At 45.4% G+C, this 257,868-nt stretch overlaps 4 protein-coding genes across 15 annotated transcripts; 1 reads left to right on the forward strand and 3 right to left on the reverse strand.

The window, feature by feature from the left end:
* Positions 1–56,611: 56,611 nt before the first annotated feature.
* On the forward strand, positions 56,612–71,919 carry RD3 (RD3 regulator of GUCY2D). Its single transcript, XM_006274100.3, has 2 exons — positions 56,612–56,921; positions 71,501–71,919. The coding sequence occupies exons 1-2, from the start codon at positions 56,626–56,628 to the stop codon at positions 71,796–71,798; spliced, it is 594 nt and encodes a 197-aa protein (XP_006274162.1). The 5' UTR covers positions 56,612–56,625; the 3' UTR covers positions 71,799–71,919.
* A 16,563-nt stretch (positions 71,920–88,482) lies between these two features.
* On the reverse strand, positions 88,483–101,375 carry LOC102564768 (RNA-binding protein with serine-rich domain 1). Of its 3 annotated transcripts, none has more exons than XM_059718122.1 (7): positions 101,333–101,375; positions 96,994–97,065; positions 96,568–96,717; positions 94,346–94,413; positions 92,784–92,867; positions 92,174–92,266; positions 88,483–89,198 (listed from the first exon to the last, which is right to left on the reverse strand). In XM_059718122.1, the coding sequence occupies exons 1-7, from the start codon at positions 101,358–101,360 to the stop codon at positions 89,148–89,150; spliced, it is 546 nt and encodes a 181-aa protein (XP_059574105.1). In that variant the 5' UTR covers positions 101,361–101,375; the 3' UTR covers positions 88,483–89,147. The 3 variants fall into 3 exon arrangements, with proteins under 3 accessions (XP_059574105.1, XP_059574109.1, XP_059574113.1); XM_059718126.1 differs by lacking the exon at positions 101,333–101,375 and adding an exon at positions 101,100–101,209; XM_059718130.1 differs by lacking the exon at positions 101,333–101,375 and adding an exon at positions 99,712–99,736.
* Positions 101,376–101,620: 245 nt separating this feature from the next.
* Positions 101,621–156,110, reverse strand: TRAF5 (TNF receptor associated factor 5). 5 transcript variants are annotated; one of them, XM_059718117.1, is made up of 12 exons: positions 155,956–156,110; positions 130,109–130,246; positions 129,301–129,525; positions 120,602–120,659; positions 118,059–118,160; positions 116,794–116,958; positions 115,102–115,179; positions 114,687–114,761; positions 114,298–114,390; positions 110,503–110,631; positions 109,748–109,916; positions 101,621–105,187 (listed from the first exon to the last, which is right to left on the reverse strand). In XM_059718117.1, exons 3-12 carry the CDS (start codon positions 129,513–129,515, stop codon positions 104,610–104,612), a joined length of 1,662 nt encoding a protein of 553 aa, XP_059574100.1. In that variant the 5' UTR covers positions 129,516–129,525; positions 130,109–130,246; positions 155,956–156,110; the 3' UTR covers positions 101,621–104,609. The 5 variants fall into 5 exon arrangements, with proteins under 5 accessions (XP_059574100.1, XP_059574086.1, XP_014453603.1 ...); XM_059718103.1 differs by having other exon boundaries at positions 110,491–110,631; XM_014598117.3 differs by lacking the exon at positions 155,956–156,110 and adding an exon at positions 144,622–144,716 and having other exon boundaries at positions 110,491–110,631.
* Positions 156,111–160,800: 4,690 nt separating this feature from the next.
* Positions 160,801–197,529, reverse strand: RCOR3 (REST corepressor 3). 6 transcript variants are annotated; one of them, XM_014598138.3, is made up of 13 exons: positions 197,292–197,526; positions 196,548–196,604; positions 189,444–189,521; positions 186,335–186,387; positions 186,058–186,219; positions 184,296–184,457; positions 183,717–183,841; positions 182,482–182,584; positions 175,125–175,343; positions 173,746–173,823; positions 171,928–171,985; positions 164,462–164,703; positions 160,801–164,039 (listed from the first exon to the last, which is right to left on the reverse strand). In XM_014598138.3, exons 1-13 carry the CDS (start codon positions 197,455–197,457, stop codon positions 163,704–163,706), a joined length of 1,839 nt encoding a protein of 612 aa, XP_014453624.1. In that variant the 5' UTR covers positions 197,458–197,526; the 3' UTR covers positions 160,801–163,703. The 6 variants fall into 6 exon arrangements, with proteins under 6 accessions (XP_014453624.1, XP_014453625.1, XP_014453627.1 ...); XM_014598139.3 differs by having other exon boundaries at positions 182,506–182,584; positions 197,292–197,525; XM_014598141.3 differs by lacking the exon at positions 197,292–197,526 and adding an exon at positions 196,967–197,102.
* Positions 197,530–257,868: the final 60,339 nt, after the last annotated feature.

The raw sequence follows: 257,868 nt of genomic DNA on the forward strand, positions 1-257,868 counted from the left end.
TTCATGATTTGGGGGGGATGTGATATATAATTGTAATACTCAGGTGTTGATGAAAGTAATGAATAAGAGTGGCAGAATCTGGCCTTTATTAGTAATATAAAAACAGTAAAGTCAGTAACTGATATTTAGAGAGGGAGAGAGAAAGAAAGATAAATGTTTTTTTCAGGATCTTCCTCTGTTGATGCTTTTATAGTCTCTAAAATTGACTTGTTGAGACTCTTCCTCAGTAATTCAGGGCCAGTCTTCTGTCTTGTACCAGCTAGTGAGCAGGTAACACAATGCAGGGGGTTCTGATAATTGTAAATTGCCAAGAGATCCAGGTCTCTTGTTTGTTGGTAACAATGTATATTCCTTATGATCCTAAAGGTACATAAAAGTAGAGCCAACAAGTATTTCTATGTAGAAAAGAGATGGGGAACAGCTGAAGCATCTGCTTCTGCCTAGATTCACACTTTCTTCAAGTTTGCATTCAGGGCTATGGTTGATATGTTATGGAGTCAGAGGTTGGCCATAAAGTCTGGTTCTGGACCTGATCTTGATTCAAGTGTTGATAAATTTGTACCTGGGGTTTTAGGTGTAGGACTGTATCAGCATGAATGTGGAACGTGAAACTAAATAACATCTAAGTAAGGCTTGGATTGACATTGTAAAGGGCCAGTTCTTTCTCCTGTTAACTCTGATAGCAAAATCCCATTTTCCAGAGGAACAAGTCAGGTATGTAGTAAATATTCAGGAGACTTCTCGTGTGGATGTCTTGAGGGCTTACGGGCACAGGGAGGCAACCTGAGAGTACTCAGGTAATGCCAGTATGACTGTAACCTGCCCCACACAAAGCTGCCCACCTGTATTGGTGCATGTATTTGCTCAGGATTTTGCTGTTGCTTCTTCCTCAAGATAGCTGGCTTCAGTTACTCCCACAGATTTCCCATGTGTGATCTTGGGCAAGTTCATAGAATCATAGAAAAGTAGGCCTGCAAAGGACATCCTAAGGACATCTAGTCCAACCCACTGCCAGAGGCAGGAAAATACCTAGGCCCAGATTTTAATGGCATGTAGGCCCAGTTCCACTCAGCATTTCAATATCTAACTGACTTAGGACCTTAAAGACAACATCAAAACAGATAAAGTTGCACTTTTGGTGGCATTTAAGCATCTGAATAAATGATCCATAGGTTCCCCCTCTTCCCCCACCCCCCATGTATCTGCTAATGTGTTTGAGAGTCTGGTGCCTATGTTTTGTGGCAAAAACTGAGTTAGGCACCTAAAGGTTAGGCTCAGAGCTGCTGCCATTTTGGTTGAGTTGGCTACTTAGCTACCCAAAGGCCACCTGTGGCCATTTGGAATTTACAAACCAGACAAACTGTGCCTAAGTCCCTGGTGGGGTGTGGGAACCTGGGACCTGGTTCCCCAAGGAACCTGGGAAAGGGAACCCACAGGGAATCATCCCCGAGCACTGGGGAAGAGCAGCATGGCCCAGAAAGGGCTGGACGTGTTCCCTGCATACCCATAAGGATACTGGTGGCAACAGTGGAGCAGCAGATGCGGCAGCAGCCATGTTTTAGAAGCGTCTGCTTGCTGTGCATAGGTGGGCATGGTAAAGCATCCGGTATAACTGGATGTCTATAACCACCAGGAGAGGAGACGGCACAGTACAGAGGCAGTGCAGTGCAGGAGCAGAGCAGGGGCTGCTCCAGGAGCAGAGTGCTCAGCTGTCCCCTCCACCCCTGGTGAGGGAAGCAGCCTGAAGCCCAAGTGCTCAGAGGAGCACCCGACACTTGGTGCCCAGGACTGCAGAGGGCCAGCTGCAAGTCCTCCATGGCCACTGAGATGATGAGGAACCAGCTCCAGATGAGTAAAGAGGCACTGTAAGTCCTTTAGTGGGGTCCAAGCAGGGACGCACGAAGAAGCAGGACAGCCAGACCTGCATGTGAGTTAATGAATCAGAAGCGCTACAATTAATTTATTACTCTTTAATTGATTTATTATTCTTTGATTGATCTGGCAGAAGGGAGTGTTAACTGCCAGGCTTGACTGAGCTAGCTATTTGTTGGCAGGCTGCCTGAAGGTCTATTGAGCCTGATCCAAAGGCCAAAGAAATTCTCTTGTTATTAAGAGGACTGTTGTTTAGTCAAGCAAGCACTGGTGTGAGTCAGAAAGGCAGTTTTGAGTTGAAGACCCCGAAACTGTAAACTAGAACCAAGAGACAATGCCAGGGTTTCTGACCCAGAGACAAGTACTTGAGTCAAAGGCCCTTAATTCCCATATGCTCCTGACACTGGGAGCACTGATCAGCTGACTGCTGCTCCCAGCCTTGTGGGGCACAATAGATTCAAGGACTTCAATGTGTCTCTGAGACAGGGAGCCATGATCAGTTGCTGCTCCCAGCTTCCGGGGCACATCAGAGCCCTAGGTACCAATGCAGTCCTGAGGCTGGGAGTGTGGATCACCTGACTGGCTTGCTACCTGCTGCTGTTGACTAGTTTGCTACCTGCCAGCTGCTTGCTGGGCTTCCCTAACACCAGCCATATGGTATGGTTGGGATCTGATTCCTGATCCCACAATCATGATTGTTGGGATTGCACATCAGATCCCATTCAGCCTTTAACTGAACATCTGCCAGGGGTCTAAATTCCGTTCCTTGTTCCCAGGGCTGTTTGTGCAACTTGTGCAAATGAGACAATCATTGACCATGAAGCAAGACTGTTCATTCTTGTTTGCTCTCCTTCAGGCCCCATGACTAGCTAACAGTTGTCTCCTTGGTCCCTGCTGCAAGGATTGTCTATGGCTAAGCTGCAAAGAGAAGCAGGCCTTCAAGCACATTCCTATGTCTAGTGTTTCTTATTGACTTGTGGCCAATGTCTCCAAACCATGTGACTTAGTGAGACGGATCTCCTGATCTCAGGAAGGCCAAAGCGCAATTAGAGTTGCAACTATATTGGAGTTGCAGCTGGCAAGGGATGTGAAGGGTAACAAGGATTTCTACAAGTATGTCGGCAACAAAAGGAAGATCAGGGAAAGTGTGGGTCCCTTACTGAATGGAGGAGGCAACCTTGTAACAGAGGATGCAGAAAAGGCTAAAACGCTCAATGCCTTTTTCACCTCAGTCCTCACAGGCAAGGTCAGCTCCCAGGCTACTGCACCTGGCTGCACATTTTGGGGAGGAGGTGAGCAGCCATGAGAGGCAAAAGAACAAGTTAGGGGCTATTTAGAAAAGCTGGACGTATATAAATCCATGGGGCCAGATGGGATGCACCCAAGGGTGCTGAGGGAGAAGGCTGATGTGATTGCAGAGCCCCTGCCCTCTGCCTGCCTACAGGAAGGATGTGGACAAATTGGAGAGTCTAGTGGAGGGCAACAAAAATGGTGATGGGGCTGGGGGACATAATTTCTGAGGAGAAGCAGAGGGAACTGGGCTTATTTAATCTAGAGAAGAAAAGACTGAGAGGGGATTTAATAGCAGTCTTCAACTACAGGCAACCCCCACTTAGCGCTCTTAATTGGTTCCAGAAAAACCAAGCGCTAAGCGAAACCACGCTAAGTGAAACCCATTTCCCCATAGAAATGAATGTAAATATAGATAATTGGTTACTGCTACTTCTCCCCTCCACTTCTCACCACCACCACCTCTCCACATTATCCCGCTGGCCACTACAGTCCCATGTGCCAGCCCAGGCCTGCATTCCTGCTGCCTCACCCTGGGCCCCTGCTGGCCCTAGCCCCAGGTACCAATGCAGGCCCTGTGATGATGCCCTTCCCCCACACTTGCCACTTCTCACCGCCACGGCCTCTCCCCACCCACCCACCTACCCACCCACTTGCCGGCCCCACATGCCAGCCTGGGCACCAGCACTCCTGCTGCCCCACTCTGGGCATGGGCCCCTGCTGGCCCTGGCTCCAGGCCCCACACTCCTGCTGCCCCACCCTGGGTGCAGGCTCCCGCTGGCCCTGGCCCTGGGCACTGGTGCAGGCCCTGTACTCCTCCCCATCTCCACTGCTTTGGCTGGTGAACTCAGGTGGTGGAGCATCCCACAGGAGCGGGGTGGATGTTTGCAGCCGGCCAGGAGCAGGGGGGTTTCCAGCATCCCCGCTATGTGCCCGGCCGCCTGTAAACCCCACCCTGCTCCTGACTGGCAGCCAAACCGCCCCCTCTCCCATGGGATGCTCCACCACCCCACCAGTCTATTCAGCAGCCGTGCCTGGCTTCTCCCTACCCCCCATGCTCACACCCACTCCTCACTCACTGCCACTCACTGCACTTGCTGCTGCCACTGCCACCACTGCTTCTCCCCATCTTCCTGCCAAAACTCACTGATTCCACTGAGTGCTATAGCAAAACTCGCTGAGTGCTCAGTGAAACCAGGTATCAATTTTAAATGAGCGCTATAGCGAAGTAGTGCTAATAGAAACTGCATTAAGTGGGGACTGCCTGTACCTGAAGGGGAGTTTGAAAGAGGATGGAGCTAGACTGTTCTCAGTGGTGGCAGATGACAGAACAAAGAGCAATGGGCTCAAGTTGCAGCAAGGGAAGTTTAGGTTAGATATTAAGAAGAACTTTCTCACTAGGAGGGTAGTAAAGCACTGGAACAGATTACCTAGAGAGGTTGTAGACTCTCCTTGTAGGTTTTTAAGACCCGGCTAGACAAAGCCTTGGCTGGGATGATCTAGTTGGGGATGGTCCTGCTTTGAGTAGGGGGTTGGACTAGTTGACCTCCTGAGGTCCCTTCCGACCCTAATTTCCTATGATTCTATGATTCTGTTTTTAAAATGCTGTAAAGCAAAGCACTTCTGTTAAGTCACGGCAATAAATCACTTTAAATGTTGAATAAAGAAACTTCTGTACACACCCTCAGTTCCTCCTGTGCCTCTTGCTGCTGCTGCCTGCCCCTTCCCCCCTCACTTCCCCAGGGCACCATGCTATTCCCACCACGGAGAGTTCCTGGAATAGCAGGAGGAACTGAGGTGGCTTCAGCAGACCCAGAACCAGAGCCAGCGTCTGTGCAGCCACAGAGTTGCCTCATATGCAGGGCCTTGGTCACTTCATGGATGTAACAGCTGGGCAGTTTTCCTCTTTCCCACTGAGGAATGACAGTCATCCAATATTGCACAATATTCAAGTCCAGAGAAGTCTAGGTGCTAAGAACAAGGGGGCTGGCATAAGGACGGATTTGAGAATTGTGAGCATGTTCTTAATATTTTTATGTATGTAAGGGAATTTGAAGAAGATTATTTATAATGGGCCAGGGTGACACATACTGGTTCCTGGAAATACCAGGCTGTACCACCCAGCTTTGGCTCATGCTGTGTACAAATACTCACAGGCATTGGCCCACTCACTCTGTCTCTTTGAACAGCGAGTGTCTCTGCAGGGGAGTGACAACTCTTATGGAAGAGAATTATTCTTAAGAAGTAAGTGATTCATACAGTGCTGCTCCAAGTCTAAATTAAGAGTGAGTAAGGGTTAAGTAGATGCAAGGCCCTGAGGGATGTTCTTTGTGGTAGGATGTCAGGGAGGTGAATGAGAGGGAACAGCTATAGGCATTATGCTCCATTCTGTAGAACAGCAGTAGGAAGGGGGATTATCCAGCAATCACAGAAATGAAGCTTGTAGAAGAAAATCTCAAAAGTGCAGCATTTAGCAATCAAAATAGGCGCCTGTCTTCTGTTGTCACTGCTGAAAACATCACCAGGTTTCCCCCAGCTGGTGAGAAACTTCCAGCTGCATCATTTCCTGAGACAACACATGACTCCGAACAGACAGACAGACACAACGTCAGCTAGAGCACCAGGGCCAGCTTTTTTGTCAGGCATGCCACAAATTAGCCTGAACCCTCCCTGTGTGTCATTCTGTTCTCCTTCCACTGCCCTGATCTGTGGCTCTGTTTTCTGCTATCTTGCCTGTGCTCCCTGCCTGCTCTGCTGCTCTGCTTTTTGTGTCCTGCCCTATTTGCTACCATGCTGACTGTTCCCTCCCCAGTCTGTCCCTGGAAGTGTATCCTACTTTGGCCTGCAGAACAGGAGGCACATATGCTTCAGGTTGGACACTAGGAGCTAGAGAATACCAAGATTGCCTTTTTTAATCACAGAAAGCATTGTTTAATTAGAACCAAAATAGAATAAAAAAAGAGAGAGAAGCATCTGATGGGCACCCGCTCTCCCTGCATCAAGGGAGACTTTGCTCTTCCTTCTCCACATCTGTCTATTAGCATTGTTTGTGTTACAGTAGCACTTTGAAGCTCAGCCCCTGGAAGAGTATCCTACTTTGGCCTGTGGAACCACACAGCCCTTCCATCCATTTCAGTAGGTGGCACTTAGACACCTGAGAGGGAGCTTTGATTACCCTAGAGACCTGTGGCTTTCCATTCATTCCAGTGGAGAATTCTAACCTGTGCTTTCTTCTCTGGCCCTACGTCTTAGCACAGCTCATGACGAGCAGAAGAGCATAGACACAGGTAGCAGCAATTGTAGCTCCACAAATCGTCTAGTGGCTAAAGCACTGACTTAGGAGAGGAAAGACTTGAGTTCTAGGTCTCTATAGTTTCATGGGTTTAGATCCATGATCATGTATCCTAGCAGAGTGTCCTAGTCTCCAAGAAATAGAGGAAGGATGCCTGTGACCACTTCCACTTTTCTGAAGCCAGGCCAGATTAACGCATAGGCAAACTTAGGCACATGCCTAAGGCCCTAAGTGAAGAAGGGGCCCAGTTGTGCTTATTTTACATAAGATAATTGTTGAGAGGAAAAAAAGTAGGGGCCCACAAGTTTGTTTCCCTAGGGCCCACTAAAGGGTTAATCTATCCCAGCCAATGGGGGAAGATCAAGAGGCTGGAAGGATAGCTTGGCTTTGACCTGAAGGGAGGGAGCCTGGGTCCTGGCTGCTGCTCTAAAGGCTCTCCATGCATTTTGTTCAATGATTCTTGAATGCCAAATTTACACCAGGGTTTTGTTACTGAATGTCCTGGCACTTCTTTGGATTACATCTTAGTCACGGGCATCCACAGGATTTGACCTATTGGAGTTGCATCAATGCAGGTGAGAGGGAACTCTGGTCTGCTGTGCACAGGGTAATCTGCAATTTTGCTACAGCAATGACCCAGTCAGCTGCTGATTTAAGACATGCTGGTGGGAATCAGAATGGCAGGCATGATTCCAGAAGGCAAACGATTGTCAGGGCAAGGCTCACAGAGATGTTCTTGAATAAAAGCAGGGGCTAACTAACCTGTTAAAAGTCAACAGCATTTGCACAAAGTTAAATCACTGCTGTGTGTGGGGCAGCTGCCATGAAGAACTCTGCATGCTCAAAATAGGAACAGGATGCTCAAACCAGGGAGAAAATTCACAGCTTCATTTGACATGAGACATGAAGCTAAGCTGCAAGCCCTGCTAAAAGGGAATTACAGTAATCAAGTCTTGCGGTCCTGAGAGCATGTATTTTCTCTGTGAGATCTTGATGAGATAAATAAGGGCAGAGCTGAAAATAAACTTACCTTTGAGCCATGTAACATGTGTCGGGCTTTCCTGGAAAAGGATATAGCTGGAAAAAAACACCAGGATAACAGTCTGCCTCTGGCCCTGTCCCCTACAGCCAGGGAAGGAGGGGAAGGCAGGAGGGATTTTTATTATGATGACCTCTACCAAACTTTCAGTCTTCTGCATATCTGGGGCTGACAGAATTCTCATCTGTTCTTGTTCTAATCATAAACCAAGGAACAAAGGAGATGCAGTGGTGCATCAGCAGAGCCCTGGTACCCATATGCCCATGTGCCTCCCTGTGTTCATGGGATAACATGGAAGACAGAATCAGGTGGCATGACAGGTGGCATATGCCATACGGTAGTCTACTATACACAACTTATTATAGCATTTTAAGTATGCTGGGAATCAATGCAGGCAAGTTTCAGACAAATTAGCAACAACCCTCAGGGCACATCTACATAGTCCTCATGCTAGGGCTGGAAGCATAGCCATAAAATATGCACCAATCACTCCCATCACCAACCCCCGCCCCAAATCCTATGGCAGAGTCAATGTAACCTCTTACCTATCATGGATGTTCAACTCATTAGTTGAATCATCTATTTGCCATTGGTGTTCAAATGATATCTCCTCAGCAAAGATAATATGTCTGGTAAAGGGCCAGTACAGAGCAACACAAAGAGAAGTGATAGAGTTCAGGAGGACCCACCCTACTGTGCTCATTTGTGCAGGGTAGGATCGGACTCATCCAGGTTGCCTCACCCTGTATAGTGGGATGCCTTCAGCCAGCCTCAGGGATGAGTTTTGCGATTCTTTGCCACAAGGATAGAATGAGTCCAAGCCCTTGGAAGATAGCATGATTAAGCCCAGTCTATGTTCAGCTTGGTTTCTGAAAAAGATGCCTGTTCTGGAGTTCCTTGAGACCCACACACCAATGTTCCTTGAGACCCACACACCAACCCTTGTCCATCATTAAGAGACATTGTTAAGGTGAGAGTGTTAATCACGTGACTAAACACCCCAGTGTCTGCTTACACTTCAAGAGCCCTAAAGCTTAAAAAAAATAAAGCACACAGAATCACCAGTAACTGTTGAAAGTCCTGGCTTGAATTTAACATGAAATAATGAAAGACTTCATTTGCACTGAAGATATCCAAGACCTTCACTTCATTATAAGAAGAGATTCAGTACACCAGAGTCCATTGTAAGCAGGTCCTACTGAATATAGCCTGCACTATACGATCCAACTTTTGTCCACAGAAAATAAAGGGCCAATATAAAGAAAAGAACCACAGCAAAACAGCACTGAAGCGTGCTATTAATACAACAAGTGTCATCTTTCTGTTTCCATTTGGTAATTTTAATTTTTCATAGATCAATGCATTTTAAGGCCAGAAGGCACCATTAGGTCATTAGTCTGTCATCCTGTGAAGCACAGGCCATAGCATTTCACCCAATTACTGCTGTAATAAGCCTAATAAAGTGTCCTGGACTGAATCACATCTTCCAGAAAGGCCAGTCCCGAAGATTTTAGAAGACAGACAATCTTCCATATCCCTTTGTGGTTTGTTCCAATGGTCAGTCATGCTCTCTGTTAAAAATATGCTCTTTGTTTCCTGTTTGAATTCATCTGCCTTTAGCTAAATTTAATTTAATTTGAAGCTATTTCTCGTACCACATATTATTCTACTTGTACCCACCTTTATTAAAGTTCATCAACAATTAAAAAAAATCCTTTATATACTAGAATATCAGTACAATAATGGATGTTACTTTTTGACTACAATTAAAATGGACACACAATCTTAATTCTCACTTTGTTCTGCCTTTGTTGAATGTATCTCTCTAGCTGAACTGAGAACATAGCTAAATCAGTTAACTATTGTCTTACAATTCAGACTAATGCTGCTAAAAAGGAAGCATAAAATTAGGCTGCCATTTCTCTGTTGCTCACTTGGGATCCTAACTGTCCTGTAGTGCTCTTAATTTCAATTAGAATGCCTTGCTGAAAAATCCATGTAATTTCAGAAATAGCAATCTGAACCCAAAGCACAGCAGATTTCTGGTTATATTCTCATCCATGCACCCCATGGACGTGGGCAAAAATGCTGCTTCCGCCACAGGGACTGAAGACTATCTTGTAGCAGAACCAGTGTAGTTCCCCTGCTCAGAGGACACAGGATTTCAGGAGTCAGTATGTGTGTTGCCTATGCCCTACATAAGTAGAGACTGACTAAACAGAAGTTCCTTGCATGGCCACTGGCAGCAAATCTCTGATAAATTCATATTCTGGGGATCCTCTGCTTCTTCTTTCCAATGGAAAAAAGTGCTGGGAAAGAAGCAGAGGTTACTTCATCTATTCCATTACGCTGGCATTGTGTCTACTGTGAGACGGGCAGTGAAAGTGCTCTGCTCTTTAATGGCCACAGAAGTCCATTTGAGTCCTGGATAGATTTCTCCTTGATGAAAAGGCTACAGCAATTTGCACAGTATGATGCCCCCCTGAGCCATGAATGTTTGCTAGTTTGCAAAGTTTCAGAGACCCTGAAACTTTAAAAAGTTGGAGCCAGATTCCAAGATCTTACTCAGCAGATGAGGTGGAGATGGTACTGGAGGGCAGATTATGGCTCTGTAAATCTCAGGTCAAGGAAAAGCAGCAGTGATTCAGTGCTGCTGCCCTCTCATTCCTGACAAGCCCTTTTTGCTAGGTAAAGATGAGGTTGGCACAGGCCATCATTTTCCATCAGTTGACAACTTTCATACATTGAGGGAATTTTTTCTGCGGCCACAAGCACACAGATTTGGACCCTGGGTAATGGCAGGACAGCACCTGAGGGGTAGAATGAGAAAAATAAACTGGATCATGGTCTCATTTTGGGTAAACCTCAGCTACATGATTCGGTACAAGCACCAAACCATCAGTGCAAACTGTTGGGTAGACAGAAGTCAGGCATTTTTGTCACTGTGTTATTAGTGTAGATTCCTATACCCTATTGGCACCGCACCTGGCACTGTTGCTTCTGTTGGAAGAGTGGTAGAATGATGACTTATGTATCTGGGTTTGCTCAATGTAGATGAAGCCTGTTCTGATGTGCATACACGTGATAGCATTTGTCTGTGAAATGCCTCCTGTGCTCAGGCAAATTGAATACACATGGGGTTTGCATATGGAAATTCCATCTCCTCTGTACACCAGCATCAGTATGAAAACAACCTGTGCAAATGATTTTGCACGCAGGTCCATGCCGGCTGATGCCGCTTTAGATGTTGGAACATAGGTGTTCACGCATGTCAAGTGATCTGTCAAATGCAATTCATATACTGACCACCAAGGAGGAATACTCTGCTCTGGTCTGGACCTGCAAAGACCAAACCAGGAAAGCCAAGGCTGCGATGGAACTCCAGATAGCTACAAATATCAAGAACAATAAAAAGTCCTTTTTTAGATATGTGGGGAGCCGGAGGAAAAGCAAGGGCAGCACTGGACCCCTGCTAAACCAGATGGGGCAACTGACAACCAATGCCAAAGAAAAAGCGAACTTGCTAAATGGGTACTTTGCATCAGTTTTTCACCAGTTCCATGGGATGCCCCTGCCCACAGTAGGTCAGGGAGGCCCGGGTGAGGGAATTTCCTTGCCCTCCATCGAAGCTGACCTCATGAAGGAACACCTTGACAGGCTGGATACCTTCAAGTCAGCCGGCCCTGACGGGTTACACCCAAGGGTACTCAAGGAGCTGGCAAGCATCATAGCTCAGCCCCTGGCACGGATCTTTGAGAACTCCTGGTGCTCTGGTGAAGTTCCTGAAGATTGGAAGAGGGCCATTGTCATGTCTATCTTCAAGAAAGGGAGGAAAGTAGATTCGGTAAACTAAAGGCCCCTCAGCCTGACCTCTATCCTGGGGAAAGTCTTGGAAAAGATTATCAAAGAGGCCATCCTTAACAGACTAGCTAAAGGCAACATCCTGAGGGATAGCCAGCACGGGTTTGTTGTGGGTAGGTCTTGCTTGACGAATCTCATTTCCTTTTATGACCAGGTGACCTATCACCTGGACAAGGGGGAAGAGATTGACGTTGTATCTTAACTTTAAAAAAACCTTCAATCTGGTAACCCACGATCACCTCTTGGCTAAATTGGCTAACTGCAGCCTCGACCTCATCACAATCCACTGGCTGGGGAACTGGCTCCGCGGTAGGACCCAGAGGGTGGTGGTCGAAGGGAGCCAATCGTCTTGGTGCATGGTCACCAGTGGGGTCCCTCAAGTCTCTGTCCTAGGGCCTATACTATTTAACATCTTCATCAATGATGTGGACATTGTTGTCAGAAGCGGGCTGGCCAAGTTTGCTGATGACACCAAACTCTGGGGTAAAGCATCCACACCTGAGGACAGGAGGGTGATCCAGGCAGATCTTGACAGGCTCAGCAAATGGGCAAATGAGAACCTGATGGCTTTCAACACTGAAAAATGCAAGGTTCTCCACCTTGGGAGGAAAAACCTGCAGCATCCTTATAGGCTCAGCAGTGCTACGCTGGTTAGCACTACAGATGAAAGGGACTTGGGGGTCATGATTGACCACAAGATGAACATGAGCCTTCAGTGTGATGCTGCGGCTAGTAAAGTGAGCAAAACACTAGCTTGCATCCATAGATACTTCTTAAGCAAATCCTGGGATGTCCTTCTCCCGTTGTACTCAGCCTTGGTGAGGCCGTAGCTGGAGCATCCAGTTTTGGGCTCCACAATTGAAAAAGGATGTGGAGAAGCTTGAGAGGGTGCAGAGGAGAGCCACACGCATGATCAGAGGTCAGGAAAACAGACCTTATGATGAGAAGCTGAGAGCCATAGGACTCTTCAGCCTGGAAAAGCGCAGGCTCAGGGGTGATCTGGTGGCCACCTATAAGTTTATCAGGGGTGCTCATCAGGGTCTGGGGGAATGTCTGTTCACTAGAGCCCCCAAGGGATGACAAGATTGAACGGTCACAAACTCCACTATGACTGATTCAGGCTGGACATAAGAAAGAACTTCTTTACTGTCCGAGCCCCCAAGGTTTGGAATAGACTGCTGCCGGAGGCGGTTCAAGCACCCACTTTGAATGCCTTCAAGACACATTTGGATGCTTATCTTGCTGGGATGCTATGATCCCTGCTGACTTCCTGCCCCTGGGGCAGGGGGCTGGACTCGATGATCCTCCGGGGTCCCTTCCAGACCAAATGTCTATGAAATCCTCTGAGAGACATGAGAAAGAATGTTTCACATTCAGAAGCTTGCCTACCTTTATCCCAATTACATAAGTGGTCCAATAAAAGCTATGAAATCCTTGCCTCTTGCATAATTTCTGGACCATCACAGCTATACCATCACTTACGCTACCATAAATATCCTCAGCACAGTTAAGGTGGTTGATATTTTTCCCATGTGGGTAACATTTGAAGTTGGCTGCTCCAGTGACTGAGGCAAGTGTATTTATCATGATTCATTAAAAGCTCCATGCAGCACGACTCATAATACCTCAAGTCTGGAACTGAACTGCAGCAGCAGCAACATCTTGAGTGACTGGAAGTGTTTTTACCTTATTATCTGGTTTAGTCTGTTCAGAAACCAACTGCATTTGATTAATCATAGAAAACTGCTTGCTTGCTTTTACTTCAGTGACATGTTTGAGTTGCCTTTCCATTTTTTCCCTAATGTTTACCCTTGAACCATGATGATTAATTGAGAGAAAAACTGAGAAGAAATATCTATATTTTTGTTTGTATTTCCTTTTAGCTGGAGAAGTAGCCATGGTTATGTGTGTGTCATCCAAATGCACAGCCCATTGCAAAGCCCTCCTGTATAACACAAGCCACAGATGCTCACTCAGTAATTCCTACATCAGACCTGTATCTTGTGGTTGAGCTAGAGCCTGTTTTTAGAAAGCAGTCATCACACTGAAGTCCTGGGGCATGTCTATACTATCTTTGCTCCCCACCAGGGAGCAGCCCCAAGAAACAAACTGTGCACACATGCTCATGCTCAGAGCAAATGAGGCAATATAACTGCCTGAGGACAGTGTTGAGCCAGTACCTCAGCCCTGCTGTTAGGCTTGGGCATGCTTACTGACATGTTTTCAAAGATAATCGAAGGGTGCCATTGCCTCATTTCAGGGATTTGGTGCCCACAAAGCAGGAGAGTGTGTGGGAGTGTTTCATGGCAGTGCCTCTGAGCCTGGCAGGGAGGCAGTATAGATGTGGCCCTAGATTCAGAAGTAACTGATTCTGTTTGGGCTGCTTGCCATGTGGGGACCATGAGTGCCAGAAACTTGGGCTTTTGCTACTTGGGCTGAAAGGCTAAGGTCTATAGCTAATAGGTACAGCATACCATGTTGTCTTGCATACAACATGCCCACAAATTGGGTATGTACTTTGGTTTTTGAAAGGCAGAATGAAGAAAAAAACATGTTTCCTCAAAAGGGAACTACTGGCAAGTAGTGGCAAATAACTGAGTAGCAGCAGCTAGGAAGCCCTGACTATTTGTTGTGCTGCTCCCTGTGGAGAAGATGCAGTATTACTCTCCCCTTCCTATCCCCTTGCAGAAGCTTATGTTGCAGAAACTGATATTATCATATTTCCTCACACACAATGCACACCCCGATTTCCATCAGCTGATTTTTGAAAGGTGTGTGTTGTATATGAGGAAATATGGTGCTCAGCCCTGGCTGTGGTCCTACACTATCAGGAGAGAAAGGCCTCGTATGGGCTGCTACCCCAAGAACACTGAACTTTGCACCGTAGGTCATCTTGAGACCTGAAAATACCAAATTCATTCAGTAACTTTAAACACACATGAATAATAGCATTTGGGTGAAAAGACTCTCCAAAGTAGAACAAACCTTACTAACCATTTAGTGTACAAGCAGTTTCTCTGTGCATGCTATATTTAAGCATTCACAAACAAGTGGCAATAATGGTAAAAAATCCCACGGACCAGATATCTCCTATGTCCATCAAACTGATTAGCATTTTGCCATTGATTTCAATGAGACCATCACCAGAGCAGCATTCAGGCACATTTCCCTACACATACAGACAGGTTCTAGCAGAGTGGCTTCCTAGTAATGAATCTCTGAGCCCTGCATTACTACTAAAGCTTATATTAAGAGAATACAACTCTGTCCAATTATGGTTAGAGGTGTGCATGTAGCACTGAACAATGGTTGTTAACACACTAAGAAAGCAGGCTAAATCAGGAGGGAATTTCTTGATAATTAGGTGGGTGCTTGTAAAAAGCCTGACAAATGGAGAATGGCTACAAATCTATCTATTGTGCTCAAGCTCTCAACCCTGAGGCTGAATCAGCTTCTACCAGAATCACCCATGGATCTAACAATACTAGCTCTGTTTTTGTTTGTTTAAAAAAAATGTAGTGTAAATTTAGTTCTTATGACTAAAAGCTTTAACTAAAGTCCATTTCTCCTCTGGTTTTAGTAGTTCTGTCCTGTAATATGCTTGCTGCTCTTCTCCTGAGCTTTTTTGTTAGCAGAAACTATCATGTCAAATTATGTGAAGATTTTATGCTCTGGACAGGTTGATAGAGAAAGAATCATTAAGAACTGACCCATAAGATGCTTGACAAGTAGATCCAAGGAGGTGATACTTCCCCTCAATGCGGCATTGGTCAGACCACAGTTGAAGTACTGCATCCAGTTTTGGGCGCCACACTTCAAGAAGGATGTTGACAGACTCAAGAGGGTCCAGAGGAGGGCCACTCATATGGTTAGAGGCTTACAGGACAAGCCTTATGAGAAGAGACTGAGGGACCTGGACCTCTTCAGCCTCCACAAGAGAAGGCTGCGAGGTGATCTTGTGGCCACCTACAAATTCATTAAGGGGACGCAGCAAGGGATCGGAGATGCTCTGTCCAGCAGTGCACCTCTTGGGGTAACAAGGAACAGTGGTCACAAACTGACAGAGAGCAGAATTAGGCCAGATATCAGGAAAAACTTCTTTACAGTAAGGGTGGCCAAAATCTGGAATGGGCTTCCAAGGGAGGTGGTGCTCCCCCCTACTTTGGGGGTCTTTAAGAGAAGGCTGGATAGGCATCTGGCTGGTGTCATCTGACCCCAGAGCTCTTTCCTGCCTAGGCAGGGGGTCGGATTTGATGATCTGTTGAGGTCCCTTCTGACCCTAGCATCTATGAATCGATTAATCTATGTAAGCTTACTGTCACTTCTAAACTGAGTTCTCGTGAGGCAGGAGGAGTCTGTTCAGAGTCTGAGAGGCTCACATCTGGTGCTATGCCTGGATGCTCTCTTTAGAGGTGGGTAAAAGCTGAGAAGTCTGAATCCAAACTTCTCTACAGTTTGGAGACTTCAGACCCTGTATGGACTAGGTGCCTGTCTCATTTCCAAGACTGTGGTTATTATATTCCAAAGGCTGAGGCCAGTAAATGACCCCTCTCTCAGAAATGACTGGATAGTGGCTTGTAAAAGTAATTGGAAATGATCATTTCCTTCATATCGTCATATAAAGATTTGAAAAAAAAATCATGAGGTGACTCTGAAGTTTCAGGTAGATTCTCACAGCATCTCCAGTTGGATGTTATGACTGAGTGCAATGGGCCTGATCCACTTAATAAGGGAGTTCATGATTAGGGTCCTTCTCTTGAAGCTCTTCAACCATCTTATCTCAAGCCTCCAGCAATGAATCACTCCCCCTCATCCCACTTCCAACACCTCTCTACAGCTGTCTGTGGTTTTAGATTTGTGCAGTGATCACGGGAAGAGTTTGTTTATTAAATGCGGCAAGGTTATGGGTGCACTGGGGATTCTGGGCATTTCTGCTGCTGGTTGATGATAACAAATCATGAGATGATTTGAAATGGTTTAGACCTTGTCAGTAGTAATTTAAGGGGGAAACTATTCAATTGGGCCCAACTTTTAGAGCTGGACTGCATAGTCATTTAGTCCAAGATACAAAAGAACAAAGGGAAAATAAGAATGTGTATTACAGCCCTTTGCAAGCTACCCAGACCCAGACCCTAAGTATCCCCAGGTATGCTCATTCTGGGCAGATGAAGATGGGCAGTGTGGAGAGCATAGATTAATTGTTCTGTAACCCCCAAGGGAATCAGCCAAGGTAACTGAGCTGAGACATTGGTTACCATAATTTCCTGTTGGTATATGCCAGTAGTAAATTATTGCCCCGTCAAAACATGGAAAATATAGGGGAGGACTGTGATTTCAAGAGATGTGAAAAAAACACCTAGTCTCAGTAAAACCAAGTCTGTGGTGGTGGGCACTTAGATTTAATTATAGACGTGATAGAAGTGTTTCCTCTGTGCTATTCCCTATTCCCTCTGCATTGTGATTTATGTAAGCATGACCTCCAGCTGAGAAAAAAACCCAAAGACTTAGCCTACGTGTCTCTGCATGTGATGAAGGATCTAACTCAAATTGAGTGATGCATCAGCAAGCCCTTCCAAAGGGAAGGGGACTAGCCATCAGTGTGCAATTAGCAGGCTAAATTCTGACTTCAGTTACACCATGTGACCAGACACAACTGAAGTCCATGAGTTGCACAGAGGCAGAATAAGAATTGGTGTTCCTAGACAGTGGGCACAACACATTTTCACTCAACCATAATCAGTCCCTTGTGACAGCCAGAACCAGAGGGATTAATAAGCAATAATGTGTGCTTCTTGGAGGCATTTGGTATTTTGCCTAAATAGGTAATATTAGTTAATATAAGCTTGTAAGTTTGCAAATGTAACTTGTCTGTCATAAGTTTAACCAAACTGATAAATTAACTGTTCATGGAACTGACTGGGCCCGGAGTGATGTCAATTTCAAACCTAAATGTGCTGCATCATAATTTGCTTATTGGATAAACCCGAGTCTGGGTAGTAACCTTTTGTGTTGATTTTGACACCTTTCAATCCCATAGGGTAACAGCTATAGGGCAAGATTGTGAGTGGCCCTGCGGCCGACAGATTAGCATAAAACTAGGTATAAAAAACACATGCATCAGGTAACCAGCAGGAAGGAGGGAACAGAACGGTCATTTCTGTCCCACGCCTAGACCCCGGACTCCCGGTGTGAGTGAGGATTGGATCCTGAGCAAGGGCCCTTCCCCGGTAAGCCCTCTGACAGCACTGATCTTCAGGGATGCCTGACTTCGCTGGAACCACTTGGCGCGCACCTGGCATTGAGGGACTATCGATAAGTTGCCAACCCATGTCTGTCTATTTGTTGTTTTGAACACCCCAGTGTGGCTAATACCCTCACAGTGCCCAGTTGGCCTGTGACAGATTGATCTATCTATCTATCTGTTATTATTATCTGTTGTTATTATTTTACTGTTAGCTCTTTTGTATTGCCTTATCTGCTTATCGCATTTATCTTTCTGTTAACTGTTGTGTGTGTGTAAGCTATAATAAATTTGCCTTTATTCCACTCCCAACTTTGCCTCCTCAATCCAAAATTGATACACTCACAGTGCCCAGCTGGCCTGTGACAGTCCCTCAGAGAATAACAACCAGGGCTTGGTCATTCATCATGACTTCTCCAAACTGACTCAGTACTCCTGGGTATGAATAAGGACCTGATCCAAAGAGAAGTGAAGCCAATGAGAGTCTTTCTATTGACCAGCAATATAGGGATGTGGTCAAAAAGGGCAAAAAGGAACCAATGACTTCCAGTTGCTGCCATGATTGCAAACCCAAACACTGGGTTGCTATCAGCAGCCATAGATAGTGCCATATTGGGTCAACCGATGGGTCCACCTAGCCCTGTATCTTGTCTCCAACTGTGGAAGAAATACATGCTACAGAAGGAGAGCACTGAGCCAGGTATCTCTAGAATGATCTATCCCCTATTCAATACCCTTCCTGGAATCCATCATTATTGGTTTAGAGATGCCAGAGGACCCCCCCACCGCAAAGCTGATGCCAGGGCAGTTGCCCTATTGCCCCCCCCCCCACCCCCCCTGGTTACAGCACCGCTATTGACTACAGCAGGCATTTGACCAGGCCCTAACCCAGCTTCTTCACTGCCAAATAATTTGCTTGCTAGTTTCAGGCTTTCTAATTAGATATTTCCTAATTTCAGATTTTTCTGGGCCTTAAATGTCTCAGTAGTGGTGGGGATGAGAACTCTAGTGTGCAGTAGAAACCTATAGTTTCCTGATATTTCTATTATTTTCAGGATACACAAGTGCATATGTACAGTTTATGTTGCATTATAACTATGCAATCTGTAATATTTCAAGCAGACTCAATCTATCATTTCTATTTCTTACTTTATTTGACCAAAAGACACAACCTATGCATAGTGATTTCTTTACCTCCAGTTCATACATAATCCATGCAGTACAGTTCCTTGATACCTGAAATGCAATTTATGTTTGAGATAACTCATTACAATCAAGTCTTATTTCTCAGAACAAAGCCTCAGATTAATGAGAGCTAGATTTCTAAGGCCAGCTCTCAAAATGCATCAGATAGAAAATGACTATGTGCCACCCTCTTTTACTAGCCACAAGCACCATAGCATCATTCCAAACTATTTGAAGGCGCAGTAACTATTTTCATTTTCTAGAGGGAAATCATTCCTCCTACATTCTAATACTAAATTTTTGCTGACTCTCTAGGTAAGGAAAACTCTGGCACAGACTTTGTGCACAATAGCATTTCTAATATTGCACAGCTCTTGATCCCTAATGTTTGACCTATACCAAAAATTATCTCAGCAGTTGCACAAAGTTTGGTTGTATAAAGGGATGCAACACTTTCAACCAAGGTGTAAAGTGCAGTCAGATACAAGGCCAGGTTCTCCACTGGCATAATTTGTTATAGTTCTGTTGACCTCCATTGATTCACCGATTCACTCCAGATAATCAGCAGTTACAGATCTGTGCCATTAATTTGACAGATGCTTTCAGTCTTGTTCTTACTGGATAGATACTCACATCACAGCTAGTACTTATTGGCAGCTGTCAAGCAGAGACATCAAGGACAAAGTGTCAATGGAAAGCAGACAATGATTCTGTTTCATTTTATAGCTGGTTTATTCAAGTCAGGCTTGAGGCACGTAGCGAAGCTGGTGAAACTTGCCCAGACGGTATCTGTTCTGAGAACAGGTTTTGATGTTCAAGATGATTAAAACTTTCATTAAAACCACAAAATACACGAGACACCTAATGACTCTCACAGCTAGAAAACTTCTTAAAAATTAAATGTACAGGTAGGTCCTGTCACAGGATATATCTGAATTATGGAATCCCTGTGAGATTTAACAAACTCTGTTTCTGATGAAATTGGCATTCCTAATTCTTCTTATGATTCCATTTCACTTGCTTGTTATCACTCAAAAATTCACTTATCCCACCTTTTTGGCTGTCAGACATTAGCACACCATGACAGGAAAATGAAAGACAAAGTATTGTTCTGTGAACTCAGTGGAATCTCCCGGCTCAGGGGGCTTCATCTTTCCTTCATATTGCTGCTGCTGCCTGCAAAGCACTGATTCTGGTGTTTTAAAAGGTACAATAGCACTGCTGTTACCTTGTTTCCCTGTCTGTACTCTTAGTAATTTACAGTAAAGGCTGACAGGTCTAGGAGGACCAGTAACTGTGCCATACTAATGGACTTAAAGTGCCCTTAGTAGCTGGGCCCCAATATATACGGTTGGGCTGCAGGGGGCTGGGCTCCAGGACTTTCTGTGCTAAGAGCATAAGTTATTATTGCTTGAGTTAAAGGCTTGTGAGGCAGCAGCTATGCTCATGGAGCTCAATGGAAAAAAAACTCTGAAAGTGAATCCATATTTTATTTCTAATGTTACCAGCCCAGGTGTTTCATTTGTTCAAGAGGCACCATGGATAAAGGGGTGGTACATGCAACCCAACATTTTCAGCATCGCAAGGTCAGGCAGTACTATTTGTTCTTTATACATTTTTCACGCAAAGCCAGGAGCCAGAATTTCTCTGTCACATTCTGTGCCCCCCTTTCTGAATCCGCAGCAAAGCATTTCCATAGAGTTAATGAAATGTTGTTCTGCAAAGGATCATGCAGTTTCTGGAACACTGCATGCAGACATTACAGAATTAATCCTCTGTTCTGGCGCTAAGAATGCATTAGCAGTTGTCTCAGCTTCTTAGCATTTGAGGTACTGTGCGGGACTTTCATTGTCTGACTCGTGTTTCATGAGTCATAAAAACCCTCTCTTTACAGAGACGATGATCATTCTAATCTTCTGTCATTAACTTCTGAAGCATCAGAGATGTGCTGGATAAATGTTTAGAGCAGAGATGAGCCTGAGCCAAGAAATTTATATCCTGATCTAAACCCCAATACCCCTAAAGTTCAAGGATGTTCAGATCTGGCATTCTACTTTGGCCTCATCTCTAGTCTATAGCTTGAGCCTGTGAGAGACGTGTATGATTTGGCTAATGAGTGAGCAAGGGCAAAATGGAAGTGAAGAGAAGAGGGCACCCCAGAGCAGAACTTTTACAATGGTGTGTAAAATGTAGCCCTGAGTTTCACTGGTCTGAATCAGCATAATACCACTAAAGTCAATGAAGCTACACCGACTTACACTAGCTGAACATCAGGCCGTTGGTGTAGAAAACTCAGATAAAATCCATAAGAAATGTAGTGCATCAGTAGAACGAGGCATTTCAGACACATGCATTAGTTCACCTCTAGTGGAGCTGCCTTGACTTCCCAGGACAAGTCTTTTTCTCTCTCTCGCGTGCACGCTCTCTCTCTCTCTCTCTCTCTCTCTCTCATGCCAGATCGCTGATTCCAGCATAGTCTAGTGTAGGCTCTCAGCTCCCTTGTAATCATAGCTTAGCAAGGAAGTGTTAATAAGGGCACCAAGAAAAGCTTACAGCCTGCCCTTTGATATGTTTGTGGGCACTACCAAGATTTCATTTTTTAATTTTAATTCCCATTAGAACTTTGAATGAAGATATAGAAAATAACAGAGCCATCCATATCCAGGCACAGCTCAGAATTGAAGAGCTTTGACTCATGGACATCCAAGTGGTAAAATGGGCACTTAAATGGCAGTTTCATAAACCTGGGTGTTTTTGACCCTGCTTCCACGTGTGTGGGTGTGTTAGCATGTGTGCATAGACTGCGCATGAGTGCCATACACTAGTTGGATACATGCATGGCTTTGTGTTCATGTACCTGAGCAAAAAAATGTCAGAATAGGGGAGTTGCCTCATGTTTTTACCATAAGAGCTGAGTGGGTTAGGATACTCACAGAGTAGCGGGAGACAGGTTATAAGCCTGTGGAGAGCGAGTTTGCAGTTACATTTCTCTGATTTAAAACAACAGTGCTCAAACCAACATGCCCCATCCCCCAGTGCTGACTCCAGCCCTCCTTTCAAGCTGAGCCCTTGTATTTACTAGACACTGGATAATGTGGATGGAAAGCAGTGTAGAAGTTTCTACCCTATGTGGGGCAATATTCCTGGCTGGAACGTAGGAATAGCTCCCTTTCCGAGCAGCAGCTATCTCACTGAACCACACAGACTCTGACTTACCGTCTTCTTACTGGTCCTTCTATAGCTCTGAATTTTGACTGTCCCTGGGGCCAGCTTCAAAAGTGCTAGCAAAAGGCCTCAGTAGTGCCTAACTTGTGGTGTGGTGATTAGCATATTCTGCAGACAAGTCAGAGAGCTGTAGGTTCAAGCACCTGGTAGGTGGCTGGGGTCTCTGACTTCCTTCATAAATGCTCTAACCACCCAGCTACTGAGGTTAAAACATGGAAGGGCCCTCCTCCTCTGGCATCTATTAGGTGTGGGTTTTGGATGGCTCCTTTTTTGTAACTTAGATACAGGTATGTGTTCACAATGGGTGCTTTTATGTAGCAACATACCTGACCTACCAGCATGTAGCTGACTGCATGCTCAGCCTATGCACACACACTTAAAAGCCCACACTGTAGGGGAAGCAGAAGGTAGGCACTTAGTACAAATCCATCCCAAGTGTTTTAAGGGCAATGTTGTCTTATGCAGACTATAAGGACACCATCCAAAGTTATAAGTAAAAGGAAAATGACTGCCTTGTCTACATAAGCAAATGCCAGAAAACCATGGCAAGAGTGCAGGGGCTAATTTTCATCCTCCTCTTCTCTTCAGCTTCTGGGTTCCCTTGAGACAAACATGGAAGCCATTTGGAAGATCCTCTCTGGCAGGTCTCACACAAAGATATGTCAGGATAGATGTGTCACAAAGATGAAGCAGGTAGTACAGCCTGCATGTTATTACATGTGAGCTCCCTAGCTTGGCAATAACAATCATACGCCCATTTGTAAGGGTACAGACTACCAGTTTTGAGGGTACCATTAAACCTACGAGGCACTAACTATTAGCTACTGTGCATACTGCTATCTCCAGGGAGAATGATCTGGTGATCCTGTTGTCTCTCTCCACAAAAAGTTATGGAGAGGGTTTTCTTTCTGACAGAACCCATAAAGGCAGCAGGAGGTAGCATTCACATGAGTTCAGGGACCCATACTCTGAATACTATGCCTCTTTTTGTCCTCAAAATCTCATTGTTAATGTTGCATTTCACCTGAGCACATCAAATCTACCTGCATGTTTTTCCATAGTGCACTCGGACTTTAAAAGAATCGAATCAAATGTTGGCAGAAAACTATACTGGATATATGATACTAAGGGACTCTTGAGACTGGATATAAGCTGTAAGACATGAACAACATGACAGTGTGTACCTGTGCTCTTTGTTGATGGGTAAATTTATCCTTCTCTCTCTAGACAGCTGTAAATGGAGCAGGCTATTTTTTGCTATTCCAGATGTTATCAGAACTGCTGAAAACTTTGAACCAAGCGAACAATAGCCATTATGTTTCATATTTTCAAAAGTCTTGGTCATTCATGATTTGGTCATGTCTCTCTTAATAGCTTTAAGGGCTTATCTACATGGGGAAATTCACTTGAATAGCTATTGGAAAATAAAGTATTCCACCAAATCTAGAAAAGGCAGCCTTATTCCAGAATCAGAGTGTCCTCACACAAAGCTATTCTGGAATTAGTTATTCCAGTCCATTTCCCCATGTATACAAAATCAAAGATGCTCTGCAAGCTGGAGGTGGTTGTTTTCAAGTGCATCTGTGTTTGGGAGGCATGAAAACCACTTGGTTTTTAAAATCAGTCCTCACCTCAGGCATTTACTCAGTGAAGTCTTGCTCAGAAATTGTGAGGTCCTGCTATTTTCTGCTCTTTTTTTCACTTTCTCTGTGATTAAAAAATGGTATAAATTTAGCACTTGCAGAAGGTGCTCAACTGTTTGCCTTAGAAAGCACAGCCATGGCCTTATCCTCAAAACAAGCCAAGTATGAGGAGCAGCTGTTTAAACTTCTGCATGTTGCTCTCACAAAGCACCTCAAGATTGACTTGGAGGGACCATGTCCATGGCTGGAAATATAGTTAAGTCTCTGTGGCTAAGTTATCCCTTGGTCTTTCTGTTAGGCATACATGACTGGTAGCGGGGGCAAGGAGGGCATGTGCCCTGACCCTGACAGGGCCATCCCCACCACCAATGCCACCACTGGCTTCTGCAGGTGCCCCCCCCAGACTCAAGAGGCACCAGTCGCCCATGCCGTCTAGGCTACCAACACAGTTGCTTTCCAACAAGATGGAATTTCCATCCTTGGAAAATTTCAAGAGCAGGTTAGACAGATACTTGACTGGGATTATTTAGCCAGAGATCCTGTTTTGAGCAGGAGGTTGGATTATATGATATCCTTATGTCTCTTCAAGCCCTGCTTTCCTATGCTCCTATGCTCCTAAGATTGTCTTTCTCAACCAACAGGTTAAACTGAATGGAAAATGTATGTAAGGCGGGGGGGGGGGGGGGGGCAGTTTTTCATGCATGAAAAAACTTCCTGCTTTGGAAATCTATCTAGACTGCAACTTGCTTCAGCTTTCAATTATTTCCTGATATCCTGACTCTTCTGTTGTTCAGCAATTCAAGGATCTTAATTTCAGCAGGTACATTTCAGCTGACCTACTGAGCTGATGACATCCACACTAGAGCCAATATTCTGAGGTGCTGGCACTCCTCCCAATATCGAAGGTCTTCTGATAAATAAGGTACAAAGTGAGCTGCATACCTTGAAAGATCAGGTCCCAAATGCTCTGGGCTGCTGTTAGCAGACATATATCCTGGAAAATTGGTAACATGCAGCAGCAAAACAACTACTATGTTCCCTTAAAACTCGTAACAAAATAGGAACATGCAGAACATCAGTTTGCAATGACCAGCTGTAATCTGGTGAACTCTGTAATCCCTGGTTTGGGGGAAATTACCAAATTAGGAGAGCAGGAATGCTCAAATTAAGGAACTGGCAAATAACCAAATTAAGATGTGTGCACATGATACATTTAAAGAAACAAGGGATTATGCTGACAAGGCAGAATATGAACGGCATGACAACCACAGGAAAACCAATCAACAGTACCTGGAAATGAAGAGCCATCAGGAGAAAAAGAATATAAAAGGAGGGCTCTTTGGGTCAGCAATTATTGGCCCCCAACCTCCAAAACTGCTGACGTCCTGCAAGCAAGAGCCATGAGGTGGCATTCAGATACAGGCCAGACATACTGTCTCCTTGTGCAACCCTAGGACTGATAAATAAATAGGACTGGATAGTCATTTTGCTTACTTTGCTTGCATTAAACTTATTTGTTATAACAGGCTGTGTCTACATAAGATGCTGACTGCACAGTAGCTTGTTACCACTGCACAGTTGTGTCACATGGCGTGCAGTGTGATGTGATGCTACCGCGCAGTAGTAATGAGCTACTGCGCAGTCAGTGTCACCAAAAAGCCATTCAGGGATGCTACTGTGCAGTAACTCCAGTTACTGCACCATCATTTAGTACTTGTATATGCAAGTACTAAATGACTGCACAGTAACAACTGTGCAGTCAGTGTCTTGTGTAGATGTGACCACTGTGTATCAATAAAATTCTATCATCAAATGGAGGGGTTGTAGTTGGTCTATTAGAAAGGTTGGGCCTGCCCACAACAAGGTATCAGGACTGGTTTGTAAATCCAGTGCCAACAGCATCAACCTGGGAGGTAAAAGCACTTTGGAAGACAGGATTAGAAATCAAAGTGAGCTAGCTCAGTGGGTTTCAACTTGTGGTCCGCAGACACCTGGGGTCCGCAGACTATGTCAAAGGGGTTCGTGAAAGATGACTATGAAAATAATGTTTCATGTCCCAGAAAGGAATTCTGTTTCCAAAGGGGTCCATACCTCTATTCAAAATCTTTTTAGGGGTCTGCACCTCCATTTGAAATTTTTTAGGGGTCTGCAAATAAAAAAAGGTTAAAAACCATGGACCTAGATAAAATGAAAAAAATGGTCTGAAATCTACAAAATGAAGTTCTATAAAGGTAAGAGGAGTCCTACACATCTATGAATCTATGAATCTATACACTTAGGGAAGAGAAAGAAGTGCACAAATACAAAATGGGAAATAACAGGCTAGACAGTAATATCTAGAAAATCACAAACTAAATGTGAGTCAACAGGGTGATGCTGTTTCAATAAAAAATGTTATGCTGGGATGTATGAGCAGGAGCACCTTATGTAATTATTTTGTTCCACTTGATTCTGGTGAAGCTTAAGGTGGAGGAGTATGTCCAGTCAGAGGTAGATCTGATGGTGGGGCATGCAGAGGTGTGGTCATACACCCCATCCACTGTACAGCATGGTGAATCTCTGGAAGCTCCAGTTTCCCATAGCTCTGGACGCCTGCGTCCCCTGTGGAGTCTGGACTGAATGAGGTCAGCTCAGAAGATAGGAAGCAGGGGGGAAAGGCATGACTGGAGCCCCTGGGCCAGGGAGGGACACCTTGTGGGGCCAGGGAGGGAGTAGGCGCAGGAAGTAGAGACCCACCCACTGCCGCTCCTGTCCCCAGCGGACCTGGGGGCGGGAGGAGCCCCAAGGCCAATTCTGCCCTGCTGCTGTGAGAAGTGGCTGTGTGGAGAGTCAAACTTGGCCAGGGACAGCAATGGCAGTGGCTGGGTTTCTCCTTCTAGTACCGGTTTCCCAGCTGATAGGGCACACTGGGTGTGCGGGAGAAGAAAGGGGGCAGGAAAGGAGCAAGTGCAGAAAGGGAGGGATCTGCCTACTGCCGCCACTGTCCCTGGCCAATCTCAGCACTCCATGCAGACACTCCCTGGACTGGAGCAGGAATTGCCATGGGGCTTCCCTAGCCCCCAGGTCAGTCTTCTGACATCAGCCTGACCACCATGCAGTGCCTGCTGGGGCAGCTCAAGCTGCAGGCAGTCATGGCATGGATCAAGGAGAATGGCTGTATGAACCAAGGGGTTTTCAGCCATCCCTGTGACTTTGGTTGCATCTGCCCTACCCTCCACCCCCCCTTTCAGACTCCTAGATCTGCCTATGCATCCACTTTTCAGTACTGGGCTTTAAGAAAGATGTATGAATTGGAAAGAAGCCAGTGGAGAGAAACACAATTGATAAAAGCCTTAGAAAAAATGATCTATGAGGCTAGGTTGAAGGAATTGGGTTTATTCAATACAAACAAGAGAAAACTAAGAGAATAATGAAGAGAGTCCTGCTAAGTCATATAAAAGGTTTACTATAAAGAGGGCAATAATCAATTGCTCTCCATGTCAACGAACTGTAGGACAAAAGTAATGGCATCAACTTTCAACAAGGAGATTTAAGTTAGATATTAAGAAAAGCTTTCTAATGACAAGGCTGGTTACACATTGGAACAGCTTACCTAAGAAAATCACAAAATCACTATTTCTGGGTGGTTTTAAGAGCAGGTTAGACAGACATCTGTCAGGGATGGCCTGGGTATGGTTAATTCTGCCTAGGAGCAGGGGACAGACTAAATGATCAGTAGAGGTCCCTTCAAGTCCTTCATTTCTGTAAGTCTATGAGGCCTGAATATGGAGAATAATTAGACCCGCTCCGTCAAGCTTTATTTGAGGTTATATGCCTTCATCATGCTTGTCATCCCACTGTCCCTAGTAGGGAGCAGAAATAAAGGTTGCAGAGGCAGATTCTTAGCTCAGCACTGCTTGTTTCACAGTTGTATTCTTCCATTGAATCTTTCACAAAGGGAGGGAGGCATAAGAAGCACTTCAGCTACACTGCGTTCTGTAATAATAATGCTTGAAACAAAACAAGCAGGAAAGTGACAGTCTTTTGACATATGCCAATAAGAGACAAAAGTGCACAGACCAGGATTGGAGAAAATACCAGTAGTTTTAAGAGGACTGGATTTTGAGGCACTAATGTACATTTTGAGTGGTTCCATCTCTGCTTGAAACAAGAGCATTTCAGAAAGTTGCCAAGCAACACAAAAGCCATATATATCATAAAAAAGATAAAACCTAGACTTTTACTTCTAAAGGTAAATAAGATTCTACAGGTCAAATGTGGAAAATATCTCTATTGTGAGTCCTCCTTGTAATTTTCCTACACTGAACTTCATTTCCTGTGGTAGGTACAAAAGAAAACATCATGAGGAACAATGGCAGAATGAACCAGAAAGACAAAGCGCAATATTACCATATTGAAAGAATAACTGATTGAATAACATATTGAAGGAATAACTTGATTGCAGCTCACCACTACAGAAATCACAACTGAGGTAGACATTGCTAATACAGCATGGTTCTTAGCATTTCCAAATAGATCTTGAAACACGCACAAAAGGTGAAATTCTCTCCTGTTCAGCAATTGTAGTCCTTCTAAGGACAGGAGAAATAAAGACAGTTGCTAATAAAATGAGAACATTTCTAAAGGTAGAAGGAGCAACATATCGTCAGTGAACATGAGGGATGTTGTATGCATGAGTGTATGCATATCAGGTAGGTGGTCGTGGGCAAGTACGTTGCAACCTTCTCCAGAAATCTGCAGTGGCTTTGCTAGCTGAGGAAATGCAAGTCAGGAACATTTGAGGGGTAATGTGGAAAAATGAGAAGGTTGGAGAGAAATTTATGAGGAGACAGATATCTAAGGGGAACACTGCTCAAGAGAGGGTTAATGTTTTCTTTGCCTCTCCCTACTGCTTCTGGTCCTACTTAGTTCACTGACTGGGGTATATCTTTAACAATCTTTAAAGCAATGACTTGGCACTTCTGTGGCCTTGTTTATATTGTATGTGAATGATGGGAGCATGTTTATATTGTATGTGAATGATGGGAAGCTGGCCTAGGTACAAAATACAGCTTGCTGCTGCCCCTAGTCTGAACCCCATAATAAAACACTTCCCCCTAAGTTCAGAACTGTGGTTTAATGTGCCTTTGGATCACACTCCTTGTAACTATCAGTAATAACTGAGACATCTACATTTTCCTCCTATCAGTACAAATGTTTGCATATCACCCATTTTTAAACCCTTGCTTGCTGCGTAGCTGAAGTACCATATGACACCTGAAAAGCTGTTATACTGTTAACTGTCATTAATCTTCTGACAAACACACTTTAAACAGCTCACTGGTTGTCTAGTGACTATAATAAAAGCAGCCCTTCAGTTGTCTCCCATATGTAATCACTGATTTTTCCAGGGTTAAAGCTTAAGTAGCACTCCAATTTGGCTGCATGCATTACTCCAAACTATATTACAGTACAGTGGATTACTCCTACCGCTACGTAGCTTGTTTAACTATTTAGAATCACAAAACAGATCAGAAAGCTGCAATGAAAGTGAGAGAGAAAAAAATTGATAGTTAATAACCATTTTCCTTGAGTTAGAATAAAGAATATTTTTATTACCAGACCCAGAAGGATTTGTACCATAGAGTTGAGTGTAATGTGGTAGATAAACAGCAAATTATAATTCATCGGAAAAGTGGATACTAAGCTTTTTGGCAGGTGTGCCACAGGTTAAGCCCCATGGCCTCCCTGAGTGTTGTTCTGATCCATCTCTTGTCCCATCTGCTGCCCTGCTTTCTGTTTCCTGCCCAATGTGCTGCTCTGCTTTCTGCTCCTTGTCCAGTCTGCTGCTATGCTACTTGCCTCCTCCCTGATCTACTGTACAACACACGGAGGCTGTCCATCCCGTTTGTAGCACATGTACCACAGATTGGCCACCCCTGCATTAGGGTATCTCACCTAGGCAGAGACTGAATTACCCCCAACATATCTTGACAGGTGCTGATCACCATCTTGTTGTACGCCCCACTTTCATTTACCACCCCCAAGACATATGTGTAGCTTTACCATTCAGCAGCACAGCAAACCATGATGCAAAATGATGCCACCAGTCATGCTCAGCCATAAGGCTTTCGGACAAATTAAGTTTGCATTCAGCCTAGATGTCTGGTGTAACAAATACCATTTCCATAGATTATTGTCTGCTTATGAAACTGGAAGGGAATGTCATTGCTGAATCATTGTGTTTAACATTTTCATAAATGCACCCTTCCATAGCAGGCAACATTCTTCATTAAGTGATGGATCATTTCACTGGAATGGTCAATACTGGGCATGTCTACACAGCACTGTTGCTACACTGTTGCTACACTTCTGGAAGTACTAAAGCATGGCACAGTGTAGACAATTACCGACTCATGAGGGCAGTGCACTTAGATTTCCCCACTATGTCACTATAATGGGGGAGTGCGTTGCTATGGCGATGTAGTTGGTGATCATGTGTAGACCTGCATGATCACTATGTTTCTGTAGTCTGCTGTATGATGACATAGTGCATTGCTACGTCACCATAGGGTGACATATAGACACGCCTGCTGGGTACGTAAAGCTGACCAGGAAACCCAGCCCTGGAAATGGGCTAGACCAGTGGTTCTCGACCTTTTTAGACTCAGTGCACCTGTAAGCAGAAGCATTATAACTTTACATCCCCAAACTGCATCTTGGACACCTGTCCTAGACATGTTCTGTTCTCGACAGTGGGGTAACTAGGGTGTAGTTACAAGCAGTGGAAACATAAAACCCAAATTTATGACAAAGAGCTAAAAAAACCCAAAGAAAGCATGATCTATTTTAAAACACTACAAACTACAAAACAAAGTCTATAGGTGGCACCCTCTTGGGGAGGCTTTACCCACACCCAGGCAGTCTGGCACTTGCGGTGGCTCCACAACAGGTAGTCCCAGGGGCCTACACCCCTATACCTGCCCTTCAGCAATGGGCTGGAGTGGAGGGCCCACACTGGAGAGTCCTGAGCTGCTCCTTGTGTTCAGTGTGCTGCAGGGAGCTGCTTGAGAGCGTGGGTCCTTCTGCATTGCAAAGGGGCTGTGTTGCTCCTGCAGACATGGTAAAGTGCTGACCTCCACTTCTGCAGGACGGCTTTGAGGGATTAACTGTGGCTTTCATCAGCATACCACACCCCTAAATTCCTAGTCCCAATCCCAGCTCTGCTGGACAGAAAACTGCAAAAGAACTCGAAGGAAGGGTCAGGCCTATCTTGGCTTGGGCCTGAACTACAACTAGTGCCCAACCACACCGCTTGGTTGGGACATAAACAACAAAAAGGCACAAAAAGAGGTCCAGGCCTATTTTACTGGGCCTGAACCAGGCGGCAAAAAGCTGACCAGGCCTATACGGCACCAAGGCCTGGATAGACTACAAGTAGTATCAGGTCTCACCCTAGCTCAAACTATGCCAGGCTTTACCCTGGCCCAAATCTGCAAGCCAAACATATGGCTGGGGTTCAGCAATGCAGTAGGCTGAAATGCAATAGCTGTGAAACAGCAAAAAGGGCCCAGGCCTATGGCTGCAGCCTGGACATCCAATCTCAGCTATACCACAATGCTGAGACACTACAATCCCCAAACACAGGGAGCCAGTGACTGCCAGGCCCTCGTTCCTAGCTAGTCTGCTCTAGGGATTAATTAACCCATGGTAAACAAACAATGGTCTGGACACACTGGGTGGGGGGTGGCCCTCTTCCAGTCCCCAAAACCCTCACAATATACAACAACCAAAAACACACACTTTACCATACACAACCCCAAGGGTGTCGGGGTGTTATATCTGCATTTACACATCACAGCAATTTTTTTTACACCTCCTCACCCTGCAACCTAGTGTCTTCAGTTAATTTATCAAGCCCATCTGTGTGGTTGTTCTGGCTGCTCACTTGGTGTTTCTTGCTGAAGTATTTCATGACACTGGTCTATTTTCACTGATGGTGATAAACCATGTAACTAATATTTGCTCAGTTAACCTGCTCAGCTAAAATAAGTATCAAGTGCAGAGCTGCAACTAACCAGAACTACATTTGTAGTCAACAATCCCATGGCAAAACTCTTTAGACCAGTGAACAAAAATGTGGAAAAGAAAACCCCGATGGCATTATTTAAAAAATAGCATAGTCAATGTCTTTGTTGACATGCATCACATAAGTGATGCAAAGGCTTTGGAAAGCCAACAAGTGTCCCCAGGGATAATTTTAGTCAGTTCCTAGACCACCCAGCAAACTTCAGAAAAAAATGATATATGGGGGACAGAAGGGGAAAGGCTAAAATGTTACTGAGCTCTGGTTTTTCTCCTCAGGTATAAGGACTTCTTTGCACTGTAGCTCAGAGTGTGGCTAGAGATGAGCTGAGATTGCTTCAAAGTATGCAGGATCAAGGCATGCTCAACTCCCCACCTCCTTTGCTCAGGTTGCTCTGGTATACTGGGCTCAACATAGCTGTAGCTGAACTCTGTGGACAAAGGAAGTGCAAAGAAGGGAATCTTGCATGTTTTGACTTTGGAGCAACACCTAATGTAAAGTTCAAATTAAGGCATCCAGCCAGTCCCCCTCCTATGACGTTCTATTCCCTACTGAACTATTTTATGGCAGGAGCTAGATTTTTTGTGGGTGATATTTTTCATTGAACCCAACTGCATGGCTGGGATAGACTTAGATGAGCTTTTGGGTTTCACTGTAGCATTCCTTGGGTCGCTTATACCTGAAAGTAGATAATCTATTTAATCTAGATCAAGGCTGTCCAGGTTCTCAGTGGCTGCATGACCCACGGGCTACACCAGCAGGAGATGCACTAGCAGGGGCCATGGACTCCCCAGGCTTCATGCCACGCACACAGACAGGTGGGCATTCCTTGACCCCTCTGCACTGCACATGGGTGGGGAGGCACTTGCCCACTCTAGTGCACCCTGTGTGTGCACAGGCATTTTTTCATTAGCCGTCCCCATGTGGCACAGTGCCCCACCTCACTTGCAGCACCTGGTGGGCTCCCCTGTGGCACTAAGCTTCATGAGTGCTATGGGCTTCTGCCTCACCTGCCACCATGGACTATGCTGTGCTGCCCTGTCCCCTGGAGCTGGGTCAGGCAGCAGAAGCCAAGGAAGGAAGGAAGAGTCCCAAGACTCAAAGCAAAGGGCAGCAGTGGCCTAGTAGGAGTGGGGGCACATATTAACCCATGACAGGGTACATGTGGCCTGCAGGTAACCTTGATGAATCGAGTCTGCTCCATGTTCTAATTAGAATGCTCTAGTGTGACCTCACTGTCACATGTATAAGCCCCCGGACATTTAAAAATGTCTGCTGGGGGGCTTTATCTAAACTTCATCGAATGAGGTTTAGATAAAGCATCCCACAGCCATTTTTAAACCCACAGGGGCTTAATACATGTGATAGTGAGGTGTTTTAATTAGAGCGGCTCTTCAGGAATCACTCAAATTAAAACACACCCCCACACACCCCTGAGCATGTGTATAGGCAACCTCAGATTCCATTGACTGAAAGCTTGTCTAAATGTACCTCAACCTGGAGTTAGTCCAATAGAAGCTATTACCCACAAAAATCCTTGCTTCTTATATATTTCATAACATAAGAATTGCCATTTATGGGGTCAGACTATAGATCCATCTTGCCCAGTATCCTGTGTCACACAGTGGTAGAGAGTGGATGCTGAAAGGGAGAGTGAACAGGGTATGACCAGGGTTTTTTCCATGGGTCTGTTCTCACTGGCAGCCTCCTGGACCATTATGACCACAACATCATGTCAATACTTTTTTTTAGTGTTTTACCAGGTCCCCTTTGTCTTGATATTTACCTACATTTTTTCTTTCCTTGCTTTCCTCCCACTATTCTAAGTTTTACCCTTTGTGCTATACTTCAGCATTCCTCTCTGTTCCTGGTATTCCAGCAGCTCACACTCTTCTTTTCTGTGGGGTCATTGTAACAAACTCATCTTTCTCTAACTCAGGGCTGGAAGTGGAGATGGGAGAAAAAGCCTAGGGGTGGCAAGGCAGGACTGATCTAGCTATGAGAGGGTGGGGAAGGCGGCATGGTCCAGCCTCAATATGGCCCTGCTGGGCTTGGGAATTTGACAGCAGGGGAGGGGTGGCAGTATTACTTGCCACTGCTCCCTGCCACCAAATTCCTGACCCATGGGGAGCCCTGCTGGCCAGATGCCATGTCTTGGTGGACCACATTTGGCCCACAGGCTGGGGTTGAGCACCCAAGCCATAGGCAGTAGCTGGTTTATAGATCCTCTATGATTTTGTTAGCTAAATTCACTATAATTTTCTTTTAAAATAGGAAAAGAAAAGGAAGAGTAGATGTGTGCTTTCCAGGACATGACAGCAGGTCTCTTATCCTGACCCAGTAAACTGAAAGTGTAATTGGAAAAAAGGAGCTCATCCACTTCAGAGTTCCTCTTTCAAGAACACTAGAATGTGATTATTTAAAGACAAAAATCCATGCAGGGCATCTCTGTCTGTAAGAGGTTACCATATCTCTTCTCAGCAGGTTTCCTTAAGAAGGCTTGTATCTCAGTCTCTCATCAACCTCTGGTCCATGGAATTCCTGGTCAAATTTCACTAAAAGCCTCTACTGTGATACTGGTTAGTGACACAGGATGATGACTTCTTTCTGGGTTGACATTTCTCTGCATCATCTAGGCTGAATAGTCCAGTGGTTCTCAACCTTTTTAGACTCCAGAGACCCCTCATTTGGCTTGAGACACCTCTCTAGTGAATTGAGCAACACCTCATTTAAAAAACCAATATATTTATTATAGTGCTTACCACCTTGCAGAGGGGCCAGGCAGTGGGACCAGGGCAGTGGCCAGGCAGAAATGAGCCTAAGCCTGTGCTTTTCTCCTCCCACCTCATGGCACCCTTCAAAAGATCTCATAGTTGAGAACTGCTGGAATAGACATTTTCTTTTTCCTCACTTTTGTGTTAGCAACCATGAGGCTTCAGCTAATTCTCAGGAAGAAAAGCTTCCTGGTGGCTGAAAAACACAAGTGCTACTGAAAGTAAACAATCATTACAAAAGCAACTTGTGGCTGAAAATGGAGCCTGTTATAAATATAGGCTTTCAGCCACTGACTGCAGCAATGTTGTCCCTGTCCTACATAATCCCTCAGCAGGCTACATTAGTTTTCCTTTGTGGACTACACATTGCTAATTTAGCCAGAATTACCAGGCCAGTTTCTGGCCTGATTTATATACCCAATGCAATGTAACATGATGTAATGTACTGACATTGCATTAGTGGTTGACTAAGGTGGTCTTGTGGCTGAGCTTTTAGCAACAGAGAAAACAAAGTATCTACTACTGATTAAGGAAGTGCCCTTTAATTCCAAGTGACAGAGGCTTGTGTTTTGAAAGTTTAGGAACCAGGCCTCTATTCCTACCAATGGGGAGTGTGGCTATCATTTATATAATAATTATATTTGGATTTGTTCCAGTGAGCCAGTGCTCCTAAATCACTGGGGTACAGTAAGAAACAACTGCCTTTTATGTGCTTGACTACTAATAAACATGCAATGAAGCCCACACAAAAGGCTGATTGTCTTAAACTACTTTAACATACCCTCAAAAACATACTGAGCACAATCGCACTCCATCTATATTAGCAGAACATCCCTGTTATTAACCACCTATCAATGGTTTTTCATTTAATTGGTCACTTGAGATACTTTCAGTATCATCTCAAAATAGTAATCCTTAGGTGTCACCTGTTGGAGTGGAAATAGAGAAGAGTGATTCTTCTCTTTCAACGATGTATTCTCAAAACACCATGCATTCTCAAAGGAAAGAGTCATACATTGTTCCCCAGTCATCAGTCTTCGTGATTCATTGCAGGGCATTCCTGGGAAATCAGTGTATTAAAAAATGTAGCAATTAATTTCCCTGGTTCTGAGCACTTCATAGGCTGGTTTTGTTCTTCATTAGTCACAGACTATGACTTTTGAAAGAGTTTTCTGTGGATGAAAACCTAAAGAACTTCAGGCATTTAATCACTAAGGTTACCTTTTAATTAAAAACCCCACAATCTTTCACTGAATGGAGCATATGATGACTGTGGTTATAAATTGCTGCATACTCAGGAGTCTGCTGGGCTAGAGTTGAGGCTCAGGAGAGGCGCATAATCCTCTCTGATTAATTAGAGCAGAAGGCTCTGCTAATCTCTGGGTTAGTTTGGTTGTGCTAGTTGATCTAATAATAACCTGGGCTTACTCAAAAAAACCCCCCCTCATTATGTTTAATTTTTCATTTCACCTGCAATATAGTGTATACTGGTCTCAAAATGGTGATTGAGCCCTTCCATCTCTCTGGTTTCATTTAGTTGTATCCTGAGAAACTTTTCCCTGCTTGATGCTAACACTGGGATAAACCTCAAGAAGGCCTTGTTGCCTGAGTTAGTACAGTAAAAATACTGAATCAGGGATCAAATCCTGAGCCCTCATTCAGGACATCACTTAAGCCTGTGTTTGACTTTAAACATATTTTTAAACCCCACAAGCGCTTAGGTATGCCCCAAATATGTCATGCTTTTCCTGAATCAAGGCCTTTGTACAGTGGCTGTTAGGCCCTGAAGTCTATGGGAGTTTGGTTATTGACTTCAAAGGGAATATGACTTTCCCCTTGATAATTTTTTGTCTGTTTTATGAAGTCAGGAATGAGCTGTTAGAACAGGATAGAGTTAGGCTGCATGAGAAGAGTAAGTCAACTTTCTCTCTCTTTATTCACAGATGCCATATTTAATCCCAGTCTAGCAGTGTGAAACCATGATGTTTCTTCCTTTCAAGGCATTCAATGATAGCTAATAGACCCTCTTTCTGCATGACTGTGGACAGTTCTGGTCTCCTTCCTGTCCTGCTGTCTAAATGAAATGGCTCTATGCACTAGGTCAGTGCATGGGGTTGTCAGATCTAGTGTGCAGAGGTCCAGACAGGTTAAGTACCACTATCTTAGTCCATGCATGCTGCTGCTTAGCCCCTGTCACTTCTATGCCAGCCCCTCCTCCATTTCTGATCCCATTAACCAAAACTATTTAGAGATTCATAGTCCTCACAGTGACCCCAAATTGCTGCATTCTCAGTTTATTTTTAAAAGCACTGGATAAAAAACCCGATCACATTAATCATTTAATCCTGGGCAGGGGTCCTGTGCTGGGAATGCTGACCTGGAGATGCAGAGGTAATAGGAGCCATGGAAATCGCTTGGCTACACCAGTGGTAGGTGAAGAATATCTGGATGGTTTCAGCTCAGGCCTGCCTGGCCCCACACAGTAGGTATGTTTCAGTTCTGAATGGGGGTGTGTGAGGGGGGAGGACTGGGGTAGGCAGGTTGAAGCTGGGCAGCTGGTCCTGACTAAACCAGCCCTACCGATAGGACTTCCAGCCATGTCAGATTCAAGCTTCTTGTGTTCAGCTACAAGGCCCAAGTCATTTCCTTTCAACTCAGGGTGACTTTCATTCCTTCAGTTCCCTCCTGGTTCTCTCCTCTCTCCCTAGTCCTCAGCCTTGATCCCCCCTCCCCCCCCCCCAAATTTTCAGCTCCTTTTTTCTCTTCATGTGGCAGTGAGGGAAGTTTAGAATAATAGAAAATTAGGGTTGGAAGGGACCTCGGTTCATCCCCCTGCTCAGAGGAGGATCATCCCTAACTAGATCATCCCAGCCAAGGCTTTGTCTAGCTGGGTTTTAAGGAGGGTCTATTAGCCAAGAGGGTCTATCTTTAAGTTAAATATTGGGAAGAACATTCTCACGAAGAGGCTGGTAAAAAATTGGAACAGGTTACCCAGAGAAGTTGTGGAGTCTTCCTCTTTGGAGGTTTTTAAGACCTGGCTAGGCAAAACGCTGAGGCTGGGATGATCTAATTGGGGCTGGCCCTGCTCGGGGCAGGGGGCTGGACTAGATGTCCCTTCCAAGCCCTCCTGTGCCATGATTCTAGACCTGGAGCGATCCCGCTGCCTACTGCTCTTCATTCCTCTATATTCCACTTTCAGGAAAACTCCTTCTCCCCATCAAGCCCCAAGTCCTTCATCTCTTAACCTGCTGTCCTGCCTCCTGCCCGCTGGTGACTGTTCTCTGGGGGCTGGTTTCTCTCTCTGGGCCCAGGGGGTATATTGCCCGAGCCTCTGCAATGACAGGAGAGACCCAGGGCGCCTCCTCCCCTCCCCCAGCCCCTGGAGAGGAGCCCGGGCCGGGTCAAGCGGGGCGGGGAGCTCTGGGGCAGCGGCCTGGGGGCTGGCCCGACTCGGGCCCCGCGCCTGCAGCCCCGCAGAGAGGCGCTGCTCGCCGGAGGCGGGGGCGGGCAGCAGGAGAGGAGGAGCCCCCGGAGGCCGTTGGAGGCGGCTCAGCCGCCCGCCTATGGCAAGCACGGGCCCGGCGCTGCGCACGTGGCGGCGGGGCAGCTCCCCCCGCGCCTTCCAGCCTAGAGGCGGCCTGAGCCGGGTCCCTGGAGGCTCCCCCGGAGCCCAGCCGAGCCCAGGGGCTGCCCCCGGAGCCAGGTAAGGAGGTGGAGGGGGCGGAGGCGGCGCTGCCCCGCGCCCAAGTTTCCCGGGCGCGGCGCGGCGCGGGGCCAGGCGGGGCAGGACGGCGCGGAGCTGGTGCCGGGCGCTGTCCGCGGTCGTGGTGCTGAAGTGCCCCCGGCCCGGGCCGTCCCAGCCAGGCGCGGGGCGCCCCCGGGCGCTGTCCTCCGGCCGCGGTGCTGAAGTGCCCGGCCCGGGCCGGCACACCCCGGGCTGCGCTCAGGCTGCCCCGGCTCCCACCGGTGCTCGGTTCAAGAGTCTCAGCCCGTGTCCCCGGGCTCCAGCGGGGTCCCTGCTTTCCCCCAGCTTGCTGCCGGCGGGAGGGTCGGTGAGGGTGAGGGCTGGCACGTTGAGGCACGGTGTTATTTGATCCCCGCAGTCTTTCCTGCCCAGAGCAGGGGGGCTGGACCCGATGATCTCACGAGGTCCCTTCCAGCCCTAAACTTTTGTGAATCTCCACGCGGGCCACGAGCACAGTCCTCTGAGGCTGGCTGCTGCGGCTTGGCAACCGTTTGCGACTCAGAGCAGCTCTCACGAGCCTCAAGGGGAGCTCGGAACATGCCAGCTCGGAGTTTCTCTTGGTTTTTAGCCTGCAGACAGATGCTGTGAGCCATTCTTCTGTTGCCAAGGCAGAATGGTTCAAACATTGTGGATTCCTATTTGAAATCTCTGGCTTGTATCTTGCTTATCTGATTGGGATACCAAATGGTGCCAACATGGCATGGCACCCTGTGGTACCCTTGGAAAGATCCCAAAGCACCCTGCAGTGCTGTGGCACCCTGCTTGAGAATCGCTAGTTTTCTATTGGGAAGATGAGCAGGCAGCCTCAGCTGAAGACTGCTCATTGCAGGCTTTGACAGAGGTCCTTTGCATGCAGTAAACTACTAACTCCTGATGTAGTTACATTACAACTCTGCCCAACAGAGGTGGTGTTGATTGGCACTGTCTTTAGTAATGGGGTAGCTTCAAAGTGAAGGTGGTAAATCACTTTTGAGTTACAGCATAGAACAGAAGGTGCTTTTTTAGTGGCTGTGGGAATAGATGTGTATAACTGCAGCTCCATGAAAAATGAAGCTGCACAGGTTTTGTACCCCCATGGAGTTAGATAAAGTCACATTTTTGTTTATGCTTTTTAACACTCAGCTCTCTTTAAAATAAGAAATCCCATTGATTTGGGTTCTTATATGGATTTCTTCATCCTAGTACCTGAACATCTGCTTATATCATTTAAAAAACAACAGTGTCCTCAGCCCAGAAAAATGATGGGCCTCATCCAAAGCCAGTAAAACCAAGCGGCATTATTCCATTGATCTGAATAGACATTGCATGAGGTGCTATAGTCTTTCCCTAGGTCAGAAGAAAATCAATTATATTCTAATTGACATGAGTCACTAAGTGGCTTAAGCGATAGTTAAGAGATAAAAGAAAAGGAAGCAGAACAGTAAATCAATGTTTATTATTACAGAATTCAGGAGCTAAAATCCAAACTCACTGAGCAGCAATGGGGTGCCTAAAGTCCAGAGGCACCTGTATTTTTCCTGTAAAATTCTCTACTTGCCCAGAAGAACTTAAGTCTTGACAGAGCTAAGCAGTAACAGCATACTTACACTCAGTCAGGTTCCAGCAACAAGATGTTTCTTTACTACTGCACAGTGTACACAAGAGGAGGGGGCAGCACCTCCTTTATACACTTGCCCAGGATGTGGGATATCCAGTTGAACCCACAACTTCTGCCTCCTAGGAGAGTGTTGCAGCCAGTGGCTCAGAGAGAAGGGAAGAGGCTAAACCTGAATTAGAGGACACTTGGGTTCTAGTCTCTGCTCCACTTACCATTTGAAGAGGGAAAGGAATGCTTTTCCTGGTGAGTGGCTTCACTACTTGGCTGAAAACTTATGCTTGTGCTTTCTGTTTCTGGTCCACTGAATACATTTGCATTCAAAGAGGAACAGCCCATAAGGAGATTCTCTCTCCCCCACTCCAGCCCCTTTATACCTGGGTGATTAGGACAGTCTGTTGGGAAGTGAGAGATGTAGATTCTAATTCCAGAAAACAAAGGAAAGAATTGGACCTGGGGCTCCATATCCTGGGTTTGAACACTGAAATACTTTGTACTGTAGATTTACATCAGATCCCTAAGCTTACCTGGGCATGGTGTTTTGTGGCTAATCTAATCTTAATGGTAAAAGGGAAGTAACATTGCCCATGCTATGATGTTTCTAGTACTGTTTTTTCCAACCTTGTATTTACATGTTGAAGAAGAATAATCGCTCCTTTAAAAGCAAGACTGGGTGCAGTTCTGTGTTTATCCAGGAGGTCAGAACACATGAACTTTCCTCAGCTTAAAATGTCTGAATCCATGACTCCGAGGATTACTTGGTATACCACAGACTTACAGTCACTTCTGGGTGGCTTATAATTCATCACTTGCATAAACATTATTCAAGAAGTGGCCCACGAAGCTGAATTAATTTAAGAGTTTGCCATAACTCTCCACTTCCTGGTTTTAGGCTAGGGTGGGCAATTATTTTGGCTAGATGACCACTTTAGGAATTTTGGTGAGCTGTTGTGGGCCAGGGAGGGTGTGTTGCCCTGGCCCAGTGCATTGGAGGGGTGGGGAAGGTGGGGCAGAGTCAATTGATCCTTTCCAGCCCAGGCCTCTCTGCTCTGCACCTACTGCTGGGGGCACTGGATGGAGTTGGCAAGTGGGGTCTCCATGGAGACTGGCCAGGACCCCTGAGAGCAGGGTGCGCCTGGCCAGATGGGGCCACAGGTGGATGGGGAGCAGCATCTGGGAGTGGGATGGGCAGGCAGGGGCTGTGGCTAAGGCTGGGGCAGCTGCTGGGATCATGGGGCAGTGACAGCATGGGGCCAGGGTCTAGGGAAGAGACATGATCTCCCTGCGTCTGTATTTTGCCCATCCCTGCTTTAGCCTATTTAAGTCACTCTCTAATAAAATGTGTGTATATTAGGGGTTTTTTTGTGTTTTGTATTAGAAAATATTTAGTGCTTAAAGCCTGTGTGGGAAGTTGGAATGAAAATAGTTTTTTTCCTCAGCAGATGGATCTGATTTGCTTTGGCCAGTAAAAAGACTGTAAAATGCTCCTATGCTTTCTAGGTATATAAAACTCCCTAAATGCCCCATCCTTTTGCTACTGCTGATGTCCCAAAGATGATCTGTTGTGGAACTTCCTAGCAGTGTTTATATTCCATCTTTGGGCCAGATACTCAGCTAGTGAAAACCATAGCTTTTTTATTTCAGCGAAGCTATCCTCATTTGCATCAACATAGCCCCACTGAAGTCAATGGAGATGCACCAGGTTACATGACCTGAGGATCTGGGCTAAAGATATATTTACCCAGAGACATATTTTCTGCTCAGTTGTACATGTACCTTGTTATACTCACCAATGGTCATCTGAAACACGTTTTCTGATTGACTTCTGAATGTCACAACTCTGTCAAGCTCTTCTTAGTCCTTAGCTGTTTTGCAATCAAAGTGCAAGGTGTAAAACACACTGAATTAATCTTTCTTCTGTTAAAAACAAATATCTAAGAATCTAGATATTTCAGAAATTAGACAAAGATAGAGATCAAAGAGCCATTCTGTGAAGAACGGTTCTTATAAACTCTTTTAAGAGCCATTTCATATCGAAAATTGAGCAAACGTTGCAATGTGGTTCACTCTGCTAGCACCATAAGCTGCTCCAACATTGCCTAAGTAAAATAAGATGTCTTCATATCTTTTGGTTTAAATTTAACCTTCTGTTTTATTTTGTATAATATTTTCTTGCTCTCCTCAAATCACTTTTTAAGGGGTACAAGATACAGAACCTTAACTACTGTAAATTTACATACAACTATGTAATAGTTATATCAGCTAAAGATATTACCAACTATGCTTAATGTGGGTGTGTGTGTATGTGAGGGAGTGTGTAAAATCTACTGAGAAATGAGAGATGAGAAATCTGTTATATAATTTACCAACATTATAGTCTTTACTTTAAACTAGAGATGTACTCATTGTACACTTCTACCTGTTGCAGTTAATTGTGTTGTTATTTATACCAAAAGGGAACAGACAAAATTCCGGGGCCGGATATCACCGTTTACTTGTCAATAACTTCAATGCTACTGTGTTAGTAAGCATTCCTCATGTAAGTGAGGGAGATTACATAAGTCTTCATAATATTATTTGCAGGGCTATAGGACCTTCCCTGTGAGAAGCTTAGCATACTTTATAGTATTAATGAATTAAGCCTTGTAACATCACTGTGGGATGGATATTGAGATTGCATCTGTTCTTCTTGTGCGGAAACTGACAGAGGGAGAGAGAGAGAGAGAGAGAGAGAGAGAGAGAGAGAAAGTGACTAATCCAAAGCCACCAGGAAGTCAACAGTATGGTCAAGAATATAACCCAGATTTCCTGATTGCCAATCTTGCATCTTAAGCAAGCACCTTAGTCCTCCTATAGTTTATTAGGTAGACCTGTGTTGTCAATGCAGGGTCATGACCTCCAGGGAAGGTGCAAACACATAACAAATGGTTAGTATCACTACCCCTTTTCCACATAGCGAAATCTAGGGGTGGTCCTAGTTAGAGGAAAAGGAGGGTTTTAAAGATTGTGATATGGAAAAGGAGGTCACTGTACAAAATAGGTGGAGAACCAATATTCAGCAGTTCACTCCACTGAAAAATTGTCAGAAAAAAGCAGATATTTCATGATGAGTTACATAATCAATATTATGGAGGCGTCATTAGCAATTTTATAATTACAGCTGTGTTGAGCTTTTCATTTAGGATAAAAACCTCCCTGCTTCTCATGACAGTGACTGAATTTAGGGTATGCCTACACTGCAGTCAGCACCATGACTAGCTCATGTAGCTGCACATGAACTAGCTTAAAGCTAGATACCTTGCATACTGCCAGTTGAGTAGCTGCAGCAGTGTGGGCTACAAAACCCTTCTGAGAAGCCAAGTTAATGTCTGGTGGTTAGTGTGTTCTGAGCTGTGACAACTGGACAGCTGGCTACTGTACCTAAGCCAGTTGGCATAAAACTAGCTACAGTGCACTATAACCACAGGGGAGGCCTGCCCTTAGAGCCCAGATCTCATGCAGTTGCCATTCCCACCACAGCTGGGTGTATGATGACTTTGGATAAAGAAACTGGGAATTTTCCCAGAGAAACCATTTAAAAAGCATTCATTTTAAAATATGACACACCATTTCTCTTCCTTTGTTTCTCTGTGACCCACTGTCATTTCAAACACCCTCTCTACCTACAAATTGCATCATGCCTTGGATGTGGGACACATTTTTAAAAGTTTATTGCCTTTATGTGCTCTGAAATCATTTTTCACATGCTCTGAAAGAACCCTAAAATGTGTGAGGATCTTCCATGCACTAACTCTGCCCAACTATCCATTGCCTAGGTAGTTTCTCACTAGCCCCAACATTCCCAGTCATGGTGAAGAGGAGAGGAGAGTTGATCAGCCTTATTAGTGACCAAGAGTCTGCTAGCAGGTTGAACAGAGATGGTCTAATCCATAATGAACTGGAGTAGGCACACAAGCCACAGGTCTGGATTAGACTTGTAGTCATCCAGCCCCTCTGCAATAGATACCCTCCTTCTCAAGACTTGTGCAGATCAAAGAGGTGTTTTTCCTGGCACTGTAAGGCTCATGTTGTAGATGATGATGATGAAGCGAGTATCACCACACTCATGTTGGAAGCATGAGGCCAGAAAGCCAGCAACAGGTAGAATGGTCTATGTCAATAAAACCTTGGGCACCCAAAAGAGGGCTGTAAGGGCATCCGTAGATGATGTGGTAATCTGTCTGAGCTTGAGCACCACAGCTGCTAGCAGGCATCATTGGAGAGCCCCTAAGAATGCATGCTTGCCTTAAACCATCCAAGGCCCATTCTGAGATGGTTAAGAGCAGTCCAGGCCCTGCAGGGCAGTTGCCACCCTGAGGGGTGGAAGCTGGTGCTGGGGATGAAGTTCTTTAGCCTCAGTTCTTGTGTGGCGTATTTCCTTCTCTACTGATAGGAAGTCCATGCTTTAGGTAACATGCCATTTGTAGATTTGAGAGCTTATTGGCCTGAGCGGAGAACAGGTTCTGCGACTTCAGGTGGTAGTTCATTTTCTGGCTTGCAGCTATCAGGCTGGAGTGCAAAGAATGGTCTGGATCTTGGACTTTGAGGCGTAGGGCCAAAATAGCAGTTTGTCTCTGGATGGTGGGGGGAAGGGAAGGGGATGCCTGAGAGGACTAATAAGCAGTCACCTGGGGTTGGCATAAGGCATCTGGTAATGGTCCTCATGAAGCTGTTATGGCTGGAATCCACTAACTTAGTGTGTGCGCTCCAGCCCCATACTGGTGCACAGTACTCAGCAGGAGCATAAACAAGTGCCAAAGTGGAGGTGCAAAGTGTTTGGAAACTTGCATCCAAGGTGGTGCCAGCAAGGCAATGGATAAGAGCTCCTCTGCTGTTAACTTTATCCTGGACCCCTTTCAGATGCTGGCAGTAAGTAAGGTTCTGGTCCAGCTTTACTCCTAAATAAGTAATGGTGTAACAATGTTCAAGTGTCCAGTCACCAATCTTGACTTGTACTTCTTTCTTCACTTTGGTTGTTATTTAGGTGGAAGGCTGTTGCCACTGTTTTAGTGAGGTAGAATGTGACAGCCTTCTCATGGTTTACTCTGTCAGTACCTCTTTCAGGGGAAGCTAATGCCACACATTTGTTACAGCCCTCGCATTCAGATTGCTACCAGCTGAGTAGCTTGTGGGACTGCTAGCAGTGTTCCCACACCAAGCATAGTGCCCCTTTTAGGGCGAATGGTTATAGCCTCTGGGCCCACACCACTAGTAGGCAATGAATCTCCATCTATCATACTAAAACTTAACATCAAAGGAAGCAGCACAGCTAAGTTCTCTGTTGTTAGTCAAATTGCTGCTGAACATGATGTAGCTGTCATCCACCTGCAGGAAATGCACTGCAAATCTTTAATTTGTCTGCCTTAACCCTCAGCAAGATCTATGCCCTTGCAACCTTCATTAGAAGAGACACTGAGTGGTGCCAAGTTGCTTCCTCACCAGATGACAACAACATTGAATGGTTCACTATCAAGACTGGTGACACTTCCATTGTCAAGCTCTATAAGCCTCCAGGAATTCATCTATCTTCTGCCCAGCTACCACCAATTCAATGCCCGTGCATTGTAGCTGGTGATTTCAACTCACAGCACACAGATTGGGGCTATAAGAATATAAATCTTGATGGGGAGTTCTTGCTAACTGGGCATCAACAAACAACTTCAACCTACTAATTGACTCCAAAGAACCTGACAGCTTTGAATCAAGAAGATGGCAGGCAACTACCAGCCCTGACCTGGCTTTGTCAAGTGTAAATGTCAGCTGTCAGCCTATCAGATGAGTGCTGGAGAAGTCCCCATGATCACAACAACATTGGCCATTGCTAATCATACACCTAAATTCTGTAGCACCAACTATTGGGCTCACAAGCTTGCTAAGGGGAAAGAATAAGATGCAAGGAGGTTTTTCATATTCAAGCAGTGACTATGCCTCCATAAGAAATCCACTGCCTTCCACTGCAGATCTCACTTTCTATCTGCTCTCTCCATGTCCCCTGATAGAGTAAGGGCTTGGACATGCTGTGAAGGATCAATAAGACAGACAGGGTTTGCAGAGGTTCTGTCTCAGCAACGGGGCATATTCTTTACCTAATGAACTGCAGAGCAGCCTGGCTTCCAACAAACTTTAATAAGCCTGTCAGCCAGGGCCTCCCAAAGGTGAATCTTACTGGTTTGCAGGTTTCTGAAGGGAATCAGAGTTTGTTTATAATATAGACTCATACAGACTCTATACGATTGCCCTGCAGTTAGAAAAAACAGTCAGCAAGCCCATGAAATACATACTTCAGTGTGGTAAAACATGTTCTTTGCTAGTGAGCCTGAATGACTGAGAAAAAGGTGGTGCTTCCCAATAGAGACATAGGGCTGAAGAGGCAAAATTCCTGAAACTCCACAAGTGGCAATTTTTAGCTTGATTTTTAGCTTGATTTTTTTTTTTTTTTGCTTGATTAATATTTAGCCAGTTCAGAAACTGACCAGGACTTAGTCACCTTGCTAAAAGATGGATGGATTATTCTGAATATGAGGGAAACTAACTTACTATATAACCGAAGGATTTGTATCCAGATGCAGCAATGGTTTTTATTTAATGTAACCCCTCATGAGGGAGGGCAGTTAAGCCCCTTGGCTGCTTGTATCCTGCCATATGTTTGCACACCCCACTTCTTTGAGTTTTTCCTAATACTACTACTAATAAAAAATTGTGTTATTTAATAGATTAATAGATTCATAGATTCATAGATGTTAGGGTTGGAAGGGACCTCAATAGATCATCGAGTCCGACCCCCTGCATAAGCAGGAAAGAGTGCTGGGTCTAGATGACCCCAGCTAGATGTCTATCTAACCTCCTCTTGAAGACCCCCAGGGTAGGGGAGAGCACCACCTCCCTTGGGAGCCCGTTCCAGACCTTGGCCACTCGAACTGTGAAGAAGTTCTTCCTAATGTCCAATCTAAATCTGCTCTCTGCTAGCTTGTGGCCATTGTTTCTTGTAACCCCCGGGGGCGCCTTGATGAATAAATACTCACCAATTCCCTTCTGTGCCCCTGTGATGAACTTATAGGCAGCCACAAGGTCGCCTCTCAACCTTCTCTTGCGGAGGCTGAAAAGGTCCAGTTTCTCTAGTCTCTCCTCGTAGGGCTTGGTCTGCAGGCCCTTAACCATACGAGTGGCCCTTCTCTGGACCCTCTCCAGGTTATCCGCATCCTTCTTGAAGTGTGGCGCCCAGAATTGCACGCAGTACTCAAACTACAGTCTGACCAGCGCCCGATAGAGGGGAAGTATCACCTCCTTGGACCTATTCGTCATGCATCTGCTGATGCATGATAAAGTGCCATTGGCTTTTTTGATGGCTTCGTCACACTGCCGACTCATGTTCATCTTGGAGTCCACTAGGACTCCAAGATCCCTTTCCACCTCTGTGCCACCCAGCAGGTCATTCCCTAGGCTGTAGGTGTGCTGGACATTTTTCCTCCCTAGGTGCAGCACTTTGCATTTCTCCTTGTTGAACTGCATTCTGTTGTTTTCTGCCCACTTGTCCAACCTATCCAGGTCTGCCTGCAGCTGTTCCCTGCCCTCTGGCGTGTCCACATCTCCCCATAGCTTTGTGTCATCTGCAAACTTGGACAGAGTACATTTCACTCCCTCATCCAAGTCACTGATGAAGACATTAAAGAGTATCGGTCCAAGGACCGAGCCCTGCGGGACCCCACTGCCCACACCCTTCCAGGTCGAGACCAACCCATCCACCCATAATGATTACCTGAGTGTGAACTTTAAATTGAAAACAGCCACAATAATTATTAGAGTCCTGGTACCTTTTGCAGGCTGCATAGATGATTGGTGGGAAGAAGGGGCAGGGGGCTGTTCCAGTGTGTTGAATACATCTGGCCAGTGGTCAGGACTAGGCGGGAGTAGAAAGATGAAAAAAAATAACTTCCTACAAAACAAGCATTGCCTGCAGCCAGCCAGCATTGGCTGGGGCTGGGTGTGAGACAGCTGGATTGGATTTTTTTTCATTCAAAAACAGACAATCTCTACAAGAGGTGAACTGCTTTTCTTGCTCTGCCCCACCACCAGGTCAGGGTGCAATCCTTAAAAGCATGAAAAAGACTTAGGAGTCCCAACCCCATTCCAGGTCTGCAGGACTGCTTCAAAAATCCCATGTTTAATATTTTACAAGCAGCCCTGCAAGTGCATAGTGCTTTAGGAAGACTGCTTGCTGGACAAGCCATGCTATAGCATGAAAAAACCTCTTTTCCTGATTTTACCCTTTCTCAGCATCATCCTCATGTATTGCTAGAGAAGCACTGTTCAAAGGTGTCTTCCCCATGGAGCACTGTCCATTTGGATGGAGAACCCCTGTGAATGAGCAAAAAGCTGAAGTCAGGAAGAGTGCTTGGCAAAGTGCTGGTTACACAGCAGCAGAATAAACCCAGGTCTCCCCTTTCTCCTGTGCTTGCCTTTAACCTCTAGACCCTGGCTGCCTCTTATACATCCTCAGGGCCCCCCATACCTTTTCTGAATTTTACAGCACCTCAGTTGCTTATCAGTGAGCTGCAATCTAAATGCAAGAAAGATATGGAGGGCAGGCCTTAAGGCTAGAAAGGTTTAGAACCACTGATTTAGCTGCTACCAGATGAAGGCAGAAGGGGCAGAAACTAACCCTGCCATGCACTGCTTTTTCCACTGTCTGCCCCCTCCTGTCCCTGTGCCCAGCCTGTATCTCAGGGGGTAAGGGCAGCCCTCACCACCATGGCTGCTCTTATGGGATCTCATATGTTGGCAACCACCTCCATGGCCCCTCTCACCGGTCCTGGGAAAATGAGATGATCAGAGGGGATGAGCCATGCTCCAAGGCATGGCTTCAACCCCATGTCCGTTACCCAGCGTGCCTGCCGGGAGGGTGGCATAAGGGCTGCTGGGGGTGGTGGTGGAGGGCAGCAGTGATGGCAGTCCCCACAGGAGAAGCCACAGACACTGATGAGTAGCCAAGGTGGGTGCAGAGCACTGTCCTGGAGAAGGAGAGTATTTATGTCCTCACACAGGGGCCAGGTGGTATAGTACCCTTAATAGGATCATGGGGGAATCATTGCTTTAATGAAACACAGCAATAGAGATAGCTGGGAAAAAGATTGTTGGCTGTAACCTGCTCACCAGTAGTGTAATGGGGTGGGGGAGGTCCAACTGAGGCAACAGACGCAGGCATTGCCAGGGATGCAAGAGCAGCTGATTGTGCTGTTGCAATTGGCATGGCAGGAGCCAGTGCTGTCATGGGCACAGAACTGTGCTGCTACAACCCTGCTGCTTCACTTTGCCAGTATAGTTACAGGGGCCGTATAGGGGGTTGTGTGTCAGGAATAATTTCAGTGGCACAACTAGAGGTGGGTGACTGGGACACTGGCCCCCAGGGGCTGATTTTGAAGGGGCACCACCTCTGAATAATTCCTCGCAAGTCAGAATTGCACTAGCATGAGACAAGAATCAGACCCAATGGGAAAACCAGGGTAGGTGTGCAAGCCTAGCAACTGACTGCTGGCTAATATATCCCAGGAAAATACCCAGAAGCAACGTGCTGGACTCAGGATGGCCCAGGTTAGATGAAGTGCAACTTGAGCATTTTAGGTATTTGCCTATTTTCTGATGCCTGCATTCATTCCAGTCACTTGAGTGAGACGGTGCAAAGGCAACTTCTAACCCTTCAGAACATCTCTTGGTCCCTCCTACCATCCCTTTTTGTTAGCAGAGAACTTCTCTCTGTGACATCTCTGGGGTGATCATACCAAGGGAAAGCTTTTGAACTCTCAAAGCTTTAATAGCCTGTAGTGGTAAACAAAGGCAGAACCTACAAGTATAAATTACCATCACGTTACCATTACAGGGCACGTGCAATGCACGTTAGGGTAATGTAGTTTTGGACTTGTAACTATCAGCACCCCACTTCCTCTCTCCACTAGAGTAGTTCTGGTGATGTAACCATCATCATTAACAGCAAGGGGGCTAATCCTTCCCTCAGGGTGATAGATACATAGGAGCTCAGTAGGATCATTCCCAACAGCTGTTGCTGTACGTGCTCAGGGATGAATCCACAGGGGTCGGTGGGGGAGGGGAAGAGGGTATACTGATGCAGTTGTACCTCCCTTTGATTCTTGGTCCACCCACAGTTTAAAACCAACTGCCTGGCAGTGGCAGCGGCATTCCTATTCAGGCAGCCAAGAACTTTAACTGAATTCATGGTTCATTAAAATCTACCTGATTTCTTCTAAACTCTTAATTCCATAGACCACAAGTCTTAATGACCCTCTCTCCTTTTTAGTCGTATTAATATTAGGGCTATGCAAAGCTTCGGTTGCTGATTTGATTTGGCAGAGATTCAGTCTGATTCAGCAGCTGAATTTCCAAAATCAAATCAAATCAAATCAGGAGACCCTTTAATCTCTCTGAACTGAATTGGTTCCGGTTCACTTCTGGGTCCACCAGGGAATGTGCCAGGGGGCTCCCCTGTGCCCCCTGGCTTGGTGACTGGTGCTTCCTGGGTCTGGGGGGCACCTGGGGTCCCCCCGTGGCCAATCGCTGTACTTCTGGTCCACTTCTGGGCTCTCCACTGAGCATGCGAGAGGCTTCCCCATGCTCCTGTGGGGTGCTCCATTTGCCCCACCATTGCAGCATTCATGAGCTGTGCCTGGTACCTTGAGGTATGTAGAAAAAACATTTAAAGCTGTGTCTAGGGCCGAATCGCTGATTCTCCAAATCAGCACTGAATCTTCAGATTCAGATCTGGCCGATTCAAAGTGGGGACAGTGATCCAAATCAACAAATCAAATCACTGTCCCTGATTAGAGCTGAATCCAAATCCAAATCGAATACAGCCCATTTTGCACATCCCTAATTAATATCCCACTAATCAAGCTAGCTTTTCTTCTGCAATTCTGGTGTCTGTTAACTACTTCCAGAAATGAAGCCCCTATCTTACAGTCCTGCAAACTGTTTTTAACTCATTCCAATAGTTATATTTGTTGTTACTTCATTCTTAAACTGAACGAGGAAATTCAATAAGGAAATGCTCACACAGCTGTACAGGCAACCCCTGCTTAACACTGTTTTGCTTCGCGCTATTTCGCTATAGCGCTCATTTTAAATTGATACCTGATTTTACTTAGCGCTCAGCAAGTTTCACTACAATGCTTGCAATCACCATCTTGGGTCATTAAAAACACTTGTAGTCACCTTCTTGGGTTGTCAAATATTTTCAGTTTCGCTTGACACTTGGTTTTTCAGGAACCAATTAAGAGCGCTAAGCAGGGGTTGTCTGTAAACAAGGAGGGGTGGGATTATATAACCCTCACCCATTGGTGTAATTTTGTCCCGTTCAGTGTTGAACTACCTCTGAAAGAATGAGTCAAACTACTTGTGTAAGTAGGTGGTACTGTGTCTGCCACGTACTCTGAGCAGCCATTCCTTTACTGCAGTGGTTCTCAACCTCGTCAGATTCCAGGTTCCCTTGTAAATACCCACTCTTAGCTTTCACTCATTTTTGACAGGAAAAATACAGTAGTAGAGCAATCTTTCTGTTACAACAAACTCTGAAACACCACAACAGGTCAGAATGGGTTTTACACTTTTTTGAACTCTTTATCTCGTGAACCATGTGTAGGTGTTTGCATACCTGATGGTACTAGTGTTTCAGATCATACTAGATGTTGCTGCACACCAGAGTGGTGTGGCACCCTGGTTGAGAATCATTGGCTTAATGCAAACAGGGGATTACCAGCTCCCTTGCCAGCTAATGGTGGGCTGCAGTTATAGCAACCTATAGTCTGCCACACTGGGATAAGTGCCTGTCTGTTTCCTCTTAAAAGGAACAGTGTACACATCTACACATTCACTTTAATGCGCATTAGCTTATTTTAATGCATTTTAAAGCATCACCAAAAACCGTGCACTTTTGCTCATTAGAATAAGCTAATGCACCTTTTTCCAGTACCTCACAATGTAAGTGCTAAATTTAATGTGGATTACCAAAAGCGCATTAATGAACACGTAGATGCGCCCAGTGTAATTTATATTACATTATAACATAGCATTATATAGCATTATAGCATGTTGTTTTGTCCATTGGTAATTTATGTCAGTATAAAGCCTAAGAATTAGGCTTTAAAATATTTAACTTGGAATGCAAAAAATGAAACATAGTCCTTTTAATGATAATTTCTTTAGTACTTTGGATTCTTTTAATGACATGTGTATCAATGAACAATTGGCTAGATCTGCAAAAGCTGTTAAGAATTTGGAAGGCAATTGTAAGACACTTAGAATATTCTAAATGCCACCTGGATTTCTGAGAGATTACAAACTTTTGGTAATTAATACTGCATTAGTGTGTCAGAGTCTGTTCTAGGTCTCAGATATGAAATTCATTTTCCCCCTGATTTCTGAACCTAGTGCCATTTTCAAGTTCTACCTGTAACCATAAAGGTGGTCTTTTCAAAAGCAACTAAGAGATTTAAGTACATTCAATCTATTAAAATTCACTGGGACTAATTATCTTAAGTCTCCTATAGGAGCTTTGGAAATTTTTATTTTTATTTTATCCATCTATTTGAGCATCTAATTTTAATAGTTTTGTAAGAGGGGAAGGCATCAACCTAAGTGTAGATATAGGAGACCACATATAGAGCTTTATAAGTATTTGTCTGTCTCTGGACTTCACTATACTACATTTGACTCAGGAAATCCAGGGGAAAATTATCTTAGGTTTTTTGATCCAGAGGAAAAGCTGAAGTGTTGGTGCTTAACATCTTGTTGAGTGCTTGAAATAGATTGTGTTCTGAAGAGTGCAAATGAAATAGAGGTGAATCATAATGCACATGCGTGTCATTTTAAAGCAAGCAGAAAACTGCAGACATTATATTCTTCCTGTTTGCGTTGCATTAACTGCTTCACTGCTAGTTCTCCATGCCACCTATTATGATCCCATTGTTCCTTCTTATCAATGTTCCATAGAAAGCACGGGGAGGGGATCTGGTACATCTGGCAGCAGCATAAAGTACCAGGTTATTAATGGAAGTCAAACGGGAGAATCAGGAATGACGGTTCTCCTCTGGAAATGACTGTAACGGCAAAAAACATTCTGTTCTGGAGTCTGGGTTAGTTTTAATTACAAGGTTGTTTCTTCAAATATCTTTTTGGGTTTCACTGAAAACCGAAGGCCACAGGTTGCCATTTAAGACTTTTAAGACAGCCCCCTATTGTTTCAAATGAATACACTGTTTTTGTGAATCCCCTCTGATTTTTTTTTTTAGCAAAAATGGAGAGTTATGAAAATTCTTAATTTTTCCATCAAAAAAGCACTGTGAAGGATAGATTTTGGAGTAGCTCAGTGACAAGGCATTCTTTCTGCTGGTGCGGTCTCTCTTCCCTTCCCTCTTTAAAATACGTATGTGGGAGCAGACACTTTTCACAACAAAATAATTTTGTTAAGAAACCCAACTTTTGACCAGCCCTGCTGAGTCCTCCAGCCCCTGCAGTCTCTGCTCAGACAGAAGTCTGAGCACACTTTTAACTATGCTGGATGGTATCACTCACTCACCACCCTGCAGGTCCTCAGCCCTTTATCTTTTTCTCTAGCCTCTTGCACAGTGATATGCCATTTCCTGGCAGTGGCAACAGTCCAAGTTCTAGCTCAACATTAGATTCTCTGTAAACTCAGCAGAGTATACCCTTCTCCCTGAGGGCTAATGGATGGAAGCAACAAGGCGTGTAAGTGTATTATGTTGAAGAAAAAGCAGGTATTGGTTCTGGGTGTGCTCTCCTTCACTGGCTCTTGCCCCAGTCTCTTTTGTGTGAAATATAGTCATAAATACAACGGTCAGTAATAGCTTTGTTCCTGTTTGCTGTTAAAGTGAGTACAGGAGGGGATTAAATAGCAGAGTTTTCATTGGTCTTTTACAGAGCGAATTGGTGTGGCTTGTTCTGCCTCTTAAGTACAGTACACAGCCTGCCCTGCTGCCCAGGTGAGCGTCATGTGAGAATTATAGTGCAGGCCTGTGCTTGTTGGTACTTTCCCCGGCGCAATCCTCTCTGCTCCATTAGCACTTGTGATAGTACCTTGTTTGTGCTGGCCCAGGCTCCTCTGTGTACAACTCCTCTGTTTAAACTCAAAGCTCTGCCTGACTATGTGACAAATCCAACTGCTTCTGCTACTGCTAAGAGCTGTATGGTGATTGGAGATGGTTTACTGGAGAGCCCAGTAAGACAGCTCTCAAATCCAAAACTGCCCTGACATCTGGCTTTGCAAACCAAAGAGGAGCCAGCCAACACCACCATGCCCCCTAAGAAATATGAGGTGCTATCTAGAGGCAAATTCTGTGTTTCCCCTGGTTTCTGTGGAGGTACATCGCAGCAGAAGACTGTGACGGCACTGAGCCTATTGGTGGGATAGGGCTGCATCTTGTCCCCTTTGCATGGAATGTGAGCATGACTGTCTAGGCTAGGGTAGTGGCTCTCCACCCTTTCAGACTGCAGGCACCCCGGAGGAAATACCAGCTCTCAGTTTTCAATGCATTCTCTGTGGAAAAATACCAGAACAATTCTTCTGTTGCAAAGATCTGTGAAAGACCACAACAGGTCAGCATGTTTCTTATTTAAAATCTCTGGGTTTATCCTGTGAATCTGGTGCAGGAGCTACCTCATCTTACAGTGCTAATATTGCACAGCACTCAGAAGCACCCTTTAAAGGATCTTGTGGCACCCCAGGGGGCCAAGCCACCTTGGCTGAGAATCACTGGCTTAGCAGTTAAGGCAGCCCCTCTGGAAAGTGGGTGATTTCATCCCTGCTGCACTAACTGTTTAAGTATTTTGTATTAAATAGTCAATGGAGCAGGGACTGGAAGCCCAGTCTCTCTCCCCTGTAGCATCCTAACCATTGGGCTAGTCATGCCCTCTTTCTGACCAAATTAATATTTAGTTATTCTTTGCTTCAGCTGATGGGATTAAGAATCTCACCTCCCCCCCGAAAATGTCCTAGAGCAGGGATTGGTAACATACAGCCTATGAACCACTGGATCTAGCCCACAGAGGTTGAGGGCTTTGCCCATGCCCATACCCATGCCTGCACTGGGGCTAAGCAGTCAGAAGCTGTGCTGAGACCAGACAACTCCCAGCTGCACTTTTGCTGCCACTGCAGCATGGGTGCAGCTTCCAACTGGTGGGGAGCGGCATTGGGGATGGGCAGCTAGAAGCTACATTCTCACTGTTGCCATATCTTCTGTGCCCCTCCTACTCCCCAAATCCCAGCTGGTGGCACAGAGGTGGAAGCATTGTAGACACAGCTTCCAGCTGCCCAGCCCTGGTGCAATTCTCCACTAGTTGGAAGCTGCACTCATGCCCCATCTGGGGAGTAGGGGGCTGGTAGAAGTGACTGCAGCATGAGTACAGCTCCTAGCTGCCTGGCTCTGGTGTGGGAGTGAGGAAAGCCCTCTGCCACTGATGTACCATGAAAGCCACCTGGCCTATGTCAGCCCAGAGCTGAGGTGTTCCAGCCTGTGACTTGAAAGGATTACTAACTCCTGTCTTAGAGCTTAGCCAGGTGGTTTGAGCATTGACCAAGCAGATGAGAGATGCATGTTCAAATCCTCTCTAACCAAGAAAGAAATTGAAGCCCTGGTCTCCACATCCCAGGAAAGTGCTGTAACCACTGAGCTACTGGATACAATAAGGCATGGGATGACATCACTGCCTTTCCCAGTCTTATCTTTGGAGAAAAGGTTGGCTTAGGTTTCTAAATCCAGGAGCAGGTTCAGGTTGTGAATCCTGGGCAGAGACAAGCACCTCCCTGCAGGACAGAGTTGGGTGTCTACATCCCTGTGAAGGGCAGGGCTTCCGTTATGCCCCTCTCCTTGATATTTCCTATTGGCTGCCTTTGGCAGTGCTCTGGTTTGGGTAATTCCATTTGTAGATACTGACCTGTCTTCTTGCTTTGTTTATGGGGTCTAGAGGCCTAAGCTCAGGCTTGTGGATTCCATTGGGCAGTGATACAACATCTAAAAACATCCATGTCAAAAAATATGATAATCCTAACCCACTTGCAGAGAGTTATTTCAGAGACTTGCATGAAAAGCTGGACCTTCCTGTATCAGCAGCAGTAAACAAGCCCTGCTATTCAATCACCTCCTGGGAATTCTCTTGCTGCTAGATCATAGATCTCAGAAATGTACATTCTTGGGTCCACGGTGTTTGTAAGGAACAGCTCTGCCATGAAGCAGCACTATCTCACTGGACAGTTGGGGATACATGGTTCATCAGGGCCAAGTCCTCAGTGATCATTATGCAATCACGCACACAGATGCTCTGGGCTGTAACTGTAGATGTTTTAGCCCCACTTCTGCCTCCTTAGTATATGATGCTTCTCCATGGTTACCAGGTGAGAGTAGGTACTGTGCTCTTCTAAGCTCAGACACTGAGACTGCGACTAGACCTTTAATGAGGGTGTGAATGGGACAACAGGTGGGACAGTGCTTCTTTGCACCCCCTCTGATCCTCAGCACAAAGGGAAGGCACAGTCTGATCCTTACTGGGAGATTTTCCAAGGTACTTGACCCAATTATTCTCCATGTGACGCTGCTGGATGATGAGCTCTTCAAAAACCACTTCCTCTGCCCTGCCTGTGGTGTGTATATACTATGGTTTGGGCATGGGAATCAGATGAACTGATAGCATTAACAAGGAACATAATATTTTTTTCTTTACAGGTAAAATCCTGGGGCACCATGTCCCTGGCTTCCTGGTTCAAATGGAACGAGCCACAGAACCGGGTCTCCCAGAGAAACCCCACTGAGATGGTGGTGGAGACGCTCATGATGGAGCTCAACTGGCAGATCAAGCAAGCAGAGAAGCAGCAACATGAGAGGGAAAATGAATATCGCAAGATAAAGACGGGTGTGGACTATGGCTGGCTGGTGAGCTACCCAAAGCATGCCTATGACATCAGCCCCACGGAAAGGCTGCAGCTGGAGGACATGTGCATCAAGATCCATCCACCTTACTGCGGGCCAGTCATATTCAGGTACAGGGAAAGCTCTGAGGGGACCAAACTCATGCACATGCTAGCCATGGTGGAGGCATCCCCGAATGGCTAGAGCACAGGACGAGGAGTTGGCAGGCCTGTCATAATGCTGGTTGTGACAGTGACTCATTGCATGACCTTGGGCTTGGCTTGGCTGTCTGTTAACAGGAATGATAAAGTTTGCTTCACCTTAGTGGTAGGAGACATTCAATTACTGCTCAGTGCATTCAGGTACCTGGCTGAAAGGGGCTAGAGAAACATGAATGATTATTCTTTATCACCATGAGGACATTGTTCTCGTACGTGCAAGGTCACAGTGGTATTTATTCCATTTGCCCCTGCTATTTGTTTCCAGTGGAAGCAGAAGAGCTAAAATGGAAGTTTGTGAAGCTAAAGGGAGAAAGATGTAATAGTCTAGAGTTAGCTTAAGGAATTGGTATAGACAGCTGATGTATGAAAACATATCTTGCTATAAACCAGGAGTTGTCAACCTGGGGTATGCGTACCCCCGGGGGTACTTGGGAAGGCCCAAGGGGGTACATGTAGGCAGGTGGGGATGGAGAGCCACCACACATCACCCTGTGCTGCCACCTCCCAGGAGCAGGGCCAGGGCAGGGCAAGGGCAGTGGCACCTCTCTGCAGGGCTGCACAGGCGCCACCTGGCCAGTTGGACATGGTGGGGAGTTCGCACACGGCAGTGGTAGCTGTCACCATCCACAACTCCACGTTGCCGCTGCTCCATATCTGGCCACACACCACCATCCCTGCTCCCTTCCCCTCTCCCCCTCACATTCGGCTGCCAAGGGTACGCTTATTAAAAAAGGTTGAAAACCCCTGCTGTAAACAGAAGACCTAGGACTCCATTTAGGACAAGTGTTGCATATGTTGATCAGCAAGAGGATCTTCACTTCCTCTTACCTGGTAGCATCACTGCTTAAAGGCCAAGAAGGTCCCTGTCTGAATCTGTGTGCGCACAACCAACCCTGCCACTGGATGGAGGAAATTTTGTTTACTGGTTGAGTCCATCCAGCTGTGAGCAACACCAATCATTTAGTGCAAAGATGAAATCCAAATCTGCCATAGGGAATCAAGCTTGAAAGAAACAGAAAAGAAGGGGAACCAATGTTAATTATGTATTAAATCTAGGGCCTGTCTTTCTTCCCACTCATTACAGGGTGTACTGGGAAGGACTTCACTGAGGTCAGTACCAAAAACCAACCCCAGCCAGGAATCACTTATCCAAGAATGACTTCAGTGCATTCATTCCTGATGTAATCAGTGTGACTGCCCTGGGAATAAAGTTGACTGAAGTGGGAGAGGAATTGAAAACCATCTCTTCAGCTCCCTCCTTTTTAATACATGCTCCATCATTTGGATTAGGAAGCAAAAAACCTTTTTACAGAAAACCTTCCCCCCACACCACTAAATTTCCAGATCCATGGGGAGAGGGGCTCCCCATGGACCTGGAAATTTAGTGGTGGGGGGGGGGAAGGGGGGCAGTAGCAGGGGGGCTTTCAGAGCCACAGCAATTAAAGCTGTCACTGCTCCACTTCCTCACCCCCATTTACAGACCTATGGGGATCCCTTTTCCTTGCATAGAATGCACATCCCAATTTCCGCCAGCTGGCTTTGGGAGAAAAGATGCAGGTTATATGAAAGAAAATATAGTAAAAAGCCTATGGAAGAACTGGTGATTCAGCCCATGTCTTTGAGTTGCAGATCGCAATGACCATCTTACTCTTAATCCGTTTTACCATACCATACCATACCATACAATACCATACCATTTGCTACTCTTGTAAATGCAGCCACCTGGACAATGATGGCTGTGATCCTAAAAAGACTTGCAAGCTTCCATTTGTAAACTCAGGGGCTTCACAATCAAAACTTAGCAAAGAGTTACTCTAAGAGAGGAAGCAGACAGTTCTTCATATTGTATTTCAGTGAAGCACAGAGAAGTGACTAATACTGATTATATAGCCACTTTTCGTTCCACCTGTTTGACCCAGCAAATTTTTATAACCCTCAGTCACTTTTATGAGATTTTATGAGAGTCCATCTAATAAAAACAGAGCATTTGTTTTGTTTCTTGGATTGTCACACAGGAGCTCTGATTCCTAAATGCTGACTCAGCATCACAATAAAACCTGGTAGCATATTTTGTCAGAGATTTCACTTCCATTTCAAAAGGTCTACTGATTGCTGATCACCTGAGTCACAGTATCTCTGTGAATTCCTAAATTATGACTCAGCATCAAAATAAAACTTTGTGGTACATTTTGACAGAGATACCACTTCCATTTCAAAAGGTCTACTGATTGTTGATCACCTGAGTCATTATTTGACATGTAGTAAGTGACAATAGCTTTCACAACATATCAAATACATATCTGCAAATTATTTTTTTTTGGATCATAAAGTTTTGAATGGAGAATTTTCAGCCCAATCTGCCCCAAAATGTAGGTACTGTATTTACTCAAATACAAGACAATCCTGAATGTAAGACAACCCCCCCAAATTAGATAGTATGCACGGAAAATTTATAAATTTGTTATAATTTACCAGATGTAGAATCTGATGATCAGAGTATTGTCTTGAATTCATCCCCCTCCTACTGCTACAACAGGGAAAATAGTGGCTGGGAGGGGTGGGGTCAGGTAGCTCCCTTGCCCTCTGCCCCACAAGGCTTCATTCTGCACCCCTGTCAGATGCTGCTTCCTCCCCAAGTACAATGTAAAAGTGAGCTTCATATGACAGAAAGGAGAAAAGGGACAGAGAGGAGAGCAGAAACTACAGAGTGAAACAGGAAACTGCTATGGGTCTGACTCTGGCCCTAACCCTGACTGCTAGAAGTTTCAGCACAGGTACTCCATAAACACACTTTTGAGCACCACTTATGCTTGCTTAAACATAGTACAATTTTTTTTTTTTTTTTTGCTTATGATGTTAGTCCAAAACCAAAAGGCTCACAATTTACCACATAGTTCATTGTGCTGGGCCCCAGCAGAGTCAACAGCGTTTCAAACCATGGTGACCTGACAGCACAGCACTGCTCAGTATACATGTGTACTCCAGATATCCCCTCTCTCCCTACAAAGGACCCACATGCTAATTAGCCCTTCACTTGTGACTGGAACCAGATGTTCATGTTACAAGTTCTGGGACTCTCCAACAATTTATATGTAGATGAGGTGCAGGGATGCCTTTTCTGTCTCCACCCCATAGAGGGCAGGGCCACAATAATTATATGTGACAGGCTGAGAGAGGGGGCAACAAGGCCTCTTAGTTACATAGATGTTTGGTGATGTTTGCCAGACATTAAGGCTGGTGAAGAAATGGGAATCACTGGAAATGGGAAAGAAAGGCACAGCTCAGTTGTGAGAGTAAAGAGAAAATTGAAATGTTTGATGGAGTGGTTCACTACCACTTAAAAAGAGTTGGTGCTGAGAGGGACTGAGTACAATGGGCACTATATCTTATTCAAATGGGCTGCACTGACCTGTTCTAGTATCAGGGGCTAGGGTGAAGGATACTTGCCAGGAGTAAGGCCATGTGTGGTTCTTGGATAATTTATTTGGATCTGATCTGGCTAATTTGACCTGGGACACAAAAAAATTTCCTTAAAAAAAAAAATCAAAAAAAAAATCAGGGGAGGTTGTTTTGGACTCCTTTTGGCTCAGATCAATTGTAGACCTGTTATCAGCCTCTTGTGGGTTAAAACTGAGTGGTTTCTGGGGGCATCTGAATCCCAAGACCTCTGGGCTAGGGGCTGCATGTGTAGTATGCCTGCTAATGGATTTGGGAGTATCTGAAGTCCCAGGGTGAGAGCCTAGGATGGGGATGCTTGTCAGTAGCTGTGCCATACAATGGTGTTAAGAACTATTGAGTCCTGCCTGCTCAATTGCTATGGTTTTTGGAATGACTGAGTTCTGCTCGATCAATATGATTTGGAACTGATTTGGCTGACTTGACCTGGAACACGAAATATGTGAATTTAAAAACGAACAAAAAGGTCATTCTGGGCTAAGATTTACTTCCTTTTCTGAGCTGCAGTGGTCTGTTTCCCCAAGCCAAGATCACCTTGAATGGCATTGTGTAGTAGAGGATGGAGTCCTGTCCAATGCACTGTGGATAGGAGCCCCTATGAGAGTCTGTTATAGCCTCCCAACTGGAGGATCTCAGTTACATGCCTATTTTATGGAACTAGGGGATTTCTCCCTTCTTTGCTCTTTTGGCCTTTGAGCTATGGGCAAGTAAGACTTGGCGGCATCTGAATTCCAAGACCCCTGGCTTGGGGCCTGCACAGAAAATGCCTGCCATGGATTTGGGAATATCTGAAACCCCAGGCTGAAGATTCTGGGAAGGAGGATACTTGCCAGTGGCAGCGCCACGCAGGCTTGAATGGCTTGAGTTCTGCTCGGTTGATAGAATTCAGAACTGATTTGGCTAATTTAGCCTGAGACACAAAATTAAAAAAAAACAAAACCCAAAAACCAGAGGAGTGTGCTGGAACTCTCTGAGTGCCGGCCTGGTATTGTAGTACCTCAAGGCATGGTGCTTGTTTCCTCCTGGGGGGATAATGGCCCATTTTTTAAGGACCCCCCCCCCCCCCCCCCCACACACACACACACGTTTCCATCAGTGTGCTTGTCCAGGATGGGTCAGGGGCTAGCCCATGTTTTATGGGTATGCTCATCATGGGCGGCATTCAGTCAACTTGATGGTTATTTTTTGTGACAGAGGATGTATTACTTTTAGTAGCAGTTTAATAATAACCAGTGTTAACTCAAAGAAATGGTAGCGAGGTTGCTGATATGTGAATATAAGACATTGGACTTTTTTTCCCATGCTGACCGGGGAAAAAAACTTGCCTTATATTTGTAGATATGGTGTGTGTGTGTGTATATATATATATATTCAATTTGAAAAATGTAAGTCAAGGACTTTCTCTTTTTAGATTTGGGCATGAAACAGTATTTCAGAGGCAACTGCTTCATCAACTCCTAAGAGATTCTACGTCATCCCCCTTCATACACATACATCTTCATGGTACCGACAAATGGGAACATCACAATGAATTAAAAACAGGATGCTCTGCTATAACTGCATAAGTGCTCACTCTTATCACATGGCAAGTGGAAAGTAAACCAGAGCTGCTGATCCCTCAGTAAAATGTGACAAGGCTACTGCAGTTTGCACTCACCACAGGGTAGGAGTGAACATACAGACAGTTGCAAAAACATCCTTTTTTAATTTACTGTAATCCTTATGCTTGTCCATGCCCTCAATTGAAATCTGGGATAAATCTGAAACCAACAGATATCCATACCTAGAGTAAAATCCTGGCCCCACCAAAGTTAGTGAAAGTTTAGCCATTGACTTCAGCGGAGCTAGGATTTCACTCCTAGTACTAGAGGCCAGGAGTCCCCTGTGGCTCAGTGGTAGAATCCTTGTCTGGGTTTGATTCCCAGACACTTATACAACTACAGCCATGGAGGCACCAAACATCTGGACTCAGTCTGGCCTTTGGGTTCTGTCTCAGTGGCCTTAAGGGAGGAGGGAAGGTCTGGTGCAGCCTCCACTTCTCCAACCATTCCTTCCAGGCATATGCATTGAAGGTCTGGATATCCCTCATGCATACACTGTGATCCAGGAGGATTGATGGTTGCCACAAACCTAGAGGCCACTTAAAACTTACTGGATCCAACAAAATGCTCCAAGCTGAATGCATCCCACAGTGGTAGACAAGGTTCTTTGGGTGAATCTGTTATCTTTTATTAGACCAACTTAAATAGTTGGAAAACAATTATTAAGCAAGCTTTCGGGTTCAAAAACCCTTCATCAGGCTAAGGAAGTTTCAGCAGTTGGTGTGTGCTCTTCCTGGATGGAATGAAAAGTAAAGAAGCCAGCGGCTGGGCTGGTATGCATACAAGACAGGTAGTCAGTGAAAATGTAGATTGAGGAGTCAATGGGTGAGAGACGGGGGGAAGAAGGGGGATGAAAGTGGAGAGATACCTGGGGAGTCAGATGTCAGGCAGGTTATAATGTGTCATAAATCCAATGTCTATATTTAGTCCATGATTTTTAGTATCCAGGAGGCTGATGAAGCGGAGTTCATAGGCTCGTCTCTGGGAAGTGTTTTGTAGGTTTCCTTTGAGGATCAGGACTGAGAGATTGAAGAGAGAGTGGTTTTCTTGTGAGAAATGTGCCCCCACAGGTAATTGGGTATTGTTGTCTTTGATAGATTTCCGGTGTGTGTTCATTCTGGTGCACACTTGTTGTTTGGTCTCTCCTACGTATTTTCCATCAGGACATTTGGTGCATTGGATGAGATATATTACATTTCTGGAGGTGCAGCTGTAAGATCCAGGGATGCTGATGGCTCTGTTGTGGGGTGTAATAATTGTGGAGGTGGTGGAGATGTGTTGGCAGGTTTTGCCTTTCTTGTCATGGCACGGTCTGGATCCTTTTGGTGTGTTCTGGGCTTGAGGAATTTTGCTTCTGGTGACGAGGTTCGCAAGGTTCAGTGCTTGTCTGAAGGCTAGGATGGGTGGCTCTGGGAAGATCTTTTTAAGAATAGGATCTCTTTCTAGTATGGGTTGCAATTGTTGGAGGGTTTTCCGTACAGGTTCGAGGGAGGGGTGATATGTCATAACTAGCGGTGTGCAATTTGTGGGGGTTTTTCTTCTGTACTGCAGCAGTTCTTCATGTGGTATCCGGGTGGCTCTTTCAAAAGTGCGATCTACCTCTCTGGAGGAGTGTCCTTGTTGAGTGAAAGCCTTTTTAAGATTGGTGAAATTTTCAAGAGCATAACTGATATCTCAACATTTCTACGTTTGGAGCTGAGATTGTTCAGGAACAGATTGCTGTACTGTATTTCACTGCTTTTGAATTTAAAACCTAATCCTAATTCAGAACTTAAATGCTGGAGGTTGCAAGGGAGAGAGGAGCAGTGGAAAAAGCCCTGGTCCTGCCCAGTTCACTCTCCCTTTCAGCATCTACTTTTTGGCAGTGTGCGCTGCAGGATACTGGGCAAGATGGACCTATGGTCTGACCTAATAAATGGCAGTTCTTATGTTCTGATGGATCTGTTCACTGCCTGTTTGACTCATTTCTTACTGGAAATGAATGTGACTAGCAACTAGTGAAACCAACCCCTCTATTTCCTTGCCAAAGATATAGTGCAGAAGTATGAAAAAATATCCAAAATACTGAAAATGCAAATCAGATGCAAATAATATAATTAGCATTATAGAGTTTTGGTTAGAATTTGATAAGAATTCTAAATGAAGACAATAATTTTGTAGCCTTCCTAAAATGAAAGAAGCAGCCACTAAAGTCAGAAGATTATTGGCAATTGCTGGAATGCTGTCAGGTTTGGAGCATGGAGCTGGTGTGCGCAGCACAATCTTTTGAAAGTTTAAGCAGCTTTCTACAGCAAAGCTGTTTAAAATTAGTGTATCACTCAGGCTCTTGCTTAAAATAAATTCAGGAACAATTAGCAGCTAATCATCAGCATTAAGCACTCAGCATTTTATTAGGCAATTAAAACTACTTAGGCCCCCAATTCAGCTAAACACTTAAGCCAATGATAGACTGTCCTGACTGGCTCTGGAACTGCTTGAGCAGTCAGGTATAACCAAAGAGCATGTGCACCCTGAGATGAGTTGTGGCAAGCACACTCCAGTTCAAGAGACAAGAACCTTGCATTGGTTAAGGTTTGCACAGGCCAAGAGGAGAAAATCCTGGTTGATTGACCTGAAATCCTAACAGTGTCCCTACTGGGGTCTGTGATCATTATACCATGATTGGTAGAGAGAAATAGCACATGGTGTGCATTAGTCATGACTTCGGGAAACATAAATACAAATAAAAGCCTCTTTGATTACATTTGCTGCAAAGAGCCTTCAGTGCATTAGAACTTGGATTGCTCATAGGGTGAAGAGTCTCCTAACTTTGAAGATGAGGACTTGCAAAGTATCTAGATGCATACAGAGTTACACCAGGCATTTGCTGTCAGTCTTACTTCAAGGGGCTGTATGGGACAGAGACTGTGCTCTAGCTGGCTGGAGAAGTGAACCCTTTAAAATAAAGGATACAGCAAGCAGCTGAGTTTCTCATTCTTAATTCAGCAACTGGTTGTGAGATGAGGAGGTTGGGAACCATCCTGATTGGAAGTATCCAAACATTTTTGCACAACTTCACTGTTGTGCCATTCATTCCCCTTTAGCACTGATTTAGGAGATGAGACTACATTGAAGGCTTGGGGGCCATGGTTTGAGCAGCAATGATTTAAGCACATGCTTAAATGTAAGCACTGTTAAATCTTTGATTTCAGTGGGATTAAATGTGTTTAAATTAAGCATGTGCTTAATTTGTTTTGGTGAACTTGGGTCATTGAACAAATACAGAGGGATAAGGTTAGCACATTGCATGCAAATGGGTTGGGATACAATCCAATCTGTGCTGATGGCTATTTCTTACTGGCAATCCACTGTGCCAAAGAACTACTTGAAATACCCCCAAGATTTAAAGAACAGCTGTGTTTGATGTGTAGTTAAAGAGCAAAAGGTTTTGGATACTCTTCCCTGGTTGCTCCAGACTGGTTTTCCTTCCTGGCATAAATACAGGACCTCAGCTAGGATTCAGTTCATCCACCTCTGTCACAAATACGTGTATACCACCCAAAGGTGTAATTTGATGGGGAGAAAGAAAATGTGGATACCTTCCCCAGACTGGGGGATTTTATATGTTCTCAATTGCTACCCAACCAGATTGTCTAATTTGAAATGATTCCCTGCAGGAGCATGAGGGTAGAAGAGAGGCAACCCTAGTACAGTATTGCTCTGTGGAATCGAGCATGCAATCATATGTGGTACTTAAGAACTCTGCTTCCTGGTCCACAGATTCACTGGATTCAATGGACACTGCCTGCTGTGCTTTGCCCCTGTGCTTGTATCACCACTTCTGTGTGCTGGGCCTCTTGATCACATCTTGGACTGCTAAATCAGCCAATGCTATATTTGACTTTCCCTGGGCATGTCTACATGTGCAATTAATGGGCTTGAATTTTCTGCACAGAAAATTCAAGTGTGTTAAACTGCTCCTGGACACGCATCTGAATGCACGCCCATTGGGAACAGTTCAGTCCAGGGCTGCTCCTGCCTTGATCTGCCCCACTGCAACAGCCAGGGGGAGCTCCAGGCTCCCCCAGGTGCCAGCCCTGGGCTGGCAGGGGGCACGGAGGCTGGTCCTAATCTCCGCAGGACTGGGAGAGCTGCCCTGGTTCTGGTAGGAGCTGCACAGCTAATGGGCCTTGTCCTGATCTCCACAGTGCAGGGGAGAGCTTTCTTAGATGCAGGGCAGCTGCCTCCCAGCATATGTGGAGATCAGGACCCATCCCGATGGCCACATGGCTGGGAGGCAGCTGCTCTGCAGCTGGGACAGCTCTCCTCAGCCCCACAGAGATTGGGGCTTAGCCAGACAGCAGTGGCCCCCTGTTGCCTGGGCTGACCAGGAGCCAATTGCTCCTAGTTAGGGTCTACACATGTGCTTCAGAGCATTAGTTAATGCACCATTTGTCTGGTATGTATGGTACTGGCAAATAGTGCATTAGACTAATTTAATATGCAGTAATTGATGTGCATGTGTATTCAGTGGTGCCTTACTGCACATTAGTCTAATGTGCAGTAACGCACCTTGTGTTGATGCACCCACTGATACTCCTTTTACCCTAAGCCAGGGCGGGTGTATACAGGAAGGCTCATGCAGAGAAAGCTAGAGTGTAACTCACAGGGGCTACCTTCTCTGTGCTCAACCCCTGTGAGGATGTACATCTAGTGAGTGCAAAGTAGCTTGCACTACCTTGATTTGCTCCACCGTATTACCCACATGTATATTTTAAATAGAAGCACCGCTCTGAAAGTGGGATAAGCTACTTCCCACATGCTGGGCATTAAGAATGTCCACGTGGGGCATTGGTATGGAGTAGCTTGTGTGCTATAAATCCATGCCCTAGTACACAGATGGCAAAATCATCTAGCCCTGTGGGCCAGATATGTGGTGTGGGATTAGTTTGGGGCTGGAAGAATGATGCAGGGCTGGTCTGGGACCTGGTGGGGAGAGACCTGGCATCCGGGATTCTTAATTGCTGCCACAGGAACAAGCTGCAGTGCCAGGCTTCTTCCCACGGTGCTGCTGGGCTCCAGTGCCCCAAATTTTGCCTGGATGTTTGCCTACAGATGCAGAATGGTCTCCCCCTCAAGGTTGTGGGCTGGATGACCAAACTCCATGGGCTGGACCCAGCCTGCGGGCTATATGCTCAACACCCCTACTGTAATGTACTTCATGGTCACTTTCCTAGGTAGACAGGTAGCCCCTAGGACAGGCAGGGAAATGTTTGGCAAACAGTGGAGTCCTAATGGAGCCTATCAACTGCTTCTCTGGCATATGCTTATTGGAGTGTAAGGGAACACTGGAAAAAAAAGCGAGGTGCTTTGGAGCCATATGAGGAGAGGGAACCAACGTAACCCCTTATTCTCTGTTATTGGTGATGGTGCTTTCTCCATGGCAGCGCTGTTTGTATGAAGGGGGAAGCAGAGTGAACAGCGTGTTTTAATTCTCCCATTATCTTTCCTTCTTGCACTAGAATCTATTAGAATTTAAGTTTTGCACAATTATTCACTGTTCAGCTCATCTCCTAAATCAGCACTAACAGGGAAGGTACAACAGCAAAGTCATGCAAGTATGTTCTGGGCAATGCGATGAGAGGCTCTAACATAATGTTACCCCTCTTTAAATGTTAATGAAAATGGACTTTGGATGGGCTGTGTTCCTTGAAACATGCCCCGTTTCAAATGCAGTAGATGAGGGTTGCTCAACCCCTGGCCTGCAGGGGCTCCCCACACATCTGAAAATTTGGCAGTGGGGAAGGAGTGGAAGCATTAATTGCTGCACCCCTGCTGTCAGATTCCCAAACCTATGGGGACCCCATGGACTGGATAATGTGGCCCTGCACACAGCCAGACCTAGGCAAGGAGGGTTGCATCCACCAGGTGTGCAGGGCTGGATCCAGGTACATGGGGTCAGATGTGGCTGTGTGGGGCCAGGCTAGCACACAGCTGCAGGGAGGTGTAAAGGACCAAAAGGTTAGTTGCTACTGGGGTGGCCTGTTGCTGTTCATAACAGAGAGAAACTGAGCCCACCCCAGGCTCCTTGTCCTAACTGAGGAAAAGTCAGACAGACCTTTAAGGGGATGAACTCAGGTTTATCTGGAAAATTATTAACGATTAATAATGTAAAGTGCTTGTACTGACCCAAGGAATCAGAGCCACATTTTGTTCACAGCCCAGTTCCCCATTTGTTCCTGAAACTAATTTTAGGTCCAAAACTCTAGGCATAATAGCGTACAAACATGAAAATACCTGACCTCGTGGTATAGGCAGACAACTGAGCATTTAAATGACACACGTTTTGCCTGAAAGAATTATCTGTAACTAACTGTGGATAAAGTATTACAAATACAAAAAGAAAGGAACCATCAATTATTCTATGATTTTAAAACATCTTCCTTAACACTGATGTTAAAGTGTTACCTTGATAATTTTTTGTATTCCAAACACACAGGGTGGTAAAAATAATGGAGTGAATCAACAAACCAATTCCTGTGAGTTAAACTCCTCAGAAAGTACTGCTTCTGAGTAAGAAGGCACAGTAGTGGAGTGAAGACCTTTTTGGATAGACCTGTGCTTCGACAGAAGCATCTAACTGTGATAGAGGGGTGAATAAATAAATCCTTTTCATAAGCTATATTCTTGTCTTTTTGGTAGAGGCACCTGAGGTATGACTACCAATGACATATTCCCCATATACCAGCAAGCATTCTCCATCACAGGTTAATACCACTATATACTTGCACTGGCACAGGCCCATCCCTAACTTATTCAGGCCTCTCATGCAATTCAGTTCAGCTCTGCAGTTTTAAATATTCAAAAACATGTACAGCTTATAGCACAACCTGACCACCTATATGAGTAATAATGAATGACAGGATCAGGCCTTTTGGACCAGCTGGCAGGATCCTCAGAGCCCCCAATATTGAAAATTCATAGAGATTACATTGAATGAAGAAATGATCCAAAGCCATTCAAATCCGTGAGGGACTTTTTTGACTTCATTTGGTCTTGGATCAAGCCCGTCGGGTTGGTTCCTGATAGGTGCTTAATACCCTCAACTCCCACTAGATATTGATGATGTTAGGCATGTCTACATGTGCAATTAATTTGAAGTAATAAACTCTGACTGCATATCGTGTAGGAGTTTATTGCTCCTGGGTGCCGTGTTTGAATGTGTGCCTGAGACCACAGCGTATTGAGGTTAGGTCAGAGCAGCCCCAGCTGGAGAGGGCCTGGGGGTGAGTTGGGGGTCAGCCTGCCAGCCTGGGACTGCTCTGAGCTGGCTCAGTGTACTGCAGAGGGGCTGGCTGGGGCACAAGTGTACTCCAGTATGAGGCTAGCTGGCAGGCAGCCCCTGCACTGAAGCACCCTTGTGCCTCTGCTAGCCCCATCAGTGTCTGCATGCATTGCTGCACACTAAAGAACTCCGCCGCAGGATACCACTTATATTTACAGGTACTAACCTATGGAGAGTTTTTTACTGTAGCCTAATAGGACCACATGTGTGGATGCTGAGATGTTTACTGCAGAGCTAATTAGACAGCTCCACAGTACACATCTCATGTAGATGTGACCGTTGAGCAGTAGGCTATGCCTGCATAGATTTACTGCTATAAGTGAAGCTCTGGCTGTATTAAACAGTTGTTAAACTATACCTTCTGCATATCCCACTAGTATAGTAAGTCTTCACTCTGAAATTCTTTCCTAGTAAAGTCAAATGGTTTAAGTTTATACCTCCCCATTTTTCTACCCAGTATGTAAAGTCCTTTGGAATATAAAGGAACAACTGTCTTTCTGGAGATCTAGAAATCAGTGCTACTGAACTACACTATCATTCTCTAATGCAGAGGCAGTCAACCTGTGGCATATGTGCCACAAGTGGCATGGGCAGCCTCTGTCTGTGGCATGTGGCAGATTGGGGAAGAGGGCAGAAGGCAGAGCAGCAGATCAGGCAGGGAGCACAGAGCAAACATAACAGCAGATAGGACAGGGAACACAGGGTAGTAGGAAGCAGAGCAGCAAATCAAGCAGAGAGCGGGGATCAGAGTTGCATTTAAAGAGGGCATAGGGCTAATTTTTGGCATACCTACCAAAAGGGTTGACCCTCCACTGCCCTACTGCATTCCATGGTTTAAAACAGTTACAGAAAAGATCTTATTCTACAGGTTAGACAAGAAATTATAGAACCAAACATAATTTCTATCAAGCCCTAATGTTTTCTAGCTCTATTAATTTCTCTTTCAGGGAAAGATCTCAAAGTGCCCTGCAAGCATCTTTTTTTGTGTGTGTTAAATATAAATATTCAACATTAAGCACTTCTGTCTGCCTGTTGTTTGTAGGTGTAGCTCTCAAAACATTTTGATTAAAACTTCTACCAGAATAGAAAGTCAGTCATCATCATTTAGCAGGTAGAAAAGTATATGTTGTCTTTGGTCAGGAGTACACTTGTACAGATAGTATGTGCTGTATATGTGGGGGCACATCCTACTACTTAGATTGCAGAGGAGGAGTCAGGAGTTGCATGCCTTGTTCCTAACTCTGCAAGCAATTTACTGTGTGACCTTAGGCAACTGAGTAGACCTTTCTCCTCTGTTTCTCTACCTGCTTAAGGAAGATGATTCTTCTCTACTGCCTGCTGGTGGCATAAGGCTAAAGTCATCTGCATCTATAAACTGCCTTGAGCTCCTTCCTGCAAAGGCATCTTAGCAGTTCACAGCAGTTTTGTTTAGATGCACAGACCACAGCAATATTAATTTGCAGGGATTTACCTAAATCACGGCAAGGTGAAAGAAAAATCAAGGGCTGCGAGTGGCCCACGGTACCAGTTTCGCGGTCTTTTCATAGTGGCTTCTCCCGTCGCTGATTGGCTAAGGGGCCCTGGAGGCCCTGCCCCTCACTGCTGACTGGCAGAGAGGAGTGGGGCCACACAACAGGCAGCCCTCTCAACCAATCAGCAGCAAGGGGCAGAAGGAGCAGCCACCATCTTTGTTGCTCCCCTTCATGCCGGCAGCACCCCCCACCACACAGCAGGCTGTAAGTCTAGGTCACAGTGGCCCTGAAAACTGCTGGCTGTCAGCATTTTATTTTTAGTAAGTATTTTTTTTTTCCTGGCAATTCCATGCCAAAAAATCACAGGAATTGTCATTTTTGCAGGGTTCACAGAAACATTTTTTGTGGTTTCCACAAAAAATATGAAATCTCAAATAGGGTACCCTACTAATTTGTATTGGATTAACAATCTTTTACCAAGCAACATTACTCAACAATATATATAGTATTGTGCCCAGTTTGAAGCGCTGAGAAATGGTCAATTACATTCCAACTGGGAGCCAGGTTTGATGTCGAACACATGACTACAGCTCAGCTATTTGTAACCAAAGCTCTGCATTGACTGTCCATTTTCAGGTTCCGGCAGCTTATTGCTGAATATGAACCAGAGGTGCATGAAGTCTCCCGGCTCTTCCGCTCGGTCCTGCAAGAAGCCACGGAGAAAATCAAAGAGGAAGAAGAGGCCAGGAAACTTGCGAGGCAGTGGAACACAAAGCAGAAAAGCAGCGTCTCCCTCATGTCATTTAAATCCCGGGCCAAGATTTCCCCCTTCATCAGTGATATCAAGACCATTTCGGAGGATGTAGAGCGTGGCAGCCAGCCCACCAGAAGAGTGTGGAGCATGCCAGAATTTAGGAGTGCCAAGGACTTTTGATTCCACTAACCGTGAGGTTTTAGACAGTTTTGTTGTGCTGTTTTGTTTTTCTTTCAAGGATGAATTAACTATATTCCACCCAGGTGTCATTTCACTTTCATTCCAGTTTTCTCTCCGTTGGCCTCTCTCTCTCAGAAGCTGTGTCCACAGTAACTGCTTCTGATGCATGTAGTCTGTGACACAGTCTGTCACCCAACACACTAGCCTGGGCTATAATTTAGTGGCTTGCGTCAACTCATTTCTTATTTTGGTTCTACTGTTTGTTCTCCTTGGAAAACAGCTTGTTGCATGTTACACTCTGCAGCAGGGCTTAGGTCTATGTACAGGTGAATCAGCCCCATCCCATGGGCCTTGCTCAAATGGGTAAACGCTTGAAGCCAGTGGGGCTACTCCCATGAGGAATGTTTGTGGGATTAGGCCTTTTAAAACTAGGGCTGGCCCCTGATTTAGCTGTTTGGAACCACAAGTAAACCCTTGGCCTCCTTAATGCCAGGGAACCCTCTTTACATGTTAAACCAGCACTGATTCTGGAATTCAAGTTGATATAAAATCACCTGTCCCTGCATAGGAGATAGATAGTAAATGCTTTGGATGTGGACAGACACATTTTCCATAGCAGCCAAGTGAGGTCCATAATTGAGCATGCTCATTTTTTATTTTTTTTTTTGCATTCACAGCCCCTCAAATTTGCATATGCAAGTGACTCAGAGCTCTGACTACCTACTTTGTGGACAAGGATGCTGTGCATGTGTGCAAGTACAGCTCGGGCAGAAGTATGTACTGCACTTGTACCTACCTGCATGGATGCATATGAGGCACCTTTAGAACTCTGAGTCTTATTCCTTAATTTTTCACTTTTGTTGCAAAAAGAGAAGAGGTTACATACCAAATTCTACACCCCTCTGGGGTCAAAACTGTCTCATGTTGAGAGCTCTAGGCAATGCCAATAAGTGCTTCATCTCACATTCCATTGAGAAGCAGATGAACTGAAAGAGATGTTCATGGCTGAATTTGAAAGCAGACTATGGGGAATGTCTCTGGCAGAAAAGTCACTCTTTGTATATAGGGATCTTTCTATGTTCCAAACGGTTAGAGGTCATTCTAACAAACTGCTGCTATGATGTTTTGAAGGCAGAATGAAAGGTTATTGTCTAATGTTTGCTCGCAGACACACAGAGGAGAGTGGTAGGCAATGATGTGATGAACATTTTTCAAGGGAAAATAATGATTTATGCAAATTACACAGCCTGTATAAAGCAGTGGTTCTGAAACTGGTCCTTAGAAGAAGCAGGAACATATTACTGAAGATGACAAGGTTTCACCTCCTGTCTACATGACACTTGCATTGGCAGGATGGTAGAATTGGCTCTTCTGCGGGAAAAATCATTGGTACTGCACCTGTGCTAACTCCTAACCACAAGGGATCTTTCCCAATGGGAAAACTCACAGGGAGGGGCACAAAGTGGGAAAAAAAGTCTCTGCAAGCTGTCTTGCAGAGCCCTATATAGATCATTCCCTTGGAAGGTTCCATTTGCCTATCCTTGGAGCCTAGAAATCAGCAGGGATCTGATGGAGGCTATGGTCATTCACAGGAGCCCATGTCTCTGCACTGGGTCTCCTCTTCCTTGAACCCACTCCCTGGCAGTGTGGATTTCTGCATTGGGGTAAGGCTCCAGAACTTCTCGCTATGGTATTTCCCAGTACCTCATAGATGCCACGCACACTGCACATGCAGGTGTTCCCCCACTGCTACTTTGCAGGGGTGCGGGGGGAGGGTCTGACCCTGGGATCAAAAAACTCCACACCTAAAAAAAAGTGGGATGGCGCACATGGCAGCAGCACACGGTTCCAGAAACCAGAGCCATATTCCAGCTACCAGCCAGGCTCCCTGCTACAGAAGCACCATGACTGCAGCTCCTGGAGGCCCCGGGAACTCCAGGTAAGGCTGCTAGAGTCAACACAGTTGCTGGTCTCAGTCTCCCCTACCCCACCCAGGGCAATGTGCCACGCTCCAGAGCACAAATGGCATGGGTGTTCTCCAGGGACAAGTAGCAGTGGCACAAGGTGCTACTTGTCTCTGCAGAAACACGTTCCCACTCGTGGGGATGCGCCTCCTCTGTCTATACTGCACAATGCAGGGTAAATTAACTTGGATGGAGTTCAGGTAAGGCACTACACCGCAAATGTATCCATAGAGGAACCACTGTGATCATTTAGGCTGAAACCCTATTTCTACTGCCCACAGAATCTTTCTCAGTAAATCATGTATTTTAGGATGGCACCTAATTTCATCCAAAAGACTCCAAGGACTAGCAAGTCCCCTGTATCTCATTGTAAAATCCAATGATCATCCTTGCAACTCAGGAATTGCATTCACTGTCAAGACCGAATTTGTCTAACTTTAGCTTCCAGCCACTGACTCTTGCAATGCCTTTATCTGAAAGGTGTGGGGAAGGGAGTTGTGAGGAGGTGGGAAACCACAATCAGCTTTTGGGTTTCTAACTTGAGCTCCTTAAACCTCAAATGCAAAGACTTATTTTCAAGCCATTGGATCGTTGTGGTCCTACTCTGAACTCTTTCTAGTATTTCCACATAATTTTTTTTAAATGCAGGAGTCCAGCTGCTTTTCTACCACTCTGAGCACTTTTCCACTTCTGCTTGCTATGCTCCTTTTACATACTCAAGGATCACAGTAGACCTTTTATGCACAGCAATGTACTGGGAACTCCTCATGAGACCTATCTGTATGATGACCGTCAAAGTCCTTTTCTAAATCTTAATATTTCGCAAATGTTACTGATCTTGATCAATTTTCCATCTAAAGCTAAGCTGGCATACTGGCACATCATGATCTTGCTAGCTGTGAAGAGAATGTTGCCACCTACTTTTGAACCAAGGAGGTGGGGAGGCCCACTGCTGAAGGATGTGAGGTACAAGATCAGACTTCTAGGGCAATGGAGCAAAATTTTAGTGATGTGGGTGAATAAAAGATGAGACAAAAGCTTGCATCACCTCCACTAATACTCCCTAGCTTCAGAAAAACCTTTTTTTTTTTTCAAAGTTCTGGGTATCTAATTGGATGGTATCATCTGCATAGAAGGGGCAGTGCACAATGTATAGGGAAGAGCAGTGTTTGGCACATGGATCAGAGAACAGTTTGTCCCACTGTCCTGGAAAAAGGGTAGGATACAAACTCAGTATTGATCACTTGAAGGAAGGGGGAAGCAGGTTGTGTGTACAGCCAGCAGCACAGCATATCTCCAAGGGGAATGGGCAGCTATCTTGGGAACATGGCTGATCTTCCTTGCTCTATTCTGCAAAACCTTTTCTTTCTCTAAAGGGGACCTGAAAGAAGTAATGACATAAAATTACAGTAAGGGAAAATTAGGTTTGGTATTAGGAAGAATTTTCTAATGATGGGGCTGGTTAAGTACTGGAATACATTGCCAGATAAGTTGTGGAATCTCTTTTGCTAATTTTTTATGTGCAGATTAAACAACCACATATCTGGAGCAGCTTAGACTGGGATGATCCTGTCTTGAGAGTAAGGGTTGGACTAGATGACCTTCAGTAGCTCCTTCTAGCCTTGTTTTTCTGTGATTCTCTGACATACAGGAGCAACAGCACTGAAGCTGAGTGTGTAAGAGAATGCATGCCTGCCATGTCTATACAGGTAGCTTCAGGACCCTTAAATTCAGCTTCCAACATCATTGCATTTCACTTCCTAATGTGTAAATGTAAAACAACTTGCGGATCACAGGCTAAAAGCAGAGCCAGGGGAGAACAAAAGAAACTAAAACCATGGATCACATTTTTGCAAGTTTATGCTATAATAGCCTGGATGTCCTGCCCATGCCTGAACACATTGCTTGAGGAATACTTTTTTGCCACTGGCACCACCCTGGAAATTCCGGTCTCTTGTTAAATATTCATGCAAAAGTCCCCATGGATAAAGAGAGCAGAAGCTCAGATTGCATATGCTAAGAAAACTCAGGGCTTCCAAATACAAGTTCCAGCTTGAGCTGGGCTACCTCAGCTCAGGGTCAGAGAGAGAGGGTCAGAGAGATCTGAAGATTTTTGACAATCAAATAATTACTTTGTGGCTTTGTGTTCTCTGTTTAGTAATGTGATGAGTGTGTGTGTATGTGTGTACTTGTTTTTTAAAATAGAAATTCTGATGCCAGGATTAGCTTGGTCTCAGCTATCTAGCATGTGTGTGTTGTTGCTGGTGATGGTTCAATAAAAAAAATAAAACTGACAGAAAAGCACTAAACAGATTTTTAGAAAAAACAGTACGACTAACTTTTGTATTTATTAGCAAGCCATTCTATTGTATTAAATGCTGAGATATGCTTGAGAAATGCTGAGAATTTCATCCTATGGCACTGTGTTTTGTATTGGCACCTTCAGCCTTGATTGTATCAATGCAGTATCTGATGAGCCAAAAGAAGTGTTCTGATACACTGAGATAAAGATGTTATTACAATACAACATATGTATGAAATGGCCTCACCCTTTCATATTAAGGACGTGCTTATACACTCATCATGACTCTACTCACAAAGCCAGAACAAAAATCAGGTAAAAAAAGCAGCATACTCCTACTGTGATATACAGGGTATATTGAATTCCTCAATAAGTTAGTATTTAGAGTCAGAGGATACTGTAAGTGAACTGGCCCTTACAACAGAGTTGGGAGAAAAATATTATGCCTACTTTACAGTAAAGAAAACTGAGGCAGCAAATTTAAGATACTTGGTAAAAGCTGCAGATGGAGCCCATGTCAGAGTGAAGGTTGGAATGCAAGGGTGTTCTCTTGGTTCCTAGACCAATGCTCAGACCACTAGCCCATGCCTCTTATGCTAACCAGTATCAATTTCCAGAATAAACAAATACACAATCTTTCATTTTAACAGTACCAGGATTTCAGCTAAATCTCTGATAGAATTTCCACTGGGTTCCCAGTATTGCCTTTGCAGGAACCAAGATGCTGGGGAAAGGCCAGTCACTGTGGAGGATCAAACATTTTGAGACAGATGGGAAAAGCGAGTGCTATATTCATCCCTAGTGTAATGCTTCAGACTGCCAAAGTTACAGTAGGGCTGAGGTGGGCTCAACTTCCTTATCTGCATATGTGCAAATTGGAAACAAGGTACCTAGGGGATAAGCATGGACATGAGACTTTTGCATCTTGATCCTGGCTCCTCCAAAACCCAGATTGCTAGATTCTTTGGCCAGGTCATCCAGGGTCTGGGCCTACAGAAAAGAAGACATGCTTCAGCTTGCTCCACTCTCCAGCTTGCCACAAACATTCAACAGGTGACTCTAGTCCTTGGCAGAGTTGTCTATGCGACTCTGCCAGTACTGTACTGGGAGATGGAAGAGGGCACAACAGCTGACTTGGAACATGGCCCTTTAAAGTTTGCTTCCCCAGTATTTATAAGATTTTCTCCCACAATATCAGAGAAGACCTGTGCTTGAGCTGCTAAAATGGGCACACAGTGATTTCCACACCACCCCCTAATAAATGAAAGTTGAGCAGGCAATATCCAGAATACATGTGCACGTGCAATTCCTTATTCACAGAGCTGGTAGTTTTTAAAAAAGCAGCAGCTCCAAGCTGCTTGAATTTCTCTCTCATGTGCAGTGAAAATCTACAACATGGTGACGTGACGTGGGGCCCCTTCCTACTTTACACCTGAATAAGCAAGCACTCTACCTTAGGGTGGTACAAGAAAGTCCCAGATACACTTCCAAAGTGGTTAAGTCCAAGATGGGTTCAGATGCACATTGGAGAACCCACTAAACCCCAAGGATCTAAGCACTATAAGCTTAAACAAAAAAAACAGGGTAACAGTTAGTCTCCAAGGTGCTACCCTACTCTACCTTTGGCCTGACTTCAGACTAACATGGCTAATTACTTCCACTCAGCACAGGAGGGAACCAGTTGGTCCCAAATTAACGTTCCATAAAAAGATACAATCCTCAAGGGAAGTTAGACAGCCTCTCACTTCATACAGGGCCTTACTGAAGCTAGCATTCACAAAGACTCCTGGACCATTCAGGCTCAGAACATCTGTATCTAGCGACTGCACAGCATGCAGACTGGTGGCTCCCACCTCCCCCAAAAGGCCAAGAGACCCAAGGATATGACCCCATGGAAATCAATCGGCTTCAAATCTCATTGAGATTTGGGACCCCTCATTCCAGTGGGGCCAGGATTTAACCCTGTAACTGGCAGTGATGTCCAGGGAGAGGAGGGACATGGAGCTGAGGTCCAGGAGTCTGCTACCACCTGCATACACCCTGACTCCACCACTGCCATAGCACAGGTCATGGGAGGCATGAGCAGCTCCAACTGGAAAGAGAGGAGGAGGATTGACTTCCTGACAGTCTTGTGATGATTAAAACAAATGGTGCAGGAGGCAAGAGACAACTTCCTCATTGCTCTATATCCTATAAAAGGTGCAGCAGAGGTTGGGGGTGGGGGGTTGGGTCCCCTGCCAGAGGCAGCATACAGATAAGGCAATCCATCTTAGTGGAGAGTGCTACTCTGCTTCTCTCTCCAGCCCTCCATCACTACCATTAGTTTGAGGAGGAAGAAGCATTTAATCCACTAACCCTTTTGCCCACCGACTGCATCCCCCTTTGAGCCTGCCTGCTGTACAAGGCACAGACACTTGTCCTGGCACCTGGGGGAGATTTCACTGACTAGGCAGTACCAACATCAGCATCCCAACGACACGGGGACAAACGTGAGCATTCATACAGACTGCCTGTGATGACACCTGCAGATGCACGTTAGATGGAAGTGTGTTAAAGTCATGTTGGCTTGTTAAAGTCCCAAATGGAAGGGCCCTATCAGTTAGGCCTCAATGTAAAGACCCTGTTTAATAGAGAGGGGTGTGTATAGGGCAGGGGACAAAAACTTAACTCAAACAGAAACATTAATGATATTCAGTATGAATCGCTTCATAAAAAATAGAGCCACTGTATAGCCACATTGGCAACAGCTTGGTGCTAAGAGCAAGCCTATACCTGAACAGAAAGGTACTTTTCCTTGGCTGGATGAGCTGAGTGCAAGGCAAAGAAAGCAAGGAATGTGAAGATGGTAGAACAAGCACAAGAATGCAAGTTTTCCAGCTTCCTTAAACGATGCGTCACCAAAAGATATGCCTGACACATGTTTTATGCACCTGCAGCATACTTATTTCCATTCAGCTCCTTTCTACTAGGCCTTCTACCTATTGCTCATTCCAAAAGCTCCACATAGGTTCAATATGCCCTGAACCGGGCTGAGAAAAACCTTAGTTATTTTATTGCACCTACTTTTGCTTAGTAGCAGATGACAATACCTGCAATACTCATTTTGAGTAGTGCTTTATCTCCAAGAGGCCTAGTGAGTTCAACAGCATTTTGTAACAAGGAAGGTAAGCAGAATATAAAATCTGACCCTTGGGTCATAAACTCTGAGGCGGGGCTTGTCTGGATGTTGTGGATGGCAGAATGCCAAGCATGAGGGCAGCACCCAATACATGAGACTAGCAGTATTTAATCTATTTCTGGGCCTTGAGGCATTCTTCATGATTTTACCCCACAGCATCACCCCACACATTTTGCTCTGCACTTGGGCCCCATCCTACATTTGACCCGTATAGGTGCGAAGAATGCTTGAGAAGTCACTGGGACTGCTGTGACACAGGGCTTCTGACTGCACAATGGGGCCTTTCCCTCCCTTCCTGTCTGAAGAAATCAATGGGAGTGTTGTCAATGCCTTTAGTAGCAGCAGGATGTAAAATAAAATGCATCCCCAATTCCTGTATTTGTTGTCTTTAATTGAATCTATGTTGGAATTTAATCTGTCTCCATCCAGCTGAAACCAGCAGCTGTTTAAATGTCCAGCTGAGCAATTAAATATCAAAGGAAGCAGGCAAGACTGGGTAAACAGACGTGAGCTTAACTCACAATGTCTTCTCACCACAACTCGCATGCACTTCCCTCCTGTGCTCTGTCATCCAACATCTGAGCAGGGAATGGGGAAGCATATGGATCCTAAGATTTAAGGAGATAAAACAACTAGAATTAAACAACTGCAAAGGATCTGAAGTTCTCTGAAACTGGGTGCTTTGTAGATGTAATCCAGCATTTTAAATCTTAAAGAACCTGCTTCTAATCTTGCCTTCTGTTAATCAGTGACCACAAAATGGGAAGAGATGGGAGGGGGGACAGGACATTTGTACTCCAGCTGCTCATTATACATAGGGGTTTAGTTTCTGTATTTGCTCCTTAGTGCTAGTATCTACCAGACTAACATACAAATAATGCCCAGAGCTCTCCAACAAGAGCAGAGCTCACTGTGCCAGGCTTCTGCAAACAGGGCTGACATATTGCTGTGCTCTAGGTCTCAGATAAGGGGTGGTACACTGTTGTGCTGCCCCGTTCTACCTCAGAAGTGTCATATCCTGTCTCCTAGTTTTGCCCTGCTCCATGGGCAAGAAAGCACCTCACAATCTGCCATCTTCCTTGTACAATGGCTCATGGTGTGGGTAGTTGACACCTGGAAGCATTTTATTTCTTTGTGTACCCTCTCAACCACACCCATCTGCAGGAAGACTGCACTTACCCTAAAGACTTTACATTTAAGGCCCTCTTCTTCCTTTTTCTGATTTAGGTATGTAATTAACTTTATGTGGTGCTGTCGATCTTTAAGGACTTGTGCCTTAATAAACTTGATAAAGAAGAGGTAGGCAAAGAGCAATTACAAACATAGCAAATAGTCTCACCTCCATAGCTGAGTCCCAATTATAGTTTGCCTCCTCCAATTCAACTTAACCTTGCCCAGGACTGGCCTAGCAGAGACTGTAGGAGAAAATGTACAAGTGCTGTTCTGTACAGTGCTTGCTGGTTATTAGAATCTTGCTCAAAAGAACCAGTTGCTTATTAGCAGCAAATCTGAAAGCATGCTTGAAGCGCACAAGCTTTTTTCTTGTTGGATATTCAAATCAAACCCACACGTGTGGTTGCTGTGCAGCTAGGATCTTAGGTGATGGCAAGTGACTGCTGAGCTTACATGCTGATGTGAGATTTTTTACTCAGCTCTTTACCTTGCTGTTGCTTATTAGTATCAAGTGTTCTGCCCAATGGGATTCTAATGCCTGGTGGACTCAGTGGGCCCCTCTACACGTGCAGGTAAAGATGCATTGGAATCTAATGCATGATCCACACAGTCACACCACCTGCCATGCTATATATGCATGGCAGGAAGCATGATTGTGAGATTGCACATTAGATCCCATTGTGATTTACTGCTGATGCAGGGGGATCTCAGGTCGTATCTTGGGCTACCCCTGCACCCACAAGAAGCAAGCTCCCACAGCTGGGAGTTCCCCCAGCTGAAGGGCTCCTAGTCACAGGAGCACCTCATGCATCCCAACAGCTGGGAAATGCAGCTGCTGCAATCTCCCAGCCTCAGGGGTGCGTGAAACCTCTAGAGCTGGGAGATTGCAGCTGCTGCAGTCTTTCAGCCTTGGGGATTTCACATACCCCTGGGGCTTAGAGATTGTGGCTGCCAGGACCCAGTGCCCCTAGCTGCAGAACTCCGGGTCCTGGCAGCTGTAGGGTGCTGCCAGAACCCAGAGTCAGCAGCTGCTGGGACTGAGGGAGCCCTCAGTTGCAGGACTCCCAAGCCCAGCTGGACACGGTGCACCCGTGTGGCTGGGAGCCTTATCAGCTGATGGGGCTCCCAGCCACAGGGGAGACCCTGCTACATGTGCAAATTAAAGCTGGATAGCAATCAGCTATAAAGCTAGTAAACATTTTTGAGGTCTAAGTTTATAACTGGAGTTTTTTATGGCAGGATAGCTACTGTGCACGTGTAGCTGGTCTCAAGGTAATTGTGCAATTAATCAGTTAATTGTGTGATACCTGTAACATGTAGAGGGGGCCTGTATCAGTGCAGCTAGTCTTGAAGTGTTAATGTTAAACATTTATTGTGTGATAGCGTCGAGAGGCCAGAGTAAAGTAGGGCTCCACTCATGGGCAAATGGTGCCTCTTAAGTCAGGGGGGGCATGTGCCACCCCTGACACGAGTCAGCAACTGGTGGTGGGGGGAGGGACTGCAGCCAATCTCATTATCCCGGGGGGACCCTCCCGTGGCTGATCTCACTCACCAAAAAGTGACTGCGCCACTTCTGGAAGTCCCGTGACCACTTCCAGAAGCAGTGCAGCCACTTTTGCTGGTGGCCCTGCTCCCTGGCCAGTACTTGTGGGGGTGCACACCTGTGCACCTCCTACACCTCACCACTGGCTCCACTGTATAAGGTTCTGCACATACACCCACTACGTGCCAGGCCTTGCCGCATAGAGTCTACTCAAAAAGTATCACCAGTCTTGTCTTTGTTTCTCAGTAGCATAAGACAACCTAGAGAAATACACTGGCTTCCTTTCAGATGGAACAGCTAGCAAGAGTGTAACTCAGTTGATGTTTAACTCACCTGTAGCATTTTGTAGTAACAAGACACATTTCAAAGAGTTGCTCTAGTGGTGCTAGCACATCCCTATGCTTCCCCTGAAAAGCTTAGTCCTGCTACATAGATTCAGAGGACTTGTCTACACTAAGGAAACCTGTTAGTCATTTTACTTGTGATACTAGAAATGAAAGTTGTAATGCAGACAGGACTCCATTTCTAGCACAAGTTAGAGATTTTTAAGACCCAGCTAGACAAAGCTTTGGCTGGGATGATATAGTTGGTGACGGTCCTGCTTTGAGCAGGGGGTTTGATTAGATGATCTTTTGAGGTCCTTTCCAACCCTCATTGTCTGTGCTTCTAAGATTCTAAGACTTCTCTTGTTTCCACTACTGAATAAAAACAAGTCAAGCAGAAAGACCCCCCAAAATCTTTGAAACATGCTTTGGTCAAGGTCTGGATTGAATTAAGAGACATTACTACTTCTGCTGCAATATTTTCAGGTTCTCATATATTGGCAGCATCAGATGCGTGAAACTATTTCTAAACAGCTGGAGTATAATAAAGGGCTGATTTTCAAAACAGCTCAGCACTCAGTAGTCTCCAACAGCAACACTGATAGATCCCAAGTGCTGGTCCCTTTTTCAAAATCTCTTTCAAATTCCTTGCTAGAAAGCTTAAAGACAGAGCTCATAATGTCTGCAGCAGCTTCATTCTAATATCTGCCATCAGTGTTGGGGTTCTCCTTTGTGCTGTCACTAGGAGCCGGCTGTAAAACAGGAAAAGAACAACAAAGATCAAGTGAAAACCACAGGGAGTTGGTAGCAAATATGCCTCATAAGCAACATAGGCTTACATTGCCTTCCTTGAAAAAAGTGAGCAACAGCAATTTACAAAGTTATATAAAGTATGTTCTCTGAACTCACAAATGGATAATGGTTCCCTCTGTTGGTACCTCAGAAACATTACCACACAGACACTGTTCTTTTTGATGATTAATTAGCGGCAGCTTATTTTTAACTCCTTTTCTCTACCAGGTACAAATTCTTTGCCTATATAGCACATGCAGATGAAGCACAGCTTTACCTATTCTTTACTATGGTTAGCTCACCATTACTACACAGATGACCCAGATATCAACTGAGGCATAAAGAGCAGCTAGCTGAAGCTGAACCCGAACCCAAGTAAGACCTCTTATTTGATGCTGATTAATGAAGGAAGACGCATTGAAAAAATTGCAACTGACTCCTTTGCAGGGAGCACACACCTGCAATTATCAATTCAGTCCATGGTTTAGGAGTACGCTTAATTTCTTGATAAGATGCTTTCACCAGGCAACATAGTAATACTTCTTTACAATTTCTGATTGGCTAGAAGAGCCCCTCCTATCCTGATAGATGAGGACCTGGCCTCACTCATTCATGCCTTGTTCACCTCTCAACTGGACTACATGTAAGTGAGATATCTGGACATGAAGACTTCAGCACGTGGGAAACTCCAGCTAGTATAAGATGCAACAGCATGTTTCTTTAGCAATACAGGGTACTACAAGTACATCAAATATGTCCTCTGCTCTCTATTCCAGCTTCCAATAGAATCCTGAGTCAATTTCAAGGTCTTAGTTATTGCTTTCAAGATACTCTATGGCATGGGCCCACAATATCTAAACAACTGTCTAAGCTCTAGAATCCAAACTGTAGTTGACAACTATATTCCTTGAGCACAATGGAACTCAGCAACATGGGTAAATCTCACTTGTGAAGAAGATGGAACTTTTTGACAGGCTGGTGTGAGAGTACACAATGCACACTGCCCCAGGAACGAAGGTCCATTACAAACCTCAAGGTGCTTTGCTTCAATATGCAGCATATTTCTTTGACTCAGCCTTCTCCAACACAAACACAGAACAACAAATGTATTAAAAAAACCCCCTTAAAACCCTTTCAAAATATGGCACCACACTGTCATTTCCTCTATAGAAGAAAGAATGAGAGAAAAATCCAATGTACATGCAAATGATATTACTCATGTTGCTTAATGCACAACTGGAAGGTGTTCAGATACCATAGAAATGAGCATGGTGGAAGAATCTACACAGAAAATAGGGTTTAGATATTGCACCTCTGTGCTGTTTCTTCTACATCAGGAATTCTCATATAGCAAAATAGTAACATTTTAAACCACATTTTTGTTTGTAAAGAGGGACAGAAATGTATTCCATTACGGTAGTTCATGTTCTGATCCCTTCTTCACCCCTAACGAAAATTTCTTTGTACCAAAATTCTATACTTTAGAATGATCCATGTTTTTAAGAATATGAAGTTAAACAAGGAAGGAGTAACAACTGTGATCTCTACAGTCATATAAACCTTTACAGATCATGATCCCTCAGTGGATCACCTTAATGGACCTACACATGGATCACACCTTATTTTGTTTGTAAAGCAGAGATTTTTAAGAGCTCACCACCCAGCAGTGTCCATTTAAGTATCCAAGTAGATGAACTTTCAATAGTGCTCAGCTCTTAGAAGAAATAAACATTCTTACAAATCTATGTCATTTAGCGTGTAAATGGAAGATGAGTTCCTTTGAAAATCAAGCCTTAACTGCTGGAGCAAGAAGACCAGTCTGTGAATGTGGGCAGCAAAGATCTAGAAAGACACTGCTCTGGAGATATGAAATTGTCACAGGTACATGTTGATTATACAGTGCTGGGCTAGTAGTCAGGACACCAGTCAAGGGCTCAGAAGGTGCAGATTCAATACCACAGACATCCTGCATGACTCTGGGCAAGTCATTCAAATAGAAGGCAGGGTAGATTTGCACTTTATAGATTAACCAAAGAGTGAGAGAGTGTGTGTGTGTGTGTGTGTACACCTTATTAACCTGAGAGACAGCGAGAGAGCAAGAGAGTGTGTGAGCATGCATGTGCGCACCCACCCGTTGTCCATTTGTAAATGAGGATCCTGCTACTTCCCCTTCTACACAGGGGTGATGCAAGGATAAAGACAGTAGGGGTTAGATACACTGCTAATGTGAGTCCTGCAAGTACCCTGATAAAAGGTTTATACACTAAATTATATTACATTTGTTTTATATTATGTATATTACATCAAGGGTGCCCAACCCCACCCCATGGACCAAACCCAGTCTGTGACCCCATCAATTCAGCCTGCAGGGCTCCCCACAGGTTGGGAATTTTGGCAATGGGGAGCAGAGGCAATTAATACTGCCACACCTTTCTCGCTACCAAATTCCCAAGCCCTGTGCAGCTAATCGGGGCTGTGCCATGTCCCCTTCCCCCTACATGGCTGGATCAGACCCTGCCCATCTGGCTTGTGAGGCAAAAAGTTCAGTATCCTTGAATTACATCATATTGCACAGAAACCAAACTATACACGTCCTGCATAGCTCACAAAGTTATACCATAATACAATACATTTCACAGAAGTGGGTAGTGGAAAGCTATGCTCTCCTAGGAGTTTATTTTGGCCTCTTCACTTTTTCAAACTTATGATAGGGCAAAGCTATGGCTGTGTACACAAGGGAAAGTGTAAGCAACGTAAGATTATATTCCACTTGAAAACTAGCTAGTGAAAGGCCTTTTTGACATTCGTTTAAAAACAAAACCAAGGGAAGCAAGGAAGGTGCACGGGACTGGATTCTGTGGAAATGTTCTTCCAATCCTAACCTGTTTAAAACAATGAATTACTGGGGGATTTTATTTTTAAATTGAATGAGAAAAGATTAAATTGGGTTGTCTACAGTGTGCAGAAGGGATGATGGTGCAGAACAAAGTCATTAAACTGAAAGATTTTGTTCAAATTGGCAAATTTATGTTTTGTATCTAAAAGTGGAAAGTGTTTACAACTTCAAATGTAGATAAGAGTCTGACTTCTCCAGTCCCCTTCTTCTTTCATACCACCTGTTCACTGGCCTCTGTTCATAACTCTTGGCAATCCTAGTTTCACAGCCCCCTATTTTTGCCACATCCTCTTTTCTTCCCTTCACTGGAAACCTGAGGGCAATATTCTATGCTGCCCATTTGAATGACTGGAGAGAACCTCTTTCACGGTCACCTACCTCCCATCCATACACACCTGAAGGTCCTGTACCTTTCATATTTCACCTTACATGGAATTTATGTGTTGTTCCAGCTCCTCCCCACCTTCCCCTTTTGCCTAGCAGTTGCAGCAATACTGACCTGGAACCTGAGTCTATTCATATTCATATATCTTGAGTTTTTGGTAACAGGAGACGAAAAAAGCCAACACTGTCAACTCCTGCAACCTGCACTGCATTACTTTAAACCCTACGTGAAGGATACAAATGATTACCCAAGCATCTCGGATTTTACATTTTCCTTAAGTATTTAACAGAGAAAAGCTTAGAGACATGGCCAGAGCACATCCCAAGGGCTAATACAAATAGAGAAAGACCAGGGGTTTTTTTTGTTGAAGTCTAATGGTGACCTAAGTCATGATTTTTGTGTATAAAACAAAGACAAAGAGGAACAAACTACACTGGCACACTAGGAAGGCAGCTCCACCTCGCCGTGTTAACTCAATACATAGAGATGCCAGGCAAGACTTTAAAAAAACTGTGCACAAACTACAGGGCAAAGTGGACAAGGAGAGCTTGTTTCAACTGAGTTAAGAAATACCTGAACATTCAAGGTTTGTGCCATTTTTCCTAAACTGGAAGCTCACTTTTTTAAAATCCTTAATTCTTACATGTTTTGTGTGATCTTTTTGCCCTGGGCTGGACACTTTTCTTCTTCCTTTGGCATCTGACCTTTATACCCCAGCCCTAATCAAGCAGAGAAAAGAACTTCCTTAGTGTTGGATATACACAATCCATCTTTGTCATTCCTTCACAAACTGTCACCCCACCCAAACCCCTAAGTGGCATTCCCTAAAAAATAGTCAAAATGAGACAAAGTGTGGAACATGGAGGCCAAGCCACTGGGGAGATACACTAATCTAAAACATCTCATTTTTCCAAAAAGTTCAACCCCTTGGGGGATTTTTTTAAACATATCTGAAATTAAAACATTTGATTTTTTCCAAACATCCCCCCTCCCAAATTCTAGCCTTGCAAACAATGTGGCCTATGACATTGGAGAAACTTTTATTTTTTAAATGGGAACAGGTTTTAAATCGGGCTTATAATCAGAAGTCAGTTTCAACTGCAACTGCCAAGAGATGAGTGCTTCTCTGCATGTCTGGCACTTTCAGCCAAGGGTGACAAAGTACTTTATCCAGGTGCTGTTCCCATGGCAGGAAAAAAGAAAAAGATTAAGGCTGCTTGCAGATGTTTTTAAAAAAATTAAGCTTTATCAGAAGTAGCAGCACTTTACTTTGACCCAGCTCCTCAATATCTGTACAGATTGGGCACTTCAGCACGGCTTCTTGGTGCTTTTAGCTAAGCTGATGCAATCAGCTTTTAGATAAAAATGCCAAAAAAGCCCCACTAAAGCACCTGATCTATACAGACATAAGGCAAGCCAGGCCCAACTAAGGTGCTGCCTTTTCAGGGCATGCAAGGGGCTCAGTGGAAGAATGTACCAGGTTTAAACTAAAGCGCCCATTATAATAGAGATTTTTTTTACATCTGCGAGCAGCCTAAGTGATTTGCCATGCAACAGGTCAGTGGCAGACTCAGAAACAGAACTTAGATTTCCTGATTCTCTTCTTAGTTACCAATTCCAGCATGTGCCTAAATTCCTCCTGGCACCCTGAATTTAATGGGAATTAAACACTTACCCAAGTGTTTTGAGAGGAGATATGCATAAGCATACACATAAATTCTTTCTTGAATCAGGGCTCTAACCATGAGAGATATTTCACCCTGTTACAAAACATTTGGTATCCAATACTTGAGGAAATTGGTTTCTGATATGTATGAAGGTTTCACAAGTCATCTAAAGAAATCTCCTTGGAATACTGGTGTAAATCCTCTGGATGCTGAACGCTTCTGTAATTCAGGTCAGTCTCCCAAGTATTTTTGTGCATTTGTTTTTACCTAATGTCCATGTATCTTATGCGTGAAATTCCTATTGAGATTGTACTGGTGTAACATACAAGGGTCCTCTATTTTGACACAAGGAAACCTGTCAGAGTGATTAGAAGACAGACCCCACAGCAATCCAGGCATTGCTTGAGCACACATTAATGCCAAATGTATCTGCCCTCTCCCAAAGGAGAAGTCCATTCTGCTTCTATTTCAGAATAAAAACAGTCAAGTTTTATATTATTACTCTGGAATACTCTTCAACTTGATACCAAGCTACTGACACAATAATAAGCAGTCCAGAAAGACCACATCACAAACTTTGTGAGAAAATGATATACTAAAGGATGATTACAGTACTAAAAAAATGATACTACTTATTTCTGTGCTATTTACAAAGGGATCTCTTTCTTTTTAGAACAAATAAAATCACCACAAAAATACCTATACAAAAACACCTTATTTTTCAAACAGATGATCTACAAGAACTCTGTTTAAGTTACTGGAAACATTAAGACATTTGAAATTAAGAGTGAGCTCTGCATGCAAAGATGGGATATACTGGACACTGAGATCCAAGAGTGTTATTTCATTGCAGACTGCGATCAGCAGCACATTTTAAACACTTGTAAAACACTGCAGCCTCGCTATTAATTTAGGATCTCAAAAGGAGATCATGGATTTTCTTTAACAATTATCAGCAACTCTTCATTTTGCCTGTAATGAAGGACATTTTGATTGTCTTCCCAGCAGGAGAAAGCAGACTTGTTACAAACAGCGCTCTTTTCCCTGAGTTTCCTTTTAGTGTTCTGCTAGGCATGATGACAGGTTGACTTGATGGACTCACAAGCCTTACTCAGCACTCTTTCCATCACAAGGCAGAATTTAGGAATTCAAGAAGTTCTGCGCGGTTTCGATCCCTCTGTAGAGCAGAAAAGCAGTTTTGTAAATTACTCGTTTGCCCAGTGAACATTTGGTATAAGTCAACTTGCAACATACTTTTCTGTTATAGAACCCTATCCTAAGGGACAACACAACAGAGCTACAGAAATTAACTACTTGTGAAAAGTCTTTAGATAAAGGTTCAACAACATTTTATTCAACAGGCCTGGTTCCCCAGAGCCGCGTGTTGTGTGCATCATAACCTCAGGGGGCATTATGGAGGCCAACCATTGTGCAGGTTTTGCACAGCTGTTCTGAAAATGGTAACATCTGTGTCTAAAAGTCACAGTGCAGGAAGTAACATTTTTTTTTTTTTAACAGAGCTCATTGCAAATACTAATTTTTGTTTAAACATATTGCACATTCACATGCTGCATTAGCATCTTCAATCTGTATGTATTCTAACCTATGCAGAAAAACAAAAAAGAAGCTGTGAAGTACAGTTACCCAGAGATCACAAGCAGTGTGATTATTGACATGAGAATTGCACATCAGATTTAGCATAAGTTGCCTTCTGAAAGTTTTTAGTGTCAAAGTAGACAGATAATGCAATTTCTTGATCAAGCCAAACCTACAAATGGTCAGTATAATTTATAAATTGTTAAGTGAATTCTTATGACTGAATATTCAGCTGATCAAAATTAATAGCTTTTGTCACCCAAACAAAAGAGCATTCTGAATGCATATCCCTTGGTATGGGACAGATCTTGCAAGCAAACAAATTGAAGGAAAAACAAATGTTGGGTAATAGCTCAAGGTCAATTTAACTGTCTAAATTTAACTATTTCTTAGCTGACCCTCTTAGAAGAGACATCCAGCTGGTCTAGACCTATGGACAGGGAGAGGGAGCAGGTGTGTGGAGTTAGAGTACTAACCCCTTACCTTCTTTACTGATTTGCCCCTTGCACAGCAATGACTAGTCTTACAGGCACATTAGGAAAATGTGTGGTGGTGGCAACAACCATAACCAAGCACAGAGATTAAGAAAGATGGAAATACATTCTGGTTCACAGATTGGTACAACAGAACTGGAAATCACAGCACAGGGGAAAACCAGGAACCAACAACGGGTTAGAGCACTGGTGCTCAATCTTCTGGCCCTGTAAGCCAAAGGAGTGGGGGAGGGCTGGTCCACAGGCTTGACTGAGCCCTGTGTTCCAGGATCAGGCCTTGGGACCTGGCACCGCCCCTTCCCTGCCCCATGAGCCATAAGCAGGATCTGGGCCCTGGCATCACCCTGTTGCCAGGATTGGTCATGGGGGCCTGGCACTGCCCCCTCCTGGCCCAGTGTGCCAGAATTGGGTCCTAGAAAACTGGCACTGCTCCCTCCCACCAGAATTGGTCCCTGGAAGCCTGGCACTGCCCCCTCCTGACTCAGCAGTTAGGGATTTGATTCTGGGAGCCTGACACCCACCCCCTCCCAACTCCCCACACTGGGATTGGATCCTGGGACCCAGTGCCACCCTCTCCCAGCCCCCATGTGCCAGAAGTGGGCCCTGAGGGAGCACTTCCACTGCTCTCCCAAATTCCTGGACTTGTGGGGAGCCCCCTAAGCCAGATGACATGGGGGGCCATGGGCTGGATCTGGCCCATGGGCCAGGGATTAGGAATCCCTGGGTTAGACTAGTGGTTCTCAACCTTTTAAACTCAAAGCATCCCTTGGAAAAATGCCAGTTCTTAGTTTTCACTTTTCTGACTACAGAAAAAGTATCATATTTACCCAGCTCCAAAATTACTTCAAATTTAAGATATCCCCCCCATCTCCCAATTAAATTTTGTACATGGAAGAGTACAAATTTTCCATGTGTAGAATCTAATTATTGAAGGATCATCCTAACTTATTCCCCACATCGCTGCAGCGGGGAAAATAGCAGGAGAGGGGTAGGCGGCTTGATCCCTGGCCTTTCTCCACCTCCTGTGCTTGTATCCCCCTGTTCCTGTTCCCCTTACCCTCCAACTTCCCCTTCCTATCTGCCCCCTCCCTCCTAAATAGCCACTTGCCCTACCTGCCCCATCCCCCTCACTGCCGCTTAAACTATGAGACGCCTCTGGCTCCAGCCTGAGGCACAGACCACATGATGGCTCCAGCAACCAAACGGTCACAGCTACCAGCTTTTGCCAGACAGCAGCAGCAGACCTAGCCCTAGCACTGGTCAGGTAGCAGTGGCAACAGCAGCTTCAGCCCTGGGCCCAGAGATGCAGCAGCTCCCTTGTTGCTGTATAGTCTGCCCTGTGCTCCCCACAAGCCATGTCCACTTCCCCATGGTCTCCCCTGCACTGCTCCCACCATGCACTCCCTCCCATGCCACATGAACCATCCCAGACCTGGCCTGGCAATAGTAGCGGCAACTAGGGGTGCACTGATAGAGATTTTTGGGGCTGATACCGATACCCGATTTTTAAGGAGGCATATCAGCTGATACCAATCCGATTTCTGATACACAGCCTGGCAGCTTGAAAAGCAATGTCCAGCTGGTAAGTTTGTTGTGGTGGAAAGAGAGGGGGAAGGGAAGGAGTATTGGGGGTGAGCAGATCAAGGCCCCCGTGGTGATGGAGGGAGTGGAGCAGGGGCTGGGGCAGGCGCTGCCGAGCCGGGGCTGGATAGGGCATGGGACAGAGCCACAGCTTGTCTGGGGGGCATGGGCTCCCACTGTTACGCGCACCCCGGGAGGGCATGGTGGGGTGGGGTGTTGCATGGCCCCCGGATCTGCGAAGGTAGGGCAACTGCCACTGCAGGCTGGGGCCGGCACTGAGCTCTTCCTAGTGGGGGCTGGGCTGGGCTGTGCTAGGGTCAGGATGCGGTGCTGGGAGCAGGCCTGTGGGGAGGAGGGGTAGAGGAGGTAGGGGAAGCAGCAGCCACCACAAAATTCTGCCACAAAAGGCAAGCAATATAGGAAAAGAGAAAAGATACCATGCTCTTCCTTTAGGAACATAAAAAACATTTTCAGCCGTTACCTCTTTATCCTTTTTACTCTTCTTTATTTTCATCTTTATCTTCTTTCCTGTTATCATACTGTAGTTTTCATTTTTCTTTTTGTCTTTGAAGTACTAAAACAAGATCAGACACCAATTTATGGTACACTATAAAAGGCACCTTTCAAAACAAAGCCTGGTTAGTAGGACCTGGATAATGCAAAGGGTAGATTCCTTGGCTCTGGCAGAGATGAGGGTTTCTTCAGCCACAGCAAACAGCTGAGTAGGATCCCTAAGGTATTTGAGCTGAATGTCGAAGAGCTTCCCTTAGAAGTAGAAGCTTCATTTAAACAATCGTGCATCTCATCCTTGACTCAACAGCCTGCTGCAAACTAAGCATAGTGCAAATCATCTGAACATGGATAGTCTGGACACTACTGTATTCATTAAAGGACAATGGGTTATTGTGCAGGGAACAGGTCCCTGTTTGCACACTCTGGATGGCAGTAACTAGAGATGCTATTGCTAAGGGTGTTTTCTGGGAAATAATGTCTTTGGTAAAAACTTGGATATGGGAAAGATAGTTTAAATGTGGGAGGGAATTAAATGAAAATATAATGGGACATTATTAAACAGACTCTGGCACATGTACCTTGGAAAGTTGAACAGGTCCTGATTTCTCTCGCTTTTTCTTCTTTTCTTTCTTTTTCTTCAGCTTATTCTCTTTTTTCCTTCTCTACAAGTATAAAGGTATGTGCAAACTCCAGACTACTCACAGAGGTGCAAAGAAAAAACCAACCCACATATGTATGAACTCACAAATAGCTTGCTACTATCCTGATAGTCACTTTTGCCTTTGCTCACTCCACCCTCATCCTAACTCTTGTAGAATTAATTGAGGATGGTGCAAAAATAGTATTTGTTAAGGCTAATGGTCATCCTTGGAATGGTGATGGTGATCCCTTACTCTAACCCTACTGGGTGTCTGTTTCTTTACCATCTCTCTAGGCCACTGACAGATGTTCATTTAAAGGCAAAGTGGGATCTGATCCCTGATCCCAACAACTGTGCCTTCTGCCATGCCACACACAGATCAGATCCAATTGTGACCTACCTGCAACTGCAGGGGAACCTCTTGTTTGAACCTCAGTGTGGTCCCAGAATCAGCTAACAATTGGCTGACTGTCAGCGGGTGAAGACAACATCAGGGAGACCCCACCGAAGTCCTAAATTCTGCCACATGTTTAATTTAAGGTACGATGAAAACCAGTCACAAAAATATTACACAATATATTTTATTATTTCATATTACATTTTTCTGTAATATTTTTGTGGCTGGTTTCCCCTTTTGTGGTACCATTAATTCTCTGAAAGTGTGGCTGGATTCCTATTTAAGACATGATCAACAGGCTAATTGCCTCTTAAATGTAACATCTGCCAAGGGCCTAAATATTTATAACCTCTAAAAAAGAAGATACTATAGAAAAAGGAAGTATTAGGACAATATAATCTGAATTTGTTATTCTCTCTCTCAGCTGATGATATGTTTTCTTAATGGACAACACACTTACGCCTCTTATGCTCGAACATATTTGGGAGAGCTGAAGCTAACATATTCTTTAACCTGTCTGCACCCCTTTTGTGCTGCAACATGACAGAGTGGGCTGCAGATCTATAAAAAAGGTACAACTGTCTTCGGTCATAAATACATTTTGGCCTTTTTACTGCTGCACAGGTACTATAGCAGTATTAGATGATGTTTTTATATAGTGCCACCCCCACAAAGAGATTCAGAAGACATTTAACAAGTTAATACAGTGACTATAAACACAGAGATAACTCAATAATATATATAGTTGTAATATTGTTACTGATCAGCCCTTGGCTATGGAATGCATTAACAGCAAGGTCAGGGAACCAGGACTCCCTACTACTTCCAAGGAGTGCCTTAAATTCTAGCTGGACCATCCCAGATATGAGCAGATAGAATCTCCTTTTATTTTCTCTTCTGAAAAATAGCAAATTATGTATTTTAAATATCAATTCATCTACTACCATCATGAAAATGAAATTCTTTTTCTACCACCATGATGTACATGGATAGACAAATGAATTTGCCTTGACCCAATATATCAATTTTATATGTACCAAAATTCAGTGATATCTAAAATTATCTGTCTGGATAGTTACTTATTTCTCTCAACAAGTGTTTACCTTTTTGTTGTGTTTTTCCTTTTTCCTTTTCTTTGATTTGGACTTGGGAGAATCTGAAAAATAACAACCTGTAAATGTTAGGATCTTGAAAATATGGATTTGTTTTGCAGATAAAAGCATTTGGAATGAGTGCCACATGAAAGGCATTTCAAATGTGTGTAAGACAAAAATGCCCTTGCTGGGTTAAACATTAGGGGAGTGTGAAACGGGCCATATTTGATTCAGATTCGGCCTGAACTGGGGACAGTGATTTGATTCATTGATTCGGATCATCGTCCCTGATTCAACTAGGCCAAATCCGAAGCTGAAGATTCGATGCTGATTCACAACTTTTAAATGTTTTTTCTACATACCTCAAGGTACCAGTGTGGCTTGTGAACAATGCGATGCTGGGGCAAATGGAGCATCCCACAGGAGTGCAGGGGGCCCCTCCCCACATGCTCAGCAGCGAACCCGGAAGTGGACCAGAAGTGCTTCTGGTCTACTTCTGGGTCTGCTGCTGAGTGCACTGGGGAGCCCCCTGCGCTGCTGTGGGGCATTCTATGCATCCCACCATCGCAGCATTCACAAGCCACCTGGTATCTTGAGGTATGTAGAAAAAACATTTAAAGCTGTGTCTACATCCAAATCGTCAAATCTTTCTGAATCTCTGCAAATTGATTTGGAGGGTTCTGATTCGATTTGGAGAGATTAAAGGGTCTCATGATTCAATTCTGAAATTCGGCCATCAAATCGGGCCAAATCTCTGCCAAATTGAATCAGGGACCGAAGCTTTGCACAGTCCTACTAAACATACTCTAGAAAAAATAAAACCTGAAAAAAATAGGATACATGAATTGCACTTTGCTGCCACCTAGTGGTCTAACATAGACATTAAAATATACAGTTCACTGGCAATGATTACTTGGAATAAACCAATATATTTATATAATTTCAAATCAAATATGTACACATGGTACAATTCATGCTTCTCCTGCAATAACCCTAGATGGAGGAATGTTCTGCTAATATATCTACTCTGCTTCTGATACCTGAGCTGACTTGGATACTTCATGATACTGCATTGTGCCATGTAGACTTAAATGTATTATTTATTGGTTTCTGCAGATTATGCACATTTTCAAATTTCCCCAGAAGCACTAACAAAGAGAGACCTTGAACTTGCTTGATCATGATAATGAAAGGAGCCCTACTGATTTCAGGGGGAATAGTCACACATGTTAACTACACACATTGAAACGTTCTACTGTACGTTCTACTGTGTTAGGGTGGGGAAAGGAACTAAAGCAAAAACCACAACAACAGCTACCAGGACTAGTATCTTTAGCCCCAAAACTGTAGAACTGTGCTGCCCAGCTCTGGGCCAGGTTTTCTGTCCTCCACTCTGCCTCAGCTGGACTCCTTCAAAGCTAGTGTTTATAGCTCTTATAATCTTTCCATTTTCTTGTAGCCTCAGGCTTTATTTGATCACAGTTGCTTTCTACACATTCTAGTGTGTTAGGGTGAGGAAAGGGCTAATGTATTCTGTTTAATCTGAAGCACTCCTTCCTTACAAACAGGGCAATGTAGTCATTTTGCTCATGATACTCCTACATACCAGAATGTTTCAAACCTCTCCATCCCAAAACAATGCATTTATCAGCATAACATTACCTAAACATATTCCCCAAGACCAAAGCTGACAATTCCAAATTTCCCCAGAAGCACTAACACAGAGAGATCTTGATCTCACTTGATCGTGATAATGAAAGGAGCCCCACTGAATTCAGGGGGAATATTCACACCCATTAACTACACACACTGAAATGTTTGCATGATCAAGACCAAAGTGCAGATTAAACCACCAGGAACCTTAACTGTAGCCTGCTTGGGTATGTAAAGGGAAAAGGGGTTTCTAACTATTTCACATGAATATATAGAAATATTAAAATTTAAACAGTATCTAATTGAGAAACCCCTTTAGTAAAAGGAGTTATTTCTAGCAACATTTAAATTAACAAATCTACAGAATGAAGATGTACCAGCAGGCACCTGACCAGCTATAGGAAGTGGTTACATGAAAGAAAAAAAAAAAAAGCCTGAAGGAAGTATACAGTCTTGTTGCCTGCACAGTCATTTCCCAGCAGTGTACGGGTAAAGCTTCAAATATTTGCGTCACTGCTGCTGATACGTATAACCACCATCTGATAAATATTCACCGAAGTGAACCAGTAGCAACCTACCTCTGCTTCTTGAGGAGGAGGAGGAGGAGGAGGAAGACCTTGATGAAGAGTGTGAAGAGGAGGAAGAAGAAGAACTACTACTAGAGGATGATGTAGATGAAATGGATGATGATCTGCTTCTGCTGCGTTTTCGCTTCCTCTTTTCTCTCCCTGAGGAGAAAAGGTTCATTAGGTTTAAGCAGCAACACAAAAGCTGATAACAAGCACAGAAGAAACATTTTTATGTAAATTAAAAGTTACGGTAAGATTAATCAATATATCATTTTCTCATTGAACTTTATCTTCTACATGTTACATTTTCAACGTATTTGACTGCTGCGCAATGCAATCAAACTTTTTAACTCAAGTACAGGACACCACAAAAAAAACAAGACTTCTAATACTGCAGCTGTTGTCACAGATTAAGATTGATATAATGACTCCCACCTCTGACTTTCATCTCTTCCCGCGATGTTGCACAAATTGTTCTGCTTCTCTCATCTTGCCCTTCCTCCATTGCTAGGAGAAAAAAAAAAAGCCTACATATTAGTAATTTTAGTAACAAAGAGGCTTTTTTGAAAGAGCACAGAATAGTAAGAAAATAAGGCAGAAAGAAGCCTCAACAGGACATTTATTTAGTCTGTTCCTCAGGCCCAAAGCAGGAACAACTCTACCTCCAAATCATCCAGATATTTAATGAACCTCTTCTTTAAAAATTTCCAGTGATGTTGATTCGGCAAGCTATCTAGGTAGCCCATTCCAGTTTTTTACTATCTTTAGTTAGACAGATTTCCCTGATATCCAACCTATATCTCTCCTGTTGCAATTTAACCCCATACTTCTTGTCCTACACAAATGGACATGAAGAAAGATGTATAAAACCTTCTATACTTCAAAAATTATCTTGTTTCCCAGTTCTTTCAATCTTTCCACACAGATCTTGTTTTCTAAAACTCTGATAATTCCCTTTACTTTTTACTGGGTTTTGTTCAATGATTTGCATTTTTCTAGAAGTGTGATGTCCAAAAATGAATGAAATACTCAGCTGAGGCCTTGTCAACAGAGTTGAAAAAAATTATACAGAATATTCCTCTATATCCCAGTTTCTTATTGGTTTTTTTCACAAAATTATGACACTGTTGACAAAATTATGACCGATTAACTTTGTGATCTACTACAATTTCTAGATCCTGTTCTACAGAACTGCCTCCCACCTATTTGTTCTCCAAGTTATATTCATACAATAATTATTCCATCCCCAGTGCAGCATTTTGCACTTGTCCTTTTTGAATTTCACCCTATTTTTCTCATTTTTTAAAATTCTGTCAAGATCATTTTGCTTTCTAATCCTGTTTTCCAAAGTGCCTGCAATTCCTTTCACCTTGGCAACACCCGCAAATTTAATAAATGCATTCTCTACCCTATCACTCAAGTCATTAGTGAAAATATTAAAATGAACTCCAGAACCGCATGATAAATTCTCCCAGTGAATTATTAATAACTACTCTTTGAGTATGGTTTTCCAACCAGTTGTGTACACTATCCAGCACTTCCTCTAGATTATAGATCCTCAACCCCTAGCCCACGGGCCAGAGCTGGCCTGTGGAGCCATGTAACCCGGCCCATGGAGCTCCCCAAGGATCTGGAAATTTGGTGGTGGGAGAGTAATAGCAATTAACACTGGCAACGTTCCTCCACTGCCAAATTTCCAAACCCAGATTATCTGTGGGCCAGATTATCTGTGCGCCCTGGGCATGGCATCTGGCCAGTGGCCAGTGTGTAGGGCCAGGGGCGGGGCCCAATCGAGTGTACTTGGGGTCAGGGCTAGGGTGGAGGGACTTATCCACTGCGTGTGGAGCTGGGAGGCAGGTTCGATTTAGTATGCACATGATCAGGGCATGAGTAGCGGGCTCGATCTGGCACTCATGGAGCTGGGGCAGTGGGCCTGATTTAGCACATATCATGTTTAGGGCCAGGGCCTGATCTAGTACTTGGGGCTGAGGCCCAATCTGGCCCATGCAAGATTGGGCTGGGGTGCTGGGTGCATTGGACTAGATCCAACCCATACACTCATCCTGCACTGCTTATCCAGCCTACAGGGCTCAAAGGTTGGGGATCTCTGCTCTAGACTAGGAATTCTTAACAAAGGTATTGCGAGATCCTTTTAAGGCTGGCATACAATATTAGCGTGGTTAAAAGCATGCAAACACCTTGATGGGATTCACATGGTAAAGCCAGAGATTTCAAATAGGAATCCAGTGTCAAAAACTTTCTGACATGTTGCAGGCTTTCCAAGTTTTTTCAACAGAAGAACTGCTCTCTCATTTTTCTAGTAAAAAAAGAGTGGAAGCTAAGAACTAACATTTTCTAAGAGGTGCTTGGGTCTAAAGAGGGGTATTTTGAATCTAAAAGGTTTAGACTGTTTTCTTCAAGTCCATTGACTTTATCATGCTATTTCCCCCTTCCCCTTTCTAAAATATTTTTTTTTAACCATTTCCTGATTCTGTCATAGAAGATAGATGTACAGTGGTAGCAGAGATCAGGGAATGTTTCTTTGATTTATGCCTAGTATTTAGACTGACTAAGAATTAAAATTTAAAAATTATGAAACTACAAGATGATGAAATGCAGTTAGAGTCTAATTCTGATATGATAAGAACAAGCCAAAACTCAGTGTACATGCATGTGCATAGGTGAATACAAAGATATTACATGCAGATGTATTTTTGCTATGCAGATAATATTTAGAGAGGTGTCCTTATTACACAAGTAAATTTTCACACAAAACTTATACATGCATCATTTTTTGAAGTATGTTTTAAGAACAATTATTGCAGGCCTTTGAGCTTATAGTTGTTTTTTTTTAAAGACTCATGGCCTATATAATGTTTTCCATCCAGAAGACTTAGCACAAAGGGTTTCCAGCTAAATACAAAAAGAGTCACTGAAATTCAGCCAGCTTTGGGATGAAGTGAGAGCAGTCAAACAGACCATCTGTTGCTCAGCAGGGATAGAGAAAAGAAAATTTTGACTGGCATAACAGGATCCCTTCACATACACAAAACGTCATGTTGTCTACAACAGCTATGCATAATACAAGGAAACATGCTGTAAGTAGCAAGCCTAGATTGGCAGAAAAAAAATGAAGGGGATGATCTGACCTACCTAAGTTTTATGACTAAAACAGAAAGGACTGGTGCTCTGCATCTGCACTGGCCAGACATGCTGAAAATGACACAAAACTCATACCATGTCTATTCTCAAGGTATTGTGTATTACACTAAACTAACAAGATGTTCACACTAGAAATTCCTTAAATAACTATCAAGAACACAAATTATTTTAAATGAGTTTTACTTAAGCTTCCAATTCACAACAAGCCTGGCACAGGTCACTAAAATGTTAATAGATCAAGGGAAAATAATTAATTTTAGTGGTTGGTCTATTAGATGCATGATGTGAGTTCAGCCAAATTCTGAACCCAGGTGCCTTGCTACACATTCAACGGAAAACTGGATTGAAATCAGCTAGAGTTGTTACACCTTTTCAAACACTAACTTTACAGCTGCTCCGCTCTTTTTTAAAGTTGGATAGACCTCTTTATTGTACAATGATGATTACGCTGCATGCGTGACCAGTCTAAAGTTACGGCAAGATTCACCAGAGAATGGAGCAACTGTTACTTTGCACATGTGGCTGGTCTAAATTTACGGTGAGATTCACCAGTGAATTGTGGAATACATGTAACGTGCAGCAGGGGCCTTCACGCTCTCCAGCATAACAGGAGGGGAATGTTTGCTTCCTTCAGAAAAAGTCCTTTGATTTCTTGCACAAAAGGTGCTGGACGAACGTAGCTGTTACGCATAGGGTGGTCATCACAGAGAACAGTCCATTGTCCTGTACTGATATGAAACCAGATGCCTTTATGTCCTCTAGTTTTTCTCTTGACAAGAAAAATAGAGGACATAAAGGCACTGGGTTTCATATTAACAGAGGACAGAGTAGCAGAAAACTGGAATGTCCTCTATGATGGCCACCCTAGTTACGTAGCATCTATCTAATCTCCACTGAGGCAGTCCTAGGAAGGGGAAGGGAACAAGGCAGGAGGATTAAAATGTCAAAGCCCCACTATGCTTATGAGCTAAACCAACAGTGTCAAACCTAGGGCCTCCGGGCCAGACAGGTGTCACCTGGAGGGGGCAGGAAGGCGCAGGCTGAAGGGTGGTGCAGGCAACAGGTGCGTGAACCCCGCAGCTTCCTGCTGCCACCTGCAAGGGCCCCCAACTGCCAACTCCGCCCCGCCCCTTTCGAACGCCGGGGGAGGCGGTTGGTGACGACAGCGCCCGGCGGGCGGGGGGAAGCGGGGCGCGAGCGGGAGCCAGGACAGCGCGTGCCGACAGCAATTCGGTTGGGGGAGGGGGGAGAAGGCCGGGAGCCAGCGCGCGGGGCTAAGACGAGCCCCCTGCCCCACCCCAAGACCGGCCCTGCGCCACCCCAGGACCGGCCCTGCGCCCACAGAGAGCGCGAGCAGCACATCCGCTGCCGGCACTTACCCGGCGCCCGGAGGGGCGGGGAGAGGAGCGTGGCCCGTCCCGGCCTCTCCGTGACCCGGAAGCAGTAGCCAGCTTAGCTGCAACGGGAGGGCCCCGAGACCGGAAGTGAGTCTCATGAGCGTGACTACATTGGCTGGGAGGGACGGGCTCCCCCAGGGGAACCCCCGCCCCTCAGCGGCGCTCCCCCCCACCCCCCAGTCGAGCTGCGGGGGCGGGGGGTGGACGCCTCCTACCAGTGACGCGCGGGTCCTGGCGTGACATGCGCCTGGCTCGCGCGGGGGCTGTTTCCCTTCGTCCTTCCCACACACCAGTGGGCGGTGTCCGCCAGCAACGGCCGAGGGGGGAGGGGAGAATCCACGGGGTCGCGCCCAGGGCTTTGCCGTGGGAGAGGCGGTCTGGGGTTTCCCCGACACACGCGCCCGTGCCCTCTCCCCCACATTCTTGTGTCAGGCCCCACTTTGAGGGGAAACCCATCTTCCGCTCCCCCTCCCCCCCGTGTGATAACCAACACCCGCTGCTGCTAGGGTGGCAAAATCCACACTTTATTCATCACTTATTCTCCTCGTACAGAGACGATGTGGGACTAGAAGGGAAAAAAAAAAAGAAAGAAAGAAACGCCAGTGTTTCCATTAGAACTATTCTTTTTTTTTTTTTTAAACGGCTAAAAATCCTGTAGAGGCCATTGAAACCGCTGCCTCTGGCAGTAGGCAGGCCCATGGCTACCTGCCTCCTCCATTGTCACCAAAAGTTTCCCATGCAAAGAACAGCTCAACCTTTTCCTCCCACACCCATGCGGTGCTAAGGTTTTGGTCACTCAGAAAAGAGACAACATCTAAAACTCCAGCTTATAAATTGTAAAAACATTTGAAAGAGCAAAACCCAAACTCACAGTTGCTTTTATATAAACGAGTCGATTAAAAGGTCACCCTTAAAAATGTTGTTTGCTTTTCTTTTTTACAAAACAAGGCAGCCATGGACAAGGACTTCCCCCGTGCCGCCCCCCTCCTCATCCAGAGAGAGTGGTGTGTGCTTGGCTATCTATTTAAATAGTTCTGTTCTAAAATTACATTAATCACAAAACAAAAAATTTAAAAGTGCAAACAGTCTGTGAGTAGGTGAGGAGAGGTTGCAATATGGATGGGATAAAATTGAACATGCTTCCGAAGTTCTGCTCAACACCACACTAAACACTTGTCACCGCCACAAAGCCACCACCTAATCTAACACTTAGAAATGGAGTTCTAATAATACTTAGCTCTGCTCATGCTCATAGCACTTCACAAACATTTAACAGTTCCAACACTCCTGTGATGCAAGTATTATTATCCCCATTTTACAGCTGGGGAAAATGGAGGCAGAGTTTCGTGACTTGCTCAGATAACAGCAATGCCTTCCTCTTCCCCCTTTATTTCTCTGAATTCTCAATTACTTTCTGTATCTGATGCTTAACGTTTGAATAGTGTTGTGGAAATGGATGGTATAATTTCCATGAATCACCACTCATAACACTTTGAAAGTTACAGCCTAGATGTTACTGCAATAATCAACGGTAGGTTCAGTTTAACAGGTCATATTCTATCACCTTTTTTCTTTACATTCTAGCATGCCGCACCATTTTGAAAACAAAGTCATTCTTTTCAAAATAAAATATTTAAAAAAGGCCAAATTCTGCTCTGTTGTAAAGATGCAACTGTTTATTGAAGTTGACAAAAACTGCAGCTATGCAACAAAGCAGAATTTGGCCATGGGAATGTGTATAACCTCTACAGTGGCTCAGGATATACTGGCATTATACCAAAGCAAGGGCACGTGGCAGCTAAATTGAAATATTGTACTGAGAGATGTGCACAGTTAGCAGCCTACAGAGATTTTAAAAAACAGTTCAGTTTTTCTAGTTTTGACATAATTTCTGTCTTCCTTGTATCCATGAATCCACCTGAGAACTAGAAGTATTAGAATACAGGCAAAAATAACACATATTTATGCCTAAAATTCTAGTGTTCAGTCAATATTAAGATGATAGCATGAAAAGTCACGACACAAGGATGACTCAATCCACCCTTGTTTTCTCCCTGCAGCCTTTGCTCCCATTTGGTCTTTATCCTGCCCCCATACTTTTATTCTAAATCAATCCTGACTACTTGCTGCTGTTGTAGAAGTTAAAAGTTTGCTACCACCGCTGGACTCCAGGAGCACATAATTAGGCGTAGATGTCCAACTACCTCATTCACTTCATTCTGTTTGTACCAACAAAATGATCAAGAGTGAGCAAAATAAAGAGCTCCTTAAGTAGCCATAAAGCTTTTGCAGAGCTGATACACTATTACCACCTGGCCAGTATTCCTCAGCAGCTGACCTCAGCATTTATGCACATCTGTATGCCTCATGCAATACACAGGAATTCAGAACAAAAATCCCACTCTCTCCTCCTCTGGGCTTCAGAAAAGAGGTTAAAAATGTAGACCCACATTTTGAAAAAGGTCACAGGATTTAAATTGGGCTGGATTTTCAAGAAAGCGTAGTTTTATTTAGCCTCTAGACTGAAGACTCTGGGGAGCAGGGACGCACCTTTTCTTCTGTTCTGACAATACCTAGTACAATGAGGTCCTTGAGACAGACAGAGAGAGAGAAATGTTCTTTAACTTCTGTTCTACTCCTCCAGCAATAGACCCAAGTTGCCTGCTACCCTTAAGCTGATAGTCTGGCTATACCACTAAGGGCTCTACCACTAATGGCCATACCTCCCAAATACAGAGATAAGCACCTGCAGCTTCTGCTGACTTCAAATGGGGACTGTGTGTGTTCATCACCAATGTGGATCAGTCCAAAGGCACTGAGCTGGAAAAAGAGAGGATACCAGGTCATAAGAAGCTGTGGTACTAACATGCCCTAAAAGACACGTCTTCAAACTTTCCAATAAGTAGGAGCTCTGCAACTACTGACTAAGCTTTTGTCCCTCAGTTTTCCCAGTCAAGGCGCTGCTTGGATCCTGATATATATATATATCTATCTATATCTATATCTATATCTATATCTATATATACACACACTCATAATTGGGTAAATGTTGAGATGTTTCCAGTTCAAGCCATGTGAAATGCACCTGTGCACCACAATGACAGCAGCCTGATCAATGTTTATGCAAGTGCCTGGAACCCACAGACCTGCCTGGGTTCCCAAGTGCCCTGCACTGTATTTTCATCTCAAGATGCCAGACTTGAGATGCAAGACAAGTAGTCATTTCTAAAACATATAGTACAAAATCAAAATACTGGTTTGAATACATGTCCACAACATCAGTTTGGACTTATGGCTGCCTTAAGTGCAGTATCAAACAAACAAAAGGCTGGTGCTTTGGCAATTCATTAGCTGTTATATATTCAAAAAAGTACAAAAACATGTCAAGTAGCTTGACTAGTGGTAATTCATTATTGCATGGCTGGTCATCACCAAGAGTCTTTTTTTTTTTTTTTTTAAAGTCATTAAGAAGTTGTGTCTTTCAGACACACTTCACAGTTCCTCAAGGTCAGTTAAATCAACAACTACTTTCAAGAAGAGAGTGTCATCTTTGACAAAGGCATTCTTTGTGTTCTCCAGCACAGTGTGCGCCACAAATCGTGGACACCCAGAGGCAATATTCATGTCTCCATCTGGCCTTTTGAAACTGCTGCTGTTGGGGTCAGCCTTGAAGACTTCTACAATGTGATTTTTTTTCCCACTTTGGTCCAGAAGCATAAGCGTAACTTTTTGCTTGAAAGGCCACGGTAGCAATGAGTCAAACTCCCCTTTCATCACCACAAAGTAGAGGGAGACATGTGTCCCTTTTCCTGAACCATCACCATTCAGGTAAGCTCTTGCACATAATCTGTATCCACAGCGGCTGGTGTAAAATGGCTGGCTGAATACAGATGGAGTGCGACCTTCTACTGCTTCTTTTTTCTTCAATTTGTAATCCATAATTTTCCAGATCAGTTTTCCATTGTAACATGTGCTTTCCAAAAGTTTAAATCGTTCTTCATTTTTATTGAGCTGTGCTTTGTGAATATTGATGTGGACATCATGCTTGTTGGACTGACCTTCCAAAACAACTGGGAAAGAGAAACATAAAACATTCACTTTATGGAAAATCATCTTTGAAACAAAAGGAACATGTACTTGGTGACAATAGCATCTTGACTGCTTCAACCCAGGGTTTAAAAATAACCTTGGAATCATGTATAAGAACTGCACAGTGACAATTAGTTTCATGTTACTGGCAACATCAGTGGGTCTATTGCCCTTAAACACTCTTCTAGTTAAGGCACCTCAATCCCAGAGCAAGACAGCAAGCAGCATTTGGGTCTGGGCCCCAACTTCCCCTCAAGGTCTGTGTGTATTCAAGTATATGAGGTTTTGGGCCTCATATTTTGAATAAACTATTAAAGTATGAATGCATGAGTACATCTGGTGGCCTGCTGTCATGCTGAAGCAGACCCTGCGACAATGGGCTTTACTTCTGATCTCACATTGTGAGAGTCTGAAGTAACACCACAGAAATGGAAGTGAAAGGAGAACAAAGCTCTGTCTCTGCCCATCACTGCCTATCCCAAAATAAACTGCAGACTGTTTTAAATGTTACAGCATGAAGCATTGGCATTGTAAGCCACTTCCCATCCCATGGGTCACTAAAGGAAACAGTCCTTAATTGGCTGAAGCAGGATCAATCTAGCTCTCATGCCTACATTTCTCTAACTTTATTTATTACTCTGATGATCTCCAATTCTGCACTGTTGCTTTGTCACTTTCATTGCCCATAAACTACACTCTGCCACACTCCAGATCTCTTGGGGCTCCTTCTAGGGCCCCTTCTGAGTAATTCTGTAGCAGATTACATTAATGTAGCACTTCCCCTTGCCTGGAAGCCAAGTATACTGTGTTTATAGTTTAGGAAGGAAAAAAAAACCCAACAATTTTTCCTTGCCTTTTTTTTTTTTAAACTTGATAATGCCTGGCACTAATGTTATACCCACATTATCCTTGTCTGGAAGCTAGCTCTGTAGAACTCTGCTAGCATGGCTCAGATAACTGTTAAGACACTTGGGAAGCTACTTTTTGTCAGGCTTCTAGACTGCACACAAAATCTTAGCAAGGAAGAGTGTCAAACAGAACTGAGTTGCTGAAATAATGAATGGCACAGGGACTAAATAGCAGGCTAAGGAAATGGCCTGCCAACTCTGGAGATTACAGAAACCAAGATTTCAAATCACAAATGGGAAGAGAAAGGTACAGCCACAACCTAATAGTTTTTTGTAGAGATGACACAATATCATACAGTTTGGGAAAATTGATGGCATCTGCTCAAGAAGACCCAGTGTAGAATAGCAAAAGAGATACAGATCAGAACATAGGGGCCTTGGCTGCAAGCTTGTATAGCAACTGACTTAATTAGTGCTTATTCCCTCATTTCAGAAGCTGCTGAAGGACTGAGGAGGTAGTTTCAAGGAGGCTGGTACAAAGAATCAGTGACATGTTACAGGCTAGTCCAGGGGTCAGCAACCCCCCATTAGTGGCACGTGGAGACTTTTTTCTTGGCATGCCAGGAGGCATGCAGATTAAAAAAAAAAAAAATTAAAACTATTTAAGTTGCTGCTTCGGGCTCTCCTGTGCAGCACAAGTCCCAGCACTGCAGCAGGCACCGGGGCAGAACCAGAACACAAGCAGGGACACTGTCTGTATTCTACTGCCCCCACCCCTTGCTCCCAGGCTTCACCCTCCAGCCCGGCTGGCCCCTAGAGGGAGCTGCAGGTGGACAGGGCCGGGGCATGTGCTGCACAGGGTCCCTGCCCTGGAGGCTTCCAGCAGGTGGCAGAGCCCTGGGTCCAGGCAAGCAGATACCCTGTCCCACCTGGGGCAGTGCTGAGGTGCCAAATGCTGGGGCCGGGAGGTTGGGACAGGGTCTGGGCAGCATGGGCAGAGGCGCTGTAGGCAAGCCAGCCCGGTAGGGCCCTTAGGAAGGCGGGGACTGGGCAGGAAGTAGGGGCAGCCCTGGGGTTCTGCAGGCTTAAGCTGTGGTGGGCAGGCAGGCAGGGGTGCCCAGCAGCACCTGTGGTGGGGCCTGGCCCAGCCTGCGCAGCTCTGCAGGGATGGGCCACAGCCACCCTGTGCATGTGGGGATGCTCCCTGGCTGGGGTAGGACACTGGGCTGGGGCGGGCTCCCCTCTCTGGGATCTGCCTCTCTGCATGCTGGACACAGTACAAGCAGGGCAGAGCTGTCCCTGATGCAAGGGCCTGGCCGCAGGAGACCCCTGGAGCCTGAGAACAGCCACAATGGTTGCCCCAGCCTGCCCAGGTCCTGGCCTTGCCCACCCGCAGCTCCCCTCAAAGGGCCAGGGCTGGGGTAGGCACTGCGCAGAGCCGCTGCGCTGCAGGCTCCTAGCTGACTCGGCTCTGAGCACCAGCTGCAGCAGCTGTTCCGAGCCCAGGGAACAGGCTGCAGCTGCAGCTCCCACTTGCAATGTACCTGGCACACACAGAGACCAAGCAGGGCCCAGCGTCCTGCCCCAGCCAGGCAGCATCCCTTCATGGGCAGGGTGGCTGCGCCCCATCCCTGTGGAGCTGCACAGGCTGACTGGGCCCTACCTCCAGTGCTGCTGGGCCCCCGCGGTGGCCTGAGTCTATGGAGCCCTGGGGCAGCCCCTGCTTGCCGCCTGACCCCAGCTCTCCTCCAGTTGCAGCCTTCCCAAGGGCCTGGCCAGGCCAGCCTGCCCACAGTGACACCACTGGTTCTTGCTGCTTCCTGCTTCTCTCTCCCTCACTTCCCCCTCATCACAACATGCTTAATTAACAAGAAAAAGAAAATCACAAGTACATAGGCAATATATGAAGATTAATTTATTGTCATCAGGTTTTGAATTTTTAGAAAGCCTGGTATTTACTGTTTAAAAAAAAAAGCAACATTTATGATTATCAACTATATTAAATAGTTCTTGCATCCTGCCATGTACTCCCCCCCCCCCCCAGTTTTGTTTTTGTGGCATGCTGGCACTCTGGCACCTTACAAGGTAGACATGTGTTTTTTTTCAGCACTCCGCCCAAAAAAACGTTGCCTACCCCTGGGCTTGTCTATCAACATGGACCCATTCTAAGCTCCCAGACTGAAAATGAGTGTGGCAGGAAAAAGAAAGGAGGAGACAAGGGTGCAGTACGAGGAGAAAAGAAACTCCTTGAAGTCTGCATGCCAAGATATAGCATACCACAAATGAATGTTCTTACCAGAGTATGCAAGTCAGAACTATCAATGATCCGGTCATCAAAGAAATAAACTAACTTTGGGTTAAGTGACTATATGTAATTGTAGATGAACAGCAGCCTTCAAAGATTCACACTGAGCTCACAGATTCATAGATGTTAGGGTCAGAAGGGACCTCAATAAATCATTGAGTCTGACCCCCTGCATAGGCAGGAAACAGTGCTGGGTTTAGATGACCCCAGCTAGATGCCTATCCAACCTCCTCTTGAAGACCCTCAGGGTAGGGGAGAGCACTACCTCCCTTGGGAGCCCATTCCAGACCTTGGCCACTAACTGTGAAGAAGTTCTTCCTAATGTCTAGTCTAAATCTGCTTTCTGCTAGCTTGTGGCCATTATTTCTTGTAACCCCTGGGGGCGCCTTGGTGAATAAAACCTCACCAATTCCCTTCTGTGCCCCCCTGATGAACTTATAGGCAGCCACAAGGTCGCCTCTCAACCTTCTCTTGTGGAGGCTGAAGAAGTCCAGGTGCTCTAGTCTCTCCTCATAGGGCTTGGCCTGCAAGCCCTTAACCATTCGAGTGGCCCTTCTCTGGACCCTCTTCAGGTTATCCACATCCCTCTTGAAGTGCGGCGCCCAAAATTGCATGCAGTATTCCAACTGCGGTCTGACCAGTGCCCGATAAAGGGGAAGTATCACCTCCTTGGACCTGTTCGTCATGCATCTGCTGATGCACGATAAAGTGCCATTAGCTTTTCTGATGGCTTCGTCACACTGCCAACTCAAGTTCATCTTGGAGTCCACTAGGACTCCAAGATCCCTTTCTGCTTCCGTGCCACCCAGCAGGTCATTTCCTAGGCAGTAGGTGTGCTGGACATTTTTCCTCCCTAGGTGCAGTACTTTGCATTTCTCCTTGTTGAATTGCGTTCTGTTGTTTTCTGCCCATATGTCCAACCTGTCCAGGTCTGCTTGTAGTTGTTCCCTGCCCTCCGGCATGTCCACTTCTCCCCACAGTTTTGTATCATCCGCAAACTTGGACAGAGTACACTTCACTCCCTCGTCCAAGTCGCCGATGAAGACACCAAAGAGTATTGGTCCTAGGACCGAGCCCTGTGGGACCTCACTGCCCACACCCTTCCAGGTCGATACCGACCCACCCACTACGACTCTCTGGGTGCGACCCTTTAGCCAATTCGCCACCCACCGGACTGTGTAGTCATCCAAGTCACAGCCTCTTAACTTGTTCACTGGTATAGGGTGGGATACCGTATCGAAGGCCTTCCTGAAGTCTAATGTGGGCAAGAAAGTTCTTCATGTGGGCAAGAAAGTTGACAGGGAAGGTGAATCAAACCAACTAATATATCACAGCCTCTTTTTATACAAAGAGACCCACCCAGATAAGAAACAAAAAAAAATGCTTACCCAAACGCTGATCATATGTTTCCATAAGGGCAATCTTCTGCTTTACATTTTCAATGGTCTCCAACAGTGGCCTCAAGTCAAATTTGTTTTGCTGCTGGCTTGCCATTTGTATGAGCTGCTTCACTTGCGTTTCCAGCCATGTAGATTTATCAAGATGATTGGCCAGAGTCTTCCAGTTTAATGCAATTCATAGAGGGTGAGCAGGGAGAAGAGGGGACAGGACATAAACATTCACAAAAAAATTTGTATGAAATTAAAAAGGTCACTGACTGCATTCAAATTTAAGAATATCCTGCTGTTTGCCTTTGGAATCTGTTCAAATGCTTCTCATGATTAATTCAGCATTCATTCACCAAGAATCAATTCCTAATTCATTAAGATTTGCAATTTATTACTCTGATCTCAATTTGATTATTCAAGTTTATGCCAGCATAGTGAAATTGGACTATGCCCCCCCCCCAGGTCCTATTCAGCAGTCCTTGCTTAGGCCAAATGACCACAAACCTCCTTTATCAGTCACAAATGAGAAGACTATGCTGTATTTAAAAAAAAAAAATAGCAATTTAAGTTCATGAACAATGCATAGTATTATTCCAGAAATCAATCCACATTTGCATGATGCAATGGCTTTGGGAGTCAATGTTTGTTATTTTCCTGATAATTAATTACAGCGGTCACTCGATAATTGTATTCTGGGCTGTAAAAAAAAAAAAGCTATTGGTCAGAAAAATCAGATGTCTCACCTGAGTGCTTACCATCAAGTTGCTATTTTTACCAAACAGCTGTGCAAACTGTCTGAATTCTTTTTCACATTTTTTAACTGCATCTGCTAACTGTTGGATTTTGCTCTCTTTGAATTCCAGGCTCTTATATAGGTCAGATATCTAAGCAACAAAAAAAGAAGAATGAAAGCTCAAGTAATTCTAAAAGCATGCAACAAACAAATTAAAAAAGTATGGACATTACATAGGAAGAGGGAGAAGAGTCTATTAATATGGTTGTATTAGCATAGCTGAATAAAATTCGTTTTTTTCCGGTCTCAAAATGTTTTACCCCAAAAAACTCTGCAGGAGGTGGCAGCGAGAATTAAACCTGTGCGTCTTTAGAATTATGATTAGGGACCTACTTGAACTGCAATTTCACGATTTTTGTGGAAACCATGAAAACAGCAGTTTCTGTGAACACCGTGAAAAACAGAGGTTTCTACAATTTTGCATAGAATCACCAGAAAAAATAATCAACTTATTAAAACTAAAATGCTGGCTCCCCAGTGGGAGGCAGCAGCCACTGCAGCCTGGTATTGCAGACCACTGGGGCATGGAAAAGCTGCCACCATGAAGGTGAACAGCCAAGACAGCAGCCACTCCCTCTACTGCTCATTGACTTAGATGGCTGCCTTTCATACATCCCACCCCTCTTGGCCAATCAGTGGCCACAAGAAAGGAAGCCCTCAGCCAGTGGTGAGGAGTGGGGCTGCCAGGGCCTCTTGGGCAATTAGTGGTGGGAGTAGAGGAAGGCCTCCCATTGTGATAAGCCCATGAAAATGGTGGCTGGTGCCACAACTGGCCTGCAAAATACCTTGCCTGCTGCCTCGATTTGGGTAGGTCCCCAATTATAACCTTTTCCTACCCCAGCTCAAAAACTAGATTTCAAATCACTTCTAATTAATACAGATTATGAAAGGATTCACATTTTTAAGTGCAATTATTATTACTGAACAAGTCTGTGTGTTAAAGACAATCTCCTTGAGCTCAGGATCTGTTGCAGCCTCTGAGCTAAACACTGAGTTGCCACTGGAAGGTGACAGAAAACAGACACTAAAGGAAGGAATAGAAAAGATATGGTAGGAAATATAATACAGCAATCAGGAATCTTTTTAGGCTGTGGCTTGCAATGACCCAGCCTGGATCAGAGACGGGCCTAGAACTACCACCAAAGCCCCACATCTGTGGGCTGAAGCAAGTTGTTAATGGTTGGAATACGGGACACAACATAATGTGGGTTTATCAGTGGATTAACTTAGTATCAGTCTATGATAAGATAACAGGTTTCTTAAATATGGATAATACAGTGGACTTAAATCAGTGGACTCCTGATAAAAGTATCTAAACAGAATGGATAATTTTCCCCCTATGAATGCTAATGGATTCTGTTTATTGGTGGGGCAGGGGGGAGAGGGATTCACCTTCCACTGAGGGATAAATGTTAGGCACAGCTAAGGTTGGGAGTTTTTGGCTGGGTTGGGCTGATGCTTCTGTTGGCACTTGGAAATTACTGGCCAAATTGGAGAGAAGGGGGATTGATGATGCAACTGTGAGATGGACAACAAGCTGGTCTAAAGGGGAACTTCAGCAGACTATGCTGAAAGGTAAATTGTTTGATTGGTGGCTGCTTCACTGGTGTCTTCCAGGATTGGTCCTACAGCCTGAACTGTGCAACTCTCTATAAGAGACCTTGGTACTGGAGGTAGAAGTCTCCTCATAAGATCTGTGGACAATATTAAGATGGGGTGAAGGGGTATTGCCAGTGTGGAAGAGGACTGGATTATTATATAAGAAAATTTAGATAATCTTGTGGAATGGAGCATTAGAAATGGAATGAAGTTTAACAGTATGAAGTGCAAAATCATGCACTTAAGGAGCAATAACAAGGACTTCAGTTATAAGACAGGGCACAAACTAGAAACATCTGAGGAAGAGAGGGACCTGGCTGTATTAGTTTATCATAAGAGGGGTTGACAGACATGGGGGGGGGACGGGGGGGGGACGGACACACACACACACACACACACACACACACACACACACACAAAAACAGTGTTTTATTGGTAGACGAATCACGTCAGTTTGACCTGGATCCTCAGCATCTGTATATATCACGTGCTTCAGCGGGGTTTTTTGGTGCTTCTATCTAATAGCTGATTGAATCAGCTATTAAATAAAAGCGCCAAAAAGCCCCACTGAAGTGCACAAGCTATACAGATACTGGGTGAACCGGGTCAAATTGACACGGTTCCTCTTCTGGGCGTTAGCTGTTCTTGGTGTGGGGGCATGCTGAGCTGAAAGTAAAGAACTGCTTTGTTTTGTTTTATTTTCCCCTCTCACAGCTGTAAGTACCTAAGGTGATCACAAGTCAACAGTGCAACAGGGTTATGAAAAAAAAGTAATGTAACCTTAGGGGATATTATGTGGGGTATATGCAGTACAGTACAGATTAGGAGTACAAGGTGAGACCACTGTACATTGTGCTGGTAAGACCCCAGTTAGAATACTATGTTCTGATCAGCAGTGTTCGTAAAAGATCAACTTAAGCCAATAAGATGGTCATAAGAATGAAGACCTCCTCCTATGAAAGAAGATTAAAGAAGCATAACTTGTTCAGTCCAGGGAAATGGATTGAGAGGAGACATGATCACCCCTTGTAAATATGTGTGGAGTGATTACGGAAGAGATTTTTAGCTAGAAAAAGCAAAGTGGCATAAGATCAAATAGCTGCATATTGGTTATGGATAAGTTTACAGCTGGAAATCTAAATTTCTAGTATCAGAGAAATGAAGTTTTGGAATGGTCTTTCAGCAAAGTTGTGGGGCAAAGAATGGGAATCACCAAGACCGAGCTGAATAAGACAGGAGATCTAATGCACCACAGTGCATGAGGTATGGAATTGTGCCTGCTGTCCCCAGGTTGAGGGGTATAAAGGTGGTTCTTGTAGTGAGGAAGGCATCTGGCAAATCTCATGCCCTGAAGCTGTTACTGGGTGCCAGGTGAGGGCAGGAAATATTCCCCACCATGAATACTATTGGCTTCTGATATTTTTATTTTGTGCCTTCTTCTGAAGTATCGGAACATTAGCCACAGCTAAAGCTGGGGCATACAGGAAACTAAAAGGTTCCTGCCTATTTGGCCTTGCTCTTCTGTTCAGGGTCATACTGACTGGGATCAAGGAGGAATTTTTTTCTGTTGGTGAGACTGGCACAGATTTTGCAGTGGTGGAGAAGGCGTTGCCTCCCTCTGGATTAGCATTTGGCTTGGTCTTTGTCATAGGACCTGCTAAACATATTTTAACTAATGTATTAACCCTGTTGTTGTAGCTGAAAGTACTGCCAGTGCACTGCATCTCCTCTGCTTTCACCTGTGCCAGGGTGGTGTTGGTGTTTTGGATGCTGTTCCTTGGAGCTGCAGATGACAGTTTGAAGTGCCAATTTCAGGTATTCCTCTGGTTAATTATTGCCTGTGTACACAGGAAACTGGACTCAGTGTCTCAGGAGGCCCCTTCCAGTCCTATGTCTCTAAACCCATGCTGGTTTACAATACCTCTCATTAAAATGGGGTTACAATTACCACTCATTACTGAGGCCTAATCAACATAACAGACCAGTTAGGGAGGAGTGTTAACCCCATAAACAGCAGTAAAACAACAGATTACAGCATTCTGGAGCATTTACTATGTTTTTAACTTGTCTGCCTACTTTTAAAAGACCCAACACTTGCATAAAAGATTTTTGCCTACCAGCTAAAATAGCTGAAGAGCATTCATTAAATATGGCTCACCTGTTCTTCCAATCTGGAGTTCTTTTCTAAAATCTGTAGCATGTGTTCCCTCAGGGATGCATTTTCATGTTCAGCCAGCTTTCCTCTTTTAACCTGGGTGCAGTAGAGTGGGTGGGGAGGGGAAAATGATTAAGACTGAGAGAACTGTGTAATAGAAAGTTCTATTTACAGGCAACTGGTTAAAAGTTTCTGTGAATCCTTCAAAAGTGAGTGTGAAGTAGGTCCAACTACCTTATTTAATCATAAACAACATAAAAAGGGATGGTGAATAGAAGCTGTGTGTGTGTGTGCGCGCGCGTGCACGTGCAAGCATGAGCGTGAGAGAGAATTGGTGGGAGGAGTGGGCACCATCCCAACTGTAGTTGAAATAAAGGCCAAGATCACTGTACCTTTACAGAACAACCATATTGCTTATAGGGACAGTCCACTTCTGCCTCTGGACACACAAAGAAGTGCTCATCAATCTGCAAATATTGAACAAAGCTTTAGCGAAAGAATTACTAATACGTCAATATATTTACTGAACCTAACCTGTGCAAAAGAAGGGCCAGTAGGTCAACAGGCACTGAATGTATGAAAAAGAAAATGATTAACCAGTGTCAATAAATGAAACCAGTTCCACTAACACAATGTGCAAAATTCACAGTTGAATGCTACATTCCTACAATAAAAGAGATACGGTTGATTTTCAGAACGAAAGAAAGAAGCATCTCAAAAAATGATGCAAATCTGTATTACCAAATCTGGGCCAGTAAAACCCAATTAACTGAGTTAGAACAAAAGATAAAAAATAAATATTAATACCTCTTTTTTCAGTATTATCTGAGAACAATTTTGAAGACAAGGCACAGGATAATCAGGACAATCATTGTTCTCATGGTTCTGGAAAAAAAAGGTGCATTAGCAATGGGATGCATCAGACTCATTATTCAGGAAGCACATAATTCTCTGAAGATCACAGACTGTCATGTATACACAGAAAAATAGGCTATATATTTCATCCTGTAGAGTAATACATATGTGCAGCAAGAAACTCACGGGTACCACTCAAAGAAGAACTATGTACAGGCATGCACAGTTATGTTAGAAGGCCATGAAGGCTGGATAATCCAGTATTCATAAGTCTCAAATATTAGGAAACATCAGAATCAAGATGGTTTCTGCAACCTTAATTCATTCCCCTTATGCACATGCAAGAAGGAGTGCGCTAGGATTCCTCAGTGAAAAGATGCCTAGAATTCATCATGCACAAAATAGATTTCTTCAGCCTCAATCTCAGAAACAGTTGTTTTACATGAAATTCCTTCCCCCCACAAAAACTTATCCTGGGGCAGAAACCTGTTTTGGAACTCTTCACAGAAGCAGCGGCAGCTCCCCACCAGCTGGAACCTATCTATGCCTGTGCCCCAACCAGGGGTATGCTAGGAAGCCAGGGAAAGAAGCAGCAGAGGTAAGGGCTCTGGCATAGCTCCTTGGTGCTTAGCCCTGGCACAGGTGCAGGCAGAAGCATAGGCAAAGCCCTTGAGCTCTGCAGGCCAGATCTGACCTGCAGGCTGTGTTGTTGCCACTTCTAGTAAAAAATAATTCACACAGCTATCCTTGATTAGGATTCCCCTGGATCATAGGTTACATACTGTCATCCAGTTCACTGGAAACAGGACTTCATCTTAAATATTATTTCTGTCCAATGCATTAAGCCACATCTTCAAGATCTCTCTTCACCAAACACTCCTTAAAAAAACCCAAAACCAAAAACAAACAACCCCCCACCCCCAATCCTTCCCCATCCTCCACCCCACCTAGTATTTTCCCTGAAACATGCTGGATACAATGAGTATACCCACTCAACATTGCAAGCTCAAGTCAAGAACTAGTTTTTCACTTTTCACCTATTATGTGCCGCCTTGTGCACTGATGCTGTATCAATATTAGCAAAGCCTCCTTTATTGCTGCCAAAACTCCCAATCCCCACCTCTTGCCAGGACCTGGTGGCATATTAAATGCCAGTAATTGTTTCAAACTTTTGTTTGTATCTTTTTACATTGGAAGGTCTTTAAAGCAGGGAATGCATCTTCCAATACACCTGTACTGTATATTGTAATAAACAATAGTGGGGATTATCATTATATATATGCTTTTAGGGAAATCTCATCTCAGATGAAATTCTGTCAACTAGGGGGGTGAAATTTAAGCCACTGGCTTTAGCAGAAGCAAAAAAAGATGCACTAATTTATCAGATGTTTTAAATTCACTTTTTTTTTTTGGAAAATGTATATGGAATCTAGTCCAACTCTGTACCAGACTGCTGTTCATCAGAACCCTTCAGTTATCAAGATTGTTTAAACTACACTTATGATACCTTTTCCTTCAGCTATTTAATTGAATTTGTTAATAAAAAAGTAGTCTTGCAGTAACATCCCGGAACCTACTTAGGCAGCAGCTTTAAGAGCTGAACATACAGATTATGGATTTCTTGGGCCTTTTTCATAGTCTTACCTTTAAATTAATTGAAACCACATAGTTATTACAGTACTGACATTTTTCTTCTCGAAATCTGCACTGCAGACTTAAGTGGTCTTTTAAATCCTTCCGAAGAACTTGATCATGACATCCATCATTAGTGCACTGCACATTTTCAAAACAACACTGCTGAAGGTGATCCTGCAGCATGCAACAAGAAGACATCAGCATACAAAAGAACTCAAATAATAAAGACAGCATGTTAGAAAGTTGGTTTATTGCACCTGGATTTCAATACTGCTGCTTCCATTAGAGATACTTAAACACTAAACAGACTTGAACCAAGCAACTCCACTATCTATCCCCACAGCACACAAATACACTTTCCAAGCACAGTGAAAGACGGTCAAGAAAAGGTCTGAAGATTGGAGAGAATCTCTGCTTTATTTCCCTTCAGTCAGACAATATCTCAAAGAAAGGTGAAACTGAACCAGTACATGCTGATAAGAACCTGCAGTCGTTCTTTGTCCAGGTAGAACAGGAGTGAGAGTTGTCTGGACCCGTGGGCCAGGTGAATGGTACAAGGCCAGTGCATGGGCCAGAGTGGGACCATAGACCCCCTTGTGCCCCCCACCATGCTGGATTCAGCACCTGTAGCACCTGCCCTAGGATCCACACTACACGTGGTGCAGATCCCAAACTGGCTAAAGCGGGAGTCATGCGTAGTGCACATCCCAAGCCCTGCATCCGAGGCTGGTCTGGTGGCATGTGGGTCAACTCAGAGACAGGGACAGCAGCAGGGGCCTGATGATGGGGCTCCATCAGTCAAATCCAGCCTGCAAGCCATATTTTTGACACCCCTGTCATATATTCCATAGGGAGAGATGCTGTAAGTGCCTGAGTCTCCCTCTTTGTTTTTAACCTACAATTTTTTTCCCTCTCTCATAGTCCTAAGGAAAACCTGAACATAATCCATCTTGTACTTTTTTACTAAATCTGCAGCAAGATCTTCATGCCATAAAGGGAAAAAAGGATGTGTGTCACAGAATCCTCATTAAACAAACTGAATATGTAGACAATTGGGACTTAAAATAGTAATATTTTCAATGTAATATTAAGTTATATACAGTTGTACATTGAACAGGCTGGCTCAAGTATGTACTCATGCTCGGCTCCAATTGCAGTAAGGTCTGTGCTGTAATAGGCCTGCTTACATGGAAGAAGATAATTTGACTTCTGACAGAGTTGGAGGCTCTGAGACTTTAGAATTTGACATGATACATAAAGATAATTATACTAACCCGATATCGTCCTAGAATTATTTTTGAATTGCAATCAGGAACATTTTTGCAAAATACTTGCAAGTTGAGAACTTCTCTTTTGCAGCAATTGTCTTTGAATACCTGCAAAGGAAGCAACCACCATTAACACAGTACATAATATGATCCTACCAAGAACACAAAAGATAGTAATGCATCAAAAGTGGTACCTGCTGCAGTTGCTAGTGGGGTTCCATGCAATGTCATGATGAATGCACATACTAAAAATAGGGGCTAAAAGGAAATCTCTGCTAACAGCAGAAGACTCGGAAGAAAACTTTCAGCCATGAAAAAGAAACCCCACTGACTTCACAGATTATGCACTGTGCCTATTACCTACCTGAGTGTAAGACTAACCTTGACTTTTCATTCTAGGAAATGCACAGGGCTATAAGTGTGATAGAGGAAATACTTTTAAATTTACAGGGAGAGAGTATATGGTGCATTGCTCATAAGCATCTTCTGCTTGTTGTATTAGAACCAAATTACAACACTCTTAGAGTATAAAATCAGTGTTCTTCTGAAACCTTCAAATAAGGAGGACTATAACAGGCACAAAGTATTACTATTGTATAATCTGTTCAGAAACTGTATACTGTATCAGTGCTTGTGCACACATTAAAACTTGTGCACACAGAAGAAGGGAGTAAATTCCTTGAATTAAAATGGTAAATGCAATCTTATACAAATTAAACACCCATGAAATGCTGGGTGAATTCAGATACTAAAGTTCTTGTCTTAGGGAGGAAAGAGGGAAAATTCACAGGGAAACATGTCTAGGGAAAAATCAGGTGGGTTAAGGTTGTTGATGTTCACACTCTGGGCCCCTGAGCTGGAGACAAGGATTAAATAAAAAGTGGCTTACCAAATGGCTAGTGGCTGACATTATTTGGTCCAAAAGGATACCAAAAAGTAACATTTGGAGGGTTAATCAATTATAGATTATATAAACAAATAGCAACCAAAAGTCAGGATTGGGATTAACAGGCAAGCACTCCAACATCCACTGTATATACAGTTCATAGCCACAGAGGCTGCACCCAGCTTGTGTTCATAGGGCCCATATCAATGTATCCCCAATAAAAAACAAATCCGATTGAATTGTTTAAAAATAAAGCTAAGATGGGCAGTGCAAAAACTCCAGCTATTGGTCACTGTATTCTAATTTGTGAAATGCTAAACTCATCACCTCCTTGCACAGAGTCTCCAGAGACAAAGGTGGCTGTGCCATGAGAACATAAAAACTGCCATTTACCACAGACCATAGATTCATCTTGCTCAGTAGTCTGTGTCACACAGTGGCAGAGAGCAGATGCTGAAAGGGAGAGTGAATAGGCTATGACCAGGGCTTCTCTCCTCTTCCTCTTCCATTTGCAGCCTCCAGCATTTAAGGTCCAGGAAGTTCTGATTCAGTCTGTACCCTTAACTCCAGTGTTCAATAGCTACTGAGGCATCTTTCTTCCAAGAATCTGTCCAATCCCTTTTTGAATTTGGTTAAACTGTCAGGTTCCACAATGTCTGGTGGGAATGGGTTCCATGCTTTAATTACACTCTGTGTAAAAAAACTTTCTTCTTTTAGTTTTAAACTTACTAACTGCTGGTTTCATTTTGTGACCCCTAGTTCTTGTATTATGAGAGACAGTAACTAATAAATCCCTATTTACTTTCTCTCTCTCCACCACTTAGTATTTTGTAAACCCTTACCATGCCCCACCTCAAGCACCTCCTTTCTAAACTGACTAGGCCAAGCCTCTTGAGTCTCTCCTCATATGGAAGCCGATCTATACCACTAAATCATCCCTGTTGCTCTTCTCTGTACCTTCTCTAGTTCTTCTATATCCTTTCTGAGGTGTGGGGACCAAAACTGGACACAATATTCAAAGTGTGGCCACACCATGGTTTTATAAAGAGGCGTAATGGGTGCTGATGGATGCGGTGAAAAAAAAAAAAAAAAAAAAGAAAAAGAAACGAGTTGTACCAGAAGCAGCAGCATGTTACTTCAACCCGGCTCCACAGCATCTGTAAAGATTGCGTGCTTCAGCAGAGCCTTTTGGAGCTTTTAGCTAATGCTGAGTCAATCAGCTATTACATAAAAGTGTCAAAAAAGCCCCATTAAAACGCCCAATTTCTACAGACGCTGGGAAAGCCAGGTGCAACTAAGGCGCTGCCTCTTCTGGGCATGTGTTGGGCTTGGTGCAGGATCATGCCGAGTTTAAAGCAAAGCAGTATTTTTTTCTCCCCATGTCTGCAAGCAACCAATTGTATTTTGTTTTGGTTACAATTCCCTTCTTAATAACTTCTAACATTTTGCCTTTTTTAAGCCTGCTGAACACTGAGCTGCCATTTTTAGCAAACTGTCCACAATGACTCCCAGATCTCTTTCCTGCGTGGTAACAACTAAGTAGAGCCCGTTGTAGTGTAAATATAGTTTGCATTGGCTTGTTTTTCTCATGAAGGTTCTCATCCCACCACCACATGCTGACTGCCCAAGCAGCTATAACAATAAGAAAGATTCCTCTCCTTACCTCATGCATTTTTATGATTTCTTTGTCTACAGGGCAGATAGGCACTGCACTCCGGTCTCTAGATTGAGAGAGAGAAAATTTAATTCCAACAATGTTTAATTCCTTCTACCTATGCTTAGGTCATACTGGATCAGACCATCACATTCATTATCCTGTCTCTAGTTTGGCCAATATTAGATGCTTCAAGGTCAAGAGAAGGAAGAAAAGGAAAAAAAAAAATCAATGCAACACACAGCTAATATTCAATACTATTCATTGTTGAGGGGAGTAATTTCTTTGGGAGGCCTTTAAGTGAACTGAAATTAGATTACTCTGAGACCTCATCTACACTTACCTGGTGCAGCTGGCAAAAATTTTTGTGGGGCTCCCCTGCAATAGCTATGCTGGCAGTGCATGAAGTGCAACATGTCTTGAATGAAAGTGGTAGCCAGCAGAAGGCATGAGAGTGTTTCTTAATGCCCTCTGCCAGCTGTTAGACAGCAGTGGAAACCTTTTGTTTGGGATAGGTGATGTAACTCTGCCAGCAGAATGGGAAACGGAGGTGTTCTGCCACCTCAAAGGAGCTCTGAGTATGGATGCATTCTCATTATTTTGCTGGAAAAATCTAACAGTGTACACGAGGCCTGATTTTAGGATCAGATTCTGCCCCTTAATGAACACCTTTGTTCTCATTAAAGTTAAATTCAGCTCCCCTTGTACTTGGTCTTAGTGAGGCCGCAGCTGGAGTACTGCATCCAGTTTTGGGCTCCACAATTCAAAAAGGATGTGGAGAAGCTTGAGAGAGTCCAGAGAAGAGCCACGCGCATGATCAGAGGTCAGGGAAGCAGACCCTACGATGACAGGCTGAGAGCCCTGGGGCTCTTTAGCCTGGAAAAGCGCAGGCTCAGGGGTGATCTGATGGCCACCTATAAGTTTATCAGGGGTGACCACCAGTATCTGGGGGAACGTTTGTTCACCAGAGCACCCCAAGGGATGACGACTAGGTCGAATGGTCATAAACTACTACAAGACCTTTCCAGGCTGGACATAAGGAAGAATTTCTTTACTGTCCAAGCCCCCAAGGTCTGGTACAGCCTGCCACCGGAGGTGGTTCAAGCGCCTACATTGAACACCTTCAAGAGCAAACTGGATGCTTAACTTGCTGGGATCCTATGACCCCAGCTGACTTCCTGCCCTTTGGGTGGGGGGCTGGACTCGATGATCTTCCGAGGTCCCTACCAACCCTAATGTCTATGAAATCTATGAAATAAATTATGCTGCATGCACACACTCCAAAGCAGAATTTACTCCTTAACTTGCTGAACAAAGAATGATATACATGAGAGAATTATTAACAATTATATGAACAGAACACTTGAATGGAAACACCACAGTACACTAGATTAGCCAGGCATCCAAACGCCATTAAAAAGACTACTTCGTTGGTTGCTCTAGGACTTCATAGGCAGAACATTATCCAAACTGTAGAGAATTGTACAGCACAATCCTACTTCCTGTCAAAGTCAGCATGGCCCTGAATCCAGCGGGAAGTGAAAAAAAAAAGTATGTTGGCAACATGGGAAAAAGTAACCCGAGTATTTCAGGTAGAGGCAGGTTATATTAAAAATCTGCTTTACTTAATGGCCCAACAATAAAAGGCAACAAAGATGATCTGTATTCAAAAGAAGCTGATCTCTATTTTTTCCTTCAACATTTTCTTTTCTAAGCTGTTCTGCAGTCAGCCAATTCAAACCAATTATAAGTAGTTCTAGGTACAGACAATAACATATTACTGTTGCTACTATGGAATTTCTGAGGAAATATGTTTAAGCTCCTTTAAACTATTCACTTGAACAGATGAATTGATTAAGTCACACCAAGTTACATCTGACCCATTGTGCCTACTACACAGTGGTATTTTCCCTTATGAATCACCTATAGATCATGTCCTTGATCTCTTGTAAAAGTAAATTAAGGGAAGTAAATGACTCCCCAATAACTTTCCTGCCAGAGGGTTGTTGGGAAGATCAAATGACGAGTGAATAGCACTTTGAAAACTAACAGTCTTACACATTATGAATCCAAATTCTGCCTGCAGATTTGTAGGCAGATTGCACAGGATTCTGCAAGTACTTAGCAGAGAGCAGAATTTGTCCTACTAATGGATTGTTTGTCAATTGATAAGGCTTTGTCACCCTGTGACTACTTGCTGCTGACAAGAAATGTCATAGCTGGAAATGCTCACAACATATGTGAAAAGATTATTAACTACTGCCTATGTCCAAGCTTTCCCATCCCACCCAGGACCTTGAAGATGTGCTTTACTATCTCAAAATATAATCAGAAAAGCCAAAAAGGAAGGGCAAACATACCTGATAGGCTATTAAAAAAGATGAGAGAGAGAATGAAATAGGAAACATCTAATGTTCATAATACTTGATGTACTGGCTCAGTGAAGGACTTCAGCATTTGGGATTCTACCTACCCATCTTGTCTTCATTAGCTTTCTCAGACAAATGGGGATGGTTCAGATTCTTGACATGATGGCTGTGGGTTGTCTATGATTTACAGGCCTACAGTAACGAGGGAGGACTACTGCCTTGTAGACCTGTCAGCATTGTCTACAAAGCTATGCCTCTCCTATCCCAAAGCCATTCACAAGATTTTCCAAATGCTGTGCTAGCTTTACGGGTTACAGTGGATATATCATCGTTACCAACTTTGCATGAGCCTGCGCTACCCGCACAGGTGAATTTGTCTACAGCAGCGTTTCTCAACCGGTGGGTTGCAAGAATATTTGAAAGGGTAACAAGGAATTCCCAGAAAAAACCTGCAAAAGCACAGGTTTCACAGTGCAGGCTGGCAGCATTCCAGCCTGCAAGCGCTGCTTGGGATGATTGGTGATAGCGGGCGCACATGCATCTGCGCATGCAGGTGCACATGGCCAGCATATAGCGAGGCCAGATCATGGGAGCAGCCCCAGGTGCTGGATGCAGGTAAGTGTATGGGGAGCAGGGGATGGAAGTCCAGGGGACTGTCTGGAGGGCGTGGGGGAGGAGGAGGAGGAGGCGGCATGCATGTATGTGTCTGTGTGTGTGTGCTGGGGACTGTGGCCAGGCCTGGGGCTGTGGCAGGGCAGGGGGCGTGGGGGAAGGAGAGAGCGCCTGGCCCTTCAGCAGGCAAAGGAAGCAGGGGCAGTCCTTTGCAGCAGGGAGCTGCATGTCTAGACCAGTGGCATACATGCAAGGGCCCATACTCACTGCTCGTGCTCCAGCCCAAGCAGGAGAGAGGCAGCTGGGGGCCCTCTCCAGCGAGGTAGAGGTGGGGGGGCAGGGGATTGTGGACTGGGAGGGGCACCAGCATGACCCGGGGAGTGGGGGAGGGAGGGGGCAGGGGACTGTGGCTTGGGGACGAGGTGTGCCAGCTGGTGATTGTGGGTCAGGTACCGGCAGGGTCAGGGTTGTGTGGGTCAGGACAAGCCATTGATTTTGGCAAATGGGTCCTAGAACGAAAAAGGTTGAGAAACACTGGTCTACAGCACATGCCCTCCAGTGGTGAAATCTGGTGCTATGGATGGCTTAGCAGCAGGCAGGTAGAGAGCCTCAGTCTTTTTTAAAGCTAACCTTCCAGCCAAAATGCAAATATGAAGTTGCAAAGGAATCCACGATAAAGCAGAACTCACATACTTCATTGGGCCAAGTTTCTATGCTCCTATGAGTGTAAGGGTCTGAAAATTAACTGGTGCTGTATAGAGCTGCAGCAAACAGCTGTGCAGGACCACTGAGACACATCAGCCTTTCCTGCTATTTTATTTCAAAGGGCACCACTTCTCTGATTAGCCACGTGGGGCCATTGAAACACTTCAGCTGATCAGAGAAGCATCACCCTTTGAAGTAGAGCTCATCTTTAATTTTGCAACCTGCTGCCAACTAAGTGCGCTTCACCCGATCCAGATTCCACTGTAACTTGCTTATCTCCCCAAGAATGGGCAACCATGGCACAACATCCTGGACACACTTCAGAATCTTGCTTTTGCTTGCTTAAGATTAAACAGCTTTTCCTCAGTCCTAAACTTAACCTGACTATCCACATATAAAGATCACAAAGAGGCAAGCAAGCAAGACATTCATTAGCACAGGTACAAGAACACATCTAATGCTTTACACTGTATTACTGGAAGTGGATGGAAGACATTCCCATCTTCCATCCCTCTTGTTATCATCCTATCATGAAATCACCCAGTCAAATCAGGTAAACTCACAAGCTTTAACAGGCCTTCTGTACTAACAATGTCATATGACTTTGAGAGATCAACAAAAGCAAAGTAGAGATCAGTATTCTGCTCTCAAAATTTCTCTTACATTTGCCGCTCAGCAAAGATCACATTGGTTGTTCCTACCCCTTCTCTGAAACCACATGGCCTATCAGACAATACGTTCTTACCAATATAGCAGGTAAAACAGCTAAGTATGATTCTTGCAAGGGTCCTGAGGCAATCACCAATACAGAGGTTTCCTGATGACTATCACATAAAGAATGATTACCCTTCTGGATATATGAACAAGAGGAGCCTCTTGGTATTCTTGGGGTAGCACTCCTTTATGCCACATCAAGTGAAAGAGCTTTGGGGGGATTAAATACTACCTGTCAGCTCTGTCATTTGAGAGCAATGTAATTGCTTTTTCAGCCTATAAGGTGATAGGTTCAGTGGCAAGTATTCATTGATGGCATACTGAGCTAGTTGATCAATAGCCTCCTTACTAATGCTGAATTCCTTATTAGGCAGATTTTTAAAGTCATCAGACCACTATTCCAGACTGCTTCTTTTCAATCAGAAACATGTTTCCAGCTCAACTCATAGGTAGGGACCTACCAAAATTATAATTTTGTGATTTTCACGCAAACTGCAACTTTGGATGGGCTCCGCAAAAAAACCCACAGGCTTCCTGAAAACCGCCCAACAAAACCTAACACTTATCTAAAGTAAAATGCTGGCTCCCTCTGAGGAGGCAGCAGTCCTTGTGGCTGCTGCAGCCTGGCTGTGCAGCCTGCCAGGTGCACAGCCGCGCCCTCGCCGGCTGCAAGGGCTGTCTGTCATATGGCCTAATGGCCCCACTCCTCTCCAGCAACTGGTGGTGAGGGGCACGGCTGCATGACAGAAAGCCCCTGCAACCAGTCAGCAGGGTTTCCCATCAAGCTGTCTCTATATCCTCAACCTTTTCTTTGAACCAGTCTTAATGCTTGTGGACTGTTGAACCAGGAGTGTTCAAAGCAGATTCACAAGCTCTTCGAAAAGCTTCAATATCTCCAGAAGTTGCACTAATGATATTTAAGCTCCCTTTCCACAGCTTTATAGAGCTCCTCTTCTACAGAATCAGTCTGTGATATACCGATACAGTAAAAGCTGTGCTATCCAGCACTTTACTAACCAGCACACTCTATTAACCAGCATGCTGATCAATTCAACAAAAGCAAAACCTGGAGTCCCACCGTGGCACTTCTGGTTTCGCCAAGTCCCACGGCCCGGGGCAAAGCAGTCTGCATGGGGCCCCCCTCTCTGTCCCCCAGCACACATTGATATGGGAATAGTAAACTTTTAATTAAAATTCCCTCCTTGGGAGGGGGGGTGGGGTCACTTGCTGTATGGGCCACACCAGCAGGGGTCACACACTGCATGAGCTACACCAGTGATGGTGATCCAGCACGACCTTGACAGGCTTGGCAAAATGGGCGGATGAAAACCTGATGGCCTTCAACACGGAAAAATGCAAGGTACTCCACCTTGGGAAGAAAAACCCGCAGCATGCTTATAGGCTCGGCAGTACTACTCTTGTTAGCACTCTGGTCAAAAGAGACTTGGGGGTCGTGATTGACCACAAGATAAATATGAGCCACCAATATGATGTTGCAGCCGGCAAAGTGAGCAAAACTCTGGCTTGCATCCATAGATGCTTCTCTAGCAAATCCCAGGATATCATCCTCCTGCTGTACTCTGCCTTGGTGAGGCTGCAGCTGGAGTACTGCATCCAATTCTGGGCTCCACAATTTAAAAAGGATGTAGAGAAGCTTGAGAGAGTCCAGAGGAGAGCCACGCATATGATCAGAGGGCAGGAAAACAGGCCTTATGATGAGAGGCTGACAGCTATGGGACTGCTCAGCCTGGAAAAGCACAGGCTCAGGGGGGACCTGGTGGCTGCTTATAAGTATATAAGGGGTGTACATCAGGATCTGGGGAAACATCTGTTCACCAGAGTGCCCCATGGGATGACAAGGTCAAATACTCACAAACTCCTCTAAGACCGTTTCATGCTGGACATAAGGAAGAACTTCTTTACTGTCTGAGCCCCCAAGGCCTGGAACAGACTGCCGCCAGAGGTGGTGCAAGCACCTACTCTGGACTCCTTTAAGAGTCAATTGGATGTTTATCTTGCTGGCATTCTGTGACCCCAGCTGACTTCCTGCCCTGGGGCAGGGGGCTGGACTCGAGATCTTCCAAGGTCCCTTCCAGCCCTAATGTCTATGAAATGTATGAAATCCAGGATGGACACTGCACGGGTGCCTCATCCCACACATGCTCAGTTCCCCAGCTAGGGGCTTTTCCTGCTGCACCACACATTGTGAATGCTTTGGGCCATGGAGTTCCCCAACACCACAAGCTGCACTGCTCTGACCTCTAGGATGGGGGCAGGAAGTGGAAGCCAAAGGAGGGAGGGGTAGCCTAGAGTCCCTGGCTGCTGCTGCAGCCAAAGTGATGGAGGAAGTGGCAGCCAGGTGGTCATAAATGGTTGCCAGCTGGACAGCTCTGTTGTAGTCGATCAAATGCCACTGACTGAACCACAGGTGCATCCAGGAAATACTGTTCTAATTCAGGAGCTAAAAGATGATGTTTTTAATGGTACAACTGTGCAATGGAATGTGTTTAGCCACTGGTGCTGCACTTTGCCATGTTTGCCAATAAAACAAGAGTATAATAATATACAATAGAATTTGCCAATAATACTATGTTTGATGGTCTGTTCCAATACAGGCATCAAAATTGTTCAGGATAATGAGCTTGCCCTCCTTTGGTACTGGCAAATTACAGAGCATCACAGACTTTATCTTTTAATTAGCCATGTTTCTCATGGTTGGTGCCCAGGCACTCATTATGGTAGCATGACACTTCCCGACAGAGGTAATCATCTTCTCACTGAGTAATCATTTATGCCTTCAGGTAGATAATCTAGTTTATTAGCAGCAGTGGACTGAAAACTAAATCCAGCCTGTAAGCCATGGGTGGCTAACCTGGAGCATGAGCATCACAAGTGGCAAGGGCAGCTTGTGTGTGTGGCATGTGTAGATCAGGGAGGTGACCCTTAGCACAGAAGCAGATAGGGCAGGAAACAGAAAGCAGAGCAAGAGATCAGGCAGGGAACAGAGTAGAGAGCAGCAAGTAGAGTAGCAGATTGGGCAGAGACTAATTTGTTGCACACCTGCCAAAAAAAGGTTGGCCCCTACCAATCTTCTGTGGAATGATCACTCCAAAACACAAAAAAAGTGTAGCTTATTCCACACTCTCTACAGTAGAACTTCTTCTGCAAGGAAAGTTTAACTTGTGGCCTTGCTCATCAAGACCAAGTGGCAAGACAAAGTTGAGACAGCTAGATATGGGGGATGGCCTGCTAAATCCAGTCCACCTGCATTAGTGACCAAAGCTGTCTACAATATTTTCAAGATAAAGATATTGACATAATTTCCTGGGGTAATCCATGTGCACTAGAAAAGGAGCTGAGTATCCTTCTAGAACCTATTCAGGTAGTGGCCATGTAGTGTACAAGCGACTATTTTGAGCCACAGGTGAGTCTGAACACAGCATGGGAACCAATTACAAGGAGACTACTTACTAGATGCAACTGACTGTAACAAAGGTGCTATTTGTTATGTCTCCCATGGAGGTAAGATGGTGTCTATAGACGCAAAAGTTAAATCTGGTGTAGTTAAAATGGTTCAAACTATTTGTGTAGGTTTCTTGATTGATTTTATTAGATTAATATAGTTCTTAGATTTAGAGATGGCCTCAGAGCACTAACAAGCCACTTGGTTCAGAGAATCAGCAGCATCTTTTTGATCCTCCTCACAGCCTAATCAATGACTGTCACCAGGTTGTGGTGAAGGATGTTCAACTTCCAGCCCATGGGCTAGATCTAGCCCACAGAGCCATGTCACTGGCCTGCCAGACTCCTCATAAGTTGAAAAATTGGTGGTGAATGAGGGGTGGCAGTGTTGTCACTCCTCTGCTACCAAATTTCCAGGCCATTTCCCTGAGGGCCGGAAGGCATGGTTTTATATGTTATATCAGACATTCAGGGTTGGGGTGGAATGGAGTCTGATCTGGGCACTGACCACGCAAGGGATCTGGCCCACAGACTGACCCCACACCACTCAGATGGTCTGCAGGGCTAAAACGTTGAGCACTACTGTTTTAGGCTAGGATTATCAACTCAGTACACCAACACAGACCATACACATTTGTAATTCCATCTCATGTGATCTGTTCAGACGTTTTGTTATTAAGCAAAAACCTACTGATGTCAGTACGAATTTTTCCATTGACTTTCACAGGCTTTGGATCAAGTCCTTAGCAGTGTTGAGGTATCTGCTATTGATTTATGCAAGATATAGACTATACTACTAATTGTTGAAGAAAAAAAAATATAGATAGGAATAGAGTTTCTACTTACTTCAGAGAAATAATACAATGCTGGCAAAATCTGTGACCACATCCTGTTTGGTGAGGATTGTGAAGGACTAGGTGGCAAGAGGCACATTTGTAGCGATCTTCCAAGGTTTCAACAAACTGGTAGTCGGTGTCTGCTTCAAAGTCTAGAGAAACGCCACTGGTGGAATTCTGGCGTGCAAAGATGTCTGAATGACCAGGAGATTCTTCAGAGGCCATGGAAGCTGAACTGAAAAGCCAAATACAGGAGATGCCTATTAAATTAATTCATGATCAGCAAAAACACCTCCGCTACATTTTGCCGGAGGAACTTGGACACATTTTTAGGCTTAAATTTGTGGCTTTGACATTGATTTCAGATGCAAATACACTATTACTTACTAAATAGCAGTAACAAAGAATATCATGACACTAGAGAATACTGAATAATTTATTAGAGGGCTAGCACTAACATTTATTTTGGAATAAGATTTGCTGCCTGAAATTTCTCCCCAACAAGAGGTTACTTGTTCCTAGATTTTGTGACAAATCCTTACTTGAACAAAACTGGCATGGATATCACTTCAGTATAACCTACAGAAAAATTCAGTCCTGTAAGTCGGCTCTCTGAACTTTACACAATTCCTTACATGATGATCCTGTTGTTATTTAGATTTATATCTTGCACTATTCAAAAGATTTAGAGTGGTTTATGATAAATGACAAGAGCCTGCACATCATTACTAACTCATTTACACTGGCTCAGAAAGAAGAAATCATAATTACAGTTCATAGGCCCATTACATGAAAAACAGCAAAAAGGATGATTCTACCTTTAGTTCAAGTGTGAAGGAGGTCAAAGCCTTAAGATCTAATATTTCCCTTCCAATAGATCATCAATCGATAACAATAGGAATCCTGTTTTCAAAATCTTACATAGCTATATGTATTATTGGCTGCATGAGTCCTGCCTGAAAAGGAAGGTGGGGGAGAAGGGAAGAGAAGAGAAAGTATGATTGTAATCAGTAATGCGAAAAGTTTCTTTGGACCTACCAAAAGTTGCAACGGAGCATATAAACCACAGTCTCTGTTCTCTAAGAAGAACCTCATTCATTGCTAGCCTAGCTGGTTCACAAAATAATCAGACCAGAAATCTGTCACTGGTCCTCTAGTCTAGTAGTACTTTTTCACAATTGGTCCACAACTGACAACTGTATGCCTTTTCAGGATTCAGTATAATTTTCATTTCTTAAAACTTAACATTCATAGAACAGCTTATTTCCTTCTCTTCATGTTATATGCATTAACCAGTACAGAGATTTAATTAGTGATGTTAACTTAAATATAGGTGTAACAGGGTGGACTGTCTCCTTAAGAGAGGGCAGCCAGCCGTGTTGAGTAGCTGCAGCTATGAGAAGGCTTCTGCCAAGGGAGTGACTCCCTGGGAGCTTCAAATCCCAAAGAAAAGAGCAGCAGGGTAGCAAACTGTGAGGGAACAGTTGTAAGTCAGAGGCAAACAGTGACCTGAACCACCCACTGTACAGAGGTGCCAGACTTCTGCGCTAGGGCCAGAGCCACGGGATCCGGGACAGGACAACAAGGTTTGTTTGTTTGTTTAAAGGTTTTGTTTTATCTTGCATGGACTGACTGAGGAGCTCCTTATGGAGCGAAAGCCCACTGAGAGAAGCCCACACCTGCTTACAATAGGTTAACAAATTTAATTATGGAATATGTGCAAAGGCAGAACACGCCTGTCATAGCAACTTATATTTAAATAAAAAGTTCGACTCACAAAATGCACTGCTGGCCATTTTTCATTACCCCCCATTACTCACAGCACAAAGTAAATTACCTTACTATAATGCACCTTGGCATGAGTTAATTAAAAGTGCTTACTGTTCATTTACAACACATGCCTTCTGGGCAACACTGACATACAGCAAGATAACTTGTACTTAACAATGTAAAAAAACACTCATCCCAGGTTCTAGCTATCACACCATGTTGAGAGTATTTGTTTTTAAATAAAGGCTTTGTTACGGGGTGGCTATTTCTCTTCTATATTTATCATCCTATTCCTTAGCCACCACCTCTGAAAAATATCAGTGTATTTTTTTTGGTGTGCATGAACTTGCACACCTTGAGTTTTCAAAGCTCTGTACCTGGTAAAAAAAAAAGCACCTCTTGTTAGGGCCTGACCCAGCTACTTTGAAGTCAATGAGAATCTTCCGGTTGATTTCAAAAGAGGTTAGATTGTTACTCCAATAAATGAAACATCAGAACTAATGTGATGTAGTAACATAATTCTGACTTGAAAAAGGTGCTCTTTTGTGAATATGTTATCATTACGATTGGAAACTGGGGACTAATAAATGCCATTTACCACCTGAGATTCAGAAGATAAACCAAAATTATCCAAAAATTTATAATCCCACACTAAGCAAGGAATTACCAATGGAAATTAAGAGTAGGTGACTAAGGAGATGGATCATATAACTAAACAAATGAACTTCAGAGTAATTATTTAGATTCTCTTTACAGTTCAGTGCTCTACTTCTGATTTCTAGGTTATATTTATATACCAAGTTTACGTAAGCCTGCTGGCCTCTTAGGCCTGGGACAGGCATTGCCTAAACTGGTTTGATCCAAAACAATTAAGTCTAATATACTACATTCAACCAGGTTTATCTCAAACTGGTTTCAGCCATTTTCAAATTGGTTTATGTGCACTAAACTTAAGCTCCGTTACAGGTTAAAACTAGTTTCTGATCACTTAAACCAGTTTGTGTGTAATGTCTGTCCCTAGCTTTAAAGTGTCAGACATTCTCAAGTGTACTGAATCATGTTATCTCCTTGCTGTAACTCCTAGGGAATATAAATCTTAATACCACCATTATAAGCATAAAGATTTGTTATGCAGTAAATCAAGACAGAAAAATAATATATACTGTATATATGAAACCTGCTATAATCTATAAATATAAACTATATTTGCAAATTGCTCTGTGCAGTTTCCCAAGGTAAAAGGCTTTTGTCTCAAACTGAAGGTAATTTTCCATTCTTCTCACTTTATATTTTTTGAAGAGCTGCCCCTTTCCCTGCTGAAAATAGGCTTCCCATTTCTTTGGCATTTGGCTAGCAACAATTTTGCTTTTCTGTCATTCATCAGACATGTACAGATGCAGAACAGAGGAACTGCTATAGTAGACAGTTATGGAATAAGCTTCCTTCAAGACAAATTTCTCACCAACTGCTTTAAGTTAGCACCTGAAAACTAAATGTTTTGTGTTGTCTATCTGCATGATCCATATGGCTATCCAGTGCTTTCTGGAATCCAACTATTCACTCAGATTAAACTCAAAACAAGGAGTTATGAGGAGGGTTATGTAATTTTTTTTCCGTTTTTGTTTTCATAACACAGTGTGTAGCTTGTAGAAAATAGCAGCAGAAAATTACTTAATTTTTTTTGTTTTTTTTCCTTCATGAAGGCTCCTCCATTCAGCAGGTTAACAGTTATGTTTGCAAACAAATTAAAATAGGCTAAGTATGAGTAGGGACCTACTTAACTCACAGTGAGATGAAGCCATTTTCATGGCTTGTTTGTGGCATGAAGGGCCAATTTCCAGGGTATTTCCTGGAGGCCCCACCATCGCCGCAGATTGGGAGAGGCCATCATCACAGACAGTAAGTCTCAAGCACATGAGAGTGGCTGCAAGGACTGCCATGTCAGTTCGGTGTCACAGTAAGGATTGGGAGATTCTAAAACGGTGTATTATATGAAAAATATGCTGGAGGTTTTTCTGGGTTGATTTTTCGGGAAATCATGGCAGATGGAATATTTTCTGACAATTGCGATACTGTTGATTTTTCTGGTTTCCGTGAAAGCCACAAATTACGTAGATCCCCAAGTATGACAATTCTTTCACTGAGGAAGTTCTGACCAGCTAAGATTTCACATAAAAATCTGTACAGATAAAACATTCACCATTTAGGAAAGAAAGTCCATTTTTTAAAAAGCCAGAGCTTCCCATCTGCCTTTCCTCTGGGAGAATGAGTAGCAGAGCTACCTTTGCCTCTTCCAGGTTAAACATACAGTCTTACGGGCAAACAGCTTTGGAGCACATAACTATGATTCTTTGTCCAATGGGTTACTCTTGAATTTTCTACTTCAGCCCTCCACTCCTGGCTAATCTTTCCCCAGATATTTGCCATCAGAGTCAGTATCTGTAAACATCTGAGTTTCACACAGCTCAAAAGGATCACAGGACTTATGCCAACAAAATAAACCTAATAGGCAAATTAATCATTGCCATACGTCACTTCAGTGACATCAGTGAGTTGCTCTTTTACACCAGCGATGCATTGAGCCCCATGCGATTAGTTCAGAAGAATCTTTGCATTAACGTTCATTCCTCAGACATGTATAAATGCAGAACAGAGGAACTGCTATAGTAGAGAGTTATGGAATAAACTTCCTTCAGGACAAATTTCTCACTGACTCCTTTAGCTAGCACCTGAAAAATAAATGTTTTGTGTTTTCTGTTAGCAGGTTATCCTTTCTGTTAACCTTCTGTGATAAATCTGCTGCTAAAGATTGCATTGTGTTTGATAATTGGAACAACTGCAGGTAAAACATGATTTCTAAAAGAACGTGTGTCCAATGATCTGACTCAGACCAGGGTGTGGAAACTCAATTCCACTTCCTGCTTCAAGCACTTGATGCCTATTTCTTCCGAACTCAAAACAAAAATAAAACAGACATGGGAAAGTCAGCTTTGCAGTAAAAAGAGCACCACTGATTAAATGAATCAATTTCCTGCTTACGCTCTGTCTGACCAACAAAACGGATATTGTACAGTTTTGCACATTAAACAGATAAAAGTGTAAAGTGACGCTACCTTTGCATGTACTGCAATATTGAAGAGAATAATCCCAGTACTATTTAAAAAAAAGGGGGGGGGTGGCAGAATGTATAGTGGCAGTCTTTTGTCAGAAAGAAGACAGTCGCACAGCAACATTGCAAACAGACTTTCATTCTAAACCACGGATTTTCAACCAGGGTGCAGAAGTACTAGACTAGGGTGCCCAGGGATCCTTTAAAGGGTGCCTCAGAATGTGTAAGGAGATATTGGAGGTGTGAGGAGATAAGGAGATAAAGGCAGGCTCAGACTTCAGGTGTAAGGAGATAAGGGCTGCCTAGCTGTTCCCCTGCCCCTGCTGCCTGCCCCCTCTGCAAGGAGTAAGCCCTGTAATTAAATACATAAAGAGTTTAAGAACCACTGTTCTAAGCAAATGTTTGAAGTAAAAAGAACTCTGAGGGCCAGAGCAAACCAGAGGTCAAAGAATGACTCGTTTCAGGGAACTTTTTGAACAGTAGACTGAACTTAATGTATTTTGACACCACGCTGTAAAATGAGTTATGGGATAAGAAATTAAGTCTATACCCCTTATGATGTGTTACTAAGGGTGTGTCTACAAGTTGCCATATGACAACGTTGGTACAGCACTGTGCTTTAGTACTTCTTTTTGGAAGTACTAAAGCATGGCACAGTAACCGCCCGTACTGAGCTGTGCACACGGCGCACGGTTAGATTTTGTTGCTACATCACTAGCAGTTCACTAAAACAGGGGAGCATGCCACTATGGCAATGTAGCTGCTGATCATGTGTAGACCCGCCTGATCGCTACATTGTGCCATATAGCGATATAGCATGTCACTACCGCGACGTGTAAACGTGCCCTAAGCCCCAGAATAATTAGACCTCAGTAATAACACAATACTAGCATACTCATTGCTCCCCTCCATATTTCTATTTAGTAACTCATCCCCCACACCCTCAGAAGGGCCAAGATCAGCACAGACAGGATACACAATTTGTTTACACGATAAAAAATCCATTAGGAAAATTTTCAGAATAGAACAGTAAGATGACAGGGATGCTCTCCCTGAACTAGCACAAAGGTCAAACACCTTCTGTTGTACCTAATACATGTTATTTGTTCATAAATACAACCTGCAGGCAGAGTAAGTCAGGAGCAGAGTGTGGTAACAGTAACTAATAAGTAGGAACCTACTTAATTGAGTTCCCCTGATCAACAACAACAAAAACCCTTAATAAAAATAAAATGCTAGCTCCCCAGTGGGAGCCAGTGGTTTTTGCTGCCAGGAGGGGAAGGTGCTGGCTGGCAGGGTGGCACGAAGGGCAGCAGACAAGATGGCAGCTTCCTTCTTGTCCCTCCTCCCCCCACCAGGGCCTCTCTGCCAATCAGTGCCGAGTGGCAGGGCAGCAATCAAGATGGCAGCCACCCCCTCGTCCCTCCTCCCCAGGGCCTCTCTGCCAATCAACGCCATGGGGAAGGACCTCTTCACTAATCAGGGCTGAGAGGAGGGGCCACTGTGAAATGCCCACAAAACTGGCTCTGCACACAGCAAGTGAGCCATGAAAAGCCCTTTGCCTCACCGCGACTGAAGGAGGTCCCTACTAACAAGAAAGATGTTGTTCACTAAGAGGTGGATATCATACTAAAAGTCCTGAAACAGGTCAACCATTTGTGTACACTTTGCCATCTGTAAGCATGCAACCCAGCAGCAAGGATATCCGATAAACAAAAGCAGTATGGAAAGCTTGTTGCATTATAAATGACAAATGCGTTTTTAACTCTCAAACCAGACTGAAAATGATGTTTTCTTCATGATGTAAAACAGCAGTAGGCAACCCCCGGCATGGGTGCCAGAGTGTGGCACTCGAAGACATTTTGCTTGGCATGCATGCCTCTGGGTAGATGGCGGGGAAGGGGCTGGGGCTACATGACCACAACAAAGATCAGGCCCTTTATGGCTCCCCCACCATCTGCCCCGGCATGCCAATATCTTACAAGTTGAAGTTGCGGGTGTTTTTGGCACTCCGCCCAAAAACGATGCCAACCCAATGTAAAAATCTACTCAGTAAATATGCTATTTAAAAAAAGAATATTTTTTTTCTAGCTTCCTATCACGTACAGGCATTAAGACCCTGCTATACAGATCTTCAGATTTCCAGCACAGGGACTCCCCCTCTTCAGCGACAAGAGTAATTGTTATGCTCTCTGAGGATCAGCCACTGGAGCAGGACTTGTTAGACACTTTGCCCATACAACAGAACAGCAGAATAGTGGAGGTCAGAAATCCTGGTTTCTACCCTGAGTTTTAATAGAATGATGTAATAACTAGACTCAAGAGAAACAGCTCAAACATATCTGATGCATGCCATCTGACAGGCAATGTGGCTCAGTACACAAGTCTTGCGCCTACTCTATTGGAAATCTAGGTTCTCCTCTCAACACTTGTCAGGGGGCAGCTTCTGTCAACCAATTTGTAAAATGGGAGATTAAAGCTCAACTGCCTTCCAGAGCTGAGCTCCAGGATGGCTGCTCAATCTCAGGGGCTCTGAAGTGATAGAAGTTTAAACAGCAGTCAGTAAGGAAGACATTTGAACTCATCTCCGGGATCCTAACTGTACATTTGTCCTTGCCTCTAAATTACTTGGATGCAGCAAAGAGACTCTCAGAAAGCTGTCTTCCTTTGTGGTGCAGTAGGCCTGTATTAGTCAGAATGGAAAATGTCTTACAAAATCCAGTATTCTTTAGGTGTCTAAAATCAGCTTGTTCACTGCGGTTTGGAAGCAGGGAATATAATAAAAGGCAGTGTGTGTCATGCATTAAATTACCCACTCAGACTGCCTTATAGTCTGTCTGTAATATTATTGAGCTAAAAAATCCAGGTATGTTATTTAGCAATAAGATACAGTACCTACAGGCTACAGAAGCAGCACATTTTACAGGAAATGTAGATCAGGTTAAAGAACAACAGTGTATAATTAAACGTACACGGAAGATAATGACAAATTACATTGCATCATCTGAAAATACAGGTGACCATCTGCTGGATAATCCTGGTTTCTTAAAACCTGGGAGTTTTAAAAAAATATTACACACTGACGAGATTTACTTGTATGGATACCCACACCTTTGAGGACTCCCCCCAGTCACGAAAGGTTCTGGATGTCTAATTAACAGGGATTCAGTTGTCCGTTTCCTGTGGAAAAACACATTTTCCCCCCTTTATAGGAGAAAAACTCAGATTTTCCCCTTCAAAAGGAGAAAAACACAGGCTGGCAGCCTTCCAGCCTGCAAGGAGCTGCTTGGGGCTAGGGGGAGGGGGAATGGAGGTAGGGGGCACCACATTCATCTGTGCATGTACACACATGTCCAACATGCAGCCAGGCAGGGTGGTGGGAGTAGCCCCGGCAGCTGGATACGAGTAAGTCTATGTAGGGGGCGGGTGGAAGGGAAAGGGCTTGGGGACTGTCCAGGAGTTGTGCAGGGCAGCGGGGGTGGGGTGGGCAGTGGCATGCGTGTGTGTGTGGCCGGGGTGTGTGTGGAGGGGCGGGGGCAGTTTTGGGGTATGGTGTCTGGGTGCTGGGGCTGCAACAGGGCAGGGGGGTCTGAGGGAGCACTGGGTGCTGCCAGCAAGCCCAGCTCCATGCTGTTGCCAGTGGGGCCTGCCCAGAGGCACCTGCCTCGCCAGTCGGGTAAGGGGCGGGGGAGAGGGGAATCTTTTGGGGGTGGCAGGGAGCTGTGTGGCCAGACCGGCAGTACCAGTGCCTGTGCTTGCAGGGGTGGGGCGGCTGGGAGATGCTGCCAGGGGCCAAGGAAAACTGTAGCAAGGCTGCCTGGCATGCTGGATGCACCTCATGCTGGAGGCCATCCATGTTTTCTCCCTGCAGACCACCATCCTGAGAGTCTGTGCACAGCAGTGGGCAGCTGGGGGCTCCCTCCAGCAGGGCTGGGGGGTGCAGGGGGAGTTGGGAGTGAGGGACACCAGAAGGGGAGGGGCTGTGGGTTGGGAGTGAGAGGTATTAGCAGAGCCAGGGGCTGTGGTTTGGGAGTGAAGAGCACCGGCACAGGTGGATGGTTGTGGGGTGGGAGTGAGGGGCACTGGGATGGGGGGGGGCAGGAGATGGGTCAGGAGTGAGGGGTACTAGCAGGGCCAGGAGGCTATGGCTTGGGGTTGGGGGCCACATACTGTGGGTTGGGAGTGAGGGGCACCAGCATGGACTGTGGATCAGGCAAGGGCTGGAGCACCGACATACCAGGGCCACAAAGCAACTGGGAGGACAGCTGCAGCTGGAACCATGTACTGGTAAGTGAAGGGGGCAGAGGAAGCTCTGATTTTCCATGATAAAGCCCCCAAAATCAAACGCCAAAATATATAGGTATTCAGAATTCATTTTATTATAATGATTGAGGCACTGGTAGGCATCCAAATTGCTTTAAATTTGTAAATATATCAATAAAACATTGTGTTCAACTGATACCTATATATACATGTGTTTCATTTTAATCATGGAAAAACACGGATTTGAGGTTTTTTAAATCAGAGAATTTGGAATTTTTCAGCAGAAAAAAAACAGGGTCCCCCCTAATTAATTCATAGATGCTAGGGTCAGAAGGGACCTCAATAGATCATCGAGTCTGACCCCCTGCATAGGCAGGAAAGAGTGCTGGCTTCAGATGATCCCAGCTAGATGCTTATCTAACTTCCTCTTGAAGACCCCCAGGGTAGGGGAGAGCACCACTTCCCTTGGGAGCCCATTCCAGACTTCGGCTACTCTAACTGTGAAGAAGTTCTTCCTAATGTCTAGTCTAAATCTGCTCTCTGCTAGCTTGTGGGCATTATTTCTTGTAACCCCCAGGGGTGCCTTGGTGAATAAAACCTCACCAATTCCCTTCTGTGCCCCTGTGATGAACTTATAGGCAGCCACAAGGTCGCCTCTCAACCTTCTCTTGTGGAGGCTGAAGAGGTCCAGGTGCCCCAGTCTCTCCTCATAGGGCTTGGCCTGCAAGCCCTTAACCATACGAGTGGCCCTTCTCTGGACCCTCTCCAGTGGCGCCCAAAATTGCACGCAGTACTCCAACTGCGGTCTGACCAGCACCCAATAGAGGGGAAGTAACATCTTGGATCTGTTCGTCATGTATCTGCTGATGCACGATAAAGTGCCATTGGCTTTTCTGATGGCTTCGTCACACTGCCGACTCATGTTCATCTTGGAGTCCACTAGGACTCCGAGATCCCTTTCCGCTTCCGTTCCACCAAGCAGGTCATTCCCTAGGCAGTAGGTATGCTGGACATTTTTCCTCCCTAGGTGCAGCACTTTGCATTTCTCCTTGTTGAATTGCATTCTGTTGTTTTCCACCCATATGTCCAACCTGTCCAGGTCTGCTTGTAGTTGTTCCTTGCCCCCCAGCGTGTCCACTTCTCCCCACAGTTTTGTGTCATCCGCAAACTTGGACAGAGTACACTTCATCAGCGACTTGGACGAGGGAGTGAAGATATTGAAGAGTATCGGTCCAAGGACCGAGCTCTGTGGAACCCCACTGCCCACACCCTTCCAGGTCAATACCAACCCATCCACTACGACTCTCTGGGTGTGACCCTCTAGCCAATTTGCCACCCACTGGACTGTGTAGTCATCCAAGTCATTAATGACACCCAATCCTCAAAATCAATATGAAAAAAGCCTTCACTGTATGGAGGAAGAGCCATCTATATGAAGGTATTGTTCCCATTCCACCTAGCAGTACAGCTCTTCACAAGCTGTTCTGCTGCCATAGGTCTAATCCCTTAGCCACACAACAGTAGCCAAGGTTGGTAACTAGAAGATAGTACTTCTAACAGCAGTAATTCCTGACTAGATATGTGCCTGGAGATCCACAGGGAATACACTACTGCAGAGAACAGCAAAAACAAATTTAATTAGTTTGGTAAACAACTGATTTTTATCCAACCTCAATCCAAATGGTGCCTCATTGCAAGTGCAGTGAAACTTTTCTACTCAACCATTGCTAATTTCCAAGCAGAAGTTTTCATTAAGACTCAGCAGTCCCGCTCCACTTCTTAGCAAAGGCAAGTCCTGGGATACATACAGTCCCAACAGACCTTAAGGTTTCATTATTTTTGCAAAGCACATGATAGCACATTATATATTTAGTATTATAAATAATTAAAACAAAGACATAAAAAACCCTAATGAAGTACATTTTGTGCTGCAACAGCTTTGATTTTGTGGATTTCTGCTGATTTGCTAATGTGCAACATTCACTAATTTGCTATGGGTCTCCCAATCACTAATTAGCAAGTTTCTAGTGTACAAGATGTTCTCCACAGCACAGCTGATCATTGCTTTATCATTACACAATAATGAGGGAAGCATGAGTCTTAAAAATGCTTGATTTACCTGCTGCAAGATAGTTTTGCCTTTAACATGTAAAAAGAACTGTAACTATCCCAAAAGGCAAGTACTGAGGACCCACTTAAAATTGGTGCTACATTTAGTATTTAATAATCTAGTCACTCATTAAAGCACTAATTCTCTGCCAGCAGCATCTCAGGTGTGTACTGTACAACACTAACTTTACTGAAGTAAACACTAATAAAGTAAAGCCTCTCTGATTGAAACTATAATTCGGTGAAATTGAATCATTACGACTTGTCTTTTCTGTAAACACTTGTAAAATGAAAAAGTCAATGTCTCAATACCTTAGTACCTCCTCTGGCAAAAACTTAGCTTTCTGTAAGAGGATTCACATCAGACTAAGAACCACTTAAAACATGCATGTTTATTCCTGGAGCCGTATGACTGACTACAGAACCAGTCTCAACATCCTTCTGTTTCTTAAATGTTTACCCTAACAAATCCACAAATTAACTGACCTTAAACCTGATGTTTAAATAACATTTAAAGTGCATTTTGAGGATGGTAACTATTACAAGTGCCATTACTAGTCTATTGTCAACAGTTGCAAAATGTATTGTGATAGAGCTGTACCTGAAAACTGTAGCTGTTCATGAACTGAGAAAGAGACAGAAAGAGACAGTATGTGGTTAAAACAACCCTATCAGTTTAAAACGGCAGAGTGGAAATCCCCCAGCCTTTTAGCTTTGCAAAGATCACTTCTACAAACAAAACAAATAGAAAAATGTTAGGACCATAGTCAAGTCAGTTAAGAGTATTTCCCCTCAAAACTGATGCTGCAGTGACTGAAATTATGCAACCCTACACACTATGCATTTTCTTTGAAGAAATATAAGGTGATGGTTGGGGGAGGAAAAACAGCCCTCCCTATATTTTTGTACCCCAGGGATATACTGCTGATGCCACTTTCAGTGGAGCTATGGCTGATGTGAGAACCAAACGTCAGAAAGAAGCACTGGAAGGTACGAAGAAGTCATCAAAACCCAGAGCTCAGTCTTGTAGATCCTGACACAAACTAAGTGACACAGGTGGACCAATCTGCACAAGAAAGTTGCACTGGATCAATTTATGAATCCTATCCTGGTTTAAACTTAGCGTGCAAAAAACTCTAAATTTTCTGCTTTTGATTTAAGCAGGACTTTTCATTCTAGTTTAAGTCCAGATGGGCAGCACTTGCCCCAGCTCCACTCCTCCCTCACCACAGTAGCCTTGATCTGCTCCCCCACATCCCTTCCCTCCCCTTCCACCACACCAGACTTACCAGTTGCATACAGCTTTCCAAGCTGCTGGGCTGGTATCAGAAATTGGATCAGTATCAGCTGATATGTCTCCTTAAAAACTGGCTATCAGTATCGGCCTCAAATCTCTACCGGTGCACTCCTAGTTTATTCATTAGACACTCAGTGGATTAAACCCAGAAATAATCCAGGAAGCAAAGACCAGCCTAGGAGGGAGCTGAATCCAGGCCTTATACTTCCTAGCCAAGTGTTTTAGCCAAGAGCTTGTTATATTAAATGTGTATGCTCCCTCCTCCTCTTGAACTGTACGCGCACTGCCATCCAGTCAGCATGTATCTGGTGTGCTCAGAGCACACCACTAAGACTAGACCCATCAGGGAAGTGACAATCTGTATCCCAATGTAGTTTAGACAGGAATGAGTGCTAAGATGAGTGACTGAGTGCTTAGGCTGGGGCAGTTCTGGACATACCCAGTAGGGGATTTTTGGATCAGATTCTGACTCAGGGCCTAAAATAAACCTAAATCTTGCCTCCAGATGCCAAATCTTTTTAGAATCTGTCATTTTATGTATCCTACATCTCTCCATCCTCTCACCAACACCGATCTATTTAATTTACAGGACTTCTGCTGATTTAAGATTAGGTATATATTTTCTTGCATACCACATGCCCACGTTTTGGGAAGGCAGAGTAAAGTGGCGGGGGGAAAGATTTTTTCCAGTCAAGGCTGAATTCTAGTGGCATAGAACAGGAGCAGAGCCTGCTTGTCAGCATCACTCATCCTCCCTTTCCTGCTCAGCCAAAAACTAGAGATATAACCCTCTCAAAGTTGCTACCAAATTGGCTGCTGCTTTTGGCTAAGCAGCAGACTCCATCCCCCTTCTATGCAGCAAGACCAGAGGTTTTCAGCCTTTTTTCATTTGCAGACCCCTAAAAATTCTGAATAGAGTTGCAGACTCCTTTGGAAATTTTGAATGGAGGTGTGGACCCATTTGAATTGTAAGTGTGGGTATTCACATACTTTTCATCAATCAAAGTAATCTTTTGCAGACCCCTTAGATATAGTTTGCAGACACCACACATTGAAAACCACTGGCCTAGAAGGAACCAGCCCCTGGCAGCCATCCTAGCATCCTCATGCCTCCATTCCAGTGTGGAAATAATTAGCTTCCTCACTTAAAACACCTACCCTGATTTTGGATGGCTGATTGGGGGGGGGGGGGGGGGTGGCAGCGTGGGCACGGCAGGCAGGGTGGAAGAGGGAGAGACTGTGTGGGGTATGTAAGTTGGTTCTTCACATCTTACAACCTGTGAAGAAATGTGGAACATAATTCATCCTTGGACTCTGCCAATAGAGTGAACTCATTTCCAAAGCATCTCATTCTCTCTCACTTCCTTCCCACCAAGTAATCACACCAGGCACATACATGCTCCGGGTGTTCCCTGAAATTTTGGAACTGATTGGATGTAGCAATCAGAAGTTCCAATCTAAAAATACTGGAGTTGGAGGTGGGGCTTACACGCAGCGGTGGCATGGGGTGGTGGATGGCGGTGATGCGGAGAGGCTGCATGCGGTGGCGGTGCAGGGCGATGGATAGCGCTGGCAGTACGGGGTGGTTGCACATAGCAGTGGCAGCAGCAGTGCAAAGTGGTGGATAATGGTGGCATGGCAGCAGCAGTGTGGTGGCAGTTAATAGAGCATGCCGGCTAGTAGAATGCTGGAAAACAGGGATTTTACTGTATATCTGCACTGCTCAAAATCAGAACAAGTGCCCTTATGTGGGCTTCCATGAAACTGGCAGATATAGAAGGATGCAATCATCCTAGTTAGTTTCATTCAAAAGTTACACAATTAGGTTTTCCTCAAAGCCCTGAAGAAACTTCAGCTGCTTCTGGGAACCTTTGGGGAAAGCCCCAAATGGAGAAGTTGAGCAGGACCAGGATCCTGGTTTTAATCAATTTTATTTGGCAAATGAGTCTAACGCCCCCAAGTCATGCTATTGTTCAAGTATACCATTCAATTTCTTCTGCAACTACAACAGTCTTGAAGACCCTGAGAGAGAACAGAGGAAGGAAATGGCTCAGACTGGGGGAAGCTTATTTTTTTCAAGTAAGTAAACAGGAAGGGGATGAAAACAGACAGAAAAGGGATATTGAGAGAAAGCAGTAAGGAAGGTGGCAGGAAAGGAGTAAAAAAAGTCACAAATACAAAACCAGGAAAGAGAGAGACAGGGAAGGAAAAAAAAAAAAAACACCCAGATTTTAGTTTCATCCCCCCGCAACAATATCAAAGCCAAAGGCAAGCCTTACTTTTGCAAACAAATGGCTTGACAGTTGCATATTTTGGAGGGTTGGGGGGTCTTCCTGATGGGCTACTATAATCTGCCTTTTAATAAATTCCCTAGGGTTACTATAAAAGGCTTCCATTGATTTGTTTGTCACCATCTAGTGCAAGGCAGGAAAGAATTTTTTCTTTAAATTTTTACCGCTCTTGGCAATTTGACTTAGTCCAAATGCATTATTTAAACAGCATATGAGCAGAATCCTCCAAATAAATTCAGTTTATTTCCCTGAATTATTACAGTAAAGTAAAATTCAGATTTCCTAATTCACTGCAGCACATTGTAGTTGGAACCCACCCATGCTTCACTACAGGGCTGTTCAACTTTAATGGGGCCAGGAGCAACACACCCCACAGGGCAAGTGGCAGCAGCATGCAGCAATCCTCCCTCCCCACCAGCATTGCATGGGCGGCCCCCTCCTGCACTGCAAACATGGGTGCCCCCTTTGCTCCACTGCATACCCCAGCCTCACCCTCAGTTCTCCAGCTGTGGGTTTCCCTCACTGCACCTTGCTGCGCAGGTTCCATGGGCTATGATCTCTCTCAACACTACAAGCTGTGCTGCGCCACACCGTATTGCTCCCTAGGGCAGAAGCAGGAAGTAGAAGTCAGAGGAGGAGGGGGAGCCTGCAGTGGCAGCTGGGTGAGACACCAGGGGCCACAAATTAACCCCTTGCAGGCTGCCAGTTGGATAACCATGCTTTACATTACTATTGGTTCTTCAGCTAATTCACTCTTCCCAATCTCACTCCCCTAGTTCATGAGATCTCTGCATTTTATTCAGTTATACTACTAAGTCCAATGGCACATGAACACACTTTTCCTCAGCCACTACATTTGGCATTAGTGATCATCAAAACTTAGAGAACAAGCGTTTTCTTTAGTATTCATTTGAGATCACTACTGGTAGCAGGGGCAACGCTACAAACTGTCTTCTCTTAAAATAAAGGGAAGAGAGCACTCGTTTTAAAAATTATTTCTCAAACAGAAAATCTAACAGGTGACATTAAAAACTACAGACTACGAATGGAGAAATGTTAAATTTGCTTTCATACTAAACCGTAAAGATACTGTGAGACACAACCCCTCCCTACTCCAGGGATGGATAATTTTGGTATCATCACAGGGAATACAAGCTACCTATTTATTAGGCCTGTGCAAAGCAGCAAGTATTCGCTTTGGATTTGAATTTGTTCAATTCGGAGGACAGTGATTTGATTTGGAGGTTCGAATTACTGTCCCAATTTGATTCAGCTGAATCAAAAGGTTTGGTGCTGCTTGGGAAATTTGGCCATAGACTAAACAGGCAGCTGAGATAGCTGCCTCCAGCTGGTAAATCTGTTGGGGTTGGGAGGGAGGGGCTGGGACAAACTGCCCCGCTGGGGTAGGGGGGCACATTACTCGGGGAAGGGGTTGGAGGGGCACATGATGCGGGTGAGGCAGCCTTAGCAGCGGGGTCTCCGTCCTGCTGCTGCTTGCCCAGCTGGGGTGGGGGGGCGGGATGCAGGTACAGCTCGATCTGGGCAGAAGGGAGCAAGCAGCAGCAGGGCATAGCCCCTGCTCCCAGGGCTGCTGCGCTGGCTGGTAAGTGGCAGCAGCACAGAGTCCCCACTCCCAGTGCTAATGTGGGCGTGGCAGTGCTGGGAGTGGGGCCTATGCCCTGCTGCTGCTTGCCCAGCCAGTGTGGGGCAGGGGGGAGACGCAATGCAGGAGCAGCTTGCTCTGGGCAGCAGCAGGACATAGCCCCCACACTTCCGGCAGTGCGGTGCCCACATCAGCACTGGGAATGGGGGCTCTGCCCTGCCGCTGATTGCCAGCCAGCGGGAGAAGGCGTGGGATGTGGAGGTGGCAGCACTGGGAGCAGGGGCTATGCCCTGCTGCTGCTTGCCCCCTTCTGCCCGGAGCGAGCCGCACTCACATCCTGACCCCACCCTGGCTGGGCAAACAGCAGCAAGGCAGAGCCCCCACTCTGAGCGCTGCCACACCCACATCCTGTGCCCCTCTGCCTTGGCTAGGCAGCTTGTCCCAGCCCCATCCCCAACAGATTTACCAGCTGGAGGCAGCTGTGTCAGCTGCCTGTTTAGTCTATGGCTGAATTGCCAAATCTTTTCCAAATCGATTGAGATGCTTCAAATTGATTCAGAACGTTTAATTGGTCTCCTGATTCAATTTTGATTTGGAGATTCGGTTTCCGAATCGAGCCAAATCTAGCCCAAGCAATTTGGTTGAGCAGCAGGGCATTCCCATGAAGGAAGAAGTCCTGCTCCACAGCCTATGGAACAAGGGTGTCAGACTCATGATCTGAGAGATCCAGGCTGTGGAACCATTACATCTGACCCAACAGTCCGGCAGGCTACCAGAAGTGCACCTCCCCTCAGTTAGCTCTCCACTGCCACACACCCCTACTGGGCTGAGTTACATGCTAATGTGCAACAGCACAGAGCCAGGGCTGTGAAGCCACATATCCCTGGCTCTGTGCTGCTGCACAGTGGCACAGAACTCTGGCTGGTCAGCAGTGCCAAGGATTCACAGCTGCCAAGAGCTACATTTGTGCAAGGCAGACAGGGGTGCTTCTGCCTCCTGGGGATGCATGCTCCCTATTTCACACTGCACAAACACAGATCCATGCAGCCACCCATCCTGGACACACACTGCCAACTGAATGGAGCCCCAAGGATCTGGCCTGGGAGGAGCCCATTTGGTCTAAATCCAGCCTGGGGAAGGGTCTGACACCCCTGCAAGAGCGAAGATGGCAACATTACAGGTTCATACTGTAGAAGACCTTAAGTTTAGCCTCAGTAGCCTAAGCAGCCCTGTCCTTCAGGGTTTCAGGAAGAAATCTGCTAAACTCTTGCTTCAATTTTGAGAGGTCCCAATGATCATCCTTTACCACAGTCATGGTAAACTCCCTTAGGAGTCTTGCTTAGCAGCCCTTGAGTGACGAGAACTGCTATAACACAGAAGCCAAGGCGAATGGTCACGAGTGAGACTAACAAAGTAGATATCTCAGACAATGCCAACTAATGTGTATTCATAGTTTTTCCACTGAATTTCTTATTTAAGTGATTGTTGTGTGACAACTCTGTTTCACTAAAGAACAGTATAAAGAGAGACTGCAATATTTTTCTTTAATATCTGTAAAGGGCCACATTCTGGGTTTGGATGTACAATTCCAGATAGCTTGACTTATGGGGATAAGTTTATATTTGTAGCCAGCATACGGCCTCAGAACACACAAGGCTGAGAATGCAATGCAATTGAAGGATGACTCATAGACTCACAGACATTAGGGCTGGAAAGGACCTTGGAAGATCATTGAGTCCAGCCCCCTGCCAGAGGGGCAGGAAGTCAGCTGGGGTCATAGGATCCCAGCAAGATAAGCATCCAAATTTCTCTTGAAGGTGTTCAATGTAGGTGCTTGAACCACCTCCAATGGCAGGCTATTCCAGACCTTGGGGGCTCAGACAGTAAAGAAATTCTTCCTTATATCCAGCCTGAAATGGTCTTGCAGTAGTTTATAACCCTTCGACCTCGTCATCCCTTGGGGCACTCTGGTGAACAAACGTTCCTCCAGATACTGGTGGTCGCCCCTGATTCTGTTTTCCTGACCTCTGATTATGTGCATGGCTCTTCTCTGGACTCTCTCAAGCTTCTCCACATCCTTTCTGAATTGTGGGGCCCAAATCTGGACGCAGTACTCCTGCTGCAGCCTCTCCAAGGCCAAGTACAAGGGGAGAATGACGTCCTGGGATTTGCCTGAGAAGCATCTATGGATGCAAGCCAGCGTTTTGCTCGCTTTACTAGCTGCAGTATCGCATTGAAGGCTCATGTTCATCTTGTGGTCAATGATGACCCCCAAGTCTCTTTCTTCCATAGTGCTAGCCAGCGTAGCACCGCCGAGCCTATAAGGATGTTGCAGGTTTTTCCTCCCAAGGTGGAGAAACTTGCATTTTTCAGTGTAAAACACCATCAAATCCTCGTCCGTCCATTTGCTGAGCCTGTCTAGGTCAGCCTGGATCGCCCTCCTGTCTTCGGGTGTGGATTGTTTGCCCCAGAGTTTGGTATCATTGGCAAACTTGGCCAGCCCGCTTCTGACTCCAATGTCCACATCATTAATGAAGATGTTGAACAATATGGGTCCAAGGACAGAGCCTTGGGGGACCCCACTGGTCACAGAGCACCATGACGATTGACTTCTGTCTATTACCACCCTCTGGGTCTGATCACGGAGCCAATTTCCCAGCCAGCGGATCGTGGTGGATCCAAGGCGAAACTGGTCAACTGTGGCCAAGAGGTGATCATGGGATACCAGATCGAAGGCTTTTCTGAAGTCAAGATATGTGACATCAATCTCTTCTCCCTTGTCCAGGTGACAGGTCACCTGGTCATAAAAGGAAATGAGATTGGTCAAGCAAGACCTACCCGCAACAAACCCGTGCTGGCTTTCCCTCAGGATGTTGGCATCAGCCAGTCCCTTAAGGACAGCCTCTTTAATAAGCTTTTCCAAGACCTTCCCAGGGATAGAGGTCAGGCTGATGGGCCTGTAGTTTGCCGGATCCACTTTCCTCCCTTTCTTGAAGATAGGCACCACATTGGCCTTCTTCCAGTTTTATGGGCACTTCACCAGAGCACCAGGAGTTCTCAAAGATCTGTGCCAGGGGCTGGGCTATGATGCTCGCCAGCTCCTTGAGTACCCTGGGGTGTAGATTGTCAGGGCCAGCTGACTTGAAGGTGTCCAGCCTGTCAAGGTGTTCCTTTACGAGATCAGCATTGATGGAAGGCAGGGGATCATCCTCACCTGGACCTCCCTGTCCTGTAATGGGCATGGGCATCCCGTGGGACTGATGAAAGACCAACGCAAAGTGCCTATTTAATAGGTTGGCTTTTTCCTAGGCGTCAGTTGTCAGATGTCCCATCTGGTTTAGCAGGGGTCCAACGCTGCCCTTGCTTTTCCTCCAGCTCCCCACATATCTGAAAAAGGACTTTTTATTGTCCTTGATGTTCAAAGCTAGTTGGAGTTCAGTTGCAGCCTTGGCTTTCCTGGTTTGCTCCCTGCAGGACTGGACCAGTGTAGAATATTCCTCCCTGGAGGTGAATCCCACCCTCCATTCTTTGTAGGTCTTTCTTTTTAGCCTCAGAAGGTCTACTAGATCCCTGGAGAGCCAGGGGGGCTGCTGTGCCCTCTTGCTGCCTTTCCTCCGAGATGGAATAGAATTAGCTTGTGCATTGAGGATCGCTCCCTTGAGGAGCAACCACTCTTGCTGACCCCCCTGGGGTCGTGGTCCTTTAGGGCTTCACTGACAAGCCTCCTGAGCTTGTCAAAGTCGGCTTTCCGGAAGTCAAGGACTTCAGTGTTGCTGACTGACTTGCCAGCTTTACGCTGGATGGCGAAGGTGATCAGCTCGTGGTCGCTGTCACCCAGCTTCCCCTCGATCATTAGGTTGCCGATTAGGTCGTCCCCAGTTGCCAGTACCAGGTCGAGCAGCACTTTACCTCTCGTTGGCCCATAGACTTCTTGGGTCAGGTAGAGGTCATCCACGCATGATAGGAAGCTTTGCGACCGCTCGGATTTTGCCGAGTGATCCTCCCATGAGATGTCTGGGTAGTTGAAGTCACCCATGACAACCATAGTCCCAGAGCATGCGGCCTCAGCCAGTTCCTGGGCGAACTTCTGGTCAAGCTCTTAGGCTCTGAGGATTCTGGGTGTATATTTCACCATGACGACAGTCGGTAAATCTGATTTGTAGACTGCTCTTATGGTTTATTTGTGTCTGCTTGCAGTTTATTAAGTTAATATGGGGTTTGGCATAATACAAAAATTCTTGCATTACAACACCACCTTTTCTGAAATAGACTCAATGCAATCTACAACTACTGAATGTAATCTAAGGAACCTTGTGAGGAAAGTGTGATTGCCATGCTACACATTGAGAAGGCAATTTTCTATGGGTCTAATCCTGCAGAGTTTTAAACACAAGCTCATCTTTACACACTATAAGCAGTTCCAAATTAAACCACTGTAGTTCAGGGTGCATAAAGTGCGTACTTGAGGTTTTGCAAGATTGTTTGTATTTTTAGGAACCTCATTCATAACTGTTTCCTCACCTTCCTGACTACTGCTTCTCACTGAGGGTAAAATTCTTCTCTTGGCTGAGAGGGGATCAAAACATGAATGAATAGCACACCGCTGTCTGGGCTAGTACAAATGTGCTGTCAGAAACTGGATGGAACACAGTTAGATGCCATGCCATGGGGAGAAAATAATACAAGAGCCCACTTGTGACATTAACTGTGAAGAAGCAGTACTTAAGCAGTCTGGAACAAAAGGACCAAGAATGAAGACACTTATTTTTATTACAGCCCAGGATAAAGACCCTCCAGGATACAAAGAATGGAGGAGATGAACCATTTGAGAAAGCAGAGCAGATGGTGCTGCTAACTAAGAACATCTGCACATTGTATTCCAGGTGTCTAATAAATGTTGGCTTCTTTTAAAGGGCTGCCCTATGTCACTGAAATTTTCACTGGTCACAACAATTCACTAGAAGGAGTTTAAGTTGATTTGGACTCAACAGAGAGGTCACAGAAAAGAACAGGGCAGGGTAACCAAATGTGAGAGTTGAAGCAGCCATAGAACTTGCCCCTACAGAAAAGCTGTGTCTAGAAGCAAAGTAAAGAGGTACTCAGGAAGGCTGAAGGATCTGTAAATCTCCATTTGCCCCTCTCTCTATGGTAAAACTGATAAAAGGATCAGGATTCGACTCCTAGTTCTGCACTTTACTCATTGGATACCTCCTCTGCTTTTACTTGTCTATTTTTAAAATACATTGTTAAGCCAAGATAGAAGGATCTACACTGCTTCCTAAACCCTTTCTAAGTCTGGTTTCAGCCCCTTGTACTTCACTGAGATTGTTCTCACCAAAGCCTCTTAGCTTTAGTCTTTAAAAAAATCTTATCTTCCCTGATTTTCCACAGCTTCATCTTCTCCTGGTCTCCTTTACAGATTCACAGAAGCTTAGGCCTGGAAGGGACCTCATGAGATTGTTGGGTCCAGTCCCCCTGCTCTGGGCAGGAAGACTGCTGGGGTCAAATAGCCCCAGCAAGGTATGCATCCAGTCTCCTTTTGAATATCTCCAGGGAGGTGCCTGCACCACCCCTATTGGGAGTCTAGTCCGGAGTCTGGTCACATGAACTGTGAAGTTTTTCCTTATATTCTGTCTAAAATCTCCTTCTAGGAATTTATGACCATTGCTCCTGGTTTTCCCCTGGGGCGCTTTGGTGAATAGTTGTTCTCCTGGCCCTGAAGCTCTCCCCTGACATATTTGTAAGCTGCCACCAAACCCCCCCAAAGTCTTCTCTTTTCTTGGCTGAACAGTCTCATATCTTGTCAGCTTTTCCTCATATGGCTTGCTCTTCAGGCCTTTAATCATACAAGTGGCTCTTCTCTGGACTCTCTCAAGCTTCTCCACGCCCTTCTTGAAGTATGGTGCCCAGAACTGGACGCAGTACTCCAGCTGCGGTCTCACCAATGCAGAGTAGAGCAGGAGAATAACTTCCTTAGCTTTGCTTGAGATGCATCAGTTGATGCATGCCAGCATATTGTTTACTCTGCTAACTGTAGCATCACACTGGTGGCTCATATTCATTTTATGGTCAATTATGGCCCCCAAGTCCCTTTTGGACGTGGTGCTAGCTAGCGTGGCACCACCAAGCCTGTAAGTTTGTTGCAGATATTTCTTCCCCAGATGGAGCACTTTACACTTCTCAGTGTTGAACAGCATCTGGTTCTGGTCCGCCCATTTAACTAATCTGTCTAGGTCCTCCTGGATCATCAAACTAGTCTGAGGCGTGGCCACACTTCCCCAAATCTTAGTGTCATTGGCAAACTTTGCCAGTGTGCTTTTCACCCCCACATCCAGATCACTGATGCTGAAGCTGAAAAGCACCAGACCAAGTACCAAACCCTGGGGGACCTCACCAGCTACCTTCTGCCAGATCAACACAGATCTGTCTATTAGTACTCTCTGGGTCCAACCCTGCAGCCAGTTTCCCATGCATCTGACCGTCGAATTGTTGAGCCTGTAGTCCCCTGGTTTTACCTTGAAAGCCTCATGGGACATCAAGTCAAAGGCCTTCCTCCATCTCTACTCACTTCTTTAGCATACCTTTCAGCCAGTCCTCTTTACTCCTTCCACTTTTTGTGGGGATGTCATGGGCCTCCATTTTTACTCTTCTCCTCTCCCTCTACAACCTTATTGCTGGGTATTTTGACATGTAAACTCATATGGAACTATCATCTCTAAGATGATTACCCACAGACCTCTCTCAGTATTCCAAACTTGTATTCTTCTGTCAAAACTAAAGTCTCATCCTGTCTCTCTGACACCTTGTGAATGACTAATCATCATCTGAAGTTCTGTGCAACTAAAACACTACTTTTAATCTTCCACCTCCAGTCCCAGAGTCTTCCCAGCTACTTCTTATGTCAAATCACTGGAGACAACATAATCACCCAAGTAGCATCTTGGACTCCAATACTGTAAATTCCCAAATCCAGGCTATCCCTAACTGCTACAGATAAGATATGGCCTTTCCTTTACATATGCACAGACAAAACTCTTAGTTCAGAATCTCATCAATTTATTTCTCAGTTACTGTCACATGTTGTCCTGGCCTGGACACACAATCTTGCCCCACTGACACCCAGTCAAACACTTCTGCAAAAATCATTTTCACACATCATTGCTTTGACCCTGAAACCACACTTTTTGCATCCATCTACAGGCTCCCTCTTTCTATTGACTCAATTATAAGCTTCGTATTTTCAATTTCGAGGCTCTTCATAACTTATCTCCACCATACCATTTCTCATTCAATATCAAAAGGAAGAATCCTACCTCAGATTAGCCCATGTTGTCAAGCTGCATCATTCTCACTTGTTTCAAAACCTAACAAGCATCTTTGTACTTTCTCCCAGGCTGCCCCTCAAACTTTGGGGGAGCTCCCTATAAACAACCACAAAGCCACCTGGCTATCCTCCTTGAAACTCTCCCTTGCCATGAAATCTACAAAACACTTAACAACCATTAGGCTATCAGGGGATTATGTGCACCAATACAGATGCATTGCTTTTTTTGTTCTGTGTTTGCACAAAGCTTCATACAGTGGGGTCTGGGTCCACAATTAGGAGATTTAGGTACTGCAATAATATGATTAATAATAAAGTCACTGTAGATGCTTTTGGACTGAATATACCACATGCCCCACTGATGCACAGAGCAATTATGCAATTAGCACTACGGGGTACACACTGACAGGAGATATTCAGCTAAAGCATTGCTTCTGGTAATAGAGTGATGAAGCATCTGAATTTTTTTTGCTTATTGTTAATTTTTGTGCACTGCTAAGAGAGTATTTCAGCTGGAATGGTTTAAAAATAGAAGTTTATTACTAATGCAAGTCTAGAGACATCCCTGACCTGAATATCTTGACAGCTATTTCTTAGTAAACAGAGCATGGCAGCTTTTCAGCCACCCTATGCATATAACAAAGAAAGATTATTTTGGCTGCTGGCAGAAACCACCAGTCATATTAACAAAAACTAAAGCAATGCCAAGCTTTAATTAAAACTGCAAGAATAGTTTTTTCCTACCAGATGGCTGAAGATACCTGGTCAAAGCTTTATTTACCCTTTTGACACCCCCAGAATTTACCGTTAATACAACCACATGGTTGTTGTATATGCAGGCTTGAGAAACTATCCTCCCCTACCCCATTCAATTCAGTTGGTATCAGCACTGGTTCTCAGCATGGATTTTCTGCGACTGAAAAAAGGGTCAGAGCTGCTGGGTAGGCATTTGTTAAGAGAGTTCCTCTGCTTCCCAACGCAGCTCTCCTTCTAGTCTCCCAAAAAACCCAATTACAAGGCATGCTAAAAGGTCCGTATTTTCTGTTGAACATTAGTGGGGGGAGGAAGTGTGCTGTTAAAGGAGTAGAACTGGGGAGAACTATAATTGTGTGTGCTAGTCCACATCTTCTTGCAGTTTGTTAGCGCACATCTATCCTTGTAAGAAAAGCCCATGACATTTAACTGTGGGTATGGGGACCTAAACCATAACTTGGGCTTTTTATTTACACTTTCATAAACAAGAATATATCAAACACTGTGGAACAGAGGTTTCTTTAAAAAAAAAAAAAAAAAAAAAAAAAATGAGGATAGAGCAGGTAACCTTTATAGCACATTATCTCTGATCAATTTCTTGAAGGAGATCTTGTCACACAGGCAAGTAAAAGAGTATTATAGATATGTCTAAGTTAATACAACAGGAAAGTACTAAGAAGCATCTCAAATATTATAAAGAATGGTCAACCCTCCAAAAGGAGGCGGCTGCCTTGACAGCTAAATTATGTAAATTTGGCCTTTGGGAATGCTGCTCCACATTCCAATGCACTACTAACCAGGGGGTCACAAATACCATGACAAAGAAAGCCTCCCTTGTTAAAGGAGAAGGCACATGCATCCTGAGCCCAGCACTCTGCATGCACCTCAGGCAGCACCCAGCCAGCCATCCCAACACCCACATACACCCACCTAAAGAAGCCTCCATAAAAAGCAACAAAGCCAACAGTGACCAAACCGCTTCTAGTGGCAACCCAAAAGCCTAGTGCAAATAACTACTTGATACAAAAAAAATCATGGACTAAATATAGACAATGGATTTATGACACATTATAACCTGCCTGGCATTTGACTCCCCAGGTACCTCTCCACTATTTAGCAGCTACATTTATTCCCTTCCCCACCACACCCCAACTTGTCTCTTACCCACCAACTCCCCAATTTACATCTTCACTGCCTGCCTTTCTTGCACGCATACCAGCCTCTGGCTTCTTTATTATTCAATCCATCCAGGAAGAGCACATGCCAACTGCAGATGCTTCCTCAGCCTGAAGAAGGGTATTTATACCCAAATGCTTGCAAAAAATAAATTTTCCAACTATCTATGTTTTCTAATAAAAGACATCAGATTTACCCAAAGATCCCTGTCTGCCTATGTCCTTAGACCAACACGCCTACAGCCCTAGCACAAACAGCCACATTTCTACTAGGCCCCTGGCTCTACTCGGGAGGGCTGGGTCTCCACTTGCTGTGGCCATCCCTAGCTCAGCAGCACCCTCACTGGACGAGCTCAGTTCACAGCGCCTGAAAATGTGCTGGAGATGCCAATGTGCGGCTGGCTGTAGCCGCGCTGGTCTGAGGAGATGCACGTGGAGGCGTGGTAGACAAGGCCCTGGTGGCAGCCTACTGGCTCTCCCTTTGGGCTCTGCTGCCGCTTGACCTCAGTCAAAAGGCAGAGAAGCCAGACGCTGGGCAAGACGCAGGATGGGCAGCCTCATTTAGGGTTCAGCTGATGGTTGTAGGGGGGTGGGGGTGGGATAGGGCTGACCCTGCCTCAGGTGGGGTCCCTTCCAGCCCAACTTCCCCAGGACGCTGGGACCTCCTCTCTGGGGTCCAGCGTGGGCATCCAGCCACCTCCAGCGCAGCCCCGCGATGGCGCCCCGCGGGGATTCCCGGCTCCTCGGGCGTCCCCCCGTGGCTCCCGGGATCCCGCCCCGCCGGCGACACGTGGAGGCGGCAACGTGACTCCCCGCGGCCGAGCCCCGCTCCCGGAGAGCCCCAACTTCTAGTCCTTCCCGTCCCGACCGGCGCTGGGCTGGGCTGGGCCCGCCGCCGCCACAAAGGGAGACAAAGGCGTCGCCCGCCCCGGCCCCGGCCCCGGCCCCGGCCCCGGCCCCGAGCCACTCACCCAGCAGCGCCCCGGGCTCCGCGGCCGCGGGCTCAGTGCCGCGGAACCAGCTGCAGCAGCCGCGGCTCCTGCCTCCCGCTCCTCCTCCCGCGGCCGCGCCCCCGCGCCGCAAACTTTCCCGCCCCGGCCCCGGCGCCCGGCGGGCGGGGCTCGGCGCTCCCTGAGGCGGGGCGGAGGCGCGGGCACCGCCCCTGCTGCAGCTGCGCCGCTTTCTGCTTTCCCGCCGCCGGGCTGGGCTCGGCGAGCCCTTGCCTGCGTGTCTGCACCGCGCCGCCTAGTCTATCGGAGAGGCTGGGCAGAGAAGGCACCGGGAAGCCCTGCCTCAGGGACCCAGGCCATTCAGCTGCCTCCCACAGCTTCCTGCCAGGGACCAGCAGCTGAGTGCCTGGTGGGGGCGTGGGGTTCACAGGGCAGCCAGAAGGAGCAGGCAGCTCTGGGCTGGCAGGACAGGCTGCGGAGTGATCACCTGCGCCTTTCCGCCTAAAATCAGCCCTAGGAGCTCCTGCCCACCACCCTGTCGTGCGCCACAGCAGCTGGTTTAAAACATGAAGTCAGCAGCCCGCGCCGCTGCGGTCCTTAACTGTCCCTTTCTGCGGGGAGTGCCACTCGCATCTGCTTTAATGTCGCCAAGGGAGCGTAGCTGGGGAGAGCACCGTTTGGTTTTTAAGGAGCTGGCACATGCCTTAGAGCTGGCCCGCGTCCATCAAGTAGCAAGCTCGGAGCCCAGTTCATTTCAAGCCCTGGCTTTGCAAAGGTTTAAATAGGCCTATGGTTTCATTCGTGGGAGTGGCCCTGTGGACTTGCCAGGAACTGCCTGTATAAGTAGGTAGTTTTACATTAGCCTGAAGCCTGGTAGCAGTAGGAGAAAAATACTATTTCGGGGGACTGAGGGCCACTGCGGGGCCAGGACACACTGGTACTGTGTGGTGGGGGAGGAGTATGTGGTGAGGGCACTGGGCACAGTGCTGTGGCAGTGGGGTGTAGTGGCAGCACCAAGTAACGCCAAGCACTGCTGCTGTTGCTGGCCTCTATGAAATTAGTTCAGGGGGGCTAACCCCTGTTAGCCCCAGCCTTCTGCCACCTATGTTGGAGCCTGTAAGACTCAAGCCACTACCTTGAGAAAATAAACACTAGCAAAATTTACTTGTCATGAGGATGCATCCATCTGGAACAGGGATGCTTGACCTGTGGCCCACTGGCCAGATCCAGCCTCCAGCACCCTGCCCTCCAGTACAAGAAGCTCCCTATGGCTCCATGGCCCTGTTCCCTCAGCCAGACACACAGACCCCAGACCAGCATATAGGACCAGGCAGAGACAGCATGGGCCCCTGGATCCCAATCCCTGCATGCAGGATGGTGAAGATGGCAGAGGATCCCTAGGGCCCAATTCTAGTGCGCAAGCCTGGGTGGTATAAGACCAGGGCTGGGCAAGCATGGTACAGCTCTTGGGGCCCAATCCCAGCAGGCAGGGGTGGTATAAGACCAGGGGTGGGCAATATGTAGCCCACCAGGCCATTCTATCTGGCCCACAGGGCCCCTAAAAAGTTTAGAAAATTAATATTAATCTGCCCTGGGCTCCTTGTTATGCTGCCCTCGATGGCTTGCCAAAACTCAGGAAGCGGCCCTCTGCCCAAAATAATTGCCCTCCCCTGTATAAGAGCCAGGGTCCAATCCCAGCAGGCTAGTCCCTATCCAACTCAGACTGGCCCCCTATCTCTCATCTGGACTGCAGGGTAAAAAGGTTGCACATCACTGATCTGAAAAAACAATAAGGCCAAACAGGTTTGGATAACTTAAAATCTTATCCTATAATGGAATAGAGTGAATTTTAATATTGGATAGTATAATTTATTATTTTTATTTCTGGAATAAAGGTAATAAGTGCCACACTCTTCAGAACTGGCACCATCATGGATTTTTTTCAAGTCCTAATTTTACTGTTAGGAAAAAAAAAATACAAGGCAATAACTGGCCCACTTCTGCTGTGGGCTGCCTAGAGTTCTCCCTGCCATCCTGGCAGTGTTTGCTTTTCAGCAAGTGGTTAATTGCTACAAGCCTGCCAAAATTCTAAAATTTGTGAAACACTGTGGAAAACATGAATGGAAAAAGCAAGGTTGCAGTACTTAGCAATATGGAAACGCTATCAGATCACGTTAATTCCCCTGCACAGACTGAAGGGAGTTAGGAAGTGTTAGATTCACTGCCACCTGAATCTTAGCAAAAATGCTGAGAATAATCAATCACTGATTCCATCCTGTGATATTTGTTAATTTACCCTGAAATAATACCAAAGATTTGCAACACTAAGAACAGTGAAAACTTGACTCCAATGATCTTCAGGTAGTATTACACATCCCCATTTAGAGTTGGCTTTTTACCCTGGAATCATTCCTAATCCACACTGTAAGATTCAGGTATCATTCTTTTAGAATAAATGCTTCCAGGAATAAATCTGCCCTTAAGGAAACAGACCTAAACTGTGAATCTGTGAAAGACAAAAGCAAAACTTAAATATAAAGGAAGAACAGAAGACAGACAAAAGCAAAAGTTAAAATATACTTTTTGTCCGATTATGAAAGACCAAAAGCAAAAGTTAAATCAGAGAGGAAGTATATTTATGTCACATTTATCTGTAGAGCCATATAACAGGATAGGGAATAGCCTGGCTAAAGTAGTGCCTTTCTTTCTGTAGCCACAAACAGCCTGTAACCACCATCACTTAAGTTATTTCCAGGTATGGAGAGTTGGACATTCAATGACTATGGCACAATTAAGGTGGGGGGAAAGAGACATCATTACTAAAGCTCATAGTCTATATAGGTATTTACACTGTCACCTGCCAGGGATTTAAGCAGCTGAATTTCTTTTCTTCCTCCTCACCCTGCAATAATACCTTGCTTAAATTCTGGGTTTAGCTGGGGTGGTGGTGATTGACATTTTTGAGGAACAGTCAAAACAATAAATTTATCACCTAAAACTGACGATAGCCAGGGCAATGTTTACTGAGAAAGCTGCTTTCTGCACTCATGAGTTTCCCCCTGTGGGAGAGAGTCATGGTTCCACTTGAACGCAGATGTCAAGGAAGCTTCTGCATAAGGAGGAAAAAAGCGATCTACTAGGATGGCTTTGGATATCCCAAGACCTTGCACTTCACTTAGTAAACATATACAACACCCAGGAGTCCAAAACTATCTCAAGACGGCAAAAAAATAAATAGCATAGACACTTCTGCTAGTAAAAAGATATAGTGAAAGCAAGCTCTCAGAGGGGTTACTTTGCCAAACCTTCCTTCACTTAAGGACCTCTCAATAACAAGAAAACAACAGGAGAAAATAAATTGAGTATTTTTAAAAGGCAAGTTCAATACAAGCATCAGCTTTGACAGGGATCCTTGCTAAGAGATGTGCAAGCAACTTAACTATATTTCTTGTTCTCTCTCCATTTGAACCATCAATGAAATATCTATGTACATTTCTACCAGGATATCATATTAGGATCAAAAGTGTCCATTGAAAAATTAAAAGGCTTGTTCTTCCCATTTCAGGTACAGTGTCAAACTGGCTTGAAGGCAAGTGTCTTTATCATTACATACCAATATGTATGAAAGGGTCCAGAGAAGGGCCACAAGAATAATTAAGGGCCTGGAGGACAAACTTTGAGGACAGACCGAGGAATCTGGGACTGTTCAGTCTGGGGAAGAGAAAACGGAGGGGGGGACTTGGTGGCCATCTATAAGTATGTAAGGGGTGAATATCAGTAGCTGGGAGAAAAACTATTCACTAGGGCGCACCAGAAGAAGACAGGAACAATAGCCATAAACTGTCAGAGGATAGTTTCAGGTTGGATGCAAGGAAGAACTTTACAGTAAGGGTGACCAGAATCTGGAATAGACTTCCCAAGGAGGTGGTGCAGTCCCCAACCGTGGAAGTCTTCAAGAGGAGACTGGACAGACACCTTGCTGGGATCATTTGATCTCAGCAGTATTCCTGCCCAGAGCAAGGGGGTTGGCTTTGATCTTTCAAGGTCCCTTCCAGTCCTTAATTTCTATGATACTACATCAGCTTTTAAAAACCATGGGGCTCATTTTCAGCTTTGTAATATTAATCATAATAAGCAAGACTATTTCATATAAACCCCCTTTCCTCAAATTTAACTATTTTAGATTAGATACTCATTTTGTACATGTATCTGCAGAAAGATGATTGTTTCTGTCTACTTGTTCAAAAACAACTCCAGGAAGACCCTAAAATCCAGTCACTAGCTTCTCAATTGTTGCCTCTCTCAGCCTCATACCTTTGTCCACAAACATAATTCATTCCTAGTGTTGCTCCCTTCATGCCCTCATCTCAACTTCGCTACTTTGAAGCAACCTCCTTTCTCTTGGAACAGCTTCCTGCATCCAGCTTGTAATTACCACTCTCCTTTTTGCATATTTTTTTAAAATGCCACTCTTTGCAAACTCTTTTTTATAAGTTTGCAGTATCATAATGCTGGTCCATAACTTGCTTTTAGATATTGTTCCATGCATTGTTTTCTTCAGGGTAGGAATGGTGTTATGTAAACACTTTATAATGTTTCCCTTAGAGTAGTGAAATGTCTGCCCCCAATTCATAATAAAACTGATACAGCATTTCTTTTTGTACTTCCATACTCTATGTCTGGGAATCAGATTCTTGACCTTGCAAATACCTTTTTCAAAACATACCTTTACACTTACATGTGCTATTCATTGTGAATAGTTACTGCTTACATTGCTTTATTAACTAAAAATAAAACTGTACATAAAAATCCTGAAAAGTTGCAATATTTTTAATAAAGCACGATAAAGTCTCTCTACCAAACCTGAAATGTGCAAACATTTTTATTGTGACAAAATTAAGCCAACCTGGAAATTATAGTTTATTTCCTAAAACTAGGTTACAATCAAAACAGGAGGTTTTAGTGATATGCAAAAAAAAGAAATAAAATAAAATAATAATAAAAAAAAATCCCCAATGAACACCATTGTATAATTTTATTTCTAATTCTTAAAAAAATATAAATGAATTTAGAAGAGAAATCACAGTATAAGGGCCCTAACATTTTTAGACCATTACAAGGTACATAAAAATAGAAGACACAGATTCCTTTAAAACTTTAATCCTTTGATTAAGCAGCAAGCATATCACTCTTCCAAGCAAAAAACACTGCTTAAAACAAACCCCGCCCCCAAAACAAGACGTGCAAACTGTATGCACATATTCTGCAAAGCACACAAAAGACATTTTTGTTATGTACATATTTGTTTAGTACTACAAATGCTAGGATTTCCCTACTGTGTGCTATGGTGTATGTAAATTATTATACTATATACCCTTGCCCCTCAAATACAGCACCTTTGCCCAGTTACAGAATATTTAAACAGGGTTAAACTGAATTACAATGTACTGAACAGTTTGATAGCAGTTGGTGGTAGCCAACCGTACTGCAACACCCAACGTTCTGCATACTGAAATTCTACTGACAACAGACAAGACAAAAATTAGCAAAAGGTACAGTACACACACCTGGGAGACTTGATATAAATACTTAAAAAAAAATTACTGAAAATGTATTCTATTAAGGTTAACAATTAAAGTTAGGTATTTAGACCATTATGTCAAAATGCACATTATAGGGTTCTTGCCAGCTTGGAAGTCTGGAGCCCAGCTAGACTTCATGTAGTTGTTGAGGGGCACTTAACTCCCAGACACAGGTTTCAACAATCACTAAAAAAAACAAAACAAAAAACCCCAAAAAACAAAACAAAAAAACCTCTTAGAGAGCTCCCATTTTATAACCTTACTTTCCTTTGTGGAAAAGCCACTATTTAATGCACATGTGGTGCCTGGGAATCTAATTTTGGTATGCGTGCGTGCTGGGGAGGAAGGGGGGGATAGAAAGAGGGGGAAAGATTGGGAAGGGACCCATAGAAGAGGGACCCTTTTATTTCAATACATTTAGGAGATCAGCAAATTAGCAGCCAGATCTCTTAAAGTTTACAAGACCTTCTAAAAAGAGTAGCTGAATGAAGAAATACAAAGTATGTAGGGCCAAAACCTTAATCACATTTAAGGCTACAAGTCTCAAAGTTTAATATTGGAATTACAAATGCAGTACATAAAAAGCTGCTACAAGAACTTCCCTTTGCACAGATACAAGATTTTTGCGAACTGTTAACTATAATTGTTATGAGTGCCGAGCCCCTGCATCTGTTGGAGGCTGGGGATAGCACCTTTCAATTTTAATTGAATATTTAGTTTATTCTATGTTCACCTATAACTGGACCAAGAATAAGATATGAAATTAAAAACAGTTCCAGATAAACAGCATGACAATCAATATAGATGCAGGTCACACAGCATTCAAACTGGAACTTTTCCCATAGCTTGATCCAGACCACACTGGCTCCTGAACTAACCATGTTTGAGAGTTGAAACACTTCTTTATCTGATTTTTGGGCCTAGCTTTGTAGGAAAACTAATGCACTGTCACATTTTTCCTTTTATTTTGGGGTCATAATTTAGTCAATCCACCAAAATGCTTTGCTCCCAACCTAGAAATCAAGCAGGCAATGTTCAACCGCAATGATATCACAGGTTGGTATAACTAGTTACTTGCTTTGTACTTGGTTTAAATATAAACAAGCCATCAAAAAACAAGACAGGCCACAGGTGAAAGGAAAGGTTCCTGTTTAACAAGGGAAATGATTGCATCTAACATGCATCCTCACCATTACTACATTTGAGAGAACACACTCCTTTCTAACCGTCAACACCAGCATTTAGGCTACATTGGTAATCAAAGCCTTAGGAAAAGAGTAGTAATCTGGGATACGTAACTGCATAAGTGAACATTTAAGGTGGGATTAAACTCCTCTGTACTTAAACTGTAGGAGTAATAACTAGAGTGGCCAAACTGCAGCAGTTGTTATTATTCTCCCTGGTGCTGGAAGTTGCCAGCCCACAAAAAGTGTTGCATTTGAAAACTGGACTCATAGCATTGGAGTGTTTGTAAACTTAGAACATACACATCACTAAATTTAATGTTTGGTAAAATAGCTCAGCAGATCCTTCAGATTATTCTTCCAAAAGGAGTATTTAATGAAACCTTACTGTTTTTTAAACCAAAAAATGTAAAGTCAGTGTGAGAAAAGTATAAAATAAAAGAGAAAGCTGTCTACATTTTAAAAGTGCATGAAATGCTTCTATTACATGTCTAAACAGTGCCAAAGTGAATTGAAGGCTAACTATTAGTTCTTGCACTCCTAACATAGGAAAACGTAAAAATTATCTCCCCACATTATTATTTAAAACAGTCAGGAGTTGTCATAATTCCTAGATTTGCCAGACACTGCTTTCCTGTACTAAGATGTCTGAATATAAAGAACTTCAAAATAAATAGAGTAAAAATCAGTTAAACAAGATCTCGGTGTGCAGAACATTTATTCATTTAAGAGGTTAGCTTCCTTCAACAGTTATTCATACAGAAGAGGGCTAAACTGTAGGCATTGTTTTGCTGTACAGCTCTTCTGCATGGAAGATTCTTTTATACAGACAGTCATTCACATGGTTCTACTGCTAGTTTTTAAGCTTCCTCCTCTTCTTGAAACCAGTTCAATACCTTAGAAGACTTGCTCTTTTCTCCCCTTCATTATTTGAGAAAAAGTAGACACTGATACAATATTTAATTTTCAGGAGTTAACACAGCTCTGCCTTACTTCAATTTCTTTAGTGCAGAGAGGACTGTGATTCTGTCTGAATTCCAATAAGTGAGGGTGGCTGTTGGCCACTGACTGTGGACAACACTGGCCTTGGATTTAGACGAGGAGGCATGGAATTAGCTGGGCGGATGAGTGGTGGTGGGGGCTGGTTTAGAGTTGGTCTTGGCTGAATAAATCGAGCCTGTTGCTGAAGTGGTGGAGGTTGACGATGGAGAGCTGGAGCAGCAGGAAGCGTTGGACGAAGTAATGGAGGAGGCTGGTTCAAAGTTGCTACAGGAGTTGCTGGCACTGGAGCAGATGCCTGTGCAGGAGGTGACGGACCGGAACACTGAGTGCCCTGTGCCTATAAAATAAAAGGAGAGAGCAATCCTGGAGACAGTATAATGTATTTTGGGTTGCCACAGTCCACTATACGGGAAGCAGTATTTTATGAAATTGGGGGGCAAGGCAAGGGAAGAAAAAAAAAAAGTTACCAAGGAAGCATTTTAATTTCTAGATGGCTTAACAGTGAAACTAAAAAGAGAGCTTATGAAGAAACAGAAGTCCTACTTTTCTCTTACATTAATACATGTTTATAAGTTCTCTATTTAAATACACCATCCTGTTCTCAATAAAATGAGAGCAAGAACTGGCCCTTCAGTATGCAAGTGTATCAGTGTTTATGAATATGGTTTGTCATTCACCAAAATTAAAGCTGATTTATATTTCATCGAATTAAATGCTAATCCTCAACCCATGCTCACTTATGTGATACACGAAACACACCTCATCTTCTTCGTCAGTGCTCTTTCCTGATGGCACATTAGAAGTATTTTTTGTGTCCTCCCCTAGAGTAGAAGCATCACCATTAGAAGCCAGGGTTCCTTGTTCCGCTTCCCACTCCTGCAACACCTCCTCTAAGTTAAACCGACGCCTGTAGTTTACAAAGAAGTTCTTCACTTGACCAACAGTCTTGTTGCCAATTACATCTGCAATAGCTTGAAAATCTTTACCATATTTGCGGACACCTGGAAGGTAAAGTAAATAATATACCTGTGAAGGAAGAGTCAAGCACAGCTGTGTGATATACACAGACATGGTCTTTGGGACAGTCAGCCAAGTTTGAAACTTGGAGAATTTAATTATAAGGCAGACCTCAGCCTCCATGGAAAAAAACAACCACCATCCTGCCTTGCAAACACAGCCTTGAAAGTGCAAATCAGTCCGGCTGGGGCTTGTAACTGACTTGTAAAAGATCAAGGGTTACTCAAAGGGCCAACAATCTACAGCCACAAAGGGCTCATCTCTGTTGGGCAAACAATGCTTCAAGTTTTTTTTTTTTGTTTTTTTTTTAAAAGGAGATCAGGAGGAGCCCATGAAAACTGTGTTGGGGGAAATATATTAACTCTGAATGTTAACTGAGTGCCACAGGCTTAATTATAGGCTCCTTCCAAGCCAGTTGCATGTGGCTGAGCCAATTCCTTTGCAGAATTGCTATGTGGCAGCTGGCAAACAGCAGCTGAGCTCACCACAAAAAATGTACTAGACTAAGCAAAAGGTAGAAACCCCCCCCAGAATTCTAACGTTTTGGCATTTTCTTTATCCTTAAATTCACAGCCTGTCTTCACAATCCCATGTATAACATGGGAAACAACCCTGTAAATAAGAATACAATTAACATATATTCAACCGAACAATAATAAATACTTAAAAGAGGTCCCACGCCCATCCCCACCAATGTGCTTGAGATAATTATCTTTTTCAATGATTTAAGCATTTGGAAACAGATACCAAAACAAGCTGTTAGGATCCAATTCTCCAGCAAAAGGTGAGAGTGATATGGAGATTCTCTTCTCCCTCTTGCCAATTTTTATGGCCCTCTGAATAAGACAGTTTCATTACAGATGGCCACATGATTATTATTGTTTACTCTTCCCCAAAACCTTAACGCTGCCTTAGGCAACAGTGGAAAAATTACACTTTTTATAAGGAAAAAAAAGCATGGGATGGGGAGAACCTTTGCATGCACAGGTCTCGATACATACCAGCACCAATTCAAACACCCTAGTACTAGCATCTAACTGACTATTTCAAGTTTTACCAATTCTTCTTAAGCTCAGTTTCTACCTAATATCAAGAGAGTTACTAAGTCTATTCTCTTTTGTTATATTAAGAATAAATTGTCCCAAGTTCCTCTCCTCATTTCCCATTTTCAGAGAGGAAAAATCTTAAAAAAGCCAAACTCCAGTGTTCCAAACTTAGTACCATGGCAAAAAGAGGTTTCATATTTCTGATCAAGTGGAAAGTTCAAGATTTTATAACCTTTAAGATTCTACTGTGAACCAACTATATTTCATAGTTTAGTGTCAAACAACAAGGGAGGAAGGAGGACCCAGGAAACTATAGGCCAGTTAGTTTTACCTTGATCCTGGGTAAGCTTTTTGAGAGAATTATCCTGGCGCATGTCTGCGAGGGGCCAGCAGGGGAGATTATGCTTAGGGGCAACCAACCTGGGTTCATTAGAGGCAGGTCCTGTCAGACCAACCTGCTGGCCTTCTATGACGAGGTCATAAAATCCTTAGATCCATGGGCAGCAGTGGACATAGTCTTTCTGGACTTTAGGAAGGCCTTCGACACGGTCTCTCACCCCATTCTCATTAAAAAACTAGGGGACTCTGGTGTCGACACCTACACAGTCAGATGGGTCACTAACTGGCTGGAGGGTTGCACCCAGAGAGTGGTGGTGAACAGGTCATTTTTGACCTGGAGGGATGTGGGCAGTGGGGTCCCCCAGGGCTCGATCCTCGGGCCTGCACTGTTCAATATCTTCATCAGCAACTTGGATGAGGGGGTAAAAAGCACCCTGTTCAAATTCACAGATGACACTAAGATGTGTGGAGAAGCGGGCATGATAAAAGGGAGGAATAGGCTGCAATCGGACCTAGATAGGTTACAGGGGTGGGCGGATGAGAACAGGATGGGTTTCAACACTGACAAGTGCAAGGTACTGCACCAGGGGAGGAAGAACTAGCAGCATACCTACAGGCTGGGGAACTCCCTTCTTCTCAGTGCAGAGGCAGAAAAGGATCTTGGAGTCATTATTGATGCCAAAATGAACATGGGCCGACAGTGTGGGGACACGGTCAGGAAGGCAAATGATACCTTGTCATGCATCCCCAGATGCATCTCAAGCAGGTCCAAAGAGGTGATCATCCCCCTCTATGCAACACCGGTCAGGCCACAGTTGGCCTGCATCCAGAACTGCATCCAGTTCTGAGCACTGCACTTCAGGAGGGATGTGGACAACATGGAGAGGGTCCAGAGGAGGGCCACCCACATGATCAGGGGGCAGCAGGGCAGGCCCTATAAGGAGAGGCTAAGGAACCTCAACCTGTTCAGCCTCCACAAGAGAAGGGTGAGAGGGGATCTAGTGACCGTTTACAAACGAGTCGGGGGGGGACCAGCAGGCATCGGGGAAGTCCCTGTTCCCCCGAGCGCTACCAGGAGTCACTAGAGATAACGGTCAAAAGCGGGGAGACGGTAGATTCGGACTAGACATCAGGAGGCGCTACTTCACTGTCAGGGCGGCTAGGATCTGGAATCAACTTCCAAGAGAAGTGGTGCTGGCTCCTACCCTGGGGGTCTTTAAGAGGAGGCTGGAGGAACATCTTGCTGGGGTTATTTGATCCCAATACTTTTTCCTGCTATGGCAGGGGGTCGGACTTGATGATCTGCTCAGGTCCCTTCCGACCCTACCAACTAGGAAACATGTTAATAGATCGAAAATTGGAGAATCACTTTGGCTGCTGACAGATTGGGAGGGAGTGGGGGAGGGAGGAGGAAGAGGAAAGGTGGGCTTTACCAGAAGAGGCAGCATCTTAGTTTGACATGGCTTGCCCAACATCTGTATAGATCAGGTGCTTCTGTGAAGCTTTTTGGTATTTTCATCTAATAGCCGATTCAATCAAAAAGCCCTACGGAAGTGCCCAATCTATACAGATGTTGAGTGAGCCAGGTCAAACTAATGCAATGCCTCTTCTGGGCATGCGCTGGGCTCAGCCTGACATCAAGCAGAGTTTTAAAGTAAGTGCTGTTTTTGGAGGGGAGAGGCTTACATCTGTAAGCAGCCTTTGTTTTCTGCTACAGAATCTTTCATGTCACAAGCGAAATAAAATTTGATTTATGAAGTGCAGGAATTCCTCATGACTCATAATTCTCAGAGGATATCCTTTCTATACCCAATAACAGGAAAAGATCCATGCAAGATGTGATGCCTCAATTCAGAAAGAATAAGGATGTAGTGAGGAGAGTCACTTAACATTACAGCATATATTTCAGATTTGCTTAAAGAAAAGCCATAACCTACAGGTTGCTGTGCCCTTTTTACTTTCTGTGAAAATGTATCGTATTCATTATATGTGAACAACAACAACCCATCAACAGTAAAGTAGGGAACTACAGTTGAAGCTTTTGAAGGCCCAAACTGCAGTTATTTCTATATGGTTGGACTAAGCCACTGAATTTCAATAAATTTGAGACAGGGCACTGCTTCATTACTTTTAAAAAAAATTTGACATCATCCTGGTTAAGTATCACTGCTGTGTTGCCCCAGCTTACCTCAGTGGTTCTCAAGCAGGGTGCTGCCATTGCCACCACCATGGCCATGGCCAGGTGGAACTGCCCCATGTTCCTCATGCACAACCAGATAAACCTAATGCAAGCAAAAATGCCTGCTTTTGCTGCAGCACTTCTCAGTCTAGCCCCCTCAGTGCTCCTTCTGGAGACACAGGGCACCTATACATGTGCAGGGAGGCTGCTCCAATATGCTGTAATTATATCCAGGTCCAGATTAACACATAGGCAAACATACCTAGGGTCCTGAGCTGTGGCACAAATAGCCCCATCTGCCTCCCTTCCCCTCTTAGCCTATGCAGGTCTTACCGCTGTGGTGGCTCCAAGCCTCGCTCCCCACAGGCAGCAGTGCTAGGGTGTACAAGGAGGTCTTGACTGGCCCAAGGCCCACGAGTTTGCCTAGGGCCTCACTAAAAAGTGTTAATCTGGCCCTAATTAGAGCACATCGGAGGAGGACATTCAATTAATTGAGTCTGCTGGAGTGTGGAAATTACTGCACTCCAGCAGCCTCTAGCATCATGTGCATCAGCATCCCCGTGCTGAAAAGTGGTGGCAGGGGCACTAACTAAAGCTCGTTCGACAAGCTTAGTTAAAGCACTCCCACCACCATTCTTCGACATGGGGATGCTGATCCACATGACATGCTGCGCACTCTTGGAGCCGCTGTAATTGAAGTGCACCTCCCCACACGCCCTGGAGCAAGTGTATAAACGCCTACAGTTCCACCAGGCTTGCATGCCTGTTTCGGGGGCAACAGCAGACCAAAACAAGCTGCAACAAAAAGGCAGCCACTCATGTCTGCTTTAGGCTGTTCTGGCTGTGCTTGATCATGGAGCAGTTGCAGCTGGATGCTGCTGGTGCAGGGCCCATGCCACAGCACCCCTAAAAGGATGTTTCATAGTTTGACATCATAGTTGTCATCATATGTTGCATCACTGAAATGGATTACAACTTTGATTGCTGAGGCCAGTGGTTAAGGCAGGCAACCAGTGACTGCAAGGTGTTGGCAAATGCAAGAGTCAGCAGAATAAGTCTGGGAGGAGCAAGGACAAGGATTTTACTCTGTTCAGACAGCTGTGCACAGGGATGAGATGAGCACCTGGCTACTACTTTAAAAAGCAGTTTCCCCACTATGCTTCAATCCCCTTTGTCCTGCCACATCTTTCCTACAAGCAGCAAAAAAAGAGCCTCACTAATTCACACTGTTAATTAAAAGACCCACTGCAATTTACCTACTAACTGGTTTGAATTAGTTAACAGCAAACAAAAGATACCATAAAATAAAATGCACTTCTCTCACTCGAAATATGTAGATCAGGTTTATTCATTTTAGCCTATCAATACTCATTCTTGTATAAATAGGTCTCAAAAATATTACAGATATGAATACCACACTTTATTAGTATTGTTTCATTGCATCTTGAAAGTGTCTACCAGCTCTTTAAGCCAGGTAATTCTTAACTGACATACAATTCTTATCATCATACAACCCTGCAGTACAAAACACTACCCCAAGTTCTTTCTAATCTCCTTGTTGAGAAGAGTATTATATGATTAGATTTGATCTCTTGCTAAAATGGATCTTGAAATAAACAAACAACCCAGGTGCCTACTTTATAGAGAGGCCAACTTACTCCTCTCCTTGCCAGACTGGGAACTAATCCTAGTCACGCAGTTACTTAAGTGGGCTAAATTACTAAGTTAACTATTTTAGTTTTACCACATTTTAATCGAAGTTTCTAGTAGCCATTGGTCAGTTATCTGCACTCCTGTCCCAGAACAACACTGAGAAAGAGATAGGAAATGAGATCACTGCAGATTAAGTGTGGACTGACTTTAGTAGTTCCTGTACTGGCAGCAGTGTGACCTCAGGAGGTCAATTGTCACCACGCTAAAAGGACGGCAGGGGGTGGGAACCTAGTTAGGTTCAACTTTAAGATGGATCTTAATAAGTTTATGAACATGGTTGTCTTGAGCTAACAAGGGAGTGGACTCTATGACTGGTATGGTCCCTTCCAACCCCCACATTCCATAATTCAGGTTTTTTTTCAGGCTGTCTTTTCTTCCCAGATAGGGGCATCAAATGAAATGGACCACTGTTTCTCATCTGATTTTTAGTTGGTCACACTGTTTTTTGTTTGTTTGTTTGGTTTATTTATTTATTTAAGTAAGGTGTGCATGCACAATCATTTAAAACTAATATTTCATAACCATTTCAAATTATGCCCACCACAAACACTGGACTTAGTAAAAAAAATAACCAATTCTGAACTTCTTATGTAATAATCAATATGTATTATTAATAACTGTAATAGCCATATGTACAAATTGTTAAGTAATTGCAAATGAAAGCTATTCAACCTTTTAGAAAAAAGGTTTGATTCTTTCAAAAATAGGTTCAGCATCAATCAGTTTTCCAACAGCTTTCAAGTAGCAAGCATTCAGTGAATATATACAGGCATACTTAAAACAATAAAAAGTATTAATTTTAAAGGAGATGAAGAACAGAGAGGACTGCATGACTGGTAAAATAGTATTGAGCTGATCTTTTATATATTTCATAGACATTAGGGCTAGAAGGGACCTTGAAGATCATCAAGTCCAGCCCCCTGCCCCAGGGGCAGGAAGTGATCTAGGGTGAAAGGATCCCAGCAAGATAAGCATCCAATTGTTGCTTGAATGAGTCCAGAGTAGGTGCCTGCACCGCTTCTGGAGGGCGTCTATTCTAGGCCTCGGGGGCTCGGACAGTAAAGAAGTTTTTCTTTATGTCCAGCCTAAAACGGTCATAATTTCTTAATCTTCTCTAAAATACTGATGGTCTCAATCTTAAAATGTAACTAAATATGCAAATTATTTTTATGTAACTATTTATATTTCTACCGTAATGTTTTCTGGATTGCACAATACACTATTTTAAACACAACAAAATCTGAATTCTTATCCATGCACGCACATAAATGCAGGTTACCTGCATCCAATAGCATACCAATAAGTGTATTTCCAAATCATTAAATGTGTTGGTATAGCATTTGTCTCCGGTTTTAGATTTTGCAGTACAATATTGAATGAAAATCTACACATGAAAGGACAACGCAGTAGTTAAAGGTAACCTACAAAGAAATGGGACTTCGCTCTTTTTGGTTCTTTATGAATGTGTAAGAGTCTCCCTATTCAATATGGGAGTATTTCAGATCCATTTAAAGTAGAATGCTGGAATTAAAGTCTGGTAATATTGTCATTAAGAACCAGAGAGAAAAGTTATTGTTTGTTACTTTGTTTAGAACAAGTGTCTACTAACAGCTATTTAGCTTCAATTACCAATTAAAATTTTGAGTAATGACAGACTGACACACTTACACACTCCTTTCAATTAGAAAGTTAAATGCTAGCAATATTTCTTCTACTGCCCACTGATCTTCTATTAAAAACAGAGACTTGACCTTGACAGTCTTTTCAAGATTAAAGAACACACTTCCCCCTCCTTGTTAAAAAATAAAGCAAAAACAAACAACCACTTGTACAAAATAAGGAGGCAAAAAAAATGAGTGAGGATTGTGGCATTTAAGTCATCTGCATGTCAGTTCAAGATGAATTGTTACAGATTATTCCATTCAACATACCTTGCACTGCAAGAAGCTGCTCTTCTGTGGTCCAACGGGCATTGATTTTCTGATTAGTCTATTAAAAAGTTAGAGAAGTTGCACAGAGATTGTTAAAGTACACTCTGAAAAAAAACTGTAGAATACATGAAAATAAAAAAGTTAATTTCAGCTAAATCATGTAAGTTTACTATGAAGACATATCCCTCCAGCCAATAAATCATGAATTTAGATTATGAATTCTATCTTAAATTTACTAAAAAGGAAGGAGTATTTGGATTACTGTTTAATTTAGATTAGGGCTGTCAAACTATTAAAAAATTTGATCACGATTAGCTGTGCGATTAAAAAACAATTAGTTTCAATTAATCGCGATTTTAATCGCAGCTAAAACCACAAAATTATGCAGGTACTTTGTATGGCAGAGAGGTGGGGTGTTTATGGAGTTTGGAGGCCGGGGTGGAGGGACCCCCGCATGCTCAGTAGGATGCCCAATCTGAGCAGGATCTCTGCAGAGCTGCCCTGAGCTTGGAGTGTGCGCCACCATCCGAGCATAGCCCCAGCAGTGGTAGGCTTACCTTGCCCTCACCCCAGCAACGGTGGCTGTGGGCAGACCGGCCTGGGGGAAGCTGCTCTGATCTGGGCCCAAACTTCCCCGTCTACTTGCTCAGTGGGGTCCCAGGTGGTCCCAACCTTGCAGCCCAGCGCCTCCTTCCCCAAACCCCCAGTGCTGCCAGCCCACCTGCAGGTGGGTGTGCCCCGCCACCCGCCTTCCTGCTGCAGCCGCCTGGAGCCTGTATCCCACCAAGACTCATCACAGCAGGTCTGGCTGGCATCCTCAGGCCCCATGGCTTGGGCTTGGGGCAGAATGCCCAGGGACCCCCCCAGGCCTGAAAGCGGTTTGTGCCGGAGCTCCCTGGCAGTCCTGACCTGCCCTAAGCCTGAGGTGTGGGGCCTGAGGGTGCCAAGGCAGCCCTGCCACAGCTCAGCACTGCCTTCCCCAACGCCCTGGTGCTGCCAGCCCAGCTGCTCAGGGCCCTGGATGGGGGCTGCGCATGGATGTGCCCTCCTCCCCACCCCTTCTGCTGCAGCCACCCAAAGCCCCTGCCCAGGCTGCCCTACAGCTCCTCTGCACTGCCACCGCTGCCCCACTGGGTGGCCTGGAAGTGGCAGTGATGGCAGGAGGGCAGGCTCCAAAACCACATGCGCTATTGTGTTAATTTTTTTAATGTGTTAATTGGTTCTTGCGTTAATTGTGCACGTTAACAGCAATTAAACCGAGAGCCCTATTTTAGACCTAGATTTCTTTGACAGCTTTCCCTAGATCTTAATGCAGTCTTTGATATCTATAGTGCTACTGGTGATCAGTATTTTCTATTGTTCAAAATACAATTTTATTCCAACTTGACTGCATACCCATTCACAGGGAAGTTGTTTCAGTAGTAAGAAAGAAACCTATTAATTTAATGAAAAATAACAGATAGCGCAAGATTATTGGAAAACATGGACAGAGGGCACTTTAAAAAAAAAAAAAAAAGAAAAGAGCCAACAGTTTTGTCATCAAAAGTAGTTCTTTGTAGGGCACTGACTGCTGTACAGTCCTCTTTTGTAATTGTGACAATCTTTTACCATTTATATATATATTAAGGAATAGCATATTTTGCTGATTTCTTCTAGAGACCAGTCACCCCTACCATTACATAACTTATATTCCATTTAAAAAGTACATCTGAAATGCAACACTGTACAGCAGCAAATGACTCAAACTTATGTATTATTATATCTACTCAACAACTGAAAGTACACTGGCACAAGTTTTAGCACTTTGTACTTATTTACCTCAGGTGGTTTGAATTCTTCTATCCCGCCTTCCATTTTCTGTTTAAGTGCACTGTTTACTTGCTTAGCATTTTGAACCTTGGTCAAAAACAACAAAGTTAATCAGCTCCACAAAGAAAGTTGATCACTTTACACACATATCTTCACTAGGATTGCCACAAGTGTACCTCCTAAGTTAGAGAGAGAAACATTATGGTTTAAGGCTCCTCTACTTTTAACTGCATCTTCACAAACGCATGCTATCCTGGAGAGAAAGACAAAAAACTATTTAAACAGCCTTTCCAAAGACAGTGATCTCATGTTTGTCTAGCAGGATGATGAACCAGGGAAAAAAAAGTTACAATAAATCTTCACAAAATTACCCAAAACCCACATAGGAAATGAAATAATACAAAATGCTCCAAACAAGGAAATTTTAAAAACCAAAACATGAAAAATGTTGAGCGAGACCAACTGTATATGTAACTTTTTTTTTTTTTAAAGGCTAAATTCTTCCTTCCTCCCCTATAATGACTTTTTGAAGGAAAAAAAATAATTTCCAGCTACCTTCCTAATGCAGTCTAGTTTTACTGGTGACAGGTTAGCCATGATCTCCTGATATGCTGTATGGTGGAATTATTACATCCATTTAGAGGTTGAGAACTTTACAGAAGGGGTAGCTTTTACCTCCCACTTAACACATTCCTGTTAACAGAGTTTATAGTTGGCACAGAAGTGATCGACAGATGGCTGCATATATGCCAGAAGAGATCTGCATACTGCAGAACAGAGCCATATGAGTGCCTGAATGTGTGGGAGGATGTTTTGCAAATCTGATGAAGAGAATGGATTAAATGCAGCAGAAACTACAGATCTCAAATGCTGCATCCACTAGATCACTTGGATGGAGGGGAGTAGTATAGAAAGCCAGGTGGTAAATGTTATATCACCTAAACAGAAGCCAGAAAGTCATACAAAGAAACAACACTATTCAAAGTTCCTTTATTGTTTATAGGTAACTTCATAAATGAATCTCTTCCACTCCTTTCTTTGGTCTTATAATTTTTTCCACGGATATTCCATTGAGTATAAAGTCAGATACAGTACTAGAATCTTATTCCATCTCATTTTCCGTTATACAACCCCCCCCCCCCCCAACAACTGCTCAAGGTTTAAGCAATTTTTTAGACATGGATAGTTTTTCTTTATTTTACCCTCAATAACAGGAGTGGAGCATTTAAAAAAAAAAAAAAAAAAAAAAAAGACAACAACCGAGTAGAACTAGCAAGCTAGAAGGACCAATTTAACAAGTCTCCCTATAGAAAGGGATTAGGACAATACATCTTTCAAGTACAAAAGGTTTGAAGCAAACAAAAAATGAAGCAGATAACCCAAGATACCTGTCGCTTCAATGAGATTAGCTCCATATCCAGCTGTCTAAGAATTGTATTGGCAGCATTGGGACTACAGGAAACTGCAAGCACATCTTCCTGGGTCAGATACATGCCCTTGGGTGGACGACACTTAGAACGCTGAGAGTGATGGCGGTGCTGTAAGCTCTGATACTCTCTTCTACCCAGCCCTATTTTGCTGGTTTGAACAGGCTGTTCATTATTGCCCTTAAATTTACAAGAGATAGGTGATTAAAGGATACAGCAAAATATACACACTTTTTTTTTTTTTTTAAATAAAAGATTTACATAAACAAGAAAAAAAAACTATAAAAAGAGAAGGGCATTAAAGCATTGTTGCTGATGTTTTGCTATCACATTAGCTGTTGGACAGGCCTGCCGTCAGCCTTTAAGAAGTTTTTATTTGTCTCAAAAGTTTAAAGCTTGGCTCCATACCACTCTAATTGTATTTTCAAACTGTGTTAGAATTATTAGCATGCATATTACTACAAAAAGGGAGGGGGGAGAGTCAGGAAATTTTTGTTCATTAGAAGGTATCAATTGAAAGATGTTTTATGTTTTATTACATTCCTATGAAGGTTGCCTAGCATCTCTCCATTATAAAGCTGTTTTCAGCTGCTTAAAATATTGCCAAACTTCAGCTGCCCCAGCTTCAGTTTTCCATGTAGCCCTTTGTCTCAGGCTGATTTTTTTTTTTTTTTTTTAAAGACTTCAGCCCAAACGGTTCAGTTGTTTTCAGAAGCAAGGACAGAGGAAGGTATATTTTTTTCAACACAGAAGATTTCATTGCCATAAGGCATGCCTGAGCTTCAACATATACTTACACTGACAAAAATATGTACATACAACCCCACAGAACATGCTCCCTCCTGACCAGACACGTAGGGATGAAGGTGATCTTTCCCTTTAGTGGCTGCTTCAGGGGCTCAAGTGGCACTAGGCACTTGGAACAGCTTAGAGGAAGAAGCTATGGGTTTCAGATGTAGAGAAGCCAAAAGCCAGATCTAGGAGAAACTGAGGGGTAGGTGCTAGGACCTGCAGAAAATGACATGGTCCGGTTTGCATGGGTATGCATGGGGGAAGGATGAATGATCAGGTAAAGAAGTGGGAGGAAACAGGAATGGGAGCCAACAGCTGAAACAAGACTCACAGAGCAAGCTGAGGTACTGGGATGAAGAAAAGTCACTGGCTGGGCAGATACTGGGGCAAGGACTGACAGAAGCTGGGGGGGGGGAAACAAGATTGGAAGCCAGCATGTACACACGTTCTGTGTTCATGTACAGGAGCATGGCAAAAAGTCAGAGAACAGTAAAAGGCACGAGGGTCCAGCTAAGCAAAGAGACTGGAAATACGGAATCAGAACACAGAGCCAGTACAGATTGAACCAGGACAAAAATGGCTTCAAAGTTGGATGAAAAGGAAAGCTTCCTTCCAGAGCCTGAAATGAATACCAAATTCTGAGCGTTTCAATTCATAACTAAACAAAAATCATGTAATTCAATACTACTGTAATGCATAAGAATAAAGGGGAAATATCAATTTTGGCCACTCCTGAAACTTCGAGAGCATTTTTAATGCAGGTTGCATGCACAATTTTCTGGGTTAAACAGAAAAACAAAACCCACACAAACTGGAACATTTGCTTTCCCTTCAATTCCATTAGGAGGAATCATTAGCCCCACATGGCTCATCAACAGGGTTGGTACAGTTAAAACCACTGCTTAGACTTCTTCCACTTGCATTACTCAGAGGTACTAGAACAATCACTCTTCACCTGGGCAAAATATTAGGGAACTGGAACACCTTGCTAGAGGGCTTCACAGGCACTTGTTGACAGATCTTGTCATCCATTCCAGGCTCTGCAAGAGTGTTTTCTAATCACAAGGCCTCTTCTATTGATTTACTTTTAACATGACCTTGTCCTAATGCAACTAATCCCAGGCTCCAGTCTTTTGGCTTCTACTGTTAGTTTCAATTTATACCCCTCCCTGCCTCAGTTTCTATTCTAATCCGTCCTCTTCCCCTGTTTTTCTCTGACACATCCTACTTCGTACAGTCAATCCCACTTCTCCTTTCTCCACACAGTTGCTTTGTCAGATCAATGATTCCTCCCCATGTCCTTTACTTTTCTCACCGGTTTCCCATTTTAGTCATCTTAAATGTGTCCCATCCTTTCCTCCTCACCCAGAGCCATCTCCCATATATTCCAATCCCAGACTCACTGGCCTCAGTGTAGTACACTCCCCAATTCAATTTTTGTCCATTTTACATTTGAATCAGATGGCTTCCCCCTTCATTTTGTCTGCACACACAGAAACAAGTTGCATAGGATAATAGAAAAGTAGGGCTGAAAAGGATCTCATAAAGACATCTAGTCCAGTCCTCTGCTCAAGGCAGGATCATCCCAGACTAAACCATCCTAACCAAGTGCCTGTCTAACTTGCTTTCGAGAACTTCCAAGGATGGAAATCCCACAACTTCTTTAGGTAGCCTGTTCCAATGCTTGACTACCCTCATGATCAGAAGTGCCTCCTAATCTCCAAACTAAATTTCTCCCGCTTCAAGTCAGGCCATTGCTCCTAGTCCTGTCCTCTATGGCCACTGAGAAAAGTCCATCTCCATGCTCTCTGTAATTGCCCTTCAGGTATTTGAAGGCTCTTATCAAATCCCTATTCAGTCTTCTCTTCTGACTAAAATAATCCTAGGACTTTCAGTCTTTCCTCAGAAATTTTACCTCCCGGTCTCCTAATTATTTTTGTTGCTCTGTGCTGGATTCTTTCCAAACTGTCCATATCCTTTTTGAAGTGTGGGGCTCAAAACTGGACAAAGTACACCAAGTAAAGCCTCATCAGTGCCTAATAGAGCAGAGGAATCTTTTCATTTGACTTGCAAATGACATTTTTGTTAATACAACTCAGGATGCTGTTGGCTTTTTTGGCAGCAAGAGCATACTGTTGGCTCATATTCAGCTTATTGTCCACTATAGCCCCCAGGTCTGGAGCACTGCAGCCTAGTCTGTATTTGTACGCGACTATTCTGTCCCATGGTGCAAGACTCTGCACTTCTCCTTGCTGAATCTCATCTGACTCACTGCAGACCGTCTCCATCTTATTCAGGTTATTCTGAATCCTAACCCTACTCTACAGAGTGTCTTGCAGCTCTACCCAACTTGGTATCAAAATAACACCATGCATGATCAATCACTCTGAGAGGATGCTACACATGGCAAAGTCTGATCAGCAGAAGCAGCTGCAAGAGGCTCAAAACTGCTCCAAGAAGGCAGACTTCACAGATTTTAGCTGTTTAGCCCCACCAAGTCTTCAAGCATGAGAAAAATTGGCATTTGGCTAGCATGGTAGATTTTCAAAAAAGACATGCCTAACATTAAAGGCTGTATTCCTCTGCCAAACTAAGAGAATACTACGGAGCCTCACAGAGAAAATACACTGAAAAAAAATCGAGAGTTCTGATCAGCATTCTTCTAAAAACAGAACAAAATAAAACAAAAAAAAAAACCCAAAGAAAAAACCCTGCATAGCCTGAAGACGAAAAACCATGAACCTCAGAAGTTTCAGCACAAATTAGGTGCACATAAATAACTGACAACAAGGTTTAATGAAATATGATTGACAATGTTAATGACACTCCACCTATAGTTACATTAAGGTCCCTAACTTTTTAAAAGTTAAATAGCAAAGTCTAAAAATGTTACAAAACACTGGCATTAAAGATGGTTTCTTCACACTTTCTAATTTTTAGGGCTTGACTTCACAACCTTATTAATGTTCTTTTACCATGCGTGTATCTAATACAGACACCTCTCTGGGAATAAATCCCTTGATTTCAGTTACGTATTATACTGCATGAATTCCCAAGTTCTTATGGTTTGTCACTAGCGGCCACAAAGTTTACAGCCATGTGGATGAGGAGTAAGCCCTAACTTCCATGTTAGCTCACCTACTTCAGCATTTACATTTTATTGTTTTTCCTCTTTTCAATCTTTTGCCATCCAAAACTGTCATCAGCATAATACTGTATATGGGTTCCTCTTCTTCCTAATCTCTATGAGAAAGAGGAAATGTGTATATTATATTTCTCTCCCTCCCATATTTGAATCTACCTTAAGTGTCTTGTGGAAGTTAGAAGATATGCTTTAGATGAGGGGTTTTCAACCTTTTTGGATCAGTGTACCCCTGGCATCCAGACGTGGAACAGGGGGTGACATGTAACTGAATGTGGAACGGCAGCAGCTGCCTCATGCAAGCTTCCCCTACTCCCCCCCCCCCCGGCTGGGCAGGCAGCACTTACGTAGCAGCATGGGATGGTGCGTGGCAGCGCTCCATTGTTGTGTACCCCCAGGGCCTTCTCAAGTATGCCTGGGGGGTACACATACCCCCAGCTGACAACCCTTGCTGTAGATCAAAGCCAATTTAAAAAAAGACTCTAAACATCTTTTGATGATGCCAGTTACCACTGATTTTGGTACAATACCCTAAAAGCAGCAATTCCAGAAATCTTCACTGAATTAAGTTGTGGATGCACCTATTTTTATTGTACAAATATGATGCACTTTATGCCATCAGGCTAGTTTGTTCCAACAGTAAAGCAAATACAATGCTACCCTTTCACAGTCTGATTTACAAGCTTATCAAATGCCATCTTTAAAAAGTTGCTAGGCTGCTTGCCCTCAACTCCCATTGAATAGCTATTCTAGAACCCAATTCCTTTGATAAATTAGAAATCTGATTTCCAGCCTAAAGTTTATTCACAGACAATTTACACACATTTGTTCCTGTGCCAGCACTTTTTTTAGCTTAAAATAATTCTTTATCCTCCTGCATATTAGTGTAGAGGGCAATCATTCTCCACGTAGCCTTCAGTTTCCTAAACTAAACAGCTTAACTAGTTTTAGGGCCAAATCCAAAATTAGATTCAGCTGCCTAAAAATCAGAATCTAGACAGACCTCTGCTCACCAGCTGTTTAAACCTGTGAAACTTAAACCTTATTAGTTATTTTTCCACCAGACAAGACAGTTGTTCCCTCAGAAACTGCAGTTCTGCATTCAGGACACCTGCAGAACTATCCTGATCTGAACAGCATCCAAGTTTTCCCAAGAAGCTCAATTTTGTAGGACTACTCTGAGCACACTTACAAAGCAGCCACTTTCACTCAAGGAGGGAGAGGTCTCCCTCTCCCAAAATGCCAGCTAGAGGTCTTGCAATTAGATTAAGTGGGAGACTTGAGTTATAGACCTGACTGTGCCTAGTGGCATTCAAGCCTGCCTCTCCCAGGAGAGTAACCTAATCGCTAGCTTACAGGTTTGCCTGCAAGAGGCTACATCCAGCACTCCTGATGAAGTTGAGTCATTGTGTGGTGATGAATGCAAGACTTGTAGGGCCAAGAGTAAAGCAAGAGGGATGACTCCATGAGCACAGTGATTAGGTCTTTCAGATGCATGGAAATAGAATGCACAAACACAGTCAATGGATAAAAACAAGTCCTGACAGCATGGACAAGAACCCAGGACTCCATTTCCTATCTCATGTTAAATACTAGCCTACAGAATCTAGCTCCCTCTTGCAGACTTTTTCTGTCCCCACAGATATCATATTTCTTTTTTGCAAAACCGATTCTTTAAGCAAGAGGGATGTTCCCAACCAACCTACCCTGCAGCCTGGTGGGATTAGAGCACTCACTGGGGTAGAGGGCAGGGGTAAGGAGGAAGTCCCATGGGATTAGAGCATTCCATGGAAGGGGCAGCGTGGGGGAAGACAGACATAGGATTTAATTCTGTCCCAAGATTGAGGAAATTTAAACCTTGCTTCCCACTTCCAGGGCAAGTGATGCAACCCAGGGGCATCAAAACTCAACTTGCTTCTACTCTACATATGCCACTTGTCAAAAAAGGGTTGTGTAGCTGCTCTTAGGTCCTGAGGGGACATGCTCCTGACAGCATTGCTCTAATGGTGACTGCAGGAATTCTTTTAGCACAAAATATAAGGAGTGGGAAAAAGTGGAGTGGTCTGGTTTCTCAGCAGCAGGTTTGGAGTCACCATGGAAGCAGCAGAGAAATACCCTTAAGCCTTATCTTGGTATGGGAGACTCTCCATTCCTCTGTTCATCATGGTAGCCCATCTCTGCCCTGGTTCTGCCTGAATCTATCTTTCTTGAACATGGGCAACCTGTATCTCAGTACTGTATGCAGTACAAGTGTACCAAGGTGAAACCACCTTCAAAAAAAAAAAAAAACAACAAAAAACAAAAAACAAAGAAGAAGAGAAAAGAAAAGGACATATATGCTTTCCTGCACTCCTGAATTGAGGCCATATAAACAATCCAAGCATCCCTTCAGCTAGTCTTGACACTTATTTCAATAAATTTCATTAGCGCATTATTAAGCCTTCTTGTAATTTTGAGAGGGGTTCTCAGCTTACAGAAGCTATTTCATGTATAGTATAGGTATCAAAAGGAAAAGTAGATGTGCAATCCCCCAAAGGGCTGGGTTATAAAGGATAGCCCATGGCAGAAAAAGGTTGCCAATCCCTGTTCTAAGGTCTTTAAATAGTGAGGCAAGTAGAATGCTTAAGATATATCTAAAATGCGCTAAGTTAACAAAACAGCCAAGCTTTGTATATACAAACTACTTCAAATACTGTAGGTATTTTATACTTTAGTCACTCCATTTCAGTAACTTATAGTATTACCTGAAAAAAATAAATATGCTACTCATTAAAAGACAATTGTTCTGTTAAAAATTTTAGTGTCTGTAGAATTAAAGAATAAGGTCATGTCTACCATCACACTTTTTTTAGAACATTACTTACTAAAGCAACAACTGACATGAATTTGTTCAAAATGCTTTTTTATCTAGGACTCTCTCCACTCAACTCATGTGTTAAATCTTACTTCAAGTAGGTTTACTCATTTTAATTAGGAATAGCATGAGTAAAAAGTGGCAAAAAATGGCCTAAGGTACAAAACAACATGGATAACTCCTGAAGGCTTAGAATGAACAAGCTTCTCTTACTTGAAGAAACACCCTTTTAAAGGTTTTAAGCATAACAAAAATGCTTACTGTCCTCAGCATCAGGAAGATAGTTTGGTAAATAGACATTTTACCAAGCAGAGGGCAACTGATTGATAAGAAACATAACTGAGAAGGGCTTATGGAAGTTAGGCAGTGACCAAAGAAGTGTATGTTACAGATTGTACAGCAATTGTTTCCGTAAATGAAGAAACAGTTTAATCCAAATGCCAAAAAACAGATTTTTGATGGAACTTCTTTCCATTCCTATCACGATTCACATTCTTTATATACAACTTCACAAAAAAAGTGTTACTAACATTCATTGTTAGAGTGTTTGTTACCTCCTTTTTGGTTTCTTTTTTGGGATCATAATCACTATCATTTCCATCCATTGGATGTGCTTCTTCCACATCATCATCACTGCACGTAAAACAGATTAGTCATATTGGTTATATTTATCAGTTGTGTTATTTCATTTTTACCAATTAGCAGTTATATAGTTAAAGGAGCAAAGACACACCTTAGTCAGTTATACAGTCATTATAAACAATACAACTAATTATGATTTTGCTAATTTCTTTCTGATATTCAGTGCTTTATAAATATTTCCCTTTGTTAAAAACTATAATAAAGCAGTAATAGCCAAGGTATAAAAGAGTCTTTTGTTGGGAAAAAAATTTTTAAATCTTCTAGGCTGTTTGCAGACCTTACCCCTCACCCCAAACAAACAAACAAAACCAGAAAAAAAAAATTGCTTTACCGGAAGCAGCAGAATATTACTTTACCTCGCCTCTACAGTGTCTGTAAATATCAGGCGCTTCAGCGGGGCTTTTGGCACTTTTAGCTAAAGCTGGTTCAATCAGCTACTAGATAAAAGTACCTAAAAGGCCTCATTAAAGCACCTGATCTTTACAGATGTCAGGTGAACTAGGTTGAAGTAATGTCATGCTTTTTCTGGTCATGTGTGGGACTTGGCACCGGAATGCGCTGAGCTTAGAGTAAAGAGCTTGGGGGGGGGGGGGGGGAGGGGGAAGAAAGGATGTCTGCAAGCACCCCTAGCAACCACCTGTGTACCTTGGCTTCCAGTTTCCCAAAAAGACCAGAGGTATGCAGAAACAGATAGTACTGGTGCTGCATGTTTTTGCAAGAATTTTGAAGTGCTAAAGCAATGGTTCTCAACCAGATTCCTGAGATACAGACGCTACCACTGCAACACACATGCAGTCTTTCTGCACTAGGGCTCTTTGATACTTAGGGACCTACCTAAATTGTGGCAGCAGTTTGCAGTGCAGTGATGATGCCTTTAAACCCTGCTCTTTTTGCTGCATGTGCACCCTTCCACCCCTACCACTGGGTGGCAGAAGGGCAAAAACTGCATGAATAACTAATTTATGGCTTGTTCTGTCATTTGGTTACTGTATTTCATACGAATAAATGAACAGACTTCTAGAAATGTTTCCTCCAGTGCACTTACACTAAGTTTGTACAGCCATACCTGTACCCAAGATTAAGTATCTAGGCCACTTAGTTATTTAAAGAATAAGCAACCTACCTGTCACCTTGATTATTTCTATTAGCTAGTTTTCGAGCCTGTCGATCCATCAAACTTGTCCTAGAACGAGTCTTTTTCCAAGAGTAATAATATTTTACAAGGCTCGCAATGGTTTTGTCTGGAAGCTACAAAAATTAATTCAAATAGAAAAAAAAAAATACAAATAGTATTTATTAACTCCACTCAGTAAAGGTAATTATGCTGAAGTTATAAACAACCATACATAAGAAGTATTATTTAAATGCATGGGTATAAAATATATAAATGCATTTATACCCATGCATAAAGAGAAATCAGTGTCACAGTTTTTTTGCTCTAATCACAAGCCATTTTATGCTTTACCCAAAAAAACCCTCTCATGGTACTTTTGAAAAGAAGTAAGAAACTTACAGTTCCATGAAACTGTAGGTGTAAGAACAGAAATTATGTTTTAGTTTTTAAAGCTATTTGGAGCAAAGACCTTTTCTTTGGACATGCCTCTAGAAAATTTGGCCAAATTGATTTTTATCCTAATAAAAACACTTGGATGCAAGTAAAATTATAACAACTAAATATATACAACCAAAAATATTACCTTACCATTTGCTGGATCCTGTGAAAGCTCTTCCCATGGAAACTAAATGCTTGTTCAAACAGGACTTTATCTTCAACTGTCCACTCATCAGGAAAAGGAGTGAAATTAGGGAGATCCGCAAGAGACTTCTCAATGTTATGTTTATGCCAGAACAACATGCCAAGTGCCTTTGAAGAGAAACAAGGCCTGTTGTTTTTAATCAGACTTCTTGTAAAGTGCAGTTACATGTTATAAAAATTCCACATGGAATACTTCTCAAAAGCAATTCACACTTTTTGTCTCTCTTCTATTATGTGTATGACAGCAGATTACAAGAGAATCTTGTAAAATATGAATATTTTTCCATTTTATTTACGCTGCAGTCAACTTAAGGTCAGCATGGCAGCATCATCTCAGAATTAACACATTAGATTAATAGGCCCAAGTCTGATCTGTTTTCTCTCTCCGTTAGTCTAGACCTCCTTGTGTATCTTTTTTAGACCACCAGGCTCCAATTCCTGTCTCACTTCACAGCATTGTTAAAGAACCAGAAAACTATCCAGAACTCTTCATCCACCTACTGCACATGGACAGGCAGTAAAATACTCACTGAGATAAGCATTTAGAACTGCAAAAACTAGAGATATGAAAAATAAAAGTTCTGCTGTGGAAGTCTCACTTTTTGGAGTGTCTTCTTATCAAACCTTAACCCCCTCACCAAATAAGTTATCCAACTTGTATGACAGACTTCCCTTGCCCCTAGCTATAATGCTGAAGAGAGATGTTTGCATTTTAAATCTCTCTACTTACACCAACTAATATCTCCACATTCCTGGTGAGGATGTTAGACCAGACGTGCCTTAGAGAAGCCTTCATGGACTTTATACCAAGTCTTATACTGGACTTAGAGAATTAAAAGAGCTAAATATTTTAGAGACTAAACTAATTCGTTTCAAACAATTAAAGTGTGATCAGCAGCTCACCATCAAGTCAAGGCTTTAATTTAACGTCTTACAATAATCAGGGATACAATACACTTATTCCTTTGAAAGTCTAAAAATCAAACCAAACTACATATACCTTCTCTGTTTACAAAACATGTTGTTATCCCATTCTGCTGTAATCAAGGTCTATTTCATTCCTCTGGTTTGGTTGGTTTTTTTAAAAACAATTACTTCTGACTAGCCAGTGTTGAATTTCTCTCTAAAGAATGTTGTGGGGCGGGGGGAGACTTCCACACACAATAAAAGCTAAGCTATACTTCATCAATCTATACACACACTCTAGATTCCACGCCATCGGCTTCCTTTCCTTTGAATAATAAGACTTAATAGCTTGGTGCTGTCACAAGTTCTCATCAGTCAGTATTCTCGTTGAGCTAACCTTCCTTTTTACTTTTTTTTTTTTTTAATTTGTATAATTCAGTAATTTAACACACATTTTAGTGAATGTCAACTAGCAAGGTTTACCTGTACTTTAAAAAGGAACACATCTAGAAGCTGGTAAAACAGAAAACTTTTACTTTCAATTTTCACCATTCCTAAACCCTTAAAGTTCTAATATCTTGACTGTTTCTTTGGGTCTGAAAAGTGCCAGTTGAGGAGTTTTCATTTTAAACAAAAACATGTCAGAGATCTCCAGTTAATTATAATACCTGTGATCTACAAAAGACAACACTGATCAATGTTGTTTAAAATTTAAAAATGCAAGAATTCCAAAATTTAAGAAATAATTAGTCCCTTCAAAAATATTTTCCCTTAATAAATTATATTTAAGTTATATACATACACAATTGCATGACATGCCCAGCATATCAAGAAACATACCAAACCTTTCAAAAGTGACATTACAAGCTGAGCATGTCATGAAAATAAAGAGTTCAATCTTTTGCAGAGAATCCAGACCACAACTGTATGCAGATCCATAAAACTGCTGTGTTTGCTGCCGGGCCTGAAGAGAAATAGCGTTAATTAATGGCAGCCAGAAGTAGTAGTAAACAAAAAACTGTGATATACTTTTACACTGAGCAAAATCTTAGACCACCACTCTCATTTAGTGCACTTACCTGTTCCACATTGTATCCATGCTTTTCCTTTGCTATTGCAATATATTCATCCACTGTAAAAAACAAACAAACAAAAAACAAAAAAACACCAAGCCAGAGTTAGTTTTTCTAGAATTATTAATTCCACTATAAGATTACAGAAGATTGGTCACCGAGTGTGGGAAAGCAGAGAAAGATGTAGGTGTGCAAATGTAGGTGCACAGGACTGCAAAGAGCTTCCTGTTCTAGAAGTCCAGTTCCCCGTGTTTGTAGGCAACCATTTGTCCAAAGGCTCTGCAAGGTCATCATCCACTTGGACGCCTCACACACCATAGCCACTAAATGCCCTCGGGGAAGGAAATGAGACTGTCATAATGAATATGCCAAAGGCAGGGAGCAAAAGAGACAAGCTTGCTGACAACAGCAGGGAATTTATTAGCATAATAAGCATTGGCAATCCTTGGGAAGAGAGGGCAGCCTACACTAAAGAGAAGGCAAAGGTAAAAAAAACCAAACCAAACCCTACAGTCCTTATTACCAAGCTGAGCTGGAAGGAAAATTTCCTCCTGACTGGAAATATGTCAGCTGACACAATGCTGAGGACATGAGCTGGGACCATCGGCCGACTGTAAGCAAAGTTTCAAAGTACAGGAAGGAACACCAGCAAACCTCAAGTAAACTTCTACTTCTGTAGCCAATATTTTAAGCCAGGGCTTTACAACTTCTAAGTGGCTAGAGACCACAGGCTCCCTGGCCATGTACCATACTGCACCCCCCACCCCACCACCTTCTCAACACTATGCTGCTTGGTCCCATACCACCAAGGCTTCCCCACCACTACACACTGTGCCACTGCCCCTGCGCCACTCAGGGTCCCCAGGTCATGAATTCCGCTCAGCCATACAGGCCACGCTGTCTCACCCTGGCCTGCCCCCGGGATGTGCAGGAAATTGAAGCTGGTAGAGAAAAAGGGAGCCTGGAGACAGCAGTGGCAGCAGTAAGAGGATGGGTAAGCACTGCCTGGACCAGGAGCTTCAGGTTAACCCCTCAGGAGCCATATGCATCTTGCAAGCCATCAGCGGGACAGCCCTGCATGCCCAAAGCACGGGGGGGGGGGGCATGGGAGCAGCTATTCTTCCTGGTTCTTCCAGGCGACCAGCAGAAACCCTGAAGCCTAGTATTACAGAGAACCTCCACCACTGAGACTCCATTTCCTTTAAACCCTGTCCATAAAAGGGTACCAAATATACAACTTCACTTATCACATGCTCCGATTACTGCTCATGGACACCCACACTCCATTACAATGTCCCTTTCATAAACTTACCAAGCTCCATCTTGAAGCAATGCATGTTCCTTGCCTCCACTACTCTGTTTGGAAGACTACTCCAGAACATTACTGCTCTGGTCATTACTGCTCTAGAAACTTCAGGTCTAAAATCTGTCTGTGACCAGTTGGTAGTCATCTGATCTTCTACCTAATATGGCACTTTTCCCTATGTTGCATCTCTTTATCCTTCCTTTCATACACTGCTTACTTTAATAGACCCTTGTTCTGCAAAAAAGTTATATTCACAATTAACCGCACAATGCAAGCAGACTACAAGAGTCAGAGGCTCTCTAAAGCATATACAATTAAGCACATGCTAATCTTCAGAAAAGCCGAGGTACAGGAAGTTTCTCTCCTGCAGTTTTACAGCATCAAGCACAGGCACCACTATTACTAACTGTACCAAATGGTATTTACCAACGTATGGGGAGGTGTTTATTTGTTTTTTTAAGTTACCACCAATTTGTTGAATGGTGGATCTTTCACAAAACCCCACTAAGGAGGGCATTCAAGGAAATCAAGATTCAAGAGATGTTTAAAGATATCAGTTGAAAACTAACTGAACTTCGCTAGTGTGTAATTTATAAAAACTCCACAAAAACACAAATCCACCTAAGCCTGGATGCACTACCTCACCAACAATGTTTCCTACTTCATTACATATTCCTAGGTCAGCTCAAAACTTTTACACTACACATGTTATTGAATTGGAATATTTGCCATCATTTAATGACCAAGGTAACTTTAATATACTGCTGAGAAGCCTATAAAATCTGTTCTCAATTTGTATTCGTTTCCTCATGGAAACTCCTTCTCTGTCATTTAATCCAAAATTCAGGAGGCTGTCAATTAAATTGAAAGGCAACAAATTCAAGACTGATATAAAATAAATATTTTACCTATATCAGGTCCAAGACTTTGGAGTTTATTACCACAAATTATGACAGCTGAGAGTTTGACAGGATTAGAGAGTAGGCAATCAGAAAAATATCCAGAGTTACAACCATCGTGTTAAAAGGTAAAACAAGAGCTTTGGAGGGGATATAAATGCTCAAGCTTAAGGATCTAGATCAAACTCTTAACAACTGGGGGTGAGAGGAAAAAAACCTTGTTAAAATATTCTATACTGCATAACTGACTTTTTGCAAGGTTTCTTCCCCTGAAGCACTTGATGTTGGAGGGTGGGTACTGAATTAAACAAACCACTGGTGAGATGCAGCATTTCTCCATTTAAAAATTCTATTTTGAAGGGAAATAGCAGGATATGCTCAGTTTTTTCTACCAAGAGAGCAGCAGTCATTTGCATCTGCACATTATAATAAGTCATGGAGTCCCACAGCATCCCCTCTGCTATAACTCACCAATGCAAACTTTCATAGCAATTATCTCTCTCCTGAAAGGATACCATGAAAAATTTCCACATGATTAAGTTACCTTTGCCCTAACGTTAGTACAAAAAAAAAAGTTGATAATAATGGATCTCTCTAATGAAGTCTCAAAGCTTAATTAGACCCTAGCACAGGTTTCTAGCAGACAGCCTTCCTTTCCTTTCTCCCAATTCTCTGATTAGAAATAAAAAGAAAAGGAAAGGAGAAAGAAAAATAAATAAATAAATAATTTAAAAAACCCCCCAAAACCCCAGCAACTTTGTTGTTTCATCCACAGTGTAATTTCTTTGATCTCCACTAAAAGTGTAACTGCCTCCTAAAAATTAGGAGTAGACAGTTATGCATCAGAAGCAGTTAACACATGCAAATCTCTTAGGGGAAAAAAAAAAAAGAACAAAAAAAAAGGACTTACACTTGGCATCTGGAATACTATGATATGGAGACCACACAAGCATCCCTCCATTGTCTTTATCAGTATATTTTGTAGCACCTATAAGAAAAGTCACATCTTTTAGTGTTTGTAAATGCATGGTTCTCTAGGTCACATTTATAAGAATAGGATATAAAGCCAAAAGCTTAAAGAGACCATTCAGAAATCTTAGTCCAACAGGGCAGCTCCACAAGGATTGTCTCTGGGTTACATCTCTTTAAATCACTCCTAAGTACCATTTCCAATTGAATAGTTGATATAATTCCAGTTATCAAAATGTGATAATGTAAAGCTGCTTGCTAGAGATGTTGCAAATTTTAGGGTTTATGGTGCAGGAGTAGTTCCTAACTTGTTGAAAGTGGTAACAATATATACATCAGTTTCCACACTACTGGCATCCCTTCTGCAAGTCTGACATAGCTATAACCTGCTTTAGCAGATACAGAGACTGCAGCACTTACTAGCCATAAGAGCTGGATTATGCCTGATCCTGATTTAAATCACAGATGCTGTATGAAAGTTGTGGAGAACACGCAAACACCAACTGACACTCTGAATGCCTGAAGAAGGGTGTTTGTGCCTGAAAGCTTGTAAAGAACAATTTTTCCAACTATTTAGTTGGTCTAATAAAAAAATATCACATTTACCCAAAGAACCTTGTCTGCCTCTGTCCTTAAACCAATACGGCTATAATCAATACAATTTTGATATGGGGGGGCGGGAGAACACACTAGAAAGATTTTTTAGTACTTATGATACAATGAAATTACTATCCTCTTCTACTGTTATTAGACAAGAAAGTGTGCCAGTTGAGGCTAAATGTGGTGGTATATTTATATTTATTATTCAAATCTACTACAAGCATTTATTTTATAAGTCACCAACAAGTCAAACCTTTGTCAATGACAGCTGAACTCGACAGCACAATTTGTCAATGATAGCTGAATTCTTTGATATCAGATAATTAAAAATGAGAGTATAGGAGAACCACTATAATATAAATCAGCAGACTAGATGCAAAAAAAATTATGTTTGTGAAATATCCAAGTTTAAGACGAACATCTTTGACTAAATTATATTCTGGATCTCAGTCACTAATAAATGTTTAAGTTAAGAAGAAAATTTAAAACTTAAAATTTCATGAAGTACAGTAACAACACTTGTATGAAAAAGTCTGTAACTGCAGATGCTTCAAATCACTACGTGAAAGCGACAATGTGTGAACTACTCATTAAAAACAAGTAAGTGATCAGTCACATTCTGCAAAATTAAAAACACAGTCCTGTTTCTCAACTTGAACTGCAAGCTGTATTTTCATAAGTGCTCAGCACTAGACTACTGCTCCCAGGGAGAAGTGCATTTAAGATAGTTTAGCACTCAAAAAAAAAAAATCAGACCTAAATGTGCGAGAGAGATTATATATACACATATACATTGTTCTTTGATATATCACACATTTTTATATAGATATAAAATATTAAATATAGATAGCTAGCTTACCATAGAAGAACAACTTGCTGAATTTGTGGCTTTTTCCCCCCCTTTTAATTAGAAAAAAAACCCCGGGAGTCTCCAAAACTCATGACTCTCACTACATGCTAGTTATAACACCCTCCGACATTAAGAAAGTAGGGCTGGTAGAGATCTCTCAAGAGATTACCTAGTCCAGCCCTCTACTGAACCTGCTCTTGAAAGTTTCCAGGGTCCTGAACTTCTCTAGGTAGCCTGTTTCAATGCTTAACCACTCTCACAATCAGAAAGCATTCCCAAGTCTCCATCCTAAATTTCATCTTCTGCAGTTTGAGGACATTGCTCTTAGTCTCGTTCCATATGGCCACAGAGAACAGTGCGTCTCTGTCTTCTCTACAGTTGTCCTTCAGGAACGAACATTTCTACCATGACATGTGAAAGGTTAATGGTTTAGGACTGCATGCTAACTTTTTGTCCATGCAGTAGGCTCAACCTAGCAGCAAGTAGTCCCCATGACTGATGGCACAGTAACGCTCCAACAGCTTCCGGGGGTCCATAGCTGTAAGGACTAACTGCTATTTCAGTCATAAATATCATCTTTCAGTGACCATAAAACAATTAGGCCACTCCAATTATATCATTCCCTATTCTCAAAAGTGTTGGTCAAATCTAACTAAACATCCACACTGATGTCTGCCTCCTTCTCAATGCCCTGACTTGATGCCATGAAGCCTGTTCCAAAACAGAGCTCACAAATTAAGAGCAAAAACAAACACAAACTCGTCTTTAGCTTCACCCTATACTGTAATACAAGAAGATGCTCTCAAGGCCCAGCAAGCCATTGCAGGATGAAAGTGAAAGCTCAACAGGTCAGAATCGGAAGATAAGTGGAACCATCAATGTTTAGACCACTGGTTTTCAACCCTTTTAGACTCAAGGCACCTTTCATTCAGCTTGAGACACCTCTTAGGAAATGCCAGCTCTTACTTATCACTTTTTTGACTACAGAAAAAACACAGAGCAATTCTTCTTTTAAAAAGAACTCAGAAAAGCTGTAACAGATTAGAAAGTTTTTGACATTATGGATTCTTACTTGAAATCTCTGGGTTTATCTTCTGAATCGTATTTGAACACCTAACAGCATTAACACTGAGTGGCACCCTGCAGCACCCTTAAAAGGATATCAAGACACCCCAGGGGTCTGCAGTACCTTGGCTGAGACTCACTGGTTTAGAAAATTCTATCATGCCCTATTTTGCCATGCTTCCTAAATTTTTCTGCCTGAAGTGATTAAAGGGGAGAAAGAAAAGTGGGATGTTAAACATTACATAGCTTGCAGAGTGGAATAGGCCAGAGGCCAAGCCCTCAAATTTCTCCAGAACCTGGAGGTATTATCTGGAGGCCTAGACCATCAGCACAGAGATCCTGCTCTTCCATACTGGTTCTGGGTTCAGAACATTCAACTCTTAGGAAAAACTCCTTCACCCCTTTTCTTCCATTACAGAATGGCACCCATGTGAAAGGGGACCCCCTATCAGTGCCATGGGAGGCAAGAAGGTACATTCTCAAGCCCTAGCCTAACAGAGGGCCACTCACTTCTGAACTGAATCTGGCAGAAAACTCTGCTCACAATGCAGGCAGAAGTGATAAAGGACATAGGGAGACAAAACCAGAATGAAAAACAGAGAACTCAACTGCCTTGAACACTGGAGAGCTGTATGTGGAATGAAGTTTTTCCTACAGATGTAGGGTCACAATTTGTCCCACAAGAACATAATCTTTATCCAAGTATTCTTTATCAGCATACTGAGGAAAAAGATGGTGGCTGCATCTCAAAAGGCAAGATGTTCTATATGTGGAAAAACCATTCTAAATATCAACAGCAGATAAAGGCCAATGGACAGAAGTGCTAGGAAAGGTAAAGAGTAATGAATGTCATATGAACACAGCTGTCAGCTAAGAAGCATCATCAGGAAGATCATTATACAGGTCTCAAAAGATACTAGAGCTTTTTTCTGTAAAAGACTGTCCAGCAAAACAGCTTCTCTGACTGGTGTCTGAATGTTGTCCTGGGAATCATATGGGACTACTTATACTAATAGCAATTAGAAGCTGGAATTTCAAGAATATTCCAAACAACTAATTCTATAATTTGTTGCTGTGTGATAGTTACTGTTTGATAAAAACTGGGTTGACCCCCCCTCCTTATTTTGAATATGCACTAACAGGATGTAAGCAGAGAAGGCACCGCACCACCTTTACACAGAAGGAAAAAGTGACAAGTGCAAAACTTCAAACTTGGAAGTAAACACATCCCTATTAAATAGACATGCCAGCTTCAAAAAATAAACATCTGACTTTTTTTTTTTTAAACAGACTGCTATTGTTACACTAAATGCGACTGCAACTAAGAGGAAAAAATATTTGAAGTTTCAAAGTAAAATTGAAACATCTCCCTGCCCTGTGCCTTTTTTTTTCCTCCCCCTTTTTCTTTTCATGGCTCTTTCCCACAGAAAAACACGGAAAAAACTCACAGGGATTTTAAAAGAGTCCGACTCAACCTAGGGAGGACAGGTTGGGGAACTACATGTAGGTGGAGTACCTGAATCTGCTTTAAAAAAAGTAGAAGTAGATCCTAAATTCTCCATCATTCATAACCTACACTTCAGATTAGGAAGAGCAATTCTAATGCACACAATCTTCAAAGATGAGGTTAAGCACTGCAAGTACTAAAAGAATCCATAAGAGAATTTAAACAATGAGCAAAACAACTTGGATACAAGCACAGAGCTGAAGCATTCAGTGGGCCAAGTTTACGTTGTAAGGCTTGATATAATTCAAATAAACTAAGTCTATGAGAATTAAGATAATTTCCCTTTTCTGAGTGCAACCAAAACCTTGTTTCCACCAGCCACCTCTCCTTTCTTCCTTCAAAGACAGTCAATTCACTCACTTGCAACCTGTACCATACTGTACTTAAAAAAAAAAACCACAGCAGATTCTTTATCCTCTCTTCTGGGAGGAAGCTGGAGGGCCAATGAGATTTAGTAAAGTAGCCAACACTACTGTGGACTCTATGGAAGTCATGAAAAATACATGCTTGATATGGGGAAAGAACAACAACTACTTGGTCTGAGGAGAGGCAGGGAACAAAATGAGAAGTACAACTGAGAGGCTGCCAGGAAGAAACAAAAAAGTTCGGCCAAAGGAACATTCTGCCAAATTGTCTAAATTCAGGATCTGGGTCAATCATTAAATCAGAAACACCCCTCACAACCAACTAACAGTAAAAGAAGAATACCTCTTAAGTGTCTGTGAAACATTAAGGCAGCAACTACATGATATTTCCTTTCAGAGGCTATTCAGTAACATGCACACCCAAGAGAAAGTGTGTGTATGTTATTGAATATTCTTGGGTTGTACAACAGATTCTGAATGGGACACTTAAATGTATGCCTGGCCCAAACCTCCCCCTATATGCTGCTCCACTTTTAATTAGACTCCCTGTATTTCCTACAGTAGTACTAACGCCATCAACATTAAATTCTGAATTTTAGAATTTGACAGCTATTCATCTTCTAACAAGTCCTTCCCATCAACTTTAATATCTAGGTCATTACTATCACAACCTTAATAACGAACATTTTGTCATTCAAGGCAACTGTTTGTGATATAATTTCCAGTGATGTAACAGCAATTTTTAGTGACCAAGTACAAATAAGTATTTCACCCACAGGTGCATATATACTCAACTTCTTTCTACTGAGTTCATGCATCTCAAGGTTTGGTTTTTAAAGAAAAAAATTTGACGGCTACATAAGAACATGCACCCTACTGCAACATCCAACATATTTATAAAGATTTACCAGATGCCAAATACAAAGACATTAGAAGAAAGAAACTTCAGAGATGCATTTATCTTGTATTTTCAAATACACACTTAATTTTAAGGGGCATTATGAAATATCATTGTGTTTGCCATGAAATATATTCATATTTTTGTTATAACAGACAGTCTGCAGTATATATGCCTTTCTTCCAGCCATATTATGTATGGGCTTTCAAGTAGATGACACTCCACAAATTCAAATCAGAAAGAAAAAAAAATTATTATGGATGGACTTATGAGCAGGCATGTTTTCGGTTAACACAAAACCATGCTACCAAGTCAATAAGCATTCCCACATTCTGCCTAGCATCATTCACATTTCAGTTTTACAATACTAACATCACAGAAACAGGGCAAAAGTTCCTTTAGAAAATGTATATCAATCAGTTCACATGCAACATGCAGAAGAAATTTGTCTGTAATGCAAGTGAATAAAGAATCTAAGACCTTCCCCAGAGAACTCCTGTATAAGCAGCAGAGAAAACACACATTTGCAAGGGCAATACTATATTTCTGCTCACAACAATCAGGTAGCTTTTAGGAATGACATCTCTTATTTAGAAGTAAACGTGTTTATTTCTTTTGGTAATAAACAAGGCTGATTAAAAAGGGTTTGTTTTCCTTTTTTACTAAAAAAAAATTAGTAACAACAATTTTCAAAATAGTAGCAAAACAGCTACTGCAGCATGAAATAGTATTTTTTTTTCTGGTGGAATTCCCTCCCTGCCCACATCCCCCAAATTGGAAAGGAAGTCTCTATTCCCAAGCATGTTTTTTTTTTTTTACCCCAAACCGATTTCAAACCCAAAAAGGCAGGCTAAAGGAAACCAGTCTCCATCAACAAAGCCTCTGACACAGAAGGGACCATGTGAGGAGCACTGGCCCAATCCTCTTCCTGGCAGAAATCATCTGACAAATGGAGAACAGGAAAGTAGACTGGCTTCCCTGCCACCACCACAGCTGGACTAACAGATGCCCCTAAACATTACTACTTGCTGTAAGTTTACCTCAGCTACCCTCCTAACATTTAAATTACTAAGATCGAGTTGTGAGGCTGTGTCTACCCAATATCCTTTCCCCACCCAGCATGAGGGTGAGAGTTCAATCTACAACAGCAGAGCTCCCCAGACTACCTCACCTTAAAAAATAAAAATTAAAAAAAAAGCAGCAAGGCGCATGAAATCCCAGACAAATGTGTCTTAACAGTAGAGACGCTAAATCAATCAGGTATGTACCGTTTCTAGAAGGATGCATCTCCCCCAGCCTTTTTCCCAAGGCATGAAAAAAATAATTAATATATAAAATGCTGAAACAAACATTTCCTTTAAAAGAAATAATACAATTATGCAGGTTACAAAGGAGATTGTTGTGTGAAGCATGCATCGAGGAAAAACAGAAAGACACTGGAAGCTTTGTCTCTCCCACCCCTCCCAAATACACACCATCAATCCCGGTAAATTAAGTACAGCTCTCCCCCCTCCCCCCCAAGCTCTCACAGACCAGATGCTGCCCCTGCAAAGCTCCAGTGACCGACATAAGAACGGGAAAACACAAAGGGGGGGGATGGAAATCCACGTTAACCTTTGCAAATGCATCGCGTCCCCGGTACCCGACTGAAGACACATTCACGCACACACCCGGAGCTCCCATCACCATCACATCCATAAGCCCCCATTTGCAACCCGCCGGCAGCAAGATGTCAGGGCAGAGTTGAAAAAGCGATTTACCAGGCTCGAAGTCGGGGATGCGCGCTTGATATTCCGCTCCGACCCTCATTCCTACATCTGCAAGGCAAGGGAGGAGGGGGGGAGAAAACCATCAGCAGAGCAGAGCAATGACTAGGGGTTTTCTCTGTGCAAAGGGGTGCGGTATTTAAAACAAAGGCGAGCCACACAAGCCGGCTACTCCCACCGACCTGGCGGCTCCGAGGGCCGCTCCAGCGCCGCGGCACCAGCAGCCTCCGGCGCCTCAGCCCTTTAAAGCGGCCACGGCAGCGCCCGAGGCTCCCCCCGCGCATCACAAGCGGGCCGTCACGGGGGGAGGGGGGGCGGGGGGAGGTATTTAAATAAAAACAATGTGGGGGGGAGGAGGAGAGGGGACCCCACAGACCCCCCCCCCTCTCCGCGCAGCGGCACGCACGCGTTACCTAGGGCCGGGCACACGAGTCATCGCCTGCGCCCCGCGGCGGCCGGGACACGTGTGTGAGCCGTGGACACGCACGGGCTCCCTCCCTCCGCGGGAGCAGCAGGCAGTGGGGCTGCGGCATCGCACTGCCGCCCTGGCGCTGCCCAAGCCCCGCATGGCCCTGGCCCGGCCCCGCCGCACCCCCCCCTCCGCCCCCCACGCACGCGCGCACGCCGCCCCTCCCCCTCCGCGCGCGGGCTCCGAGCGGCCGCTGCTGAAGCGGTGACTGCGGCTGCCCCCCACCCCCGCCCGCGCTAGGCCCCGGCGGCGGTTACGCGGGCCCGCACCGTGCTCGTCGCCGCTGTCGCCGCCGCCACTGTCCGGCTCGGAGCAGTGGCCGTTGGAGGGACTGCCTCCGCCACCGCCACCGCCGCCGCCGCCCTTGGTGCCGTTGGCGGCCGCGCGGCTCTTCCCCCCCAGTAGCTCGCCGCCCTTCTCCATCATGCCCGGCATGGCCGAGCGCAGCAACGGCGGCTCTAGGTGCCGAGGGGGGGAAGTTCATATGAAGCCGCCATGTTGCCCCCTCCCCGCCCCCACGCCCGGCTCGGCCGGCACCACCCCCCCGCGGTCCCAGACTGCCCCCCCTCCCCCCTCGGCTCTGCGCAGCCCGCGGGGATCCCTCCGCGCCGGCCTGGCCGGATCTATGACGGAGGAGGGAAAAGGAGGGGCAGACTGCAGCGGAGGGATCTTCGGAATTCCTGAGAACTATTTGCCCCTTACTCGCGCAGGGATTCCATGGTGGGGGATGGGGGGCGGAACGCGCCGCATCGGAATGGGGGAGGGGCGGGCGCTGGGGGAACCCCAGAGGGGGAGGGGAGAGGGGGGTTCCCCGCGCGCTACACAGACACGCTGCGAGAGCCGCCATCCCCCCGCCCCGTCCGACGGTCCGCTCAGGGGGCGGGGCCAGGGGGCGGGGCCGGGTCTCAGGGAGTCCCGTGGCGGGTGCAGGATCCAGGCGGGGAGTGGAGGTAGTGCTGGAGGGGGGGGGCTAGATCTGCTGTGGAGCAGTGGTTTTCTCCCTTCATTGGGGAGCGCCGGCTCGTCCCTTCGTCTCGGTTTTTGACTACAAAAAAATTTTTTTTAAAGGATTTTTTCCTGTTCCAAGCCAAATCAAGTCCAAATCCGTGAGTCAGTCCAGAGCCATAAGTGAGCCTAGTACGGGCAAACATCCTCCACCCCCACTACAGACTTCAGATATTTTCCATGTCTTTTGGTGGGCATCCGACTTGCAGGCCCAAGCCGGGAGACTTGAGATTCAGATACCCCCGAGTTTCGCCTGCCCTCAGCCATAGGGCTGCAGGAGCAAGCTAGGGAGGAGCGTCCTGTTGCCATAAAGCACCTCAGCAGGTACTAAACCACAGCAGAAGAACAGTTATCCCCGGTGGCGCTTATGGAAAACTGCCTTCTTGGACATGGTGTTTCCCCTGCCAGGTAAGGCTGCACAAAATACTAAGGGATTGTTCCCTTTCCCAGAAAGCCCCCATCCACTCCTCCTTTCCTAGCACTGTGCATTGCTCTTTGAGACCTTGATTTAGGGTGTGCGCCCCTTGGTGCCTGGCACCTCTGCAAGGCTCTCCAGGCACTCCAGAGTGCAGCAATGCTCTGGTTGTGAATGGCTGCTCTTAGAGACCTAAAGCCCTACAAATGCAGTTTGGGCACATAGGCCTCAACTTCTTGATGTCTCTCCCACCCGCCCCAGATATCCAAAGGCTTCTCCCTCCATTTTATATTCCCTCTCTTTCCTTTCCGCATGAGTACATTTGATGGAGCAGCCATTACAGGCCAGGCTTCCTATCTCTGTTTCTAAATGGAGGAGGATGCCTGGCTTTACACTGGTAGCCTCTGACGCTCATAATAATGGGGAGCAGAGAGTCCCCCACCCGTGTTGCCCCTTGTAGTGCATGAAGGAGAAAAGAAGAAAGTGGTCACAGTGGAATGAAGAGGCAGAATATGATAAGTTTTACAGGAGAGCAAAGGAGAAAGGAAGCAGGGGCCCTGGAGGGAAGCTGGTGGGTGAGGATGGATGAGTAGGAACAGATCAGGGACCAGTCAGTCTATGAGCTCAGTCTGCATTGGTTAAATAGATGCTGAAACAAAATTTAGGCAAAATTTAAGTGTAGAAGTTGCAACATGTGATCCAATATGCCCTTGCATTCTAGCAAAACCCCCACTTTTTGTTTTTAAATTTAGAATGCATTCTCTCCCCTTCCCCAACCATTTCTGACTTGTTCTCTCCCTCTCTATTCCCTATAGATAAGTATAAGTGAGCTAAGACATAGGATAAGCTTCAGCATTTTATTTTGGTAGCAAGTTGTATTTGTTTTGTTTTTTCTCCTTTATATTGTATAATTATTATGTTTATATTTATTTTTACTGTTCTATATTACTGTTTTACTGATACTATAAGATTTAGGCCTACATATGTAAATTAGCATAAGTCATGTCAAGTTTCCATTTTGTTTATCAAGTCTCCATCCTGTCTCCAGGCCTGGTTGTGTAACCCATCACTCACACCTACCCCTCCTATGTAACTTGGTTCCTGAATGAATGGGGATAGATGAAGGTACTTGAGAGACAATGGCAGTAGGTCTAAAAATAGCTCCCTCTGAATGACTAAACCATCAACACCAATACCTGGACCAAGGACCCAGCCGTTGGAACCACCCTCAGCATTCAAGAAACAAAAGATGAGGCAACCCACCATTGTGCCAGGCTGCACATGCTCAGTATGAACATCTGGAAACCCTCTGGAACAGAACTGACATTGCCTGGAAAGGCCCTCCCCATAGGAGATCTTAGGTAGTCTACCCCATAAAAGCTGGTAGTGAAGACTAACTCCTTGGGACACCCTCTCCATCTGGACCAGCGCCATGCCACACCACCTATCCACCCAGAGGCCGTGCCGGCGACCCCTCTCTGGATAACATCTACTGGACAAGGACCCCTTTCCAGCCTGGATAGGTAGCTATTACCCCCCAGCCCCTCTTCAACCAAGGACTTGGTCTCTGCTTCTCTTCCTTACCTGGACTTCAGCCCTTCCACTGAGTCTCTTTCTCCTGCTGCCTCTGTGTGTGTGTGTGTGTGTGTGTGTGTGTGTGTGTGTGTGTGTGTGTGTACACCAATAACTTCATGGGGCTGTCTAGTGTGTTATCTGTTTAATACAACTGTTATTTGCACCCCTGAGTTGGGTTTGCAGTCGGGCCCTGCTCCAATCTCTGCTCCTCACCCCTCTAACTTCCGTCTCATTTCTCCCTCACTGCCACCTCCAGCACCTGTCCTGAGCTCCTCTCTGCCTGCAAACCCCGTTTCTTTGCCACTGTCTTATCCCCACTGCCTTTTCCCCTGAGATCCCAGGTTTCTGCCTCAGTTTTTTTCCTGGCTGTCTCCTCCTTGCCACCACTTATCTGCCCCACCAGTATCTCAGCTGTCTGCCTCAGTTTCCAGCCCCAAGCTCTCAGGTTTCTCTCTCTCTCTCTCTTTCCTGGTTGTCTCCTCCTTGCCACCAGGCTTTTTTTAACCCTTGTACCAGTGACCTCAAGTAACCCTGGGGCCACTTGATCTTAAGTAAACCCAAGCCTCAGTTCCTTGGCCAGCTTCTCGCTAGTCTACCGATTCTGGCAACTTTCACTCCCTACATTTTAACTCTCTCTCTCACCTTAACCTTCCCCCAAGTATCTCAGGTACCCCAAGCACACACATACATATTGTACCATCCAAGTTAGGAACTTACCTGTGTGTATGTGTAGGTGGGTTGTGTGTGTGTGAACTGGTGTGTGTGTGTGTGTGTATGTCATTGTGTGCATGGTATACGAATTAGTGATCTGTGTATGTGTACTGAGTGTGCGGGTATGGACAATTGATTTTTGTCTAATTTTTGGGGTGTATAGTGTACATGCTTGAATTAGTGATAGGTATGCATGTGCCTGAGTTGGTAGTGTGTGTGTATGCACCTAATTGATGTGTGTGTTTGTATATGTGCAATTGTGTCGCACCTTCCTGTCTAACAGCACGATATTGAGATCCTTAGAGTTGGCCTGACCCTACAGGGCAACAGCATCAGCAGCCACAATGCCTCTTACCATGGGTGGATCTAGGACAGGGATTGGCAACCTATGGCATGCGTGCCAAATGAGGCATGTGGCATGGTTTTTACTGGCATGCGGGCTGCTTCCTGCCCCAAGGCGTGGGAAGGGGTGTGTCCAGATTGAGCAGAACATGGCTGCCCAGGAACAGCCTTGTGCTGCTGCCAACCCCTACTTAGCCAGACTTGCTACCCTGGCCGGAACACCCCGACCATGCCAGCCAGGTAAGAACCCCTGGCCCCAACCCTAGCCCATCCCCCCCTGCAGGCCCCATCCCTGGCTACATCCGTGCCCTGATGGCCCTGGCCCCAACCCCGTGCTGCTGACTGTGTGCCACTGGCAGGCCCCAGCTGGCACCGTCACTGCCGCGGGTCCCATCCTCGGCTCTGGCCATGTGCTGCTGGTGACCCAGCCCCATCACTCCCGCGGTCCCCGTCTCTGGGCCCATCCCCAGCCGGCACCATCGCCGCTGTGGGCCCTGTCCCCGGGCCCGGCCACATGCTGCCAGCAGCCTGGCCCCAGCTGGCACCATTGCTGCCCTGGGCTCCAGCCCAGTGCTAGGCAGGGGCACCTGCAGTGTCAGGATGGGGCCAGGGCTGTGGACCTGCACAGGCCCTGGCCCCATCCCGGTGCTACAGAGAGCCCCGGCCACATGCTGCTGGTGGGCCTGGCCCTGGCCAGCACCACCGCCACCATCTGCCCCAGACCAGCGGCACCGCTGGGCCAGGCTGTCAGCAGCGCCTAGCTGAGGCTGGGGCCTGGGCCTATGAACCTGTGTGGGCCTCAGCCCCATCCTGGCACTAGTGGTGGGCCCAGCCACACCCTGGCGCTGCTGGCGGGCCTAGCCCCGGCCTCCGCCAGCATCTCCACTGCCTCCACCCGCCCCAGCCCAGCACCGCTGCTGGGTCTGGGCCATCTGCAGTGCCGGAACAAGGCTGGGGCCCGGGCCCATCTCTGCGCTGTAGATGGCCCTGGCCATGTGCTGCCGGCGGGCTGGGTCTGGGCCCCATCCCGGCGCTGCCAGCGGGCCCAGCCACATGCTGCTGGTGTTCCCGGCCCTGGCCAGCACTTCTACCACCGCTGCTGGGCTGGGGCCCATCAGCAGCGCCGGGATAAGGCCAAGGCTGAGGCCGGGGTCCCATCCCAGGACTGCCGGCAGGCTCGGCCCCAGCCATATGCTGCTGGCAGGCCAGGCCCTGGCCAGCACCACTACCGCCTGCCCCAGCCCAGTGCCACTGCTGGGCTGGGGCTGTCTGCAGCGCAGGGATGAGGCTTGGGCCCGGGCCTGCGGACGAGCGTGGGCCCCAGCCCTATCTTGGCACTGCAGACAGCCCTGGCCCCAGCCACGTGCTGCCAGTGGGCCTGGCCCCAGCCAGCACCACTGTCACTGGCCGCTGCTGGGCTAGGGCCTGGACTTGTGCAGGCTCCGGCCACATCCTGGTGCTGCCAACTGTCCCGGCCTTGGCCCGTGCTGCCGGCAGGCCCAGTCTCAGCCCTTGCCGCCGCCAGCCCCAGCCCAGTGCTGCTGCCGGGCCCAGGTGTCATCAGTGTCAGGATGGGGCTGGGGCCTGTGCAGTCCCCAGCCACAGTGGTGGTGCCAGTTGCCGGCGGGCCTGGCCCCAGCACAGTGCCACTGCCAGGTGGGGGCCGTCGGCAGTATCAGGATGGGGATGGGGCCGTGGACCTGCACGGGACCCAGCCCCACCCCGACGCTGATGAAGGCCCCGGCCCTGCGTGGGCCCAGCACCAGCCAGTACCACCACCGCCACAGGTCCCAGCCGTGCACGGCCCCAGCCTCAGCCCAGTGCTGCTGCCAGCCCCATCCCGGCGCTAGCAACAGCCCAGCTGCAGCCCCAGCTCCGTGCTGCTAGCAGGCCCTGGCCCCAGCTCCATGCTTCCCATGGCTGGGCTCCAGCCCCAGCCCCCTATTGCCTGTGGGCCCCAGCTCCAGCCCCATGCTGCTGGGTGGCCCTGGCCCCACAGCCACAGCCCCTTGCTGCCAGTTGGCCCTGGCCCAGCCCCACACTGCCCACGGCCCCGGCCCCAATGGGCACAGTGCCAGCACCTGCTATCTTCCTGGAGCCGAGAGCTGGGAGACAGCCAGGGCTGGAGTGGGGAGGCAGCAGTTGTTTGCAGCCTCCCGGCTGCAGCCGGCTCAGGTTTGTGGTAGCTGCTGATAGCAATAGAGCTTGGGCTACTCCCAGCAGCTGGCTGGGAGGATGGAAGCCCTGCTGCAAGCAGCCCGGGCTCCGTAGGTATCAGCAGCTACCCAGAACCTGGGCTGGCTGCAGCCGGGAGGCTGTAAACAACTGCTGCCTCTCAGCCCCAGCTGCCTCCCAGCCCCAAATCCAGCCCTGGGCTCCAAGTAGACAGCAGATACCGGCGATACTCCCTACTGTGCTGCCCTTGCCACTGCTTCTGCAGAGCAACATGTGAAACTTGGCACAGCAGGGTACAGAAAGTTGCCTGTAGTTCCTCGCTGCCCTAGCCACACTTACCCTGCAGGTGGGGGCAGCAGTGAGGGGCTCAACACTGTGTGCTGCCCACGCTGCTCCTGTGCAAACAGGGGAAGTGTGACCTGGGCAGGGCAGCACAGAGCTTGCAGCAGCAAGCAGCTTCTCTGTGCGGTCCCTCTGTGCGCTGCCACCTGGGCGCACATGCTGTGCTCCGGAGGGCCCAGGGGAGGGCAGCAGGGCTGGGTGTGCAGTGTGTGTGAGGACATCACAGCAGGGAACATCGCCAGTATCTGCTGCCTCCTTGGAGCCTGGGGCTGGGTCTGTTAGTCAGCTAGGGTCGGGGCTGGAGCTGGAGAGCAGTAGCTGTTTGCAGCCTCCTGGCTGCAGCTGGTCCAGGTTCTGGGTAGCTGCTGATAGCCATGGAGCCTGGGCTGGGGCCAAGGGGCAGCAGGTCTGGGGGACAGGGGCAGCAGGGGTACGAGCAGGGCAGGGGGGTAGGGGCTTTGGAAAAGATCCATGGGGGAGGGAGGGCAGATCAAGGTCCCAGCAGTGAGGGAGGGAGTGAGGCACAGGCAGGAGCAGGGGCTGGGGTGAGTGGGGTCTCAGCTGGCCTGGGTGGTGGGACAAGCAGAGGCCAGGGGTCACATGTCCCCTCAATCTAGGGGGCAGAGGTGGCTGCCACTGTGTGCTGCGCTTTGAGCCCCACTACCCTGAGAGCTGCGTGACGCCATGTGCATCCCACTGCCAGGTGGGCAGGGGGTGCTGGGCAGCTGCAGCAGGGAGCAAAGACCAGCATGCTGTGGTAGCTGCCTGCACCCCACACACAGATGGGTGGGGGGGTGAGACACATGCCCCCCAGGCCTCCACTTGTCCCACCACCTGGCCCAGCCGGGGCCCCACTCATCCCAGACCCTGCTCCTGCCTGTGCCCTGCTCCCTCCCTCCCTGCTGGCACCTCAATCTGCTTCCACCACAGCAGTAAGGGAGGGAGTGGGGCTGGGGCATGCCTTGCACAACCAGGGCAGGGCAGGATGTGGGATGGAGCTACAAGTGGCTTGTCTGGGGGTGCACCTGGTGTGGGGAGGGGGAAGGGAGGCTCCCACTGCTGCATGGACTCTGGGAATGCATGGGGGCCATGTTTCCAGGATTTGCGCATGGGGCAGGAAGGGCTGCTGCTGCGGGCTGGGGCTGTGCCAGGCTCTTCCTGGAGGGGGGTGGGTCATGCTGCACTTGGGGCAGGCAGTGGCAGCGCTGGGGGAGGTCAGGGGGGTTACAGTGGCTTCTCAGATGGCTGCAGCCCTCCCCACATCAGCCTCTCTCCCAGCAGTGCTGCCTCCCGCCCCGAGTGCCCCCCACCAGGAAGAGCCTGGTGCATCCCCAGCTCACAGCAGCAGCCCACACTAACTCCACGTGCAGATCTGGAGGCATATGCCCTCCTAGGGTGCATGCCTCTCTCTCCCTGTGCCCCCCCAGACAAAGCACTTGTGGCTCCATCCCATCCCATGCCCCGCCCTGGCTGTGCAGTGCTTGCCCCAGCCCCACTCCCTCCCTCACCGCTGTTGCAGCCACCCATGCTGCCCTGCAGTGGGGGGGGGGGGGGGGGTACATGTCCCCCGATCTGCTGTGATCCAAAGTGGAGGTAGGGAGGTGCCCAAGTCCCCAGAGCAGCCTGATCCTTTAGCTATGCTGAGAGCCGGCCTAACACATGCCGATGGTACTGAGTTCAGTACTTAACCCTACAGACTTTCACTCAAAAGCACTATGCAGTGTTTCTGCCTATCTCCTGCATAATAGTCTAGTCTAGTGGTAAGGGTATAAGTCCAAGAAGCAAGAAGTCAGGCTTTAAGCCCTCTTCACTCTGAGGTGACTCAAATCCTCTTCACAGGAGAAGATCTAACCACCATATAGGGATATACTTCTAGAAAACTAAGTGAGACATAAGCTTGACCCCAGATGCAGCCTGGGTGCACCTCTGAAACACACTCCTAGGGTGCTTCCATACCTTTGGGGTGCCCTCGTGCCCCAAATCCCTCTCTGCTTTCTACTGCTTGGTCACTGAGAACCATCTGAGATGTGCCAGAGGCCAACTCCTTGGGTTGCGTTGCCTCAGTCCTACCTGTCTTGCTCAGGCCTTGCCAGCCCTTAGCGGAGGGGATTTTGCCACTCAGAAAAGACGGATCCCCTTTTCCATAGAATGGGCAAGTCTGTTTGGTCAAATGCTCTGGAATCACTTTTAATACTGAAAATAAGTGGGTAAAGACAACAAAAAGGGGTTTTTCATGCAAAACAAAAGCATAAGAAATCAGAAACTGTATGCTGAAATACAGACAGGGACATGAGAATAAACAAACACAAGAAAATATCAGAACAATAACCTTTTCTTACCCTGCATCTTAAATGCAAGGATGCAGTCCCTAGCCAATTTCAACAGGTTAGACAGCAGCTTCTGTCTCCAACCTACCTGCTTGCCTCCTGCAAGTTCTCCGGACAGCCATTTTTTTAAAAGTATATATTTAAATTAATACATATATCTATACACCTATACTTTTACCATCAGTCCTGTCTTGTGACCAACACAGTTCACTTGATTGTCTATAACACACATTTACAGTTAGCCATCATCCCCTTACACCTGCAGTTACACTGCAGTTGCACACCTGTGCACTCTCATGCCCATGTGCTTGTCTCTGTCTTCTGTTTGCATAATCATGCAAACTGCCTCTGTGTCCCTTCTCTTCCCCTTCCCCTTCTCCTTCCCCTTCCCAGCTTCCACTCCCCCTCCCCCTTATAGCCCCTCTAGTTTTTCCCCAGTCCTGACAGCTTCTTTACTCCAGCCTCTCTTGTATTCCAGGGAGTCTAAAGTAAGTACCATGCTATCAAAGCAGGCTTAAGTATGGCTTCCCATCTGCTATTCATATATGCTACCTATTGGCTTGTTAGGAAACCCAACCCACCTTATGCACAGAACTTCCTGCTCCCCAAAAACTGTAAGTTTGCCAGAGCAGAAATCTGTCCTGATCTCATTAAGACCAGGGAAATATGTGCATCTTTCCAATATGCTAATCCAGTGCCCTCATAATATTCTCTCTCACTTGTTTCCCCCCAATAGTTGGCTAGCCAGGTTTTATTCTTAAGTCCCTTTTAAAATGTAAGTTCATCATGTTTGGTCAGTCTGGCTCTTGTGCCTCAGAGCACATTGCAAGGGAGGTGAGTAAATAAATTGAGTCAGCTAATTCTAAGCCATAACTGCTCTGCAGCCACTTAGGCTTGGAGTCTTTCCTAGGTGTCAGAGAAACACATTGTTTACTATTTGAAAGTTATTATTGTACTGTGCATTCTTGACTTTATTACGACATATAAGAAATACATTTTATATAAAATACTGCAGTACGTATAAACATCAAGATGACCAGGCTAAATGGAGTTTGACAATACCCTTATGTAGAGACTACATATGCCATATCAGCAAAGCAAACTCTAGAAATCATGCAAGACACCCCACAAGCCCCTAGGTTTGTAACACAAGGGTCTCTGGATACTATCTGGGCAGAGGTGTCTGCATGGGGGTGTTGTTGACCCCTCCTGTTGAACCTGGGCACTTACCAGCACTCTGTGCTCAGAAAGTTCTGGCCTTAAAGGGGCACTTACATTCTTAGTTCCTGGACAATGCTCCACCTCAAAGCAGTATGTTTGGAGACTGAGGGCCCATTTCATCAGCCTAGCGTTATCTGTTTTCATGCTCTGTAGCCATTGCAGTGGGGCATGGTCCGTGAATAAAGTACATTTCTGACCTAACAGATAATATTGGAGCATTTCTGTGGCCCATTTGATCACCCTTTTCTATGGTAGCATAAATCCTTTTTACTGATGTATGCTATCGGACGTTCTTCTCCTTCCTCCATTTGGACCAACGCTGCACCAATAGCCCAGTTGGATGCATCTGTCAATACCATAAATGCTTTATGGAAGTCTGGCGTATATAGTAGTGGCTGTGTACACAATGCATCCCTCACCTTTTGGAATGCTGCCTCTGCTTTTGGTGTCCATCTCACTTTGGTTGGAGCCACTGCCTTTACCATTTCGGTTAAAGGCACCACTAAGTCTGTAAAATGAGGGATGAATTTCCTATAATAATTGGCCATTCCCAAAAAGGCCCTCACTTGTCTCTTTGTTTGTGAAGTTCGATACTTCCTTATTGCCTCTACCTTGTCCAACAGTGGTCATACCTTCTCACTTCCTATCTGGAACCCAAGGTACCGTGTTTCCTCCTTTCCAATTGTGCACTTCTTTGGGTTGCCGGTTAACCCCGCCTTCCTTAAGTCCTGCAATACCGCCTGCAATGCTGTTAAATGCCCCGGCCAATCTGCAGTATACACAATAATGTCATCTATATACGCTGTAGCGTAATCCCCATGCGGAGCCAGGACTCTGTCCATTAGCCGCTGATATGTTGCAGCAGCCCCGTGTAATCCAAATGGCACGCATTGGAAATGAAATAGCCCCCATAGTGTGGCAAAGGCTGTCTTTTCTTGGTCCTCAGGTGCTAAGGGGACCTGCCACTAGCCTTTCATTAGATCCAACGTGGAGATATAGCTGGCTTGCCTATTTTCCTCCACCATTTTGTCCACCCTTGGCATGGGATAAGCATCGAACTTGGCCACCGTATTTACTTTCCGGAAGTCAATACAGAGCCTAATTTTTCCATCTGGCTTTGGCATGGCCACAGTGGGGCTGCGCCACTTTCTTTGGGACTCTTGTATTATGTCTTTTTCTAACATCATCCCAAATTCCTTCTTTATCTGGCCTTGGAGTTGTGGGATTTGCCTCCAGTTCTCGCGGATCACCTGGCCTGGAGGGGGTCCTTATTCGATGCATCACACCTTGAGCCTCCCTGGGGACCTCTTGGAACACATCTCCATATTTCTTCACTAGTTCCCTTGCCTGCTTTCTCTGCTCTTCCAAGAGTTGGGGAGCCACTTCCACTTCACCTCTCCCTTCCCTCTCCTTCATGGAGGGCCCTAGTTCTGGTTCATCTGGTTGGAGGGCCAAGTACAGGCATTCTCGTTTTTGCCATGGCTTCAACATGTTAATGTGGTATATCTGTTTTTTCTTTTGCTTGTCTGGCTGATATACCTCATAATCTACAGGCCCTATTTGGCGTGTTATTTCATAAGGGCCCTGCCCTCGCACTAGTAACTTACTTTCCTGATCTGGCAAGAGAACCAGTATACAGTCTCGTAATTCGAACTTCCTCTCTCGAGCCCCTTGATTGTAATGGGTTGCTTGCCGCTATTGGGCTTCCCTCAGATTTCCTAAAGCTTCCCTCCGTGCTGACTCCAGGCGTTCTCTCAGTTGTATCTCATATTGAGCCAGGTTTTGGTCTTTACTCTGCTGTTCTTCCCAGCCTTCTTTAACCAAATCAAGAATTCCTCTTGGTTGCTGTCCGTATAACAGTTTGAAGGGGGAAAAGCCTGTTGAGGCTTGGGGTGCCTCATCGCAAACAAGGGTGGTAACATCTGATCCCACTTCTGGGGGCTCTCTACCACAAACATCTTCAGCATTTGTTTCAGGATCCTGTTAAATCGCTCCACTAGTCTGTCAGTTTGAGGGTGATATAACATGATCTTTAGGTGTTTGATTCCCAGTGTTTTGCTCACTCCCTCCGACACAAGAGATGTAAAGTTCATCCCTTGGTTCATCAACAGTTCTTTAGGGAGCCCCACTCTGGAGAATATTTTTAATAACTCTTCTGCCACCTTGGGTGTGGACACTGTCCGCATAGGTACAGCCTCCAGATACCTTGTCGCATAGTCCAGGAGGACCAAAATAAATTGGTGCCCCACACTGCTTCTTGGCAGTGGCCCTACAATATCCACGGCCACCCACTCAAAGGGGACTTCCACCAATGGAAGTGGTACTAACGGAGCTCTTGGAGGATGACTGAGGTCTATTTTTTGGCACACGGGGCAAGATGCGCAGTACTTGGCCACTTCCCATATTAATCCCGGCCAAGAAAATCTTCCCCTAATGCGAACCTTGGTCTTGTCTCACCCCAAATGTCTGCCCAGAGGGAGTTCATGGGCTACTTTCAGTAGGGCCTTTTGGTATCGCCGAGGTACCAGCAATTGTATTACTACTTCTTCCCTGTGTTTTCCCCATTCAACTCTATATAGAAGAGTGTTCCTCAACTCAAATCACGGGTTGGTCTGCATCAACTCTGGTCTCAGTACTTCCCCATTCAGCTGGGTTCCTGGAAGGCATACCGAAACCCTTCCTCTCTGTTCTGTTCCAATCTGAAATGTTCATCCTCCCACAAATGTGCCACATCTACCTCCTGTTCTGCTTCTTCGCCTGATAAAGGTAGTTCGTGTTCACCGGTGAACGCCTGTGTTGTAGAATCATCCCCAAATACCACTTCGGACCTCGCAGTCTTGCACCCTCCTTTCCCCGTGCCAAGTGGTCTCTAGCTGGGGCCTTCTCCTGCCTCTGAATTCTCCTCAGAGGCTTTCCCCCTAGTGCGACTAGGGTAGCATTGTGGGGTACCTGCATTTTTCCTTGCCCCTCTCAAACTGTACGTCTGGGCTGTGACTGTCAGAAGCTCCGACCAGTCACATCCCAGCATCATCGGGTAGGGTAAGTGCTCAGTCACTCCGACCAGCATTCGGTGTACTTTCTCGCTCACTTGTAGAGTAACCCATGCTCGGTCTTGTCTTTGTGCCTCCCCCACAAACAGTGAATGGTGATCTGATCCGCCACTTCTCTCTCTCCTCTTGGTAAAATGTCTCTCTGCACTATCGTGTGTGATGAACCGGAGTCTAACATAGCCTGTATTTTCTGTCCCTCAAGCCTCACATCTACAGTAAGTGCGGGCTGTTTCTCTCTTAGCTCAGGGTAAACCCTGGCACCATATCCACAAATGCCCACAGGGGGAGCTTGGTTTGTCTGTATGACCCCCACCATCTTCTCTAGCAATGCCTGTTGTCTTTCGGCTTATTTCTGCAGACCCTGGACCACTTGACACGTGAGTTCCAACCCCGGTTGTTGTGCCTTGAAATCTGAGATTTGGGTCTGTCTTGTCTTTCTTGTCTTCTTGGACCCAAAATTTCTTCCTTTCATTTGGATCAACCATCGTCTCAGGGTACACATTACCGTGGCAAGTTTCCTGTCTAATGCAACAATGTAACAAGTCATCCTCCCCAGTGTCATCTTCCCTGGTAATCCGCACCTTACGTGGGGAGCCCTTGGAGTCTTCTTTGAAGTTCTGATGTCCCGCCCTCTGCTTGTCTGCCACGTCTTGATGGAAATTATTATGTTGATGTTCTTACGAGTAGGAAGACTGCCTATTTTATTTTGTATGTTGGCGCCTTTCGCCTCCACGGGCCTGACCCCTGTTTTTCTCTAGCTAGGACTCCCTGTCTAAACCCTCCAAACAGGATTTGACTCTGGGGCTCTAGCCTTTTCCCAGTGTCTTGAGGCTCGTGGCCTCCTTTTCTGCTCCAACCGGAAGCCCGGCCCCCCTGGCCCAGAGGCACGGCCACTGACCCCACAGCTAGGGGGTCGCAAGTTCAAGGCTAGGGGACAGCCCCAAACTTGCACCCTCCCAGTCCAAAGAAAAACAAAACAAAAACTGCACCTCAGGTGCACTGGGCCTCCCTGGCCTTTTAAGATCATGCCTTTAGGCACCAGGGTCAGTGCACCCCAAAATCCTGCGCCCCCGCTGGCACCAGGGCCTATGTACCCCCAGCGCCCTCACTGGTGCCGGGGTCTGTGCCCCCCAAAAGCCAAACTCTTGCTGGCGCTGGGGTCACCACGCCTCCTCCTTCCCCTAATAGCCTCATCCAAACCACTGGTGTTATTCAGTAATCAAAAAGAAAAAAAAATAAACAGTCCCATCTGTGGGTAATAACTGCCAGCAGCAAATGTGATCAAGAAAAGCAGCATGATAGCTTACATTCGCAGGGTTCATGCTTCGGCTCCCCACCATCAGCTACAGTCCTTGCTGTGGTACGGCTGCCATCTCTCCGGGGCTTCTGTAGTTCCCCTCTTCCCGCCTTTGGACCGCTCACCAAGCCTCTCCACGGAGCTCTGGGAGGTACTCCTTCCCCTTCAGCTGCTGCCCCACTACTGCCACTCTGCCCAGGGTTTTTATAGTCCTGGCCCGCCTCTTCCGGTCATCCGACTAGCCGGCCAGGCTCTGCATTTAACCCCTTCCTTACCAGCACTCTGTGCCCAGAAAGTTCTGGCCTTAAAGAGGCGGACCTGCCTTCTGGTGACAGGGCTAAGGTTCCCTGTTACCGACCCCCTCTAGTGTAACTGGTATGATCATGCACAGCTATCAGTGGAAGCACTTCTTTAAAGGCGAATAAATGCTTATGCCAGTTTCCTTCACGTTCAGCTCTGATGAAGCACAAGAGAGTATTGACTACTTCCAAATAGATCATCCAGTACTTGATTGTACCTTGATGTGAGTGTTCTTCCACAAATTCTTGAAGTAGAGTGACAGTTGTTGGCAGATGCACCAATGGTTTTTTCACCATATTTGTTCCCATTTTGCAGTCTTCGTTCTGAATGGAAGAGCTAGGCTACTGGAAAGTACCAGAGGAGGTGATTGATTGTTTCTACCTTCTACCAGCAGCTTCTCTGGCCCTCACTGTTTTTCCATGCCCACATGGGATGTCCCTGGTGGGCTACATTCTAGTTCAAGTTCCTGTGCTCCTTCTGCAGGTCGTTGTGGAAGATTCACTCCCACAAGGCCTGACAGCTGTCGCTGGGTAGTAGGTCCATGGGTAACACAAAGTCTCTTGCCCTTACCATCTCCTGCAGCTTACTGTGGTTTGTCAGGGTTGCTGGGGCCTCATCTTACAGGTTGTATTTGTTCCAGAAACATTTCAGAAACTTACAGAACCATGGTGACTCCGCAGTCCATAGGTTCGCATTGGTTATTCATAGATTCATAGATGCTAGGGTCGGAAGGGACCTCAATAGATCATTGAGTCCAACCCCCTGCATAGGCAGGAAAGAGTACTGGGTTTAGATAACCCCAGCTAGATGCCTATCTGACCTCCTCTTGAAGACCCCTAGGGTAGGGGAGAGCACCACCTCCCTTGGGAGCCCACTCCAGACTTTGGCCACTCTAAGTGTGAAGAAGTTCTTCCTAATGTCCAGTCTAAATCTGCTCTCTGCTAGCTTGTGGCCATTATTTCTTGTAACCCCCAGGGGTGCCTTGGTGAGTAAAGCCTCACCAATTCCCTTCTGTGCCCCCATGATGAACTTATAGGCAGCCACAAGGTCACCTCTCAACCTTCTCTTGCGGAGGCTGAAGAGGTCCAGGTGCCCTAGTCTCTCCTCATAGGGCTTGGCCTGCAAGCCCTTAACCATACGAGTGGCCCTTCTCTGGACCCTCTCCAGGCTATCCACATCCCTCTTGAAGTGCGGCGCCCAAAACTGCACGCAGTATTCCAACTGCGGTCTGACCAGTGCCTGATAGAGGGGAATTATCACCTCCTTGGTTCTGTTTGTCCTGCATCTGCTGATGCACAATAAAGTGCCATTAGCTTTTCTGATGACTTCATCACACTGACGACTCATGTTCATCTTGGAGTCCACTAGGACTCCAAGACCCCTTTCCGCTTCCGTGCCACCAAGCAGGTCATTTCCTAGGCAGTAGGTATGCTGGACATTTTTCCTCCCTAGGTGCAGCACTTTGCATTTCTCCTTGTTGAACTGCATTCTGTTGTTTTCTGCCCATATGTCCAACCTGTCCAGGTCTGCTTGTAGTTGTTCCCTGCCCTCTGGCATGTCCACTTCTCCCCACAGTTTTGTGTCATCTGCAAACTTGGACAGAGTACACTTCACTCCCTCGTCCAAGTCGCTGATGAAGACATTGAAGAGTATCGGTCCAAGGACCGAGCCCTGCGGGACCCCACTGCCCACACCCTTCCAGGTCTATACCGAACCATCCACTAAAACTCTCTGGGTACGACCCTCTAGCCAATTCACCATCCACCGGACTTTGTAGTCATCCCAGTCACAGCTTCTTAACTTGTTCACCAGTATGGTGTGGGATACCTTATCGAAGGCCTTCCTGAAGTCTAAGTAAACGACGTCAACCCCTACTCCTGCGTCCAGGTGTTTTGTAACCTGGTCATAAAAAGAGACTAGATTAGTCAGGCATGATCTACCTGCTATGAACCCGTGCTGGTTTCCCCTCAGCATAATTTTTCCTGCCGGGCTCTCGCAAATGTGAGCCTTGATAATTTTTTCAAAGACTTTGCCAAGGATGGAAGTGAGACTGACTGGCCTATAGTTGCCTGGGTCCTCCTTCCTCCCTTCTTGAAAATGGGGACCACATTGGCCCTTTTCCAGTCCTCCGGGACCTGGCCCGTGCACCATGAGTGTTCAAATATTCCCGCCAGTGGCTGTGCAGTGACGCCAGCCAGTGCCTTCAGTACCCTCGGATGGAGCTCATCTGGGCCTGCCGACTTAAACGCATCCAGTTCCTCCAAGTGCCTCTGCACCATCTCAGGGTCTACGCTTGGTAGTCTGGTGCCCTGCTGCTGCCTCTTTACAATCCCAGTGAGAGATTTGTCTTGCCCCTCACTTAGGAACACTGAGGCAAAGAACTCATTGAGGAGTTCAGCCTTGTCCCCCCTGTCTGTCACCAATTGCTTCTGCCCATTTAGTAGAGGTCCTATTCCACCCTGGGCCTTTCCTTTTACTTCCTATATATCTAAAAAACAATTTTTTGTTATCATTAACTTGGGATGCCATCCTCAGCTCCATGGTAGCTTTGGCCTTTCTAACTGCCTCCCTACAAGCGCAAGCAGAGGAGGTATACTCCTCTTTAGTAATCTCTCCCCGTTTCCACTTTTTATATGCCTCCCTTTTTGCCCGTAGGCTGCTCTGGATTTCTCTGGTCAGCCAAGGAAGCCTCTTGGCCCCTTTCCCCCTTTTTCCCTGCATCGGGATTGTCTCCCTATATTGTGTATACCTACCACTGTCATAATAGTTGTCCTGCAAAATACTTTACAAAGCAGGCTGTTTTGGATTCTGTCCCCATTGCCAGTTTGCAGATCTGGCTCATGTACTTGGCTCAGAGAAACAGCAGCCATTCCTCTGCCCCCAGACTGTTTTGTTTTGTACAGTGTGGTCCTCACCACCTTCTCCCATCTGGAGCTCCAGAAGAAGATGCTCTTGCCATTTTGGATTCTGTGGATGACTTGCTCTGTGGGGGGAAGACTAGTACATTATGTAGAAGCATTGGTAGTAAATCTAACCTCATGAGTGTCATCTCCCCCCCCCGCCCCACATTGACAGGCAGCATGATTTCCATAGTCCCAGTCTCTGTTTAACCTTGGCCTCAGTCTTTTCCCATGCCCTCTGTCCGGTCAGCTCTAGGTCAGACTCCACCTCAAGGATCTTTACCCCCTCATGGGGGACAGAGACCTCCCAGGGCTGACAATTCACCCCGTTCACCCAGTACTAGGCAGGTGTTTTTGCTCATGCTGAGCCTGGCCCCTGCCACTTCTCCTGGTTGTGTTTGTAACACTCTTTCCACCAACCACTTGTCCCTGCCTATGGTGTTGAGGTCATCCATGTAAGCCAAGACACTTTTCTGTTCCTAGTTATTCCCAGGGATCTCTACTCTGCTGATCCTGTGGTCTAACCTGAGCTGCTGTGTTAGCAGTTTCATTATGCGGATAAATAGCTGCATCAGGGCTCCATGGATCTTTTGCCCCGGCACCGTGCAAAAGTGGTCTTCATGGACCATTGCACCTATAACAGACTTAAAATACATGGCCAAAACTTTGGCTATCAGTTTGTAATCAAAGTTTAGGAGCATTATTAAGCACCATTTTTTTCAGGTCCCACCGCTCCATCTTCTTGTAAAGAAGAGTTATGAGGCCCTCCTCCATTCCTACCCCCAGGTAGCCTCCTTGCAGGCATTCTCTACAGACCTTCAGCAGGTCCAGGCCCACTTTGTCCCAAAAAGCAATGCAGAACTCCTTGGGCAGGCTGTCTGCCCCAGGAATCTTACTGTTCTTGAAGTTGTGAAGAGTTTATTAGTTTCCTCCAGCATCCACTCTTCCACCAGCTTCTGACTCTCATCCTCCCCAAGGACCCAGGTGAACTCCTGTAGGTATTCCTTCATGGCCTCCGAGTCCTCTGATCATACAGTGTAGAGCTCCTGGTAGAAGGCTGCTGCTGTCTCTAGCATCCCCTTGTTCAATCGGTGCTCCGCACCTGCTGTATCTACCAGGCTGGTCAGAGCTTCCTTCTTGGCCTTCATTATCCTGTTAAAATAAGCAGATCACCCCTCCCCCTCCTCTACCCAGAGAACCAGAGCTGCTTCCAGAAATCCGCTCTTGGGATCTTTGAAGCAGAGTTCCCATTCTGACACTCCCAGCACATCAGTGAGCCAGTGAAAATTTAAAAGCTTTACCTTTAGTGGGTCTTGGAGGATCTTGGTTATGAAATCCTTCCTTCCCATTGGCACCTTCCTGGGGCTTCAACATATTCTTTTTTGACCCAAAACTTCACCAGGAAGTATCTTTCCCTTGCCTCCATCTTGTTTGCAGGTTCTCACACAGGGGTCCAGTGATACTTGATCTCAGGATCTTCACTCCCCCTATCCTGCCTTGTATAAGTGGGGAGGGATCACGATTTCTGCATCTGGGCTGACAGAGGGATTATGGATGAACTGTCTGAGGCCTTGTTGGGTGATGTTTGCCAGACATTTAAGGCTGGTGAAGAAACAGGAATCATTGGAAATGGGAAAGAAAGGCACAGCTCAGCTATGGGAATAAAGAGGATGTAAAAATGTATGCAATATGGTGGCTCACCATGACTTTAAAAAGAGTTGAGGCTGAGGGGGACTGCGCTCAATGGCAGTACTATGTATCTTATTCAAATAAGCTGTGCTAGTTAATTGGGAATTGTTCCCAGGCTTTCCCTCTAGCTTTCTCCTATACCCAAGTGAGACTAGGTGATACCTTAGCTCCAAGGGCTCTGGGCTTGGGACTTGATAATAGGACATCTGCTATGGATTTGGGAATATCTGAAGCCTCAGACTGAAAAGTCTGGGGACTAGGATACTTGCTGGTGGTAGTGCCACACAGACGTGAACAATTGAGCTCTGCTCAGTTGTTAAAATTCAGAACTGATTTGGCTAATTTGGCCTGAGAAGTGAAATTAAATAATAATAATGTGATGTCTCAGCTGGTAAAGCAAACAAAACTCTGGCTTGCATCCACAGATGCTTCTCAAGCAAATCTCAGGATGTCATCCTCCTGCTGTACTCGGCCTTGGCGAGATGGCAGCTGGAGTACTGCATCTCATTCTGGGCTCTACAATTCGAGAAGGATGGTAGTGAATCATTATGGCACTCTGTGACCAGTGTCCCCCAATTCAAGAAGGATGTGGAGAAACTTGACAGAGTCTGGAGGAGAGCCACATGCATGATCAGAGGGCAAGAGAACAGGCCTTATGAAGAGAGGCTGAGAGCCATGGGACTCTTCAGCCTGGAAAAGTGCAGGCTCAGGGGTAGCTTGGTGGCAGCCTATAAGTATATAAGGGGTGTGCATTAGGATCTGGGTGAACGCCTGTTCACCAGAGTGCCCCAAGGGATGACAGGGTCCAAGGGTCACAAAGTCCTCCAAGACCATTTTAGGCTGCACATAAGGAAAAACTTCTTTATTGTCCAAGACCCCAAGGCCTGGAATAGACCTCCTTCAGAGGTGGTGCAAGCACCTACTCTGAACTCCTTCAAGAAACATTTGGATGCTTATCTTGCTGGGATCCTTTGACCCTAGCTAACTTCCTGCACCTGGGGCAGCGGGCTGGATTCAGTGATCTTCCAAGTTCCATTCCAGCCCTAATGTCTATGAAATCTATGAAATCTTACAAGATATTTGCACATCAGCAGCTTTCTGCAGTCCTCCTTGAGCAATACTGCCCTCATTTTGCTTGTGTGGTGTTCCAAAAAGTTCATGTTGAGAGAAACAATTCAGAAAAGTTTAAATTGTGCCCCTGCCTAGCACCTACCCTGAGCACTATACAAGTTCCACATTCACTATATCTAAACATTTTCTCAGATCAACTCTCAGATGAATATACTAGCTTCTTCTAAAGGTAAAATTCATGAAAAACTATTCCTCCACAATTTGCATTGTAATCACTGGACTTGTCTACACTTTCTTTTGTCATTCTTTAGAATCTTATTGCTTGTCAGTTCTTCCATTTCTGACCTTGTCTCATAAGCAGTTGTTTGCTTATTGAAGAACATGTTCAAATTTAATAAAATCACAGATATACACCTGAAATTACCTACCATGTGCCACCTACTCCATTCCTTGTCCCATACAGAATTATTCCATATAATATAATGCTTTTAATCAGTGTAGTTTTAATTATGACACTGGATGTGGCTTTCACCATTTTCCACACACTACCTCCCAGGTTGATGTTCAGACAATTTCCATTTTCTAGCTCAGGGGTGGCAACTTGTGGCACAAGTGCTACAAAAGACATGGGCAGTCTCCATGTATGGTACCCAGCAGATCAGGGAGGGAACAGATGGCACAGTAGTAGATAGGGCAGTAAGCAGAAATCAGAGCAGCAGATCAGGCAGGGAGCACATGGCAAGGAGCAGAAAGCGGAGCAAGAGAGCAGGCCAGGGAAGGGGACCAGAGTGACACACAGGGAGGGTATGGGGCAAAGTTTGTAGCACACCTGCCAAAAAGGTTGACCCCGTGGCTCTAGTGGATACATTGTACAGCACAGAGCCAACAGATTCTGTTTATTTGCAAAGATCTCTTTTCATTGGAGTCATATTGCTTGACCGATGGCACCTAAATCTGTTTATTCTGCTCATCTTAAACTCTGAGTACTGGTCATTTCTCCCAAACTAGTTTGGATCCCAGTCCTATTGTCCACTGTATATGGAGCATTGTCAGCACACTGTCATCTTCATGAAGTGTCAAGGAAAGTTGTTGATGCCAGCACAGGACTCAAATATGGACAGACATTACCAAGTGGGTTCTTGGTTATGCCAGTCCAAGATTTAATAGGCGATTAAGTTTCTGGAACAACTTTCATTTGTGGCCAGACTAACAAGTTATCTCATACTGGAGGATAGTTATCAGACCAAAGCAAAATAGATATTTTTTAACACTGATTGTATGCCTCTATATATACTCAAATGCAAGATGAGTTTTTTTTTCCTTCCAATCAGCATTCGCATACAAGGAAATCTCATTAAATACATTGTCTATCATTAAATTGCTGCCAAAAGCAGAATCTTCTCAGTAATGGGAGCCAACTATGAAGATGATGTAGTGCAGCCAACACCAAGCATGACTATAAAATGCATGGCCCATATGGGGTAAACATGCTGATGGGAACATTTTGTGTGTGTGTGGCCCTTAAAAAACGGGCAGTTGCTCCCTCAGAAAGGAAGTGCTAGGCCTGGAGGTACTGCAATACCAGGCCAGCACTCAAGCACTCTCTCAAGCTTCTCCACATTCTTCTTGAATTGTGGATCCCAGAACTGGATGCAGTACTCCAGCTGCGGCCTCACCAAGGCCGAGTACGAGAGGATGACATCCTGAGATTTGCTTGAGAAGCATCTATGGATGCAAGCCAGAGTTCTGTTTGCTTAACCAGCTGCAACATCGCATTGGTGGCTCATGTTCATCTTGTGGTCAATCATGACCCTCAAGTCCCATTCAGCCGTGGTACTAGCAATCATAGCACTGCCGAACCTATAAGTGTGATGCGGGTTTTTTCCCCCCCCAGGTTGGAGTACCTTGCATTTATCCATATTGAATGTCATCAGGTGTTTATCCACCCACTTCCTAAGCCTATCAAGGTCAGCCTGGATCACCAGCATATCCTTGAGTGTGGACACTCTACCCCAAAGTTTGGTGTCATGGGCAAATGTGGCCAGTCCACTTCTGACACCAGTGTCCACATTGTTAATAAAGACATTAAAAGTACAGATCCTAGGATGGAGCCTTGAGGGACAGCACTGGTCACGGAGCACCATGATGATTCACTTCCATTGACTACCACTCTCTGAGTCCGACCTTGGAGCCAATTTCCCAGCCATCAGACTGTGATGTAGCCGAGGCCACAGTTGGCCAATTTTTCAATGAGGAGATCACGGGACACCAGATGAAAGGTTTTTTTAAAGTCCAGGTATACGACGTCAATCTCTTCTCCTTTGCCCAGGTGATATGTCACCTGGTCATAGAAGGAAATGAGATTGGTCAGGCAAGACCTACCCATAACAAACCCATGCTGGTTGTCCCTCAGGATGTTGCCATCAGCCAGCTTCTCAAGAATGGTCTCTTTGATAATTTTTTCCAAAATCTTCCCAGGGATTGAGGTCAAGCTGATTGGCCTTTAGTTCCTCAGATCTACTTTCCTCCCCTTCTTGAAGATAGGAACCACATTGGCCTTCTTCCAGTCTTCAGGTACTTCACCTGAGCACCACGAGTTCTTGAATAGCCTTGCCAGTGGCTAGGCTATGATGCCTGCCAGCTCCTTAAGTACTCTGGGGTGCAATCTGTCAGGACCAGTTGACTTGAAGGTGTCCAGCCTCTCAAGGTATTCCTTTACAAGGTCTACACTGATGTTGAGTATAAATTCACCCTCACCCTGGCCGTCCCACATCATGTTAGGCAGGGCGGTTCCTTTGGGCTGGTGAAAAACTGGTGCAAACTACCCATTAAGCAGGTTGGCTTTTTCCTTGGTGTCAGTTGTCCCATTTGGTTTAGCAGGGGTCCAAGGTTCCGTTTGCTTTTCTTCTGACTCCCCACATATCTGAAAAAGGACTCTTTACTGTCCTTGATATGTATATCCAGTTGGAGTTTGGTTGCAGCCTTGGCTTTCCTGGTTTGTTCCCTACAGGTATGAACTAGTGTAGAATACTCCTCCTTGGTGGTGATTCCTGTCTTCCATCCTTTATAAGCCTCTCTTTTTAGACATAGGAGGTCCACAAATTCACTGCTGAGCCAAGGAGGTTGCTGTGCCCTTTTGATACCTTTCCTCTGAGGTGGGATGGACATCCCTTGTGCTTTCAAAATTGCTCCCTTAAGGAGCAGCCACTCATCTTGGGCTCCCCTGTCTGTCGAGTCTTGGCCCCTTAGGGCCTTGACAACAAGCCTCCTAAGCTTATCAAAGTCATCTTTCCTAAAGTCAAGGACTTATGTTTTGCTGACTGACTTGCCAGCTTTGCGGTGGCTAGTAAAAGTGATCATCTCATGATGACTGTTTCCCAGCGTTCCTTCGATTCTTAGGTCACTGACTAGATCATCCCCATTGGCCAGTACCAGGTCCAACAGCACTATACCTCTTGTCGGTCCATAGACTTCTTGATTCAGGTAGAGCTCATCCACGCATGTGAGGAAGCTTTGTGACCATTTGGATTTGGCCAAGCGCTCTTCCCATGAGATGTCCAGGTAGTTAAAGTCTGCTATGACAACCATGCACTGAGACCGTGCAGCCTCAGCCAGTTCCCTGGTGAATTCCTGGTCAATCTCTTGATCCTGGTTAGGAGGTCTGTAGTAGACTCCTACCATTGTGTCCCCTGTGCCACGTTCCCCAGGTATTTTTAACCCAGAGGGTCTCCAGTCATCCTCCATGGATGCCAATGTCAACTTGCAGGGATATGTAGCTTTCCTTGACAGAGAGAGCTACACCCCCACCCCTTTTTTCCGCACGATCTCTTCTGTACAAGGTATAGCCATCTAGCCAAGTAGGGGCGGGGCACGCTATTTTTTTGTTATTGGATGGTGTTTGGGCTCAGGGACATGAAGCTCAATTGGTATGAAGCTGGTACTTTTCACTAGCATTGGTATGAAGCTGGTACTTTTCACTAGCAACTTTTTCATAAGTGACGATCCTTTCTTCTCAGATCTCCAAATATGCTAAATGGGAAGGCAGCCCTGTTTTAACACCTGTTTCTTTTTGATAAAAAACTACAATTTTCGGGACACTAAGGAGGCCTCTGCTGCACACAGTTGTATTGGTGACTGATAAAGCAAACCAGTTTGTATATATGTAAAATAGGCATACAAGTTTGGAAGGATTAAGTACTATATTAAACTAATTATTTTAAAAGAATTAGAACTGGCACAATGATTTTCTGCTGATGGTAAAGTTAGCTGTTATGGGAATACAGCCCTTGCCATAATGAATCAGACCCAGGACCCATCTAGTTCAGCACCAGATCTCTGAAAGTGGCTTTAATGAGGCCCACATTAGGTCTTAGCCTAGTCTCCTGTGGGGAAATTTGCTTAAACCCCAACGTACTAGGTTTAATATCTTTTTTTTTTTTTAAGTTGATATTATTTGTACTAATTGTGAATGGTCTGGGTATCCATGTAAATATCTAGTTCCATTATGAATCTTGATTAAATTCTTGGTCTTAACTTCATGTGGTACTGATACATAGCATGAAAAAGTATTTCTTTGCATCTATCTGTTTGAATGTCCCACCTTTTAATTTCACTGAATATCTGCTCCCACCTTTGTTACCAGACAGCAGAAAGAGAAGTCCTTGATCATCTTTTCTATATCATTATTTTATATTCTTATATAATGTTCATTTCCTTTTAAATATACCTTCTTATCAATCATTTAAACTTTTAAAAAGTCTTTTCTAGAGAATTCTCCTTGTTTTGTCCTATTTCCTACTTAAGATGAGACTTCCTGAACTCTAAATCAAATGCAGATTTGTTTATCTCCAGTATAGCCATTTGAATCTGGCTACTTACTAAGCAAACACAGATCAATTTACAGTTTTTTCAAGAAGAACAAGACCTTTAAACAGCTGTGCTCAATGAACCACATGGTCCCTGCCATACTTAAACTGACCATTTTAGCACTCTAGGCTCTGCTGCTCTGCTTTGATCTGTCAGACTGTCCAAGGCTGCAAACTGGAAACCCTCCAGGGGCAGAGAGCTCAGCATTGCTTCTGCTAAGATTTTTGAGTTAAGGGTGTATTCTCCCCCCACCCTTGTTCTGAACCAGTAATAGAAAAAGTACATACTACAGAAGAGTTTTCACTGAAATATATAATACATATTATTCACTCTGTAATAATTTCCCTTGACAGTATCTTAAAATATAATTATTAATTATCAAGTAGATAGAAAATATATAAATAATATATGTGTATGTTAACACATATTAAATACTATCAGATACATAAATATAAAATTCAATATTTTACACAATCATGTTACATTACTCCTGTCTGTATTTTGTATCCTCACTCATTATTCTGTACAAATAGAATAAAAAGGCCCTTACCACTAAGAATACATTCTAAGATATGATGCCAGCAGTTAGTGCAATAAATGAGCAGAAAAATGAGGGAAGGTGAGGGAAACAGTCAACAGTTATACAAACAGACAAGCTCAGGAGGCTCGTTGTTAAGGCCCTAAGGGACTATGACTCGACAGGAAGAGGAGTCCAAGAGGAGTGGTTGCTCATCAGGGAACTTGAGGACCTCCTACTCCTAAAAAGAGAGACTTATAAAGGATGGAAGGCTGGAATTACCACCAAGGAGGAGTACTCAGCACTGGTCCATACCTGCAAGGTGTGGATCAGGAAAGCCAAGGCTGCAGCCAAACTTCATCTGGCTTCACATAAGGATAATAAAAAGTCCTTTTTCAGATATGTGGGGAGTCAGAAGAAAAGCAAACGGAACCTTGGACCCCTGCTAAACCAAATGGGACAACTGACACCGAGGAAAAAGCCAACCTGTTTAATGGGTACTGCACGTTGATCTTTCATCAGCCCAAAGGGATTGCCCTCTCTACCATGACATGGGATGGCCAGGGTGAGGATGTATTTATACCCAGCATCAGTGTAGACCTAGTAAAGGAACACCTTGAGAGGCTGGACACCTTCAAGTCAGCAGGTCCTGACAGATTACACCCTAGAGTACTCAAGGAGCTGGCAGGTGTCATACAACAACCATTGGCAAAAATATTCAAAAATTCATGGCACTCAGGTGAAGTACCTGAAGACTGGAAGAAGGCCAATGTGGTACCCATCTTCAAGAAAGGGTGGAAAGTAGATCCTGGGAATCAGCTTGACCTCAATCCCCGGTAAAATTTTGGAGAAAATTATCAAAGAGACTTGATAAGCTGGTTGATGGAAACATCCTGAGGGACAGCCTGCATGGGTTTGTCACGGGTAGGTCTTGCCTGACCAATCTCATCTTCTATGACCAGGTGACATATCACCTGGACAAGGGAGAAGAGATTGACATAATATATCTGGACTTTAAAAAAGCCTTTGATCTGGTGTCCCATGATCTCCTCATGGAAAAATTGGCCCACTGTGGCCTCGGCTACACCACAGTCTGATGGCTGGGAAATTGGCTCTGAGGTCGGATCCAGAGAGTAGTGGTCAATGGTAGCGAATCATTATGGCTTTCCGTGACCAGTGGTGTCCCCCAATTCAAGAAGGATGTGGAGAAGCTTGACAGAGTCCAGAGGAGAGCTACACACATGATCAGAGGGCAGGGGAATAGGCCTTATGAAGAGAGGCTGATAGCCATGGGACTCTTCAGTCTGGAAAAGCACAGGCTCAGGTGGGACCTGGTGGCAGCCTATAAGTACATAAGGGGTGTGCATCAGGATCTGGGGTAATGCCTGTCCACCAGAGCACCCCAAGGGATAACAAGGACCAACAGTCATAAACTCCTCCAAGGCCATTTTAGGCTGGACATAACGAAAAATTTCTTTACTGTCTGAGCCCCCAAGGGCTGGAATAACCCCCTCCAGGAGTGGTGCAGGTACCTACTCTGGATTAATTCAAGAAACATTTGAATGCTTATCTTGCTAGGATCCTTTGCCCCCAGCTGAATTCCTGCCCCTGGGGCAGGGGGCTGGACTTGATGATCTTCAAGGTCCCTTCCAGCCCTAACGTCTCTGAAATCTATGAAATGTTTACCTTGACTAAATAAATAAAATTAATATAACAACCCTATCTACTGGAAGGGAAATGATTGGCAGTTTCATATCAAATGGTTGTAGGATCCAGTCTTCAAGGATCTGAAGGAAAACAGTCCTTACAGAATAAATTTGGGCAGGATGATGCATGCATAAACAGAGGCATGGGAGAAAATATGAAGGCAGAGAGAGACAAATGAACAATGGAGGTTGGCATTATTGTTGTTACTATACTTGGGTACAGCGTACCTGTCACCTCTTTTGTGCTGAATACTTGTTCTCCAGAATATAACCATGCTTCCTTCCTTTTTCTTCCCTCTCTCTAGCTGTCACCGCTGGCAAGATGCATCTGATTCATATTTTCAGATTTGAGTGATGCAGTCATGTTGCCTGGAGTTTGCCAAATCTGAAGCAGTAGCTCTGAAATGTGTGACCTGCTTCACATATTGATAACTCATCTGCCCAATAATTATGTTTTAAAAAGATACATGAACCGTAACAGGGTATAACAGCCCTTTTAAAGAAGCACACCTGTGGGTGTTTAGGTAAGCAGTGAGTATACTACTAGTAGCTTACAGCCTCCCAGGAGAAAACATTGGGTAGCAAAGTAAAGAAGAAGCAGTTCCAGGCAGGAGGCAAATTGGAACCCAACTAAGTTTGTTAGTGGGAAGGGGCCATGCTACTGTACCGAGCTTGAGCAAAAGCCAAAGGGCCTCTCCTGCTGCTTGGAGAAGGGCTAAAGGCTTTTGTTTGTGGGTTAATATGTAAGGCGGCATATAAGTTAACTTGTCCTGTACTGGTCCTGGTGTAAAGCTAGGCTTAGCCTGCAGCAAAGTTTGTCTTAGCAAATACAATTCTTGTTTGCTCAAAGAAGGGTTTCAATATCCTTCAGTATTCTGTATCCTGCAAGTAGAACAAGGTTTTATTTTTCTTCCAATTCTTTTAGGTCCCCCATACTTGGTAAAACCTAGAAACCCTGATGGGGGCATTGAGCCCCATTACATTAGATACTCCATGGGCATACAAAGTGCTGATCTGTGCCCCACAGAGAGAAAATCTAAGTCCAATGTTGAGGAAATAGTGCAATGCTGCCTTGTGCAATAGCTTGTGCTCACTTGTCTTGCACAATTTTTCAGTTAAAGCACTTAGGTATATTTCCTTTGAATTCTTCCACTGTCACAGACTCCACCTACCTTCTGTAGCCTTTGAATGCATTTTGATACTGTGCATTCAGCTTTTGTTTGCTTGTTTGTTGATTTAGATCGGATATGGCATTATAGCATGCAGGCACTTTAAATGCACAGGTACTTTTGTGACAATTAGAATGAAGTCAACAGCTCCAAAGTGTTTCACACTGGTCAACAGGAAAACAGAGAGTAATCCTGTTGTATTTATTTAAAGCGCTTTGAATTCCTCCTGACCATCTATATTTATGAATGAATGTCTATAAAAATATAAGATACTTTATAAACATAGGTACATGGCAGTGTTTAAGCTAAATGCATCATAAAAAGTTAACCAGCATTAGAGATGACATAAAAGATACAGCAGGCAGCTAAGTGTTTTCAAAATCAATAGGCAAGCTGAATTGAGGGTCATTTAATATTATTCACTAGAGAACATGAATCCAAATAAGGAGCTAGAATAAATCTATTAAGACCTGATCAAAGTCTTCAAATGGGGGTCACACATAAGGCCTGCAGGCTGGATCTGGCCCATGGAGTTGTATGATCTGGCCCATGGGTCACTGGACCAACCCCATATGCCAGCCCCAGGCCCACGTGCTGCATGTGGTTCAGGAGTTGGACCCCTTGCACATTTCCCAAGGGGTTGGTCCAGGGTGCACACTGTATGCAGCTCCCGGATGCACTGGTCCTATGCACTAGCTCCAGGACTAGTCCAGATCAGGCTCTGCACAAACCAGCACAAAGGCAGCACAGGGGGTCAGCTGGGGTGCCACATACCTTGGGCCCTCTGTGCTGTATGCAGTGACAGGTCCAGCCCACACCCCATGTTGGCACTACATGCATGGGAAATCTCAAGGCCAGCTAATACCATATTTAGCATGTGGGCTTGAATCAGCACCATGGGAGCTTGTAACAGGGTGGATCTACATGTGCTATTAATGTGAAGAAATAAACTTGGGTGCAGTTCATCTGCATATGCACCTGGGACTACAGTACTTTGAGCCAGGGCGGACCAGCCCTGGGCTGGAAGGGGGCATGTTGGGTTCAGGTCTGGGCTTCTGGTGGTGGTATTGGGTGGCAGAGGGGCTGGCTGGGGCAAGAGAGTGCTACAGTGCTGGGCTGGGCAGCATGCAGCCCCCTCGCTGTAGCACCCTTGTGCCCCAGCCAGCCATGGTCACCATCTGCATGTACAGGTTGAAGGGGAAGGAGCTCTGCATAAGAAATCCTGCTATCCATAAGAGAAGCCAGTAAGGCGCTGAGGGCAGGCAGGGTATTAGACTCAATATAGATGAGCATTTCAGATAGCCAGTGCACTTAGAGCAGTGGTTTTCAACCTGTAGTCTTCAGACCCCTGGGGGTCCATGGAGTACGTCTAGGGGGTCTGTGAAAGGTGGCTGTAAAGATGGCATCTTCACCCAAAGGGGTAGCACTGCTTGTGCTGCTGCTGGTGCTGCTTCAGCTCCTCCCACAGCCAGAGGTTGCTGGAGCACCAGCAGCTGCCAACCCAGCACCAGCAGGCAGAGCATGGCTGGGCAGCCCTGCTGCTGCTGCTCCATGTGGGACCCAGCAACACTGCAGCCTCTGCAGCTCCATCTACAAACTGGAGAGAGAGAGAGAGAGAGAGAGAGAGTGTGTGTGTGTGTGTGTGTGTGCGAGAGAGAGAGAGAGAGCACACACCAGTCTGGATGGAATTTCTATTGAGATAGTTGGCAGCGCCTTGAGGCACTTATGGAAAGCTTTATTCGGAACAATAAGAACTATACATACCTTTAGTGAAAGATTAGGTCCTACAAATCTGGTGGGAGGCCACCAGCAAAAGTCTGATGGGGAATAGGGATATCTACTAGCTCAGTCTGTGCCCTGACTTTTTATTTTTACAGCACAGCCAATACATGTGAATGTGTGAGGGTTTGACATGGCAATCTGGGGGAATCCCAATGTGAATGGTTGCCTGTGTATGCAGGGGACTGTACCTGATGGGTTTCAACAAGAAGCGTCAGCTCTGTGATTCTTGAATAAGAGAAAACAACTTTGAAACATTCAAAACCCTTGACAGCTTTTTGGCTGAAAACGAGTTGACGCTGGACAGTTATGTGAAAACTGAAATAGAGGAACACCTGCTGGCACTTAAATCTGTTTCGCCAGTACTTTCCTGAAATGGACAATGAGAACGAGTGGATATGTAACCCCTTTTAGGAAACTACAACTCTAGGTCCTAACAGCAAAATAAAAAGATCAATTACTTAAGTTATTCTGTGATGGGGGACTGGAACTTGAATTCAAGCAAGAATCTCTTGCTTCTTTTTGTAACCTTTCTGCTGGGCACCTGTCAGCAGCACTAAAGGCCAGGTTCAATTTTGGAGGTACTAAATATATTTTACTTTGGCTTGAGCCCCCATCCAGTCTACCTGGGAAACACTAAATGAATCACTAGGGTGTGCAGCAAAACCAACGACCCTTCCCTCACAAGTAGTATGAACACAAACCCCTGATTTATTACAGAGACACATACTAGAACACAATGCATGGTCAAGCAAAACAAAAAACACTGTCCTGGTTCAAAGTATACCCTACTAGGGAGCCTTCGACCCCAGGCCAGGCTTGGCAGTCCGAGAATGGAAGAGTCTCCACCCAAAAGAGGTTAGTTCCTGGGGATTTGGATGTGTCATCTCCCTCACTGTTGCTGTCCACTGGGGGTGTCGTTTCCCTCTGCATTGCAAAGGGCCCTTTGGTTAGTTGATGTGGCTCCACTGAGCTGCTAGGTAGCACTGATCTCTGCTCCTGCCCTGGATTCCTATTGATGCGACTCTGCTGAGCTGCTGTGGAGTGCTGATCTCTGCCCCTGCTTGAGTGGCTGTGGGGATGAGCTACCAGCTCCTGCCCTGGACTCCCAGTTGAAACCCCACATGGCTACTGGATTTGAAACCCTGGTCTCTGTACCACCTGCCTCAGGCTCCAGCAAGCATTCCAGTGTTCTGCCTTCTCTCTGCAGGGGACCCAAGGAAAAAACAGAGAGAGCGCCCCCCAGCCCAGGTGGCCAGAACCTTAATTAACTTTTCTGACCTCATCACAGGGCCCCAGTCAAGAAGCAGCCTTATTGAAACACTGCTAATGCAGACCAATCAATTCAAAGGGGGTCTGCACTCCAGGACTTGTCCAGAGTCACTAAACTGGTTTACAGGTTCTGTTGAGGAAGCTTAAGGCAATGGTCTGGGCGGGGGAAGGGGCAGGGGGAGGATGGGAGATGGCCCTTTCCATTCCTAGAGGAGGCACAATATACAATAATCACACAGAAAACATGATTATGTATCTTGTTTGGCTGCAAAGCATAGTGACATGAAACACACTTTATAGCATAAAATGACTTGTACATTTTGGGTGTGCTACATTTTTTAAAATAAAAAGAGTACCCTGATCTGATGGATAAGGCCATTAAAGTCTTGATGCCCTTCATCATCATGTACTGATGTGAAAGTGGGTTTTCACCCTTAGTATCAATAAAAATGAAATACCAAAACAAATTGAATGTTGAAGGAGATCTAAGACTGAAACTGCTACCTATCCTACCAAACTTTTATGTGTTTTCTGCCAAGAAGCAAGCTCAATCATTTCATTAGAAATGATGACAAAATGGTGAGTTCACATAATTGTGTTGTTGCTTTTATTTTTAACACGACAGTTTGTCAGTAATTATCTACTTATATTTACTATACACACAATAGAGTTCTAAAGGGTCTGCGCCTCCATTTGACATTTTTTAGGGGTCCACAAACCAGAAAAAGATTGAAAACCACTGGCTTCAAGAATAAGTTTGTCCTGGGGGAATGGAGCTGGAGGCACAAGGGATCCCCCTGACAACAGAGCCTGACACAGGGATGATCTGACCCTGTAAGGAGAGCCCTGAAGGCAGGGCAGACTTACCTGTAGTAGGGCCAGGAGACGAGAGGGAGCCATGCTGGAACGAGGCACCGCATGATTCACCAGCTGGTTCCATGTGCAGATAAAGATGGTGCGTGCGGATGACGTCATCACCGGACACTGCCTGGCCAAAATAAAAGCTGGTGGCAAAAGAACGAAGAGGGAGGCATCGTCAGGAGCAAGTGGCAAAGGTGCTCCCCACACTGGGCACAGGCTGTGCCAGCCAGCACTAAGGGGTTGGAGGATGGACCCCTCAGAGGGGCTTATGAACCCCTAGAAAAAGAGGATGGAGTTGAGGGACACAGAGGTCCATGGATGCCAGGATCATGAGTGCAGACAGGCTGAGGCCCTACACCCCTTTTTATTTCCTTCCTTTTGTCATGACCCAAAGGTCTGATTTTTTTTGTGTGTGCTTCGGCACTAAGAATTATCTCCGTGGGTATACAACTTTGTTGTACGGAGGAGTTCTGCTGCGCAGAGAACCCGCGTGCAAAGAAGTTTTCCCGCCACTTTGCAGGGATCTTTGCAGGGTGCATTTCCTTTGCAGCACAGAAATGCACGGTGCAAAGATTTCCCGCTCGTCGTATGCAAATTCGTGCCCCGCAATTGGCTAGTTCTAAATTATTCACACGTGGCAACTAGCGATTGGCCTGCTAGCCGTATAAGAGGCTCGAGCAGTTTCCGCCCAAGCCGAAGAGGACTCCGCATCCATCTCGTGGGGACTCTGGGTGTGCGCGGCAGGGTAATAGAAACCCTGTGTGTTGCTCAGAGGAGTTTGGCGGCCTGATCCACCTCCCACCTCTTCCCGTCCTCGAACGGAGCCTACTATAGGACGTAACGACGAGTTTAATGCGCACTTGTCCTGGACATCCAGAGTTTGTCGTGTTCTGTCTGCGTGGAGCCTTGCAACCTCCACGTGTGTTCGTGTTTTTTGTTGTAAACGCAACTCAAGCAAGTTCTCAGCCTACACCACGACCATCTCGGTGTAAGTAAAATAATCTTAAAATCAACCGTTACGTGTCTGTGCCTAATTCTAGCTCGGCGCCCGCCCTCTCCGACTCGGCCTGCCCGGGCTGCTGGCCACAGTCCGCGTGCAGAGCGACGTAAGCGACCCGGGGTCAGACCCGGCGCGCACACCTTTATGAGTTTGGAACTTTAGATAAGGAACCCCAGAGGGACCCTTGGGCAGAGGTCAGGGCCCCTGGGGCAGCACTCTTGGACCAACACTCAGGGAACAAGGGGCGCTATGACTTGTAGTGCAGTTAAGTGAAATACAGAGGAGTTGCTGGGATGCCCTAGCACCCTGCAGATACCTTAACTGGACAAGGACATCAAAGGTCCAGCAGACAACATGGGTGCAGGGCCCAACACTGGGGGACAACTCCACAGACCATCAAACAGGCTGTCTTGAAGGCTGGAACATGGTTGGGGTATAGGGCAGGTGGAGTGCCAAGAACTCCTGCTAGGGGGCATGACTGAGCTGTAGGGACCACCAGAGGGCACCCCACCACTGGAAGAAACACTGAAGTTGTAGCAGGTGAGTTTCGGGGTTTCCCTCAGGAAGAACACAAACCCCCACTGAAGTTGCAGGAGTGGGCACTGTGGCCAAGCCCAGGTACACATTCCAAGGCAGCTAGGAAGCACTTCCTCAAGACCAGGCAGGCACAAAGTTATAGCCATTGCATTGATGTTCTGGTTTGTGTTTTAACTGGTGGACTGGATTTGGTACTGTAGGAGAAGTCAGGAGGTCCCAGTTGTGCCAGCAAGGTACATGAGGCTTGAGCCTGCTGGGGGAGGAGGGGCAGGGCAAGTGGTAGTACAGCAGCCCAGAGAGGGGAAGATACAGGGCTAGCAAGAGCCCACTCCCGGGGGGGGGAGGGGGTAGAAATTAACTAAAGACTGAAAAATTCAAAGAAGTCTGTATGAGAGACTGGGACCTAAGGTCCATGGAACTGGCTGATTGTTATACCTGCAAGGCATAGGCATGGCTACAGGGAAGGTTGAAGGCTGTGATTAGCCCATAAGGCAATGATGCCCTTGAGGGAGCACATGTGGACCAAGAGGACCCGCCTAGGGGGAAGAATTGATTGGAAGTAGTAGGGTCTGAGAGGGATCTGCAGGTAGGAGGAAAAGCTAAAGGCTTGCTTTAAGACCCTTGGGTAGCCTCCCTTTCTAAATTTGTTAACAAGAATAAGGGATGTCAGACAAGAGCAAAGGGAGGGTATCTTAGAGTGGAGCAGGAACCAAGTTGCCAGCAAGCAGGGGCATGACAGCTACTCTTGGGACACTGGTTCTGTGACAGAGCTACAGAGAGGGTTGGTCCTGGTCTGACCCACAGACCAGCTCAGAGACCCTCACCCAGCCTTGTGGGGCCAGATGGCTTAGAACAGCATTTCTCAACCTGTGGGTTATAACCCAAAAGTGGGTCACAAGAATATTTGAAAGGGTTGTGAACAAACTTTAAAGAAAATGGATCAACAAACTTTAAAAATGGATTATTTTTTAAAGGAGAAAAATGTGAGAAACCATGACTTTTCCCTTACAGGCTGGCAGAATTCCAGCTTGCAAGGGGCTGCTTGCTGCGCCCCCCCCCCCCCCCCCACACATCCACCCCCAGCCCAAACACTGGGGGGCAGTGGGTCGGGAATGAGGAACACTGGGTTGAAACTGGCCACTGATGTTTTCAAATGGGTTCTGGTACAAAAAGGTTGAGAACCACTGTCGCTGGTAGGTGTTGTAAGGCTTTGGGGACCTCTTTGTCAGCACCTTGCCCCCCAGCGACATCAGGGTGAAACCCGGTTTCGGTGCTACCTAGATGGTCTAGGCACTGCCCCTTTCTTTCCTGCCACGTCTTCTATGTTATTGTTGGGGAGGCAGTTCCCTGTCAGTGGCCCAGAGGGGTCTCAACCCTGGGGTGTCTTTGTGGGGCTCCAAACCTCCCCTTTACCCCACCCTTACCATGTCCTTGGCCTGGGTAGATGTTGCTCCCCGCCGGTCTTCCCCACACTGAAAAAGCTGGCTCCTGCCGGTGGAGCTCCCGAGATTGTCTCCCTCTCTCTCGGGGCCCCTTTATCTCCTCAGGGAACTCATACGTCCCCTCTCCTCTAGTAGGCATGGATACGGGGGACTGCCCTGTGCCCCATTTCTACCAGTTCTTCTGGCGTCCCCACCCTGGGGCCTGGCTGACCTGAGGTCCAGTCATCCTGGTCCTTCCAGCCAGCATCACCTCTCTCCCCGTTCTGGGGTTTGTGGTCCTCCGTGCTCTGCCCACTCTGGGGCTGTCTGAGGATGGCTGCAGGCTTAAGGGTCCATCCTCAGCCACGGTGCCTGAGCTGGTCGGAGCCCTGCCGCTCCCCAGCGGCATCCCTTCTAGCTGCTGCCCCTCAGCAGGGCTCCTTTGCCCTTGTTAGCCCCCAAGGCTGCCTTCTGCCTCACCGGTTGGGGTCCTCTGGTGGATGACTGGCTCCTCCCCACGGCTGGAGCTGGAGCCTCCCAGCTCCAGAGCTGGCATCTCCTAGCCGGCGTTCTGCTCCTCTCTTCCCAGCACCACTCCAGCTGGTTCCTCAGCTGCCTTTTGAGCAGCCCACGCTGCTCGGAAACCATACCCCCAGCCCTCTCCAACACACAGGCTCAGACAGCTGTGGAACTGCTAAGCCTGCATCTGTGTCTGTGTCCGCGTCTGCCTCTCCTCCCAGCTGCCGCTCGTCCTGGCTCCTAAGGTAAGTGCTGGGGTGCATTGATCAGGGGTCCGGGCCATGCTAGGGGTGCTCCTACCTCCCCTCTCACAACCACTGACATAGAAGATTAAGAATTCATGTCAGTGCAGTCACAACATTTCAGAGCAGACCAGAGTAAGAGATGTTAGCAACTGCGTGAACATTAGTAAAAAAAAAAGAACAAAACAGGAAGTCTAGAACAAAACAAGCTGACTTAAAAAAAAGACACAAGACAGGATTTGAAGTACCACCTCAGTGATTTATCTGCTCCGTTTCTTCCATAAATTCCACCCAGAGTCAAAGAAAGAAGCAGCATTATGATTACATCCATAGCAAATATCACAAGTAATTCAGCCTGTCAACGTGGAAAACAGTGTGTGGTAAAATGTTTGGTGAAATATTGGGTTTGGAAAAGATGTTCAAATGAAGTGAATTGAAAGAAAGCAGCTGTGAAAAATGATTTTACTCAGGCTTATTATACTTTGGTTTCTGTGAACTGACAGAAAGCTAAGAAATTTAGAGAATTTCAAATCCACAAACTGAAGATATATCAGGAAAATTGTGAAGCAAGAGAACCACTTAGTAAGTCATTTCTTTGTAAAATAGGAATTGTAAAAATATATAATACTGAAAGTATAAAACATGCATTGTATGCATGAATTTCCTTTTTTTAAATGTATTTCTTTTTTATATTGTACTGTCTCAAATATCTATTTCTAACAGAGTTGTTGGGGTGTGTAACAGGTTGCCATCCCTGGCAGCATTCTAGCGACCTGTGAGGGGCACCCTTGAAGTCCTTTGATACTTCACTCCTGTCTCTGGGCTTGCAGCCTGCTTTACTCATCTGCCACATCTTGATGTAAATATTATTTAGTTGTTCCTACAAGCAGGAGACTGCCCATTGCATGTCCTGATGATTAGGGCTGTCCTTGCACACTCCAGCCATCCCTACATGTGCCCCATGCCTCGCAGATGTTGTTTGTACTTCTGTGTTGGGGGAATCTCAGCCACCACAGGCTTTTCTCCCCCCTCCCCAACTTTTTCTTTAGCTAGGCCTAAACCCACCAGATAGGGCTTAACTCTGAGGCTCTAGCTCCTTAACACTCTCCAGGCCCGTGGCCCTCCTTTTGCGCTCACTATGGCACCAGGCCTTCTGACCCTTTTCACACTGCGCCCCTGGGCACTGAGTTGCTGGGTCCTCTGCCTCCTCAGGCTTGGCCCCTTTCCTATAGCTTGAGGTACTAGCCTAGATCCACCCACTAGGACCTGGCTTCAAAGTCCTATCTTCCCGCAGTCAGCTCTGGGCCCCTGCCCCAGTACAGCTGCACCCACTAGCACACCGGGCTCTTTGGCCCTTTATGACTGTGCCCTGTGGTGCTAATGAGGCCTCCTCCTCCCCTACAGCCTCAACCACAAACCACCAGATTACAAATCAAATACAAACAGTAAGCCCCTGGCCTATAACCAAAATGAAGTTAAGGAAGGTAGTCTGCCAGCTCACGTTTTCCATGGCTCTGTGCTTCCACTTCCCACTGTCTGCTGCACTTCTTGTGGGGCTGCCCCTGCTTCTCTGGGAGTCATCAGGAATCCACCCTGTCTGCAAGCAAGCCCCCTTGGCCAGCCCAGCCAGGGTTTTTATACTTCTGGCCTGCCCCCTTCTGGTCACCTGACCAGCTGGCAGGGCTCTGCTTTTACCCCCTACCCTGCCAACAGGCTGTGCCCGGAAAGTTCTTGTCTTAAAGGGTCCAGTCTGCTTTCTGGTAACAGGGCTAGGGTTCCCCGTTACAGGGTGATTAACAATGTTACTTTTGCAGCATCTTTTTCAATGTCAAGTTTAATGTTATGGTATGTTTGCCAAGAGGATTTACGACTGAACATTATAATTTCCATTGGGCTATTTTGTATTTTTAATTAAACTAATGATTTTTAGAGCCGGGGTGCTCAACGCCCAGACTGCGAGCCAGATCCATCCCTTGGACCTGTGTCATCCTGCCTGTGGAATTCCTCATGGGTGTGTCTACAAGTGTATTTATGACATCTTAAATTGACTGTGTAGTAAATAACTGCACAATAAGCAGAAATAGGCCAGCATCTACATGTGCGGGTGACTGGGGAATAACATTTAGTCCCAGGTCAGAGCAGCCTGCCATGTGCCCCTGTGGCCACTGGGGGGAGCTCCAGCCTCTGATCACATGGCTGTCAGCACTTGGGACTACCTTTAGTCATAAACTCAAGCCAGAGCCAGCTGCCAGCATTTGGTACTAACTTTAGTCCCAAATTGAAGCCAGGAGAGGCATCTAGCCAGGAGCACTGGGGCTGGGTTCAGGCTGGCCCTCAGTGGCTGGACAGACCCAATAGAGAGGTCCTCTGGGTTACTGTACAGTAATGTGTCTACACGTGTTACTGCACAGTAACTAATCGGGTGTAAATTTGATACCTGCATGATGAAGGTATCAAATTTACACTCAAGGGCCTTGCCTCCTGGGTGGGGTACCTGATTCAAGCACAGGGGGCAGAAGGGGATGGCACTGAGACCCAGGGCCCAATCCTGAGTTGCAGGGGGTGGGAAGGAGCATCACCAGGCCCTTGGAGCCCAATCCCAGCCTGCAGGGCAAGGAGGGGGCAGAACTGGGCCTCAGGGCCCTATCTGGATTGCAGACTAGCTCCATACCACTCATCTGGCCCATGGGGCCAAAAGATTTGAGCACCACTGTTTTCAGGGATATGCTATAATTTGTAAAGTCTGATCATGTGCAACTTAAGGATCCTGGTTGATGTTATAATTGTGATTGTGGAATGACTCTGCTTGGATATGGAATCCATCATTTCTTGACAAAGGCTGTGGCATGCTTCTGTCCAATTAGGGACAAGGCAAAAATGTTCCATTTAACGTGGTCAAATAAGGATTGACTGATGCCTAGGAGACCCGGTTTGTTCCAAGCTTTTCTCCAGGGGTCTGTAGTTTGGAGAGTAAAAATTATGAATCAGAAAGAAAGCAGGTGTAGGTGGACAGACATATATACTGACTGATAGTAACACACAAAGCTCTTTGCAAGTATAAAAAGAAGAGATGGGTATGATTTCATAGCAAAGGGGAGATAAGTGCCCTTTAACAGCACACCCTCACATTCCAAAATGAGGAGGATACTGAGGCAAGGAAAAAGGCATGTAGAGTGTTTTATTTTGCCTAGATTTGTGGATTCCTCCTGAATTGTAAGCAAATAACACTTTTCTAAGAAGTAAGCTTTATGCAAAGTCTCTGTTCTGGAAAACTTAAAACAGTAAACCCAGAGCACCTACATGACTGGAGTTTTCAGAAAATGTGTCCTTCAGCTACTGCTGGAGTTGGCATAATTCAGGGGGCTAATGGCAGCAGGCCTATTGGGCTCCAGTTCCACGAAAGGGTAACTAATAAAGAACCTATGCCCAGGAAATGTGCCAGAAAAGCCACAAGAAAAAATAATACTACAACATACGGCTCCATAGATTCATAGATGTTAGGGCCGGAAGGGACCTCAATAGATCATCGAGTCCGACCCCCTGCATAGGCAGGAAAGAGTGCTGGGTCTAGATGACCCCAGCTAGATTGTTATCTAACCTCCTCTTGAAGACCCCCCAGGGTAGGGGAGAGCACCACCTCCCTTGGGAGCCCATTCCAGACCTTGGCCACTCGAACTGTGAAGAAGTTCTTCCTAATGTCCAATCTAAATCTGCTCTCTGCTAGCTTGTGGCCATTATTTCTTGTAACCCCCAGGGGCACCTTGGTGAATAAAACCTCACCAATTCCCTTCTGTGTCCCCGTGATGAACTTATAGGCAGCCACAAGGTCGCCTCTCAACCTTCTCTTGCGGAGGCTGAAAAGGTCCAGTTTCTCTAGCCTCTCCTCGTAGGGCTTGGCCTGCAGGCCCTTAACCATACGAGTGGCCCTTCTCTGGACCCTCTCCAGGTTATCCGCATCCCTCTTGAATTGCGGCACCCAGAATTGCACGCAGTACTCTAACTGCGGTCTGACCAGCGCCCAATAGAGGGGAAGTATCACCTCCTTGGACCTATTCGTCATGCATCTGCTGATGCATGATAAAGTGCCACTGGCTTTTCTGATGGCTTCATCACACTGCCGACTCATGTTCATCTTGGAGTCCACTAAGTGTCTCCAGTGGATTGGACTTCAATGAAGGAGTCTGGTGAACCTCCAGCAGGGAGAGTTCTACTGAAAAAAGCCTATAAAAATGTCAACAAAATACCTGTAAAGCTTGTATGACATTAGACTTCCTGAGTAAAATATCAAAATGTGGAGGTTGCAGAAAATATCATTATATTTTCCCTTAATTAGAAATAAAATCAGATCATCTGACTCTCAGTCCAAGACCAAAAGCACAGTTAATAAACTCTGGGCACATCTACATGTGCAATTAATGTGCCTAAATTTTCTGTGCAGAAAATTCAGGCCCATTAATGTGCTCCTAGCACATGTCTACATGTATGCCCCTATCAGGAGCAAATTGTACTTGATGGGAGCAGCCCAGTCCAGGGGGAGCTCCAGGCTCCCCCTGCTTCCAGCCCTGGGGGCTAGCAGGAGGCATGGAGGCCAGTCCCAATTTCTACCAGGTGGGGAGAGCTGTGCTGGTTGCAGGGGTTGCTGTTTTCCCAGCCGTGTGGGGATCAGGACAGGTCCCTATCTCCACATGTCATGAAGACAGCTGCCCCTGCAGCCCCCACAGCTCTTCTGGCCATGTGAGGATTGGTACCCGTCCTGATCCCCATGTAGCAGGGAGACTGCTGCCCCTGCAGTCAGCATAGGTTCCCCTGCAAATTGCTCCCAGTCAGCATCTTTATGTGCACGATGGCACATATAGCTAATTCACTGTTAATCTAGTACCTGTATGTGTTGGTTCTAGCAAATGGCACATTAGACTAATTTAATGCACAGTAAGTCCCACACACATGTAAACAGTGATGCTTTACTGTGCATTAGATTAATTCACTGTACAGTAAAGTGTCTCATATAGCTGTACCCTCTGTTGACATAGTTTCTAGGAATCCTTAACAAAGGGGCGAAGCCCTGCAGTCTCAAATCAGAGACCTGTTGGCAAGAGAGGAAGACACTGAAGACCCAGGCTGTTGCTCATTATATCTGCTTAGCACTAGTTTTTCAGATGGCCTATGAGACAGAAGCACCTCTGCCAGCCCTGGGGCAGCCCTGGGAAGCTTGCACGGTTTCTCTACAAGTGCCACCACCTGTTTACTACAGGCTCCCAGATCAGTGGTGTTTGATCCTCTGAAGCATGCCATTGGGCCCCTGAGAAAAACTGAGGCAGAGTCCCCAAGGATTGCAGTGGCTTCTGCCCAGTTCCTGGGGTCTAATCTGGCTCCATGTTTTAGATCATGCTTCTGGCTCTTGCCTTCCCTCAGTGGCCTACCAACTAGGCCAAACTGCCTATGATCTGGTCTTTTATACCCAGCTGTACACTGGGGTTGGGGCCCATGCCACCTTGCATGCCTTATCTTGTGTGCAGGGCCATGCTGTCTGGCCCCTGGGGTTCCCCACAGGTCCAAAAATTGGCAGCAGGGGAATGGCAATTAGTGCAGCCACTGCTCTCCTGTCCAGTTTTTTGGACTTGTAGAGATTCCTATGTGCTTGATGACATAGCTCCAAGGGCTGAATCTCTTCTGCAGGCCAAGGGTTGAGCACTCCAGCTCTATAGTGCTGAAATCCACTCTGATCCATGAAAGCATTTAAATAAATACTTAAGCTTACAAATGTGCTTGAAGTCCTTTTGATTTCAGTGGGATTCTAGTAATGATAACACACCCTTCCTCAATAGGGATGCTTTCCAGAGGCTGGACCTTAACCACCTTCTTTGCTATCCTCATCATGGAAAGGTGGTATTTACTCTTACAGTATTTGTACTAATTGTCAACTTATTGTGCTAGTATTTACCCAAACACAAGTGACAGCTGTTGGGGTTCTGTAAGATAGCCTACAGCCATCTGTGGCTTTAATAGAAAGCGGTGGCAGATAAGAAATATAAATCTCAACATACAAAATGGTCCTGCAAATGGTGGCTGCTGAGGTTTTCAATTAATTTAACCAACTGCCTGCATCTTAAAAATGAAGGACCATGTAGAACAGGGATGGGCAAAATATGCCCTGTGGGCCAGATCCGGCCTATGAGGCCATTCTGTCCGGCCCTGGTGGCCCCTAGAAATTAAAATATATATATATATTTATTTGCCTCTGGCTCCAGTCAGAAGTGACAGGAGCCAGGGGCAGTAGGACCCAGCTGAAGCCACAGCAGGCCCCTGGAAGAGCAAGGCCTCCACAGCTGGAGAGACAATGAGGCTGTTCCCACCCATGCTGGAGTGGGAACCTCAGGTAAGAGGGAGTTGGGGGGCACACTGGTCCCCATCTGGCACAGGGCTGGGGTGGGGAGCTGGGAGCGAGGGGGCGCACGGGAGCCAGCACTGGCAGGGCCCAGAGCGGGGTGGCTCCCCTCTCTCCCTGATGGGGCAGCCCAGTCCGACTCCACAAAGCCCAGGCAGCTGCACCCCAGGCTTCTACCACCCTGCTTTGGGCCCCGCTGGCACTGGCCCCGGGGCACTGCCTGACTGTTGCTGGTCCCCAACCCCCCTGTCCAGCCCTGGGGGCAGCATAGGGGGTGCCTGGGGCTGCTGGGGGTGGCATGACCTGGTGGGGACGTGGCCCAAGGCACGGGGAGGCAGCGCGGAACTTCGATTCCGTGCCTGAGGCTTGGGACAGCAGCAGCCCAGCTGCCCCACCCCACCCATGGGAGGCTCTGGTGGGTGCTGCTGCCCTGGGGAGAAGGCCCAGGCTTCCCTGCCCTGCAGGAGCCCAGCGGCAGCTCGCTCCCTGGCCCCAGGATAGGCAGGGAGGCTGTGCCAGGAGGAGCGGATCCGCGGCTGTTTTTCTGCTCCAGAAGTTCCTGTGGCTGTGAGGAGGCCCGGGGCCGTATGGAAGCTCCTGGCCAGCCCCAGGGGCAGCACGGGTCACCTCCCGAGGCTGCTGGGGGTGGTATGACCTGGCAAGGTCCCAGCATGGGATGTGGGAAGCTTGGGGAGGCAGCAGGAGCTTTCAGAGGAAAAAAGCAGCTGCGCCTCTACTCCAGCTCCTGGCACAGCCTCCTGCCCATCCTGGGGCTGGGGGGACAAGCTGCTGCCAGGCCGCTGGGCCCCTGTGGGGTGGGGGGGGGCTGGGCCTTCCCTCCCAGGGTGGTGGCACCCACTGGGGATGCCTGTGGTGGGGGCAGCCAGGCTGTTGCCATCCCAAGCCTCAGGCACAGGATGCAACTTCCACGCCGCATCCCTGGACTTCCAGCATCCCAGGCCACATGCCGCCCCCAGTGGCCTCAGGTGGCCCCCCCCACACTGCCCCCAGGGCCAGCCAGGAACTTCCCTGGGGCCCCTGGCCTCTTGGAAGCTGCAGGAGCTTCTAAGACAGAAAAGCAGCCTCCCTGCCTGTCCCAGGGCTGGGGGGAAAGCTGCTGTCAGGCTGCCAGGCCCCTGTGGGGTGTGTGGGGGGGGAGGGGCTGGGCCATCCCCCCAGGGTGGTGGCAACCCCTGGGCCACCCGTGGGGGAGCGGGGGGCAGCCAAGCCTTTGCTACCCCAAGCCTCAGGCATGCGATGCAAGTTCTTCACCACCTCCTTGGGCTTCCCATGTCCTGGGCCACATCCCCACTGACTTGTGCCACCCCCAGTGGACCCAGGAGCTCCCTGTACTGCCCCCCAAGCCTGACAGGCCCTTCCCTGGAAGGCCCCGGCCTCCAAGCCGCAGCAGGAGCCAGCGGAGTGCAAACACGGCCATAAGGCTTGGGGCAGCAAGTGCCTGGCTGGCTCCCTGCTTGCAACCCTTCCTGCAAACCACACAGCCACACCCTTCTCCAGACATAATCACACTTCCCACAAATATCACACACACATCCACAGCTCCCTACAAACCCCACATTCACCTACCAACCTATACCCCCAACAGCGCTGCACACCCCACACACTATACAAGAGTAAGACTACATTTTGAGCTATTATGCAATCACTTCTACATATAAAGCACAAACACACAAGTATCAGGAAAAAAATATATATTTTTTAATTGAATTAAAATATAATATTCTGGGTATTTGATTTTTAGTACATAATTTGCTTTTTTCCCCAGTTCTAAGATAGCAAAAACCTCTTCGCCGAAGGAGTACTTCCAGGGGCAAGAGTCAGAGGTCGGGGCAGGACTTCCATTCCCAAGATGGCGACCATGGGGTGGGGCACCTGTCAAGGGGCAGGGTTACCCATGCGGCCCTCAACAGCTTGCCAAAACTTGCTAAGCAGCCCTCCGCCCAAAATAATTGCCCACCCCTGTTGTAGACTGTTGAGCAAATTAGATTTGGCTCTCGTTTTCTGAGCAAGTTACCTCCATTCAGAAGCATTTAGGGGCTCCTTTTTGACAGGATCTAGATTCCAAAAACATGAAGCAAACTCACAAAATTAATATAAGTATCAAGAAAACTTTCTTTTTGCTCAGAAAAGGAACAGCTGACAACAGCTTGCTTCTGTCAGCCTACTCTTTACACATTTATGTTAGCTGTTCTTTTACATCTGCTTCTGAGTAATATTTTTCTGTGCGGAATTCAACCTTTATTAACAAATTATTTTATTGCATTTTTCCCATGTAATGATGCCAGAAAGGGTTCTATAATTACAATGGAAAAAAAGCTTCCGCTTTTTATTTTTTGGCTATTTGATGATAGCCATGTAAAGACTGATAGTAAATACTTAGCTCCCACTCCAGCAGCTACTTATGTATATGAGCATGAGCAGGTCTAGGATTTAGAAAAGGGGGGTGCAGGTGGTAAGGTGCATCATCACATGTAACGCAACACATATTTTTCTCCAGTTAAAAAGAAACTAGAAGCTTCACTAATAAGTAGGGGCCTAGAGGTTCCATTTAAGATGGGAGCAAAGAAATAAAAAGCTTTATTGGGCTGTGCATTAATTTGCCATGTCATATATTCTTATAGAAACTCAACAAACTAGGCAAAAATAATCTTAATATGTGGTTTCATTCATCCTGGAGCCATTAAACGTGCATCTCTTTTTTTAGATTCATAAAACAAAAATCAAGCCTTCTCAAGCATCTAGACATTGCCTCCAAGGTTTTGTTGAAAGTGATGTCCACACCTGTACTAATGCTCACTGAGTTAATGTTTCCACATCTGAGTTAATGGTTTTAGCTAGAGTTAAAAAATAGTCTGCTGGTCTGTGAAATGGAAGCTACATTACTAGGCACAGCTAACAGGCAGCATGATTGCAGAAGTAAGGATAGTTGGAGTAATGGAACCTTTAGAAGAAAAGAGGGTTGTTAACACTTGTGAAATGAATAGTTTAGAGGGAATCAAGCAAAGTGTAATGAGCTATTAAATCAAGTGACTCCCTCACTGCTGCCTGAATAGAAGTGCTGCTGCCACTGCTAGGTACTTGGCTTTACACTTTGGATAGAGCGGGAGTCAAAGGGGAGTCCATGTTTACCAGTGCACCCCCTGGATCTGCCCCTGTATATAGGTAATTCTTTTTTTTCTTGCTAGTATAATTGAAGTAATCCATGCTGCTCACTGGGGTGAAGTCATTCACAAGTGAAAATGCATGTGGAACTGGGAGGAACCTTAGAGTTTAAACTGCTTGGGCTAGGGACCATCCATGTAAAATGCCTGATATAACACCAAAAGCACATATAGTCAGTCACTCACTGTTCTGAGTTTTGCCTGTTTTTGTTTTGCTTTGTTTTAATTTAGCAAGCTGTGTCCTTCCTCAGTTTAAATTCAACATTTTTGATTTAAGCATCTGTGCAAGACAGTGATTTAAACTGTAGCAGATGTTGCTTATGTTTTGTATCAGTCTGTGGATTTTTTTTACAATGTCATAGTAAAAGCCATCTGGCAGTAAATAAGTGCAACTTGATTTAAGGGCTGAATATCCTTTTGAGTTTTGAAGTTGGGGGTTGTTTCTTATATCTTGAACCTTGTCTTAATTTTGTTTGACTTGTTGTCTTTTAACTTTTGACAGTAGACAACAAATAAGCTGCATGCATAACAATATACATCTGAAATAAGACCTTGTATAAAAACAAAACTAGCTACAGTACAACTGAATTAGATTTGGAATGTACGAGACCTACTTTAACCACTGTGTTATTTCATTGAAACAATAGTGTTTAACTGGAGTTTTTCCTGAATTTTCCCATATTTTCCCATTGAGTATTTCCTGTACCTTGGAAGTCATCTTTTTCAGAAGGCTGATAAAGAAACCCAATATATCCTCAAATGTGCAAATGCAGCCTTGGGACACCTGAAGAAACGGGTTTTTAAAGATTGCGACATCATATCTGAAAACAAGCTCATGGTTTATCAAGGAGTAATGATCTGCATCTTGCTGTACAGAGCTGAGGCATGGACAATATACAGGAGACCTAAAGTTGTTGGAGAAGTACTATCAATATTGCCTGCGGAAGATCCTCTGAATCCAGTGTGAAGACAGAAGCATCAATGTTAACGTCCTCCTGCAACAAACACCATGACTGGTGAGGTGATGATCATCCAACACCAACTTCTTTGGGCCAGCCATGGATGTCAGACTCCCAAAGCAAGTTTTATTCTCCCAGCTCAGCCAAAGTATACACTGAAGAGGAGGGCAAAGTGCTCCAGGCTAACTTTAAAAAATGCAACATCAATGTCAATTTGTGGGAGACTATTACCCAGGACATCTCCAAATGGAGGAAGAGTCTGTGGCAGGGATCTCAGTACTTTGAAACCTTACGACAACAACACGAGATGGGGAAAGTGAGAACGGCAGAAACAGTGTGTCATGAACAAAATCAAGAATCCAGTGCCACCTACCCCACACGGAAACACATGTCTGAGCTGCAGTGGAGTCTCTTGATGGTCATGTAAGGTTGAGGTCATGTAAAAGGTAGTTATAAAGAGGGTGCTGATCATCCTTTGGATCCAGCAAGGACTGGGCAGGAAGTCATTGGAGATTTAGGTTATATATTATGGAAAAAACCCAACTTTCTATGCATATAGTATAGTATAGGGACAGGCTACCTAAGCAGATGGTAGAATTGCCATGATTGGAGATATATTAAAGACTAGGCAAACTTCTGGCTTAGGTATATTTTCTCCTGCCTCAGTGCAGGGGAAGACTAGACAACCTCTTGTGGTCCCTGTTACTAATGAAGATATTGAATAGTACCTGTCCAAGTAACTAATGAAGATATTGAATAGTATCGGTCTCAGGACAGAGCCTTGGGGTATAGCAAAACCCCCAGTTTTTCTTTTTCAATACATATATATGATAGATATGCATTCCCTTCTCTTCCCCAATTATTTCTGGCTTTTCTTTCTCTCCCTCTTTATTCCTTATAGACAAGCATAAGCAAGCTCAGACTTAGGATAAGCTTTAACATTTTTATTTTGGTAGCAAGCTTTTGGTTTTGGATATCCACTTTTATATTGTATTATTATTAGGTTTGTATTAATTCTAACTGTTGTATATTGTATTATTATCATTTTCGTATTGATTTTTATTGTTTCATATGGATATTGTATGGTTTAGGCCTGTGTTTGTAAGTGAACCAAAGTAATGTCAAGTTTTAATTTTGTATGTCAAGTCTCCATCTTGTGTCCTCTGCCCGGGCATCCCCTGTGTCGCAACTGTATAAGTCACGTACCCCTGCCATGTAAATTGGTTGCCGGATGAATGAGAGTGATTGGGAATGATTGAAATACAATGGTAGCAGGCCTCTACTGAATGGCCTGTAATGACCAGGCCATCACCTCACATTGATTCATCCAGGAACCATGGACCTCACCCAGGAACAGAGACAAAAACCCAGCATTTGAAAGACAAAAGACCCTGCAGAACCAGCAACTCTACCATTGTACCCCACCATTACAGACACCTGAAACTGCACATCCCTGCATGTAGCACACATGCTCAGTACGCCAGGGGCTGATCCTTGCCTGGGCATGCCTCCTGTCGCTAGGGTTGCACGAGGTCTGCCCCTATAAAAAGGGGCAGTGAAGACAGACCCAGTGGGATGCCCTCTCCATCTGGACCAGTGCCATGCCACACCACCTATCCACCCAGAGGCCGTGCCGGTGACCCCCCTCTGGACAATACCTACTGGACAAGGACCCCTTTCCAGCCTGGATAGGTAGCTATCAACCCCCACCCCCTCTTCAACCAAGGACTTGGACTCTGCTTCTCTTCCCTACCTGGACTCCAGCCCTTCCACTGAGTCTCTTTCTCCTGCTGCCATTGTGTGTATGTGTGTGTGTGTGTGTGTGTGAACCAATAACTTAATGGGCCTGTGTAGTGTGTTGTCTGTGTAATAAAACTGTTATTTGGACCCCTAAGTTGGGTTTTGCTTTACTATGGTTTGGCCCTGCTCCAATCTTTGCTCCTCACCCCTCTAACTTCTGTCTCATTTCTCCCTCTCCTGCTTCCGGCTCACTGCCACCTCCAACACCTATCCTGAGCTCCTCTCTGACTCCAAACCCCCTGTTTCTTTGCCACTGTCTTATCCCCACTGCCTTTTCCTTTTCCCCTGAGCAACCAGGTTTCTGCCTCAGTTTCTTTCCTGGCTGTCTCCTCCTTGCCACCACTTATCTGCCCCCCACCCCCATATCTCAGCTGTCTGCCTCAGTTTCTAGCCCCAGTCTACCTTAAGTAAATCCAAGCCTCAGTTCCTCAGCCAGCTTCTCTGTAGTTCACTGGTTCTAATCCTGGTTCTAGCAACTTTCACTCCCTACACTTCGACTCTCTCTCTCACCTGAACCTTCCCCCAAGTACCCCAAACACACACATACACGCTGTACCATCCAAGTTAGGAACTTACCTGGGTGTATGTGTAGGTGGGTTGTATGTGTGTGAACTGGTTAGTGTGTGTGTGTGTGTATGTATATACATATATATATATATGGCATTGTGTGCATGATATACAAATTAGTGATTTGTGTCTAACTTTTGGGGTGTACAGTGTATGTGCTTGAACTGGTGATAGGTATGCATGTGCCTAGACTGGTTTGGATGTGTATGTGCCTGAGCTGGTAGTGTGTGTGTGTACGCACCTAAATGATTTGTGTGTTTGTATATGTGCAATTGTGTCATACCCTTCTGTCTAACAGCGCAATATTGAGATCCTGAGAGTTGGCCTGACCCCACAGGGCAACAGGGGGACTCCGCTACCTACATTTCTCTAGGTAGAAATCGACCTGTCCACCATCACTTTCTGGGTGTGTCCCATAAGCCAATTTTCTACCCACCAGACTGTGTAATAATCTACACTGCAACTGTTTAGTTTATTTATAAGAGTTGGGTGTGACACTGTGTCAAAGGCCTTTTAAAAATCTAAGTAAATAACATCTACCTCTATTCCTTCATCCAAGCATTTTGTGACCCAGTCATAAAATGAAATCAGGTTAGTCAGGCAAGATCTGCCTGCTATGAACCCATGCTGATTGCCCCTTAGCATTATTTTACCTGCTGGTCCCCGAAAAATGTGATCCTTAACAATTTTGACAGTTACTTTTAGTGTAACTGATCTCAATACTACTAAAGGCATACTAAATGTTACTTAGTAATATGTTGTGCAGGGATATGAAAGATCTATGAGTTTATCCCAGTGTCCCAGGGGGACACAAGCAGAGGCCTCAGAGCACCCTCCCATGGCAGGACCTGAGGCAGGGCTGACCTGGCCGTAGAAGGAGAAAAGCCCTGAAAGCAGGGCATGCTTACTGTTTTTAGCAAAAGCAGAGCCGGGCGAGCCATGGCAAGATGAACTGCCCATGCAGTTTATCAGCTGCTTTTATTGCTGGCTGGGAATGGCGCCGGCAGATGACATCATTAAAAATCACCGCCTGGTTGATTTAAAAGCTGGCAGCAGGGAAATGGAAGAGAAATCACCAACGCTGGAACCAGAAGGCAAGGCTGCTCCCTGGGCTTCACACAGGCTTTGTCGGCAGCTCGTCAAGGACCTGGACAGAGACCCAATGAAAAGGTCCAGACTCCATTAAAAGAAGCATCACACTGGCTCAGCAGGGCAGCCAGGCCAAGGAGGATGGTGTTGAGGGACCTTGGAGCTGCAGACTCCAGACCTATGAGTGGTGTGGGCTAAGACCCTGTGCCCCAACTATCCCTTTTTTTCTTTCTTAATTTGTTTTGAGTTTTGCAGAGCCCCAAACCAGGGAGAGGGGCCATGAGCGACCTTTGGTCCAAGGGGAGCTGAGACAGCACAGCAGATGCTTTGAAGGAAGACCTAGCGCATTGATGAGGATGGTCCCATGTCTTGTGGTTATCCTGTGTGGAGGGATGCTGGGAGATGGGCAGGGAGAAGAGAGGGTAGGTTGATGACATCAGAGGATGGGCCGGCGATCCATCATCTGGCTGTCCTGAGGGCTGGTGCATGGCTGGGGTGTAGGGGAGGTAGAGCCCCAAGAATGCCTGCTAAGGGCAGCACCCAGTCTGTGAGGAGCTGCAAGAAGGAGCCCCATTACTGAAGAGGAAGATCAAGTTGTGGCAGGAAAGTATTGGGGCCTCCCTCAGGGTGAATATGACCCAACATCTATGCCTCAGGAACACACCCTGTGGCCGGCACTGGGTGCATGCTCCAAGGTGGCTAGAGAGCACCTACATGAGGCCAGCGGGTGCACCCAGAATAAACAGGTGAAGAGGGCAAAATACGGCTGAATGTCCTCATGTGGTTCTACATTAGTGGCAAACTTTTTTTTGACAGATTTATTTTAATGAGTGAGGTAACTCTACCTAACAGAGTGAGGGAATGGTGAAGATGATTCTGTTTTTCAAGATCTGCCCAAATGTCTTAACTAAGAGAAACCAATGGAAGAAACTCATTTTGTACTTTTCTGAATCACAAAGTTACCTTCATTGCTGTCTCTGGATGGGACCACTCAACTCTGTGTAACACCCCTCTGCGGGGTGCTAACCCCTGCTAGTGGCAATTCATGGGACCCTGGAGCATCAGCTAGGCTTGTCATTTTGGTTCCTTTGGTCTACCAAGGAACCTCAGATCCCGCTATGGGGATACCTCCTGTAACATCACTCTGACAGAATAGGTAACTATAGGTAACAATATTTATTATGTACTACACACACACACACACACACACATCATTTATATTCAGATATTTACATACATACATATATTTGTACACATGCATTGCTATCTATTCTAAGGTTTAATTTATAACTCATTAACTTATGGAATAATACTTATGAACACAACGCTTATAGCTATATAATATATATATATAGAGAGAGAGAGAGAGAGAGATCTATAACTTGGTAACAATATATGTACACTTACAGGTATGTGATCACATCCCCGGTAGGTCTGATGTAGATACCCAAAATAACAGTCTTTCAGTTAATAGATTTATAGATTCATAGATTGTAGAATCGGAAGGGACCACAATGGATCATCGTGTCCGACCCCCTGCCCCTGGCAGGAAAGAGGACTGAGGTCAGATGACCCCAGCCAGGTGACTGTCTGGCCTTCTCTTGAAGACCTCCAAGCTAGGTGATAGCACCACCTCTTTTGGAAGCCCATTCCAGATCCTGACCACCCTTACTGTGAAAAATTTCTTCCTAATATCTAACCTAAATCCACTCTCAACTAGTTTACACCCGTTATTCCTAGTCACTCCCTGGGGCACCTTAGTAAACAGCGCTTCCCCTATTCCCCGCTGACCTCCCCTAATAAATGTATAGGCGGCCACAAGATCTCCCCTCAGCCGTCTCTTGTGAAGGCTGAAGAGATTCAGCTCTCTCAACCTCCCCCCGTAGAATCTGTCATGAAGGCCACTAATCATGTGAGTGGCCCTCCTCTGGACCCTCTTGAGATTCCCCGTGTCCCTCTTGAAGTGTGGTGCCCAAAACTGGACACAGTACTCCAACTGTGGCCTGACCAGTGCTGCATAGAGGGGGAGCATCATCTCCTTTGATCTATTAGTCATGCACCTGCTAATGCACGACAAGGTGCGATTGGTCTTGTTGATGGCCTCGTTACATTGCCGGCTCATGTTCACCTTGGAGTCAATTGTGACTCCAAGATCCCTCTCTGCCTCTGAGCTGCTGAGAAGGACACTCCCCAACCTATAGGTGTGCTGGGGGTTTCTCCTTCCCAGGTGGAGTACCTTACATTTATCTTTATTAAATTGCATCCTATTTCTCTCTGCCCATTGATCCAACCTGTCCAGGTCAGCCTGAATCTGCTCCCTGCCCTCCGGTGTACTAACTTTGCCCCATAACTTGGTATCATCAGCGAACTTGGAGAGGGTGCTCTCCACGCCCTCACCCAAATCACTGATAAAGATATTAAATAATATTGGTCTGAGGAATGAACCCTGCGGGACCCCACTACCCACCTCCCTCCAGGCTGAGAAGGAACCATCCACCACCACTCTCTGGGTGTGGTCCCTAAGCCAGTTGACTACCCACCTGACCGTGTAGGTGTCCACTCTGCAGTCAGCTAGCTTCCCAATGAGGATAGGGTGCGAAACTGTGTCGAAGGCCTTCCTAAAGTCCAGGAAGATGACATTAGCCTTGGCTCCCACGTCCAGGCAGTGTGTGACCTGGTCACAGAAGGCTACAAGGTTTGTCAGGCAGGATCTACCTGTGACAAACCTGTGCTGGTTTCCCCTCAGCATCGTTTCCCCTGCTGGGCCTGCACAAATGTGTTCTTTGATTATTTTCTCTAGCATTTTCCCAGGAATAGAGGTAAGACTGACTGGTTTAAAGTTACCCGGCTCATCCCTTCTCCCTTTCTTGAAAATGGGCACCACATTGGCCCTTCTCCAGTCCTCAGGGACCTGGCTGGAGCACCATGAGTGCTCGAACTGCTGTGCCAGCGGCTCAGCTATGACACTGGCCAATTCTTTCAGCAGCTGTGGATGAAGGTCATCTGGGCCTGCTGACTTGTACCCATCCAGCTCCTCCAGGAGCTCCTTAACTATTTCAGAACTAACCGTAGGCCGACTGGTGCCATGTGGACATCCATCAATGATCGAGGTGGGGGAATTGGCTTGGTTGGTACATAGAAATACTGAAGAGAAGAACTCGTTGAAGAGCTCTGCTTTTTTCCCCGTGTCAACCACCAACTGTCCTGATTTGTCCTGCAGGGGCCCTATGTTGCTCTGAGCTTTCCTTTTGCCCACTATATACCTGAAGAAGGACTTTTTATTGTCCTTGATTGTTGAAACCAGCCTGAGCTCAAGCCCCGCCTTGGCCTGTCTAACTGATTCCCTGCAATAGCGTGCTAGCGAGATATATTCCTCCTTGGTGGCTGCTCCCTGTTTCCATTGCCGATTACATCTCTTTCTTTGCCCCCAGACTCTCCTGGAGTTCCCTGTTCAGCCAAGGGGGCTTTTTTGCCCCCTTACCTCCCTTCCTATGTAATGGGATAGACTCCTTTTGAGCCCCAAGGATCACTCCCTTGAGATACCTCCAACTCTCCTGGACCCCCATTTGCTCTATGTTCTTGAGTTGCATCCCCTCACCAACTAGCCTTCTAAGCTTGCTAAAGTTGGCCCTTCTGAAGTCCAACACCTTAGCCCCACTAATTACTTTACCCATCCTTTGCTGGATAGTGAACTCAACCAAGTGATGGTCACTATCTCCCAGGCTACCATGAACTTGCATGTTCCCCATGAGATCATCTCCTGTTGCTAAGCCCAGAACAAGCAAGGCGCCACCCCTGGTGGGACTAGACACTACCTGGGTTAGGTGGAGGTCCTGCACACAGTGTAAGAACCTCCATGAGCGGCTTGTTTTGGCTGTCTGCTCCTCCCAGCAGATATCTGGGCAGTTTAGATCTCCCATGACCACCACCTCCCTCGCCTGTGTGGAGTCTGCTAGCTGCCTGGAGAATACATCGTCTAGCTTTTGATCCTGATGAGGAGGCCTGTAGTAGACCCCCACAACCAAGTCCTTTTCCCCTGGCCCCCCCTAGATCCTGATCCACAATGCCTCGGTGTTCTCCTCCTCCACCCCCGCCTTAATGGTAGAAGACGTATACTGCTCTTTAACATAGAGTGCTACCCTTGTACCTTTTTTCCCCACTCTGTCGCACCTATACAACCTATACCCCTCCATGCTTACCGCCCACTTGACTATTGTGGTCTTGATATCACCTTAGTTCAGGTCTGGGTGCGATGGGAGCTCCCTTGATGGCCCTGGGGCTCTACTCCTGTTGACGGCTGGTGCCCATGCTCGGCCTCCTGTAATACATAAACAACCTCCTCCCCATGACATCCCTTTCTGCCCCTCAGACAGGGCTGGTGGGTCTGCTGTCCTGGTTGCTCACTCCCTCAGGGATCCCCACGTGAGGGTCCACTACAAGAGGGGAGGGCTATGCCTACTCAGCAATTCCAAGCCCTGGGTGCTTCCCCTTTAATCAGAGCCAGGGCTTGCCTCTGGACTTTGCTTGCTTCCCTCACTTGCCACTCTGGCCCCCACATCAAGATCCCTGCCATCTCCTCACAGCGGTCCCTCCCTCAGCTCCCCACCTCTCCCCAGTGGCCATCCTTCTGCACCAGACCCTGGTGCCCAGCCCATCCTGGCTGCTGAATTCTGGGGCTCTGAGAGGGACCTTGTTTGCAGGGACTCAAGGCAGAATTTCTCCAGTTCTTTTGTTCTGGTATCCTCAGGGAGACAAAAAATCTCCCAGGCTCAGCCTGGTCTTGGCTCACCGTAGGACACCACCTACCGGTGAGTATCCCTTCTATTACAGTCCGTTACACATGCAATCACAGATGTGAAGTCAGTAGGATGATCCAGGGGCAATGTTACTCCAGGGACAATATAGTTTATATCTTTGTGATACTTCAAACTCTTCCACTAACAGAAATAGACACTGATGCAGGAATGCTCAAGATGAAATGTTAACACAGCATTCATGTATGTATGTAATGGAAAAATCACTTCATCTGCATGAAGCCTGAAGGTAGAAGATAAAGGAAACGCCTACTTGCCTTCCCTCTCCTATAGTCATTTATACATATTTATAATCAGAATAAAATCTGGCTTTATGATGCTTTGTATCCCTCTGATCTTAAAACTGACCAACTGCTGGTTCAGTTTCCAATATGAATTAGAGCAGGGGTGGGCAAAATACGGCCCATGAGGCCATTCTATCTGGCCAGCGGGGCCCCTAAGAAACTTAGAAAATTAATATTTATCTGCCCTTGGTTCCTGTAAAAAATGACAGGAAGCAAAGGCAGTAGGACCCAGGGGAAGCCCTGTGGGCTCCCACAACAGCAGGGCCTGCCTGGCCCCGCCCCCTCAGCCAGAAGCCCCAGCAGGGGCTTCTGGCCTGGGACCATGTGGCTGCCCTGGCCAGGTAAGGGGGAAGGTGGGCGTGGGGAAAGGCAGGGGAGGACCCCAGGCAAGGAATGAGACCAGGGAAAAGTGGCTTTGGGAAAAGCTCAGCATGGGCAGGGGGAAAGTAGCCCCTCACCTGCCCTGTGGCTGGCACCCCATGCTGCAGTCACTCATAGCCCACATGGGGCTGCCTGTGCCTGCTCTGGACAGCCCCGCAGGCTGTGAGCAGCTGCAGCAGGGAGCGCTGGCCACAGGGCAGGGGAGGGGCTGCTTTTCCCTGGGCTCAGCTTTTCCCCGGGCTCCTTTCTGGTGCAGAGGAAAGCGGTCTCTCCCTCGCCCCATGGCCAGTGCCTCCACACGGGGCTGTCTGGAGCAGGCACAGGCAGCCCCAGGTGGGCTGTGAGCAGCTGCAGTGCCGGGTGCTGGGCATGGAGTGGGCGAGAGGCCTCTCTCCCCCACCTTGCGCTCAGTACCAGCTTGTAACCTGGCCCCACTGCCAGCCTGAGCCCCGCACCAGCTCCGGCCTCGCCCGTCAGGGCTGCACATGGTGATGGCAGCTGCGGCCCCTGCACTTGCTGTGCCTGGCAGTGTTTGCCACTGTTGCCTCTGGGCTGCCCAGTGTGCGAGCTCCGGGCAGGCAGCAACAGCCCACACTGCCTGGCGCGGCAAGTGCTGGGGCTGCAGCTGCTGTCACCAATGGGCAAGCCCAGAGCTGGCTTGGAGCCCAGGGTGGCAGAAGGGGCGGGTTACAAGTTGGTGCTGAGTGCAGGGAAAAGCGGCCCCTCCCTCACCTCCTGGCCAGCGCCCCATGCTGTAGCTGCTCGCATCCCCCCTGAGGCTGCCTGTGCCTGCTCCAGACAGCCCTGCGTGGGCTGCGAGCACCTGCAGCAGGGAGTGCCAGCCATGGGGTAGGCGAGGGGCTGCTTTTCCCCATGCTCAGCACCAGATTCTTCCCTGCCGGCGAGCAGGGGGTCGGGGCTGTGCGCTGCCCCCTGCCTGTACCGTGGGACTAGGGGGCACTGGGTGTGAGTGGGTGCAGGAGACAGTGGGAACACAGGGCCTGCACTGGTGTCCCGGGGCCAGTGCCGGCAGGAGCATATGGTCCCAGTTGTCAGGGACTCTATGGAGCCAAGCCAGCTCCCCACTCTCCCTACTGATGCAGACCAGCCTGGCTCCACGGACCCCTGTCAGCCTGTGCCCCACTTTGGGCCCCACTGGTGCTGCCCCTGGGACATTGGTCCCAAGACATTAGGACATTGGTTCCAAAATGGTGACCAGGGGGCAGGGCACCTGTCAAGGGGCGAGCCTACCCATGCAGCCCTCGACAGCCTGCCAAAACTGGGTAAGCAGCCCTCCACCCAAAATAATTGCCTGCCCTTGAATTAGAGCAATGCAGAAGCTGGGCTAACTTATTCCAACACAGTGAAACATGCCCTTTCCTGTGACCAAGCAGCTATGCCATGGGTTGGTGGGAAGTTGCACACTCTGAACTACAATGGCTCTGTGAGGTGAGGTTTCTACTACTCCATGAAATTCTACATGGCTCATTAAGGTATCTTTAGAGTTCCTTTATATGCTGGAGCTAGCTGAAATAAATGTTCTGACACTTGATGTACGAATAGAATTTTTTCAAAATCCACGATTTCAATAAGAGTTAAGTGGTTTTGAATATCCCACCAGGTACTTATCTTTCTTCAGTTGCTTAAATTCTTAAAAAACTTTATAATAAACAGAGGAGCCTATAATTCTATTTGCACAGTCACTTTTTGAAGTTGGAACCACACTTTGTGTGTGTGTGTGTGTGTGTGTGTGTGTGTGTGAGAGAATGAGTACATGTGAACAAAATTCTGTTGTATTTATACAGACAGGCAAAACCTGAAGGAGCTCCGCTTTAAAAGACACTATAGCAAATAAGAGCCAATAGCACAAGAACAAAAGAAGTATTGGTACCTTGGACTTTCAAGAGATCTTGTATATCTTACTCATTGGTAGAGTGCTAAAGGGGAAAGAACAAAGTAATTTAATCCATGAACAAAAAATCTTTATACATTAAATATTTCAAAGACATCAAAGGATTTAAGTTGGTATCAAAACTTTTATTTAAATCATTTATCTCTTCCCTACAACTAAGCTGATATACTTCTGGCCACATGCTACAAAATAGTTTTTCAAAAATAAATCCTCTGGGGAATGAATGAAATACAGCCTACAGTGATGAGTAAATAAAGGACCAGCTCATCTGTTCGAGTAAATATGTGCAGCCACATTGAAATCAGCAGAAGATCTGGGCCTATGACTATTTTGGAGAGGAGGACCATCCCATTTCAAACTGAGTACTCAGCCCCAGTCCTGTAGCAAGGGGGTGGGATGCGAGCAGGGAGACCACTCCGGACGTCGAAGTGAAAGGGTGCCAACAGGTGCTGTCCAGCCAGGGCAGGGTGTGGGATGGAGCTGCAAGCACCTCGTTTGGGTGGGCACAGGGACGGGGGAAGGGTGGCTTCTGCTGCTGCATGTACTTCCAGGCAAGCACTGGGGTGGGGGAGGGCAGGCTACTGCAGCGGACTTTGCCTTGGGTGCCAAATTTTGCTGCTATGGCACTGCTGAGTCCAGCATCAAAGGCTTTAATGTCAAGGCCCCTGTTCCTTCTAGAGGCATAACAGGGCAGCTTCATGCCCTGGGCAGCAGCAACACATAGGGTAGTGCTGCTGCAGCAGCTAGGGTTGCCAACTCTGTTTGAATCTATTCCGGGAGGCTTCATCACATGATGTAATGATATTAATGACTTTTCATCAGAAAGGCAAATGCACATTACTATTATGTTTTAAAAACCCACTGGGCAACTGTATAAATCAGATTCAATATTTAATATTTATTTTAATGAATGCCCTATCATTTATCTCCCAGGTGACTCTCAGCAGTCTCCTGGAGATTTATCTCTAATTCCTAGAGACTTCAGGGCAATCCTGGCAGGCTGGCAACTCTCGCAGCAGCTCTTTCACTGATCTTCCATACAAAGGCTGTGCCCAGAGCTACTGTCCTGTCGCTTTCTCTCAGTTACACTACTGGTTTCTGTCTGTATTGTAAATCATGGTGCTTACTTTCATTTTCCTCACAGAGGTGTTCTAAGACTTATTCATTATGCTTACGAGACTAATTCATTAGTGCTTTGAGACTCCGAGGTGCAAAATGCTTGAAAAGTACAATGTTGTATTATACTAAAGCACCTTGTGAAAGTTAGTAAAGTTTTATTAGTCACAATTTAATTGTTTAAACTTCTTTTATGGACATTGTTATTCTTTGTCCTGGTTATGCTCTTGGTTACTAGATCTCTGTGAAGCCAGGTTTTTCTTCTTTCTCTTGTGGCAGTGTAATGTTATTGACTTCAGTGACTGATTTACTCTGCGGAGAGGAGAGAACTGGACCCCCTGTCCTGATGGGCTGAGTTCATGTTAATTTTTGGTGGGTCTTAAAGAACCTTTCCATGCATGGCAAACGCACTTCCAATGGACGGGCTTGGATGTAGACCAGTGCTTCCTAAACTTTTCCTCAGCATGACCCCTCACTCCTAACCCACAGCCCTCCACCTCTCCAGGTGCTCCTCACCCCCAACCCACAGCTCGTTGACCCTGCCAATGCCCCTCACTCCCAACCTGCAGCTTCCCATTCCCCACCAGAGGCCACAGGGCCAGGGCCTGCAGCCTCCTGCCCTTCCCAGCAGTGCCTTAGCCTCTGTTGGTGGTTGTTGTGGCTGGAGCAGAGCCTGGCCTCCCCACCTCGCCTCCCGGTTCCCTCCCACATAGGCAGCACAGACAGAGTGTAGCCCATGGTGGGGGTGGGGGCAGGATATGGGCTGCCCTGCTGCCCTTCCTCCTTGGGCTCCATGGCTCAGTAGGAGCGACCTGGTGCAGAAGGGTGTGCCGCACCGCCATGGCCACCAAACTGAGGTGCCCCCTCCCTGCTCGGCAGCAGCAGGGGCACAACTCCATGCTGCTGCCACACCTCACCTTGGTGGTCATAGCAGTGCAGTGCTCCCTCCCACACAGGGTCCTGCCAGCTAAGCCATGGAGGTGGCTTCTGCCTGAAGCTGGTCTGGTCCAGCTGCAGCCCTGCGCCCCGCACCAGGTGCAGAAATCTGAGGGGCACATGACCTCCACTACATTGCCTTGGCCCCCCCACCCCCTCCACTGTGACACCTGTGCTCCCCCACCCTCCCCTTGCGTTGCTTGTGCCCTCTTCCCTGCATACACTTACCTGGAGGGAGCTGCAGGAGCTGCTTGGATGCTATGTGCATGTGCACATGAACATGCATGTGGCGCCTCCTTTCTCCAATTGCTCTCCCCCATTCCTCCTGCCCCAAGCAGCCCCTCAAAGGCTGGAACTCTGAAACCCAGTTTCCCATGTTTTTCTCCTTTAAAGGAGAAATCCTTTATTTTCTCCTTTATAGGAAAACATCTGCATTTTTCTCTGTTAAAGGAGAAAATCTGTGTTTTTCTGTGCTGAACAGAAAACCTGGATCCCTGTTTTTTACAACCCCATCTGCTGATGTTGCAACCCAATTTGGGGTTGCAACTCTGAGTTTGGGAACCGCTGATGTAGACTGTTCTCAGTGGTGGCAGATGTCAGAACAAGGAGCAATGGTCTCAAGTTGTAGCAAGGGAAGTTTAGGTTAGATGGTAGGAAGAACTTTCTCACTAGGAGGGTGATGAAGCACTGGCACAAGTTACCCAGAGAGGTGGTGGACTCTGCATCCTTATAAGTTTTTTAAGACCTGGCTAGCCAAAGCCTTGACTGGGATGATATAGTTGGGAATGACCCTGCTCTGAGCAAGGGTTTGGACTAGATGACTTTCCTAGGTCCCTTCCAACCCTCAATTTCTAAGTTTCTGTGATTTTCATTCAGCATCTAAAGAAATGAACCTGGGTTCAGGGAAGCTTGTCCTCTTTCTATACATCTTGTGTAGTACTGCCAACTCTCATGATTTCTGGCGTTGTTCTTAAAGTCTATGCCAGGGGTTCTCAACCCCCGGGCCACGGCCCAGTGCCAGGCCACGGTAAGTTGGCTGTCGGTAAGCATTGTGGTCAGCTGCCGGAATGGAAGTGACTGTGGACCAGCAAACTGTGGCCCCCCAGAGCTGG

Source organism: Alligator mississippiensis, chromosome 1, assembly GCF_030867095.1.
Source record: "Alligator mississippiensis isolate rAllMis1 chromosome 1, rAllMis1, whole genome shotgun sequence".
NCBI lineage: Eukaryota > Metazoa > Chordata > Crocodylia > Alligatoridae > Alligator > Alligator mississippiensis.

What these genes read in the sequence shown, in the direction of transcription:
- LOC102564768 (XM_059718122.1), bottom strand. Translation starts at nt 101,360, where the DNA reads ATGTCACGCCAGGACCCGCGCGTCACTG. An exon ending in CTCCTCCTCAAGAAGCAGAG is followed by an intron (nt 94,414 to 96,567) that starts GTAGGTTGCTAC and finishes TAACATTTACAG; the next exon opens with GTTGTTATTTTTCAGATTCT. An exon ending in GACCTGTTCAACTTTCCAAG is followed by an intron (nt 92,267 to 92,783) that starts GTACATGTGCCA and finishes ATCTTGTTTTAG; the next exon opens with TACTTCAAAGACAAAAAGAA.
- RD3 (XM_006274100.3), top strand. Translation starts at nt 56,626, where the DNA reads ATGTCCCTGGCTTCCTGGTTCAAATGGAACGAGCCACAGAACCGGGTC. An exon ending in TGCGGGCCAGTCATATTCAG is followed by an intron (nt 56,922 to 71,500) that starts GTACAGGGAAAG and finishes GTCCATTTTCAG; the next exon opens with GTTCCGGCAGCTTATTGCTG.
- TRAF5 (XM_059718109.1), bottom strand. Translation starts at nt 129,515, where the DNA reads ATGGCCTCTGAAGAATCTCCTGGTCATTCAGACATCTTTGCACGCCAG. An exon ending in AAATCATAAAAATGCATGAG is followed by an intron (nt 118,161 to 120,601) that starts GTAAGGAGAGGA and finishes CTTCCTTTGCAG; the next exon opens with GTATTCAAAGACAATTGCTG. An exon ending in ACTCCAGATTGGAAGAACAG is followed by an intron (nt 110,632 to 114,297) that starts GTGAGCCATATT and finishes TTTGTTGCTTAG; the next exon opens with ATATCTGACCTATATAAGAG.
- RCOR3 (XM_014598138.3), bottom strand. Translation starts at nt 197,457, where the DNA reads ATGCCGGGCATGATGGAGAAGGGCGGCGAGCTACTGGGGGGGAAGAGC. An exon ending in ATGGATACAATGTGGAACAG is followed by an intron (nt 186,220 to 186,334) that starts GTAAGTGCACTA and finishes ATTTCTCTTCAG; the next exon opens with GCCCGGCAGCAAACACAGCA. An exon ending in AGAAATAATCAAGGTGACAG is followed by an intron (nt 182,585 to 183,716) that starts GTAGGTTGCTTA and finishes TTTTACGTGCAG; the next exon opens with TGATGATGATGTGGAAGAAG.